Source organism: Schistocerca serialis, chromosome 4 (genome assembly GCF_023864345.2).
Source record: "Schistocerca serialis cubense isolate TAMUIC-IGC-003099 chromosome 4, iqSchSeri2.2, whole genome shotgun sequence".
NCBI lineage: Eukaryota > Metazoa > Arthropoda > Insecta > Orthoptera > Acrididae > Schistocerca > Schistocerca serialis.
In genome coordinates this window covers 971406683-971695040 of record NC_064641.1, presented here as the reverse complement: position 1 = coordinate 971695040, position 288358 = coordinate 971406683, and the positions used below count along the sequence as shown (strand labels likewise).

General features: G+C 42.7%; 1 protein-coding gene, 1 long non-coding RNA gene and 1 other non-coding gene across 9 annotated transcripts; 2 read left to right on the top strand and 1 right to left on the bottom strand.

The window, feature by feature from the left end:
• Positions 1 to 65599: 65599 nt before the first annotated feature.
• LOC126473632 (uncharacterized) lies at positions 65600 to 83682 on the bottom strand. Of its 2 annotated transcripts, none has more exons than XR_007586515.1 (3): positions 83546 to 83682; positions 77515 to 77807; positions 65600 to 66548 (listed from the first exon to the last, which is right to left on the bottom strand). It is a non-coding gene; the product is annotated as an uncharacterized LOC126473632 (long non-coding RNA). The 2 variants fall into 2 exon arrangements; XR_007586514.1 differs by lacking the exon at positions 83546 to 83682 and adding an exon at positions 77888 to 79518.
• LOC126473630 (F-box/LRR-repeat protein 7-like) lies at positions 83282 to 219070 on the top strand. 6 transcript variants are annotated; one of them, XM_050100809.1, is made up of 8 exons: positions 83282 to 83420; positions 99756 to 100146; positions 133911 to 134136; positions 163144 to 163451; positions 178955 to 179140; positions 200200 to 200379; positions 208074 to 208304; positions 218775 to 219070. In XM_050100809.1, the coding sequence occupies exons 2-8, from the start codon at positions 99962 to 99964 to the stop codon at positions 218863 to 218865; spliced, it is 1407 nt and encodes a 468-aa protein (XP_049956766.1). In that variant the 5' UTR covers positions 83282 to 83420; positions 99756 to 99961; the 3' UTR covers positions 218866 to 219070. The 6 variants fall into 6 exon arrangements, with proteins under 6 accessions (XP_049956766.1, XP_049956767.1, XP_049956765.1 ...); XM_050100810.1 differs by having other exon boundaries at positions 83329 to 83420; positions 99753 to 100146; XM_050100808.1 differs by lacking the exon at positions 83282 to 83420 and adding an exon at positions 83641 to 83749 and having other exon boundaries at positions 99753 to 100146.
• On the top strand, positions 169765 to 169839 carry Trnah-gug (transfer RNA histidin (anticodon GUG)). The gene has a single exon. It is a non-coding gene; the product is annotated as a tRNA-His (tRNA).
• Positions 219071 to 288358: the final 69288 nt, after the last annotated feature.

The window sequence follows — 288358 nt, the reverse complement described above, 5'->3', positions numbered from 1 at the left end:
ATTCGGAGTAGGTATTAAAATTCATGGAGAATAAATAAAAACCTCGAGGTTCGCCGATGACATTGTAATTCTGTCAGAGACAGCAAAGGACTTGGAAGAGCAGTTGAACGGAATGGATAGTGTCTTGAAAGGAGGGTATTAGATGAACATCGACAAAAGCAAAACGAGGATAATGGAATGTAGTCGAATTAAGTCGGGTGATGCTGAGGGACTTAGATTAGGAAATGAACACTTAAAGTAGTAAAGCAGTTTTGCTATTTAGGGAGTAAAGTAACTGATGATGGTCGCAGTAGAGAGGATAGAAAATGTAAACTGGCAATGGCAAGGAAAGCGTTTCTGAAGCAGAGAAATTTGTTAACATCGAGTATAGATTTAAGTGTCAGGAAGTCTTTTCTGAAAGTATTTGTATGGAGTGTAGCCATGTATGGAAGTGAAACATGGACGATAACCAGTTTGGACAAGAACAGAATAGAAGCTTTCGTAATGTGGTGCTACAGAAGAATGCTGAAGATAAGGTGGGTAGATCACGTAACTAATGAGGTATTGAATAGGATTGGGGAGAAGAGAAGTTTGTGGCACAACTTGACTAGAAGAAGGGATCAGCTGGTAGGACATGTTTTGAGGCATCTAGGGATCACAAATTTAGCATTGGAGGGCAGCGTGGAGGGTAAAAATCTTAGAGAGAGACCAAGAGATGAATACACTAAGCAGATTCAGAAGGATGTAGGCTGCAGTAGGTACTGGGAGATGAAGCTTGCACAGGATAGAGTAGCATGGAGAGCTGCATCAAACCAGTCTCAGGACTGAAGACCACAACAACAGCATGATGAGCTATGTTTATGCAACCTGTCCATAACAAACATTACCGAAGCTATCCCAGTGAAATGAGGGTAATTCCATTTATGCGAAAAATAGACACATGTTACCCCATTTTTTTTATACAGAGAACGATTGCAGAGTACATGAAGCGAAGAGGGAGACATATTCTTATCCAGTCTGCCCTCAAATATAAAAATTTTGGGGAGCACCAACGAGAGGGGAGCACCAACGAGAGGGGAGCACCAACGAGAGGGGAGCACCAACGAGAGGGGAGCACCAACGAGAGGGGAGCACCAACGAGAGGGGAGCACCAACGAGAGGGGAGCACCAACGAGAGGGGAGCACCAACGAGAGGGGAGCACCAACGAGAGGGGAGCACCAACGAGAGGGGAGCACCAACGAGAGGGGAGCACCAACGAGAGGGGAGCACCAACGAGAGGGGAGCACCAACGAGAGGGGAGCACCAACGAGAGGGGAGCACCAACGAGAGGGGAGCACCAACGAGAGGGGAGCACCAACGAGAGGGGAGCACCAACGAGAGGGGAGCACCAACGAGAGGGGAGCACCAACGAGAGGGGAGCACCAACGAGAGGGGAGCACCAACGAGAGGGGAGCACCAACGAGAGGGGAGCACCAACGAGAGGGGAGCACCAACGAGAGGGGAGCACCAACGAGAGGGGAGCACCAACGAGAGGGGAGCACCAACGAGAGGGGAGCACCAACGAGAGGGGAGCACCAACGAGAGGGGAGCACCAACGAGAGGGGAGCACCAACGAGAGGGGAGCACCAACGAGAGGGGAGCACCAACGAGAGGGGAGCACCAACGAGAGGGGAGCACCAACGAGAGGGGAGCACCAACGAGAGGGGAGCACCAACGAGAGGGGAGCACCAACGAGAGGGGAGCACCAACGAGAGGGGAGCACCAACGAAAAGCACCAACGAAAAGCACTAAAAAAAAGATTCAGCATTACCTGCGTACTCGTTAAGTAGTAGGATATGCTACGTGGTAGCAGAAAATGATCTTCATGCAGTAAACAATGAATGCAACGAGTGCTGCGAAATCTGTAGTTTTCCTAATGAGGAGAAAGTTTGAAAGAATATGTATCTTTATTTTTAGGTTCACTAGTGAAAGTAGAGTCAATTCATAAAGCAGTTGAGTCCCATAATATTTCACACACATTTTTGCACACTACTGCTAAGGTCATCAGTCCCTAAGCTTACACACTACCTAACCTAAATTATCCTAAGGACGAACACACACACCCATGCCCGAGGGAGGACTCTACTGCAGTTGTGGACTGTGCGGCTGGTCCCGGCGGAGGTTAAAGCAGTTCACTGGACTTGACCAAAGGAGTGACCATTAATTGTAAATATTAGCTCGTAAGTGATCAACTATTTACAAAAGAATACAAGTCTTTCTGCAGGAAACCTGCAAATTTGACTGTTTTGTAAATGAACGCTATCAACGAAGGAACTGAGCACGAATGCTGTGTGAACATGCACACTAAAGTGCGACGTGCATTATAAGAATGTCACTAATACACACTGAACAGTTAGTGTTATACTGCACGTGTAAAAACACGTCAAGGCTACGACAATAGGTGCAACGCAAAGCTCAGTGTTGTTCTAAATGCAGCGACAGCTAAAACATTCGTCGTCACTTACCTGTGAGCCTCACGGGAGGCAGTTGACAGGGAAGTATGGAGGCAGCTCCAGGGGCCGGCTCCTCCGTTGGAAAACGCGTGCGAGGCGTGTGTACCGGTGCACTCGCGTGATACGAAGTTCACAAGGGAAAAACAAAAAAAAAAAAAAAAGAAACCGAGCGAGGTGGCGCAGTGGTTAGACACTGGACTCTCATTCGGGAGGACGACGGTTCAATCCCGCGTCCGGCCATCCCGATTTAGGTTTTCCGTGATTTCCCTAAATCGCTCTGGGCAAATGCCGGGATGGTTCCCTTCAAAGGGCACGGCCGACTTCCTTCCCCGTCCTTCCCTAATCCGATGAGACCGATGACCTCGCTGTCTGGTCTCCTTTCCCAAACAAACCAACCAACCGGAAAAAAAGGGGGCAATGTACGACCGGCAGCTCTGTTACAGGCTGAGCGCGGACGGATACTGAGTACTGGAGCTCACGCAACACTGTGCAGCCGCTGTGAGTGGCTGACGCGTGGGTGACGAAACAGTCCTAACTTTAAACTGCTAACCGCCATGACTTCCATCGTACATACTGGAGGAAAGACATTTGCACACTTGTGTGACTACATTTTCATACGTAAATTAATCAAATTTCTTGAGTCGAAGTTAAGATGAGTGAGAAATAGATTGTCAGATTACTCAGACCTTAAATCCATTAATACCGGTACTCGTGAACACTGCTAAAATTAATTATAATCCTGTCTCTCTATGGACAAAGAAAATGGAGTTGTCTTCCATAGTGCACATTCAGACAAGTCCTGATCCTTAATCAATGTATCCAATAGGTTGTAAGTTATACTAATAATTTCCCACTTCTGTTTCAATTGTAAATAAAAACCCGGGAAGGCACTTTAATCCCTGGCACCACAGTGGAAAGGACGATGTACTGCTTGATGAACGCCGCAGACAGCTAACACAGAAAGTGAAAGCATCACGAAGTGTAGTGCTACGTTATTAAACTGTAATTGAACCACAATGAGTCAGCAGAGGCTCTAACATTGTCCGCTTCAGTTAAGTTAAAATAAACACTCACTGTACTCATGTATTAGTTGTTAGAATTTACATTCTCTTGAGTATGAGTTCTATCCCCCAAAGTGAGAAATGAACGTTCTCTTATTGTTATAAGCAAATATGTACCAAACTTAACTATGCACATAAATGTGAATCTTGCTATTAAGAAATGAAATAACTGATGAACAAAGAGTGAAAAACTTTATTTTGAAAAATCATATCACATATATGTTTATGTAATTTCAATTTATGTACTTCGTACGCCAGTAACATTGTGTCATGTCATGATCCTCATACCAAAAATCGCGAATAGCTCGAGTTAATCCTTCGACATTCCCTCTCTCCTCATGGAAGGCGGTGTGATATCTATTTGTTGTATTAATGAAGTCAAAAATAGCGAACACTTTCAGCCAGAAGGCAGATACTTGTTTATAAAAAATGATTAATGTATAGTAGGATGTCGCATAACGACGGTGGAATATCCTAAATAATGGTATTCGTTGTCTTTGGGCGGCAATATAAACAGAAGAATACGGATCGATATGCGATCCTTCACTATTTTTGAAATGGGTTTTCGCGGTTTGTTAATACCACCCAAGGGTGAATGACGGAAGGTGTGGACCAAAGGGATTTGAGGCATTTCATTCACTGTTTCCTTTTAAAAGTATTATCAATGTTATTAATAAAGGAGTGTTGTAAAAAAAATAACTACAGGCCTTGTAAATCGCCTAACTGCATAAGTGAACTACTAAAAATAATCGTTAATATGTTTATTGTGTTCCTGAACTTCAACTCACAAATAGCATTCAGTTATTTACTAATTAATTAAATGTCTGTTCAAAGCAATTTCCCCACATAATCAACAAAACTTGAAACCAGAACTCAGTACAGTTCCTTGCTATTAAATGTCTGCGTAAGTTAATGGCCATACATAGTAACGTCTGAACAACAATTCAATTGTCCCTAAAAAAACAACCATCTATGCATTTATTTCCCATAATTCTGTAAACATGTTTATACACCTATAGCAAATGGCAATTACGGAAGCGTCCGATCCCGCCCATCTGCTTTGATCCATGACGTCACGAATATGGTGGAAACGACCATAAACCACGATTCCAATATGGCGCATATAAAGTCGTTACGTACACATTATGAGGACGAAAATACATAGAAAAACAAACACACACACACTTTCCACAAAGCGCCTAATGACACTAACGGGACAAGCGCGGGAAATGGGGTGTTTTTGGGTGGGGGCAAACTAAATATAAAATTTAAACATCCACCCCCATACAAAACCACACAAAACGACGAAAACAGCGACATCACAAAACTCCCCAAAGACCACTAAACACAATATTATCCGGAATCGGACACTTCCCTTGACCTATATGGGATCGGGAGCTGCTGTTGAGCTATAAATTACGATCAAACACTTCCCTTGGCCTATATAGCTCAAAAACATCTCCCGATACCAATACCAACATACACAGCCACACTTTGGGATCGAACACTTCCCTTGACCTGCGCACTGTTTGTTCAGGAATGGATATGACGGATAAAATTAACAAACAACAACCGATTAATTTTACTAAAATTACCACACGATGTACAGCGAACACTAAATTAACCTTCACACAAAATCGTTAAAACTCACTGAAGCGAATTCCACTACAAACACGGCCGACACTAACAATTCTGGATAACGAGCAAAAGCAAACTGAGCCCATTACACCACACAAATGAAGACCCTGAACATACCACCAGAGAGCACAACAAGTCACAACACGACGACATCTACAAACACGCCACACTCGCATACCAAACTCCGCGCCGTCATGACGCCACACGACAACACCCTTACGTCACGGATCAAAGCCGACGCCTGGGATCGGACGCTTCTGTCGACCCAGCAAATGAACCACTTTCGGCCTGAGCCACCAACAACATAAGTCGTTCTCATTACCCACAGAGCCACTCCGAGGTACTGGAAGGAAAACGTAAGCCTTCCACGTGTAAACCAAAGGCACGGTTTCCCAGACTGCAAGCCGTAAGAAACCAGTCAACACGCTCCCGCCTCCAAACACAGGAAGGCGTCGGGCTAGTAAACAACGCCCGCTACGGTGGGCGAGCGCGACTACGTAACTGCTTGCCACAGTGGGTCGGTTCCTCCCGCAGCCTCTGCCAAGACCGGTGGCGAAATTAATGAAATTAGCACCACCTGTGGCACAAAGGGCAAGCAACTCAACAACGTAATAAGGACATAAATTATCTGCATATACAACGTGTCCAAAACAGCTGTCTACCCACTACTTTCAGCACCTCAGAGGACACCACTTAACACACTGCGCGGTATGTTTAGATGACTCTGAATTCAATCTGCGCAAAACCACAAACTTCCTGTGCATGAGCACACTACGCTTAAACTAAAGAGTATTAACTTAACACAACGTACAACTTGTAAATCTCCTGGTGACCGGCCTGGACTCAAATGGATCTACCAACACATCACGGCCAATAAACCACCTCCGCTCTCCACTTGCGAGGCACAAATAGGATATGTCATGCAACACACTTATTAAAATATCTAAAACAGTGTTCGTTACAAGATTAACACTCAATGTCACAGGGAAAGAATCAGGAACATATCGGTTCGTTACAATAAACGCACAAATTACGTGGCTGAAAAACACAACCAAGTCAGTGGCACACAAGAAGGGTAGTAATAGTTAGGCCCTTTATCATTTTCCCATTCAGAGGGGCGTAAAACAATAACACTGAATTGCTCAAATGCATTCATACTTCTCTGCTTAAGTGACTGACAACTACTAAGTTTTTAAATGCAGAACAAGTCCTCACAGGATAAACGCGGCCTTACGCAATGGACTCCTAATAGCAATGTCAAGCGTCCAAAGCACATTGCTTGCCGTTGTGGTGTATTTATTGAGCACACTCAGTAATCGCCAGAATGATGGACACTAATGTGATGCCATTGCGAGCACAGTTGGTTTGGATATAAGCAGCATTTTGTACTGTCACAGAACCATAGAGACGAGAATGTAGTCACAAGAAGCAAACGGTAAATAGAGGTAAAACAAGGAAGCAGCATGCTCCAGACAGCATCGGCGCCTCTACCCACCTAATCCGCCGCGGGCGCCCAAACACAATCAGGTAGCGTGGCGAACTTTGCTCTCGCCGCCACCCACCGCTTCACGCTCCGCGCACTAACGCCCATCCCACTGCTTCTGCTCGCCCTCCAAAATCCAACTACTCGACTCTCCCAGGTGCCTCGCCGACTTCCCCCGCGAGGGGGCGCCACTTCTCCCTTTCCTCCGCGATACGGCGATAATATTACACGCGGTACGTTCGATAGATCAAACCCGAGCCGTCACGGCTCAATTTGTTCGCTGGAGAAGAAAAACAGTACAAGTGTTTAGCGCTCAGGGCTTCATTTGTTAACTAAGACCAGATTTATGGCGGTCTGATCTAATTCTTTACTAAAAAATAAAAACGTGTTATGTCTAAGTTTGAGTGAAGTGTAAAAAGAAGAAGAACTGTTATAACTTATCGTGACGAGTCACGGGTGACTCGAGAGGACAATGGCTATCTATATAAAAGAGCGCTCAATGGACATGAAACGGACATAAAAATCTACCGTCATTGTAGTACTAAGCATAAGGTACGATATATGTTTTAGTTATAATAAATGTTCTGGAAATATAGGAATGAGCACTGCTAACTGATTCAATATCTCCTAAGGAAAAAGCATAATTAAAGTGAAAATAATACTAAGATAACAGACTCCAAGATCAGCAGTCCAATGTGCGTTTTACATTGACGATAAAACAGTTTTTTTTTTGTCTTCTTGCATCAGCTTTAACATCACACAAAAGGGAAATTCAATATTACAGTTGTTTTTGCGCCCTTAAAACAATTTCCTAAGGGACCAGAAAGTTCTTGTCATAACAAGAACTTCAAGATCGTAGATACGATCACACCCGGTCGTGAAGTAATTAGCTAGCGTGCTATTTATTAACAAATTGCATTATCGTCTTTCTGTGACTACTTCAAGTCACGCGAAACTGCAAGTAAAGACTATTCACATTTCGTAATGCAATATTTTAGGATAATGGTCAACCCATGATTCTTACGCCAATTGTGACTGATGTTCAATGGAAAAGTTGTAACAAAATAAGAGTGATGGAATTTGAGATTTCACTTAATGTTTTATCATAGTGCTGCTTTCGCAAGGTGTGATGGACATAATGGAAGTTGGGAGATGAAGTACTGGCGGACGTAAACCTCTGAAGGTGGCCCGTGAGTCGTGATGGGATGGCTCAATGGCTGGAGCATTTGCCCACGTAGGGCAAAAGTCCCAGTCTGGCATACAGTGCGCCAATTTAAAACTTGCTGTCAGATTAGAACACTTTGCTACAGAGCGAAAATGCATTCTGGAAACTTAACGAATCGTTTATGGGTGCAATTTCATTTTTGTTTTATTATACATTAGTGGTAGTTGTTGTGGTCTTGAGTCCTGAGACTGGTTTGATGCAGCTCTCCATGCTACTCTATCCTGTGCAAGCTTATTCATCTCCCAGTACCTACTGCGGCCTACATCCTTCTGAATCTGCTCAGTGTATTCATCTCTTGGTCTCCCTCTACAATTTTTACCCTCCACGGTGCCCTCCAGTACTAAATTTGTGATCCCTTGATGCCTCAGAACATGTCCTACCAACCGATCCCTACTTCTAGCCAAGTTGTGCCACAAACTCCTCTTCTCCCCAATTCAATACCTCCTCATTAGTTATGTGACCTACCCAGATATAAATAAAGACATTTGAATATTGTCAATGCAGCTAACACCTGATCGGTGGAAATTTCAGCATAGTTTGGAAATCTAATGATCCCAAAAATTTGCATTTATTCGTACACTCTTAGAAGCGTATTTTCTCGTGTTCTGCAGTAGGAAGTCCTACAATGAGTGAAGCTGAGTTAGTGAAGAGCTCAAACTAACTGACATGAAGTGTTCTGGCACCTGCTTTCAAATTTACAAAGGGTGTAGTAACAATGCTAAACAATCGATCTGTGGAAAACGTTGTCGTTCTGACGTCAGAGTATATACAGAGCAGACTGCTATGACCTAGGCCTTCTTCCAATCTATAAAAAGGGTAGAAAAATCGGACACACATAATTACCAGCATATTTCACTGACATCGATTGGCTGTAGAATCATGGAACATATTTTGGGTTCAGACATTGTGACCTTTCTAGACTCTACTGTTTCCTGAAACAAACCATGCTGGTTTCTGTAGATGAGCTTCTCAGTCATGCGAGACACAGCTGGCCCTGTTTGTGCATGATATACAACAGGCTCTAGATATTAGTTCCCAGGTTGGTGGCATATTCCTCCACTTTTTGGAGCAAGCGACAGTGCGGAATTGAGTCAAACGCCTTTCAAAAGTGCGCGCTTACAGTGTATCCGATGACATACGTTGTTGGATAGAAAGTTTTTTAACAGACAGAGAGCAGTATGTCGTTCTGAATGGGGTGACTGAAAACAAGCAATCAGGTGAGCCCCAGGGCAGCGTAATAGTTCCGGTGCTTGTTACGATTTACATAAACAATCTGGTTGGTGGTATTGACAGCGGCGTTAGACTGTTTGCCGTTGATGTTTTAGTCTACAGGAAAATAGTATCACACGAAAGTTGTGAACAAATCAATGAGGATTTGCAGAAAATAAATGTGTGGTGTAATCACTGGCAGTTGTCTCTCGATAAGCGTAACCTACTGCGTATAACAAGGCGAAAACCCACATTGATGTAAGAGTACAAAATAAATGCCCAGTCTTAGGAAGCGGTAACATCTGTCAAGTACCTGGCTGTGACTGTTCGAAATGATCTCAAATGGAATGATCAGATTACACAGGTAATGGGCACAAAGCAGCGCGGAGCAGACGGCACACCACAAGAGAAGCGGTACTTATAAAATTGTCTTAAGAGTATTGTACCTTTATAGTGTAAAGTGTTGACATAGTTAAGATGCCCCAAACTAATGAAGTTGCGTCATCCTCCGCTAATGGTAAGACGTCAGTGAAGGAAGCCTTACGTATTGTTTCAAAAGTGTTCGAAGGGAATAAAAAGGATTTAAGGGAATCTACTAGTTCAAATGCCGCATGTACATTTTCGATAAAGCCAGAGGAACACGAAACGTTACTGAAGTTGGTTAAAGCAAAGATAACCGGTGAGGCCAGGTCGAGGCTGCAAGTGCACGAGCGCACCGGGACGTGGCGAGAGGTGGAACGCGTTCTAGAAGAAAACTATGCGAGTAAGCGTACCATAGACTACTTCGCATGTAAGATTTTCCAAGCAAGACACGGACAGGGGGAACCAATTGCATTTCGTCTATTCGGCTTGTCCAGATTCCAGAGAGATTTTCGAGAAGCAGTAAACAGAGTTACGGCTAGAGAAAACTTGAAGGGTGCGATAGAACTGGTTGATTCCTTAGGAAGAGCCTGCTTTATACAGGGATTAAGCAATGATAGAATACAGACAATAGTGAGAAGCGGAGGCGACGAAATTACGTTGGCAGCAGCAGTGGAGCTGGCACTGCAGGAAGAGAGTGCGATATTGTCCATGAAAGAGCTGGGACTAGCCCCGAGGGTAACGAACACTCGAAATGAGGAAGCGGTAAAAAACGATAACGGAACAAGTATTACAATTAGCGGCAGTGTTTGGCCAAATCGAAGAGGAATACGAGCAGATGATAAACGTCATTGTAAATGCTCAAAAGGGAATACTGCAGCCTCACATAATTAATCCAGTCCAGATTGTGAAATATCTAAGTTTAATACGAGACGAACTAAAAGACGTGAAGTTTCCTGTTCCTCTCGCCGAGTCGCCTCTTGTTAAGAATAATTGATTTAGATGTTTTCATTTCCGGTAGCATACTAGGGTACCTAATTAAAATTATTATTATCTATTAAAGGAATGTTAATCTCCCATTACCAAAAGAGATCCCAGATTTGAAAGGAAGGTACGTATACATACAGCCAGAGAAAGAATTTCTACTGATAGTACGCGAAACTTTCTACGGATGACCTAAAATGTAACGAACTGCCTTTTGGATTCATCTGAGTAAGAATAGGCGACTGTGCAGACAGTCATTCGCATTGCTATCGACATTCGACCATGAGGAATGCGAAGCCAAATTGTTACAACCGGTAAGAGAAATTCCAGAAGATTGATTCAGTGCGACTATTTTTCGCACACAGAGCCTTTGGATCCATCTAAACAGTAACGAATGGCTATATGTAGGTCCGAAGGGAGAAGGACTAACACAAACAGTATTATGTGGAAAGGAACCCCCAAAGGACTTATTTTTCCTACCCCTTTCATTAATAAGTTTTTATAGTAAATGTAAAGGGTATGGAACGAGAGTGTTCATACAAACAGATAGAGAAATTCATAGCAACGTAACAAAGTAAGATATAATACCTCAAATTAATTTAGAATTTGACTGTTGTGTTGTAAACGAAGAAAATTCTAATGTTAGCATTGAGGCATTTTTCTTACCATTGGATCAGGTAGTAACACAATTAGACGATTTGAAAATCGCTGGGAAAAGACTGGATGATGTCCAGCGAATGGCAGAAAGGCAGGAGGAAGAACTAAAATATTCCAGATATTTTACACATTACTCAATAACTACATATGTTATTATAATAAAAATGACTATCGCTTAGCTACATGTTTCTGTAAAAACTGTAGATGCTGTAAAGAATGCTTGAAAAGCTTATAGAAGTACTTTGACGATAGTAACTGTTGTGGTAAAGTATGTATAAGAAACACCATAGTAAATCAGTACCCAGAGAATAGCTTAAGTAGAAGACAAGCTAATAAAGAAACTGAAGGTGCAGTAATATATGAAAGATGTGCGAAAAACCAAGAAGAGTCAGTTCTGTTCAGAAACAGGCGTTAAGTAAAATCAAAAGATAAAATATATTAAAAGTGTCTTATGGAAAAAACACTAAAATTGATTTCACCTTTTTATGTGTTATGAAACTGTACCTACTATGTAACTGTAATGACCAACGTTGAATGAAAATTGTATTTTGTATCAATGCTTTAACAATGTACGTTGATAAACGTATGTTTGTTAATTGTAATCGTATCAATGATTTGTAAAAAAATGTACCTTGATAAATGTATGTATAAAATAATTGTGTCTAACAAAGAACTTAATGGAATTAAGTGTACCGAATGTGTATGAAAGAAAAAAAAAACAGGTGAAGTGTTGATGTAAGCAAATAACCTAAATAAAATGAGAGAATCACAATTGACGCTACTCTGAGGAGTAACGCCAATTTCCCTGGCGGGGGAGGTGTTGTAATTAGACTTGGCTTGTTCCTGCGGTTACAATCGTTTCAGGCAGTACGCTGAGAATAGTACGTAGGAAGGAGTTAAAATTGTAGCGCTGGACGCCTGGCGTGGCCGAAGGGTCGGCCGAGGCGGAACTCAAACTGTTTGTTGGGCAGCGGCGCTTCATAAGTCAGCAAACAGCCAGCAGATACAAACGAAGGTCTGTGCTTATCACGAGTCCCTACAATCAGTTAAGGAGTATAAACAGAAAGCATTTCTGGCTAGAGAGAGGTCTGGGAGTGGAGAGAGGAAAAAAAAGAGGGCCCTTGGTGGCGACGGCGCTACGTCGTGAGGAGCCAATGAAGGGCTCAGGACGCAGTGCGTGACGTGACCATATAGGGAGAGGCGCCTCTATCCCTCCACCCAGCCTCTGAAGAACAATAGCAACAACAATACTTTAACGATACCAAATACGGACAAGTTGCCTTCGACGCCTCGTCATGCGAAGCGCTGGCGGGGTCGAAGGGGGAACGCTAACAAAACTCGAGAGCACGCAGCTCTGCGGCCGTCTTGTCGGGAGATTGTCGAGTAGTCGGCGTGATAGCAGCAGCCGACTTGGGCTGGGGAACGGGCTGTAGGCAGGCAGCCGGAGATAGTCGCTGGAGCGCGTCAGGGCGTAGCCGCGGGACTCTAACGTAGGGCGCTGGGAAATATTGCTGAGCTTCTAGTGGGCAGTCGGAACGGTGGAGTCAGTCACCGTCTCTGTGTTAGACTTGGCCTTCCTGTGAATACAGCTCACCCTGACTGCGTGGTGGTTGCAATCATTCAGAATAAACTGCAATGTATTAAAGTTATCAAGACTTTAATTCTACCCGCTTCCTGTCTCCCTCTCACTAAGGTCAACCGGCTAAATCCCTTTCACGAACCGTGCCGCTCAATCCCTCGCAATACCCACGCTTGGGAAGCGACAGTGGGCTCATGAACTAACAGCTCGAAATAATTTTCAGAGAATGCATTTAGCACAATTTTGGAAGATATTTTATGCGTACCTCCGGAATTGAACATTAATTTACCCTCGATATGTTGGCGAAAATACGTCACCAACTATTATTGTACGTGTTTGAAATTAAAGATTTCTTTGAACCTTTCAGCAACTGTATCATTTGAACTGGGAGGTCGGTAAAAGGATCCAATTATTAATTTATTCCGGTTGCCAACAATGGCCCATACTAACTCACAGGAAGTATCTAACTTGACGCTAAATTGAAGTAAACTACTTCTGACAGGCTAAACATGGTTGGCGGTGACGTGTTTGTTGCTATCTTTTCGGAACACCTTTAGGTTCTTCGCAAAAATTTCGGCTGGGCTTATATCCGGCTTTAGCCAGCTTAGAAAGCACTGATGCTCAAAACGTTATATTAGCGCTTGGAGCTCTGGTACTTTCCCAACACAGCTACGACAATTTACGACTGTTATACCGATGGTTCCTGTATCTACGTTCTTCCTGTGTTCAGCCTGCACTCCTTGTGACTGAAGCACTTCTTGTGTTTTCCCTAGTTCTCTAACCTAAACAACCGCCCAGTCCATGCCACACAGACTCTGCTACCCGTGTAACTGCCTCCTGCGTATAGTGGACACCTGAAATATTCAGCAGAACCCGAAACCCAACCACCCTTTGGCACAAGTCGGGGAATCTGCAGCCTACACGGTCGCAGAACCGTCTGAGCCTACGATTCAGACCCTCCACTTGGCTCTGTACCAGAGGTCCGCAATCGGTCCTGTCGACTATGCTGCAAATGGTCAGCTCTACTTTCATCTTACAAGCGAGACAGGCAGCCTTTACCACTTCTGTTAGCCGCACGAAACCAGAGAGAATGTCTTCTGATCCTAAGTGACAGATTAGAGATTAGATTAGATTAGATTAATACTAGTTCGATGGATCATGAATACGATATTTCGTAATGATGTGGAACGAGTCAAATTTTCCAATACATGTCATAATTAAGTTATATTAACTTAAGTTATATTAACTTAATTATGCTGTTAAATTAACAACTTTTTTGTTTTTTTAATTCTTTTATAATTTTTTGTTTTTTTCTTTTTTTCTTAATTTATATCTAAAAATTCCTCTATGGAGTAAAAGGAGTTGTCATTCAGAAATTCTTTTAATTTCTTCTTAAATACTTGCTGGTTATCTGTCAGACTTTTGATACTATTTGGTAAGTGACCAAAGGCTTTAGTGGCAGTATAATTCACCCCTTTCTGTGCCAAAGTTAGATTTAATCTTGAATAGTGAGGATCATCCTTTCTCCTAGTATTGTAGTTATGCACACTGCTATTACTTTTGAATTGGGTTTGGTTGTTAATAACAAATTTCATAAGAGAGTATATATACTGAGAAGCTACTGTGAATATCACTAGATCATTAAATAAATGTCTGCAGGATGATGTTGGGTGGACAACTATTATTCTGATTACACGCTTTTGTGCAATAAATACTTTATTCCTCAGTGATGAATTGCTTGCATATGGCATCATATTTTGGGGTAATGAGAGTAAATTAGCTTACTACGCCTATTTTCAAACATGCAATAGGGTCATTGCAAATTTTGGTGATAAACATAAGTAGCTGAACTCAAATGTTTCAGCAGATCATCAATGTGTTTCTTCCAATTTAGTCTCTCATCAATGGACACACCTAAAAATTGTGAATATTCTACCTTAGCTGTATGCTTCTGATTGAGGTCTATATTTATGAATGGTTTTGTGGCGACGTCATTTATCCACTGCGCCAAAAACAGCAGGTGAAAGCTGCAGTTGATAGATATTTATCTTTGCCGTAGTCGGCTTGGTTACGAGTTGTTTATTCTTGTTAGTTTTTGATCTGTGCTTGGAAAATAAAATGTTTTCTCATATTATGAAAAAAGCTGTTACTTCATAAAATATAAAGGCTCCCAAAGTTTCACTGAATTTTGATAAGTCACAGTACATACAGTTCTGTACAGTAAATGGTATGAGAGTCTGTTTACAAGGAACCACTTAGTAATTTTCTGAAAGACATTATTGACAATTTCATCAGTTAATTCTTGTTTGTCAGGTGTGATTACTATACTTGTATCATCAGCAAAGAGAACTAACTTTGTTGTTGTTAATATATATTAATGACTTGCCGTTCTATATTCATGAAGAGGCAAAGGACCCAAGACCAACCCTTGTGGAACCCCATTCCTGATAGTTCCCCAGTTTGAGGAATGTGCTGATCTTTGCATATTATGAGAACTGCTCATTTCAACTTTTTGCACTCTTCCAGTTTGCGACAGTGCACAAATGGTTTAATTCGTACCTCTCATGCCACAATACTTGAGCTTGTCTATCAGAATTTCGTGATTTACACAATCAAAAGCCTTTGGGATTTTTTGTGATCTCTCAATGGGTGGTGTTCGGTTATTCAGATCATTCAAAATTTGATTGGTGAAAGCGTATATGGCATTTTCTGATGAAAAACCTCTCTGGAAACCAAACTGTAAAAATTAAGTACTACAAAAATGTCAGATATGTGAAGCTACTCTTGAATACATTACTTTCTCAAAAATTTTGGATAAAGCTGTTAGAAGGGAGATTGGACGGTAATTGTTGGCATCAGATCTATCCCCTTTTTTATGCAAAGGTATAACAATAGCATATTTCAGTCTATCAGGGAAAATGCCCTGTTCCAGAGAGCTATTACACATCATTAGTACCGACGTGACCAACCACCTGCAGTTGGCTGCACCCTGTGCTCTTCATGGCATCTGGGAGGACCCTTTCCACATCTGGAATGACTCCAGTGCTAGCAGTAACTGGGTTTGCCACCGGTGAGGAATGATTGGAGGACTCTGACATGCTGAACTTGCGTCGGATCCCCACGGCTGGCCCACAACAGTGGTGCCAATCCACTGCAGCCTCAAGCTGTGAAACCGAAGCCATCACAACCTGAAGCTGAGAGTGAAGTGTCACCAACTCGCCTCGCATCAGCACACAACACTCGCAGTCCCTGACCGTGGAAAACTAAACTATTCAGATAAACGGACTATCGGTACGTCCTGCGCAACTCTACTGTAGACCCTGACTAAAATGCACGAACTGTGTCTAGTAATAGGCAGATATTCAAAAACCTTATTACCGAAGCACTCAAGTGAAACTAATAGATATTAAATTTACACGCAGAAACTCATGAAACAAAACTAATACCCACAGTTCTCGCGTCTTCGTTTGCGTCAGAAATTAAAACGATAATGTGACATATTACCAGTTCCTTATCAGGGGCAAATTATTTAAAGCACACAGATGGTACAATAAAATTCGCTCCTGGTTAGGAACTCTTAAATGACACAAAAGTGGTTTACTTACCTTTTGCTGCGTCTGTCTCGATCAGCTACCGCTGCCTGACACACTGGTTGTAGCGTTAACTCCGAAGAATGGTATGATGTATCATGCAGTGTAACTTGCTGTGACAGTGCGAGAGAGAGAGAGAGAGAGAGAGAGAGAGAGAGAGAGAGAGAGAGAGAGAGAGAGAGAGAGAGAGACAAAGATATTGTTTATTACTCTGTGGCGGTCAGTGCTCACATAATTATTCTTAGGAGATAGAACTTTTGTTCTTCTTAAGAGTAAAAATTTTAGGAGAGGAGAGCCATTCTTGTGATGTAAAAATCGACACCATTGCGAGTTTTTTATTCACATTGTAAAATATACGTGTATATGGAAGGAAATCAACTAATAGAACAAATAAAATATTGATCATTTCAAGAAGGTACGTGTTATTATACACCCAGCGATATACTGCTATTGTGATTTACTAATAAACACCAGCTTGAGAACAATTCCGACGGGAGCGTTCAGTTCTAGTGAAATAGTTCGATGTTTTCTTCGGAAAAGAAGTCACTTCATGGATCATTCAAATCCACAATAGATAGTTGCATAGCAATCAGTACCTGGACATTTCTCAGAACTGAAAGCAGAGCCCCGAAGAATATTTCTCCGTACTTTGGTTACCACTTTCAGCTCGACACGGTATCTACAGCATCTGGAGCAGATTTCTACAACAGCGGAAGCGTGTAATCGCTATCAGTTTCACACACCGCCCTGTATGTATTTACCCACAACAGTGAACATACAGTTACTCACACACATAGAAAGACAATACAAGGTGGTGTGGGGAAACATTTCAGTCTAAAGGTCCTGTAGAGCTAAACAGTAGTTAGCCTAGTAGTAGTAGTGGTAAACAAAAAAATTTTTCTTTTTTTCAGAGGCGTCTTTATAATGGCTAGTAGAGAGAAGCATTCTGTATGATCTCACGAATGTGTTAGATGATGTTCCTGGCAACCCCTACTCATGTCACTAGCTGCTTAACACAAACTAACAAGTGTTGCAATTAGACGAGAAGCTTTTTATAGCTTATTTCGTAATTATTTTACTTACTCAGAAGAGTTGTGTAAGATGAGTAACAACTGGCTGTAACCTTAACTGTTAGGATTAGGACTTGAAATTACGGCAACGACACGTGTTTAACGAACAACTTTGTTCTCTGTCTGTGTGTGTTCCTTGTTCAGTGTGCGGTCCTTTTATGAATAAACACTGGTAGGACAACTGTGTACATAACATCATCTGTGGACACCAACGATATTATTTGGTGGTAAAATGTGAGTCTCAACACGCCCCCTCAATTTATACGCACCGGTATAAATCGATGAACTCGAGTCCTTAAGTTTGTGGTTCTAGGTTCGCAGTCAGGGTCCAACAACACACATCTCATGCTTCGGCGCAGGAAGGACCTTCGTCAGCACGTCTGCTACCACGTTTTCTGTTGACCGATATTCCAGTTTCAGTGGATAATCTTGCAGGGCCTGGCGAATGAAGTCGTACTTTATGTGAATGTGTTTCGGCTTTGAGTGGAAAACTGTACTGTTCAATGACAACCAATCAGCTGGAAAATTGGCAAATAATCCAATGCGTGGCAGCTCCGCTAAAGCCAATTCCTTCACGAAGGTTGATAGGTGAACTGCCTCCTTTGCTGCTTTGGAGATACTCATATGCTCAGCCTCACTTGATGAGAGAGCGACTATCCTCTGATTGTGCGAACACCATGAGATTGCTGACTTGCTGACAGGAAGTCGTATACTGGTTACAACTTCATCTTGTGCATCAGAATTTCCCCAGTCAGCATCTGCAAAACCGAATATTCCCTCTTTATCCTTGATGTAGGTTAGATACCTCAAGGGAACAATTGGCAAGAAACTAAGGATTCGTTTTGCTGCCTGCCAGTGAACAAGATTATGGCTGTTGTTGTATTGGCTTAGCTTGTTGACCGCATGGCATATATCAGGGCGAGTGCCAATGGCGATGTACATGAGTATCCGTTCAGGGAACTGCTCGGAGCGTTGAGTCCTGTCTGATGTACTTGCAGCTGCAACATCCAGTTTGATCCTGGTCGCCAACGGGGTTCTTACGGGCTTGCAGTCATCCATTCGGAATCGGTGTAAAACTTCTCTGATGTAGCCACTTTGACACAGCGTGAGTTTGTCAACAGACTGATTTACGTCAATGCCCAGGTAGCATTTCACAGGACCAAGATCCTTGACGTCGAATCTGGCAGATAACTTGTCCTGGCTCTGCCTTGTCCTTTCCGGGTCTGATGACGAAATTATGATGTCGTCAATATAAGTGAGCAGGAAGACTTGAGAATTTCCCACACTGTCCACATATACACAAGGATCTGCACTACTGCAATCCGATTGACATCAATGTGGCGTTTAATTTGGCATGACACTGTCTGCCAGCTTGGCACAACCTGTAGATGGTTTTTGTAAGCTTGCACACTTTGTCACCAGATTATAACTTCTGGAGCATATCATGTCCCTTTTTGGCTATGTGATGGTCCTCCTCTACATCTCTCATCTTCTGTAAGAACTTGGCTAATGAGTCCGGCTGTTTCATGAAGATTTCAGTATCAATTTCACAGTTGAGGAATGCAGTGGTGATATCCAGCTGTGAGACATGCAAGTTAAACCTCACTGCCAGAGCCATGAGGAGTCTGTGGAAACATTCTCTCCAGTTGCAAGAATCGAATCATTCAAAGTCAACTCCAGGTCTATGGTTAAATCCTCGTGCAACTATTCTGGCCTTTCATCGTAGCAAGGATCCATCACTGCCGTATTTGTTTCTTAAGACAGAAAAATAATTGACTGCAGAACTGTTTGCTGGTCTGTCCACGATGTCCCAGGTTTCATTCTTGACTAGCGACTTGACTTCATCGTATATAGCGCAAAACCATTCTTGACTATCTGTACCGTTCAATGCATCCTCAACATTGCTGCTAATGCAACAGAAATCAGTGTTGATGTCATGACTTGAAACTTCTGGTGCAAGCTGTGGAGCAGATCTGACACTTGAGGAATTGCTGTCCTCGTCACATGATAAGTTATCATCTGAAATGATATCGTGTGGTAGCGAGGTGACTTCTTCTTCAAAACCGTAAAGTGGCTCTTCATCAGAGAATGATTCTGACTCGCAGCTTCTGTTGTCACTCAGGTCTCCTGGTGAAAACTCCGTGCAGATGCTTCTTCTTTGGCAATGATGTTGTTCATCTACGGAGAGGTCTATATAGGTTTGCTTGGGTTCAAAACTGTTATGATCAAGGAACCTGACATCTTGTGATGTGTGTATCTTGTGGTCTTTTGGCACCCACACAAGATAGGTACTTGAACAATCTGATCCGAGAGGCAAGCAAGGAATCTTCGTAGGCTACTCAAACTTCCCCTTGTTTGGCGATTTGTCCAGGATGACGACACTTTCACCGAATATACGAATGTGTGACAGGTCTGGTTTCTTCTTCATCCACTTTTCATACGGACTTCCCCCTGAAAGTCCTTTGGTTAGCCAGCGACTTCGGATGTGGGCCGAAGCTACTAACGCAGCCAACCAAAGTGATGTTGGCTGTCCAGACTCCAGCATCATGCAGAGAGCCACTTCAACCACGGATCGGTTCCTTCGTTCAGCAACACCATTCTGTTGTCGTGTATAAGGAACTGTTCGACGTCGCTGTATTCCTGCCGCTCGGAAGATGGAGTCCATTATTCCTTGCCGTTACCTGACTGCTGAAAATCAGACTGGAATTCAAAAACTTTGGATGTAGAATCAAATCTTGCAACAATTTTGTCCATAACTTCCCCCTTGCGTCGAAGAAAGTTGACGTGACACCATCTGCTGTGCTCATATATGAAGGTTACAAAATATCTTGAACCACCTAGAGATTTTTCTCTCATTGGCCCACAGACATCTGAATGTACAAACTACAGAAGGTCACTTTTTTCATCCCGCCTGGTGAAGGGGGTGGATGCGATCTTTCCTTCAAGACATATGGTGCACTTGGTGAAGTCTGAATTTTAAGCGTGTCACATACTCAGCCTTGAGCATTCTAATCATATCTCCAGTGATGCAGAGTTCAGGTGTCCTAATCGAGCATGCCAGATTTGCGTGTCACTTTTCGTAATTTTTGTCTCGCCAACTGTACAGGCCTTTGGGCTGTTTTCATGCAAGTGAAACAGGTTACCAACTCTGAGAAAAATCGTGCAGTTATAAGGGACATTAACCTTTGTTTGCAACCACCTTAACTTTATCGTTACAGTGTATGCTGTCCACAACCTTTGTGATTGCGACTGAGATTAGACTGGTTCCGAGTTTTGTCACAAAGTGTTTTTCAGCGTAATGAAGTTGGTATCACTGGCTGAGGTTTTGATGCGTACGTCACCTTCAGTTGTCACTTGCGTAGCACTGTTGTCTGCAAGCGTTAAACTTTCTTGTGCTTTGGTTACGCTTGTGAACACTTCAGGGTCGTTACACATGCGTGATGTGCAACCACTGTCTATACACGACAAAACGTTTGGTTCACGAGACTTCGGAGTACGTTCGTTAATGGAAAAACAGCAGTGAGCTTCATCAGCTTTGTTTCTTCAAAAGGAAGCTAATTTCGCAAGCTGAAAAAACTCTTCTGCTTTGTGGCCTTTCTTGTTGCGAAAACTGCACCTCAATGATGATTTTCCCGCCCTTGTTCCAAATCGGAACAAAAATCAAAACAAAAGCAGTCACTTAATGCACCTTTTGATTTGTTTGCGACATGTTTAGGCCTGACCGGTTTGACAAACGTCGCAGCACTCGCATTTTCACTATCTTTCTGAACTCTCGCGTTGTTTTCTTCCAAGATTTTCACTTTTAGTGTCTCGACATCGGGTAGGTTATCACGAGATTCGACTGCACACCTAAAATTACGTAACTGTCTGGCAAACTTTAGAGCAACATTATCGACAATAAATCACCGTTTATATCGACGTCCATTGCTTGTAATTTGTCCGCTGCATCGAAGAATTGATTAAGATGCCGTGTTACATCGACACTAGGCTGCGTCCTGTGGAGAGTAAGACGTTAGGGTAGCGCTGCTCTGCGAGCACGTCCTTTGGATGCGGAGAGTGAATCAAGTTTGAGCCCTGCCTGGCGCGTCGTGCTGCAGTTCTTCACTCGCTTCAGTTCCGTGGCGCTGATGGACACAGTGAGGACTGCCTTCGCCCTCCTGTCTGCAGCGCCTTCACCAGTCACTGCAGGTTTCGGCATGTCTCCAGATACATTTATTTATTTTGTTTATTTATTTATTTATTTCGTGTTCCACAGATCCATATGCGAACATATCCCTGAATATAGAACGAGTCAAGGTTTTTACAGATTATTGTTTTGTGCACAGATACATTGATCTTATCATTAGATTAAAGAAAGTGTGAAGTTTAGCATATACCCTTACATATTAGTTAAGAACAATACCCAAATTTATATATGACTGTATATTCTGTCAGATGTCCTGTATCTTAAGTTATACAGGTGTCATATACAGACATATATTAATTTGGGTATTGTATTAAGTTACACTGTACTTACTGTGTGACCTCTACAATTGATTAATCATACTCTGTAAGGTTTAAGCACACACAAGAGATTCTATGCATTTTTGGTTAGAAATTCATCAATACTGTAAAGAAAATCTGAAGCAGTTCCTTTCAGGTGAATCATGTTAAAGAACTGGTTGGAAACATGCCAAAGTTTAATGTGCAATGGGAGGGCATTAACACTCTTAGTGCCACTGTACAAAACCCCCTTCTGGACCATGCTTCTCGCTTTTAGCTCATAATGGATATCCAATTTCCTTTGGGTGGTATGAGCTATTGATTTTGAATAAGTTGCTATTTTTTGAAACAAAGCACATCAGGGAAAAAATACATTGGGCAGGTGTTGTAAGGATTTGTAGAGCTCTAAACAGATCCCTGCACGAGTGCCTAGGATGTACTCCACACATAATTCTTATTGCTCACTTCTGTGCATGGTACACATTTTTTTGCTATTGGTTGATTTCCCCAAAATATTATACCATAGGCCATAAGTTGGTGAAAATAGCCAACATATGCAGTTTTTAGTGTCCTCATTTCCCTAGTGTCAGCAATGTTTGCCTTAAGAATAATTTCAGAGCTTTGCCTCTCTTGAATATGGTGGTGTCACTTCATGAAATTTTGAAGGTTGAGTCCTCCATTTTGCTATATATATGCAGACCCAAGTATTTGCTCACTCATTTTTAGGTTCATTTCATTAGTAACATTTGTGTTAGGTTGACTGTAAGGAAAATTACATTCATTTCTCTTCTAAGAAAGACAATTCGTTTCAAACCAGTTTGTCAAGTCTGCAAAAGCTTTATTTGCAACCTCATTTGACACATTCCCTGAGAGATTATTAACTGATAACATGGTGTCATCAGCAAACATGAGTATTTTCCCATATTCTGTACATAGTGCTAAGTTATTTATAAATATTAGAAAGAGCAGTGGGCCAAATACTGAGCCTTGAGGTACTCCTGCAGTAACGGAGCCCCATTCTGAAGATACCTGGCCACCATGCAGTCCTTCCACGATTACTTTCTGCTTTCTACCACACAGATAGGATTCAAGCCTCGTGCCTAAAGTTCCACCCATTCCTAGGGTGAATATGGTGACTTACACTGTCAAAAGCTTTTGACAGGTCACAAAATATTCCAACCGTCATCATATTATTATTTATGGCTTCCAAACATTGTCAACAAAGGCATGTATTGCATCCACGGTTGATACCCCTTTCCGAAAGTAAATATAACATCCTCAGCGGTAGCCAGTTTGGCTAAGATGCTCAACCATTCTGCTATGCATCAATTTCTCTATTACCTTGGAGAAAACGGAGAGTAATGAAATTGGTCGATAGTCTGTAGCCTCAGTCTTTTCTCCCTTTTTATAAATTGGTCGTACAAGCCCATATTTTAGCCTATCGGGAAAAACACCTTCTTCCAGTGATGTAAAGAAATAAGTACAGTCCTCTGCCATATTAGTAATACAATAGTATTTCAGTAACTTACTGGAAATGTTGTCAACTCCAGCAGAATTTTTACATTTTAAAGACATAATTATTTTTTTCTAGTTCTATCACTGTAGTTTTTCGAAGATGCATCTCATCTATTTTGTTAGTGAAGGTGTTATGAAAGTATTCTGTAGCTTTCTTTACAGAACCCTGGCATCCCATTTGGTTGGTGACTTTTAGGAAATGATTGTTAAAGATATTAGCCACCAATTTGGGAGCATCCACCGAAAGGCTCCCAGTTCTTATGCTAATCACTTCTTTGGCAGACAGGCTTTTCCCTCTCTCGCTTTTAACATATTTCCATATGGTTTTCATTTTGTTATTTGATTTGTCAATTTCCTTTTTTAGATACATACTTTAGATTTCTGGACCACCTTCCTTAATATCTTAAGAGTACACTTTATATTGCCCCATCACTGCAGTATTGTTAGACTGTCTGGCTGAGGCATACAACTCTCTTTTTGTTTTACATGAAATTTTGATGTCCTGGGTAATCCATGGCTTAAATGCAGAGATACATTGATTTTCTCTGACTCTTTTATTTGGAAACACCTCCTCAAAAAGATTTGATGTTAAATTAATAAATACATTAAATTTTGTGTTGACATCTACTGAGCTGAATACTTTAGAACGGTCAACTAACTGTAGCTTCTGCCCGTATGTCGCCATTGTTTCTTTATTTATTGGTCTCACATTTTTCCAGGTAGCCTTTGGTTTTCTGTTAAGAATTAAATGGGGGATTGTCAGAAGTATGACAGTCAGTCAAGTCCTAAATGGGCTGTCAGACCATGATGCTAACCTACTGTGCCTAGACTTATCAACAAACACATTATCAATTAGAGTACTGCAGTGGTCAGTTACCCTAGTGGGAAATTCAACTACTTGCATTAGAATGGAGCTGGAGCAACTAATGAGCTCTTACAATCTGTCATAACTTTCATCCAGGAAATTTACATTAAAGTCGCCTAGTATTATGACTGAAATGTTTTTTCTGTACAATTTTGATAACATTGCTTCAATCTGTTTGAGAAAGATTCCAAGATTCCCTGCAGGTGCTCTATAAATTGATAATATAACTACTGATACACTATTTGTTGCCAGTTGTATATCACACACTTCAAAGTGCTGCTCAACGCAAAATTTGCTTACATCAAGAGTACTAAATACTACATTATTTCTAACACAAATCAATGTTCCGCCCTTCTCCATGTTGGATCGGCAATATTGAGATGTTAAACTGAATCTGTCTAAGCACATCTGATTACCACAAGTGACATGATGCTTGGTGAAGCATAGTATATCTGGTTGCTTTACTAATAAACATAAATGATATTGAAAGAGAAGCTGGTCTGGTGAATTTTTTAAGTTCTCTTAGAAAATTGTGAGTGGTATAGTCTATCAGAACATTGGCCTTTCTCAAATCTGCACCATTTTTACGATTAGGCTTACTTGGTATCAGGGTATTTTCACTGTGGACATGTAGGCCTACTGTTGGTTTTTGGTAGCCTTCAATGCAGAGGAAGAGGATATAGCAGTAGTTCCGATGCTCAAACCAAGTACCCCCACGTGTCGGTCTTGATGAGTACTGCCTCGACTTGAATTCTCCATGTGTCGCAGTTATCGCGTGATAAAGTTTCCACTCCAACTGCGTGTGCAGCAGCCACGTGCTCTATATTGGTCGCGTTAACAGACTCCGTTTATACAAAAACGGAAATTCGTAAGTTGAAGTGCGGGAATAAACTAAGAGTATCGCTTTTACCGATCGCGTGATCTGGGCCCATAACCTGTTAGGATTAGGACTTGAAATTACGGCAATGACACGTGTTTAACGAACAACTTTATTCATAAAAGGGTAATTTCCAAGAATGATTGCCTATCGAAGTCGCTGTGTCCAAACGGTACATACCGAACGTGCGATCGGAAATCGATCATGCGACTCCGGTGGCGAGCGCTATGAGTATGTTTATGTTAGTCACTACAGCAACGTCATGTACCGTTTGAACCGAGCGACTTCGGTAGGCATTCATTCTTGGAAATTACCCAAAAAAGAACACACACTGCTAGGACAACTGTGTACATAACATTTGTGGACACCAACGATATTATGTGGCGGTAAAATTTGAATCTCAACATTAACTACGAAGAATGAGTAGTAGACAGAAGCATTCTTTATGCTCTCACATAAATTTGTTAATTAGTGTTAAGATGCTTTTGTTGATGTTCATCCTATAGCCTCCTTTCAAGACACTGTCCATTTCGTTCAGCTGCTCTTCCAGGTCCTTTGCTGGTGTGTGTATGGTGCCATTGCACATTGGCAGCTATATTGGAACATCAAGCCTCACAGAGAAAAATAATTATTTGAATATTATATTTATCTTTCTTTACTGTTATGCGATAAGCAAATTAATTTTTTTTACCCATCGTGAGTGAGACTGACATCTTCATGTTCGAATACGTATGATGTGTTTGGCAATAGCGCCCTGAGAAATGAAATTTAGCCATGGCTCTTAATGAACGTAAAAGGGATTTTCTTTAACCAAGCACTCTTTTTGAAAGAGCGAAAAAATGTTCCATTTATTTGAAATGAAAGTAAGTTATGCGATAATATATGTGAGGGAAACAATTTGTGTAATGGTCTAAAAGCCCTGTTGCCATAGTTAATAAATATTCAAAAGTAAAGGTCACAGTCCAACCAATTTTAGAGTATCGTGCAAAAATCTAAATTTGTCAAGAATTTTTCAATATTTTTGCAAAATATTCGTCCCTATTACATGTTATGTGTATATTATATTCTGTACAGTTTTAATATATATTATGTGTCTTTTAGTTCCAATTTTTACATCATACTCAACGATTCAAGAGCTTTTTGAGACACTGGCTAAAAATATTTTCTCTGTATATAATTCTATATATGTACTTATACAGGGTGTTACAAAAAGGTACGCCCAAACTTTCAGGAAACATTCCTCACACACAAAGAAAGAAAAGATGTTATGTGGACATGTGTCTGGAAACGCTTACTTTCCATGTTAGAGCTCATTTTATTACTTCTCTCCAAATCACATTAATCATGGAATGGAAACACACACCAGCAGAACGTACCAGCGTGACTGCAACCACTTTGCTACAGGAAATGTTCAAAATGTTCTCTGTTAGCGAGGATACATGCATCCACCCTCCGTCGCATGGAATCGCTGATGCGCTGATGAAGCCCTGGAGAATGGCGTATTGTATCACATCCGTCCACAATACGAGCACGATGAGTCTCTACATTTGGTACCAGGGTTGCGTAGACAAGAGCTTTCATTTATGGGGGCATTTAAAAGTCAAGAGGGTCGAGGTCAGGAGAGCGTGAAGTCCACGGAATTCGTACGCTTCTCAACAACAGATTCGGTGACCGACGGATTGGTAGAGGCGGACCAACACTTCGACTGAAATGTTGTGCCTTTACAAGTACGACACATGTTCTAGCAGCACAGGTGGAGTATCCCGTATGAAATCATGTTAACGTGCTCCATTTAGCGTAGGTGGAAGAACATGGGGCCCAATCGAGACATCACCAACAATGCCTGCCCAAACGTTCACAGAAAATCTGTGTTGATGAAGTGATTGCACAATTGCGTGCGGATTCTCGTCAGCCCACACACGTTGATTGTGAAAATTTACAATTTAATCACGTTGGAATGAAGCCTCATCCGTAAAGAGAACATTTGCACTGAAATGAGGATTCACACATTGTCGGATGAACCATTCGCAGAAGTGTACCCGTGGAGGCCAATCAGCTGCTGATAGAGCCTGCACACGCTGTACATGGTACGGAAACAACTGGTTCTCCCGTAGCACTCTCCATACAGTGACGTGGTCAACGTTACCTTGTACAGCAGCAACTTCTCTGACGCTGACATTAGGGTTATCGTCAACTGCACGAAGAATTGCCTCGTCCACTGCAGGTGTTCTCGTCGTTCTAGGTCTTCCCCAGTCGCAAGTCATAGGCTGGAATGTTCCGTGCTCCCTAAGACGCCGATCAATAGATTTCCAGAACGAAGGTGTCCCGACAGGAAGACGTTCGAAGCAGTCTCGATACAAACGTACCGCGCCACGGCTATTGCACCGTGATAATCCATAAATCAAAGGGGCATCTGCCAACTCCGCGTTTGTAAACATTGCACTGACTGCAAAACCACGTTCGTGATGAACACTAACCTGTTCATGCTACGTACTGATTGCTCTACAGTACTAGCATCAAGCACATGAGTCGCATGTCAACACAAGCACCGAAGTCAACATTACCTTCCCTCAATTGGGCCAACTGGCGGTGAATCGAGGAAGTACAGTACATACTGACGAAACTAAAATGAGCTCTAACATGGAAATTAAGCGTTTTCGGACACATGTCCACATAACATCTTTTCTTTATTTGTGTGTGAGGAAGGTTTCCTGAAAGTTTGGCCGTACCTTTTTGTAACACCCTGTATACCATATATATTAAAAAATTGCCTATGTTCGTCTAGAAAGTTTCAAAATTTTTGCTGACAGATTCACTTCAAATTTGTAAATGATAGTTTAATAAATGTTCAGACAATGTTTCCCTTTTGTGTACGATCCATAGCTGACATTCATCTGCATGTTTATTAGAGTATCGTGTACGAATTTGAAGTAAATCTTTCAAGTACTTTTGCAGATTTTTGCTAACAACATTTTGCGATTATGTAGTATATGTGTATTTACATTGAAGTACGAAAGAAACTGGTACGGGCATGCGTATTCAAATACAGAGATATGTAAACAGGCAGAATACGGCGCTGCGGTTGGCAATGTCTATATAAGACAACAAGTGTCTGTGTCAGTTGTTAGATCGGTTACTGCTGCTACAATGGCAGGTTATTAAGATTTTAGTGAGTTTGAACGTGGTGCTATAGACGGCGCACGAGCGATGGGACACAGCATCTACAAGACAGCAATGAAGTGAGGATTTTCCTGTACAACCATTTCACATATGTACTGTGAATAGCAGGAATCTGGTGAAACATCAAATCTCTGACATCGCTGCGGCCGGAAAAAGATCCTGCTAGAAAGGCACCAACGATGACTGAAGAGAATCTTCCAACGTGACAGAAGCGCAAACCTGAATTGATGCAGATTTCAATGCTGGGTCATCGACAGGTGTCAGCTTGTGAACCATTCAATGGGACATCATCAATAAGAGCTTTCAGAGCCAAAGGCTGCACAACAAAAAGCTTTATGCCTCACCTGGACCCATCAACACCGACGCTGGACTGTTGGCGAGTGAAAAAATGTTGCCTGGTTGGACGAGTCTTGTTTCAGATTGTATCAAGTGGATGGACGTGTGCAGGTATGGAGACAACCTCATGAATCCATGGACCCTGCATGTCAGCAGGGGACTGACAAACTGGTGGAGGCTCAGTAATGGTGTGGGGCAGGTGCAGATGGAGTGATATGGGACCCCTGAGATGTCTAGATACGACTCTGACAGGTGGCACATAAATAAGCATCCTGTCTGATTATATGCATCCATTAGCGTCCGGTGTGCATTCTGATGGACTTGGCCAATTCCAGCAGGACATTGTGAGCCCCCCTCCTCCCACCCCCCGACCCCACCATGTCCATAATTGCTACAGAGTGGATCCAGGAACACTCTTCTGAGTTTAAACACTTCTGCTGGCTACCAAACTCCCTGAACATGTGCTGTTCAGAAGAGATCTCCATGTCCTCACACTCTTACAGATTTGTGGACAGCCCTGCAGGATTGATGGTCTCAGTCCCCTCCAGCACTACTTCAGACATTAGTCGACTCCATGCCACGTCGTATTGGAGCACTTCTGCAGGAGCCCTACACAATATTAGGTAGTGGTAACAGTTTCTTTGGCTCTTCATTGTATATAGCATGTATATTTTAAGAAATTATGTGGTGTATGGCCATAGAAACATTTATTAGAGTATCATGTAAGTATCTGAAGTACATTTGTCAATAACTTTGCAACTTTCACTATATAGTGGTATAGATTTGACATTCCACACATGATTAGAAGTTGTAAATCACGAAAATCTATAACATCACACTTGAAGAGTTCATCACATAAATAACTCTTGCCTTTTTCCTTTGTTTTTGTGATTTCAGCACACTTTGGTAGCCATCTCTAGAGTCAATATTTGCATTAATGAAATATGCCAGAAACAGCCCTAGTCCTGAGTTATTGTAGCGCAAGGATACAGTACTTCTATGAAAACAATCTGCCAGTAAGATTCAAGTGACAAATGGAGCTTTTGCCAGAAAATTTCTCACAAAGATTAACACTGTGTTCCAGACCAGGTCTCAAACCTAGGACTTTTGACTTCTACAGGCAAGGACTATCTAAGTCCGTGTCATTAGCTGCACTTACAGCCTTACTTCTGCAAGTAGCTCTTCTGAAACTTACTGGAAGATTAAAACAGCATGTCAAAGGTAGAAGATCAGCAAGAAACCCCACTGCAGAGTGAAAATTCATTCTGGAAATAGCCTTTGTCAGTTCACAAGGGCAATTTTCAGAAAAGCTGGTGAAGCGTTAATATGAATGTTTATTACACACTAAAATGTAACTGTCATGGACAGCTTAATATACTGATGAAAAAAGTAGGTTTATTGGGCTCTTCATTAACCAGTTAGATTGATGTTGTAACTTGTCATTTTGAGGCTTTGGCCAAAATACAGGGTGTTTGGACTTTCCCATTATAAGTCATAGAAGTTTGTAGAGGGGAGTCAGTACATAATATTTTGAATAGGAAGCTTTTTCTGGAAACGTACCATTTCTGTTCTGCAACAACTTCAGATATTTAACTCATACACGTCTCCTTGAGGGACTGAATTAGACATGTTGCAGAACAATTATTAGGGCAATCCAAAGGAAACATAAGTGATAAGTGAATATTTGTTAACCACTGTAATGGCGACCTCCGCCACCAAATGCACCAGGGTGACCAAATGTAGCAGAAAGACGCTAAATGTAGTGGATGGGTGCCAGGAGGTGCCGTATTAAACTCGGCGAGAACTTTCCAAATGATGTATTGTTTCGAACTACGGTGTCCTCGTTCACCTCGGTCTGCGTCACAGGGCCCCGCAATGCTGAGGAAGCACCCCAGCGGCCTGTGCAACACAACGCTGTGTCGTGCCGGCCTCGGTTGCCCCGCTGAGTCCCGACGATGTCAGGATGGCTGCGCCAGCAGCCCACTCAGCGGCCACCGTCCTCGATATCTCCACGCTGCTCCACCGGGAGCCGTAGGCCGGCCCCGCAATGCTTCTTCATCGCTGGCATAGCTCAGATCGCAGTGGCAACGAGCGCCCACTATCTGGCATCCAAATGTGCGGCCCTCGCCTCGGGAAGTCTCTGGGGTGTGTCGGATTCCTAGACGACAGCCCGCGATAGTGAGCGGAAGAGTGGCCTGCTGCTGGCTGGCTGTTGATCGGCCTCAGAGGGTCGAACCGATGACCCGCCATGGACTGGGACGCTGGCGTCCCATCTGTTGCTGTGTGTAGCCTGATGGTGTGACACGCCCTGCTGTCCAGGAGAGCTGCCACATTTGAATGACTCTCGTTAGAGGCACACAGCCAAGTATAAATAGGTGCCATTTTCTCTTTTGCCAAGTGCGCCACTTCGCGCCACGTATTCGAAACTCGCCCCATTCTGCCTGTGACATGAGCCGTGCAAACTGCTGGGTGTGCCTTCTCCGGTAGTTCTATGCCCCTGCGGCCTGTATTTGCTTTCGCAACTGCTGGTATGTGTAACCCACTGCAATCCGGCCTGCGCCTGGCCGTAACGTGTGCTCAGAATATCACACAAAACTAACTTCCCCTATCCTAAACGGTGGTGCCACTATGAGCACATTTGTTTTTAATAACACTCAGACATTACATGTTTACTTTACTCCAAAACAAAAGTGAACCCAGTACACTCTACATACAGAATGTAATGTTTAAGTGTTAATACAGACAAATGCGCTTAAGTGATAAATGGATTATGTTTACTTTCGAACTGTTATCTAATAATTGTACTGCATGACGCTTGATTCAGTTCCTCATGCAAAAGTGGATGAGTTAAACATCTGAACTGAAACTGTCATGTCCAGAAATGTACTGTTTCTGTTCTATATGTTCCTATTCAAAACATTATGTACTCACTCTCCTCTACAAATATCGCAGTTTGCAATAGGAATTTCCAAACGCCCTGTATGTAATTCTGAGTAGAAAGTTGACATTTCTGATAATAATGAATAACAAAATGAAATAAAATTCTCAAATTATCATAAATACTGAAACAAAGTCTTTTAAAAATACAGATGGTTGGGGCAGTCCTCCGTTTGCATGATGTACACTTTTAATTCACCATAAATTGTAACACAAAATAATACACATGGCAAAAATGAATTTTCTATTCCAGTTGATATTAAGTAATTGAAAACATTTGGATGGTTAACATTTAACAAATTACAAGAAGAGTCAGATATTTTATATGTACATCATATGAAAAGATTATATTCTTTTACAAATATGCAATGTTAAAAATTTTGGACTAAGATTTTAAATAATTTGTCGCAAGAAGTTTGTTATGAAATTTTGTTGGAAACTGTAACTACATATTAAACAAAGAAGAAATGTGATCAAATTTCTAATCTTTCAACAATCAACAGAGCTGTGATTGCACGTCTCAGTACTGGCTTGGCATCTCTCAGTCTATGGATTTTGGTTACATAGTCATTGCTATTACAGCTGCTGTGAATCATTTGACAAGTCATAATAAAATTGTGAATTGGTCTGAAGCAGAATTATGTTTACATCTTTAGTCAGGCATGAGGATCCAACTCATCTCCCAGCCTGAGTTAAGCTAATTAACTTATTTTCAGAGTGGCACATTTACGAAAGCAAAAGCTAGAGCTCTACTTTAGTACTTCCATTAACATAGCTAGAAAGTGCCCAGCTTTGAAATTGGCACCCCACACTTTGGATCACACCACAGCCCTAAACACTTGTTTTAGAATGCTAAAGTCAGGTTGGCACCTCACAACGAAACCACACAAAGTACAGTCACTGCATGCCACACCGATCAATAAGCAGTGCTGGTGTAGCCTGTGTATTAAAATTTGTCTATATCAAGTGATACTTGAATCTTCTGAGTACTTACAACTGTCTCTGAATAGTACTGTGCAAATGGATTGCACCAAGTTTATTACCATATAGATATGAAGATTTACTTAAGTGAACCAAGCTCCACTCGATCTGCTCCTGGAGAAAACCAAGGATCCACCATTGCACCAGTGGATGTATTTCCATCTGGCACAACACAAGGCGATGACGATGCCGGTCATAAACTAAACTAGACTCGCCTCACGCCTGCAGGGTTACTGTCTGCGCGTGTGTACACACTTTCACCACCTGTTGTTGCCAGCTGCTGTTCTTGAAATTTGTGTAACATATCCAGTGTTCCACCATAGCTGATGAACCACAGGGAACGTCTCTCACCATAATTGTTCAGTTTCAACCACAAGAGACCGAACACCTGCTGCACAACATTCGGCAACTGTTGTCGCTAATCTCTCGCCGGTCAGCACTGCCGCAAATTGCTGTGCCTGAATTGCACCCAGAACGTAGTGAGCAAGGGAATGGTCAGAATATCGGGCACAATCTGCAGAAGTGAAGGATTTGCAGCAGTGTAGAAATCTTCCGTGGCAATATGCAGGCAGATGAACAAACTATTCGTTTAGTTATGAGTGGAACAACACACAATTAGACTAAAACTGGATACTGGTGCTTCCATTTCCCTAATTAAAGACACATGTGGCAGCATTTGTAGCCCACTGCACAAAAGCCCACTTCTATTACGTCTGCCTATAATGGACAAGCAATTCCAGTCCTCGGCATCTGCAGTTTGCGAGCAGTTTTCGGTGGAGTTGAGGCGTAGCGCCGTTTACCGACCCTGCCTTGGAGGCGGTTAAGTGGGACATGTGCCTCAGAGCTGGATAGTGACAGATGGTGACGCGAAACTGGACGCGCACGTAGTTCATGTATCAGCCGATAGAGGACAATATTGGATAGGGGACTGATTTAGTTTCGATTGTACCCACTAGAGTGCACTAAAGTAATAGAATGTTTTTCATAAACTGTTCTGGTATTTTCATAAAGTGTTATAATGTCTTTTTGTGTATGTAAAATGTTATAAATGTGTTTTAGCAGTATGAATGATGCTTGAATGTGGTTTAAGGTTAATATGAAGATAATTGTTTAACGAGTTACGTAGTAGGATTTAGTGTGGGAACATTTCGAAGAAGTATGGATATGGACAAAGGGGTTTTTTGTAGAATAGATTTGTAAAGTAAGTTTATGGTAAAGGGAAAGTTAATTCAGGTATTTACTATTGTTATTTATAACTTTATATGCTGAAGTTTTGCTTATGCATAGATAATAACGACTGCACTTTTTACCGACGTAATGTTTACTATTTTGCGATTGGTTATTGATGAAAAGCGCAGATTGACGCGGGAGAATGTTGTTTTGTTATTGGCTGTTGAGTAAAATGATCAATGGCAAAGCGATATTCTTCGCGCGCCTTTCTCTGCTGGTAGAGAAGACTTAGAGTATTCTAGAGAAGAGTCGGAGCCTAACCCTGAAACGGTTCAGACGTGTGTAGTAGTTCCGATGGAAACGATAAGTTGCCGGATCTAGCAGTTTCATACATCGAAAGTGTGGTAAAGTGACGGCAATATTATTCCGATTTGCGTGTAGAAATTTCGGAATTTTTAAGTGAATTTTGTGACGAGAAAAGATATATATTCCGCGTGGCGTATTGAGCAGGTCGGTGGCTAAAAACTGTGACTGCATTAGGTACCGACAGACTTAATATTTGGCGAGCATTCTCAATCAAAAACAATCAGTATTTTTGTAGCTATTACGTTTTCGGGAAATGCAACAACATAATTTAGCTAACGTGAGTGAGAGGGATTGTGAGTGACAGGTGAACAAGTATCACTGCTAAGCCAGTGACTGTGTTAAGACTAAGTTCCAGAATATATTAATTGAGGACAAAATTTCCAACCTTTCATTTCGTGTGAAAACTTTCTCCCGAAACGTAGATTAGTGACTTTAATTGCAGCCTGGTTCACGTCGAAGTACAGTAGGTTTCGCTCGGCTTTCCTACTGATGATATGCTGAGACAATGTTTACAGGTAGGTGCAGGTCCGTCGCAAATAGACGGAAAGAACGGCGACGCCGCAGAGTGACAAAGTGTGTTTGTTTCGTGTACTCAATTCTAGAAACAGTGCTAACATATTTGGGTCAGATTTACAAGGGGCATTCAAAAAGCAATGCAACACATTTATTTTCTGAAAGCAGGTCAGTTTTATTCAGAATTCCATATTATTCCCCTTTCATTTGGCTACAAAACCCTATTTTTCAGCATAATCTCCATACACTGTGTTGATGTCACCTTACCGAAAAGGCCCGTACGCCCGTGTGGAATGACTGTTTTAGTGGCCCCTGGAGCCGACGCCTCGCCCCGTCAGTAACTTCCCCGACATCCACTCCTGTGGAGTGCATCCTTCATTGGGCCAAACTGATAGAAGTCGGAAGGTGCGAGGACTGGCCTTTAGGTCAGGTGAGGAAGAACAGTCCGGTGAAAATTTGCGAGCTGCTCTCGGCGGCGCAGAATTGACAGGCTTTGTGTCGTTATGGAGAAGAAGTTGTTTGCATCTGTATTGACAAACTACACCGAAATCATTACTTTAGTCTCCTGAGCATAGCAGAGCTGACTGCAGCCAGTCGGCTGCTAGTTGGCTCAGTTTGACGTCGTTGCAGTGATGACAGATGCTTCGTCCGGTGGCTCGGTACGGTTTTGCTCACTGCCAGGTCTTCGTATACATTCTGCAAATGCCTATGAATATCTGTGTTGCTCTCGTTTTCTGCCAAAAGCAAACCAATGACAGCTCTCTGTTTGGAACCCACCTCCTTATGTACACCATTTTGAATGCTACGTATAGTGCTACCACGTATTGGGACTTCATGAAACTATAGGGGCTGAAGCAGGTCCACAACGTCCCACAACAAATTTCACATTTTTGCAACCAAAATTTGTTGAGAAAAAAAATTTGTTCCATTACTTACCGAACAGCCCTCGCATTTGATTTGTCCGACCTCTATGTTTTCCATATCAGTGTTTCGATGCCTCACACTAGTATTACTGACTTTTGCAGTAAGTATGAAAAACTGAACCGGGCTTAGTGTAATGTGTGCTTCAATCATAGTCTTTAGCTCTTCCTGAGGGACACGCAGCCACGATTTTCTCGTGCACAGCTTGTCCCCCGTGCAGTACTTGAATAAGTTGCTCAGTAACTGCAAAGATGGAAACACAGAAACCGTTTCTGCAAGTTAATGGGCATCATCATTCATCACTCTAAAGAAGCCATCGGGTGGTTTATATCTGTGTAAAGCAACAGTAAATCCACAAACTGTCACGGATTCTTTTCCTCTTTCTCATATGGAGGAAGTGATAGACAGGGACAGAGCAGATACTCATTTCCCGCTGGACGAGCAGTCCAGGCAATACTATGGAACTGGAACAAAGCTAAGTGAGTGTTCATATATATACTTACTTACTTATCGCGAATGGAGCCAGAAGGATCACGCAAAGCTTTCTGACGTCGTTTCTTCCATACTTCTTTCATTCGTTCTCCATGTTTTCTTTTTCTTTCTTCTGTCCATTTTGTTCCTGGTCTCTTTAGTGCTTCCTTCTCCGACAATACAATCCACTTTTCCACCTTATTTCTAAAAGTTTTTCTATCTTTGACATCTTTAAGTTCAATATTTGCTTTTTGTAAATCTAATTTTACTTGGCTAATCCATGGTGTTGTTGATTTGACGTTTTCTATGTAAGTGAGAATTCTGTTGGTCAGTCGTGTGGGGGGAAGTCTAGTGACATGTCCATAAAATTTTAATCTTCGCCTTCTTATGTCTGCTGCCAGGTTTGATATAGTTTCTGTGGTTCTTCTTGATTGTATCCGGTATCCTTCTTCTGTTAATTTTGGACCTAAAATCTTTCTCATAATTTTGCGTTCTTCTTTTAGTATTTTTTCTAAATCACATTTTGTGTGGAGTGTGAGCGTTTCACTAGCATATAGTGCTGCTGGCTTAATTACTGCGCAGTAGTGTCTGATTTTTGTGTTCGAGGAGATGCATTTTTTATTGTATATTTCATGTGTCATACCATATGCTCCCTTCATTTTCTGTTGTCTGATCTTCTGTGCAACTTTCTCTCCTCCGGTTGGCTCCAAAATTTCACCTAGGTATTTAAAATGTTTTACTCTATTTATTTTTCCATATTTTGTGTTCAAACTGTGTATATGGAATTTCGTACAGAAAAATTCTGTCTTTTGAAACGAAATTTGTAATCCTACTTTATCCGCGCATTCCTTAAGGATCTCTATTTGTTTGGTGGCGATTTCTTCATCATCTGCAAGTATGGCCAAGTCGTCCGCGAATGCTAAACAAGATATCTCCACGTTGTCTTAGAGTTCTACCAAGATGGATTGGTTTCCAGTAGGATTGATTTTTTAATTCTTTTTCCCATTCCTTAATGACTTTATCCAGGACTATATTAAACAGAAGTGGAGATAGCCCGTCACCTTGACGTACTCCAGTTTTTATGAGAAAATGTTCAGAGATTTCTCCCCTGAATTTAACTTTAGATACAGTGTCTGTCAGTGATTCTTTGATAAGCCTTAGTGTTTTGGGGTCAAGTCCAAGTTCCTCTAAAATGTTAAACAAAGATTGCCGGTCAATTGAGTCATAGGCTTTCTTAAAATCTACAAATGTACAAATTATGGGGGCATTTCTAATTGCTTTATGTTTTAATATTGTCTTTAAATTAAATATTTGTTCTATGCATGAGCGACCGGGGCGGAAGCCTGCTTGATAATCACCAATTTGGCGTTCCAGCTGCTCTTGTATTCTTTTCAGCAGGCATGTTGAGAGAATTTTGTAGGTGACTTGTAAAAGTGAGATTCCCCTGTAGTTATTGACATTTGTTCTGTCTCCTTTTTTATGTAACGGGTGAATAAGGGCACATTTCCAATCCTCTGGAAATTTTTCTGTTTCCCATATTTTTGTTATTATTTTTGTGAGCTCTTGCAACGTCTTTGGTCCCAGGTTTTTTAATAGCTCTGCAACAATGCCATCTTCGCCAGATGTTCTATTATTTTTTAAGTTTTTAATGTGACATTTGATTTCTTCCTGTGTTGGTGGTAATTGTGGTGTCACCGCCAGACACCACACTTGCTAGGTGGTAGATTAAATCGGCCGCGGTCCATTTAGTACATGTCGGACCCGCGTGTCGCCACTGTGTGATCGCAGACCTAGTGCCACCACAAGGCAGGTCTCGTGATACGAACAAGCACTCGTCCCAGTTGTACGACGACATTGCTAGAGACAATACGGGCGAAGCCTTCCTCTCATTTGCCGAGAGACAGTTAGAATAGCCTTCTGCTAAGCCCATGGCTACGACCTAGCAAGGCGCCATTAGCCTTACCTACTTTGAGAGTTATAGTATAAATGTCTCAAGAAGAATGCTGTAGTCATCAACTAATAAAGTTAAGTATAAAGCAGCTACGTACTTTTCTTGCTACCATTCAATAGTTATCCTGTTCCAGAATTCACGCCCGACGGCGTGTGTGTACGCGTGCCTTTCAATCGGCTACTACCGTGTGGCGTAACAGTCTTGTTACGTCACTACAGTAATGAATCCGGTTGAGCGTTGGCACTGATTTCTTTGGGAAACCTTAAACTAGGTTCTGGGCAATTTAGTAGGTTAGAAAAATATTGAGCCAATACTTGACAGTTTTCCTGGTTTGTTAGGGCTAATTTACCATCTGGTTTTCTGAAACATAACTTTTGAGGGATATATCCTCGTATTTTATCTGCGAAAGTTCTATAGAAGTCTCTTGTATTATAGTTTTGGAAATTTTCTTCTATGGCATCCAGTTGTGCCTTTGTGTACTTCCTTTTTGCTTGCCTAATAGATTTTGAAACCTGTTTTCTAACCTCGTTAAATAAATGTAGACTTTCTCGTGATTTTTTACTGTTATATTCTTGAAATGCCTTTTTTCTCCTTTCCAATGCATTTTCACAGTCTGAATCCCACCAAGGGTGTTTGAATATCTTTTTCAAGGGAATAGTTTCCTTAGCTATTCGCGTGATTTTAGAATGAAATTCTTCCCATGTGTTTGCCTTTTCCTTCTCCCATTCTTCTTTTACTTTAGATTCTTTAATCTTCTTGGTGTCATATTTCTGTATTTCTGTTTTCTTCTGATGACTTCTTCGTGCTGTAAACTTGATTTTAATTCTAGTTAGGTAATGGTCTGAATCAATGTTTGCTCCTCTGCGTACTTGGACGTCGTAAATTTCTTTTTGTACTGGGTATGAAATCGCCACATGATCTATTTGAAACTCGCCAATTTGTTGTATAGGAGATCTCCATGTCTTTTGTTTTCTTGGACATTTTCTTAGAGATGTTGACATTATCTTCAGGTTATTCTGCTTACATAGTTCGACGAGCCTTGTACCATTTTTATTGGTAAATTTATGTGCAGGATATTTGCCTACGGTTTTTTGGTGGATTTTCTCTCTACCAATTTGGGCATTAAAATCGCCGAGTAGAACTTTTGTATCATCTTTTGGAATCTTGGCCATTATATTCTCCAAATTTTCCCAGAACTTTTCTGTTTCTATGGGGTTTTTCTTGTTGTCTCCGTTTGTGGGAGCATGAACGTTAACCATTGTGTATGTTTTGTTGGCACATTGTAAGCGCATCCTCATTATCCTATTATTTACGGGAGTAACTTCCTTGATGGAGCTGAGCACGCTCTTGTGTATGATAAACGCCATCCCGAGATGGGGGGCTCCTCTTCCGATTCGTTTATCCGTCTTGCTCTTAAAGATGCGGTAGTTGCCATAATCTGATGTTTCTTCATCTGTAAAACGTGTCTCCTGTAAAGCTAGTATTACTATCTTTTGCTTTTCAAGTTCTGTTGTAAGGTTTAGAAGTTTTCCTGGTTGGAAAATGTATTTATGTTAAAGGTTCCAATGTATGTAGGTGTTTTAAGTGGAAGTTTGCCAGAGAGCTCCGACTTTCTCTGATGTAATCGTGTAAGTCCAGGTCCCCCAGAATCCCAATTCCTGGTTGCCATCTGTTGATGGGTGGATTGGTTAACACCTGGGGTAATGTTGTTATTACTTGCACGAGTCATACTTGCTTGTAATCAAGTTGGTCCAGTGTTTCCACTGGGTGTTTAGAACCAGGGATTGTTAGTTCCTGGCGCATTATGACCAGCCGCACATTGTGTGAACAGACGCTGACCAGGATGCCGATGGTTCCCACTTCAGACGCGTCCTGGATTTGAGTGTTGACAGTGCTTATTGTAATGGCGGCACTTACTCGCCATGACACAGCAACGTCTTCGGGTTCTGTGGTTTTTGAATGAGTGTGACCCTTGCCAAAAGTCACCCTCCCACACCCTCGTGATGCTGCCGCCTCGGTCCGGGACTGCTTATTTGGGTTTCCCTTATTCGCAGCTGTCCACCATATCTGATGGATCGTTCGCTATCCGCCACCTGCGACCCGCCCTGTACCTGAGGCTCGGCTAGGGGTTCATATATATATATATATATATATATATATATATATATATATATATATATATATATATATATAACAAAGATGCTGTAACTTACCAAACGAGGAAGTGCTGGTATGTTGAATAAAATGTTCTCGGGTTTCCAACCGCGTCAATTGGTTAAAACTACCCGAGCTTTTGGCCAAGCACTCCTTGGCCATCGTCAAGTGTTATGACTGCCAGTGGCTGTTGGTGCGCCCTTATATACGCTAGCTGCCGGCTATGACGTCACTGGTGCCCGTGACATTGCCATATATGGGCATGTTTTGAGTCGGCGTTCGATGTGCCCTCTTCAACCGCGCGATCGCTGGATCCTACGCAGTGCTGAGATGCAAGTCACCGTCTCTATTCAGGGTGTTTGTGGTAATTTTTATTTCAATAGCTTCCTGTATTAAACTGTCCCAGAAGCCGTTAGTGCGAGCCACGACAGAGGTATCGTCAAATTTTATGTGGTGACCGTTTTCTAACGCATGCTCAGCTAACGCAGATTCCTCTGGATAGCGTAGGCGATAATACCTCTCATGTTGTTTCCTGCGTTGTTCCACAGTGCGCACTGTTTGTCCGATGTACTTCTGGCCACACTCACAAGGTATTTCGTAAACTCCAGGTGTTCTGAGACCTACAGCGTCTTTAACTGGTCTCAGTAATTGACGGATTTTCGTTGGAGGTCTGAAGATCGATTTGATCTTGTGTCTTTTCAACAAGCGGCTTATCTTGCCCGACACAGAGCCACAGAATGGCAGCAAAGCAAGTTTCTTTTCCTGCTCTTCGTCGCTGGTCTTATTCTGATATTTCCCAGAAATCACTTCTTTGACTTGACGGGCGCTGTAGCCGTTATTCCTGAAAACCTTGTGTAGGTGGCTCAGATCGTGGGGCAGGTTGTCGTCGTCTGATATTACTCTTGCACGGTGCACCAATGTTTGCAATACTGTGCGCTTCTGTGCTGGATGATGATGGCTGGTGGCGTGCAGGTAAAGGTCTGTGTGGGTGGGTTTTCTGTAGACGCTGTGGCCAAGGCACCCATTTCGTTTATGGTGGACAAGGACGTCGAGGAAGTTCAATGCATTATCTTTTTCCACCTCCATGGTGAACTGGATATTACTGTTGATGCCATTGAGGTGTTCCAAAAACTCGTCTAATTTCTCGCGTCCGTGTAGCCAAATGACGAACGTGTCGTCAACGTATCGAAAGAAACACTTAGGCATCAATGGCGCAGTATCTATGGCAATATCCTCAAAATTCTCCATGAAGAGGTTTGCAACAGCTGCAGCCAACGGGCTGCCCATTGCTACGCCGTCTGTCTGATCGTAGTACAGGCCGTTGTATGGCCAAGGAGTGCTTGGCCGAAAGCTGGTATAGTTTTAACCAATTGATGCGGTTGGAAACCCGAGAACATTTTATTCAATGTTATCGCCGCGAGACTCTGCTGGTATGTTGATAGACAAAATAAAACATACAATGTATGAATGCACACACGCACACACACACACACACACACACACACACACACACACACACACGCACAAATATTCAAGCTTTCGCAACCCAAGGTTGCTTCATCAGGAAAGAGGGAAGGAGAGGGAAAGAGGAAAGGATGTGGGTTTTAAGGGAGAGGCAGGCAGACATATGTAAATGCATATGTTCCCCTTAAGGTAAGTCTTTCTGCGCCCGGGATTGGAATGACTCCTTACGCTCTCCCTTAAAACGCACATCCTTTCGTCTTTCCCTCTCCTTCCCTCTTTCCTGATGAAGCAACCTTGGGTTGCGAAAGCTTGAATATTTGTGTGTGTTTGTGTGTTTTTTATTGTGTCTATCAACATACCAGCACTTTCTCATTTGGAAAGTTACAGCATCTTTGTTTTGTATAAATATTTTTCCCACGTTGAATGTTTCCCTCTATTATTTATACATATTGTTACTGCTAACATTGTCCGTGGCTCGTGGTCTTGCAGTAGCATTCTCGCTTCCCATGCACGGGGTCCCGGGTCCGATTCCCGGGCGGGTCAGGGGTTTTCTCTGCCTCGGGATGACTGAGGATGAAATGATGATGAGAGACACAACACCCATTCACTCGCAAGTCGCCGTAGTGGCGTTAAAGAATTTGTGCAGCGGCGGCCGAACCACCCCGTGAGGGGTCTTTCAGCCACCAATGCCATACGCTCATTATTATTATTGCTAACACTGAAAATTGCTGCACCACACAATGGTAGGCTGGAAAAATGTTCTTCTGTGTGCTGCAAAGAATGTCAGATGGATTTTCAGCAATTAAAGGATGCATCGTTAAGTTGTCAATGTTTGATTCATTTTGATCCAGCAAAGTCCATTGTGTTAGCTGTTGATGCATCTTCTTACGGACTGGAGTTCTGCTCTCCCGTAAAATTGGTTCTTCTGGTAGACCTATTGATTTTGCCTCGAAAACTGTTAACAGAGTGCAGTGTAACTACAGTCGGCTAGAAAAAGAGGCACTTGCCATTATCTACGGTGTTATAAAATACCACCGATATTTGTACAATCAGAAGTTCTATTTGCTGACAGATCGTCATTGTTCGATGGCCTCGTTCGACAATGCCACGCTCGTCCCACCCCGGACAGCGCAAAAACTGCTGAGTTGGGCTCTGAGATTGTGTAATCATCAGTATGAGTTGTTGTACAGGCCAACTGTTCGATAAATGAGACAAGAAGTCAGCATTTGAGTGTCGGTCAGCTCTTCAGGTTGTTTCGCAATATGTGCACCATTTGTGGTCATGTAGCTTGAAAGAAATTCCCCACCCAGTGGCGTATCCTACTTTTCAAGTCGTCACATAGTATCCGTGCTACTGGATGTTCTGCTGTCACCTACAGAGAATGACAAAGTGTGTGCGACGATTCCTCACTCCCTTCGGCAGGAAATTTTGTCTGTATAGCATCGAGGTCATTGGGGTGTAGTTCACAGAAAGAAACTATCCAGACTTCATTGTACTCAGCAGAGAACAGGTGAAAAGGTTGCGCAAATGACAGCTCGTTGCGAGTCTTATGCAGAGCATCAGTCAGCTCCACCACGACACCTTTCAGGCAGTGCATTTGTATTGATCTCGTGGGCCTGTTCTGGAGCAAGCAATGGTTATTAGTGGTAGATACTTAGAGTAAGTTTCCTTTTGTTATCATAGTACATCCACCACTACTGAAAGCATTGTATCGGTTTTGTCTTCCAGTTTTTGTCTTAAAGGTCTTCCAGAGGTCATTACCTCGGAAAAGGACCACAATTCACATCAGCTGATTTCTGAAAATTTTGTGCTGCCAATACGACTACTACTACTACTACTACGTGATCATGCCCAGTGGACCGCACGCATCTACAAGTTTCCTCCTCCACTGTACTCTGTCCATTGCTGCTATTCGCAATGCGTTCACATCTATTGACACTTGGTTTAAATCTTCATGGAGGCCATCCCTCCAGCGCTTCTCGGGTCTCCCTGGCGGTCTCTTTCCTGTAGGTGTGAAATCCAGGAGCTTCCGAGGCCATCTGTGATCCTCCATCTGGGACACATGGCCGGCCCACTGCATTCGTTTGGCTTTGACAGTTCCTGCTATGTTGGGCTGCCGGTATAGTTCCTCGAGCTCTCGGTTGCATGTGATCCTCCATTCCACTGTATCTGCATCCAGAACCAGACCGAAGATCTTCCGAAGCACTTTTCTCTCAAAAACGAGGAGCTTATGGAAGTCCTGTTTTCGGATAGTCCATATCTCACAGCCATATAGAACAACAGGCTGGATCAGGATTTTGTACAGTCGAATCTTGAACTATCTGGAGAGATATTTGGACCGAAGCAGTTGTACTAGGCTGTGGTATGATCGGTTTCCTGCTTGTATTCTGGCATTGATCTCTGCTTCCCATGACGAGTTCTCAGTGAAAAGTGCGACTAGGTATTTGAATTCTTGCACTCTCTTGTAGGAGTGGTCCCCAACCTGCAGTGATTGTAGATGATGAGCAGTCTGACAATGACCACGCGTCATAACGAGGTACTCTGTCTTGGCTTCCTTTATGTTTAGCCCAAATTTGCTGGCAGCCTCCTTTAGTGCTTTGGCCATTTGCTCCAATTCCTCTTCCGACCTAGAGAGTAAACAGATGTCATCTGCAGAGGCTAAGTATGCCAGTCTCTTTCCTTCGATTTCAATCCCTTCGTTCTCTCGGAAAGTCCTGCGTACAATCTCCTCGAGGGCAAAGTTGAACAGGATAGGTGACATATGCTATGTGACAACTGCACCTTTTAACCCTCAGTCTAACAGTGAGCAGAGCGGTTTGTTTAAACATTTAAAAGCTACACAAAGAAGCTGCATTCCTCTCGCACATGGGAGCAAGCTTCACGGGTTTTTTTGTCTTTCTAGCATTCCGTGCCACAAGATGGGACTTCACTGACAGAATTGTTATACGGTCATAGACCACTATTGCATCTAGCGAGGCGAATTTGTTTCACCAACAACAACAATTTCTTCCACCAAGCAAGACAAAGTTTCAGCCACAAGATGAACTCTTCTACAGAGTTTCTGTAAGGAAACAGCTCCGGGAGCATGGAGCCATTACAAAAGCTGTCAACATTTTTCTTAAATCGTCCGAGGTTCTGACGGCCTGTAGCAGCAAAGCCAACAAAATAAGCTGTGTTGTGCATACGAGTGAGTCAGTGATTCTGCTGCAGAATGCTTGAAGGTCTCTCGGGCATGCAGCCGGGTTGACTGGTCGTTGTAGAACGAATTTTCGACGGCGTAACGTGCCATCATCATCAGGTTACTCCTGTTGACAAACGTCCTAGGCCGGTGGGTGGTGTGGTATACAGGGTGTTACAAAAAGGTACATGGAAAGTAAGCGTTTCCGGACACATGTCCACATAACATATTTTTTTTCTTTGTGTGTGAGGAATGTTTTCTGAAAGTTTGGCCGTACCCTTTTGTTATACCCTGTATATACCTGTCGTCTCTCCCCTCCACTGACTCCTCGTACGGACCGAGTGATGTGCAGGCCGTGGTGGTGGGGGTAGCTCGCATTGACGAGATGACTGATGGGCGCCAGTACGCATGCCGCCTTCGGCGGGTGTGGTGCCCCGTTTCCGCTGCTCCTGCAGAACTTTTATTGCTGGATTCCACGCTTGGCTGAGTTGAAACCTGTTGTCCTTGTTAATAAGGTTCTCGTGCAGCCGGATTTCAATTGCTTTCTTCTATACACAGTCCCAAAAGCGGGATGTGTTGTACTTTTGTGTTCTCGTATTTCGTACAATGATTTGTCTCGGCGCAATGTTCTGCGATTCCAGATTTTGTAGGCTGTCGGAGATCGGTGTGCCGTTTGTGTTCAGTACACCTTTCCTCGATGGTTTGCTCCACATATGCTTTCCCACACTCGCATGGTATGAAGTAAACTCATGATTTCTGTAGTCCTAAATCGTCCTTCACTGTTCCTACAAGGGACTCGATCTTTGGCGGTGGGCGGTAGACGCTTTTGATGTTATGACTTCTTACAATCCTGCCTATTTTTCCAGATACGTTGCCCGCGTACACTATGTAGGCTATCGCTTTCAGTGGATCATCATCAGGTGTCGGCTGTGGTGTGGTCTTCTGCTTGAAGGCGCGTCGAATTTGGCAGTCACTGTAGCCGTTCTTGTGGAACACATCCTCGAGGTGGTCTAGTTCCGGTTTTAAGCTTTCTTCGTCGGAGATCACACGAGCTCTGTGAATCAATGTGTTTAGTACTCCTTCCCTTTGTGACGGGTGATGACAGATGGAGGTGTAAAGGTACAGATCCGTTTGGGTTGTCTTCCGGTAGATGCTGTATCCCAGTGTTCCATCGGGCTTTTTCAGTATCAGAACATCTGAGAACGGTAGCTGCCCGTTTTTCTCCACCTCCGCGGTGTACTGAATTTGGGGGTAGATAGAGTTCAGATGTTGTAAGAACAGCTGGAGCTTCTCTTCCCCGTGAGGCCAAATGACGAATGCTCAACCCATTCCCAAGTGACGGGAGAGAGCAGGGGCGCCAATCCTAGATGTAGGGTAAAAAATTGCGCCCTATGGAGTCGAGCTGGCGGCGTGTGTGTCTGATACGTTCACGCATTAGGGCCAGGCTACGAATGTTCATTCACTGATGCAGCGTACTGCTTCAGTCCACACAGCCGTCTCTCTCTGCAGCCAACGCCACACACTGTGGTACACACGGAGGTCGACGCCCCACCACTGCCGCAATCACCACCTCCGATGTCATCTCTGTCGGCGCCTTTCCGGTATCCCGAACCGATGTCCGTAGATGTCCTGCACCCGGAAGGTCGTCACACCACTCCAGAAGATCACTTTGCCGCTCAACTGACCACAGTGTTTTCAGCTCCGGACGCAGTTGTGCACGGTGTGACTGTGGGTGACTGCGAACACTGGCCGAAAAACCAAAGAGGATACGGGTGTGCAGGCAGGGATCTGTCATCGGCCGCCGTTCCACTCCCCGTCTCCACATTCGGTCCTCGCGAGCTCTCAGCACCCCCCCAGTTGTCACGTCCCACCGCCCTACATGGCGACGGTGTGGATGTTTGGGGGGGGGGGGGGGGGGGGGAAGGAATGTGATCTCACCTGAAGCACGGGGTGTCGGAACGCGTTTGGCAGCTCACTACGAAACCACAGAAAACGACAGTCACTGCGTGCCAGACTAACGAACAGGACGCGCCGGTGCAGCCACGTGTTGCACAGCTCCGCTACGCCACTGCCTTCACTGGTCTACTTCTGTCCGAGCAGAGAAACACTCGGCTGTGTCCGCAGTCACCACTCAGAGGGACAGCATTATCTGAGTTAGGATGCCAGTGTATGAAATGTCTTACAAGGGGAGGCCACGACGTTTGACACGCGGATTTACCGCAAACTTCGTACACTCGTAGGACAACAAAATGTGTAAGCAGTACTGCGTACTTCTAAAGCGTTACTCAGAAAATCACAACATAATTTCGGTCGTCGAATAATATATTATATCTGTGCATGGCCATTTTATCCATGAAGAGGCTGCAGCCAAGTGGTGGTGGCACGGTAGCTCAGCGTGTTCGGTCAGAGCGTGAGCTCCCTCTGTAATAAAAAAACTGAGTTAATCGATCAACGACGAACTTAAACGGATGTCTTACGACGTCCGCCCCGAGCAGATGCAACGAACCAAATCGAACAAAATGAGTACGAAAAAAAAGAAAAAAAATTGTGTTCGGTCAGAGCGTTAGCTACCCTTTATAATAATAAAAAAAAAACTGAGCGAACGGATCATCGACAAACTGAATAGGTGACATCGGACGTCCGCCCTGAACAAATTCAACGAACAAATTGTAAAAAAAAGAAAGTGTTTGGCTTTCAAGCCTCTGGATCGAGTTCCGTTCGTCAGTTTTTTTTTTTTTATTTTTAACACAGTCATTTTCTTTATTATTTATATTACAATTGATATAATGGGGAAAATACGTGTAATCGGATGAACTTTTATTAAATTTACAATGTTATTTGGCAGTCTACTAATTTTTATTATCACAAATAATGTAATATTCATGACTATCGACTAGTAGACGACCAAACGCATAAAGTGATACTAACAATGTACGCTTGTCCGTGATTTGAGAAATCCCTTATACCTAGAAGGAGCCGGAAACGACTTTGTTACCTCTGAGTTTTGACCGGCACAGACGGCTTTCGAAAGATGTACAGCTAATCGTCGCTTTCGATATTACGAGCACAAGTTGCAGGATGGTATTTTTCGTAAAAACATGGAAAACATAAAGTTAAACTGCACCAGCTCCATTGAATAAATGCTGTGTTTCCGCATACGCAAGGCCTTTTAACGTTTTCCGTGGAAAAACAAACCTCGTCAGCATTTTCAAAAACCTCTCTTTCAGACGATAGTTTGGAAGTAAACCACGCATAACGCAGTATTTCCTTAAAAATCGGCGCTGATAATCGGTTATGCAGTATCGAGTGTATTTTAATAGCGTCTTCCGAGAAGCAATTTCTCGCTCTCTTTCGATTAAATACGAACAGTTTTGAAGACACGGACAAGCATACATTTTCAGTATCACTTTATGCGTTTGGTCGTTTACTAGTCGATAGCTATGAATATTATATTATTTGTGACAATAAAAATTAGTAGACTGCCAAATAACATTGTAAATTTAATAAAAGTTCATCCGATTACACGTATTTTTCCGATGAACTGAACTCGATCCAGCGGCTTGAACGCCAACCACTCTTTTTTTTTTTTTTTTTAAAAAAAAAAAAAACAGTTTGTTCTATATTGTTCGCTGAATTAGTTCAGGGTGGACGTCCGATGATACCCGTTCAGTTTGATAATTCGCCCGTTCGCTCTGTTTTTTTTTTTTTTTTTTTTTTATTATAAAGGGAAGCTCAGGCTCTGACCGAACACGCTGAGCTACCGTGCCGTCACCACTCGGTTGGAGCCTCTTCATGGATAAAATGGCCACGCACAGATATAATATATTATTCGACGACCGAAATTATCTTGCGATTTTCTCAGTAACGCTTGAGAAAGTACGCGCTACTGCTTACACATTTTGTTGTCCTCATGGAGTACTACGAGTGTACGAAGTCTGCAGTAGATCCACGTTCCAAACGTCGCGGCCTCCCCTTGTTAGTTCGAGTGAAGTCTCGTTACATTGAATATTTAAGTATCACACGATACAGGCAGAGACAGTTGTAAATACTCACAACATTCCTCTCCAAATGGACTGTACACAGCTAAGTAAATCTTCATATCCGTATTGTAATACAGTCAACTAATGTTTTACGTGTTATAGCGTCACTCGATATCCTTCCGGAGAAAACCACAGAACCGACCGTTGCACGTGCATTTTCACCAAGCACACACAACAGCAACTATGATACTTAATTACACACTGATTCTACAGTTGTGTTATGGTCATAAAGAATACTGTAATCTAGTTTGTAATTACGTTTCATAGGATCTGTTTTAGTATCATAGTTAAATATTAATAGTGTATTCATTTTATTGTGGCAATATTATTATAATCTTGACACCGACTGCGTCTGGCTAGGGAATGACATAAAACTGGTAATAAATGAATTGGTAATAATAAATGGAAAGTTTCCGAGCATGCTCTAAATTCTGCAGCATGGCACGAGGGACACGAGTGCCTGCTACCTTTACACCTACAGGCTGCTTCAGTTCTCCCACCCAATACCGATTTCTGCACCCTCCAGAGATGAGAACTTGTCCTACACTTCCTCAAAGCCTGATCCGCTCTGGGATGTGTCTCCAGTAACACATCTCCAACGTATCTTCCCCTCTCTTTTTTCAACAAAGTTTTTATTTGGCAGAGCGCTTATAAATGTTCCACCGCTAATGGTTCTGATCCTTTCCTCCTTCACCTCTGTCTCCCCTCACAGTCACTACGGATAGGTCTCTCTCGTCTCGGGGGTCGGAGTAACCTACCCTTCCCTTTGGACCTACCCCCTAACTATTCCTCTTCCCTCCCAGACGAAGGACTTGAAAGCTAGGTGATGTGTCCCATTTAGTTCGATAACTGTCTATTGGCAGAACCACACATTCGGCCTCCTGAAGTTAAGCACTGCCCAGCAATGGTGTGTCTGCTATTTTCTGCTGGCTCGTGTCCACAGTCTTGCAATATTTTATGAAGGACCACAATTTCTGCTAAGATGTTCTTAAATTTTATTCACCACAATCACAATTTCATCTTACTGTACCACCTCAAATGGACAGCTCACTATAAAACGCTTGATAGCATTGCTCCTTTTAAGAGAATACTGTCCTTGGGTCAAATATGTTTACATATACTGCCTGTACAGTAAGACCAGAATTTTTATAATTTATGTGGAAGAATTTAGCTGCCAAGTGTCACATCTCAAGGATGTAGGGTAATATGTTACCCCAGCCAAAATGCAACCCCACTGTGAATGCTATTCTTGGACATGCGACAAGTCAGTTGGCATTAGTAAGGAGTTGGAAATACCACTCACTACTGTCAAATGATTGGCAGCTGCAGCAAGTTGGTGTGCCGGGAGACCTCCAGAGAGTCGTGTACCTGTGACACCGGTACCAGAGGTACATCTAGTACCATCCTGTCTCTCCTGCACAAAGTACAGGATCTGCCACTACTCGTCCACTTGTGAGTGGTGTGTCAGTGGTAGATCTCGGTGCCACGCACGGAGTGGACTCGAGGCGTCGTACAGATCCCCCTGACCGACGAGTTCGAGGTGTTGCCTTTCACTGAAACTGAGCCAGTGAGAGTCACTAGATTTGTCGTGGGGAAACATCATTTGTCCAGTGTCAGGAGTTTAATGTACGGCGGGTGGTGGTACCCCTTACGGAAATGGCAGCAAGGGACAGGACGGGACACCAGGTGCTCTCAGTGTGAATGACTGGGGACCTCATTCGGCACATCGAAGAGGCTGTTCTGGCAGGGCAGCCACTGAGGGAACACGGTGCAATCAACTGCAGAGGGGTGTGGCACACATTGGAACAAATGACGCCCGACGTCTCAGCTCCGAGGCCATACTTGTGTCACTCCAGCAACTGGCAGAGCAGGTTGAGAAGACTAGCCTTGCGCATGGAGTTTCAGTGAAACCCAGAATTAGCAGCATTGGTTCAGTCCTTCCACTTGAATTCTGGGGACAGAGACTTGTGAAAGTTCTGTGATAAGCTAGGCTGTAACTTCCTGGACTTGTGTAATAGGAATGAGAACTGTAGGATTCCACTAAATTGGTCATGTGTGCACTACACAACAGAGACTGCTACTCAGGTAGCTGACTGTGTGTGGGATGCACACAAGGTTATTTTTTTTTTTTTTTTTTTTTTTTAGTTTAGGTGACTCTTCATCCAGTCCAGATAACAATAGCTGTAGGAAACCCAGAAGTATCAGTGCAAGATCGAAACAAATTCCTCCCACACGCAAGGGTATTAAAATCCTAATGGTAAAATTTCATAGCATTCGCAGCCGATTCCCAGTTTCCCAACTGGAAGTGCTCGTGAAAAGCAGCGAAGCTCACACAATATTAGGTACATAAAGCTGGTTGAAACCTGAAATCTATAGCAGTGAGATTTTTGAGGAAAATTTAGTGTACCGGGTGATCAAAAAGTCAGTATAAATTTGAAAACTTAATAAACCACGGAATAATGTAGATAGAGAGTTAAAAATTGACACACATGCTTGCAATGACATGGGGTTTTATTAGAACCAAAAAAATACAAAAGTTCAAAAAATGTCCGACAGATGGCGCTGGATAGCAAAACGTCAGTGACTCCGCATGACAATCGTGCATAAAAGGAGCTGTAATGAGAGAGAGAATCAGATGCGCCAGCAGTCGCAGCATGTTGACGTTACCTGAAAAGGCGCTTTTAGTGAAGCTGTATTATCAGAATGGGGAATGTGCTAGTTCAGCGTTACGATCTTATCGCCATAGGAAGGGGATTCGAACGGGTAAAGGTCCGTTGACAAATGCAGCTGTGGCGAGAATGATTTCGAAGTTCGAAGCCACGGATTGTTTAGACGATAGACCCCGTATTGGCCGACCGAGCACAAGGCGTAATGCTGCTGAGACAGTTCAGTCTATGCACGGGGAAGTCAGCGCTCGTGCAGTCGCACGTCGCACCGGCATTCCATACACTACTGTTTGGTTGGCACTTAGGCGTACCCTCCGATGCTATCCGTACAAAATCCATCGGCATTATGATCTGTTACCTGGCGATTTAGTGAAACGGAGGGCATTTGCGGTGTGGGCGTTTCAAAAGATGGCGGAAGATGACGATTGGTTGAGTAACGTGTTGTGGACCGACGAAGCTCATTGCACGCTCCGAGGGTCTGTCAACGCCCACAACTGCAGAATTTGGGCTACCGAAAATTCTAGAACTGTCATGGAAACGCCATTGCACGACGAGAAAGTCACGGTATGGGTTGGATTTACCACATCTGCCGTTATCGGGCCGTTTTTCTTCGAGGAAATGCGTGACTCTGGTTTTGTAACTGCTACCGTGACGGGTGGGAGGTACGCCTATATGTTACAGAATCGCATCATCCCCAGCCCGGCTGATAAACACCTGCTGGAACGTACGATGTTTATGCAGGATGACGCTCAACCCCATACTGCTAGACGCATGAAAGATCTCTTGCGCGCGTCGTTTTGTGGTGATCGTGTGCTCAGCCGCCACTTTCGTCATACTTGGCCTCCCAGGTCCCCAAACCTCAGTCCGTGCGATTATTTGCTTTGGGGTTACCTGAAGTCGCAAGTGTATCGTGATCGACCGACATCTCTAGGGATGCTGAAAGACAACATCCAATGCCAAATCCTCACCACAACTCCGGACATGCTTTACAGTGCTGTTCACAACATCATTCCTCAACAATAACTGTAGTCGAGGAATAATGGTGGACATATTGAGCATTTCCTGTAAAGATCATCTTTGCTTTGTCTTACTGTGTTATGCTAATTATTGCTATTCTGATCAGATGAAGCGCCATATGTCGGGCATTTTTCGAACTTTTGTATTTTTTTGGTTCTAATAAAACCTCATGTCATTCCAAGCATGTGTGTCAATTTGTACCTCTCTATCTAAATTTGAAACTGAATAAATCACGGAATAATGTATACCGAGTTTTTCATCAGCCAGTATATCGAAAGGATAGGCAAATAGCAAATGGAGGTGGTGTATTTGTTGCAGTAGACAAGAAACTCAAATCCACCAAGACAGAAGTCGAAGCTGCATGTGAGACTATTCTGGCGAGACTCGGTATCAGGGGTGGGCGTAAAAAGATAACTGTATCCTTCTGTCGGCCACCACACTCATCTCTTGACGTAACCAAAAATTTTAGAGAAAACCTCAGTTCACTTGTATGTAAGCTCCCAAATCTTACTAAAATCGTCAGCGGAGACTTTAATTGTCTGACAGATAATTGGAAAAATTACAGTTTTCTTAGTGGTGGGCATGATAACACATCTGAAACATTACTACATGCCTTCTCTGAATATGGCCTAGAACAGATATTTAGGAACGCCATTGATTATGGAAATATATTTGATCTAATGGCAACAAATAGACCTGACCTCTTTGAGGATGTCCACATTGAAACTGGTAACCAGTGACTATGACATGCCTGTGGCAACAATGATTACCAAAGTACAACTACAGCCTCAGTGAGGAACTTGAAACTTTCAGCACAGGTCACGAGCGTGTAGAGGAACTATGGCTCAATTTAAAAGAATAATTGACCATGCACTGGATAGATATGTTCCCAGTAGAACAGTTCATAATGGGAGGAAACTTCAATAGTATACAGTCATTGTGAAGGAAATGGAGATCACTGCACTACAGGTGTAAAACAAATTATAGGGCTACAGATAAAGAGAGTCTGAATGAAAAGCATTTGGCTGCCGAGAGAGCAATGACTACCGCAGCAGAATATAGTCAAGCGATCTTTCACAGAATCCAAAGAAATTCTGGTCATATGTAAAGACTGGACACTAACTTTGGTGCCACTAACAGTCACTAGCGAAGGAGACAGGACCTGAAATCGAGGGTAGCAATTCAAAAGTTGAAAAGCTTAACTCCATTTTCAAATGTTCCTTTACAAAGGAAAACTTGAGAGCATTGCTCCAGTATAATCCTTGTACCACTGGAAATTCAGCATTAGTGTCAGTAGGGTTGACCAACAGCTGAAGTCATTAAAACTGAACAAAGCTGCGGGGCCCAATAGTGTCTCCGTCAGATTCTATATTGAATTTGAGGCTAAGTCAGTCCCTCTTCTAATTATAATCTATCGTAGATCCCTCAAACACAAAACTGTGTGCAGTTCTTGGGAAAAAGCACAGGTTACACCTGTGTACCAAAAGGGTAATCCAATAGTCTCGAAAACGGTTTGTTGTAGAATTGTAGAACATATTCTGATCTCGAACATAATGAGGTATCTCGAATAGAATGACCACCGCAATACCAACAGGCACAATTCCAGAAACATTGATCACGTGAAACCCAACTCGTACTTTTCTCTTGTGACATACTGAAAGCTTTGGATCAAGGCAAGCAGCTAGATGCAGTATGTCTTGATTTCTGAAAAAACATTTAACTCACTACCAATCTTGCACTTATTCACAAAAGTATGATCATATGGTGTATCAAGTGAAATTTTTGACTGGATTGAAGACATTTTGGTAGGGAAGACACAGCATCTTATCGTGGTGGAGAACCGTCGACTGATGTAGAAGTAACTTCCAGTGTACCGCAGGGATGTATGTTGGGACCTGTGCTGTTTGTGTTGTATATTAATGGCCTTGCAGATAATATTAATAGTGAAATCAGGCTTCTTGTATATGATGCAGTTGTCTATACCATCTGAGAGAAGCTGCATAAATATTCAGTCACATCTTGAAAAGATTTTAAAGTGGTGTAAATATTGGCAACTTGCTTTAAATGTTCAGAAATGTAAAACTACATTCACAAAACAAAAACATGTATCCTATGACTATAATATCAATGAGTCATTGTTGGAATCGGCCAACTCTTACAAATACCTGGGTGTAACGCTTTTTAGGGATATGAAATGGAATGATCATACGGGTTCAGTCTTGGGTAAAGCAGGTGGTAGCTTTTGGTTTATTGGTAGAACACTGGAGAAATGCAATCTATCTACAAAGGGGATCGCTTACAAATCACTCGTGTGACTGGTTCTAGAATATTTCACAAGTGTGTGGGAACTGAACCAAATAGGACTAATAGGGTATGTGAAGGTATACAGAGAAGGGCAGCACAAATGGTTAGAGCTTTGTTTGGTCGATGGGAGAGTGTCACAGAGATACTGAAGAAACTGAACTGGCTCTTGAAGACAGTAGTAAACAATCCTGAGGAAGTCTGCTGACACAGTTTCAAGAACCAGATTCAGATGGTGATTCTAGGAACATAATGAGACACCCTACGTATCATTCACATGGAGATCAGGAGTCTAAGATAGAATAGTTACTGCACACACAGAGGCATTCAAGCAGTCATTCTTCCTGTGCTCCAGACGTGAACAGAATGGGAAGAAACCACAGTAACTGGTGCAGTGGGACATACCCTCTGTCATGCACCTGACGGTGGTTTGCCGAGTACACGTGTAGATGTAGAATTAAGATAACAAATCCACTACAATTATGGACAATCTGTAGTAGTCGGCGGTTCTGCTTCTATAACAAAACCTTTTTTACAAACCACAGGAAATTATCTATGAGCATTGTGGTTTGCCAATGACAGCATACTCACGATTTGTCGTATTCATTTCCCATCGTTCAACGTGTGAGTTGTTACTGATATCGACATGTAACACGACAGCCACTGACGTCATACGTGTACTTTTTCCAAGTGCCACATTACGGACTCATTACTGTCAATATGCAAATGGTCGACGTACGCCTAATGTTGTTTGTCACAAATAAACTCGTGACTACAAGTTGTAAATAGTTAGGTAATTTGTTTGATAATGGAGTTACAATTTCTGTCATTAAAAAGAGTGCACTACTTTTGGGACACCCTATATAAACACGGTTTACACGAGGACAATATCCTCTCAAAAGAAACAATGCAGTTACTCAGGGTGGGGTGTTACCACTTACAGCAGCAGTACAGGTCTGACAATGGCGGGGCACGTTGTGAATGATGTCACGAATCTCTTGCTGAGGGAATAACTGCCATTTTCCCCATGCTTCCTGCAGAGCTGCTAACATGTCTTCGAGAGTGGTTGGTGGATGCTGACTCGATGCGAGTCGCCTTTCTAGTGCAGCCCAGACATGCTCTATGGGATTCAAATTAGAAGAGTGTGCAGGCCACACCATCTGTGCAGTATCTTCTGTCCCAAGAAAACTTCAAGCACCTGTACTCTATGAGATTGAGCATTATCATCCGTCAGCACAAAGTCTTGCCCCGCAATACCTAGCAGCAACTGCACGTGAAGTCCCGAGATCTTGTCACAATAACTGACAGCTGTTAAACCTTGCCAATTCACCAGTACAATTTCAAGAAGAAATGTTTGAGTGGTGAACATAATGCCTGCCAAAACAATTAGGAATCCTCTTCAACACTGATTTCTTTCCACAATGTTTGGATCCCGCTATCGTGTTCCACGTTCCCTCCAGATGATAATCTGTCGAAAGTAACTCTCCAGACGAAATCGGGTCTTGTCTGCGAAAATAACATTGGACCACTGTTCCACCATCCGAGTGGCACATTAAGGACTCCACTCTAACGCGTCTTCACGGAAGGAGACATTTAGAGTTACACATACAGTAGGTCTTCGACAATAAAGGCCCTTCTGCCGAAGCCTTCTGTACACCGTTTGCCACAATACCACACGTCCAGTGAATGTTACGAGGTCAGATGCCAGTAGTCGTGCAGTACTAAGGGGGTACTGTCGTGTCCTTACAGCCAAATAACGGAACCGTCTTTCTGACGTCACATGTGGTTGGCCCTGCACTGCTCTTTGGGATACAGTTTCGGTCTCTCTGAACTGTTGCCACACCTGAGAAACAACAGAATGATTCACATAAGCCAGCAAGCCACATTAGTTTGTGAATGTCCGGCTTTCATTCTTCCTAGGTCCTCGTCGAATGCAGAGAGTCGTGTGGGCGTCTTCTCCGTGCCACGCTGCACCATCTGTGGCTGTGTATACAGCGACTGTGGATTTGGGACTACCCGGTGAATGCTACTCCATTTGATAGGTCCTCTAATGTCATCACTGGAATGGTTGTCCATTCCCCCATAATGCCATGTTCCATGCAGAACATGATTGGACAGATGTCTTTGACAGTTTGTATGAGTCTATCACGAATGAGGACAGGGAAATAAAATCTTGTTGCTTTAATTTTGGATACCAGTGTATTAATGTATACATGTATCCTCCTCTGTTTTTCTTCTTACTTACATTTGATAATAATAGTAATAACTAAAGACTTCACCTAAATTTAAAGAAAAGAATTTTACGCCACTCGTAAGGTGATGTGAAATAAACTATTTACCTTGTACTCCAATTAAAGTAAGAGGGAGCACTTGAAAGAACATTAGGCAGGTGGACGACTGAACATTATGTACAGAAGGTAGCGAGTTGCATAGAGCAGGAAAACAGAAACTTTCTCGATTATTCTAGAAGGACATTCAAGTAGGTAGACATTTCTGCCAGCTTAAAAATGCACAGAACAGCTCTGCCAGAGGGGAATCCCTGTACTGCTCTGCTATGCGACAGATCGAGATATCGCACAAAGACATAAAATAGTCCCAGGAGCTATTAACCCTCGAGGTTAAGAACTATTTATTTTAACTGTTATCAGAAGAAGGTAATTTGGGAGATACGTAATGGATGACAATCCTCTCTTTCAGTTCAAATGTTTTCACTCGTTTTTAAAAGTGAATACATCTACTGTGTGTGGTATCGATAGCTACGATGCCGTGGTGTAGGTTGGCACTACGACACCAACACCGACGACAGCGCCCTCTAGCAGGTGCTGTGCAGATCTACGAGTTCCGCTCCAGATTCTCCCCATTTGATCAGGAGCAGACGGCCGGGACACTTCGCACTTAATTGCAAAGTTATGTATTCTTCTTGCTAGAGTAAAGGTGCTTTAACTGTATTTGCAGTACCGACGTGTTTACCTTTTCCTGCTCCTACTCACTTCCTACATTTGGCCAACCTTTCAGTTTCCAGGAGCAGACCCACGCGCCGTCTTCCAGGCAGGATACAAAACTGTGATTGACGAGTGCGTTCAGTGGAGCAGGGCACCAGCTAATCCACTGGCACAATCAGGAGATGAAGTCACTAGTGGGCTGCCAGAGAGGCATGTCACACAGATGAATGGTCGGGAAAAATTTTCATTTTCAGATGTAATATGTTACGTTTTGGTACTATTGCTTTTTGGAGACTGCTCCGAGTGTCTGAAACGGCATCTGAATAGTAACAGATTATTCTGCAGAAAGTATATGCAGTAATATGCAGGAGAAGGAAGTAGCTTTGAATGTGTCTACAAGTATCATTTCCAACTATGATGATTATTACAACAATGGTAGGATCACACTCTCAAGTCATTGTCCTGTTTCAACATTACAAGTAAAAGATTTTAGCGCACGGTTCAGTGTTTGCGAGATTTCTGATGGTCGTGACTTTAACCACACGTATGGCCAGTTGGTTGTGTAATGGAAGTATTAAACAATCACTCTTTTATTCTCTTTATTATGTGCAAATGTGCAAAAATATAGTTTAGAATCATTATTGAAAGGTCTGCATGACCGTGTAAAGCTGATTAATGCAAATGAAAGTTCCTTTACATATTATTTTTCCATGTTGTAACTGTGTAAGTACAGAGAGTGTGACATAAATTTATGAGGTCCTAGAAATGACTAATGTGAGATAAATTCTCTCTGTAGCGAGTTCTCGCCGACCACTGTGGCCGAGCGGTTCTAGGCGCATCAGTCCAGAACTGCGATGCTGCTACGGTCGCAGGTTCGAATCCTGCCTCGGGCACGGATGTGTGTGATGTCCTTAGGTTAGTTAGGTTTACGTAGTTATGTAGTTCTAAGTCTAGGGGACTGATGACCTCAGATGTTAAGTCCCATAGTGCTTAGAGCCATTTAAACCATTTTGTAGCTCAAAAATGGCTCTGAGCACTATGGGACACAACATCTTAGATCACAAGTCCCCTAGAACTTAGAACTACTTAAACCTAACCAACCTAAGGACATCACACACACCCATGCCCGAGGCAGGATTCGAACCTGCGACTGTAGCAGTCCCGCGGTTCCGGACTGCAGTGCCAGAACCGCACGGCCACTGCGGCCAGCCCATTTTGTAGTGAGTTCTCGATTAGCAAGAAGAATCGTGTTCAACACTACTGATGGAAGTATCGTATAAGGCACGTAAAGGAAGACGTTTGCCCGATACTGCTGTCTCTTGTGTGCTCTCGTCTTGAACGACAGTTACAATAGCGAGGGATCGATAATTACAGTCGAGTTTGGCGACTGTCGTTTATTAGAGGACAAAGTGCTTCTCAATTACATTTGAATGTTATTGCAGTTCTGTTACTTTTATTTGTGGCTAACCAACCTTACTTCCCAGGCTACCTCACATAAGTACAATTTGGGTAATGACAGTGCGTACCTACGAGAGTCGGATTAGCACGGATCTCTTACTGGCGAGACGGTGAAATATCGGGGTTCGTGGCGCTCGCACCATTTCAGAAAAAGTGAGATGGCTCTCGTCATGCTGCCCACCATGGTAAATGAAGTGGATGACATGTGAGCACTCGACTAAGTTTTGACTGACATCCAACCGATATGTTTATGTTCTACCAGTTACCGAGATAGGAGGCACAATGGAGGATTACAAAATATATTATTCATTCCCCCCTGACTAAGTTCCAACTGGGATGAGAAATATCCCTTCCCCCATCTGGGACTGAACCCAGGACTTTCAGGGCTGGAGCCATGTGCTCTGCCAGCCAGATCAGCATGGCAACTAGACTGTGACGTATCTCAGTAAATGATGCAACAGTGTACAGGTGAGGGAGAAGTGGTGTGTCTGCTGCCACTGAAGCAGAGAGAATTACACTGAAGAGGTCATGCGTGCTAATGTCAAAACAAATTACGGTTTAATTACAAAGATCTCAGTGCTAGAAATCAATCCCTTTCAGAGATGAAAGGGAAAGCTGGAAAGCTGAAGGCACTGTCATCTAACTTCAGGTGTGTCTCAGGGAAGGGTGATATTCATGTTGAATATTCAACGGTTTGGCCGACAGCATTCATAGTAACCTCAGACCTTTTGCAGATGACGCATTTATCTATTATGAAGCACTGCCTCAACAAAGCTGCACAGAGTCACATATTTGTACAATTTTGATTTCTAAGTGGCACAGAGACTGGCAACTAGCTTTAAATGTACAGAAATGTGAAATACTGCACTTCACAAAACAAAATAAAGTACTAGTCCTATGACCACAATACCAATAACTCACAATTAGAATCAAATCACTTTGCACAGATACCTGGGTGTAACAATATGCAGGGTCATAAAATAGAATGATCACAAAGGCTCGGTCATCTAAAGTGGCTGGCAGGCTTTGGTTCGTCGGAAGAATGGTATGGAAATGTAATCTCATACCAAATAGGACTAACAGGGGATACTGAATGTATGCAAAGAAAAAAAAAGAGTACAATGAAAAGTCACAAGTTTGTTTGACCCACAGGATAGCTTCACAGAAATACTAAAAAGACAGAAGTGGCAGACACCTGTAGATAACGAAAGCTATCCCGAGAGAGCCTACTAGCATTAAGTGAGGGGAGTAGAAATATACTACAAACCTCCTATACATCATTCTTATAGGAATTTGCACAAGATTAAACTTATTAAACTGTGTACAGGAACCGTACTTTCTGCACTCCACATTTGAATGGAATAGGAAAAGTGGTACAGTGGGTCTGTGGTAAGTACCCTGTGTCATGCAGTTCATTGTGGTTTGTGGAGTAAGGATGTAAGTGTAGGCTCATTGTTTTGGATAGTTAGACAGACGATAAAATGCTGAAGTATAAAATATATGATTGCCTGGACAAACACAATGTCCTCAACTCTTTAACTACAAAAATTTAGATGCTCTATGATACTTGTGTGTTGAGATTACAAAAGAAAAATGGAAATTAAAGTCGTTTACAATAAAGAAAGGTGCACAACAGGTAAGTTCCCTTTCCCACTTACTCTTCACCACAGTCAGGTTCTGTACTGAAGGAAGAAATCTAAATGCTTTCATATTTGCAGGTGTGTCGCCATTTGGGGTTAAGCCAACACAGAGGTACAAGGAAACTGAATGTGTCAAATACCAAATTCGAGAAGTTGGGCTAACTGGTAAATGGAAACAGAAACGAGACAGTGGCAATTCAGTAGTCTGCCGTGACAAGAGTGCCATTTCCATGTTCTGAACAGGCTACGCAAGGACTCCAATCCTTCAGTAATGTAAAAAGACTTACTTCCTCTAAGATCTAAACCTACTGTGTTCACGACTTTCCTTCTGCCCTTCGTATCCTACAGTTTTGAGAGCTGTGCCCTAATCGAAAGCTATAAAAATTAATCACAAGTTTATGAAATGAAATATCATAGGCCTGTTCCACAAAAGGCAAGGACACAGATCAGCAATGGGCGCAACATGCAGGACCTGCAGGTCAGAGCACCCACAGAAGATAGGCCGAGTGCAGCGAGACCGAAATGTCGGTGTCGTGTGAATGGGATGCGGGCTAACCCGACTGTCAGTTATTACACAGAAAGGGATGTGCCAGGATGAAGAGTACGAACTGTATTTGTTTAATCACAACTGCTGTGAAAGATTGTGCCTAGTGCTTCAAAAACATAAATGCCTGACTTCAATTACGAATCTTCCTGGCTTTGTGTGCTAGACTGGGACTCAAACCTGGAGCGAGTGCCTTTCACTGGCAAGTTCTCTACTGACTGAGCAATAGAATGACAAGATATATAGAACAACTACTGTGAAGTTCGGGAGGTAGTGGCAGAAGTAAAGCTACAAGGGAAGGTCACGAGTTGTGTTCAGACAACTCAGTTAGCAGAGCACTGCTGTGAAAGACAAGGTGTATGTGCTGGTCAGGCACACAGAGTTTTAGTCTGCCAGAAACTTTCAAACTAGCACACACACTGCTTCTGATTGATCCGTGTGCAAATGCAGAATGAACTTTCAAATAGTTTGAGAGACAGAGAGGGAGGGAGGGAGGGACTGGGGGAAAGAGGGAGGGAGGGAGAGAGAGAGGGGGGTTGGAGGGAGAGAGAGAGAGAGAGAGAGAGAGAGAGAGAGAGAGTGAGAGAGAGAGAGAGAGAGAGAGAGAGAGAGTGGGGTGGGTGGGGGAGGGTGGGAGGAGACAGGAATAATAACTAACCAACAAGCTCACAGTGAGCTTCAGTAACATTTCACCTTAGTGTGCCCTGACATAACATTACAAAAGGGTCACCACGTGGGTGTCAACTAGGTACTGCAGGACAACAGTGGCTAATATAATAATTTTACATGGCTCAACAGTTTGGTGCAACTCTTTCAATTGGATACCACTTTAGCGGCATGCGAGTCCCTAATCTACTCCAGTTGTCCAATCGGGGAAAGGGAACCTACAATTTAACGTGGAATCTGAACCGTGTCTCACGCCTTCTCGTCAGGGTGAGGTTAGGGCTGGGGTAAAGGCAGACTGAAATACCTCTGTGTTTCAACCAGGATTTGATACCGAGAGCTCTCAGTTTCTGAGCACGTGCTTTAGCATTATACGAGGACTATTCAAAATGTATCCAATCTTATTTTTTATGTCGAAACCAATAGTGGCTTTGGGACACACATCCCCTCTATGTTGGTAAGCGTACATAGTGCAAACGTGTGATTTTTTTTCACAATAGCAGAAACAACCAGTCACTGCCTAGTTGTTGCCAGGTGAACACTTATAAGAGATAGTTATCGGATTTGGTTGTGAGGGCAAAATGACAGAAAAAGTGGGACAACATTATTGCATCAAATTTGTTTTAAGCTAGGCAATTCTCAGGTCGATAGAATCGACAAGATTTGAGAAGTGTTTGGGGACGAAGTGACGGGTACCACATATATAAAGGAGTGGCACGACCACTTCAAAGATGGCCACGCATCAGTGAAGAGTGAAGCACATTCAGGTAGGTCTTCACCATCCAGAGAGCTGATAACGTAAGGACACTGGTGATGCAGGGTAGATTAAACACGAGCAGAGAACTTGCACACAAGGTTAAAATTAGTGTTGAACCCATTCATGCCATCTCAGGAGAATTTATGCCAAAGTTTCTAACAACTGAGCATAAGCAACTTCATTTGGAGATCAGACAGGACGTGCTGGATACTGTCCGTAGTAATCCGAACTTTTGTAATGCAGTAATCACTGGTGATGAGTCCTGAGTTTACATGTACAACGGAGAAACAAAGTTCCTCTCATTGCAACGGAAGTATCTGTCATCCCTGAGACCCAAAAGAGTGAGGCAGGTCCGCATCAATGTGTAAGTCATGCTGACCATCTTTCCTGACTCCAATGGTGCAGTTTGTCACGAGTACGCCCCAGAAGATACTAATGTCAACGAGGAGTATGACCGAAAGGTTACCTGCATGAATCGGTGAGATACAAACAGCTGGACTCGCAGGCAGTGGGCACCCTTCACCGTGACAATATGCGTCCTCTCATCGTTCTCCATTAATTCGGAGTTTTTTTTTGAAAACAAAAAAAGACTGTGGTTTGTCAGCTTCCTGTTCCCCTGACCTAGCACTGAGTGACTTCTGGCTTTTCCGTACACAGGAAAAGGCTCTGAAAGGGATCAGATTTCAGAACAGGGAAGACAACGTGCAGAATTCGACGGAGCAGTTGAACGCCCTACCGAAAGAGGCTTTCTGGTGATGCTTCCAGCAGTGGCAGCAGTGTTGGGAGAGGTGTGTAGAAGCTGATGGGCACTGCTTTGAAGCTGAAACTATTGTATCTGAATAAAGATTGATTTTGTAGCTAAAAGTCAGATACTTTTTGAATGGACCAAGCCTGAAAATGAGGACTACACATTTTAGAATATCTGTATAGTAGATATCTGTATAGTAGACAAAACACTAGGCTTGTTCCAAGTGTGCCAGGTGTTTACTTTGGAAGATAAAAGTACTAGATTAGTTACATCAGGAGTTATACCAAAAATGGAGCCTTTTGTGATTTGATTAATTACTGCAACTGTGAAATGCACAGTTAAATATGACTATTGAAAGACATTCTTTGTTTATTTACATGGTACTTGTATAATGTATGTAACCTTGATGAAAAATTATTTATAAGACACTGTGTACAATTACTGTATGCACTTGATACATATTTGTCCTCCTTTGGTACAGATGGTCTGAGCACCACCAGAGTGTGACCAAAGAGGGTGCACGATGACCACCCCTGCCCCCTCCACTCCCCTATGATGGATTAACTACGAGGGCAGTTCAATAAGTAATGCAACACATTTTTTTTCTCGGCCAATTTTGGTTGAAAAAACCGGAAATTTCTTGTGGAATATTTTCAAACATTCCTGCTTCGTCTCGTATAGTTTCATTGACTTCCAACAGGTGGCAGCGCTGTACGGAGCTGTTAAAATGGCGTCTGTAACGGATGTGCGTTGCAAACAACGGGCAGTGATCGAGTTTCTTTTGGCGGAAAACCAGGGCATCTCAGATATTCATAGGCGCTTGCAGAATGTCTACGGTGATCTGGCAGTGGACAAAAGCACGGTGAGTCGTTGGGCAAAGCGTGTGTCATCATCGCCGCAAGGTCAAGCGAGACTGTCTGATCTCCCGCGTGCGGGCCGGCCGTGCACAGCTGTGACTCCTGCAATGGCGGAGCGTGCGAACACACTCGTTCGAGATGATCGACGGATCACCGTCGAACAACTCAGTGCTCAACTTGACATCTCTGTTGGTAGTGCTGTCACAATTGTTCACCAGTTGGGATATTCAAAGGTTTGTTCCCGCTGGGTCCCTCGTTGTCTAACCGAACACCATAAAGAGCAAAGGAGAACCATCTGTGCGGAATTGCTTGCTCGTCATGTGGCTGAGGGTGACAACTTCTTGTCAAAGATTGTTACAGGCGATGAAACATGGGTTCATCACTTCGAACCTGAAACAAAACGGCAATCAATGGAGTGGCGCCACACCCACTCCCCTACCGAGAAAAAGTTTAAAGCCATACCCTCAGCCGGTAAAGTCATGCTTACAGTCTTCTGGGACGCTGAAGAGGTTATTCTGTTCGATGTCCTTCCCCATGGTCAAACGATCAACTCTGAAGTGTATTGTGCTACTCTTCAGAAATTGAAGAAACGACTTCAGTGTGTTTGTAGGCACAAAAATCTGAACGAACTTCTCCTTCTTCATGACAATGCGAGACCTCACACAAGTCTTCGCACCCGAGAGGAGCTCACAAAACTTCAGTGGACTATTCTTCCTCATGCACCCTACAGCCCCGATCTCGCACCGTCGGATTTCCATATGTTTGGCCCAATGAAGGACGCAATCCATGGGAGGCACTATGCGGATGATGAAGAAGTTATTGATGCAGTACGATGTTGGCTCCGACATCGACCAGTGGAATGGTACCGTGCAGGCATACAGGCCCTCATTTCAAGGTGGCGTAAGGCCGTAGCATTGAATGGAGATTACGTTGAAAAATAGTGTTGTGTAGCTAAAAGATTGGGGAATAACCTGGTGTATTTCAATGCTGAATAAAACAACCCCTGTTTCAGAAAAAAAAATGTGTTGCATTACTTATTGAACTGCCCTCGTACTGTGCTGGATCTCAGGTGCAGACGTAAATCCACTCTAATAGTAGGTGCAGGAGATCATAGCACATGGTGGATAGGTTACACAACATGTAAGGTGTCCTTACCCAGAAAACCCATACTTCTTTGAAATTTAGAAAAGTGTACAACAAACCCTAAGAAGATCCATGTATAATTAAGCAAAAAGGCTGATGGAAAGGTCGTCTCAATAACAGTTGATTCACCAACGTAAAACCTTCGCTAGGTATAAAACACCTTTTATTTGCCTTTTACAACAGAAAATGAGTTACTGCAGATTTATTCTAGCCCCCAACATCATAGGCATTCTGGCAGATGACTAAGTTAAATTTCAAAATAACTGAAAAAGTTATTTCTAGCCAGCTCTGAACCCAATGTGTATTGCTCCTAGGACTTGCCTGTGTCATGGGCATATTCCGTAAGATACACTACAAGCTTACAACAACATTTCGTTGCCAATAACCTTCAATTATTACTAGTCACAAGTTTACACAGTCATTTTACATTCTTATTTAAAGATTTCTTATACAATTGGTTAAATATACATATAATGCATAATATAAACAAACACAGGCACAAAAGTTTTATAGCTGAGTAAGTCTCTTAACCAGTTCATAGGTCTTGATATTACCAAATGCAGTTCACTGAGATCACCAGGAAAGTTTATAATAAATGTTCTTCGATCATATGTTGACAAGTCACTTTCACACAGTACGTGGACTACACCACAGGATTAACAAATTAGAATAATAATTCTAAAGTTTGTACTGCTCAAAATGGAGATACCTTTAAATTTTCATATCTTCACGGCTGCTGATATGTCGGACACTTCCATTTTATGTAACTCACATTTTATTAGTGCTAAATGCCTAGCTGCAGTAAATGACAGTTCTGGGGTCAGATGAGGAACTCGAGTAACCAACGAAGTGGTCCACACTCCCGAGAATGGCATGTACTGTTCATAGAACTGTTCCTCTAATGATGGAAGTCTGCAGACACCTACAGCGTACAGTCAGCCTCTACATTAACAAATCCCCACGACACTTGCCTGAGTAAGCACACACCGTGAGGGGCCTGCGATCGCAGTGCCGCCGACAGTGGCTCGTCGGACAAGTCGGTCAGACTCGGACTGTAGAGCTGAGAGCTTTTTCGTGTAGCTTCTGAAAATAAAAACATTTAGTTTAGAGAGTGTACAGTGCCTTCAAACATGCAATTTGGTATAGTAGGAAAGGGAAGAGAAGGAAAAATAGTAGAAAAACATGGACAGGGAAAGGTATGAAAAAGAAATGTGCCTGATAAACCAGATGTTAGCAGTGATTTTATGTCCTGTGCAAAATTTTAAGATTTACTAAGAGGGTATCAGTTCTTTCGGACATGTCCGAAAGAACAGATACCATCGGTGACCGTGCAGCTCATTAGAATGAAATTACAATGAAATGAACACCCTTAGCTGCTTACAGGCGTTGACATACATCAACGGGAACAGATGAAAATGTGTGCCCCGACGAATGTAGTGCGGGACAATACGTTGAGAATGTGGGTTTCGCGGGAGGCGTGCCAGAGATAAATCCCTGCAGTCGCGCTATCCTCTGTGTCCTCGGTGACTCAGATGGATAGAGCGTCTGCCATGTAAGCAGGAGATCCCGGGTTCAGGTCCCGGTCGGGGCACACATTTTCATCTGTCCCCGTTGACGTATGTCAATGCCTGTAAGCAGCTAAGGGTGTTCATTTCATTGTAATCTGGTTTAAGAATCGTCTAAGAAGGTTGTATATGTGCAAGAGACCTGGAGACAATGGCAAGTTTCAGATTGATTGTACAGGGTGATCCGTCTAAGACATCATAAGAGTATTGCATTATATTTATTAAGTTAGTGAATAAATCTCCAAGCGATTTTCTGCAAAGTACATGAAAATGGGGCGAGTTAACAATGAATGACCATGCTTTGTGAGGCAAGCTGTCAGCACCTAGTTCACAGTGCAAACAGCAGATGTCAGAAGCACATTGTATAACCTACAGAGGTGACAACAGTCAACACACGCTGAGTGTGCTACCTTGTAAGTGAAAATGGTTGTTACACCACAACAACGAAGTCAATGTGGCATGTGGCCTAAAAAATTTTCGAGTGTTGTAGAGACCCAGGGAGTTTTCAGGTGTCGGTGCAGTGTTATCAGCCCATTCTTTCTTGTGGAGGAGACTGTTTGTGCTCTCAATTACCTGGAAATAATTGACCAGTATGTCATTTATCAATTACAGAAAGATGGGATACTGGACATCGATGTCTATCAACAGGATGGTGCTCCAGCACACTTGGATGTCATTGTGTGAGGACAATTAAACCAGATATTCAGATATTCAACGATCGCCAGTGCGGATTTGGTAGACCCCTCCCACAGCCTTTAATATTCCGGCCTAACATCAACATTATTTCCATAAAAACCGCAGAATCTGACTGACCTACAGAGTCATGTTACAGTAGCCTTTTATCAAATCACTCCAGGAATGCTGCACACCCCCGAGGCACAATATGTGCCCCATTTGCAGTGACTGACATGTTGAGAGCCAATGTGCTGTGTGACAAATTTCAGACACAAAGTCCAGCCTTCCCTCCACATGTATGTGCTGCTAATAAGCAACAAGTTTGCACACTTTCTTGTATATAGTGCTTTATTTTTCCAACGTCTCAAATGTGTCACCTAACATAATGGTAAGACACAAGATTTTGGAACCACATTTATACTGTAAGACATTTCCAGGGACAGATGTGGACTCTGACCACAATTTATTTTTTATGAACTGTAGATTAAAACTCAATAAATCACAAAATGATAGGAAATTATGGAGATGGAACCTGGATAAGTTGAAAGAACCGAAGATTACTGAGAGTTTCAAAGGGAGAATTAGGCAACCTTTGACTGAAACAGCAGAAAATGAATGGGTAGCTTTGACAGATGAAATAGTCAAGGCAGCAGGGGATCAAATAGGCAAACAACGAAGGGCTAATAGGATCCTTGGATAACACAGCAGACACTGAATTTAAATGATGAAAGGAGAAAACATAAAATGCAGCAAATGAACTGGGTGCAATGGAATACAGATGTCTAAAGAATGAGATTGACAGAAAGTGCTAAATGACTAAGCAGGAATGGCTAGAGGACAATGCAAGCCGTTATAAGCCTGCATAACTGAGGGAAAGATAGATGCCACCTACAGGAAAATTAAAGAGACCTTTGGCAAAAAGAGAAGCAGCTCTCTGAATATTGAGAGCTCAGAAGGAAAAGCAGTACTAAACAAAGAAAGGAAAGCTGAAAGGTGGAGCCAATATATAGATGAGTTCTACAAAGGAAATGATCTTGAATACAGTATTGTAGAAAGGGAAGGGGATGCTGATGAAGATGGGGTGGGAGACATTATACTGCGGGAAGACTGACAGAGCACTGAAAGAACTAAGGTGAAACAAGGCCCCTGGAGTAGACAACATTCTGTCAGAACCGCTGATAGCTTTGGGAGACCCAGCCACAACAAAACTATTCCATCTGGCATGCATGATGTGTGAGACAGGCGAAATACCCTCAGACTTCATGAAGAATGTAATAATTCCAATTGCGAATAAAGCAGGTGCTGACAGGTGTGGATGTTACCAAACTATCAGGCTACTAAGTCATAGTTGCAAAATACTAACAAAAATTATTTACAGAAGAATGGAAAACTGGTAGATGCCTACCTTGGGGAAAATCAATTTGATTTCCAGAAAAATGTAGGGACAGGCAAGGCAATACTGACCCTGTGACTTATCTTAAAAGACTGCATAAGGAAAGGCGAACTTACACTTATATGATTTGTAAACCTACAGAAAGTTTTTGACATTGCTGACTGGAATACACTCTTTTAAATTCTGAAAGAAGCAAGGGTAAAATACAGGAAGTGAAATGCTATTCAGAATTTCTACAGGAACCAAATGGAAGTTATAAGAGTCATGGAGCACAAAAGGGAACCACTGGTTGGGAAGGGAGTGAGACAGGGTTGTGGCCTATACCCTATCATTTGGACTGTATGATGAACATGCAGTACAGGAAACCAAAGAAAAATTTTCTGAACATATTAAAGTTTCGGGAAAAGAAATAAAAATTTTGAGGTTTGGTGATAAGAACTTAAAAAAATAAAAATAAAATAAGGTGATTTACTGTTTAATTGTGTTCCAGAAAAAACTGTAAGGATCTGAAATTCGGAGCTAAACAAATCACAAAATTGAACCAATGAATCTGAGAAGGAAAACAAATGGAATTAAGGTAAACTGCTTGGCTTTTGTGGATGATTTTGCAATACTTTCAGAAAACCTGACAAAAGCTGTTCTTCAGATAAACCTTCTGGAATAAATAGCAAACAGCACTGGTTTCAAAATTTCAGCTGGAAAAAAACAAAATTCATGACAAGTATAAAAAATGTGCCAAAATTCACAGCAAAACAAATAGGTAAAATAGAGCGAGTAAATAAATATACATATCTTGGGAGACTATTCAACAGAATGGACTACAAAAATCTGCAATAGATGTAAGGATTAACAAAATGGAAAGAGCATAGGGTTTGACCAAAAATATTTACAACAAGAAATGTATATCTAGAAAAACAAAACTAAAACCCCACACCACACTGGTTCGACCAGAATGTTTATATGGATCTTAATGCCTAAAAATGAACTATAAGATGGACAGATTAGAGGTTCTCAAAAGAAGGATTATTAGAAAAATAACAACTGCAGTAAAAACTGCAGATGGTTGGAATATAAGAAGTAATGAGGAGATCTACAAAAATATAAAGAAAATATATGAAGTAATGGCCACACAAAGATTAACCTTTTTTGGATACCTCTACCGAATGGATGGAAATAAACTAACAAAGCAAATACTGCTATATTTCTGAAAGAAGAAATCGACAATAGCATGGATTACAGTAGTAAGGAAAGATCTAGAAAGAAACAACATTAAAGAACCAGAAATAGCAGAAAGAAACTGTTTTAAAAATAAAATACTAAATTTGGGAGGCATTCAAAGCAGAAGAAATAAAATACGGGGAACAACATGGACAGAAGAAATGAAGAGACTTTATGGAGAGAAAATGAGGGAATACTGGAAAAATAGAAAATAACAAAGGAAGATGAGGAACTGAAGTTGTTAACATGATCCTAGTTGGTCAATACGATTAAAAAAAGTTTCAGTGCACAAAATAGCTATGGTCATAAGCGCCCATTTGTGACTTAGTGAAGGATAAAACAGGAATTGAAATCAGCATCAATGGGAGCGAAACTTAATGAGGAGGAAAACTAAAAAAACAGAAGGAAATCTTAGAAAAGTGCTATTGAAGAGGGGGTTATTTTCCCCAAAAAGAGTTTCAAATGACCAATGTCATCTCACTCACACTTATAAACTCAAGGACACGATCAGCTGAGCACGAGTCATCTGCTAAAATGGAAGATATATCGGGAAACAGCTGTAAACGGGCACAAAGCGGTTTAAAATAGGGGCACTGAAGTAACAGGTGTCTCACCATCCACGACTGAGAGCAGTGGGGACAAAGCAGAGGAGGAGCGCCACTTAAAAGATCTCAATGGCTAAAAAGACAATGCCCAATCCAGAGTCAAGTTAAAGTTACCTCCTCCCAACAACAGGGCCAGACGGAAGAGGTCTAAGCACAGAGAAGAGGTTTTATGACCCACAATTTATTATCCTGAAGTGCAGACCAATGAGTGTGCCATAAAAGAGTAACACAACAACATAAAATGTTCTGTAGACCAGCAAACGGAACCGTGCAAACGGCGGGCTGAGGAATACAGAGAGCAACCTTCGCCACTATATGGGCTGCCTCTTTCCACATATACCAACATGCCCTGGGATCCAGAGGAATGCCACAGAGATGCCCCCCAAGTGGAGCATATGGAGGCAGGCCTGAATCTGGTGGACCAGAGGGTGGACAGGATAAAGAGCTTGGAGATTGAGAAGAGAGCTCAGCGAATACTAGCATATAATATACTGTATCCGCTGACGGCAACAGATGTATTGGACAGCACGGAGAACAGCAGTAAAAACTGAACACTGGTCAGGAAACTGAAATTTAATAGGGGTGTCGTCAATAATATAGGCTTTCCTGACACCAAAGGTGGTCTTGGAGCCGTCAGTGTAAATAAATGTGGCATCCTCCATTTGTGTGCATAGAGCAGCTAATGCCCAACGATAAACTAGGGGGAGGGGTACTATCCTTGGGAAGCTGACAAAGGTCACAGAGAAGGCATGTCCAGGAGTGGGGCCAAGGTGGCAGCGTACTCCTATTTGTCAGGAAGGTTTTAGGAAATTGGAAGGAAAGTGAATGTAGCAGTTGACGGAAGTGGACTCCTGGTGGCAGCAGAGAGGAAGGGTTGCCTGCATACCCTAAATTCAAGGAGGCATCGAGGGGGGGGGGGGGGGGGGGGGGGGGAAACACGGGTCAGATTAGCAGGCATGGAAGACAGATGACTATCAAAATGACTCAGACAGCTCACTGATCGGACAGCGGAGGTTCAGCTCTCCATGGGGCTGGTGTAAAAAGCTCCAGATGCTAAATGCAATCCACGGTGGTGGACAGAGTCGAGACACTGAAGAATAGACGGCTGTGCAGAGGAGTAAACTATGCTTCCATGGTCCAATTTTGAGCACAGTAAGGCGCAGCATAGGCGGAGGAGGATCACTCTGTCCGTTGCCCAGGAGCAGAGCACAGAGGGTGTTGAGGGATCGCAGACAGCGAGCCGAAAGATATGAAATGTGGGAAGACCAGCACAGTTTTCTGTCAAACATAAGTCCCAAAAAATTGGCGACATCTGTGAATGGAAGGTCAACAGGGCCTAGATGTAAAGATGGCAGATAAAACTCCATACCACGCCAAAAATTTACACAGACAGTCTTACTGGGAGAAAATTGGAAACTGGTTTTGATGCTCTACGAATGGAGGCAATTGAGGCATCCTTGATGACGTCATTCAAGAAGGCTGGTCTGTTGAGAGGTGTAGTAGACTGCAAAGTCATCGAGAAAGAGGAAGCCCGAGACATCGGAAAGTAGACAATCCATAATTGGATTTATGGTGATGGCAAACAGTACAACGCTTAGCACGGAGCCCTGGGGCACCCCTTTTTCTTGAGAGAAAGTACGGGATAGAGTAGTGTTCACCTGCACCTCAAATGTGTGCTCTGTCATAAATTCACGGATGAAACGTAGTAGCCGACCTTGAAAGCCCCAAGAGAACAGCATGCAGAGGATGCCTGTCCTCCAACAGGTGTCGTATGCCCTCTCCGTATCAAAAAATATAGCTATCGTTTGGTGTTTGCTGAGAAAATTGTTCATGATATAAGTGGACAGAGCAACAAGATGGTCACCTGTCGAACGATGCTTTCAGAAACCGCATTGGGCTGTTGTTAAAAGGTTTTGGGACCACAGCCACCAGCCTAAATGGCTATTTACCATATGCTCCAAAACCTTACAAACACTACTCGTGAAAGAGATTGGGCGATAGTTGGAGGGGAGATGTTTGTCCTTTCCAGGTTTTGGAACAGGTATGACAATAGCTTCCCGCTATTTTCTGGGAAAGGTACTGTCAACACAAAAGTTGATTATGAAGGCGAAGGAGGTTGCACAGACAATGGTATGATAGATGCAGCAACATGTGGACGTGGATACCATCTGCTCCCAGAGCAGAAGAGCGAGAGGAGGAGAATGCATGTCTGAGTTCCCGCATAGAAAGAACGGCATTATACCTTTCACGATATTGAGAGGAAAAAGCAAGAGGTCGCTGGTCGCTCTTCCGCAACCAATTTCTTCAGGAGAAAGGCTGGTGGGTAATTCAAAGAGCTCAAAATTTCAGCAAAGTGTTGACCCAATGACTTAGAGATTGCGACTGGGTACACTAAGGTATCCTGCATGACAGTTAGCCCAGAGGTTGGGGGAAAACTGGAAGTGATGGATATCTGTCGGATTGACTCCAAACAATTGATGAGGGAGTGAAGGTATTAAATGAGCTGCTAAAGAAATTCCAGCTTGCCTTCTTGCAGTCGTATATGATGTGAAGGCATCGCGCACGTAACTGCTTATAGCAGATACAGTTGGCCAACGTAGGATGATGGCGGCAAACACGAAGAGCACGTCTCCACTCGCGTATCGCGTCATGGCACACCTCGTTCCACCGAGGAACTGGGGGGCACTGGGGCAAAGGGGAACTACGAGGTATCGAACATTCTGTGGCTGTAAGAAAAACTTCTGTAACACGAGTGACCTGATAATCGATGCTAGGAAATTGACGGTCATCAAATGTTGCTAGATAGGAGAAAAGCGTCCAATCGGCTTAAGAAAACTTCCAGTGTCTTGGGCGCATAGATGGCAATTGTGGCTGTAATCGAAGGACACATGGAAAATGGTCACTCGAGTATTTATTGGCAAGAGGGAACCATTCAAAGTGCCAAGCTAGCTGAACAGTACTGACCGAAAGGTCCAAATGAGTAGGTAGACATGGAGGCACACAAAAATGTAGGTTCCCCAGCGTTGAGGCAAACAACATCCACTTGGTGGAAGAGGTCAATCAACAGGGAGACTCTCGGACAAGGACGCAGAGGTCCACAAAGTAGGTGGTGGGGATTGAAGTCCCCAACCAGCAAATAGGGGGGCGGAAGCTGACGAAGAAGATGAGGGAGATCAGCTCTTGCCATTGGTGTGGACGATGGAATGTATACAGCACAAAGAGAGAAGGTGTATCCAGAAAGGGAAAGATGGACAGCAACAGTTTGGAAGGAACATGGAGAAGAGTCACGATTCCTCCATATGCTGGAGTGCCATCAACAGAGGGGAGATCAAATCAGATTCACTTAAAATGAGGAAAAACAATGTGATCGCGGGGACGCAGCTTTGTTTCCTGATGACAGAAGATGACCGGCGAGTAGGATCGTAAGAGGATCGACAATTCATCCCAACTGGCTCGAATGCCACGGATATTCCAATGGATAATGGACATCGGGTGGACAGAAAAGGGAAGAATGTGACCAAGGTTGCCGTCAACTCAACGAATGCTCAGAGCTAGTGGCCGACAGCGTGGAACAGCATTCAGCCGAAGGCAGAAGATCCCAATCCATAGGTTGTTCGGCAGCAGCTGCTACCACCAGCAATCGGCCGGTTGATCGGCCGCCAGCAGTGCGCCTGGGCCACACAGAAGACGGCCAATCGCGGTGACCGCCAGGTGGTGCTGTAGATGAGACACGCCGTGGCGGAGAAGGAGAGGAACTGGGTTTCTAATTAGCCTTCTTGGAAACAGGACGTTGAGATGAGGGAGGGATCGACGGTTGTGAAGTCGGGGTACGTAAAAAATCTTCATGAGTAGGCTCTTTTTTGGAAGTCTGGGTGTCTGATTTTGGGGCTTGTGATTTAGCAGAGCCCGATGAAGGGTGAGCCATAGAGTGGGGAGGTTGAAGGGGTGATCTTTGCACTGGCCGATCTGACGACCGTGGCACTAAAGGTGAGATCACAAGTCTGCATGGCCGCCTCCTTTATTGGCCGAGGAGAGGCAAGGACAGTGCTGTATTTACCTGCGTGAGGCACAGTGGGCTTTCGACTGGCGAATAACTTTCGAGCAGCAAAGATCGACACCTTTTCCTTTACTCTGATTTCCTGAAATAACCGTTTGTCTTTGAAAATGGGGCAATATATAGAGGAAGCAGCATGGTCGCCCATACAGTTGATGCAACAAGGGGATGGAGGTGGACAAGCACCCTTATGGGCATCCCTGCCACAGGTTACACGTTTGGCCATATTGGAACATGACTGGCTGGTGTGATTAAACCTCTGACACCAATAGCAATGCATAGGGTCGGGGATGGTAAACATGAACTGAAAATATCCTGCTTTAATGTTCAATGGAAGTTGAACTCTGTCAAACATCAAAAAGAGAGTGCGGATCGGCACCAATTCCTTCTCAACCCTTTTCGTGACTCATTGTACGGCCATTACTCCCTGATCAGACAGGTAATTTTTAATGTTCTCATTTGATAATCCGTTGTGTGATCTTGTATAAACCACACCACGTGATGAGCTTAAAGTACGGTGCGCTCCCGCCTGGATAGGGGAGGTGTGTAGCAGCGTAGTTTGAAGCAATTTATGTGCCTGGAGGGCACTATCTGCTTCTAGCAACAAAGTGCCATTTCGTATCCAGGAACATGACTTTACAGGACCTGCAATTGCATTGACACCTTTCTGAATAATGAAAGGGTCGACTGTCGAGAAGTCTCGACCTTCGTCAGACTGAGAAATGACTAGGAACTTTGGCACTGACAGAAGAATTGTCCGTGGCTGAGACTCGTCTAGCTTTCTCTTGTGGGCAGAAGTTTTAGAATTAGAAGAAACCATTGCAAAAGTATCCACCACGATTACTGGCGTCTCTGATGGCGTGCTCCTTCCTAGTGGGAGCCCTCTCTGAGGGCACTCCCACCTTAGGTGATTGTGTACACCTCAGGCCACACCTCCCGAGAAACGGACGGAAGGACCGATCGGCACGTTCGGAAAGTACCAACTCGGGTAACCGCCCCTCCTCGGACCTGGCCTTTACCAGGGGGTACGTACGTGTCCTACTTGTCTATCTGGGGTGGGGAATTATCCGTTAGCCCGTCACCGGCTACGCGTGGGTTGGTCTTCAGACAGGCACAGGGAGGAAAGAAAGAAAAGGAAAGTAGAGAAGAATTCTCAAGCGCTGCAGCTGAGAAGAAGGGAAAGAGAAGAATTGAGAAAAGAGAAGGGCAAAGTAAGGGCAGATATGTTACATTGTAGAGATAAAAGAAGAGAAATCACTTCATTCGTTCACAAGTGTCCATCTCTGGATGTAGGCGCAAAACAGACTCCCAAAGAGAAGGAGAAGGGGAAGGGGAAGGGGAAGGGGAAGGGGAAGGGAAAAGGGGGGAGGGGTGGAGGAGGAGGATCGGGGACAAGAAGGGATGTGGAAAGGGAAGGCACGCAGCCCAGAAAGGAAAGAGAGTTGCACGAGTTCGGGGTCACGTGCCCACCATGCACAAAAGAGTTGTGGACGACAAGAAATTTGTGGCACAGTGTAACGAAAGGAATGGATCAGTTGATAGGACACATCCAGAGGCATTGTGGCAAATACAATTCGTTAATGGAGGGAAGTGGGGGGGGGGGAGGGGGGGGGGAGTAAAAATTGTACAGGTAGTGCATGTCACGAACACAGTAAGCAGGTTCAAATTGATGTAGCTGCAGTATTTATACATAGATTAAGAGGTCTGCACATGATTGGCTAGTATCAAACCAGCTACATCAAACCATCCTTTGGACTGAAGGCCACAAAGTATGCCTACATTTAAAATACAACATAATAAAGAGTCACAAAAAAAGAAATGAATGTAAGTCTCACAAAAGGGCACCAGGTAACAGATTTTTCATTACAGATTCAAGTGCATACAGTGGTTAAATAGCAAAAGAGGCAACCTACAACTTCAATGTTCTGCATCGTTTGGTAAAAGCAACCACCCAATTCTGAAGTTTTCCTCTGGCAAATGAAGAATGTAAATTTTAAGTGTGCATTGTATCTGACTTCTTTTACTCTTGGTCTTTAGAAGTGTGTTGCCTTGACAACACATTTATGTACAATTCTCCAATACTGTTATTTTCGCAGTTAAGAATGTCAACGGAGAGTGCGTGGAATAAAAATTAACATTCACTGGTAGCAAATATATCTCCCTTATAATGCAACAGGACTTTAATGTTGAAGGTTCAAGCAACTAACTGTGGCTCCTCGTTTGTGCATTTCAAACAAAACCGATAAGATAAAAACACAAATTACTTTTTGATACTGAGTAGCACATTAGCCATCTATTAAGAAACTACACCTCAATCTAAATAGCTACACAATGTGGACAATCTGTATACAGTAGGCCTACATGGTTCTTTAATGTGTTGTTAGCACAGTTAAATGCTCCTTAACAGCTCCATTGCTAAACAGAGATATACAATCTGCCAACAGCAGCATGCAACTCAAGAGCCTGAAGTATACTGTAAGTGCACTTTAGGCCAACAGTTCAAATGTAGGTAGCATTACACATTATATGAACTACTCACCATCATCCTCAATTTATGACTTCAACTTCAGTCACTGCACAAGCATCCATTTTCATTTTCACTCTTTTCCAACTTAACCTTTTTTGCGGTAACTTTCATCTGACATCTGTGATCCTGCCTCTTCAGCCTTTATTTCTTTCTGTTATTTGAAGATGTCTCCATTTTCCACAATTTTGTCTTGGAATCCACCAGTTTCTTACATTTCAGGGGAGGTAATGCTGACAGGCTCGGGTTTCTTTTCCGTCCTCTCAAAAGGTTCTTCTGCCATTCTGTTTACAGCTGTCGCTAAATGCCTTATCGTGCAAAAATACAAACAACGGTAACACCAAAAATTCTGAAAACCAGTTTACTTACATACACATCTCAACACTACCTTTGATGATGAAGCCCTTCACTATCTGTGTCAGTTCCAAACACTAACATTTAGTCCAGTCAATGAAGGAAAATTAGGGGAAAAGTCATGTAGTCACAAAGTTTTACACAGTTCTAGGATATATTGTCACAAACATTGTACTAAAAACCCTGACCTGTGGAGTGTGAGCATTGGTGTGGGGGTAGGTTTAAAGGTAATTTTTTATTTTTGTTCTTGAATGACTCAAAAACAACGGATCCTGGGGAAATTCTTCCCCAATACAAAATTAACCTGCATTCACTTCCCTGCCAAAAAAGGTTCTAGTCACTTTTTCTCTAGGACTAATAGTTTGCAGAGGATGAAAAAAATTGCAAATTACGGCACTAAATATATTGTTCCAATGGTAAAAAATTAATGTACTTCCCTCCTTCCTAGGTAAGCAAACTGAAGGTTAAGCAGGTGATCCCCCTCGCTACGTCACAAGAAGCAACTACAGGGTACATCACAAAGTTCTCCGTCCACAATACGCCACACGAATCGCTGGTGACACAGCGTGCAGATGTCCGCGGGGAGGGTTTATTTTGCACAAAATGAGTTAACACTACACAGAATGCAGATACAAGTTACTAACAACACTAATGCAGGGAATGTACATGAACTGGACGTATGTAAATCTCTGCACAATGTTCTACACTGCAAGAGGAGAAACTGATTCTTAGTGATCCGTTACGGGAAAGGCAGCTTCCCCCACCACAGGTGCTGCTCCCGAGCATTTCCTGTCCATTTGTATTATGCAAATGGACAGAATAGCTTCACTGAGCTCATGTTTACACAGTGGAGTTATTTTCAGTTTACTGGGTACTTATTTGCAGTTGTTGAGTGCGCTACTCATATCATGTAAAAAAGTTCAACAGCTGGAACTGTCAATTGTCTACCACGCTGAAGAGACTCTTCCAAATAGGACACACTGTCAATATGTACAGGACATCATAGATTTCATTGTCACAAGCTGGAATACTTTTCACAGCACGAGGGTTATCAAAAGCATCACCCTGCCTCAGTTCTCCAAAAATACGATGAGGCTCAGAGGCTTAATCCACTGCAACAAAAGTAGGTCACCAAGACTATAACAGTTGTTCAGATATTTCAACATAAGTCAAGCAATGCGTTACAGCAGATAACTGTTATAGACTTCAATATTAACAGTCACATTCCATCAGACATAGCCACACCTATCTCGGAAGATGTACTGTGGATGTGCGTTAAGTGGTTCCACTCGGTGCAGCCCACTCTGCAAATGCAGCAATTCATGAATTATGAATGGAAAATATTTATGCAGTCTACCTGTAACACAATTAATGGGAGAGAAGTGCAGTAACATTTTTAGTCATCCATTAATTCACCACCAAGTGCCTAAAACACAATTACACGGTTTTACAATACACAGCAGCAGGGTGCCACTTTTTACAGTCCAGTCCCTTTCCCACCAACACCACATAAGTAACTGACAACATAATAGCTCACTTAACACCTTCAAATAAATAGGCCTACTCCCTTTCCAAACAGGAAATAACTTCACTATATAAACACAAGTTCTGGTTATCACTGTTAGCATTCAACCGCGATTCTTATACATATATTTTAACAACGCGTTTCAAGAGACAATGCTCACATCATCATATCTTAAAACGCATTGTTAAAATATATGTATAAGAATCGCGGTTGAATGTTAACAGTGATAACCAGTATAACGAAAACTGCTACCTGGACTCCATAATGGATTATATTAAACACAAGTTCATCAAAGCTATTTTGTCTATCAGCAAAAGATAAGTGGACACGAAACACAAGGCAGTTACAGCCTGTCTGTAAACAGAGAAGTGAGCAGTACTCACAATGGTGGAAGTGATCTTTCTTAGAAGAACACTACGTCTTCTGAACAGAACCATAAAGAACCAATTTCTCCTGTAGCAGTGTAGCACAGTATGCAGAGATTAAAGTAGATTCTGTTCACATTCATTACCTGTATTAGTGTTATTAGTACCTTATATTCGCATTCCATGTAGTGTTAATGCACGTTGTGCAAACTAAACCCTCCTCAAGCGTGTCTGTGCACTGTGTCGGCAGTGATTCATATAGTGCACTACAGAGGGGCCATATAAGTTTGTGATATACTCTGTAGTTGCTTCTTGTGATGCAGTGGACGAGATAGAGTGGAGAATCACCAGCTCCACCTTCAGATTTGCAGACCTATGGAGGTGGGAAGTGCACAAACACAGTGCAGTGAGCTACCTTCACTCACACTCTACTCCACACACCTCCCACAGCCCAGCCTGTTTCACCCCTGGAACACAATTTATCCATTAGTATGCCTCTACTGCACTTAGATATGGTACACAATTTAATAGTTGTTTTTAACCCGTTCCAAATTATTGGTCCAAGAGGAAGAAAAGTACAGACCCTTTTTGTAGGAAATTGAATGTAGTGTAATTTTGCACTGGAGAACAATTTTGCCAGAAGCCGAGGTTTTCGATTCGTTGGAGAAAAAATAACACACAGGTAATGAATATGAAGGAAGGTAATCTGGAAATCTAAAAGTATGTATCTAAAAAAAGGAAATTGACAAATCAAATGACAAAATGAAAACCATATGGAAATATGTTAAAAGCGAGACAGGGAAAAGCCTGTCTGCCAAAGAAGTGATTAGCTTAAGAACTGGGAGCCTTTCGGTGGATGCTCCCGAAATGGTGGCTAATATCTTTAACAATCATTTCCTAACAGTCACCAACCAAATGGGATGCCAGGGTTCTGTAAAGAATGCTACAGAATACTTGCATAACACCTTAACTAACAAAATAGATGTGAAGCATCTTCGAAAAACTACAGTGATAGAATTAGAAAAAATGATTGTCTTTAAAATGTAAAAATTCTGCTGGAGTTGACAACACTTCCAGCAAGTTACTGAAATATTGTTGTAAAGAAATAAGTACAGTCCTCTGCCATATTAGTAATACATCATTGGAAGAAGGTGTTTTTCCCGACAGGCTAAAATATGGGCTTATAAGACCAATTTATAAAAAGGGAGAAAAGACTGAGGCTACAAACTATCAACCAATTTCATTACTCTCAGTTTTCTCCAAGGTACTAGAGAAATTGATGCATAGCAGAATGGTTGAGCATCTTAGTAAATATAATATCCTCAGCAGTAGCCAGTTTGGCTTTTGGAAAGGGGTATCAACCGTGGATGCAATACATGCCTTTGTTGACAATGTTATGGAAGCCATAAATAATAATATGACGACGGTTGGAATATTTTGTGACCTGTCAAAAGCTTTTGACAGTTTAAGTCACCATATTCTCTTGAGTAAAGCCAAGACCCTAGGAATGGGTGGAACCGTAGGCACGTGGCTTGAATCCTATCTGTGTGGTAGAAAGCAGAAAGTAATCGTGGAAGGACTGCATGGTGGCCAGGTATCTTCAGAATGGGGCTCCATTACTGCAGGAGTACCTCAAGGCTCAGTACTGGGCCCACTGCTCTTTCTAATATTTATAAATAACTTAGCACTATGTACAGAATATGGGAAAATACTCATGTTTGCTGACGACACCATGTTATCAGTTAATAATCTCTCAGGGAATATGTCAAATGAGGCTGCAAATAAAGCTTTTGCAGATTTGACAAACTGGTTTGAAACCAGTGGCCTTACAGTCAACCTAAAAATGACAAATTACATTCACTTCTCTTCTAACACAAATGTTACTAATGAAATGAACCTAAAAATGGGTGAGCACGAGATTTTGAAGGTTGAGTCCTCCAAATTCTTGGATCTGCATATAGATAGCAAAGTGGCACCACCATATTCAAGATCTGTGCAAAAGGCTAAGCTCAGCAACATTTGCCTTTAAAATAATTTCAGACACTAGGGAAATGAGCACAATAAAAACTGCATATTTTAGCTATTTTCACCAACTTATGGCCTATGGTATAATATTTTGGGAAAATCAACCAATAGCAAAAAAATGTTCCATGCACAGAAGCGAGCAATCAGAATTATGTGTGGAGTACACCCTAGGCACTCGTGCAGGGATCTGTTTAGAGCTCTACAAATCCTTACAACATCTGCCCAATATATTTTTTCCCTGATGTGCTTTGTTTCAAAAAATAGCATCTTATTCAAAATCATACCACAGTTATAACACCCAAAGAAAACTGGAAGGCGGGTACCAGGTTGAGATTCATTGGGAGAGTGCTTAGAAAATGTAGTCCATCAACAAAGGAGGTGGCTTACAAAACACTCGTTCGACCTATACTTGAGTATTGCTCATCAGTGTGGGATCCATACCAGGTCGGGTTGACGGAGGAGATAGAGAAGATCCAAAGAAGAGCGGCGCGTTTCGTCACTGGGTTATTTGGTAACCGTGATAGCGTTACGGAGATGTTTAATAAACTCAAGTGGCAGACTCTGCAAGAGAGGCGCTCTGCATCGCGGTGTAGCTTGCTCGCCAGGTTTCGAGAGGGTGCGTTTCTGGATGAGGTATCGAATATATTGCTTCCCCCTACTTATACTTCCCGAGGAGATCACGAATGTAAAATTAGAGAGATTAGAGCGCGCACGGAGGCTTTCAGACAGTCGTTCTTCCCGCGAACCTTACGCGACTGGAACAGGAAAGGGAGGTAATGACAGTGGCACGTAAAGTGCCCTCCGCCACACACCGTTGGGTGGCTTGCGGAGTATCAATGTAGATGTAGATGTAGATATCCATTATGAGCTAAAAACGAAAAGCATGGTCCAGAAGGGGGTTTTATACAGTGGCACCAAGATTTTTAATGCCCTCCCACCGCTCATTAAAGAACTGGTTGGAAACATGCCAATGTTTAAAGAAAATCTGAAGCAGTTCCTTTTAGATGAGTCTTGTTACAGTATTGATGAATTTCTTAGCAAAATCTCTTGTTTGTGCTTAAAACTTACTGTGTGACCTTTACAATTGATTAATCATACTCCGTAAGTACAGTGTAACTTAATACAATACCCAAATTTATGTATGTCTGTATATGACGCCTGTATAACTTAAGAACAATACCCAAATTTATGTATGACTGTATATTCTTTCAGATGTCTTGTATCTTAACTAATATTAAGGGTATATGGTAAACTTCACAGTTTCTTTAATCTAATGATAAGATCAATGTATATGTGCACAAAACAATAATCTGTAAAAACCTTGACTCGTTCTATATCCAGGGATATGTTCCCATATGGATCTATGGAACACGAAATAAATAAATAAATCCACATCCACCCCAACGCTCACACCGCACCGGCCACGATTTTTTGTGTTCAACACACTACCTCCTAGCACTGTGCAACAATATGCGAATGCAAGATTTTTTGCCTTCACTTTGCTTGTGGATGGCTTAACGACGGGCGACAGTTAAAGGAACGCGATGTCATCACTAGCCCTGTGCAGGAGGGGGAATAACTGCCAGTAAGCGGAAATAAAAATGAGTAGACTGGCTGATTCACTCTGCAGTACATGATTGATAGCTTTTCAGGTGAGAATACTTCCGAACATATTACTTCTTGTTACGCATGGTTAAGGTCAATATATGGTCTGTAACTAAATTTAAGAATTACTAATATATTTTATGTAAAGGGTATGTAACATGATAATGCTCACAATGGCAGTTATCCGCTGATATCGGATGTTACAAACTTCAGTGATAAGGCCTCATTTGTAATAATCGTCAAAGTCCGAAACTACCTTCTGCTAGAGTGAAAATTGATAAATTTCAAATGCTTTCAGCGTTATTGTCCTGACAACGGAGTGTGAGAAAACATTTGAATACTAGCATTGCCAACACGATAAATGAACACACATGATGTATGTACTATACGATAGTTCTATATAAATTGCTTAACAACTCATGTTTGAATACCGATTAATTGAATTATTGTGTGCGTAGTTGACATGCTTTACAGAACTTTTTTCAAAAAGAAAGGTTTGCAAAGCGGTGTTTCACTTTCTAACTCTCGCTCTGTTTCTCCGATAATATTGTATATACTATTCGTTACTGTCAAGCTGTGTTTACTAACTACTAAGGCAACTCACAGTTGCGGGATGTGGTGTGCATAACAAATTATCTTGTACGTTATTTGTTGAACCTCGCTATTTCTGCAACTATAACAAATATAGTACTCGCTCAAATTGCGGTGCTGCTGATGTACTGAAAATGGTCAACAACATGTTCCTGTAACATGCATAACTTTGTAACTGTAATAACGAAAACGATTCTCGTAGCAGGAGATTATTTCTTCCTTACAAACAAAAATATTTGGGAAGTTTTAAATTTTTGAGTTTTTAAAGCGTGTTGCCAATCCTTGCACCACTTCGAAATCTTATTAAGCTGTGACAGAACATGGGATTATTTTTCAGATAGTAGACCTATTTCATAATTATTTATTCACCCATGGATTATTTAGTACAATAGTATAGAACCTGTCGAAAACATAACAGAAATAATATACTCTACATAAGGCATTAACAAAATACGATACTGCATAAAGTCGGCCAGGACCTGATCAAAGGAAGCATCCCAGCATTCATGTTAGCAACAAGGGGAAAGATGAAAACACAAGTCAGTATGGCCCGATGAGAAACAAATCCCAATGTTTTGAATGTCAGTCCGGTACAATAAGGGTAATCATAAAATACATCGCGTATATTGTGACTGCAACAGCTACAAAAAGTGAATCAATGAACACGAAATGTTGAAAATAAAAACACCGTCAAAAAATTGAAAATAAATGACCAAATTATATGAAAGAATGACGTATTGTGTGTTTTGCATTTTTCTGCAATCAATGATGTAGGTAAATCATTAAACTTCTATTCAAAACAATGCTCAACAAATTGAGCACATTATGTAACACTGCTAAAAGATGTAATGCATGAACACTCGAAAACCTGCCATTATAATCATCACAATTAGGTTAGTACCATATCTCTCCTCAGCAGAGGTGTATTACACAGCATCTGAAACAGAAAACCAACAGCAGAAACATCCTTGCAAAGAAAAACACAATATAGATGGTATATCATTAACACGATCAAAAGAACCCAACAATGAATGAGGGCCTAGGAATCCTATACACTAACATATTCATTTACAATGTAGAAACACTTCTCAGCAAGAAATAATTTTAACTCTGATCTAAAAGCAGTTTCTGTCTCCAATCTCTTTATGTATGTTGGTAGGGCATTATGAAGAGTAGCACCCAAGTGGTTCACATATCTTTGAGTGTTCAGCCATGTGTATTGTGCAAGACTCTAACATTTTCAGGCTTGGGTGTGAAAAACAATATGGCATTTCATTGTCATGCCAGGTATGGCCCTTGCTCAGATATGAAGATGGTAAGAGCTATGTTTCAATGTTTCCAATTAGATGTTACTTGCACAAATAATTTCAATCCCTTCGATGTGAATATTTTCACAGGGTCTATCTTAGGGCAAATATTTCTGAAAGACAGAGATACCAAATAACGACAGACACAGTTGTAACAATCACTAGGAAAAGAACTGCAGCTTGGACAGCAGAAATGGTGGCTACCATAATAAATTTGGAATTTTACATTAAAATATAAGACACATGTTAGATATAAAAGATGTACTGCTCCTACCAGTACAGTAAAGATATTTCTACAGATGTGCTATGCATAACGAACACCATGTGGAACTCGCAGAGCATGAACAGAGGTCTCTAAATTGATAGTTTAGTTTGTTATCAACCTTTGCAGAACTTACATGATAAAGGAATTACCATAATACGATATATTGTATATGCACAGCCCAATTTTACAAACTAATATAATAAATATAAAATTAACATTTTACAATCCATTAAAAAATGTGATACAGTGAACTAATGCATTGGTCTTCTAGATGCTTTCTGAATAAGTAAATAATGCTTCCAGAATGACATTTTCACTCTGCAGCGGAGTGTGCGCTGATATGAAACTCCCTCGCAGATTAAAACTGTGTGCCAGACTGAGACTCGAACTCGGGACCTTTGCCTTTCCGAGGCAAGTGCTCTACCCAATGAGCTACCCAAGCTTGTGGGTAGAACACTTGCCTCGGAAAGGCAAAGGTCCCGGGTTTGAGTCTTGGTCTGGCACACAGTTTTAATCTGCGAGGGAGTTTCAAGTAAATAATGGTTTGAAATGCATGCAGTACACTTTGAGAAACACATTTATCACACCATTTGAAATTAAAAGAGTATAAAAACAAAGTATAAAATTTACAATGAGAACAGAATGATTCATATGACAATGAAGAAGATACAAGTATTTGCCAGTAATTTAGGGTTAAACACATTTATTTAAAAGGCAATTTTTGAATTCACTTTTAAATTTTCTGTCATCTTCCATTCCCTTGATGCAAACTGGAGGAGCATTGTCTTTCTACAAGCAGATTCTTACTGATATGTGTATTGTAATTATGAAAATCAGAATTTGTATGTAAACTACTCATATGTGTTCTTGTAAACAGTACACTTTTGAATATGTAAAAACATGGTACTGTAGGTATTTTTAACTACTGGTTTCTCAATTTGGACCAGCAGTGTTTGTGGAGAGCTGCGTGTAATAATTCAAATGGCTCTTTTCTGTAATTTAAAAATGTTTTACAGATGAGATTTTGTTACACCCCAGAACATTATTCCACAAGATACAATAGAATGGAAATGAGCAAAATATACCGATCTTACACACTCCGTGCTACAGACTGCACAAATTATTTTCAATGCAAAACTTCCAGAATGGAATTTTTGAGGTGTGTATATGACATGGTCTTTCCAGCTCAAGTAATTATCAATGCACATGCCCAAAAATTTTGTAGACATTACTTTCTCTGTCTCTTGGTCACTCAATAATAAACAGAGGTCATCCTTCTCTTTTATTTCACTGTACTGTATGCAGATTGTTTTATTTAAATGAAATGTTAACTTGTTAGCATGAAACCACTGCTGCACACACTTCAGAACATTTTCAGCTGTAGTGGATAAGGATTGCCTATCATTACTTATAATTATGCTTGTATCATTATCAAATAGTATAATTTTGGTCGAAGTGTTGGGGCTTTTAATGTTATTTATATAGATCGAGAATAATAGGGGGCCAAGTGAACTGTTGGGGCTTTCAATGTCATCTGTATGGATCAAGAATGATAGGAGGCCAAGAACGCTACCCTGGACTCCTGCTTCCACTTTCTTAGCATGTGAGATGCACTTTATTTTGTGCCTGTTTTGAGATGAGAGGAGTTCCACAACCTGACTTCTGCCTGGAGACGGGATTAAATCAATTTCCTCCCAGTTCATCTGATGTGTATTGTCTCCAGTTTGTCAAGGATAATTTGGTGGTTTACTTTATCAAAGGCCTTAGAAAGATGTAGGGTAATTCCTGCCACCCTTTTGTTATTGCCCAAATTTCTAACAAGTTAGTATCACTTTACTGTAGGTGTAATATGAGGAAAGGAGGAATGGCCATATACACGAAAAGTGGAATATACTCCCAGGCCAGTGAACTCACTAAGTACTGCACTGAACAGCTGTTTGAAAGCTGTGCTTAACCTTGGAAACATACAAGATACCAGTCCTGGCTGTATATGTAGTGGCTCCCCAACAGCAAATGTTTTAAACTTCATTAAACAATTAGAGGGGCTGCTAAAGATAGTATTAATAACAGGGAAATGATTGTATGTGGGGACTTCAATATCAGTTTCATCACATATATTTTGTACTGAGGACACACAGAATTAATGATGTCCAGCTTTGCTTTGACACCCTCAGTAATATTCCCAACAAGAACAGACGGACATAGTGTGATAGCATTGATAATTTATTTCTTAAGGCAACTGTATTTTGTGAAATATATATAAGCCTCATTATTTACTTATTCCCCCGTCAACCACTTAGTGCAATAGTATCAGACATGTCAGAAACATTACAGAAATAATATACAGAGTGATTCTTATTAACATTTGACAACTTCTGAAGCGACGTAGATGACACTGAGACAATTCATTTGATATAAGACGCACAGATTTGCAAATGTCGGGAGATATCCCAAAAGTGGATGGCAGTCATGTGATGTGTCCAGGTAACATAACTAACCACTTGTGCAGTCATTGGGCTTGTTGGTTCTACACTTGTTGGTCCAAGGGCTCTGTTACACACTACTCCGCTAGTGTACTCTGTATTCATTCTCACATTACCAATGTGACACAGTAGTACTTGCAGTAGTGGTAATCCAATATGATAATTAATCATTTTACATTTACAAAAACAGACTAGTCTGGCGGAGTGATGTATAGCAATGCCCCCTATGGGCGAGGGTGTGTCGTCTGGTGATGTCACATGTTCAACATTTGCCATTCCAATTTTGGAGTATTTCTCAACATTTGCGAGGACACACGTGTTGTATCAAATTACTTGTCTCTGTGTCATCTACGTCACTTTGAGGGTTTTAAAATGTTAATAATAATCACCCTGTATACAGATAAAATATTAACAAAATAGGATAATATAAAATGAGAATAGGGCAGGAAGTGGTTTATTTGGTAACCTTAATCAAATAGCAGCAATAAAGCATTAGTCCAGTTTGAAAAAAAAGGGGAAAGTAAAATTTCATAGATATGTATGTAAATGTCAACTCACAGTACTAATAGAGAATTCGTGTGATGAGAAATGGGGAGAAGTTTACTATGAACACACATTATATGAGAAATTTGTTTTCTAGAAATATGCCTACATCTTTATGAATCCAATAATCGTGTACACTGAGTCGGGGAAACATACGTTTGAAGCCCAGAGAAAGGCGGGCCTACATTTGGGATCAAAATATCCTCCAGTATGAAGATATAGCTTTATTTAATGGAAAGGACTAGCTCTAATAAAGACTTTAAAATGTATTACAAGAAGTATTGAAAAATTCTTCACTTTATCATGTTGTTGTTGTTGTGGTCTTGAGCCCTGAGACTGGTTTGATGCAGCTCTCCATGCTACTCTATCCTGTGCAAGCTTGTTCATCTCCCAGTACCTACTGCAGCCTACATCCTTCTGAATCTGCTTAGTGTATTCATCTCTTGGTCTCTCTCTACGATTTTTACCCTCCACTCTGCCCTCCAATGCTAAATTTGTGATCCCTTGATGCCTCAGAACATGTCCTACCAACTGGTCCCATCTTCTTGTCAAGTTGTGCCACAAACTCCTCTTCTCCCCAATTCTATTCAATTCCTCCTCATTAGTTATGTGATCTACCCATCTAATCTTCAGCATTCTTCTGTAGCACCACATTTTGAAAGCTTTTATTCTCTTCCTGTGCAAACTATTTATCGTCCATGTTTCACTTCCATACATGACTACACTCCATACAAATACTTTCAGAAACGACTTCCTGACACTTAAATCTATACTCGATGTTAACAAATTTCACTTCTTCAGAAACGCATTTCTTGCCATTGCCAGTCTACATCTTAAATCCTCTCTACTTCGACCATCATCAGTTATTTTGCTCCCCAAATAGCAAAACTGCTTTACTACTTTAAGTGTCTCATTTCCTAATCTAATTCCCTCAGCATCACCCGACTTCATTTGACTACATTCCATTATCCTCGTTTTGCTTTTGTTGATGTTCATCTTATACCCTCCTTTCAAGACACTGTCCATTCCGTTCAACTGCTCTTCCAAGTCCTTTGCTGTCTCTGACAGAATTACAATGTATTCAGCAAACCTCCAAGTTTTTATTTCTTCTCCATGGATTTTAATACCTACTCCGAACTTCTCTTTTGTTTCCTTTATTGCTTGCTCAACATACAGATTGAATAACATCGGAGATAGGCTACAACCCTGTCTCACTCCCTTCCCAACCACTGCTTCCCTTTCATACCCCTCGACTCTTATAACTACCATCTGCTTTCTGTACAAATTGTAAATAGCCATTCGCTCCCTGTATTTTACCCCTGCCACCCTCAGAATTTGAAAGAGAGTATTCCAATCAACATTGTCAAAAGCTTTCTCTAAGTCTACAAATGCTAGAAACATAGGTTTGCCTTTCCTTAATCTTTCTTCTGAGATAAGTCTTAGGGTCACTCACATGTTCCAACATTTCTACAGAATCCAAACTGATCTTCCCCAAGGTTGGCTTCTATCAGTTTTTCCATTCGTCTGTAAAGAATTCGCATTAGTATTTTGCTGCTGTGACTTATTGAACTGATAGTTCAGTAATTTTCACATCTGTCAACACCTGCTTTCTGTGGGATTGGAATTATTATATTCTTCTTGAAGTCTGAGGGTATATCGCCTGTCTCACACATCTTGCTCACCAGATGGTAGAATTTTGTCAGGACTGGCTCTCCCAAGGCTCTAATGGAATGTTGTCTACTCCGGGGGCCTTGCTTCGGTTTATGTCTTTCAGTGCTCTGTCAATCTCTTCACTCAGTATCATATCTCCCATTTCATCTTCATCTACATTCTCTTCCACTTCCATAATATTGTCCTCAAGTACATTGCCCCTGTACAGACCCTCTATATACTACTTCCACCTTTCTGCTTTCCCTTCTTTGCTTAAAACTGGGTTTCCATCAAAGCTCTTGATATTCCTGCAAGTGGTTCTCCTTTCTTCAAAGGTTTCTTTAATTTTCCTGTAGGCTGTATCTATCTTACCCCTAGTGAGATAAGTCTCTACACCCTTACATTTGTCCCCTAGCCATTCCTGCTTAGCCATTTTGCACTTCCTGTCGATATCATTTTTGAGATGTTTGTATTCCTTTTTGCCTGCTTCATTCACTGCATTTTTATATTTTCTCCTTTCATCAATTAAATTCAATATTTCTTCTGTTACCCAAGGGTTTCTACTGGTCGTCGTCTTTTTACCTATTTGATCCTCTGCTGCCTTCACTATTTCGTCCCTCAAAGCTATCATTCCTCTTCTACTGTATTTCTTTCCCCCATTCCTGTCAATTGTTCTCACTTTATCATAAAAAATGCAAAACCCACATACTGTGCAGAAAAAAGAAGTTCAAAACTGTAGAAACAGGGTAAGGCCAAGCAAATGATATAAAACTTGAATCATTGGCTACTGAATTCAGTGAATTCTTCCTAACAGCAGCTGAAAACACAAGAGTGAGAAAATGATCCCTCAATTGCACACCCTCAGATTTACTTAGCCAGGCATTTGTAAATCACCTGTTAGAAGGACCACAGAAATCATTAAGTCACTAAAAGTAGTAACTCTTCTGGCTATTTCAATTGCTCAGGAAAATTATTAAAAACTTGGCAGTGCCGTCCTTGATTTATCTTTGTAACCAGTCAATGATTGAAAATGAATCACCTGAAATCCCTGGAGTATTCAGTAGTAATACCCATTTACAATCATGGAGATAAGTATCTAACCTTTAATTGTTGATCCCTCTTCCTCATTTCTGTGTTCTTACATTTTTTTTGAGAAAATGGCTAACAAGAGAATGTTTAACCTTCTTTGTAAGATTAACCTCTTAATAACAGCTGAGTTTGGCTTTCATAATGGGTTGTCTACTGAGAAAGCATTATATGATACCCAAAACTCAATTCTGGTCTAAGTAAACAACAAAAATTACACTTTTGAAATTTTCTGTGATCTTGTGGCAATTTTTGCTTGTGTTTTATCAGAAAACTCTACTAGGAAAACTAAAATGGTATGGTGTTAAAGGCCTTCCTGTTGCATACAAGGAGTCTTACCCTAACAATAGAAAACAGAAGGTTACATTTCCAAATGATACAACAAGAATAAGGTATCATGGAATGAATAATTCAGGGAAACATTAAATATAGTGTGCCACAAGGATCAGTGCTCGAACCCTTTCTATTCTCGATCCACGCCAATGATTTATGCGGGATACTGTAGGACTCTTCAAAAACTTTAGTGTCTCGTGATGACACAAGCATATTGATAAAGTACCAGACACAGCAAAGAGAATAACTGTTTCACAGCCAACAGTACAAAAACTGATATTACACTGTTCCATTATAAAACTGACTTACAGGGACTGTGAGTATAGATCAGTGGCTGTACACTGGTTGAAGGTGGAAGTGTGAGGTGTGAAATTCCAAGGAATCGAGATGGATAACAACAGAGGTGGATTTGCTAACTGAAAAGCCCGCTGCTACCTGGATTATTCTGAGAATGACTTACATATCTACATCTATAATCCGCAAATCACCATGAGGTGCATAGCAGGGGTACGTTCCATTCTACCAGTTCTTAGGGTTTCTTCCTGTTCCATTCACGTACGGAGCACGGGAAGAGTGCCTCTGTGTGTGTGCAGTAATTGTTCTTATCATACCCTCAGGCCACCTCTGTGAGCAATACATAGGGTGTTGTAGTATATTCCTATAATAATTATCTAAAGCTAGCTCTTGAAACATTGTTAATAGACTTTCTCGGGATAGTTTACATCTATCTTAAAGAGTCTTCCGGTTCAGTTACTTCAGTATCTCTGTGACACTCTCCCCCGGATTAAACACACCTGTGATTGTTCATGCTGCCCTTCTCTGTATATGATCAATATCCCCTGTTAGTCCTATTTGATATGAGTCCCGCGCACTTGTGCAATATTCTAGAAGTGGTCGCACAAGCAATTTGTAAGGTATCTTCTTCAGAGACTAATGGCGCTTCCCCAGTATTCTAGCAATAAACCAAAGTTTACCCTCTGCTATACCCACATCTGAACCTATGTGATCATTCCCAGGTATTTGTATGAGTTGTCTGATTCCAACAGTGACTCATTGATGTTATAGTCATAGGATACTATACCTTTTTGTTTAGTGAAGTGCACAATTTTACATTTCTGAACATTTAGAACAAGTTCCCAATCTGTGCACTACATTGAAATCTTATCAAGATCTGACTCAGTATTTATGCAACTTTTCTCAGATAGTGCTTTGTTATAGATAACTGCATCAACTGTGAAAAGACTGATTTTACTGTTAATATTATCTGCAAGGTCACTAATATACACTGTGAACAGCAAGTGTCCCAACACACTTCCCTGGGTCACACCCAAAGTTGAAGTTACTTCTACATCTGACAATGACTCTCCATCCAAGATAACATGCTGCATTCTCCCTACCAAAATGCCCTCCGTCCAGATAAAAATTTCACTCGATATCCTATTTGACCGTTGTTGTTTGTTGTTGTGGTCTTCAGTCCTGAGACTGGTTTGATGCAGCTCGCCATGCCACTCTATCCTGTGCAAGCTTTTTCATCTCCCAGTACCTACTGCAACCTACATCCTTCTGAATCTGCTTAGTGTATTCATCTCTTGGTCTCCCTCTACGATTTTTACCCTCCACACTGCCCTCCAATACTAAATTGGTGATCCCTTGATGCCTCAGAACATGTCCTACCAACCGATCCCTTCTTCTGGTCAAGTTGTGCCACAAACTTCTCTTCTCCCCAATCCTATTCAATACTTCCTCATTAGTTATGTGATCTACCCATCTAATCTTCAGCATTCTTCTGTAGCACCACATTTCAAAAGCTTCTATTCTCTTTTTGTCCAAACTATTTATCGTCCATGTTTCACTTCCATACATGGCTACACTCCATACGAATACTTTCAGAAATGACTTCCTGACACTTAAATCAATACTGGATGTTAACAAATTTCTCTTCTTCAAAAACGCTTTCCTTGCCATTGCCAGCCTACATTTTATATCCTCTCTACTTCGACCATCATCAGTTATTTTGCTCCCCAAATAGCAAAACTCCTTTACTACTTTAAGTGCCTCATTTCCTAATCTAATTCCCTCAGCATCACCCGATTTAATTAGACTACATTCCATTATCCTTGTTTTGCTTTTGTTGATGTTCATCTTATATCCTCCTTTCAAGACACTGTCCATTCCATTCAACTGCTCTTCCAAGTCCTTTGCTGTCTCTGACAGAATTACAATGTCATCGGCGAACCTCAAAGTTTTTATTTCTTCTCCATGAATTTTAATACCTACCCCGAATTTTTCTTTTGTTTCCTTTACTGCTTGCTCAATATACAGATTGAACAACATCGGGGAGAGGCTACAACCCTGTCTTACTCCCTTCCCAACCACTGCTTCCCTTTCATGTCCCTCGACTCTTATAACTGCCATCTGGTTTCTGTACAAATTGTAAATAGCCTTTCGCTCCCTGTATTTTACCCCTGCCACCTTCATAATTTGAAAGAGAGTATTCCAGTCAACATTGTCAAAAGCTTTCTCTAAGTCTACAAATGCTAGAAACGTAGGTTTGCCTTTCCTTAATCTTTCTTCTAAGATAAGTCGTAAGGTCAGTATTGCCTCACGTGTTCCAGTGTTTCTACGGAATCCAAACTGATCTTCCCCGAGGTTGGCTTCTACTAGTTTTTCCATTTGTCTGTAAAGAATTCGTGTTAGTATTTTGCAGCTGTGACTTATTAAGCTGATAGTTCGGTAATTTTCACATCTGTCAACACCTGCTTTCTTTGGGATTGGAATTATTATATTCTTCTTGAAGTCTGAGGGTATTTCGCCTGTTTCATACATCTTGCTCACCAGATGGTAAAGTTTTGTCAGGACTGGCTCTCCCACGGCCGTCAGTAGTTCCAATGGAATATTGTCTACTCCGGGGGCCTTGTTTCGACTCAGGTCTTTCAGTGCTCTGTCAAACTCTTCACGCAGTATCGTATCTCCCATTTCATCTTCATCTACATCCTCTTCCATTTCCATAATATTGTCCTCAAGTACATCACCCTTGTTTTGTATTTGACCGTACTTTTGACAATAAGTCTGGGTGTGGTACTGATCAAATGTTTTTGAGAAATCAGGAATAATGCATCTACCTGATTGCTTGATACAAAGCTTTTACTACATCATTTGAGAAAAGTGTGAGTTTGGTTTCACATGATTGATGTTTTCATGCTTTTTAGCATTGAGGAGGTCATAATGTTTGAGCTCAGAATATGTTGTACGTTTCTACAAAAATCGATGTCACGGATATTGGACAGTAGTTTCGTGGATCACTTCTACTACCCTTCTTGTTACATGGGTGTGACCTATGCCTTTTTCCAAGAACTGGGCATGGTTTTTTGGTCAAGGGATCTACAATAGATTGCGGTTAGAAGAGGGGCTAACTCAGCTGCAAATTCAGTATAGAATCTACAATGACTCCATTGGGCCCTGGAGCTGTGTTCAGTTTTAACAATTTCAGCTGTGTGTCAACACCACTGTCACTAATACTTATTTCACTGACTCTTCTCAATGGCTTGAGGATTAAATTGGAGCAATTCTCCTTGGTTTTCCTTTGTAAAGGAACGTTTGGAAATGGAGTTAGTCTTTTCAACTTTTGCTTTGCTACCCTCTATTTCAGTCCCTGTCTCATTTGCATAACACCGGAATTTCTTTGGGTTGTGTAAAAGATCATTTGAAAGTATTCTGTGACAGGAGTCATTGAAGGCGTCACACATTGCTGTCTCGAGAGCCAAATGCGTCTCTCTAGCTATAGCACTATGCTTCACTTTACATCTGTTTTGCAGTGGTCTTGTACTTCCAATATGGTTTTATGATATGATCTTCTGGGACAAGGCACCTAATGTCTAATGTGAAAAAGTGCTTATTCTGCAAAAGCATGCATTGATAAACATTGTTTGCACAGGAAGTAAGTCAGCAGTCAGCCACAATTCAGTCTGTACATTCTTGCAGATCTAGACTTCAGCTGCAGTGTAGCTTTCATCAGTGTATATGATATGAGTCAAGTAGACAAACTTTGAAATTTTGTTATTGTAGTTTGAGTGCATTCTCTATGAAAATATATTTGCAATCTATGTTTTCTCTGTTTTCCATTAGTATTGCTTTCTTTATACACAGTCTACTGACGTTAATCTGACCACTACCCACATTCGACATTGACACGCAATAAGCACTCGAGGACGGCACGTTGTGGTGTGCGTACTGTAAGACCTTCAGTACACACACCATCAGATTATTTGGCTTGTCGCTCTAACGAAGTAGGCGAGTGTCAGCAATATGTCTCGTGGTCTTATCGTGGTGTGTTTATCTTCTGCTGTTAGGTCAGACGATAGAAATGCCACTTGCACGCTTAGAGTAGCAGATCGACGGTGACCAACTTTAAACAGAACTTGATTAATTTTCACACACATTTATTAAAATAAGAACAAACATAAACATTATGTAACTTGATTCTGGATGCTATTTACAATTGACAATCTGAAGTTCCTTTGGTCTGAGTACGTTAATCTTATTCTCACATATCTCTGATACTTGACAAAGTGTCTATACATTTATATTCATGGCTATGTACAGGCGCAGACTGAAACTTGACTATAGACTGGTACAGACTAATGTAGACTGGTACAGACAGGTGCAGATAAATGCAGAATGACTAATCAGAGGTCTGTACACTCGTTATAATACCTCACGCGTTCAGGTAATCACTGTGCGAGTGTGATCCGCGAGGAGAAAAGGTTCTACGTTAGCAGCAATATCACTGGCTGCGTTACATATTAATACGCGGATTGGCGGAAGCAGAATTTGGTCCGTCTCTAAGGCAGCGCCATCTCGTAGTGCGGAGACGGACGAGCGCTGCGCCTGCGCTGTTGTGCTTAGCGGGGAGCGCTCTAGTGGGAAAGCTGTGTACGCGCTGACTACGCGGAACTATGTACACACACATAAAATGTTGGGGTGATACGAAAAATTGTGTATTCATTGTCGTAATGCAGAAATGGAGTGATCTATCTGGCATCCAGAAGTGCACGATCATAGGCTTTTGAGCCGAGGGTGGAAGCATTTTTGAAACAGATAAGTGTGTAAACTGTTTGTATGCTACCGCGATTAAAGTATACCATGTGCGGCAAAATGGCACTAACCAGAAGTGGCGCCAAGGCAACTGTGTTGCACCACAGGTTGCCGTAGGTGACAGGGGTGAAAAATAGCTGCGGAGATGTGTACAGGTGAATAAACGTGTAAGTGTCGAGCAAATGACCACCCAGATGAACCCACGGGCTACCACCGGTGTCTCCTCGGCGATCATTCAGCAAAAGTTGGTGTGTATGGGGCTCCACAGCAGGTGCCTGGTTCGTGCATCTATGCTGACTGCTGTTCATTGGATGAAGGCTGGAATTTGCACACCAATACCGCAACTGGATGTTCACCGGGTGACGTCAGGTGGCCTTCGTGTACAGTTTTGTAAGTGTGAAAGCAAACGAGGAGAAAGCATTACGGTCTTGTGGAATGTTTTTGCGTCATTCCCAGGGCGGTATTGTCGTGGAAGCCATAGTGAATCGACAGAATTGTGCACCTATCCTCGGGCCCGTGTTTAACCGTATATACAGCTCATTTACTCTGGTAGATATGATACTGCGTGAAGAGTTTGACAGAGCACTGAAGGACCTGAGTCGAAACAAGGCCCCCAAAGTAGACAACATTCCATTAGAACTACTGACGGCCTTGGGAGAGCCAGTCCTGACAAAACTCAACCATCTGGTGAGCAAGATGTATGAGACAGGCAAAATACCCTCAGACTTCAAGAAGAATATAATAATTCCAATCACAAAGAAAGCAGGTGTTGACAGATGTGAAAATTACCGAACTATCAGTTTAATAAGCCACAGCTGCAAAATACTAACACGAACTCTTTACAGACGAATGGAAAAACTGGCAGAAGCCGACCTCAGGGAAGATCAGTTTGGATTCCGTAGAAATGTTGGAACATGTGAGGCAATGCTGACCCTATGACTTGTCTTAGAAGCTAGATTAAGGAAAGGCAAACCTACATTTCTAGCATTTGTAGACTTATAAAAAGCTTTTGACAATGTTGATTGGAATACTCTGTTTCAAATTCTAAAGGTGGCAGGGGTAAAATACAGGGAGCGAAAGGGTATTTACAATTTGTACAGAAACCAGATGGCAATTATAACAGTCGAGGGGCATGAGAGGGAAGCAGCGGTTGGAAGGGAGTAAGACAGGGTTGTAGCCTCTCCCCGATGTTATTCAATCTGTATATTGAGCAAGCAGTAAAGGAAACAAAAGAAAAATTTGGAGTAGGAATTAAAATCCATGGAGAAGAAATAAAAACTTTGAGGTTTTGCGATGACATTGTAATTCTGTCAGACAGCAAAGGACCTGGAAGAGCAGCTGAACGGATTGGACAGTGTCTTGAAAGGAGGGTATAAGATGAACATCAACAAAAGCAAAACGAGGATAATGGAATGTAGTGGAATTAAGACGGGTGATGCTGAGGGAATTAGATTAGGAAATGAGACACTTAAAGTAGTACAGCAGTTTTGCTATTTGGGGAGCAAGATAACTGATGATGGTCGAAGTAGAGAGGATATAAAATGTAGACTGGCAATGGCAAGGAAAGCGTTTCTGAAGAAGAGAAATTTATTAACATCGAGTATAGATTTAAGTGTCAGGAAGTTGTTTCTGAAGGTATTTGTAGGGAGTGTAGTCATGTATGGAAGTGAAACATGGACGATAAATAGTTTAGACAAGAAGAGAATAGAAGCTCTCGAAATGTGGTGCTACAGAAGAATGCTGAAGATTAGGTGCGTAGATCACATAACTAATGAGGAGGTATTGAATAGAATTGGGGAGAAGAGAAGTTTGTGGCACAACTTGACTAGAAAAAGGGATTGGTTGGTAGGACATGTTCTGAGGCATCAAGGGATCACCAATTTAGTATTGGAGGGCAGCGTGGAGGGTAAAAATCGTAGAGGGAGACCAAGAGATGAATACACTAAGCAGATTCAGAAGGATGTAGGTTGCAGTAGGTACTGGGAGATGAAGAAGCTTGCACAGGATAGAGAAGCATGGAGAGCTGCATCAAACCAGTCTCAGGACTGAAGACCACAACAACAATATTCTGGGCACAATGACATCTACCGGCAGGACAATGCGACATCTCATTGTGGTTCGAAGAGCCCCAGGATGAATTTGCCGTACTCGGTTGACCGCTGTACTACCCGAATTTAAACCCGATCGAGAATCTGTGGGACCACGTCAGTCGGGTTATTCCTGCTGAGAAACCCAGCGTAGCTGACCACAGCACGTGAATCGGCTTAGTTCCACACCCCCGTCGGTACCGTCAGAAACCTTACTGACTCTCTTTCTGCACATCTCACAGTGATTTGTGTCATAAAAGATGGTTACTCAGGTGTCAGACAGGTGGTCACATTAATGTATCTCTAACATAGTGTATAATAATGTCCTGTGTTTGACCATACAGTTAACAGAATAACTACTAGTTTCTGCACAACTGGATAGTGCTGCTGCTCTGAAAATGTGGACTGAATTGACAAGTAACTGCTCCAGTTGCTAAAAAGTACTTACGTTTACTTCATGACCAACTTTGGCTCTTAGCCACACGGGATTAGCCGAGCGGTCTAGGGTGCTGCAGTCATGGACAGTGCGGCTGGTATCGGCGGAGGTTCGAGTGCTCCCTCGGGCATTTGTGTGTGTGTGTGTGTGTGTGTGTGTGTGTGTGTGTGTGTGTTCCCATAAGATTTCACACACATTTGAACATTTTTTTTTGGCTCTTACATTGAAACAATTTTCTAGTAGAATCTGAAAACTGTATTGTGGTGAAGTAAAATCAAGTTTGAAAATTGCGCTACATTGAAGCAAACTCAAAATCATATGACTTCCCTTCAACGTAGCACAATTTTCTGGTTCCATTACAAAATGAGTTCAGTATAAACCCAAAACCAGTCCTCGAGTAAAATGTAGAACTTTTTATCAACTGGAGTGATTACTCATCAGTCAGAAATAATTGCTGCTAATGAGAAATTTGTGATCAGGCAGAGTAGAAAATTTTTGTTTCAGCAGCCGGAAGCAGTCGCCACTGACAGGTGGCGACACACCAGTGCGGCTACAGAGACGGAGCAGAGGTTCGCACCGGCCACGTGGCACGGCGAGGTTGCAGACCGACCGCATTACCGGAGGCTGCCGCGGCGAGTCAGAGAGAGACTGCCGGTCCGATACACGCCGCTGTGCCGGAGCTCACCTTCGACAGTAGTAGGACAGCTCTGAGAATGGTTGCAGGAGATGGTCAGGGGAAGAATATTCATGATCTCCCAGATGAAATAATACTAGATGTATTTTCATTCTTCAGTTTTAATGAGCTTATAGACATCTTGCAAAATGTGTGTGTGCGATGGAAGAGATTGGCACACGACCCGGTGCTCTGGTGTGACAAAGAGTATATCGTCAGAGGAAGGTAAGCAGTTATTTTTAATGTTCTGTTGTTGCTGATAGAGTCATCAGTCCAAAGAGTGGCTTCAGGTAGCTCGGTTGCTAAACTATCCTGTGCTTAACTCCGTTTTCAAATGTTCCTTTACAAAGGAAAACAGAGGAGGATTGCCACAGTTTAATCCTCATACCGCTGAAAATGTGAATGAAATATTATTGGTGTCAGTGATGTTGAGAAACAGCTGCAATTGCCAAAATTAAACAAAGCTCCAGGGTCCGATGAAATCGCTGTCAGATTCTATACTGATTTTGCAGCTGAGTTAGCCCCTCTTTTAACTGTAATCTATCGTAGATCCCTCGAAAGTGAGGTATCTTGAACGGAATGACATCCTCGATGCCAGCTAGCACAGATTTCAACACACTGATCATGAAAAACGCAACTCGCACTTTTCTCACGTGACATACTGAAAACTTTGGATCGAGGCAACCAGGTAGGTGCAGTATTTCTCAGTTTCCACAATGCATATGACTCATACCACACCTACACTTATTGCCAAAAGGATGATCGTATGGGGTATCGAGTGAAATTTGTGAATGGATTGAGGACTTTTTGGTAGGTAGCACACAACATGTTATTTTAGACGGAGAGGCTTCATCAGATGTAGAAGTAACTTCGGGTCTGCCCAGGGAAGTGTGTTGGGACCCTTGCTCTTGATGCTCTACATTAATGTCCTTGCAGATAATATTAATAGTAAAAATCAGGCTTTTTGAAGATGATGCAGTTATCTGTAATGAAGTACTATCCGATAAAAGCTACATAAATATTCAATCAGATCTCGATAAGATTTCAGTGTGGTGCAGAGACTGGGAACTTGCTCTAAATATTCAGATATGTAAAATTGTGCACTTCACAAAACGAAAAATGTAGTATGCTATGACTATAATATCAGTAAGTCACTGTCGGAATTGGCCAACTCGTAAAAATACCTGAGTGTAACACCTTGTAGGGATACGAAATGGAATGCTGACATAGCTTCAGTGATGGGTAAAGCAGTTGATAGAATTGTGGTTTATTAGTTTCATAACATACATAACCATTTGATCCAGGTACAGGAGACACATCAAAAGTTGGGTAAAATTTACTGTAAACATAGAAAGCTGATCTTTACATACAGAATCATAATAATAATACAATTTTGTTTTATATGCACAAAAGGCAGAGATAATAATGACAACAGTAATAAAAATAGTATCTAAAAATGTAACACTAAATTGCCCAAACTCAAATTATCATGTCATCCTCTAAAAATCCTTCTATCGAGTCACAGTAGCATTTCTCTCCCAGAATCTGATGTAGCATTATTTTTAGGATCTCTGGCTTAACATTAAATATATTTTTGCCCATTAATTTATTATATATTGTCATCCTCATATACTGTGGAGCATGTTCATATTATTTCAATTTGTGTTTAGGGAGCATAAAATTATTTTTATTTGTTGTGTTGTATGTGTGGTTAAAATGATTTTCCTCAAATAATTTTTGCCTGCTGTGTAGAAATATAATAATTTCATAAATGTATATGGAGGGTAGAGTTAGGATTTGCAGTTGTCGAAATAATGGGTGACAAGATTCTGTTTTCTGTGTGGTACACATGTATCTGATATTATTTTTCTGAAGTTTCAGTATATGAGAAATATTAAAAATAAATTATACCATACCTAATGACAGATTCAAAATAACTGCTGTATGCTATTTTTCGTGTAGACGTGTCAGTAGAATTTGCAAGTATCTGCACTGCAAATGCAAAACTGCTTAGTTTATTTGATAAGGAGTCAATATGTGTGTTCCAGTTCAAGTTCTTGTCCACATTTAGTCCTTGGAATTTGACAGTGTCAACTTCTTCGTAAGTTGATTATTGTGTGTTATTTTAAGCTCTGTGCATTTTAAGTGTTTGTTTTGGAAATGTACCATATGGGTTTTTGCAATGTTCAGTTTCAACCCATTTAACTGGAACCAGTTTTCTAGAGTATCCAGTGTGCTCACAATGAGGCTTGGAATTTTTTCTGCATCGCCATCTTCGATTAAAACAGAAGTATTGTCTGCAAACAGAAGTGATGGGGAATTGATATTTGTGGAGAAGTCATTTACATAGAATAGAAACAAGATTGGCCCCAAAATGGAGCCTTGAGGCACACCTTGTGATACAGTATTCCACTTCGGAAAATAACTCACCACATTTGAAGTGACAGTTACCCTTTGTTTTCTGTTCTGCAGGTAAAATGTAAGCCATTTGAGAATATTGCCCGTAATTCCATATTTATCTAATTTATAGATGTGCAAGGGATGTTTTACAGAGTCGAAAGTTTTAGTAAGATCACAGAAAATACCAGCAACTTTACTCCTCTGGTCCAGTGCTTTGCATATCTTTTCAGTAAAGTTATTTATTGCATCCAGGGTGTTTTTTCCTGGTTGGAATCCAAATTGATTATTTATAATAATATCATTTTTTACAATAAAATTTTGCATCTGATTTGAAACTACTTTCTCAAACACTTTCAATAACATTGGAAGAATAGAAATAGGACAATAGTTTCCCATTTCTTCCCTCGACCCTTTCTCGAACAGAGGTGTGACTTCAGCATACTTCAACACATCAGGAAAGCATCCCTGTTCAAAATATTGCTTAATTATTTTAGTTAGTGGAGATGCTATTATGTGATACACTGCTTTTATCACTTTAGTCGGTATCCCATCCCACCCAACTGAATATTTTTAATGACAGTATAATATTTTCCACATGCTTTATTGAGACTTTTTTTAAATCTGTGAGATACTCAGCTCTTTGCTGGAGTCCAAAGGGGTTTACTTTGCTCTGATACTCTACTGTATCAACATCTGACTTTGCCATACTTACGAAGAATTCATTTAAACACTCCGATATTTGAGCTGGGCTTACAGTAAGGCTATCATTTACTTTAATCCTAGATATTCCATTTCTATTAATTCTAACACGTAACTCTGATTTGACAACAGGCTACACTACCTTTGTTTCACTTTAATGTTGTGAAATGAACTTATTGTTTGCCATTTGTTTGGCTGCTTTCACAACTTTTTCGAACGTAGCTTTATAATGTCATACATATTCAGTAAAATACCTGTTTTTATTATATCTCATTTCATTGCCTCTTCCTAACACTAGAAATTTTTATACCCAGAGTTATCCATTTAACTTTACCAGTGATTTTGTTACATGTGGTTCTAAGTGCGAACCATGGATGAAGGGTATCAGACGGATGCCATATTCCTTGACTTCCGGAAAGCGTTTGACTCGCTGCCCCACTGCAGACTCCTAACTAAAGGACGAGCGTATTGGATTGGTTCCCAAATATGTGAGTGGCTCGAAGACTTCTTAAGTAATAAAACCCAGTACGTTGTCCTCGATGGTGAGTGTTCCTCAGAGGTGAGGGTATCATCTGGAGTGCCCCAGGGAAGTGTGGTAGGTCCGCTGGTTGTTTTCTATCTACATAAATGATCTTTTGGATACGGTGCATAGCAATGCTGTGGTGTACGGGAAGGTGTCGTCGTTGAGTGACTGTAGGAGGATACAAGATGACTTGGACAGGATTTGTGATTGGTGTAAAGAATGGCAGCTAACTCTAAATATAGATACATGTAAATTAATGAAGATGAATAGGAAAAAGAATTCTGTAATGTTTGAATACTCCATTCGTAGTGTAGTGCTTGACACAGTCACATCGATTAAATATTTGGGCGTAACGTTGCAGAGCGATATGAAGTGGGACAAGCATGTAATGGCAGTTGTGGGGAAGGCGTATAGTCATCTTCGGTTCATTGGTAGAATTTTTTGAAGATATGGTTCATCTGTAAAGGAGACCGCTTATAAAACACTAATACGACCTATTCTTGAGTACTGCTCGAGCGTTTTGGTTCCCTATCAGGTCAGATTGAGGGAGGACATAGAAGCAATTCAGAGGCGGGCTGCTAGATTTGTTACTGGTAGGTTTGATCATCACACGAGTGTTACGAAAATGCTTCAGGAACTCGGGTGGGAGTCTCTGGAGGAAAGGAGGCATTCTTTTCGTGAATCACTACTGAGGAAATTTAGAGAACCAGCATTTGAGGCTGACTGCAGTACAATTTTACTGCCACCAACTTACATTTCGCGGAAAGACCACAAAGTTAAGATAAGAGAGATTAGGGCTCATACAGAGGCATATCGACAGTCATTTTTCCCTCGTTTTGTTTGGGACTGGAACAGTGAGAGAAGATGATAGTTGTGGTGCGAGGTACCCTCCACCACGCACCATATGGTGCATTGCAGAGTATGTATGTAGATGTAGATGTGGAAAAGTTTCATTAAACACCCCAAGAAAACTGCTTAAATATTTGTCAAAGTTACTACTACTTGAAATACAGTTGTCATAAAGCCATTCAACCTCTCTTAACTTATTTCTAAATACAATTAATTTTTTTCATTGGAGTTACTTTTCATAGAGCTTCTGTTGCATGGAATTTCTTTGTTAATTTTTGGTAATTCTATGAATAATGCAGAGTGGTCAGAGTTCCTTAGATCTAAGCAAAATTTATGGACATCTTCAAATACACAGTTGGTTAGGATATTATCAATACAAATGGCTGACTGTGCATTTACCCTAGTGGCTTGCTTAAAGTTTACTTTGAAGCCAAAAGTTTTTACTGTCAGTCAATTTGGACACATCATTGCTTTCACCTAGGATATTATTGTTGAAGCCAGCAGCTGTTACAACCTTTTTTCTTTTTATTTTTTTAGATTTTCAAGGAGGCACTGAAACTTGGACAGAAAAGTTTCAATTGCAGCTTTCTCTGATACTCTGTAAATAGAAACTACTATGATATTTAGGTCCCTTAACTCGATACAGCAGCTCTCAAATATATTGTCTTCATTCAAATGATTAAAATTATTTCTTATTGCATATTTTATTTCAGAATGTGTAAATATGCAAGAGCTTCCACATGATTTCTCACATCTACAAAAGCTGTTTGCTACTTCAAAATTTTCGATTTTGTTAAGAATTTTGATATTGTCACATGTAAGCCAATGTTCATTGAGGCAAATAACTTTGATATTTTTATACTGCAAAAGAATAATTTGTAATTCGTCCATTTAATGACTTTTGTTTTGAAAGTCAGCACTTAGACCATTTATATTCAAGTGCATTATGTAGGAACATTCTCTCTTATTTATGGTTTCAAGCAGTATTTTCTTTCTTGGGTATCATTTCGGTTTTGTCATTTTTGTTACCAAACACTGTTTCTCATCCCCATCATTCCTTATAAGTTTCCCCCTTTATTCAGAATTTTACAACTATCAGTGAACAATTTACTGTGAATTTTTGATCCTAATCTGTTAAAATGAAGACCATCTTTACCCAAGCATTTATTGCTTAAGAACTTATTAGGATTTACATACACGGCTCCCATATCATTACAGCTTTCATTTATATCACTATTTATTCTCGCTATTTAACTATCACTCACAGATCTTCTGTAGACAATACCACTCACTACCATTCTAAACGTCTTGTAGACGTATCTGTCAGATCAAATTAAATTTTTTGTTTTGTTTACAATTTCCTCTTCAGTGTTGCTTGTAAGGGAATTTGTACCTACGTGGATGAATATCCCCTTGTAATTCTTCCGAGATGCCTCTGCTGAACCATCCTTCGAGTTATATATGTTGTTAAAACGTTTCTTCAGTTGATGGGTCTTGAAACCTGGGCGAATGTCTATTGTGGAATTTGGCACTGCCACATTTTTGAGCAGAGAATTGCCCATAACAAGGAAATCACTGTTTTCATTCTGTTTTACATTACTGAGGTGCTTTGAGTTCTTTTTTCTGCATGTTACACTTGCCCATTTACATTAAATTGGAGTTTTTGTGATTTCTGTGCTAGTTTCTTCTGTAGGTGTTGCAGGTGCATTGTTTTGAACAGATGTAATAGTCCGCGTGTTTTTGATATTATTTTCGTCAATTGCCACAGCTATTTCACAAAAACATTTTCTTCCCCTTTCAGGTCCCAATTTTTTTTGCTTCTGCACTGATAGTTCTGGTTTTAAAGTGTGAATGTTGCTCCGTAGGATTTTGATAATTTCTTCCTGTGAGCTCATGGGTTATTGGTAGAATAGTGGGGGAAGTGCAATCAGTCTAAAAAGGAGATCGCTTACAAGTCACTTGTGTGACTGATTCTAGAATATTCCTCAAGGGTGTGGGACCCATACCAAATAGGACTAACAGAGGATATTGAATGAATAGAGAGAAGAACAGCATGACTGGTCACAGGTTTGTTTGGTCAGTGGCAGAGTGTCACAGAGATACTGAAAAAACTTAATGGACTCTCTAAGACAGGCGTAAATTATCCCGAGAAAGTCTACTAACAAAGTTCAAGAACTGGCTTTAAATGATTACTCTAGCAAGAGACTACAACCCCTTATGTATCGCTCACATAGGGATGGTGAAGATAAAATTAGACTAATTACTGCATGCACAGAGGCCCTCAAACAATCATTCTTCCCGCATTCCATATGTGAATGGAACAGGAAGAAACCCTAATAACTGGTACACTGGAATGTACCCTCTGCCATGAACCTCACGGTGTTTTGTGGAGTGTAGATGTAGAGGTAGAAGTCTCTTCACATTTATATAAACACAAAAACCTACATACGAGGGTAATCCCAAAAGTAAGGTCTCCTATTTTTTTTATAAGTACATAGACCTGTTTATTTCTACAATGGTTTACATCAGTTTACAGCTTGAACATTTAGCTATTTTTCAACATAATCACCATTTCTGACGATGCATTTTTGTAGATGCTGTGGCAGTTTTTGTATGCCCACATCATACCAGCTCACTGCCATGCTTTTCAGAAAATTATGAACCTCTTCTTACACCTCACCATTGGAGCTGAATCACTTTTCGGCCAAATGTTCTTTTAACCTAGGGAACAGTTGATAGTCACTGGCCGCCAAGTCAGGACCACAGGGTGGGTGGGTGATTATGTTCCACTGAAACTGTTGCAGGAGAGCAAAGGTTTGCCGAGCAACGTGTGGGCGAGCATTGTCACGGAGAATGTGTATGCCCTTGCTTGACATTCCTCTTCTCTGGTTCTGAATTGCCCATTCAAGTTTTTTCAGAGTCTCACAGTACCTGTCAGTGCTAACTGTGGTCCCAGCTCTGACCACAAGGTGAAAGGAGAGGTTCATAACTTTCTGAACAGCACGGTGGCGAGCTGGTATGATGTGGGCATACAAAAACTGCCACAGCGTCTACAAAAATGCATTGACAGAAATGATGATTATGTCGAAAAATAGCTAAATGTTCAAGCTGTAAACTGATGTAAACGATTGTAGAAATAAACAGGTCTATGTACTTACAAAAAAAATAGGAGACCTTACTTTTGGGATTACCCTTGTACATTTGAATTTGCTCATTGTATTCAAGTTTGGTCTTCTGTATGACTTTTACCCATTCACCACACTTTCCTCCATTCCTTGATGCCTCAGAATGTCTTAACAACCTGTCCCTTCTTTTTGTCAGTTTGTCCCAATTAAATACAGTTAACTACTCTGACAAGGCTTTGACTTCCCTAAATTGTGCCCTGAAATGGGGTTCATTCTGTCTGACATTTTGCCTGCCACCCTCACAATCTCTGCAATATCCTTTCAGACCTCATTCTCCTTCTGCACCTCTCTCCCTGTGCTATTTCTCCTACCCCTGTGGTTGTCTTCACTGTAAGACTTGCACCCTCCTACCACCACCTGTACTAGCCCTGTAACTGGCAGAACATGTACAGTCAAAGAGAGAGCCACCTGTGAAATGACACACATCATGCACCAGCTGTTATTTAAACACTGTTCGGCCTTTTACATTGGCACAACTACCACCAAGTTATCAGTTAAGGTGAATACGCATAGGCAGAGGGTGCACACCGGCAACACGCACTATCCTGTTCCAGAGAGTGCTCTACAGCGTCGAAGTGGTGACCTCGGTGTGATTATCAGAGTGTATTTTTTTGTTATATTTTCAAAAACTGATTATTTTTGTTTATTAGTTTAAGTGTATTATCTGATGTACCCATTCCATTTTCATCATTCACCTGTAGAACCAGATTTCAAAAACTATTATCTTTGCCTCATCTATACTATTTATTATCCATGGAAGACTACTCTCCAAATGAATGCATAACAAAATGCTAGCTAACACATATACTTAGATTAGATGATAACATACTCACTTTTTCAGAGACACATTTCCTTCTTTTGGCAGTACTAATTTTATACCCTCTTTATTTCTGATGACTTAAATTACTTTCCAGTCCAGATAGTAAATGTATCTACAACATATAGAAACTAATTTTTTTAATCCAATTCCCTCCAGCATCACCTGACTTGATCAGATTGCACTTCATTACCTTTGTTTTATGTTGTAAGGATCAGTCCATATGAAAAGATCTAATGAGAGTTGCTTGACCATTTTTAAATATTTTGTTGTTTTTTTTTTCATGTGATTAACCTTAATTTAAAAGTTCAAAACAGTTTTTTAAAAAGATTTACCTTGCACCCTTACTGAATGGCACCCATTTTTATTTGTGAGTGCACAACGGTTTTTCAATTTGGAGACACTAGCATTAATTTTAATATCTCTGCACTAGACTAAGTTACAACATTGCAACTGACATGACTGTTTTTAGAAAAATGTCCTCTGCAACATCGTTTATTACCCAAAACACCCTAAATTAAAAAATAACCAGTCAAAATTACTTCCAAAGTTTGGTATTGAAAACTCAGAAAATCCAATTTTTTGACCCAAAAATAACAACCAAGGAGTGATTATCAGAGTGTATTTTTTTTCTCTAGTTAGATATCATAAACTCCTAGCCTTAAATAGAGCAAGGACACTGACAAAGGTTTCCTTAAATTTTTATAAATTTTTGAAATTTGAAAATCATTATTTTTTTGTAAGGTTTGGAGCTATTTATCTCTGGTGAGACTGAATATAAAAATTTGTTTTGTTCACTTATTGTACACTTATATGATAGCAAAGTACTGTAAAAATTTCAACATTGATATTTGACTGTGAACAAAGATATGAATTTTTGAATACGATGAAATAGTTGATATTGTGCCCGTTTAAATGGTTTATTGTTCCATTGTAATAAAATTTAGTTGCCACAGTGGTAACACCGGTTCCCATCAGATCACCGAAGTTAAGTGCTGTCGGACCGAGCTAGCACTCGGACGAGTGACCTTTCCGTCTGCCGAATGCTGTCGGACCGAGCTAGCACTCGGACGAGTGACCTTTCGGTCTGCCGACAGCATTCGGCAGACCGAAAGGTCACTCGTCCGAGTGCTGTCGGCAAGTGGGGTGCACTCGGCCCTCGCGAAGCAAACTGAGGAGCTACTCGATTGAGAAGTAGTGGCTCCGGTCTCGGAAACTGACATTCGGCCAGGAGAGCGGTGTGCCGACCGCGTGCCCCTCCGTATCCGCATCTGATGACGTTGCCTGTGAGCTGAGGATGACACGGCTCGCGGTCAGTACCCTTGGGCCTCCGTGGCCTGTTCGGGGTGGAGTTTAGTTTAATATATTAAGTTAACACCGTCATCCTATATTTAGTTATTATTATTTATTTTAATAACAAAATATTCAACAATAGGAGCTTTTGCTTTGGTTCTATGTTAAAAAAAATTGCCCATTTACACCTAGGTTTATTCTCAAAAAAAGTAGCACATTATTACAAGTTCAAAATGATAAAAGTAAAATAATAAACATGAAAAATTTCCCTATTGTTGGTAAGTCTACTATTTTGTGCATGACAAGTGTGTACAGGGGCTTGGTAGCCAGAGTTACAAGTCTGTACTGCAGCCCAGTAGTCGGTGACATAAACTGTGTTCCCCCACTACATTTGCTGGGTATGGTATTGTTTTAGCCGGTCTGTCCAGAAACCTCTGTTAGTATGGATCTACATACTTCATTGAGAGCATAGAATATTTTATGTACTTTTGTTTTTAGTGTAATTTGAAATCAACTAAAATAATTTTAAAATTTAATAATAAATAAATTTGAAAGCCTAATTGGAATGCAATAAAATGGATGAACAGTGCTCTAAGTTAAGTGTGTCACAAAACAGTGTATGGTTCAGTTTCAAAAAATGTAAAATATGTTAGTGACTTTGACGAAGATAGACAAACTTTGTCTAAAATAACAAGTAGGGTCTTCTGTATCACCAGTTTCTGAGTATCTTAAGGGAAAATATGTTCTGACATACAATCACTTTTCTGGAAAAAAAAAAAATGCTCTGATCCATTCAAAGTTTATAAAAAGCCAGTTACTAAAGGTTCGAGGGAAATAAAATTTGAACATTTGTCCTTGCTAAGTGAGAGTAAAACAGCTACCCAAATGAAACTTAATGTAAATCCTGGAAATTCCCCATGCCCAAATTGTTATTCAAAAATATTTGTGATGAATCCAGGACCAAAACTGTGTAATCTTGTAAATGACATTTTGGTTCCTAATGAAAAAGCTATTAGCAAATTGGATTTTGTTTTTCCTGATGTAGAAATATCTTGTGCCTCAAAAATAAGAAAACTGAGTTGCAGAAAAATAAAAGCAGCTATTGAAAGCAAGGTACAATGAATTTCAGACAATATTAGAAAAGACTTAGAGCCATGTTTATGTCATCAAAACGTCAGACTGGTGACTATGGGTGCAAAACCCAATGATGTTATCTACAAAAAGTTACTAGATTTAACAGGCTGTGACACTAACAATGATGACTGCATGATGATTTTGTATGATAAATGCTACAATAATGAAACTGCTCTCGAATTGTTTAGCGAATCTGAGGAGGAAATGCCCGACAGTGCTACCTTGAGACAGTGGGTCACAACTGCAGTGCTGAAATGCTTAAGTGATTAAATCTCAGGAAGAGTACTTTGAATCTTTAATTGATAACTTAGAGAATCACAAAGTCACCACTATGTTTCTAAATACCAAACTAAGTTTTTACTTTACGTTTGTGGTTCATGATGCAATACAAGGGTACCACTGGGTCAATGACCAGGTGACAGTGCATCCATTTGTTCTGTACTTTAAAAATGAGGACGAAATTTGCAGTTCATCAATTTGCATTCTAAGTAACTGCTTGGAGCACAGCACTTTGGTTTTCCATGTGTATGTAACAAATTACATAAAAGAAAAGTTGTCCAAGGCTGAGAAGCTCATACACTTTTGAGATAGAAGTGGTAGTCAATACAAGAACAAAAAGAATTTTCAAATCTTTGCAACCGCAAAGTAGATTTTGGGTTGGAGACCGAACATTGAAGTAGGAGGTACAACAAAATGTGAAGTGAGTAAATCCAGCATACAAAGAAAGACCACAGACAAATTTCTTACAGAAGAGGATATGTATGCCTTTTGCAAGCATAATATTAAAGATATCACCTATTTTCCCATCAAGAAAGAAGAGATAGTGCTTCATATAGAAACAACACTTCAAATCAGATCTGAAAACTGTATAGCAATTAAAGGAACAATGCAATTCCACTTTCACTAATGAAATATTAAATGGCTGGGTAACTGGAAGTCACCCGTTGGGATTTTTTGTGACCTATCAAAGGCTTTTGATTGTGTAAATCATCGAATACTTCTAGATAAGCTCAAGTACTGTGGTATGAATGGGACAGTGCTCAAATGGTTTAAATCATACCTAACTGGAAGAGTGCAGAAAGTTGAAATAAACAGTTCACATAATATGCAAAAAACTGGCGATTTCTCAAACTGGGGAACAATCAAGAATGGGGTGCCGCAAGGTTCGGTCTTGGGTCCTCTGCTGTTCCTAATATATATTAATGACTTGCCATTCTATATTCACGAAGATGCAAAGCTGGTACGTTTTGCCGGTGATACAAGTATAGCTATCACACCCAACAGACAAGAATTAACTGGTGAAATTGTAAATGATGTTTTTTAGAAAATCATTAAGTGGTTCTCTGCAAATGGGCTCTCATTAAACTTTGACAAAACACAGTATATACAGTTCCACACAGTAAATGGAATGACACCATTAATAAATATAGACTTCAATCAAAAATCGGTAGCTAAGGTGGAATATTCAAAATTTCTAGGTATATGCATTGATGAGGGGTTGAACTGGAAAAAACACACTGAGGATCTGCTGAAACGTTTGAGTTCAGCTACTTATGCTATTAGGGTCATTGCAAATTTTGGTGATATACATCTCAGTAAATTAGCTTAACGCGCCTGTTTTCATTCTCTGCTTTTGTATGACATCATATTCTGGGGTAACTCATCATTGAGTAAAAGAGCGTTCATTGCACAAAAGCGTGTAATCAGAATAATTGCTGGAGCTGATCCAAGATCATCCTGCAGACACTTATTTAAAGAGCTAGGGATCTTCACTATAGCCTCACAATACATATATTCACTTATGAAATTTGTTATTAATAATCCGAATGAATTCAAAAGTAATAGCAGTGTACATGGCTACAACACTAGGAGGAAGGATGATCTTCACTACTCAAGGTTAAATCTAACTTTGGCTCAGAAGGGGGCAAATTATGCTGCCACAAAAGTCTTTGGTCACTTACCTAATAGCATCAAAAGTCTGACAGATAGCCATATAGCATTTGAAAGGAAATTAAAAGAATTTCTTAATGGCAACTCCTTCTACTCATTAGATGAATTTTTGGATATAGTAAGTGGGTCATTCTCCCCCCGCCCCCTCCCCCCCCCCCCTAAAAAAAAATTAAAAATATTGAGTGTCATGTAATATTTTATGTAATGTCATATCTATGACACATTCCACATTATTACGAAGTGTCGTATTCACAATCTATGGAACAAGTACTAATCTAATCTAGATTCCTTGGAATTGCAGAATACTAAGTTCGATGTTACATAACATCAGATACCGAAATTTACCAGGATCATTGTGTCAGTAAAAGTACTTCTCTGTCTTTAACACTAAATGACACAGGAGCATGTGTGTGTGATAGACAATGGTGGCATGCAGAGGTTGAAAGTCATAAGTTTGGAAAATAATTATGTTTCTGTGCATTTTTACCACCCTGCTGGCCCAATAACACCATTCAAGAAATCGAATAGTGACAAAGTTTTTAAGGACTTCAGGAAGGCAGGAAGGCTGTGAGGGACACACGTGTATTCAGGGGATTCCTTGACGACACTGATCATTATTTAATCTGCAGTGAAATTGGGATTGCGAGGCCGAAAGTGCAGGACGTCAGGTCCATATGTAGGAGGATAAGAGTGGAGAAACTTCAGGATAAGGAAATCAGGCACAAGTACATAACAGCGATCTCAGAAAGGTACCAGTTAGTTGAATGTAGTCAATTACAGTCATTGGAAAAGGAATGGACAAGGTACAGGGACACAGTACTAGAAGCGGCTAAAGAATGTCTTGGAACAGTAGTGTGTAAAGGTAGGATGAAGCAAACAGCTTGGTGGAACGACACAGTCAAGGCAGCCTGTAAAAGGAAAAAGAAGGCGTATCAAAAATGGCTACATACTAGAACTCAGGTAGACAGAGAAAGTTATGTTGAAGAAAGAAACAAAGGCAAACAGATAATTGCAGCATCCAAGAAGAAATCTTGGGAAGACTTTGGAAACAGGTTGGAGACTTTGGGTCAAGCTGCTGGAAAACCATTCTGGAGTGTAATTAGCAGTCTTCGAAAGGGAGGTAAGAAGGAAATGACAAGTATTTTGGACAGGTCAGGAAAACTGCTTGTGAATCCTGTGGATTCCTTGGGCAGATGGAGGAAATATTTTGGAGAGTTGCTCAATGTAGGTGAAAATACAATCAGTAATGTTTCAGATTTCGATGTACAATGGGATAGGAATGATGATGGAAATAGGATCACATTTCAGGAAGTGGTGAAAATGGTCAATAGATTGCAGTGCAATAAAGCAGCTGGGGTGGATGAAATTAAGTCGGAACTCGTCAAATTCAGTGGAATGTCAGGTCTTAAATGGCTACACAGGATAATTGAAATGGCCTGGGAGTCGGGACAGGTTCCATCAGACTGGACAAAAGCAGTAATCACACCAATCTTTAAACATGGGAACAGAAAAGATTGTAACAACTACAGAGGTATCTCTTTAATCAGCATTGTGGGTAAAATCTTCTCAGGTATTGTTGAAAGGAAAGTGCGACTATTAGTTGAGGACCAATTGGATGGAAATCAGTGTGGGTTTAGGCCTCTTAGAGGTTGTCAGGACCAAATCTTTAGCTTACGGCAAATAATGGAGAAGTGTTATGAGTGGAACAGGGAATTGTATCTATGCTTTATAGATCTAGAAAAGGCATATGACCGGGTTCCTAGGAGGAAGTTATTGTCTGTTCTACGAGATTATGGAATAGGAGGCAAACTTTTGCAAGCAATTAAAGGTCTTTACATGGATAGTCAGGCAGCAGTTAGAGTTGACAGTAAATTGAGTTCACGGTTCAGAGTAGTTTCAGGGGTAAGACAAGGCTGCAACCTGTCTCCACTGTTGTTCGTATTATATATGGATCATATGTTGAAAACAATAGACTGGCTGGGTGAGATTAAGATGTGTGAACACAAAATAAGCAGTCTTGCATATGCGGATGACTTAGTTGTGATGGCAGATTCGATTGAAAGTTTGCAAAGTAATATTTCAGAGCTAGATCAGAAATGTAAGGACTATGGTATGAAGATTAGCATCTCCGAAACGAAAGTAATGTCAGTGGGAAAGAGATATAAACGGATTGAGTGCCAAATAGGAGGAACAAAGTTAGAACAGGTGGACAGTTTCAAGTACTTGGGATGCATATTCTCACAGGATGGCAACACAGTGAAATAACTGGAAGTGAGGTGTAGCAAAGCTAATGCAGTGAGCGCTCAGCTTCGATCTACTCTCTTCTGCAAGAAGGAAGTCAGTACCGAGACTAAGTTATCTGTGCACCGTTCAATCTTTCGACCGACTTTGTTGTATGGGAGCGAAAGCTGGGTGGATTCAGGTTACCTTATCACAAGGTTGAGGTTACGAACAGGCTTAGATGGTGGGGTCATGTTACACGCATGGGAGAAGCAAGGTTACCCAAGAGACTCGTGGATTCAGCCGTAGAGGGTAGGAGGAGTCGGGGCAGACCGAGGAGAAGGTACCTGGATTCGGTTACGAATGATTTTGAAGTAATAGGCTTAACATCAGAAGAGGCACCAATGTTAGCACGGAATAGGGGATCATGGAGGAATTTTATAAAGGGGGCTATGCTCCAGACTGAACGCTGAAAGGCATAATCAGTCTTAAATGATGATGATGATCATCATCATGATGATTTCAGTTCTTGAACTTGCCACAACAACTGGGAGGTCTTATTCTATATCCCTCAAGCTGTCTGAAGAAATAAGTGGTCTTAACAGAAACTACTAGGATTCAGAAGCACCACATCTTGAAAAATTACTGAACTCAACATTTGTATTATGTTGAAAAATTTTAAATAAATATTTTCAGTTAACATACTTTAGAGTTTATGCATATAATTCAGTACCTTAACTTCAATTTGATTACGTCTAGCCAATATCACACATGAATTAGGCAACAGCCATAAGATCAATTGTAATGTGATGGGAATTATTTCCTCATTTTCAAAAATTCGTATCTATGTTCACAGTCAAATGTCAATGTTGAGTTTTTTACAGTACTTTGCTATCATATAGGTGCACAAAATGTGCAAAAATCAATCAGTCCCACCAAGGATAACTAGTCCCACACTTTACAAAAAATTAAGATTTTCAAATTTCAAATATTTATAAAAATTAAGGAAACATTTGTCAGTGTTCTTGTTCTGTATAAGGCTCTATATAAGGCTAGTAGTTTATGATGTCTAACTAGAAAAAAAATTGTTTCTTGGTTGTCATTTATGGGCCTAAAAAGTGGCTTTTCTAAATTTTCAATACCAAACTTTGGAGGTTATTTTGACTGGTTATTTTTGAATTTAGGATATTTTTGAATTTAGGATATTTTGGGTAATAAACAATGTTGTAGAGGAGACTTTTCTAAAAACAATCATGTCAGTTGCAGTGTTGTAACTTAACACAGTGCAGTGATATTAAAATTAACCTAATGTCTCCAAATTGAAAAACCACCATGTGCTTACAAACAAAAATGGCTGCCATTCGGTAACGGTGCAAGGTAAAATTTGTTTTAAAAACTATTTTGAACTTTTCAATTACAGGGTAATCACCCATAAAAAATCAAAATATTTAAAAATGGTCAAGCAACTGACTTAATTTTTATTGGATCACTTCATTAGGACTGGCCCTAAAGTAAGCTGCCAATTTGTGCAACAATTTGAAATCGTATATAGGTATCTGACTGGATATGTTTTTGGATAGCACTCTATTCGATGACTGCGTAATCTGCAAAAAGTCTGAGATTCTTGATGTAGCTGTTACTTCCTGGTCTCCAAATTGAAAAACCATCATGTGATTACAAATAAAAATGGCCACCATTCAGTATCAGTGCAAGGTAAATTTTTTTTAAAAACTATTATGAACTTCTCAATTACACCTGCATAGCATTAGTTCGTCCTTGTACTTCCCATGTTAATCTCCCAGACTTCATCAGTGATATTGTAATAATTACTTTAATTGTAAAATGTGATGTAGAACAGAAAACATTTTTTAAATTTTAAACTTTTCACACAATTTGCAACTGAAGATGCAATATATATTCCTATACTTTATGTACATTGATAACTTGTACTATTCAAATGTTTTTATCGTTGCTCATAAAAGATTAATATCAAATTCAGAAATGCATCTCCCTTCCAGTTCACCATTTTTATTGTCGATATAACAGTTCTTGAGAACATTGCACATCTCCAGGGCAGGATGGCGACCCACGAAATGCTTACTGCCATGTCCGAACAGCTGTTTCCTCTCACTAAGTTGCTGCAACTGCAGTCCCATGCCGAAGATGCATGTCATCTCTCAGTATCCACTACACAATTTGCACCACACAAGGAAACAGCTACTAAGGTAGCAGAGTAATTCTGGAGTGCACATGGGATTTTTTTGGCTAGGCAGTAGTTTGAGGTGCTCTGACGGACACTCACCATTCAATAAGCATCGAGGGGAGTCAAACGGCGTTCAGAATAAAGACATTTTGCCTGTCAATTTTATGAGTAAACTGTCGAAGTCTTCGTAATAACGTACCTGAATGTACTGCCCTCCAGGAAAGTTCTCACTCTCAAATTATTCTTGGGCTGAGAGGTAGCTGAAACGTGAAGAGTAAAGTTAAGAGATATTTAGCTAGCTGTGGAGTGTATATTGGAAAGACAGATTAGAGGCCATAGGAGGGGAAGTATTCGTTGCAGTTGACAAAAATGTTGTCTCTGAGGTCGAAGTGGGTGTGACAAAGAAGTCACATATAACAGGTGTAGGTGAAACCAAGTTAATTGTTGGATGTTTTTACTGTCCACCCAATTCTGCTGTGACACTTCTAAGAGTCATTAGAAGAAAATGTACCTTCATGCATAAATACTCAGATCGTGTAGTACTAACTGAAGGTGATTTTAACCTACCGAGAATAGACTGGGATGCCTGTCGATTCATTGTGGGAATATACAGACATCCAGTCATGCGAAACACTTGTGAACATGTTTTCTGAAAATTGTCTCGAGCAGCTAGCTCGGCAGCCCGCATGCAGTGGAAATATCGTAGACCTTGTAGCAATAAACAGTCTTGACCTTATTGACAGAGACAGTACAGAAACAAGGATTAGCGATCGTGATGTCATTGTAGCAATTATGAGTATGAAAGTTATTAATTCAGTCAAGAAGGCTAGGAGAGAGTTTCTGCTCAATAGAGCATATGGGCAGTTATTAACATCTCACTTAGACTGTTTATTGGCATCATTTACTTCCAGTACCATGGATGTTGAGGAATTATGGCCAAAGTATAAGCCTATTGTAAATCGTGGTCTGGAGAGTTACATGCCTAGTAAGCAGAAAACAATGGAAAAGACCCACCACGGTTTAATAACAAAATTCGTCGGATGCTGTGGAAGTAGAGGCTGTTGCACTCTCGGTTCAAAAGCGAGTGCATAATTGACAAGTGAAGGTCAGTAGAGATTCGTGTGTCTGTGAGATCTACACGCGAAGCATACAACAACTACCGATGTGATACTTTAGCGAGAGATCTGGCAGAGAACAGAGTAGAAAGATCGAACCCGTAGTGTTCGGATACAGTATTACTAGTGTCCTGGTCGACACAGTCGAGTCATTTAAATATCTGGGCGTGACATCGCATACCGGTACGAGCTGGAACGAGCGTGTGAGAACTGTGGTAAGGAAGGTGAACGGCTAACTTTGATTCATTGGGAGAATTTTAGGAAAGAGTGGTTTGAATGTAAAGGAGACTGCATATAGGACACCGGTGCGACCTCATCTCGAGTGCTGCTCTAGTGGTCGAGATCCGTACCGGGTCGGACCGGAGGAAGACGTCGGAGCAATTCAGAGGTGGGCCGCTAGATTTGTTGCCAGTAGGTTCAGACAATGTGCGAGTGTTATGGAGATGCTTTGGGAACTCAAATGGGAATTCCTGGAGGAAAGCCAATGTCATTTTTGAGAGAAACTATTGAGGAAATTTAGAGAACCTGCATTTGAAACTGACTGCCAAACGATTGTACTGCCGCCAACATACATTGTGCATAACGACCACGAAGATAAGATACCAGAAATTAGAGCTCACGAGGAGGGGTATCGACAGTCGTTTTTCCCTCGCCCTATTTGTGAGTGGAGCAGGAAAGGAAATGACAAGTAGTGGTACACAGTGCCCTCCGCCACATACTGTACAGTGGCTTGTGGAATATCTGTGTAGACATAGATGTAGATATGGCCCACCAAATGTGCAATAAAAATAAAACCAGCACACAATATGTGCCTGTTTATATTAGACTTACACTGAGGTGACAAAACTCACGGAATAGCAATGTGCACGTATACAGGTGGGGTATAAAAGGGCAGTGCATCGGTGAGCTGTCATTAATACTCAGCCGATTCCTGCCGAAAGGTTTCCGACGTGATTATGGCCGTACGACAGAAGTTAACGGACTTTTAATGTGGAACAGTAGCCGGAGCTAGACGCGTCGGACATTCCGTTTCAGAAATCGTTAGGGAATTCAAAATTCTGAGATCGGTAGTGTCTGGAGTGTGGCGAGAATACCGGATTTAGGGCATTAACTCTCACCGTGGACAACACAGTGTCCGATAGCCTTCACTTAATGACTGAGAGCAGTGGCATTTGCTCAGAGTTGTCATTGCTTACTCACGAGCGACACTTTGTGAAATAACTGGAGAAACGAATCGGGGACATACGACAGACGTGTCCGTTAGGGAAATTTGGCGTTAAGGGGCCACGGCAGCAGACGACCGATGCGGGTGCCTTTGCTAACAGTACGAGACTGTCTGCAGTGCCTCTCCTGGGCTCGTGAGCGTATCAGTCGAATGTTAGATTATTTGAAAACTGTGGCCCGGCCAGACGAGTCCCGATTTAAGTCGGTAAGAGCTGACGGTAGGGTCTGAGTGTGGCACGTAGCCCATGTAGTTGCAGACCCGAGTTGTCAACAGTGTGTTGTGCGAGCTGGTGGTGGCTCCACAATGGTGTGGGCTGTCTTCACACGGAACCAAACTGGTCCATTGGAGCAGTTCTGTTTGGCTACTAGGAGACAATTTACAGCCATTCATTGACTTCTTTTTTGCAAACAGTGATGGAATTTTTATGGATGGCAATGTACCATATCACTGGACCGCATTCCGGACAACTCGAGTGAACAATTCGGCCACCCGGAATGCCTGAAATGCAAATCTCGTTGAACATTTGTGGGACGTAATCGAGAGGTCGGGCTGTGCACAGTACTGTGCTGTGGCAACGCTTTTGCAACTACTGTGTAAACAGCTACAGAGACAGCGCGGCTCAGTACTTCCGCAGAGGAAATGTATGTAAATGACCTTGTGGGTGACATCGGAAGTCCACTGAGGCTTTTTGCGGATGATGCTGTGGTGTATCGAGAGGTTGTAACAACGATAAATTGTACTGAAATGCAGGAGGATCTGCAGCGAATTGACGCACGGTGCAGGGAATTGCAATTGAATCTCAATGTAGACAAGTGTAATGTGCTGCGAATACATAGAAAGATAGATCCCTTACCATTTAGCTACAAAATAGCAGGTCAGCAACTGGAAGCAGTTGATTCCATAAATTATCTGGGAGTACGCATTAGGAGTGATTTAAAATGGAATGATCATATAAAGTTGATCGTCGGTAAAGCAGATGCCAGACTGAGATTCATTGGAAGAATCCTAAGGAAATGCGATCCGAAAGCAAAGGAAGTAGGTTACAGTATGCTTGTTCACCGATTGCTTGAATACTGCTCAGCAGTGTGGGATCCGTATCAGTTAGGGTTGATAGAAGAGATAGAGAAGATCCAATAGAGAGCAGCGCGCTTCGTTACAGGATCATTTAGTAATCGCGAAAGCATTACGGAGATGATAAATAAACTCGAGTGGAAGACTCTGCAGGTGAGACGCTCAGTAGCTCGGTAGGGGCTGTTGTTGAAGTTTCGAGTACATACCTTAACTGAGGAGTCAAGCAGTATATTGCTCCCTCCTATGTTTATCATGCAAAGAGCCCCTGAGAATAAAATTAGAGCCCACACAAAGGCATACTGACACTCCTTCTTTCCACGAACAATACGAGACTGGAATAGAAGGGAGAACCAATAGAGGTACTCAGGGTACCCTCCACCACACACCGTCAGGTGGCTTGCGGAGTATGGATGTAGATGTAGATGTAGATGTAGAGGACTCCAGTGACTTGTCGAGTGCATGTCAACTTGCTGCACTGTGCCGGGTAAAAGGAGGTCCGTCAGCAATTTAAAGGGTATCCTATGACTTTCGTGGCCTCAGTGTATTATTGTATGTTCTGTTATTATAAATTACTTTTATTTAGAGTATCATTTGTTGGTAAGAAGATGTAGGGATATGTCTCACTTCTGTGTAGTGTTAAGCCCATTACAGGCTACTGTTACTATTGTGTGCCAGTTCATTAACGCACTTCCCTCAGTCACACTTGAAGTTACTTCTACACCTGCCGACGGCACTCCATCTGAGACAAAATGCTGCATTCTCCTCACTGAGAAGTCCTCAGTGTGGTCACAAATTGTAGTTGCTCAGCAATCGAGCCTGCACTAAAGTTTGGGCCACAATTCTGATAGTATACAGTTATGAACTTCTGAATGTACAGCTTTTATACTTTGCATGCTTTGGTTGTTTCTCTCTCACACCACCTAATGCCCGAGTTCAAAATACTGTGTAGCGAAGTAAGTAAGAAGTTCCTCTTCGTCATGCTTCTGAACCGACAAGTGATAGTCGTGTCGAGATGTACAGTTTTTAATTGGCAGCTGGTGCCAGAGCTCTCTTTGTTTTGCTGTGCTTTGCTGTGACAAGTTTTATGTTGTGATTCACAATTGCTGTGTAAATTAATGAAATGAGTGTGTCATTAAGTAGACAGCATAGTACTACTTTATTATCAACATAACTTATTTGCATTATTTTCTTTTGATTGGAAAGCTTGCTGTTAAAGTGAAACAGTTGAATTATTCTTGAACATGGTTGGCACAATTAAATTGTAAACTGAAATTCGTTTACTCCATTTCATAAGAATTCACTTGCTTAGGTTTTTCATTTTGATTTTGAATTGAACATACACTGTGATCAAAAGTATACAGACACCCCTAGAAACGTATGTCTTTCATATTAGGTGCAGTAGGTGCCACAGTATGATTTCATTTGTCTGAGATGCCAGATGTGAGTGCAAGTTGCATTTGTGTGTGTGTGTGTGTGTGTGTGTGTGTGTGTGTGTGTGTGTATGCGTATGCGTACACATGTCTATTGCTGACAAAGGCCTTAATGGCCGAAAGCTATAATTGTGTGAATCTTTTTGTTGTGCCTATCACAACTCAGCATCTCTGCTATATAGTGAGTAGCAACTTTCCTTCCCTAATATTGTTAACTCTGAAAGCATACTCTGGTTGGGATTTGTGGGGAAGATGCAGATGACAAGATGCCCAAATGAATAATGAAAGACAGGTTGTGTTCCACCAGATAGAAGGGCTGACCGAGAGCTAGATGGCGGGATACTGTATCCACTGACCTTACTGAGATAGAGATCTGATGGAGGAGAAAAACAGAGAACAGATACGTATGGAGGAAGAGTATTGAGGAGCTCGAGGTCCACCGAGACCTGTAGTGCCAAAACGAAGAGGAAATATGTTTCATTTTATCAGCCTCAGTCCTTCTTCTCACTGCACACAATACACTCCCTTGCACAAGAGCCCAATTTGACTGTGTTTACATCCCAGTATCAGTATCTGTCCACCTTGCCTCTCAACTCCAGCATATTTGACAGATATTTTTATGAAAAATTTCAACACCAGTATTTATGAGTGGTATAACGCCATACTCGTCTTTTTGAGATATTTTGATTGCCATTTAAAAAAAAGAGGTTTTGATTGCCATTAAAATATATGCTGTTCCATTAAAACAAATTATGATTGGGAAAAGGGTTAACTGTGTTCACTCCATAACAAATTTAGATGCCCCTGTGCTTACTACCAATTGCTGAAAACCTCATGTCAGTATCTTGAAGCTGAAGGGGTTGTGCCTTGCATGAATCAAGCTGTTTATAATATTCTAGCAAAGTTTTGATAGAATTTAAACTCTTTTTAGATTAAAGGAGACTAGTCACTGAAAGTGTATGTCTGTGTGTGTGTGTGTGTGTGTGTGTGTGTGTGTGTGTGTGTGTGTGTCTGTGTCAGAATCACAATTTTATTGTCTCATGACATACATAATTGATTTAAAGTAGAGGATGCTTGTAATTGTAAATAATGTACCAGAGGTACATACAATGTAGAAAGAAACCTAATCTATAAAAATCATTACAAATTTGTTTCATTATTCTACAAAAGGAATCTTCCCCGTCATTCAGAAATTCCATGCATGAACAATAACATTTTTGCACTAGGATGGTGCATAATTTTATCTTCAGTGAACCTAGTTCCATACTGAGAAAGTTTTTCATTTTTAATTTATCATAAATTTTTATAGCTGTTTATTGAGGAGCCTGGGAGTAGAGATTTAGCCTATGATATAGCAACAGAAAATTATCTTCGTTTCTTGTGCCATATATAAATTGAAAATGGTTTCCCATAAATAATTCTGGATTGATATGGGCAAAGACAAACAGTTTATAAATGTAAATACATGAAGTAGTTAAAATTTTTAGACCTTTGAATAAAGGTCGGCATGACACTGTAGGATCAATAGTTCATATATTTATACTAATACTTTTTCAAACTAATAATATTCTATTTACACTACTTCTTCCCCCCCCCCCCCCCCCTCCCAAAAGATTATACTATATCTTATAATAGATTCAAAAGAGTTGTGGTAAACAACATTCCTAGTGAAACTTCCTAGCAGATTAAAACTGTGTGCCAGACCGAGACTCAAACTTCACAGAAGCTTTTCTGTGAAGTTTAGAAGAGAGGAAATGAGGTACTGGCAGAATTGAAGCTGTGGGGATGGGACGTGAGTCGTGCTTGGGTAGCTCAGTTGGTAGAGCACTTGCCCGGAAAAGGCAAATGTCCCGAGTTCGAGTCTCGGTTCAGCACACAGTTTTAATCTTCCAGGAAGTTTCATATCAGCGCACACTCCGCTGCATAGTGAAAATGTCATTCGGAGAACTTTCCTAGTGTCCGTGTCACTTGCATAGAACAGTATTGTCATTGAGATAGGCTTATATGAGAAGACCGGGATAATTTTTTTTTCTAAAAATACCCCAAGGAATTTGACAGATTCTGCTTCTCCAAGTTCCTCGTTTTTATGGATAATTTGGAAGTCCATTGATTTTGGTTTTTTAAACTGTAGTATTTAGTTCTTTTCCTGTTCAGTTGTAATCCACTTGCACCAAACCAGTGTTATAAACTATTTAGGGTGACATTCACACAGTATCTAATAATAGAATTAAGTAATTTCAGTACACATCTTATTTTTGAGGTAAGAAAAAACCTTCAATGTTGTACCGACCGAAAGCAAGTAAAAAGTGTGCAATATTCTAGCATTATCCTATATCCACATCTGCATCTACAGAGTGTCCCAGGATTTGGGAACGTGACAGAAACGATCATTGTAAACAAAAAATGTCACATAAGCATGGGCTCTAAAGTACATACCATAAGAGCTATGAATACACCCTGTATATTGTGTAACAAGTCCCTTGTACTGCAAGCTCTCTGCTTTCCGCATTTTGAGAGGTGGTGGTATGGATCAAAACAAAGAAAAAATTTCCAGTAAGCAGGGGCTCTTAAGTGCATAGCTTAAGAGCTACAAACATTTATTCAGTAGAAGAGATGTTTTTCAAAATAGCAAAGATGAACCAGTGGTCATAGCTTTTAAGGTATGACCATAGGCACATTTTACAGCCCATTCCTACAAAATTTTTTGCTTCAATCGATCATTCCTGTCGTACCTCCGAATATTGACTGTTCCTGTTGGGATATGCTGTACGAAGGAAGGATCGATATACTGGTGGACTTCCGGGAGGTTGACTTCTGGGAACGTACGCACTCGTAATTTTAAAAGTAAGCTATTCTGTGATACACGACACTCCCCTCGCAGTGTTTACCATTTGAGTTGACTGGACATCTCCTCGATGCTTTTGCACTTACTAAATGAACCTTTACGAAGAAGAACCTACAAGATGTGAAACGTAGAGAAAATGTACATTGTTGCAACACAAGAAGCATCAAACACATATACACGCCTTACCACAGACTATCAAAATCAATAAATAGCTATGAAGTCACAGGGCACAAACTATTTAATAAGCTCCCACATGCTATACAGGATCTTCCTGAACATACATTCAAAGAAAGACTGCATGAATGGTTTATTGCCCACCCTTTCTATGATATCAATGAATTCTTCAACTGTAAAATGCAGTAATCCAACAGATGACCCACTGTACATTTATTGTAATATAAGCTAAAATATTTCAGTAGTCAATACCTTATCACACTGTATTATAAATTGTAACTTCATTTGACGTTGTCAATTGCTGTAATGGCCTAAAGTCAATAAAATCTTTATTATTATATGACAAAATGTTCTGCTCTACTTTTGGGTATTGTCTGTTTCTTCTATCAGTCCTATTTGTTACAGATCCCAGACTCACGAGCAGTATTCAAATACAGTGAAACCTCGCACAGTGAGCACAATTCGTTCCGGAATCTTACTCGTAGTGCAAAACACTCTTTAAGGGAAATAATTTATCCCGTATAAAGTGATGTAAAATACGATAATGCGTTCCGTGCAGAAAAAGTACTAAAAGTTTTATCTTCCTTGTGCCATTTGTTCAAAGAAAATTATGCATACAGTATTACGTACGTGATAGGGACAGGGAATGTGAAGTAGGTGGTGACCTGGTAAAGATAGCTACCCAAACATAACACTATGTGCATTTCGTGCAGTGTTTCAGCATCACAATTGGCCTCATCTTAATGCGGCTGTTAGGCACGTTAACATGGTGCTGGAGAAGGCACTGGTGGCAGAGGGGATGGGTCACATTGCAATTGTGCCAGTACAGTCTTATCAGTAGATCAGGTTTCACTAGGCATGGCCTGCACCTCAAAAGATATAGGGAGGGGAGGCTGGCAAAGCTTATAGGTGACAGTGTAGTGGGAGGGGGTGGTGGGATCACTCGTGGAAAAATTCCTGTAGTAGTTGGTGTTAGAGCTGCACCTCTTTTAGATTGAAGTCAGCTGATAGGTATACCTGCTTAAAGGAAGCCCCTCTAACTAAGGAATCACCGTCAGAGGACGTCATGTTCCCGAGTAGAGAAGGAATTAGCGTATTTCATCAAAATGTAAGAGGTATTAGAGATAAAGTTAGTGAACTGCTTATAGATGTTGACTCTGAAATTATTGGTATATGAGAGCACCACATAAATAATTTGACAATTCAGAGGCTTCTTTTACCAGGATACAGATTAGCTGGCTGTTTTTCAAGCAGTTCCTTGCAGGATGGGGGAGTGGCTATGTACGTAAAAAATAGTATTCCATTCGAGTCCATAGACGTATCACGGCACTGCACTGAACAGATATTTGAATGTTGTGCAGGGGCAGTTGAATTTAATGAAACTAAACTTGTATTTTTTCTTGCTTATAGGTCCCCCAACTCCGACTTCAGAGCATTTCTGCTCAAGCTAGTGAGGTTTCTCGATTCACTTTATAATAAGTACCAGAAATTAGTTATACATGGTGACTTCAGTGTTAATTTTGTATATGATTGTGCAAGAAAAATGGTGTTGGTAGATCTCCTAAATTCGTGTGATCTGATACAGACTGTGTTTTTTCCTACTAGGGTGCAGGGGAACAGTAGCACAGCCATAGACAATATTTTTATTCATTCTTCATTACCAGATGGGCATTCTGTTAGTAAAAGGGTGAATGTCCTTTCAGACCATGATGCACAAATTTTAGCTCTAAAAGGCTTGTGTACTCAAACGAATGTCACATATAATTACAAACTGTGTAGAAAAGTTAATACAAGGGCAATTGAGAGTTTTTTAAAACTCGTCAAGGAACGAGAGTGTCAGGATGTTTATAGTGCCTTAACACATTGCTCCTGCTCTTTCAGAGCTGCTTTCCATTAGAACGTTCTACATGGAGTACTAGCAGTAAAAGGCAGCCTGGGTGGCTGACTACTGGGGTAAGGATATCATGTAGAACAAAGTGGGAATTATATCAAAATGTTAGAAGTAGTCACAAACAAGCTACAGTTGCCCATTGCAAGCTGTATTGTATGGCGCTTAAAAATATTACTAGGAAGGCAAGAGTATGTGGTGTGCAAATAGAATAGCTAATTCACAGGATAAAATTAAGACCATATGGTCAGTTGTGAAGGAAGTGTCTGAAGGTTGACAATATAAAGTCAGTTCGTAGTAAAAATATTTCTGTTACTATTAAATCAGATATATGTACAGTATTTAACAATCATTGTCTGAGCATTGCTGGTGAATTAAATAAAAATTTAATTTCTACAGGGAATCATATAATTCTCTTAGAAAATGCCTTTCCAAGGCGGATGTCTGAAATACTCCTCTGTGATACTGACAAGGGGGAGATTTAGTCAATAATTAAATCACTGAAGACTAAGGATTCTCATGGATATGATGGAGTTCCTTGCAGAGTATTAAAGTACAGTGATGCACATGTAAGCCCTGTACTTAGCCATATTTGTAATTTTTCCTTTAGGTATGGTCAGTTTCCTGAACAATTAAAAGACTCACAAGGGAACCTCCACATCGCACTCCCCTGAGATTTAGTTATAAGTTGGCGCAGTGGATAGGCCTTGAAAAACTGAACACAAAACAATTGAGAAAACAGGAAGAAGTTGTGTGGAACTATCAAAAAAATAAGCAAAATATACAAACTGGGTAGTCCATGTGGAAGATATGCAACATCAAGGCTAGTGTGAGCTCAGGAGCGCCGTGGTCCCGTGGTTAGCGTGAGCAGCTGTGGAACGAGAGGTCCTTGGTTCAGTTCTTCCCTCGAGTGAAAAGTTTTTTTTCTTTATTTTCGCAAAGTTATGATCTGTCCATTAGTTCATTGACGTCTCTGTTCACTGTAATAAGTTTAGTGTCTGTGTTTTGCGACCGCACTGCAAAACTGTGCGATTAGTAGACGAAAGGATGTGTCTCTCCAATGGGAACCGAAAACATTTGATCGCAAGGTCATAGGTCAACCAATTCCTCCACAGGAAAACACGTCCGATATATTCTATATGACACTGGTGACGCCATGTGCATCACATGACAAGAGTATGTTGTCGATCCACCTAACTTGTGCACTTGGCGAATGGGTAAAAAGATTCTACCTTGCCCGATTTAGGTTTTCTTGTGGATGTGATAATCACTCCCAAAAAAGTGATGAAAACATAAGAGTTTGTCTCATAAACTGCAACAAATGAATGCAACGGTTTTACAGTCACACTGTTTTCCTGTGCTCTGTCAAAACATATGTTTTTAACATTTTCAAATTTTTCCGTGTGCAGACTGTCAAATCCTGCATATGTCCAAGCAAATCTGAACATGTTCTGGAATTTTGGAGAGCGAAGTTGGTTATGTGTAAGTGCCTGAACTTTGATAATTGTCTGAAAATAAAAAATTAAACTTTACACTGGAGGGAAGACTTGCACCAAGGACCTCTCGTTCCGCAGCTGCTCACGCTAACCACGGGACCACGGCGCTCCTGAGGTCACACTATCCTTGATGTTGCCTATCTTGCACATGGACTACTCAGTTTGTATATTTTGCTTATTTTTTTCATAGTTTCACACAACTTCTTCCTCTTTTCTCGATTGATCTGTGTTCAGCTTTTCAAGGCCTATCCACTGTGCCAACTTTTAACTAAATCTGAGGGGGGTGCGATGGGGAGGTTCCCTTGTCAGAAGTAAAGCTGCTTTATAGAAAGGGATAATGTAGACAGTTTTAGACCTATTTCTATGCCATCAGTGTTTGCTAAAGTTATTGAAAAGGCTGCTTATGTAAGGATAATTGATCATTTTATGCCACACGATTTGCTATCAAATGTACAGTTCGGCTTTAGAAATCATTTAACAGCTGAAAATGCTATATTCTCTTTTCTCTGTGAGGTACTGGATGGGTTAAACAAAAGGGTTTGAATGCTAGGCATATTTTTTGATTTAACTAAGATGTTTGATTGTTTTGATCACCGACTATAGCTCCATAAGTTGGTCCATTACAGAATAGGGAGAGTAGCTCAATTGGTTCATCTCTTACTTTAGAAACAGATAGCAAAAGGTCATTACTCACAATGTTGAGAATGTCTGTGAGGTGGGATCTGAGTGGGGTACTGTCAAATGGGGGGTTGCCCCAGGGATCAGTGTTGGGGCCGCTCCTGTTCCTTATTTATGTAAATGATATGCCCTCTAGTATTATGGGTAATTCTAAAATATTTCTGTTTGCTGACGACACTAGCTTGGTAATAAGGGATGTTGTGTGCAACAATGGCTTGGTTTCAAATAGTGCAGTTCACGACCCAAGTTCATGGCTTCTGGGAAATAAACTAACACTAAATCACAGTAAGACTCATTTTTAGAGTTTCTACACGTAATTCAACAAAACCTGACATTTTAATTTCACAGAATGGGCTTATGATTAGTGAAACTGAACAGTTCAAATTTCTGGGTGTTCAGATAGATAGTAAACTGACGTGGAAAAGCCCACGTTCAGGATCTCGTTCAAAGACTTAATGCTGCCATTTGTACTATTCGAATGGTATCTGAAGTAACTGATGGTTCGACATGAAAATTAGTCTACTTTGCTTATTTCAATTCACTTATGTCATACGGTATTATATTTTGGGGTAACTCTTCTCATTCTAAAAGGATATTTTTGGCTCAGAAATGGGTGGTTTGGGCAATAAGTGGTGTAAGTTCGCGAACCTCTTGTCTGCCCCTGTTCACTAGTCTGGGTATTTTGACATTGGCTTCTCAATTTATATATTCTTTACTGCTGTTTCTTGTTAGCAATATCAGATTATTCGCAATATCAGCTTATTCGCAAGAATAAGCAGCTTTCACTCAGTTAATCCTCGGCATAAATCCAACCTGCCTTTGTATCGTACTTCCTTGACTCGTAGGCAAAAAGGTGTGCAGTATACTGCTGCATCCATTTTCAATAAGCTACCACAAGAATTCAAAAATCTTAGCAGTAATCCACGCACTTTCAAATCGAAACTGAAGAGTTTCCTCACGGGTCACTTCTTGTATTCTGTTGTGGAGTTCCTTGAAAAATTAAGCTGATTCTTATGTTGTATTGTTGACTGCGTTTACTTAAACTTATGGACTGACTTTTTTTGGGGTGACGATTTTCAGTGGACGATGCAACCAATTCCCACACTTTCAGCATTTCTCGTATTGGACCAGAAGATTGCTGCTTTGCTGTTACTGCCGCCTCCTCTTTCTCCTCTTCCTCCTCCTTTGAAGAACTCCTCTCCACAACTCCCTGCCGTGAAACACACTGCAACTCTATAAGCTCTTCGGTGCTCATTTCTTGGCTGTAATCTTCCACAAGCTGATTGATATCACTGTTGTCCACTTTTAGTCCCGTGCTCTTAACAAAGACACAATCTCATTGACTACAGGCTCCACAGGTACTGACTCTATTGCCTCCGAGTCACATTCGACAGTGCACTCTGGCCAAAGTTTCTTCTGAGTAGAAGTGAGAGTTCTCTCGGTAATCCCATCCCACACCTTTTTGGTGATCTTGACACAGGTAATCGTGTGTAAGTGATATTTCCAAAACTCTCCGAGAGTGAGATTGGTAACTTCAGTCGACTCAAAGAAATGCCTGAAGAGTGCCTTAGTGTAGGGCTTCTTAAAATTAGAAATAATTTACTGGTCCATAGGCTGGAGTAACGGATTTTGATGAATTGAAATTCTTCAAGGAAGTGGTCTTATAGGCCTGGAGGATTGGAGAATAGGCAGGAGCGTTGTCCATAATGAGCAAGATACAGAGTGGTAGATTAATCTCGAGAGAATATTTTTTCATCGAAGGACCGAACACTTCGTCGATCTGATCACAGAAAAGATCGTATGTCACCCGAGCCTTGTTGTCGGATCTCCACATCATATTTAACCTGCTCTTGTGCCCTTTACACTTTTTGAAGGCTTGAAGAGTTTCTGAATGGTAAACAGGGAGAGGTTTAATTTTCAAATAATCTCTCGCATTGGCACAGAATAGCAGTGTGAGATCGGCTTTGGTTGTCTCACACCTGGGTAATGCATTCTCCCCTGCTCTTACAAAGGTATGCTTCAGTATATTTTTCCAGAACAGACCTGTCTCATCACAATTAAAAACCTGCTGTGGCAGATAACACTCAGAATCTACGAGCATTTTGAAGTTTCTGATGAAAGCTCTCTGCTGCCTCTGTGTCCGCCATGCAGTGGACGCTAGTTCTTCTCTTAAACTTCTCGGACCACCCACCGCTTCCCTTAAACACTTCAGTGAATCATTCTCACCTTTTCACAAATTATGTTCTCATTAATAGTGTTTTGCAATTGCTTTTCATTTATCCATTTTATCCGTATAAGGAACAACCTGTCAGTATCGTCCAGAATACGAAACCATTGTTTGGATGTTCATGTCACTCACTTTGCAGCCTCTATCTCCTGAATCTTGTCCCGTTCTTGAGGATAGTGCAAATAGGTGATGCTAAATCAGCAATGCTCACACCACGTCTGCATTTTTCAATTATTTTACGTTTCATTTCTAAGGTCATTTTCTTACTCTTACGGTCATATTCTTGCAGCTTTAGCTTCTGGGACATTTTTAAGAAGCTTATTAAAATTTGTGCATAAAAAACACTGTGGGAACACTATTTTAGAAAAAAATGTGTGATTGCAAGCTGCAGTAAGGTGGGTAGCAGAAAGAGCGCTAAGCCCGGACTGTGGTATGTACTAAAGACATTATTGATATGCTGCTGCTGACAATGAAAGTTGCTCATATTGGCAACCGTTTCCCCCACCGCGTGCATACGGCTGGTGATGTTGCACTAAATCGTCGTGACTCGTGCTTGTTATGCGTGTCTGTTTTTAATAATTCGTTTAGCTCATTATGTGAATTGCACATTGTGGGAGCTGCTTATTAAGTGAGGTTCCACTGTATTGGCTGAACGAGGACTTTTGGACTAGCTCCTTTGTGGGTGGTCAGCTAATCTCAGTGTGGCATCAACGTTTTCCTACACTTAGTTTTACAAGGATATTCTATTTTAAAATGCTGTGTGCACATATTCCAACATAATAAATATGGCTGCTTCCAGGGATTGTTTGGCAATTGTGTAATTGTCCAGTAATGGGTCTTTCTGTTTATTTATGCGCAATATGTTAATTTGTTTACTTTGGGGGTCAACTAACAGTCACTGCACCAAGTGTCAGTCCTCTGCAGTCATCATCTGCAAACTGACTGACGGGCCTCTTGATGTTCTCCACAAGGTCATTTATACACTCTGTGGATAGTTATGGTCCTACAGCACTCCTTTGGGGTATCAACTTCCTTTGTTATAATGCTATTACAATTTTGGCTTACATGCCTTTGTCACACTTAAGATTCAGTGCCGTATTGTTGTTATTGTTCTGATTTTCATTCCAAAGATTCGTGTGATGCACTTCCCCCTGCCACTCTTTCCTGTGCAAGCCCCTACGTCTCCAAATAGCTGCTGCAACCAATGTGATCAATGTGATGTGCATTCCAGCCCAAGATGCTGGATTGGTGGTCATGTGTGCATGGTGTGTGTGTGTGTGTGTGTGTGTGTGTGTGTGTGTGTGTGTGTGTGTGTGTGTGTGTGTCTTTACTGACACAGGCTGTGGCCAAAAGCTATATGTGTGAGTGCCTTTTAATCTCATCTGACTGCAACCTGATGTGTCTTCTTTATGGTAACTAGCAGTCCGTCTCTTCCTACATTGTTGGTGTTCGTACCTCGAGTTTTGATTGTTTGATATATGAAAAATAACAAGTCTTCGCTTCAGCTTACGACCTTAGTGCACATCGACAGCAGGAATTAGTACCCTGTCACAACTAAATTTTTCTGTACCTTAACTATGTGTCTGAACAATTTCTTTTATTTCATCATCTGTGGAGCTAGTTGGTATATAAACCTGTACTACTGTGGTGAATGTTGGCTTCATATCCGTTTTTGGCCTGTATGGACTCCTATTTTGTATGCATTATTAAACCTACTCTTGCACTACCCTATTTGGTTTGTATTTATGGTCCTGTACTCACCTGACTGAAACTCCTTTTCCACTTGCCACAGAACTTCACTAATTCCCACAATATCCAACTTCAAATCATCCAGTTCCCTTTTTAAATTTTCTAACCTACCTGCCCAATTAAGGGATCTAGCAGTCTATGACCTCACCTGTAGATTGTATGTTTGGTTTTTCACGATGACGACATCCTCCTTATCGGACCCACGTGGAGACCCGAATGGGGAACTATTTTACCTCCAGAATATTTTACCCAAGAGAATGCCATCATCGTTTAACTACACAGTAGAGGCAGCACGCCCCCAGGAAAACTAACAGCTGTATTTTCCTGCCGCATTTAACTGTTTGCAGTACTGGCACAGTGAGGTCGTGTCGGTTCTTGTTACAAGACAGTGGCTTATAATCCAAAATTGCAATAGCACAATAAAAACAGTTACAGCTAAAAGTGAAAATGACATCTTTTAAGAACTCCCTTGGGATATTTCAGAGGCTACTAATATGTCTGAAGGTTTCTCTTTACTAAGAATGGCATACTATGTTCCATTTGTTAGGAGCTCTTCTGTTCAGTCACAAAACTGGTCCAATATTCCGTACGCTCATCTTTTGTTTATTAGGCTACAGTGTGGAACCCTGTCAGACATCTTCCAAAAGTCGAGGAACGTCAACCTGGGCACCAGTATTTGCTGCCTTCAAGATCTTGTGGATTAATTCACTATAAATGGACTACACAGTTAACGAGAGTAGTTTTACGCACGAAACTTATGTCAAAGTATAAGAATTCGATCATTATGTGTTTCTCATTGTGCGCCTCTCACACTGCAGGGCACAGAATGGGAGGAGCTGCTGCGGTGTCACCTGCTCCGAGTGCGCCCACTGCAGGTGTGAGAAGACGGACAGAGAGGTCTTACGGACAGCCGGTATGATGCCACAACTCTGGACACTTACGATGATGCGCGGTACCAGAGCTCGCATCTTACGTAAGATCTGCAGGAACTGTCCGAATCTCACAACTTTGCAACTTCACGGCTGTCAGAAGATGAACTACTCGGTAAGTTGAACCTTCAGCTATAGTGTGAGATATAAATGAGGGCCCACTTGTGCGAGTACTGTTTTTAACCAGATGGACAATTCCTGTTTTCTGTACTTTATAGTGAGGGATTGGACGGGTTAAAAGATACGTGTGCTTCTGAGAAACAGAAAGTGCACGTGATTCAAAATGTAGCAATGTGGGACCTCTCATCTTGCTTTGAGATCACTCTTAGAGTTCATACATGGCATGTTTCTTTTTTTTTTCATTTTTTAATTTATTTTTGGACTACAGTTACCTGTTAAAATTATATTGTAGGTTACATTTCTCGTATTATCGTTAACTAGCCTTTTCCCTGTGGCTTCGGTCACATACACTTTTGACACATATATTACACACACGTCCTCCTCTCGCTCGCTGTGTCCACTTCTTCCTCTCCCTGTCTCCCTCATCCTCCCACCTCTTCCCTACTCCCACCTCTTCCCTACTCTCTCTCTCTGCCCATCTCTTCCTCCCCTTTTCTCTCTCAGCTTCCTCCTCCTCCCTTTCTCACCATCAGTCTCTCCTGTGCCCCCACCCCACCTTGCTCAGCTGTGCCACTGCAAGTCGTGCAGATACTACTCACATGACATGCCAGTCATGCAGGGCAGCCTACATGTCAGTGGTAGGAAACCCTTTTGTGCCCATATAACCACTCCTGTGGAAGCTAGGAAGTTCTAACTGCCATAGTGCTGAATGTGATACAGCAAGCAGCATGTCTTCCAAATTTGGGTGAAATTGATTAAGATGCAATTGACAATTTGCTTATTTCTGTAGTGTGAGAATTTTTGATGCAATGACCAAACTCGGCAATCACGGTTAATAGAATAATAAAAAGTAGCAACCGGGATCACAAATTTGTTTTATATCTGGTGTCAGTAATTGGTTTCAGTCATTAAACCGACTTCAGACTGAGACCCCAGATGATGGAGGAGCCTGTGCCAAGCTCTGTTGTGTGATGCCTGTTGCTGTCTGGGACAGATACTACTTGATACTGGCTTCTCTCCTCATCTGGAGTCTCACTCTGAAGACAGATGTCATGTTCTCAGCTGTAATTTTTTATCATTACGGTAGAGTGTAATTAGTCTTGTCGAGGAAGCAGCTTCTCGTACAGCTTAGCTGCAGCGTGCTACCTCGGATGACAGTGAGGGAAACCAGACACGGATCAGCTCTGTGCAGCAGATTAATGACCAGGTCTTCTGTTTTTGTTTTAGGGTGCAGGGTCGTACGCACCCGTGTCAGAAATGGAGAATGTCGGTGCCAATGACGAAGGCACCCCTGACATCACGGTCAGTTCGAGAGCTGTCAGTATATGCAAAGGTACTATTGTGAATTTCCGTGTGAAGGTCGTGAAACTGAAGGCGATAGAGCGAGGCTGGAGGTAGTGACTTTAGGAAGCGAATGGAGGCTGAGGCGAACACGGGCCGCTGCGTGAAGTCGAGCTGGTAAAGGGTTCACAGGCGTCAGGAAAGTGGCAGGTATTGTGAAGTTAAGCTGTCGGAGGAAGAGCCGAAAGTGAACTCCGGGAGGTAACAGAGAAAAGGGACGTGCCCCATGCTGGCGATCAAAGGAGTCATTGAAGAAGGAGGCATAGGGTGGGTGGCCTGCACGGCAGACCAACGGTGTGCTTACCTGCTGAGGAGAAAGTAGGATAGCGGTAGTTTGGCAGCTTCAGCATACAGACTCTCAGCCGGTCCAGTGAATAGGTGCCAGTGACCAAACAGATGCCACAATGGTGAATAGTATTGAAACAGGATACGAGGGACAGATGTGCAGATGCAAAAACGAAACACCCCTAGTCTAGTTTTGAATGGAAAAGGGACCGGTACAAACAGTGGAGGGTGGTTCGATCTGCTCCCCAGGAAGTACCACTGAGGACACGTACAACATTGAGGGACTGCATACAGTGGGCTGTTAGGTAAGACACGTGAGAGGACCGAGAAAGTTTCCTATCGAGCGTGAGACCCAAGAATTTCATAGTTTCAACAAACTGAAGAGGTACAGGTCTGAGGTGCAAAGATGGCGGAAGAAACCCGTTGCACCACAAGAAATATGTACAAACAGTTTTGTCAACAGAAGAACATAAGCCACTGTCCGTGCTCTACAAGTAGAGACGATCGAGACATCGCTGAAGATGCTGCTCGATGAGCCGAGTCAGTGGAGAACTGGAATAGATGCAAAATCGTCGAAAAAAAGGGAGCCAAAGATGTCCAGTGGGAGTCAGGCCATTATGGGACTAATGGCGACAGCGAAGAGGACGACACTTGGGATGGAACCTCGAGGCACACTGTTTTCCCGGATAAAGGTGTCTGACAAGGCAGAACCCTCACGTACTTTGAAAACTCGGTCTTTTAAAAATTCCTGAAGGAAACGGGATATGCGGCTACCGAAGCCCCACCTGTAGAGAGGACAGAGGATACCGGTCCTCCAGCAGTTGTCGTAGGCTTTCTCCAAATCGAAAAACATGGCCACAATCTGGGAGTTCCGCAGCAAACCGTTCGTGACACGGGTGGACGAAATGAAGAGATGGTCGACTGCAACTAAATCCACAGTGTGCAATGTTTAGTAAATTGCGAGAATCATATGTTCCGTCACCTTGCAAACACAGCTGGTGAGAGAAATGGGGCAGTAGCTAGAAGGAAGGTCCTTACCGGCCTTAGATATGGGTATGACAGTGGCTTCATGCCAGAATCTAGGATGTGATGTCATCAGTCATACGACCACACCACCGCCTGAGACACCGATCCGCCGGATGTGATTCTCTCAATAAATGGAACAGAAGAATGGCTGTGTTAGCCAAAGAGTACACAGCCAGTCACAGTACTTACGCTTGCCACGAGACACTGCTGGGCCATTTCGTGTGCAGCAGGAGAGTAATGCAGTTGTGCCAGTCCACAGTTCGTAGCCGCGCTCAGTGGTCAGCCAGTGCCGACGTTAGTCATCATCTGCAGCTCAGTATTGCTGCCATCGAGTCTTTGTTGCTTCATTCCAAGTTAGTCTTCAAATTCACCGGATTCGACATTTGAGATTACGAGACATTAAGTCATCACTGCACGATTTTTGACATGTATATTATGTCATTCTACAGACGCTTAGTCTAGTCGTGCCTTCTATAATTGATGACCAACTGATCGTGGACTGCAGCAAAGTTAAGTAATAACTTCTTTCTTATTTTGTACTCCTGCTAATTAATTGTGTTTTCCTGTTGTAGCTACCGAGCAGTCTTGGCATAGTTGAACCCACGTTTCCACCTCCTCGGCTACCTCATCTTCGCCACCTCGTGTTGACGGACTCGATTATGGTGGAAGATCGAGAGCCGTTGTGGGAAATGTGCCCTCTGCCCAGATGCGGTCGTACATGTTAAGCAGAAAGTGCTTGCCCTGCCCGAGCCTCCTCCACTCATTTCCGACGGATGAGAAGGCAGGAAAATGGCAGCCCAAGGTGTCGGAGATAGCAGTAGGGTCTACTGTGACATTGTCTGCTACTGTCAGGCCCGAAAATCCCAGAGATCTGTCAGAGATTGGCCCACATGGTGGGCGAGGGATGGAATGTTAAAAGAGCTAATGAATGAAACCGAACTAGATTGTTTGCTGTCCTGAAGAAGATGATGACACTGTGCACACAACTGTTTACAATGAATGCAGTTTGCCATTGTAGGATTACGGTTAAAAATGCAGAGAGCACGTGTCCATACACAAATTGCGTCGCGGCACGCCTCGGTCCACCGAGGGACCGGGGGGTGCAGCGTGGTGAAGAGAAAGTGTGAGGAATGGAATGTTGTGTCACAGTAATGATAACATCTGTAAGATACTCTACCTGGTCAGCACAATGTTTGTCGAAGGTCACCAGAGAGGAGTAGAGCCTCCAGTCAGACTTAGTAAGCTGCCATTTGGGTGTGCAAGTAGATGGGATAGGAGTCAGCAAACGGATATTACAAGGGAAAAACGGTCACTCGATTACGTGTCAGAGAACGTACGCCTCAGACAGTGGGCGAGCTGGTCAGTGCAGAAGGATAGCTCCAAATGGGAATAGGTGTGCGTGAAGTCTGAAAGGAACATGGGTGCTCCTACATTAAGGCAGAGTAGGTTAATTTGATTGAGAAGGTCAGCCGAGAGGTCACCTCTCCGACACATTCTGGTAGAACCCCAAAGGGGCCGATGCACATTAAAGTCACTGAGCAGCAGAATGGGGTGAGGTAGCTGCCCAATAAACTCTAGAAAGTCTGCCCCGGCGATATCAAATGACGGAGGGACATAAATGGTACAGAAGGAAAAGGTCAAGTGAGGAAAGAAAAGGCAAACTGCAACAGCTCGGAGATGGGTAATCGGAGAGGTGGATCGACTGTAAACATCATCCCCTACAAGCTACAAGGCTCCTCCACGAGGGGGAGGAGGTCAAAACAGACTGGAAAGAAATGTGAGAGCTCAAAGTGGTCGTGAGGATGCAATATTGTTTTCCCAGAGGCAGAGGACGAGTGGACACTGTGATTCTAAGAGCACCCATAAATTGTCGTCGTCGGATCGAAGAACGCAAACGTTCCACCGGAGGAGAGTCACGACGAGGAAAACACGGAGGGGTGTCACCTCGGCGGCTGCCGAGTGCCGGCCTACGTATACCTGTCACTACGGGACACGGAAGCGGGAACATCCCACTCCGTGAAGTCTACAGGAGTGTCGGCATTCTCCGTCTGTCGGCCTGCGTATTCCAGGGCAGAAAAACAGCCGAGAGTGCACACCGGCGACACAGAGTTCGGCCAGGTGAGGGTATCACGTGGCGGCAGCGTCGCAGGGGAGACCGGCTGCCTCCGTTCCACTTCTCGGAGCCTTTCAGGTTGGCAGAGGAAGACTCTGATGTCGGCTGGCTGGAGGGATGTACAAAGTCTTTGTAGGAGTGTTCCTTCTGTCCTTTATGCCTGCCGGTTGTGTAGCAGGTGGCTTAACCCTGGGAGGCGAAAGTTTGTCGCACAGCTGGAGGAGGAGACGGGGACGCTACCGGGACACCGAGCAATTTCACAATCGCGGTGCTAAATATTAGGTCGGACGTCTGCACGGCCGGTTCCTCCGTAGAGCGAGAACGATACTGTAGGTGCCAGGCGGTAGGACGTGGGGTTTACGAGTAGCCGACAACTTACAAGCAGCCGGGTAATGCAGTTTTTCCTTCACTCATATCTCCCGGACAGCCGACTCGTCGAGATACGCGGGATAATCGCAGGAGGATTTGGCACGGTCGTCAGTGCTGTCGCTGCAGCAGGGAGAAGGAGGTGGGCACTCGCCCTTGTGAGCGTCACTACCGCAGGTTACACATCTGGCCGGGAGTCGACAGGACTCTCAGGTGTGGTCGTAACGGTGACACCGGTAGCAGTGCGTCGGGTTTGGAATATACAGTCTGACTGTGATAACTTCATCACCTGCTTTGATCTTTGACAGAAGAACCACTCTGTCAAAAGTGAGAAACAGAGTGCGTGCGGGCACTGAGGAGGCATCTACCTTTTTCATCACACGATAGACTGCAATGGCACTCCGATCGGAGAGATATGTTCGGATTTCTGCCTCAGTCAGACCATCGAGCGGTGTAGTGTAAATATCACCGCAGGAAGAATTCCGCATTCGGTGGGCCTCGACACCGACGCGATAGCCGCGGAGGAGCGGAGCTGCGAACAGTGTCGCGCCTGAGAGTCAGAAGTAGCCTTCGAAAGCAAAGTGACATTGTGTAAATGAGAGCAGGAGTTCACAGGGCCAGCAGTTGCATCGACACCTTTCTGGGTAATATACGGATTTAGCGTAGTGACTGACCGTCTTCAATATGTGAAACCACGTGGAACCGTGGTGCAGCTGGGAGGGTCTTTTGAATCATTGGCCTCATTCCGTTTATGTTTTGTAGACGTTGAAGGTGAAGACGATTGGCTCGTTGCGAGAAAATCCCCCACGATTTTCGGCATCTCCGACGGCGTGCTCCTTACTTACTGGGGGGCACATGTCAGAAGGGGGCACACTTGCCTCAGACGATTGTTCACACTTCAGATTGCACCTCACGAACACCTAACAGACGTTCCAATTGGCAATTTGAGAAGCTAGCAGCTCGGGCAATCATCTCTCCTCAGGCCCGGCCTCTACGAGGGGAGGAAGAAGAAAAAAGGAGGACCTCGAACGCCGAAACGGAGGAAGGATAGGAGAAGGGGAACAAGGAAAGAAAAAAGAAATGAAAAACAGTGCAGAGACTGTTCTGATATTGGCCACTGAAAATGCAAAACACCTTTCCAGAAACATTCCAGACACGTTCCCCGAGGGAGAAGAAATAGAACAGTGTGAGGATATATGTGCAGCACCGAAGGGAAACTGTGCTGCAAAGGCAGCGGCCTCACGGTAGCCGAGCACGGACCCGACGAAGAGTGGCGAGTCCCGTGAGGGGTTGGGAACTGGTGGTCTGGTACTTCGGTCAGCCCGAGTGTGGCTTTTAGGTGGTTTCCTGCACTCGTGTAGGGAAATGCTGGGCTGGTCCCCAATCTCCACTCGGTACAAATATCTGTAATATACGGTTACACAAAGGACAAAGTTTACACGATCCATAGTCGTGTGGCAGCCACAGCTCTCCTCCCTGACGTTAACTGGTGACTGTGGCACCAGGAAGGGTATCTGGCCTCAAATTTAAAATAAAAACAAAATCTGCCAAATCGTGTTAAATAGTAGTGCCTTATGATGGGGTAAATGCTAGGATAGACAGTCAGTGTTTGTGACGAAATTTTATTTTGCAGAACAACCTGATTTTTGATATTTCATAGTACCGTGCAGTCAATAAATTTCAGCATCAATAATAATACTTCCTAGGACAATGACCTGTACTGCTCTACAGTACTAAGTTCCTTAATTTAAAAAATTCTTAAATTTTTATCTAATTTTCAATAATTTAGAATGTACTTGTATTTAATTATTTAATTTTGCATGTGAACATGTAATCAGGAGTATACTGCATAAATTACACATAAAAAATAGGACATGTTTAATCAATTTACAAATGTATGTGAATTACTGAGAGACATAAGGAAATTTGTGTTAATTATATTACACTGCTTGATAAAATTATACAACCATAAATTATATGAGCCACTGAGAACCATAAGAGGCCAAAGCGTATCATCATTGATTGAGACTGTAGCATTTATTTATGCTTCTGACATCCATCAATCTTAGGCTGTGTCACGTTTGTCTGTGCTCTAGATCCACATTGTATGTATGAACAGTCACGAAAAGCTATCTCACTGGCTTCTCTGATATTCGGTTTGATGATGGTTTGCTTGAGGCCCTTGTGGTTCTTAGTGTGTGTGTGTGTGTGTGTGTGTGTGTGTGTCAGTTGTACAGAAAGTGCAAAATTGCTAAGCAGGAATGGCTAATGGATGAATGCAAGGCTACAGGAGCACGCATTACTGTGGGGAAAGATAGATGCCATGTAGAGGAGCATTAAAATGACTTTCGGAGAAAAGAGAAACAGCTGTACAAATATAAAGAGCTCAAGTGGCTCGCCAGTACTACGCAAAGAATAGAAAGCTGAACGGTGGAAGGAGTGTGTAGAAGGACTTTACAATGGAAATCAACTTGAAAGCAAAGGGATGATGACGTAAATGAAAATGAGACGGGGGATCTTATTTTCGAGAAGCATTTGTTGGAGCACTGAAGGTTGAAATAAGGCCCCTGGAGAAAATGACATTCCCTCAGAATTATTGAGATCCTTGGGAGAGTCAGCCATGACAGAACTATTCCATTGTGTGTGTACAAGGTCTGTTCAAAATATTCCAGAACATTTGTAATTTAGAGTGAAATGTGGTTGGCATCCGCGTATGCTTGTGTTTAATGTGTTTCATTGTTGTATTTCTGTTAGTTATTGTTGAGTGCTGCATTTAGTAGAATGTTGTGTTGCACAGTTTGTGAATTTCGAGATGGAAGAGCTAGAGGAGCAATGCATCTGCATTAAATTGTGCACGAAACTCAAGAAAATCTGCAGAGACACTCCAAACGATGCAGGAAGCCTACGGTGATGAGTGATTAAGTCGTACTCTGTGTTACAAATGGCTGACACAGTTTAAAAATGGCTGGACAGAAGTTAGAGATGACCCTCATTCGGGACACCCTCCGACGTCTACCACCGACACTCGTGTCGGTAACATCGACAAAATTGTGCGATCCAGTCACAGACTGACTGTCCGAGAGATTTCGGAAGAATGTAACATTTCAATTGGACCGTGTCATGAAATCTTGACACAGCATATTGGAGTGCTATGTGTTGCCAGCAAATTCGTCCCACAGCTCGTGAGTTGAGACCAGAAAGATCTTCGCCGTGCAACCTGTGAAGGGCTCTCGCATCGCACAAATGAGAATGAGATGGTCCTTAAGAGTATCATAACGGGTGATGAGATGTGGGTCTACAGTTATGATGTTGAGACTCAGGTTCAATCTTCACAATGGATCAGGAAGGATTCTCCGACACCAAAACTAGCTCATCAGGTCAGATCAAATGTCAAAGCGACGCGGACAGTTTTCTTTGACTTTGAATGATTAGTTCATCTTCATCACGAATTTGTTCCACAGGGACAAACTGTCAACCGATGGTAGGATTGGGACGTGTTACGAAGCCCAATAAAATGTGAGAAGGAAACAGCCTGAAAAGTGGCGAGACAGTTCACGGCTCTCGCTTCGCGATAACGCGTCCACACATCTCTCCCTGTTGCTGCATGACTGTAGCACAAAAAATGAAATCACTGTGCTGCCTGATGCTCCGTACTCTCCACACCTGGCCTCTGTGGACTTTTTTTATTTTCGAAGTTGAAATCCCTTTTGAAAGGACGAAAATCTGCAATGATAGACGACGTAAAAGAAGATTTTAAAACAGCGTTTTGCGTAATCCGTCTAGAGGCGTATCAGGACTGCCTCCACATGTAGAAACGACATTGCGAGTGGTGTTATCAATTGTGGTGGAGAGTATTTCGAAAGAGAGCGTGTAGAAATAGAAGGTAAGCATAGACAAATTTTTTGGACAAAGTTCTAGAATTATTTGAACAGACCTCGTAAGGTGTATGAAACAGGCAAAATACTCTCCGAGTTCAAGGAGGGTGTCACGATTCCAATTCCAGAGAAGGCAGTTGCTGTACTTACAGTTGTGTATTCTACTGGACCAACGGTTTACTAAACCATTGTTGCAAAATACTGACACCGTGAGGACAAGTCAACGAATAAGTCACAAATATCAGTTTACCTTATACTGTGTTTAAATCGTGCATACATACTTTGCCAGCAGATAGTGGCACGTGTACACATTTAGAGGCTGCAGGGAAGTGTACACGAGTAGAATAGTATGTGGTCGTGCATTTCTTGTGGGTGGAAGGGCTGTTCACAGGGGAAGTCTATCGTGAAATGGGTCCCGTGTATGTTGACAACTGTTTATCACAGAAATCTGCGTTCACTCGGATCAGGAGTTTATAAAGGGAAGGCAAAGCGTCAGAGATTGGGAGTGTGCTTGCTGTCCTGCAGTGGTTGCAACTGAAACTGAGAAGCAGTGTGTGGAGCAGATAATTCGTAACGAGTGGTATGTGGCGATCAGTGACGTAGCACGTGCTGTAGGCTGTTCGTGTCAAACAGCTTACACTATAATGGGTGAGCAGCTGAAGTTTCATAAAGTTTGTGCACAGTGGTTGCCTAGCATGGTGACTGAGGAGCACAAAATGAATATAATGGGCTTTTCTCAACAGCACCTCATTCGATACTCTGGGGAAGGAAGGAGGGAAGGAGAGGATTTAGTGGCACAAATTGTTGCAGGGGTCAAGTTTTGGGTTCACCACTTTCAACCAGAGACCAAACGACCATCCACGGAACAGAAGCATTCTACCTCCTCGACAATAAAAACACTGAAGGCCATTCCGTCAGCCTGCAAGATTCTGCTCACCACGTTTTGGGACACGTGAGGGCTGTACTGGTGAAATTCCGGCCTCACGGTGAGGCACCGAATGCCGTGTCATACTGCACCAGTGTGTGGGAACTCTTGACACACCATTCACCACAAATGTAGTGATTCCTCTAGATGACAGTGCCTGCCCTCGTACAGAAAGACAAATACGGGACCTGTTACCGATATTTAATTGGGAATGCTTTGAGCAGTTGCCCTATGGTCCCAACTTACCCTCGGAAGACTTCTTTGCTGCCAGTTATTGAAGGCTTGTAAAAAGGTGGGATAAGTGTCTGAATGTACAGTGTGAATATGTAGCAAAGTGAAACAAATTTCAGGAAGTTACTTCGATTTTTATTGCCTCTAGCCTGTTTTGCAACTTATTTATTGACACACCATCACGCTTACAGAGGTACGGGAAAACTAGTAGAAGCTGGCCTCGAGGAAGGTCAGTTTGGGTTCCAGAGAAATGTAGAAACACACAGGGCAATACTGCCCCTGAAGTTAGCTGGCATAAAATACGGGGAGTGAAAGAATATTTATGGCACATACAGAAAGTAGACTGCAGATGTAAGAGTTTAAGGGCACGAAAGTTGCAGTGCCGTACAGTATCGATACCGTGCCAGGCAGAACGCATCCGCTGCCATCTTGAAGCCACATCTCTGGTCGTACACGTATGTAGCACCACTGCTGAACTGGATAAGAAGACACTGCAATGAGCCAACTAGTAGTCTATGAGTGAAGGTTATAGTGGCATTTCTGTATTTTGATCATTTATAATGATTAGGCTCTGTCTAATGGAATCTCTTGGACATGCTGTACGAATTTACGTAAACAGCAGTGCCACTGTGATTGTGCGTACTTCTAATCGTATCTGCTCTCTGTCTAAGCACCCGCTATTCCATGACACCCGCCACATGCGGATCCGACGAAAGGGAAGCAGTGCTGCAAAGCGAGGAAGATGGGGTTGTAGCCTAAACCAGGTGTCGTTCAGTCTGTTCACTGAGCGAGCAGTAAAGGAAACTGGGAATAAATTTGAAAATGGAATTAAAGTTCAGGAAGAAGAAATTAAAAGCTTGAGGTTTCCTGATGACTCTGTAATTTCTGTTAGTGTCGGGAGAGGGCTCGGAAGAGTAGGTGAACAGAACGGATAATGTCTCGAAAGGAGGATATTAGACGAACGTCGACAAAAGCAAGACAGGGTAGCAGAATATAGTCGAATTAAAACGGGCTGTGGCGAGAGAATTAGATTGGGAAATTGGACACTAAAAGTAGTGGAGGAGTTATGTTATCTGAGTAGCAAAATAACATAATTGCTGAATTAGAGAGGATGTAAAATGCAGGTTATCAATAACAAGAAAAGCATTTCTGAAAAAGAGGACTCTGTTAACAACAAATTCAAACTTAAGTGTCAGAAAGTCCACCTCTGAAACCAAACGATTAATGTTGCTGCCTTCAGTGTGGAGGTCGCAGGTTCAATTCCTGGTACCTCTTCAGATATCTTTTGAGATAGGGAGATATGGTACGGTATTCACTCAGCCCTTGTGAGGTCAAATTAAGAAGCAACAGCATCATCAGGATTCATCTGGTGGCTACAACGGCTGGAGCAATTGTCAGCATGCCGATCACACGTTCCACCGTCGTAGACCGCTCCTCGTAGTGCCTTTTAGGCAGCAGTTGGCCAACCAGAACAGGCTTGAGGCCTAATCCGTGAGCGGTGTTTACGTTTATGTTAGGAGACCTTTCCTGAAGGTACTTGTGTGGAGTCTACACTTGTATGTAATTGGGACGTGATTGATAAGCAATTCAGACAACAGTAAAACAGATCCTTTTGAAATATGGTGCTACAGAAGAAAGCTGAAGGTTAGATGAGTAACTGACAAAGAGGTACTCTGTGAAATAGAGGTAACATAGATTTAGGATTGTCTGACGACAATGCTCTCACCATTGAAATCCCTTTAAGGTCAAACGACGATAAAGGTATAAATAATATTTACAAAAGAAACTTCTCTGTGGACAGCTGTCATCTGTTCATAAGTATCTTAGAAAAGAAAAACTGGTTAGATGTTATGAAACAAACAAGTACAGATGAGGCATATAGTGTATTTTCATCGAATTATCTGATGAACTTTGATATGTGTTTCCCAAAGAAACTGACCAGAATCAAGTCTAATGGACACATAAAGTCAGGTTCTCGGATGACTCTTGGCATTAATAAATCGTGTGAAAAAATGAAAAAACTCAATTCAGAGTTGAGGGAGTGTGCAGATACTGATTTTATAGAATATGTCAAAACGTATAGGAAAATATACTGCAGAGTAATTGCAAATGCAAAGTTAATAAGTAATGACATGGAAATAAAACAGTCCAGAAATAAAACTAAAATAGCATGGGAAATTGTGAGAAAAGAAACTGGGGTACCTATCAAAGATAAGGAAATTATTCTAAAAGATGAGGAGAATAAAATGTTAGATAAATATGCCATGCCCAGTTATATAAATAATTACTTTTTAAATATACCCCAGACATGAAGCAGGAATTTTTGGGAGCAGATGAGGAGAGCAGCACCCAAGGCACCCAGCAGTATGATGGCAGTCCCAACATACGAAAAGGAAGTTTTAAAAATGATTAAAAGTCTCAATTCCAAGATGTCAGCTGGAGTAGTTGAGGTGTCAATAATAATAGCAAAGAAAACAGCTAATCAAATAGCGAAACCATTGGTGCACGTAGCAAACGTGTCAATGGCTGAGGGAGTGTTTCCACAGAAACTGAAAATTTCTAAAGTCGTCCCCCTGTTGAAAAAGAGAATTAAGCTTAAAATAGAAAACTACAGACCTGTCTCACTTCTCCCAACTTTCTCAATGTGTGACTCTATATTTCATTTGTATCCGTAAAACCTTAATCTTAATATCCACAATCTGGTAAACAGTAATCAGCACAGTTTTCAAGCTGGGAGAAGTACCGAAACAGCTGTACTGGAATACACAAAAGAAATAATCGGTAAATTGAGAGAGGGAAAAAGTGTAGTTGGATTAAATCTAGATCTGTCAAAAACCTTTGACACTGTTGACCATAGCATACTTTTGGAAAAACGTGAAGCTATAGGTATTAGAGGACCGGTAAAAAAGTGGTTTGAGTCGTATCTGGAAAAGAGGATGCAGGTAGTTGAAATTACAGCACCAAATATTAACCAAAAAATTAAACTAAGGTCAGGTCCAAGGGAGGTCACTGTAGGAGTACCCCAAGGAAGTGTATTAGGCCCTTTGCTATTCCTCATTTACATTAGTGATATCCGGGTGTCAGAGAGAAAAGCTAGAATCGTGTTATTTGCTGATGATACTAGTTTAATAGTTAGTGATATGAAGCAGTCATTGCACAGTGCTGTGGACCATGTCCTACAAGATATACAAAAATGGTTTAGTGCAAACAAGCTAACAGTGAATGAAAAAAAAACTAATTATGTGCAATATGGAAAAATAAGTGAACATGATGACCTAAATGCCACCATGGAGGACAAACAACTTGAGTACAGTGTGCAAAATTCCTCGGTATGCACAGTGATGAGAAGATAAACTGGAAGGACCATTTGGTGAGCTTAGCACTAAAACTAAATTCAGCATGTTTTGTACTTAGAATAATTTCAAGAGTTTGTAGTAATGACTGTACCAGATTAGTATATTTTGGCTATTTTCAGTCCATTGTGTCCTATGGGATAGTATTCTGGGAAAAAATAAATTGTCGTCTAAATGAGACTTTCAAATTGCAAAAATGCGCTATTCAGATAATGAGCCAGAGCCCACCTCAAACACATTGTAGGCCCCTTTTTAAAGCATTGAAAATTTTAACAATTCCATAATTATACATTCTGAAATTTCTGTTGATGATCAAAAGAAATCAGGACAAAATTAAAACCAATACAGACTATCATAATTACGATACACGGCAATGTAAAGATCTCCCCTTACAAGCTGTAACAAGGACCCGAAGTCAGAAACATGTTTGTAATCAAGGCATCAAACTTTTTTAATGCACTACCAAAACATATCAAAGAGCTGGAAAATGAAGATAAATTTAAAACTGTTATAAAGAGTCACATGCTTGACAAATGTTGATACAGTGTAAGTGAATTTCTAGGCTCAACTGTATTAGAATATAAAGAAGCACATGCTTGACAAATGTCACTACAGGATAAGTGAATAGCTCTGCTCAACTGTATAAGAATATATGATATCATAAATGTGACAAATGAAATCACAACATCAAGGAATAGGTCTGTTAAGCACATAAGAAATTATGTTATAAAAACACTTATTAGTTGTATATTGTATTAAACATAAGATAGATTCATATGAATTCAGCATAGAAAAACATTTTGTTAAGATATTATATAGTTGTTGAAATGTATCCTGACAAATCCTATATCACAAGTGTGATCATTCGGATGATGATAAATAAATAACTCCCTGGCACAATATGGCTAAAGGAAGGAGTAGCTCGATACAGCACAATCTGCGGCATTGAGGAGTAATTAATTTGGTGGTGAAGGGAAGTATATTTGATTATAATGCTTTACTTGGACTGAAGTTCAAAATACTTTTCAGTTACTGGTGCCTGCTATATGAAGCGGACTTTGAAGGAATATGAGGAAACTCTGTACACCATAATAAATCTCCATTTCATCGCAATAATATAATAGTTTTGTTGTAATACTTCCTTCTTTTGTTTACCCACCTCAGTGTAGAAAACTATTAGTAGATCAGTTTTCTTGGATTTAGTAAAATAATTTGTTCTTATTTTTAAGTCAAAGACAACTACCACTCATTGCTGTAATAAAAGGCTTATTACATTCTCTGAGTTTCTAATTGCAATCTTCCATTTGGGCTAAATGGGTCTTTAATGCTTCTTTTCCATATAACTTCCCAAACTCTGTGCAAAATAAATAAAAGTACCCAGTTGCAAATTTTTTTAAATTGTGAATAATTCCTCTCACTACAGATAATGTGATATTGTGAATTGTGATAATTCTGATAATTCCTCTCACTACTCACTATGAATCTACATTATACATTCACAAATCATTTCCTATGATGAACAGGTGGAAAATAATTCTACTGGCAATAGGCAATAACTGAACATTTTCTTAATATAAATTACACGGTACAGTTACAGAGCCATCACCTTTTTTTTTTTACTATACAGCTGCCGTGTTCTCACCTTTGCTGACTGTCAGCTAAAAAATCGTGGTGCCTGGTGTTGCATCAGATGAGAAAGATGATACCACACTGTCAGTATTGTAAACTCCACATGAAATGGAGAATGAGAAAACATTTGAGTAAATGTATCGAAAAGAAACTAAACTAAACTACGCCCGAACAGGCCGTGAAGGCACAACGGTACCAACCGGCTGCCGTGCCGTCCTCAGCCCACAGGTGTCACCGGATACAGAGGGGGACGTGGTCAGCACACTGCTCTCCCGGCCGTACGTACGTTTAAGAGACCGGAGCTGCCACTTCTCGATTGAGTAGCCTCGCGAGGGCCGAGTGCACCCCGTTTGCCGACAGCGGTCGGCAGATCGGATGGTGACCTGTCCGAGTGCTAGCCTGGCCCGACAGTGCTTAACTTCGGTAATCTGGTGGGAACAGATGTTACCACTATGGCAAGGCCACTGCCAAATGTATTGAGATGAAGCTAACGTAAATGCTGTGAAGTATAAAATTATGAATGTTTGCCTGATGTCATTTGGGCAGGGAATGTTAGTAAGACTACATATTTTAGAGGCAGACCAGAACTTAATTACAGGAAAGAAGGAAAGACATTCAAACAAGTGTAGGCTGAGTGGTTATTCAGAGATGAAGAGGCAGACAGCTGCATCAAACTAGGCAACTCATACAAATCTATGGATGTAAGAATTTGTAGGGAAATTGAACTGAACTGTTTTGTAGCCTCTGCCATAGGTAAACAGGTGGCAGACTTTGGTTCATTGGTAGAACACTAAGAAAATAGAATGAGTGCACAAAAGAGATTGCTTGCAAAACACTTCTGCAATCCATTCTAGAATAATGCTCAGGTGTGTGAGACCCATACCAGACAAGACTGATAGGGAATATTCAGAGGATAGAAAGAAAGGCAGCCCAAATGATCACAGGCTTGTCTGACCCGTGAGAGAGTGTCACAGATATACTGCGGATACTGAATTGACAGACTCATCTACATCTACATCTGCATCTATACTCTGCAAACCACGGTGAGCTACACGGCGGAGAGTATGTCCCGTTTTACCAGTTACTGGGGTTTCTTCCTGTGACATTCGTGTATGGAGCATGGGAAGAATGATTGTTTAAATGCCTCTCTGTGTGCAGTAATTATTCTAATTGTACCATCGCGCCACCTCTGTGAGCAATACGTAGGGAGTTGTAGTACATTCCTAGAGTAATTATCTAAAGCCAGCTCTTGAGGGATCATTAACAGAGTTTGTTGGGATAGTTTACATTTATCTCCAAGAGTCTTCTGGTTCAGTTCCTTCAGTATCTTTGTGACAGTCTCCCACAGATTAAAAAACCTGTGACCATTAGTGTTCCCCTTCTCTGTATACATTAATATCCCCTGTCAGTCCTATCTGGTACGGCTCCTACCCACTGGAGCAATATTTTAGGATAGGTCACACGAGTGATTTGTAAACAATCTCTGTTGTAAACTGATAGCACTTCCCTAGTATTCTACCAATAAACTGAAGTCTACTACGTGCTTTATCCATGACTGAACCTATGTGATTATTCCATTTCATGTACCTACAAAGCATATACAAGCACCTGGTTGTAGAGATGGCTGATTCCAGCAGTGACTCATTGGTATTTTGGTCATAGGTTACTACATTTTTTTCATTTTGTGAAGTGCAAAATTTTACATTTCTGAACATTTAGAGCCAGTTGCCATACTCTGCATCATGTTGAAATCTTATCAAGATCTGACTGAATATTTATGCGGTTTCTCTCAATTAGTACTTCATTATAGATAGCTGAATCATCTGCAAAAAGACTGGTTTTACTATTCATATTGCCTACAAGTCATTAATATACAACATGAACAGCAATGGTCCCTGGTGCACAGCCAAAGTTACTTCTACATCTGATGATGGCTCTCCATCCGAGATAACAGGCTGCACTCTCCCTACCAAAAAGTCCTCAACCCAGTCACAAATTTCATTTGATACCTATATGATCATACTTTTGACATTGCAGTACTAAGACAAATGCTTTTTGGAAATCGAGAAACACTGTGTCTACCTGGTTGCCTTGATCCAAAGCTTTCAGTATGACATGTGAGAAAAGTGCAAATTGGGATTTTCACATGATCAATTTTTTAAAAAACCGTGCATCACTTCTACAACGCTTCTTGTAGATGAGTGTGACCTGTGCCATTTTTTCAAAAATTCGGCACGGCTTTTTGTTCGAGGATCTACGATAGATTGTAGTGAGGAGAGGGGTTAACTTGGCTGCAAATTCAGCAGAGAATCTGACAGGAACTCCATTGGGCCCTGGAGCTTTGTTTAGTTTTAACAATTTCAGCTGTTTCTCAGCACCATTGACACTAACACTTATTTAATTCATCTTTCCAGTGGTTTGAGGATTAAATTGGAGCAATTCTCCTGGGTTTTCCTTTGTAAAGGAACATTTGAAAATTGAGTTAAGCATTTCACCCTTTCATCTACATCTACATCATACTCTGCAAGCCACCTAATGATGTGTGGTGGAGGGTACTTTCACTACCACTTTTTGACCCTGCAACCCTGTTCCACTCCTGAATAGTGTGTGGGAAGATTGATTGTCGGTAAGTCTCTGTATTGGCTCTAATTTCTTGAATTTTCTCCTCGTGGTTAATACACGGGATGTATGTCGGGGCGAAGTAATATGTTGTCGGACTCCTCTTGAAAAGTGCTGTCCTGAAATTTCAATAGGAAATCTCTCTGTGATGCACAATGCCTCTCTTGTAACATCTACCAGTGGAGTTTGTATAACATCTCTGTAATGCTCTCTCGCCAGCTAAAAGATCCCGTGATGAAATGTGCTGCTCTTTGTTGGATCTTCTTTATCTTCTCTACCAGTTCTACCTGATAGGGATCCCAGATAGATGAACAATACTCAAGAATCAGATGAACAAGTGCCTTATAAGCCACTTCTTTTGTGAATGAGTTATATTTCCTTAAGATTCTTCCGATGAATCTGAGTCTTGTATCTGCTTTTCCCAGTATCTGTTTTATATGGTCATTCCACTTAAGGTCACTCTGGATAGTTACACTTGGATATTTTATGGCAGACACTGTCTCAATGTGTTTGTCATCAATAGTGTAGCTGTACAGTAGTGGATTTCTTTTTCTATGTATGCGCAATATGTTACATTTATTTATGTTCAGGGTCAACTGCCAGAGTCTGTTCCATTCATCAATTCTCTACAGGTTGTTCTGCAAATTCATATTATCTTCTGATGTTGCAACTTTGGTATAGACAACTGTGTCATCTGCGAATAGCCTTAAAGAGCATCCGATGCTTTCTTCTAAATCATTTATGTATATTGTTAACAGCAACGGTCCTATCACACTTCTCTGTGGTACTCCGAATATTACCTTTACACCTGTCGATTTAGTTCCATTAAGAGCAACATGTAGAGTTCTGTCTGCAAGAATGTCTTGAATCCAATTGCAGGTTTGCTGTGATACTCCGTAACCACATATTTTTTTCATTAAATGGCAATGAGGGACGGTGTCAAATGCCTTACTGAAATCAAGGAACACGGCGTCAACCTGATCACCATTGTCCACTGTGCTGTGGATCTCATGGAGGAATAGAGTGGGCTGAGTTTCACAGGATTCCTATTTGTGGAATCCATGTTGATTTTTATAAAGGAGATGTTCATTTTCCAAAAATGTCATAATTCTTGAGCATAAAACATGTTCCATAATTCTACAACAGATTGACATCAATGATATACGTCTGTAACTGTCTGGATCTGTCTTACGGCCTTTCTTAAAAACGGGAATGACCTGCCTTTTTTCCAGTTGTTAGGTATTTTTCATTGCTCAAGCGATCTGCAATAAATTACTGCTAGAAGGGGAGCAAGTTCTTTTGCATAATCTTTATAGAATCTTATAGGTATCTCATCTGGGTCTCAAACCTTTCCACTATTAAGCTATTGTAGCTGCTTTTCAGTTCCGTGATCAGTTATCTCAATATCTGCCACTTCGATGTTCGTACGATGATTGAAAGTCCACGGTGAAGCAACTTCAGAAGACCGAATTCAGTATTTTAGCCTTCTCTTTGTTATCTTCCATTTTGGTGCCAGTGTGGTCACCAAGAGAATGAATAAATGATTTTGACCCACTTACTGATTTTACATACAACCAAAATCTCGTAGTCTTCGTTGATCCATTATGGACGCTGGCATGAACTTCCTGATGCGATAATTTACCAACAGCTGTATGTATTGTAGAAATTTATTTTATTTTATGAAATTCTATGTGCTATCAGTTTCGGCATTACATTGATGCCATCTTCAGGCCCCACACGTCATAGTCGTAAAATTGCTATACACGGAGGGAGCCATATAACTGGATCCGTGATTCAAATCATTGTGCAACAGCTCTTGGTGGCCAGGCGACACAGCCTCTCTTAGGGTTTTTTCTCAGATTTGTTGACAATGTCTTACTTTCAAAATCATTGAACGCTTCTCTCATTGCTCTCCTTACACTCATTTTCGCTTTGTTCAGCTTTTGTTTGTCACCTAGGTTTTTACTTCTCTTGAACCTGAGTTGAAGTGCTCTTTGTTTATGTAGTGCTTTTCTAACATGACTATTACACCATGGTGGATCTTTTCCATCTCTTAAAACATTACTCATAACATACTTGTGTAGGGCATATTGAACGATGCCTTTGAATTTTTTCCATTTGTTCTCCACATCTTTGTCCTCATCACCGAATATTTGATACTAACTGCTGAGATATTCTGAAATTTATATCCTGTCACCCTTGCTGAGCAAATATGTCTTCCTACCTTTCTTAACATTCCTTGTAGGACCCGTCATCATAGATTCTGTCACAGCCTTGTGATTACTGATACCTTTCTCTGCGTTAACTGATTTTATAAGTTCAGGTATGTTTGTTGCCAGGAGGTCTAAAACATTATCCTCTCGAGTTGGTTCTCTAACTATCTACTCAAAGTAATTTTAGGGCAAGACATCCAGGACAATGGCTCATGATTCTCTGTCTCTGGCACCACTTTTGATGGCATAACACTTCCAATCTATACCGGGCAAGTTGAAGTCACCCCCTATTACAGCGGCACAATCAGAAAAATTACTAATGATATTGTGCAAGTTCTGTCCGAAGCATTCTACAACTACAGATCCTGACCCAGGTGGTCTATGAAAGCATTGGATAACCATTGTTGACCGTTATTTGATACTCAATTTCACCCAGATTAATTCACATTCGGAGTCCGTGGTAACCTCACTAGATATTATCGAATTTTTTACTGCAATATGCACGCTGCCACCATTGGCGACTAACCTATCCCTAGGATAAACATTCCAGTCTGAACTTAGGATTTCATTGTCCCTGATGTCTGGTTTCAACCAGCTTTCTGTTCCCAATACTAACTGTGCAATGCCACCTTCAGTAAGCGATACTAATTCTTGGACCTTTCCTGGGATGCTCCTGCAGTTTACTAAAATCATATTAATCTTTCTATCTCTGATCTGCGAGGACCAAGAATCTCCGTGGTTGCTGTGGTTGATTTGACATGCAAATCATCTTTGCTCCCAAGGGAGGAGTTCTCTAACCTGAAACAGCTCCGTGTGCACACCACACGTACTCCACTACTCTAGTAGCCGCATCCTGCATTTATAGTTCAATTCTTTTATCTTGGCGGCTTGCGCATGCCCGCCCAGATGCGGGAGATTGCTGCGTTGCCAGTTGCAAACGATGTACACGCCAAGAGAAGCAGCGCCAACTTACGTTTAGGCGGGAGCGCGCAGTTTATGAAGTAAAGCCATCACGGCCGCACTAACCCTTTCGCTGCTAAGAGACGTGCTCCCCGCATTCCGTTTAACAAAAGTCCTGGAGTACTCTAAAATATCAAGCAAAATACCGACAAATACTGTTGGTATGACTACGAATTGCTCACGTTTCATCGAAGTACAATAGGAAATAAACAATTACCGCTTTTCTTTATTGCAAAAAAGCGGTTCGTGAGAATGATACAAACACCTTTCCTTGCTATCACCTGAATTAGGAGGCTTATTGCTTGTTTGGCTTAATTAATTAATAGAATATGAAGCTGTTGGTATAAAGAATGCTTTTTCCAAACTTTCTATAAAAAAAGTCTGCTATCAAGACTTTGCTTTTGTTCGATTACTTTATTTATGACTGAACATTTCTAAAACTTAAGACACTCGTCCGTGCTCTGCACTGCAGTCGAGTTCTGGCAACGTCGTTCTCTGTTCATCGGCTGACTGTGTTTTGTGACGTCAGATGCGCAGAAAGAACCTAAACTTGCCCGCCGTCATAAATGACGCGCACTTTAGTGCACGCCTGACCTATTAATGGGAACCTTACAATTCTGCACCCGATAGCGGAGGTCGTGAAATTTGCATCCGATACTGCCACAGAGTTGTCTGAGCCTCTGATTTAGATCTTCCACTCTGCTCCAAACCGGAGGACCACGATCGACCCTGGGTACGATGCTACAAATAGACAGCTCAGCCTGCAACCTGCGTGCAAATTCTGAGGCAGTGGCTACCTTCGCCTTACACGCTTAATTACGGTTATATCTGTTATTGGTTGCTGATTTTTAAGTACTTTGTCACACACAATGATGATGGTTAACATTCACAACAATCCTCACTGCAATCGACGGTCGTTACTGGCAGATGCGGTTCATGCGAAACACAAAATTCGACACTTGTCACTTTCGGTTTTATATCACTCACAAATCGGTATTGATGAGGGTCAACCCCACAATGATAATGGGGACGCGCTCATTTGTTACACTTCTGTGAATTTACAATTTACTCCTCATTCGGCACATCCGCCATTGACACCATACTCGGCTCGACCACCCTTCTTGCCCATCTTCTCAGTACTGCCGCTCACTCGACACTCCTCTCACTGCCTCCTGCAGCGCTCGACAATCGACTCCTGTCTACTATTGACCTGGGTGTTGGATACTAGTATCTGTGTTCGTGGGATCACAGATCCCTTACAACATTAATCTCATTTCCTTCTTTCAAGACATTGTCCATTCTGTTCAGCTGCTCTTCCAGGTCCTTTGCTGTCTTTGAGAGAATTACAATGTCATCGGCAAACCTCAAAGGTTTTATTTCTTCTCCATAAATTTTAATTCTTTCTCCAAATTTTCTTTTGTTTCCTTTACTGCTTGCTCAATGTACAGATTGAATAATATCAGGGATAGGCTACAACCCTGTCTCACTCCCTTCTCAACTGCTGCTTCCCTTTCATGCCCTTTGACTCATAATTGCAATCCGGTTTCTGTACAAGTTGTAAATAGTTTTTCGCTCCCTGTAAATAACACCCGCTACCTTCAGTATTTGAACAAGATTATTCCAGTCAACATTGTCAAAAGCTTTTTCTGAGTTTACAAATGCTAGAAACATAGGTTTGCCTTTCCTTAACCCATCTTCCAAGTTGTAGGGCCAGTATTGCCTCACATTTTTCAACATTTCTACAGAATCCAAATTGATCTTCGGTGACTCGGCTTCTACCAGTTCTTCCATTCGTCTGCAAAAAATTCGTGTTAGTATTTTGCAACCGTGACGTATTAAACCGATAGTTTGGTAATTTTCACATCTATCAACACCTGCTTTCTTTGGGATTGAAATTATTGTATTCTTCTTGAAGTCTAAGGGTATTTCACCTGTCTCGTACATCTTTCTCACCAGATGGAAGAGTTTTGCCATGACAGGCTCTCACATGGCTGAGTGTTGTGGAGTGTTGTCTACTTCCCAGGCCTTGTTTTGACTTAGGTCTTTCAATGCTCTGTCAAATTCTTCAGCCATATCATATCTCCCATTTCATTTTCATCTACGTCATCTTGCATTTCCATAATATTACCCTCAAGTACATTACCCTTGTATAGACCCTCAATATACTCCTTCCACCTTTCTGCATTTCCTTCTTTGCTTAGGGCTGGTTTTCCATCTGCGCTCATCTTTACAGTTGACCTCTAGCCATCCCTGCATAAGCATTTTGCCCTCCCTGTCGATCTCATTTTTGAGATGTTCGTATTTCTTTTTGCCTGCTTCATTTATGGCATTTTTATATTTTCTTCTTTCATCAGTTAAATTCAATAACTGCTGAGTTACCCAAGGATTTCTGCTAGCCCTCATAATTTTACCTACTTGATCCTCTGCTGCCTCCACTATTTCATCTCTCAAAGCTGCCCATTCTTCTTGTATTGTACAGTTAACCATTAGGATTTCAATACTCTCACCTGTGGGAGACATTTCTTTCGATCTTACACTGATACTTCTGGGTTTCCTACATCTATTGTTATCTGGATTGGATGGAGAGTCGCCTAACCTGAGAAACCCTTGTGTGAATCCCACACACAGTGAGTTACCTCTGATGTGTAGTGCATGCCTGACCTACTTAGGGAGTCCCTACAGTTCTCAACCCTATGGTGCAAGTCCAGGAAGTTGTAGCCTAGTTTGTCACACAACTTTTGAATTCTCTGGTTCAGTCCTTCCACTCTACTCATAACCAAAGGGCCACCATCACTTCCGGGGACAATGCTGCAAATTGTGAGCTTCATTGAAACTCCACGCACAATGTTGGTCCTCTCAACCTTCTCTGCCAGTTGTTGGAATGACACAAGAATGATTTCAGAGCCCAGACGACAGACATCATTTGTTCCAATGTGTGCCACAGTCTGTAGTTGGCTGCAACTTATTCTTTCAATGACTCCTGGAACAGCCCGTTCAACATGTTGAATGAGGCCCCCCCCCCAGGCACTGAGTGCACCTGATGTTCTTTCCCGTCCCTTGCTGCCATTTCCCTGAGGGGTACCACCATTCACCGTACATTCAAAGTGCTGACGATTAATTGACCCCTACCCTTTTGCATTTGCTTCCTCCCGACACTGGACAAAACAGGTTTCCCCACAACAGGTGTAGTGGGTCCCACTGGGTTTCAGTGAAAGACGGCACTTCGAACTTGTCGGTTAGGGGGATCGGTACGACAGCCTGAGTCCTCCTTGGTCACCGTCCGCCCTGTACAAGCCACGCAAAGTCAGTTGGACAGGTAATGACAGATCCTGTACTTTCTGCAGAGGAGGCAGGATCCACAGGAGAAGAGGTACCTCTGGTAGAGGTATCACAGGTACACGACTCTCGGGAGTTCTTCCGACACACCAATTCGCAGCAGCTGTCAATCGTTTGTCAGTAGTCGTGGTAATTTCCGACTGCTTCTGAACGTCGACCAACTCGTATAGTTTACATATATCTTGAGAAAGCCTGTTAAAAGCTTCAAGAACATGCTTGTAATGATAATTCTATAAATATACTACATCCCCTTATATATATTGCTCACATAAGGATTGTGAGAACAAGAGTAGGTTATTTACAGCATGCAGAGGGGCGTTCAAACAATCATTCTTCCTGTGCTCCGTACATGAATGGAATGGAAAGAAACCCTAATAGATGACACAGTGGGTCATCCCCTCTTCCACTCACTTTGTAATGAAGCAGGGTTGCCCACTGATATCCTGTTTTGGTTTTACACTGCTTTAGTAACTTAGTTCAGCAATGAACTTGTATTTTTTTTTCATTTTCACTACTCAGAATCCGACTACAGATTCTGTGACATTCAGCCTCATTGTACAGAATTCTACATCTACATCTACATCTACATTGATACTCCGCAGGCCACCCAACGGTGTGTGGCGGAGGGCACTTTACGTGCCACTGTCATTACCTCCCTTTTCTGTTCCAGTCGCGTATGGTTCGCGGGAAGAACGACTGTCTGAAAGCCTCCGTGCGCGCTCTAATCTCTCTAATTTTACATTCGTGATCTCCTCGGGAGGTATAAGTAGGGGGAAGCAATATATTCGATACCTCATCCAGAAACACACCCTCTCGAAACCTGGCGAGCAAGCTACACCGCGATGCAGAGCGCCTCTCTTGCAGAGTCTGCCACTTGAGTTTATTAAACATCTCCGTAACGCTATCACGGTTACCAAATAACCCGGTGACGAAACGTGCCGCTCTTCTTTGGATCTTCTCTATCTCCTCCGTCAACCCGACCTGGTACGGATCCCACACTGATGAGCAATACTCAAGTATAGGTCGAACGAGTGTTTTATAAGCCACCTCCTTTGTTGATGGACTACATTTTCTAAGCACTCTCCCAATGAATCTCAACCTGGTACCCGCCTTACCAACAATTAATTTTATATGATCATTCCACTTCATATCATTCCGTACGCATACTCCCAGATATTTTACAGAAGTAACTGCTACCAGTGTTTGTTCCGCTATCATATAATCATACAATAAAGGATCCTTCTTTCTATGTATTCGCAATACATTACATTTGTCTATGTTAAGGGTCAGTTGCCACTCCCTGCACCAAGTGCCTATCCGCTGCAGATCTTCCTGTATTTCACTACAATTTTCTAATGCAGCAACTTCTCTGTATACTACAGCATCATCCGCGAAAAGCCGCATGGAACTTCCGACACTATCTACTAAGTCATTTATATATATTGTGAAAAGCAATGGTCCCATAACACTCCCCTGTGGCACGCCAGAGGTTACCTTAACGTCTGTAGACGTCTCTCCATTGATAACAACATGCTGTGTTCTGTTTGCTAAAAACTCTTCAATCCAGCCACACAGCTGGTCTGATATTCCGTAGGCTCTTACTTTGTTTATCAGGCGACAATGCGGAACTGTATCGAACGCCTTCCGGAAGTCAAGAAAAATAGCATCTACCTGGGAGCCTGTATCTCATATTTTCTGGGTCTCATGAACAAATAAGGCGAGTTGGGTCTCACACGATCGCTGTTTCCGGAATCCATGTTGATTCCTACATAGTAGATTCTGGGTTTCCAGAAATGACATGATACGCGAGCAAAAAACATGTTCTAAAATTCTACAAGAGATCGACGTAAGAGATATAGGTCTATAGTTTTGCGCATCTGCTCGACGACCCTTCTTGAAGACTGGGACTATCTGTGCTCTTTTCCAATCATTTGGAACCCTCCGTTCCTCTAGAGACTTGCGGTACACGGCTGTTAGAAGGGGGGCAAGTTCTTTCGCGTACTCTGTGTAGAATCGAATTGGTATCCCGTCAGGTCCAGTGGACTTTCCTCTATTGAGTGATTCCAGTTGCTTTTCTATTCCTTGGACACTTATTTCGATGTCAGCCATTTTTTCGTTTGTGCGAGGATTTAGAGAAGGAACTGCAGTGCGGTCTTCCTCTGTGAAACAGCTTTGGAAAAAGGTGTTTAGTATTTCAGCTTTACGCGTGTCATCCTCTGTTTCAATGCTATCATCATCCCGTAGTGTCTGGATATGCTGTTTCGAGCCACTTACTGATTTAACGTAAGACCAGAACTTCCTAGGATTTTCTGTCAAGTCGGTACATAGAATTTTACTTTCGAATTCAATGAACGCTTCACGCATAGCCCTCCTTACGCTAACTTTGACATCGTTTAGCTTCTGTTTGTCTGAGAGGTTTTGGCTGCGTTTAAACTTGGAGTGGAGCTCTCTTTGCTTTCGCAGTAGTTTCCTAACTTTGTTGTTGTACCACGGTGGGTTTTTCCCGTCCCTCACAGTTTTACTCGGCACGTACCTGTCTAAAACGCATTTTACAATTGCCTTGAACTTTTTCCATAAACACTCAACATTGTCAGTGCCGGAACAGAAATTTTCGTTTAGATCTGTTAGGTAGTCTGAAATCTGCCTTCTGTTACTCTTGCTAAACAGATAAACCTTCCTCCCTTTTTTTATATTCCTATTAACTTCCATATTCAGGGATGCTGCAATGGCCTTATGATCACTGATTCCCTGTTCTGTACATACAGAGTCGAAAAGTTCGGGTCTGTTTGTTATCAGTAGGTCCAAGATGTTATCTCCACGAGTTGGTTCTCTGTTTAATTGCTCGAGGTAATTTTCGGATAGTGCACTCAGTATAATGTCACTCGATGCTCTGTCCCTACCACCCGTCTTAAACATCTGAGTGTCCCAGTCTATATCTGGTAAATTGAAATCTCCACCTAAGACTATAACATGATGAGAAAATTTATGTGAAATGTATTCCAAATTTTCTCTCAGTTGTTCTGCCACTAATGCTGCTGAGTCGGGAGGTCGGTAAAAGGAGCCAATTATTAACCTAGTTCGATTGTTTAGTGTAACCTCCACCCATAGTAATTCACAGGAACTATCCACTTCTACTTCACTACAGGATAAACTACTACTAACAGCGACGAACACTCCACCACCGGTTGCATGCAATCTATCCTTTCTAAACACCGTCTGTACCTTTGTAAAAATTTTGGCAGAATTTATCTCTGGCCTAAGCCAGCTTTCTGTACCTATAACGATTTCAGCTTCGGTGCTTTCTATCAGCGCTTGAAGTTCCAGTACTTTACCAACGCAGCTTCGACAGTTGACAATTATAATACCGATTGCTGCTTGGTCCCCGCATGTCCTGACTTTGCCCCGCACCCGTTGAGGCTGTTGCCCTTTCTGTACTTGCCCAAGGCCATCTAACCTAAAAAACCGCCCAGCCCACGCCACACAACCCCTGCTACCCGTGTAGCCGCAATTCAGAAATAGTTTAAATAAAATTCCCCTTGTAAAATCTATTATTTCAGTATATTCTAATGTCCATTCTGAAAGTAATGAGCTAATTAGTTTTATTGGAAATGCATCATATTAACAGTTATGAACAATGACATATATTGTGCAATACATATTAAATAAAATTCGAGTGAGCTAATAGATCGAATTCAGCTAGAAGACTGCATCCAAAAGAAAGCCTAAATTTTACTGATTCCAGCAAAGTGTTTAAATTAAGCTAAAGTCTATTAATTAAATAGATATTAAGACTTGAAATCTGCAGCCTGTATGACTTTAAGTGCCAATTGGGACCAAACTACTGTATAATTCCGAGATCTGTTTTGATACTTTTGCTACCTATATTTTCTTCGTAAAATGACTCCAGTCTCAACTTTGTAAGTGCATTAATTAAGAATTAAGTAAATTTGAATATGTAAAAATTATTGTTCAAGAGGTGCTATGGTTATAAGTCGGGAATTCCCACGGCGGATGCATAAGTTAGTTCCCTGTATTTAAATTGATACAGCTCACTCATGTTATTTAAGTAATAAAACCCTATAGTTAACTTCAAAACCAATTAGAAAGGATCATTTTAACCCTGGGAAATTATAAAGTATGATATATTAACTTGACGATTAAGTGTAAGAGGCCTGGTCACATGAATATTGTGTGTGCGAGTGATAACAAATAAATCGCACTGTGGTTGACATAAATGTTCAACAGTGAATACGATCTTGACTTTTGATTTTGGAAAACTTAACCTAGGATCCTGGCTTCTTAATTTCAGTGTGATTTAGGTGAGACAGACGCAGCTACCGGGAAGACAATATTGAATAAGCAAAGCAAGGTAGGTCGAGAACACTGCGCACTATCTACTGGGTGAGGAAATGTTTCAAAACCGGTTCATCCAGTTGTGACATGAACTTTAAGTGGCACTAATACATGATACATGTCCCGGCACGCTCCAACTTCACTGCGGTTTGCTGAGTGTGGATGTAGATTGTGTTCTTACACTCATTTTCACATTAACGAGAATGCAGCTGTATAAATTCGTAGAGAATATTAATAGCAATACTGGTATTGACAAGGTTGGTTTCAGTGTATGAAATATGACAATAGTAAATGAATAGTTACATCCCATAATGAGATGTAATCTATGGAAAATACTGATGTACTAACAAATACACTGCAATTTGTTCTCCCTGCAGCTCCTGAAGTACATATTTGAGAAGTGTCCGAAGATAGAGAAGCTGATAATCGCCAACAACTTACTGGCCGACCGACAGTACACGGAGTTGGTGTCATGCCTGGAACACTTGCAGAGCCTGGAAGTGTTCGAGAATCGGAGAGGTGCGGGGCCCGTGCTGCTGCGCTTCCTGGCAGACACCTGCTCGAAGTTGCGGGAGATAAACCTCAGCTGTGACTACCACCCACTGGAGGACGTCGAGTACTTCGTGAAGGCCAAGAGGGACACACTCACTTCTGCCACCGTGCGCTGGACCATGGCGGGGAAGAGGTGAGTCTGTCGGCATCTTTCTCCGCGTTCTGGTACGTCACCTAAATTCACACAGACGTAAAATACTCCACGAGCCAGTGTACGGTGCGTGGCGGAGGATACCTTTTACCACCTCTAGTCACTATCTTTCCTGCTACACTTGTAAATGGAGCAAGCTGAAAAGTGGCTATCTGTTCTCCTCTGTACCAGTGCCGATTTCTCTTACCTTACGTTTGTGGTCATTATGTGATACGTATGTCGCTTGCTGTAGAATCGTTCTGCAGTCTGTCACAAATGCCAGTTATCTAAATATTCTCAATAGTGCTTCACAAAAATGATATTTTCTTCCCTACAGGCATTCGGATTTCAGTTCTCAGAGTATTTCTGCAATACGCGTTGATCAAACCTGTAACAGATTTCAAATCTGAAATAATTGCATGTATTCCTTTAATACAATCTGGTATGGATTCCAAACACTTGAGCAGCATTCAAAACACAAGTATTCTATTTGCAGACTTCTTTATAGCTAAGCTACATTTCCATAAAATTCTCCCAAAAAACTAAAGTCAACCACTTGCCTTCTCTTTACACACTCATTCCATTTCCTATCACTTTGCTACATTATGCCTAGATTTTCTGTCAGGTCACACACCACTAATACTGTATTCAGACATTACAGAATTGTTTTTCGTAGTCATTTTTATTAACTTACATTTCCCCACATTTAGAGCAAGCTGCCATCCATTTCATAAAATAGAAACTCTGTCTAAGACGTCCTGAATCTTCCTACAATCACTCAAAGATGACACTTTCCATAAACTACAGCATCAGAAAATTTTCAGTGTCAATGAACTTATTGTATGAAACTTCCTGGCAGATTAAAACTGTGTGCCAGACAGAGACACGAACTCGGGCAAGTGCTCTACCGTCTGAGCTACCCGAGCACGACTCATGAGCCATCCTCACAACCTCAGTTCTGCCATTACCTCGTCTCCTACCTTCCAGACTTCACAGAAACTCTTCTGTGAACCGTGCAGAACTTATTGTATAGCGTACGGGGCCTGAAGATGGCAACACGAATTGCCGAAACTGGTTGCTTTCAAAATAAAATAAAATATCTTAAAGTGTACAGCTGTCGGTAAGGTTTATTGACATTGAAAAGTACATACTAGCCGATGTCCCCTAATTGCAACGGACCGACTGAGATTGTCAGAAAATTGTTGCTGTTCACCCTATCTGTCTGGTCATTTGTGTATATAGATGTACAGAGGACAAGAGTGGTCCTAGCACACTTCCCTGGGGAAATCCTGATGGTTACTTTCTCTGTGAGGAACATTCACTGTCCTCATTGATGAGGATTTAAATTGGAAAAAACAAATTTTGGAATTCCTGAAACAACTTAGTTCACCCACATTTGCGCTTAGAAACATTGAAAATCCCACGGAAAGACAAAACAGTAAGCTGACATTTTGTATATTTTAATTCTATAACGTCATATGAAATAATTTTCTGGGATAACTCATCTTTAAAAAAGAAAGTCTTCATAACTCAAAAAGGGCTGTAAGAATAATATGTGTTGCTCACCTGTGATCAACTTGTAGACATCTGTTTAAGGAGTTCTGACTACTGCTTCCCAGTGTATTTATCCCCTCATGAAGTTTGTTGTAAATAATCCACTACAGTTCGAAAGGAGCAATGATGTACAAAATTACAATAGGAGAAGGAGAAATGACATTCATCACTCCACATTAAGGTTGTCTTTTGCACAAAAAGGGGTGCACAGTGCTGCAACTAACATTTTTGATCACTTACACAAGGACATAAAATGTCTGACAGGCAGCCAAGTAAAATTTGAAAACAAATTAAAAAACTTTCTACTTGACAACTCCTGTTCTGTACAAGAATTTCCATTATTGTAACATGTAAAATGTTGTGGGTAAGAATTACTAACTCACATCTGTATATTTAATACATAATAAAAAAAACTTATAAATGTTCAGCATATAGCCATATTTACAAATTAATTTGCAGTGCGAACATCAAATAAGACTCGTTTGACGATTACGATTTATCGTGCAAAAATGATCCGTGGAACACGAAATGAACTAACTAACTTTTCTATTACGTAAACACTCTTAGAGACGCTTACTTATCTGAGAACCTATTCTACGAGCTCGAACCTTCATTAACGGTCTGCTGTTTGGCACTGTGTCGAATGCTTCCTGCAGATCTAGGAATTTGCAGTCTGCCTGTTGCCCTCGATTTACAGTTTGCAGGACATCGTGTGAGAAGAGGACGAGCCGAGTTTCACCGGAATGGTGATATCTAGATCCCTATCGATTTTTGGATACGAGCTTTTCTCTCTCGAGAAGATTTGTTGTAATGGAAACTCCGGGTAGGAATATCGACAATGTAGGAAAAGACAGATTGCTACTTACCGTAAAGAAGACATATTAAGTTACAGACGAGCACAATTTAAAGACATTTATATAAAGCTTTCAGCCACAGCCATCATCAGTAAAAGAGAGACACGTGCCATTCGTACGTACAAGAAAGCATACCTCACGCAGACACGACCACCGACTTCAGTTTCTCGGGCCGGAATGCGACTGCGATGTGGGATACGAGCGACAATCTGGAGGGGCAAGGAAGGGGAAGGGGCGGTAGTGTACGAGTGCAGAGAGAGATGAACGCTGCCTAGCGGAGTGAGTGGGGACTCGAATGCTGACGAGTGCGGCGTTAGGAGGTCGTGGGACAGGTAGGTAGGGAAAACAAGGAGCAAACGAGGAGAGGAGCGAGGAAACGTGGGCAGGTGTAATGGCAGAGAATAGCAAACAAGGAGGGTGGGAGATGGGAATGGAGAGGAGATAACAGAATGTAGGGGAGTGGAAACTGTCGGATACAGAGTGCAGGAACAGTATGTTACTGTAGGTTGAGTTTGGGATAGTTACAGGAGCACAGTTCGGAAAGGCTGGTAGTGAATGGGAGGACCCAGATGCCCCAGGTAACGATGCAGGCGTCGAAATCGAGCAAATTATGTTCAGCTGCACGCCGTGCCCCAGGGCGGTCCACTTCGCTCTCGGCCACAGTTTGGCAGTGGCCGTTCCTCCCGGTGGACAGCTGGCTGGTAGTCGTACTGATATGAAAAGCTGTGGAGCGGTTGCAACAGAGCTGGTAAATGGCGTGGCTGCTTTCACAGAAGGCCTGGCCCCTGATAGGGTGACAGCACTGGAATAGGGAGTGTTGGGTGACTGACTGAGCCAATTTTTCACCTCCGTCTTCCTCAGAGATATCTCGTCAATGTGCTAACACGAGGATCAGTAGTGTGTCACACAATTATGAGGCTAAGTAAGCAACATCGTTAAGCTTCAGAATCACCACTCTACCATTCCAGCATACCCCCATACTAAGGTATTTGGAATAAAACTGGTTGGACTGCATTGATTTGTACTATTTTTAGGTCGGGTCCTGCCTTCTATTGCACGATTCCTCCCACGTCGACTTACGAGGGTTGCCCAGAAAGTAATGCACCACATTTTTTTTTCTTCAACAACTCTTTATTGAACGTAATGAGAATTACACACACAAAATAATGGTGTTTCATCTGTTGCTGTTGTTGTGGTCTTCAGTCCTGAGACTGGTTTGATGCAGCTCTCCATGCTACTCTATCCTGTGCGAGCTTCTTCATCTCCCAGTACCTACTGCAGCCTACATCCTTCTGAATCTGCTTAGTGTATTCATCTCTTGGTCTCCCTCTACGATTTTTACCCTCCACGCTTCCCTCCAATACTAAATTGGTGATCCCTTGATGCCTCAGAACATGTCCTACCAACCGATCCCTTCTTCTGGTCAAGTTGTGCCACAAATTTCTCTTCTCCCTAATCCTATTCAATACCTCCTCATCAGTTATGTGATCTACCTATCTAATCTTCAGCATTCTTCTGTAGCACCACATTTCGAAAGCTTCTATTCTCTTCTTGTCCAAACTAGTTATCGTCCATGTTTCACTTCTATACATGGCTACACTCCATACGAATACTTTCAGAAACGACTTCCTGACACTTAAATCTATACTCGATGTTAACAAATTTCTCTTCTTGAGAAATGCTTTCCTTACCATTGCCAGTCTACATTTTATATCCCCTGTACTTCGACCATCATCAGTTATTTTGCTCCCCAAATACCAAAACTCCTTTACTACTTTAAGTGTCTCAGTTCCTAATCTAATTCCCTCAGCATCACACAACTTAATTCAACTACATTCCATTATCCTCGTTTTACTTTTGTTGATGTTCATCTTATATCCTCCTTTCAAGACACTGTCCATTCTGTTCAACTGCTCTTCCAAGTCCTTTGCTGTCTCTCACAGAATTACAATGTCATCGACGAACCTCAAACGTTTTATTTCTTCTCCATGGATTTTAATACCTACTCCGAATTTTTCTTTTGTTTCCTTCACTGCTTGCTCAATATACAGATTGAATAACATCGGGGAGAGGCTACAACCCTGTCTCACTCCCTTCCCAACCACTGCTTCCCTTTCATGCTCCTCAACTCTTATAACTGCCATTTGGTTTCTATACAAATTGTAAATAGCCTTTCACTCCCTATATTTTACCCCTGCCACCTTCAGAATTTGAAAGAGGGTATTCCAGTCAACATTGTCAAAAGCTTTCTGTAAGTCTACAAATGCTAGAAACGTAGGTTTGCCTTTCCTTAATCTACACACCCTATTTTTCTATGTAATCTCCATCCTGTTCTACAGCCTTCCTCCGGCACGAGACGAGGGCGTGTGTGCCCTGTCGGTACCAATCCTTGTTCTGGGGCCAGAGCCAGTGCTTCACTGTCTGAATCGTCTCCTCATTGCCCTCAAAATGTCTTCCACGAATTGCATCCTTTAATGGCCCAAACAAGTGGAAGTGCGAGGGGGCTAGGTCAGGTGCGAGAGCTGTCAACGGTCTCCCCGACCGCTGAAAATCGTGGAGCTCTGCCGAACTGCCTTCGTGTCACTTCACCCTCAGTGCCCAACAACTGACTGTACTTCTGTCAACAGCAGGTGCTCCTTAAACTCTGGACAAGCGGTTTTGAGTATTCCCCACAATTTCTTTTCCTGCAGCGAGTCATTCGATGACGGCACATCACTCGTAACGTCTGTCACCTACAGACGCCATTCTGAAACTGTCCCTAAGCTACGCTATCCGTCAGAAGTGACTGAAACTTGGCACACTCTCTCGGGAGACTTCAAATAATACGTATGTAATGTTTTGCATTTGTAGCATTGTTTCTGGCTGAAAAAATAAAATGCTTTGCATTATTTTCTGGGCAACCCTTGTATTAATGAGAGCATGTAGTTGTCTCAGAGATGAGGCAACAGAGCTTACCTCATCAGCTGTGTCATATCTACTAAGAAAGGTAAAGCTGTGCCAATAGACATTTTTGCTGGATCTGAGCTTTGCAGGTTTGTGTAGTCTGTACTTGAAGCAGCCCATTAGTTAGCTGGCTGGCACATACATTCCAGTGTCGACTACAAGCTCGACGAGAGGTGCTTGATAAGTTATGGATGGTGTTGCATAAAGTGTGAAACCTTTTATCTCTTCTATATCTGTCCCTCTCCTCTCTGTGGCAGTGTGGAAGCTAATTTCATCTCTGCAATCTAGCCATTGTCCAGACTAGAAATCAATGTAAGGCGGTCTTGCAGTAGTTTGCGCACGCACACACAACTGTTTTGAATTTAAATTCTCAGTTCAGAGGCAGTCAGAATCCAGATAGTGCCCAGCACTTTTAGCATCACTAACGTACATCTACATCTACATCTACATCTAATCAAGATTTGACAAATCACTGTGAGGTGCTTGGCAGAGGGTACCTCCCACTGTACCTGTTATTAGGGTTTCTTCCTGTTCCACTCTTGTACAGAGTGCAGGAAGAATGATTGTTAATGCTTCTGTGCATGCTGTAATTATTCTGATCTTGCAACTTCCTGGCAGGTTAAAATGGTGTGCCAGACCGAGACTCAAACTCGGGACCTTTGCCTTCTGCAGGCAAGTGCTCTACCAACTGACCTACCCAAGCACGACTCACGCCCCATCCTCACAGCTTTACTTCTGCCAGTACCTCATCTCCTACCTTCCAAACTTTACAGAAGCTCTCCTGCGAACCATGCAGAACTAGCACTCCTGAAAGAAAGGATATTACGGAGACATGGCTTAGCCACAGCCTGGGGGATGTTTCCAGAATGAGATTTTCACTCTGCAGCGGAGAGCTTCTGTAAAGTTTGGAAGGTAGGAGACGAGGTATTGGCAGAAGTAAAGCTGTGAGGACAGGGCGTGAGTCGTGCTTGGGTAGCTCAGTTGGTAGAGCATTTGCCTGTGAAAGGCAAAGGTCCCGAGTTCGAGTCTCGGTCCAGCACACCATTGTAATCTGCCAGGAAGTCTCATATCAGCACACACTCCATGCTAGTTCTGCATGGTTTGCAGGAGAGCTTCTGTACAGTTTGGAAGGTAGGAGACAAGGTACTGGCAGAAGTAAAGCTGTGAGGACGGGGAGTGAGTCGTGCTTGGGTAGCTCAGTTGGTAGAGTATTTGCCCGCAAAAGGCAAAGGTCCCGAGTTTGAGTCTCGGTCCGGCACACCGTTTTAATCTGCCAGGAAGCTTCATATCAGCGCACACTCCGCTGTACAGTGAAAATCTTCCTGTGTGAGTGATATGTAAGGCATTGTAGTATATTCTTAGAGTCAGCATTTAAAGCCAGTTCTTAGAACTTCAGTAGACTTTCCTGGTATGGTTTACGTCTCACTTCAAGAGCCTGCCAGTTCACTTCTTTCAACATCTCTGTGACAGTCTCTTGCTACGGCTCAAACAAACCTGTGACCATTCATTCTGCCCTTCTCCGTATACGTTCAGCGTCTCGTGTTAATCCTACGTAGTACAGGTCCCACACACTTGAGCGATATTCTAGAATAGGTCGCACGAATGATTTGTAAGCAATCTCCTTTATAGACTGATTGCACTTCCCCAGTAATCTACCAATAAACTGAACTCTACTGCCTGCTTTCTTTACTCATTACTGAGCCTATGTGATCATTCAATTTCGTATCCCTATAAAGTGTTACACCCAGGTATTTGTATGATTTGGCCGATTCCAACAGTGACTCATTGATATTTTCGTCATAGGATACTACATTTTTTCTATTTTTCGAAGTCCACTATTTTACATTTCTGAACATTTAGAGCAAGTTGCCAATCTTTGTACCACTTTGAAATTTTGTCAAGAGCTTACTGATTATTTATGCAGCTTCTTTCAGATAGTATTTCATTATAGATAACTGCATCACTTGCAAAAAGTCTGAGATTACAGTTAATATTGTCTTCAAGGTCATTAATATACAACACGAACAGAAGTGTCTGGACACACTTCTGTGGGGCACAACCTGAGTTACTGCAACACCTGACAGTGACTCTCCATCAAGATAGCACACTGTGTCCTCCCTCCCGAGAATTCCTCAGCCTGCTCACAACTTACACTTCACAACCCATACAATGATCCTTTCAGTAATAAGGATAGCTACGGTACTGAGTCAGACGCTTTTCGGAAATTGAGACATGTTGCATCTCCGTGACTGCCTCGATCTGTGGCTTTTAAGATTTCCTGTGAGAAAAGTATGAGTTGGGATCCACATGATCAATGATTTCAAAATCCGTGCTGGTTGGGATGGAGGAGGTCATTCTGTTCAACATACAGCATTACATTTGTACTCAGAATATATTCTAAGATTCTACAGCAGATGGATGCTAAATATATTGGATGGTAGTTTTGTAGATCACTTCTGCCATCCTTCTTGTGGAAGTGTGTGTCCTGTGCTTTCTCCCAACTACAGGGCACATGTTTTCGTTTGAGTGATCTGCGATAGATTATTGTAAATTAGCCACAGGTCTGATATGGAATTTGATGGAGATTCCGTCAGGCCCTGTAGATTTGTTCAGTTCTAGTGATTTCAGTTATTTTTCAACACCACTGACACTAAAATCTATATTGCTTATCTTTGCAGTGGTGCAAGAATTAAATTGAGTCAGCACCCGTAGATTTTCCTTTGTAAAAGAATATTTGAAAATCAAGTTAAGCATTTCTGCTTTTGCTTTGCTACTCTCAGTATCAGTCCCTGTCGTGCCCACGAGTGTCTGGAGACATACCAGCAACAGCCTTTACTCGCGATCTGAATTTCTTTTGGTTTCTCGACAGGCCTTCGATAAATTTCTGTGACGGTAGTCATTACTCTCTTGACAGCCAAATTTGTAGCGCCTCTCTGTCCGTAGCCCAATGTTTTAAGAAAATGAACTGCTCTACTAGGTACATATCTGTCAAATTTATGGGCAATTATTTTTTTAAACCTAAGCCACAGTTTGTCTGCAGTATTCTCACTAGAGCTCAATGTTTTGAGTTCCTTACTGAGATATGGCACTACGTCATCTCTATCTAGTTTACTGAATTTGTGAATGTTTCTACTCATTTTGGTGCTTTTTGTATTTTGCTAATCATTGTTACTACAGCTGCCTCAGTCACTGATACCGGCCTATGTGTAAATCCTCAAAGAGCTCAGGTTTATTTATTATTGTTATATCCAATATATTTCTATCGTGACTGGTCTTCCAGACAGTATGAAGTAGGTGGTTTAATAATGTTTTGCAGGGTACCCTGCCATGCCCACCACTTACAAAACTGTATTCTTCTCATCTACTATGAGAAATACACCACATCCATTTACCATTAGCCTACTCTTTCAATACGCATTTAAAGTTTTCACAAAAATCTCACTGCCATCAGCTTCCGGTTTTAACCGGATTTCTGCACCTAGCATTATGTGAGTCACTCTCATCTGAATCCTGCTGCAATTAATCAGTAGGATTTTAAGACTGTCACCTGTACGAGGCATTTCTTTGAATCTTATACGGACACTTCTGCGTCCCCTACATCTGTCATTGTCTGGAGTGAATATTGGGTTACCTAATCTAAAAAGCCCTTGGGTGCACTCAATACACATTCAGCTACCTGGGTAGCAGCCTCTGATATGTAGTGCATTTCTTACCCATTTAGGGGGACCGTACAGTTCTCGACGTTATCTTGCTATTCCAGAAAGTTTCAGAACCTTTGAAGCCTGTCATTCGACCCTTCCACTCCATTCAGAACTGTGGTGCCACAGTAAGTTCTGGGGTCAGTGCTGTAAACCGTGACCTTTGAACAAGGATGGTCTCCTCAGCCTTTCCTGCCATCTGCTTGGGATAATTTGAGTATGACCTCGGAGCCAAGATGACAGGCATCGTTTGTTCCAACACCCACCACAACCGGTTCTCGGTTGTACCTCATTTTGTCAACGGCTGCCAGACTAGCCTCTTCGGTATGCTGAATGAGACCCCCCAGGCAGGTGAATCTTATCTTCCTTTACATCCCTAGCTGACATTTCCCTAACAGGTACCATTATTTGCCATACATTTGAACTACAAATTAGTGATAGACTGTACACTTTCACATTTCCCTTCTCTTGACCTGAGACAGAACAGGTTTCCGACAGTGAAAGTGAGTCTCACTGGCTGAGTGTAGTTTCAGGGGAAGTCAGCATTTTGAACTTGTCTGTTATTGAGATGGGTCTAACACACGGAGTTCTTCCTGGTTCCTGTCTCCCCTGGAAATGTTGCCTAGCCCTCCCACTGACACGTCACCCACAGCCGAGTGGATGAATAGTCTTCTGTAGAGGAGACAGGAGAGGATAGTGCTGGAGGTAACTTTGTTACCTCTGGTACAAAGCTCTGGGGAGCTCTCCCAACACACATATTCAAAGCAGTTTCCAATTGTTTGACAATAGTTAGGCAATTTCCATCTATCTCATCCCATGTTTGAGAACAGCCTTCACAGTGAGGCTCCGTTGTGGCGGGTGCAATGTTTTACTAAACAGCAACAAATAACTTTAAAATAAGTCTGCTGATTCTCTTTTAATTTCTGGATTTGTTAAGCTAAAAGTATTACTAATTCCCTTTAAGTGCTGAAGCAATAAGCATACAAAACAGTATTTCCGTAAAGCAACCTGGGACAAAAATTACTAATTTCATGAAACTTACTTTCAGAGTTATAGTCGTTAAAATTTACGATAAATGTGGACAGTGGAAATGTCGAGACATTACTGGCTGTCACCTTTGATCCAAGAAGTCACGAATATAGCATACTTAGCCATATTACCTCTGTCCACCACATTGACAAACTCAGTAAATTAACAAAACAAAAACAAATACAAAATTTGATTATAGTAATTTAAAGAATAGCATGAAAGTAACAGGAAACACTTAGGAATTAGGGGATTTTGGGTAGTGATAAACAAAACAAATGACTTTCTGTGTTAACTCACATACCCAAGCAAAATAATACACAGGAATCAATAACATCTACATTGCATGAAGGCCACAAAAACCCACACAATTTGGTATTGTCATTTTTTATTAACCTGTTTAGGTAAACCGAGCTTTATAATACCAATTAATGAGTAAATCTGTAAGAAAATGTATCAAAAAAGTCTAACCAAAAATCCAAACCTCACTACAAATTCTCGTATTGGAAACTTCAATTGACCACATAGCTGGAAAGAAGTCCACGATACTAAGAAAGCAAAACTTGCTACAAAAATTGGCACTGAAACCTCCACTTGACCTATATAACTAGAATTCTGTCCTCAGTACCAAGAAAGCAAAACATGCTGCAAAAACTGTTACTGAAAACATGACTTGATGTACATGCATAACTGACACATTGCCAACCTATGAGCATCAGACACACAGCATTCACTGGCCCTGACACTCATGTTGTTGTTGTGGTCTTCAGTCCTGAGACTGGTTTGATGCAGCTCTCCATGCTACTCTATCCTGTGCAAGCTTCTTCATCTCCCAGTACCTACTGCAACCTACATCCTTCTGAATCTGCTTAGTGTATTCATCTCTTGGTCTCCCCCTATGATTTTTACCCTCCACGCTGCCTGACACTCATATATTTAGGTGTACAACTGAATCACATTCTGCTATATCAAATAAATCCACGACATTCTTCTTAAAATGCAAAAAATTAAAAATGTACTTATCAAGCAAAATCCCCCTTCACATGCGCACGCTTGCGCACGTGCACACACACACACACACACACACACACACACACACACACACACACACACACACACACACACACACACAAACTTCATTAGCAGGGAAAGGTGTGTGTGTGTGTGTGTGTGTGTGTGTGTGTGTGTGTGTGTGTGTGTGTGTGTGTGTGTGAGAGAGAGAGAGAGAGAGAGAGAGAGAGAGAGAGAGAGAGAGAGTGTGGGGCAGTGTGATAAAACTTAAGAATATATCTGAATCCAATTAAAAGAGATTGTCATATATCAAAATCAGATTTTAGGCACTGACATGTAGGTAAGAAGTACATCGAACAATGAAAAATCCAGGAAGCTGAAGAGACTGTGGACACATGCGTGCGTGCGTGTGTGTGTGTGTGTGTGTGTGTGTGTGTGTGTGTGTGTGTGTGTCTATTTTTACAAAGGCCTTATTTTGTGACAGTCTTTTTGTTGTGCCTATCTGCGACTCAGCATCTCTGCTATATTGTAAGAAGTACGTCATTTTATATAAATCACCAAAATTGCTAAGCAGTGCACTGAAAAGTATCTTTTAAGAGAAATAGATCAAATATGGGAACCAGTGAGACAAAAGCGTATGATAAATGTAATCATGGTGAGTAACTGAAAATACAGGGCGGTATAATGAAATATAGGTGTGCAGAATGCTGACATATGAAATTTAATGCTGTGTAATATTTAAGCTGTTCTTTTAGGCTCCTGCGAAATCACGACCTTGGAAAATGGAGCATTCCAAAACAAAACAAAAACCACACTACGTTTTTGAGATGATTATTTAAACTCCCACATTCAGATGTGACTTAGACTTTGGGCTACACTACAGATCAGTCTGCCGCGGCAGCCAGTTTTCTTCCATTCACATTTGATGGCTTCCCCAACTGACAGTTAATTAAACATTCCACATTAACATAAACTTCAGGCTATGCTACATATGTGTTTGTCATCACAGTGAGTTTTCTTTGATTCACATTTGTTGGCTTCACCATCTTGCAACCAAACTGTGACATTCCAAAGTAGCCTAGGCTTATAGCTACACTACAGATCCTTGTGTACTGTGATCATTTTCTACCATTCACATTCATTGACTTCACCAGTGCCCAACGACACTAACATTTCAACTGTACATTGATCATTCCATAATGCTTTGCTCAAGAATGTGTTTATTTTAGGAATGTCTTTTAATTTTGTTTCTCCCTGCCCAAAACTCTATAATTCTCAAGCGTCATGTTAGTTTCATGTTCTGTAGTGAAATAAAATGGTCTCCGGTTGTCAGTAGTAACCGAGTCCTTGTTTATAGTTCTGTCTGTCATTCTGATGCTTCACGCGATCACCTTTGTCTCATTTGAGCCCGACGCTTGCCTTCTCGTAGCTCTCTCGACGCTGTGGAAATGCTGCACAGTGCCACTACTTCTGGCCGTGTGACTTCGACTCCTCCTGCAGAAGGTCGAGGTTGTAATACCTCTTTATATTCGATGAATTATTCTGATACAATTCTACCCTTGAATGATGTTTACTAACTTTCTATCTTCATACTTGCAGAATCCATGCGCAAAGTAGTTTCATACAATAGCTATGCCATGAGCACATAATTATTCTTTGTAGTACTCTCTCTGGTGGTTGTCAGAAAAAGCTTCCGAGATTGTCTTCGTGCCGATTAGCCTGAGCTTTGTTTGAAGAATTGTAATCTGAATATTGAAATTTATGACAAAAGATAAATGATACGAAATTGTACGATTAAAAGGGAAATATATATATATATATATATATATATATATATACACACACACACACACACACACACACACACACACACACACCACACACACACACACACACACACACACACACACACACCTGGAAATTGAAATAAGAACACCGTGAATTCATTGTCCCAGGAAGGGGAAACTTTATTGACACATTCCTGGGGTCAGATACATCACATGATCACACTGACAGAACCACAGGCACATAGACACAGGCAACAGAGCATGCACAATGTCGGCACTAGTACAGTGTATATCCACCTTTCGCAGCAATGCAGGCTGCTATTCTCCCATGGAGACGATCGTAGAGATGCTGGATGTAGTCCTGTGGAACGGCTTGCCATGCCATTTCCACCTGGCGCCTCAGTTGGACCAGCGTTCGTGCTGGACGTGCAGACCGCGTGAGACGACGCTTCATCCAGTCCCAAACATGCTCAATGGGGGACAGATCCGGAGATCTTGCTGGCCAGGGTAGTTGACTTACACCTTCTAGAGCACGTTGGGTGGCACGGGATACATGCGGACGTGCATTGTCCTGTTGGAACAGCAAGTTCCCTTGCCGGTCTAGGAATGGTAGAACGATGGGTTCGATGACGGTTTGGATGTACCGTGCACTATTCAGTGTCCCCTCGACGATCATCAGTGGTGTACGGCCAGTGTAGGAGATCGCTCCCCACACCATGATGCCGGGTGTTGGCCCTGTGTGCCTCGGTCGTATGCAGTCCTGATTGTGGCGCTCACCTGCACGGCGCCAAACATGCATACGACCATCATTGGCACCAAGGCAGAAGCGACTCTCATCGCTGAAGACGGCACGTCTCCATTCGTCCCTCCATTCACGCCTGTCGCGACACCACTGGAGGCGGGCTGCACGATGTTGGGGCGTGAGCGGAAGACGGCCTAACGGTGTGCGGGACCGTAGCCCAGCTTCATGGAGACGGTTGCGAATGGTCCTCGCCGATACCCCAGGAGCAACAGTGTCCCTAATTTGCTGGGAAGTGGCGGTGCGGTCCCCTACGGCACTGCGTAGGATCCTACGGTCTTGGCGTGCATCCGTGCGTCGCTGCGGTCCAGTCCCAGGTCGACGGGCACGTGCACCTTCCGCCGACCGCTGGCGACAACATCGATGTACTGTGGAGACCTCACGCCCCACGTGTTGAGCAATTCGGCGGTACGTCCACCCGGCCTCCCGCATGCCCACTATACGCCCTCGCTCAAAGTCCGTCAACTGCACATACGGTTCACGTCCACGCTGTCGCGGCATGCTACCAGTGTTAAAGACTGCGATGGAGCTCCGTATGCCACGGCAAACTAGCTGACACTGACGGCGGCGGTGCACAAATGCTGCGCAACTAGTGCCATTCGACGGCCAACACCGCGGTTCCTGGTGTGTCCGCTGTGCCGTGCGTGTGATCATTGCTTGTACAGCCCTCTCGCAGTGTCCGGAGCAAGTATGGTGGGTCTGACACACCGGTGTCAATGTGTTCTTTTTTCCATTTCCTTTCCAGGAGAGAGAGAGAGAGAGAGAGAGAGAGAGAGAGAGAGAGAGAGAGAGAGAGAGAGAGTGTGTGTGTGTGTGTGTGTGTGTGTGTGTGTGTGTGTGTGTGTGTATTGCTCCTTTATACAAAAGGTGTGTATTTGAAATTTGAGAATTAATGATATCCATCAATATATTGCGTAGGTGTTAATCAGAAGGGACCTTCCGAAAGACTGGATACGAACCTGCATTTAATAATCCAAGAGCTCCATTACTTATTCAGAAGGTTAAACTTCATCAAAGCCAAATATCCGCATAATCTGAGGTTTCCCGACTGATTATACAATGCTCCCAAAATTACGAGGCATTTTATTTGTACAGATTAGCAGACTGCCACAAAGCACGAGCCTGCAGAGAAGAAGAATCATCGCCTGATTTCATTCTAACAAGTAAAATTTCTGAATCATTTGAGTGACTGAGATATGATTGTGTTTCCTATTATGAATGACTGATTGCTTGAACGAATTTAGAACTACATAACTACATAATTACATAGGTAGGAGGAAAAATTACTCAGTCTGTAAGAGAGTGCAGATGTACGTCAACTATTTACACAAAGATGTAAACAGTGTATCGTTAAATCTTCTGTATTATATGTTCACTACTTCTCTGTGTACAACTTCAGTGACACCCTAGGTGAACAGATCTCAGGAAGTCTCAACATACATAAGTCTTGCTTTGATATTAGCCAATGACTGAGTGACAGTTCTAACAACTTTCATCATTTGATTTCTCTATTGACTTTCTTGCACACTTCTTTTCACTCCTTGTCCTTCAAGCCACCACTGAGCTGCGACGTCCCAAAGAAAAAGCGCTCTGCCACGGCAGGTGGAGTGTTTTATTCACCGTCGTGCCTTGCTGATGTCTGGAGCTGACATTATTTACAGTTCATCTGCACAGACGTAAAATTAGGGCACACACAGTGTAAGGTTGTCCACTTAATAAATACTTAAAATATGTTTTCCACTCTAATACAGCCGGTATTGGAAATTTTGGTATTTCTGTACATCCCGTATAATAAAAATTTTTAAAAAGCTTAAAGTGTGTCACTTGCTGACAGATGTGTGGTTCCCGTGCTGAAAGAGGCTGCCAGCTCTCTCAAGAAACTGCAGCTGCGCCTCTTTGACGTGGCACTCGAGGAGGAGGCCGCGACGTTTGCAGATCTCGGAGAGCTGCACAATCTGCGTGAACTGCACTGCAACCAGCTCTGCCCGCACCGGCCTCGCCTCATCTCTCTCGCCTTCCAGTAAGTCATTCCTCACTATTTATAGGTACGAGGCTGAGTCGATATAAATCAGATTTTATTTTTTAAAAATTCATTTATTGAAAAAAAGGCAGTTAGAATTTATTTTTCCACATAATTCCCTGCTTTAGAAGTACATTTTTCCCAGGGAGAAGGAAGGTTTCTTTATTGCAGCATTATAGAATGCAGCTGGTCACGTCAGAAGCCAACTGCGCACGGATTCCTCCACACCCCCGTCATCTTCAAATTGGTGCTCTCCTAGAGCTTTTTTCAAGCTGTCCAAATAAATTGAAATCACATTGTGATAGGTGCGGGCTGTAAGGAGGACGACTAAGTTAAGTCCAGTGCATTTTCTGTAATTTGGAGATCACCAGAGCTGCAGTATCGGGTCCAGCACTGTCACAGAGGATGACGACCTGTCAAAGCAGTCGACCTCGTCTTTTGAGGCAATATGCAGCCCTCACCTTCTTCGGCAGCTCACAGTAGCGTGCAGCACCGATTGTGCATTGCTCGTGTAAAAATGCAGTGAGCAAAATGGCTTACCGGTAAAAATGAAAAATGGTGGAAAGAACCACGCCAGCTGACAGCTGAGCCCTGTCTTTCCCTGGGGCTTCCTCCCCCTTCCTCCAACACTCCTTACTGGCCCGTCTGGATGTGCGAGTGCAGTGGTGGACCGACACACAGGTCACAGCTGATGATCCGACTCAAAAGTGCATCACTTTATTTCTCAAACCTTGCTGTAAGACTTTGACAGACCTCCGAATGTGTCAGCTTCTGATTTTTGATCAAAAGGCGAGGTACCCATGTAGAACAAACTTTCCGGAGCTGTAGGTAATTTGTGACAATCGCTCGAAAGCTCCCGTAACTTATTTCTGATACTCTCACCTATCGGTCGCCTTCGAGAATGTATCGAACTGCACAAATGTCTCAGTTTGTAATACTGGTCCGAGGATGATGATCGTATTGCTGATTTTCCACACGTTCCCGTTCTTCCTCAAAATCTTTATGCCAGCAAACACACGCATCCTTGACAGTATTTGATCACCGAACTGTGCAATCAGTCTCTGGAAGATTTCTATCACTCTAACTCTTTCACGAGCAAGAATTTTTGTAATAATTATGCATCGCGCAGTGGAGAGGTAGACCTGTCACTCAGATATCTTGCGCATTACGGACGGAGCTGTCGGAGGTATGCGATAGCCGGCTCTCCCTGCTCCTCACGGAACCACCCGACAATACTAGCAGCACAGGTCCGGTCCTACCAACTGTTGGTGCTCAGGAACAAAAATCCCATTTGTATTTGATTCACCCTCGTACCAACTCTGTTAAGTGTCAGGATGGTTTGAAGAAGACTGTAAAAAGAAAATGACAGAGGGAAATGAGGCAAGAAAGAAATGATAAACAGGGCAACAAAATCTAATATGGAAGATTTCACAAAGGAAAGGGAGGAAGTAAACAGAATCAACAGAAGAAAGAAATGAAAATCAGAGAAGACACGAATTATGGAGCTAGAATAAAAATGTAACGGCCAAGAAGTAAGAAAATTCTATGAAAGGGTTCATGAACTAAATAAAGGCTTTTATTCGTGTACTGTATTCTGCAGTGCTAAAGAAGGAAATTTTATAGGAGGAGAAGAACAGATTCTGGAATGGTGGGCTGAATATTTTAGTAAACTGCTGATCAGAGATATACGGAAACCTCTTTATAACTTTCCCTCAGATAATGTTTCCCCCGTGTTCTGTCTTTCTTTTCCAGTCCCGACGAAAAGCCCGTTTGCCCACTGCTAAAGTTTCCTCTTTAGTATGTTTACTCTGTACAACACTTTCCTCCATGTAACATTCATATTTTTGGAATCCTAACCAATTATTTCTCTCCTCATAGCATTTAAGCCTTTGGTGGAGGTGCTTCATTTCCCGTCCTGTGTATTTGCACAAGCTCTGAAAGGTCACACTGGGCGTGAGTCACACGTCAGCGTCAGTGCCCGCGTGATGTGAGACGTGACACACATTGTGCTTGTCGTTTGTCTCACCGGCACAGTTTTTTTGTTTTTCGTGTGAGCAAACGGTGAACAGCTGTACGGTGTGTTTAACACTCCACCTCAATTACACTATACACCTGAGGTGCACTGCAGGCATACGTGTTTGGAACTGCAGATTGGTTCACGTCAACCAATTACACAGTACACACAGGGTATCCCTGGCACGAATCTGCGTGTTTACACTAGATGGAATAAAGTGTGAAAATGGAAGGAGAATTAGTGATTTTTCGTAACATAATTCATTTGAATTAAAAATTTATGACAGGTGTGACCTTGAGGTTCCTATTTTTTAAAGTAATTATTGTTCTGTTACGTAGCTAGCACAAAATTATTTTATTACTGTTCTGAATTATGACCCAACTGTTTTGTATTATAATGGTTGTTTGCTCAAGGACACTTTATCTAAATTTATAACAATAATGGAAATTCCAGGATGGAGCAATACGTAAAATAAGGGAAAGGCAATTACCTATGGTCTAACAGATTGGTGTGTGGAACATAGAAACACTTAAAAGCAACAACATTCATCCTAGCTTTTGAGCATTTACTCTTCTTCCAGCAGTAGTACACACAACCACACAGGCCATAAATTTACACACGGTAGACGTAGCCGTTTTTCGAATATTTCCCTGGCAGTGCCTGTAACCATTAGGATGAGGGCAGGATGATGATGTCAATGACTGTGATGAAAAAAACAAACGTTTTTGGGTTCACCCTGGATGGGAAGAAGGAATCTGGGGCCTGAAGATCCATTTATACAAAGGTGGCTGAAGGATTTGAAACATTCAAAACATTCAGAAGATTTATGATGACCCCTCGGGTACAACAATAGCACAACTTTCTCATTTGGAGCAAGAAATGGTTCTAATACAGCCCAGAGGAAATAGGAAGCAAACATGTTTGCTTGATTACTTCAAAGAACCCTGGGTACAGGATGTTCAATTTGTGTCAGTTCATAGATTTTTGCGAAAGTCTGACTGAAGTTGTATTTTACAAGTTCATTATTAAAGTAATTATTTGTAGCTAATTCTTTTTTAATTTTTACTATTTACTGTCTTCTTATGTAGTATAACCTCAGTAAAATTTGACTCAACTTTTATAATCATCAATTAGAAGTCTTCACCTTTACAGTGTTTACCTCGATGCAGTGTTGAGAATTCGTGGTCCCTTGAAAAAAAATATCATAGAGAGATTTCACTGTAGTAATACTGGAAGAAAATGAAACAGGGCACAGTCGGCCATGCACAGTGGTAGCTAGGATGAAATATTTGCACCCACAACAATAGTAGAGAAAATTAGGTTGCCAGTTAAAAGCCTGAAGAATAATGGGGTCTCGGAGAACAATAACATTTCAGCAGAGATGACTGAAGGTGGTGGTGAACATCTGACACACCCTGTCCACCAGCTGATCTTTGAAATATGAGAAAAAGAAGTGATGTCAGACCAGTGGAACTTGGCCATTATTTGCCCGATTTATAAGAAGAAGGAGAAAGCAGATTGTGAAAATTACTGTGTTATCGCCTTATTTGATGTTGTGTACAAAGTCTTAGCCAAAGTCATTCCTGTGAGACTCATTCCATTTGCAGAAGAGATACTTGGAGACCATCAGTGTGATTTCTGACAGGGCAGATCAGTGACTGACTGTATATTTACTATAAGGCAAATAATGGAGAAGCACTATGAACATAATGTGGATGTACATCAGCTCATTGTAGGTTTCAAAAAGGCTTACAATAGCTTTAAAAGGAAGAAGCTATATCAGATTGTAATGGGTATGAAATTTCATTATAAACTAATGAGATTGGTACAATTGGTCCTCACCAGCATGAAATGCCAAGTGCAAATAGAAAGAAATTCTTCTAAAAATTTGAAGTTAACCAAGAGTTACGACAGGGGGATCTACTATCTGCACTACCTTTCAACATAGTGTTGGAGAAAGTGATGAGAAGGGGAAAGATCAATAACCCATGTGGTACTCTGTTTAACCATGTGAACCAAAACTGAGCATATCCCTATGATGATTGCATGTTGTCCAGAAAATTGAAAGAACTGGAACAAGTATTTGGCAGACTAGAAAAGAAAGCAGAAGAGTTGAGCATTTGAGTAGACGACATCAAAACTCAGTACTTCTTTGCTTCCAGGAGAAATGCTGCTGTTAAAGAGAAATACATCGAGTTGAACGGGACCAACTGTGAGAGATGAGAGAAAGTCTAGTGCTCAGAAGTGCCGATAATTGATAATAACAGCATAAGCGAAGAAATAAAAGGTGTGGATTGCTGTGTGAGATAGAGCTTACTGGCCCCCGATTAAGATTATTTAGTCACATAGACCGAGCAGAAAATTGAGGTGACTTTCTGTCAAGCAGTTATGAGGCAGGTTGTAAGATAGACTATGTGATCAAATGTATCTGGACACCTGAATAAAAATGACTTACAAGTTTGTGGAACCCTCCATCGGTAATTCTGGCATTCACTTTGTTGTTGGCCCACCCTTAGTCTTGATGACACCATCCACTCTTGCAGGCAAACGTCCAATCAGGTGCTGGAAGGTTTCTTGGGGAATGACAGCCCATTCTTCACCACAGAGCACTGCACTGAGAAGAGGTATCGATGGCAGTAGTAAGGCCTGGCATGAAGTCAGTGCTCCAAAACATCCCATAGGTGTTCTATAGGATTCAGGTCAGGACTCTGTGCAGGCCAGTCCATTACAGGGATGTTATTGTCATGTAACCACTCCGCCATAGGCGGTGCATTATGAACAGTTGCTCGATCATGTCGAAAGATACAATCGCCATCCTTGAATTGCTCTTCAACAGTGGGAAGCAAGAAGGTGCTTAAAACGTCAATGTAGGCCTGTACTGTGATAGTGCCACTCAAAACAACAAGGGGTGCAAGTCCATTCCATGAAAAACACGTCCACACTATAACACCACGAGCTATAAATTTTACTGTTGCCACTACACACGCTGGTAGATGACGTTCACTGGGCATTCGCCATACCCACACCCTGCCATCGGATCGCCACATTGCATACCGTGATTTGTCACTCCACACAATGTTTTTCCACTGTTCAATCGTCCATTGTATGTTTATGCTCCTTACACCGAGCAAGGCGTTGTTTGCCATTTACCGGTGTGATGTGCGGCTTATCACTATGAATTCCAAGTTTTCTCACCTCCTGCCTAACTGTCATAGTACATGCAGTGGATCATAATGCAGTTGGGAATTCCTGTGTGATGGTTTGGATAGATATCTGCCTATTACACATTACGACCCTCTTCAACTGTCAGCAGTCTTTGTCAGTCAACAGACGAGGTCAGCCTGTATGCTTTTGTGCTGTATGTGTCCCTTCACTTTTCCACTTTACTGTTGTTGTTGTGCTCTTCAGTCCAGAGACTGGTTTTATGCAGCTCTCCATGCTACTCTATCCTGTGCAACCTTCTTCATCTCCCAGTACTTACTGCAACCTACATCCTTCTGAATCTGCTTAGTATATTCATCTCTTGGTCTCCCTCTACAATTTTTACCCTCCACGCTGCCCTCCAGTACTAAATTGGTGATCCCTTGATGTCTCAGAATATGCCCTACCAACCGATCCCTTCTTCTAGTCAAGTTGTGCCACAGACTCCTCTTATCTCCAATTCTATTCAACACCTCCTCATTAGTTATGCGATCTACCCATCTAATCTTGAGCATACTTCTGTAGCACCACATTTCGAAAGCTTCTATTCTCTTCTTGTCGAAACTATTTATCGTCCACATTTCACTTCCATACAAGGCTACACTCCGTACAAATACTTGCAGAAACTACTTCCTGACGCTTAAATCTATACTCGATGTTAACAAATTCCTCTTCTTCAGAAACGCTTTCCTTGCCATTGCCAGTCTACATTTTATATCCTCTCTACTTCAACCATCATCAGTAACTCATTTGCTACTTTAAGTGTCTCATTTCCTAATCTCATTCCCACAGCATCACCCGATTTAATTCGACTACATTCCATTATCCTCGTTTTGCTTTTGTTGGTGTTCATCTTATATCCTACTTTCAAGACACTGTCCATTCCGTTCAACTGCTCTTCCAGGTCCCTTGCTGTCTCTGGCAGAATTACAGTGTTATTGGCGAACCTCAAAGTTTTTATTTCTTCTCCATGGATTTTAATACCTACTCCGAATTTTTCTTTTGTTTCCTTCACTGCTTGCTCAATATACAGATTGAATAACATTGGGGAGAGGCTACAATCCTGTCTCACTCCCTTCCCAACCACTGCTCCCCTTTCATGCCCCTCAACTCTTATAACTGCCATTTGGTTTCTATACAAATTGTAAATAGCCTTTCGCTCCCTATATTTTACCCCTGCCACCTTCAGAACTTGAAAGAGAGTATTCCAGTCAACGTTGTCAAAAGCTCTCTCTTAGTCTACAAATGCTAGAAACGTAGGTTTGCCTTTTGTTAATCTGTTTTCTAAGATAAGTCACAGGGTCAGTATTGCCTCACGTGTTCCAACATTTCTATGGAATCCAAACTGATCTTCCCCAAGGTTGGCTTCTACCAGTTTTTCCATTCGTCTGTAAAGAATTCGTGTTAGTATTTTGCAGCCGGGGCTCATTAAGCATATAGTTCAGTAATTTTCACATCTGTCAACACCTGCTTTCTATGGGATTGGAATTATTATATTCTTCTTGAAGTCTGAGGGTATTTCGCCTGTCTCATAGATCATGCTCACTAGATGGTAGAGTTTTATGTGGCCTGGCTCTCCCAAGGCTGTCAGTATTTCTAATGGAATGTTGTCTATTCTCGGGACCTTATTTCGACTGAGGTCTTTCAGTGCTCTGTCAAACTCTTCACGCATTATCGTATCTCCTATTTCATCTTCATCTACATTCTCTTCCATTTCTATAATATAGTCCTCAAGAACATTGCCCTTGTATATATCCTCTATATACTCTTTCCACCTTTATGCTTTCCCTTCTTTGCTTAGAACTGCGTTTCCATCTGAGCTCTTGATATTCATGCAAGTGCTTCCCTTTTCTCGAAAGGTGTCTTTAATTTTCGTGTAGACAGTATCTATCTTATCGCTAGTGATATGCACCTCTACATCCTTACATTTGTCCACTAGCCATCCCTGCTTAGCCATTTTGCACTTCCTGTCGATCTCATTTTTGAGACGTTTCTATTCCTTTTTGCCTGCATCATTTACTGCATATTTATATTTTCTCCTTTCATCAATTAAATTTAATATCTCTTCTGTTACCCAAGGATTTCTACTAGCCCTCGTCTTTTTACCTACTTGATCCTCTGCTACCTTCACTATTTCATCTCTCAAACCTACCCATTCTTATTCTACTGTATTTCTTTCCCCCATTCTTGTCAATTGTTCCCTTATATTTTCCCTGAAGCTCTCTACATCCTCTGGTTCTTTCAGTTTATCCAGGGAAATAGAGGGTCTTTCAAAAAAAAAAGTAAAGAATGTTTTGATCTGAGAGCTGCACAATTTTACCCCCAATCCCGCCACTGTGTCTTACACCTTCATTGTCTTCAGTGCCAGTATGACACAAACAGCATGTGTCATTTACTGTTTATTTGTATGATTTTTAAACGTGTGACAAAATTAATGATCCCACCAAGTGAGAGTGTAGAGTGTTTTTCTGTATGGCTGTGAAAGCTGGGAATTGAAGGCGAGAGAGACAGAATATAATAAATTTAAGAAGAATATAATTAACTTTCTTGAGAATGAGGAGCTTATGTACACGGATCAGCACAGTTTCGCTTGTGTGAGTCAGCTTGCCCTTTTCCCACGTGACATAGTGAGAATTATGGATGGTGGGCAACATGCAGATTTCCAGAAAGAATTTGACACGCTACCCCCTTGCAGGCTGTTAACAAAAGTACGAGCATATGGAATGAGTTCACAGATATGTGAGTGGCTCGAAGACTTCTTAAATAATAGAACCTAAGTATGTTGTCCTCGACGGTGAGTGTTTGTCAGAGACAAGTGTTTCTCCAGGAGTGCCCCAGTGAAGTGTGACAGTAGCGCTGTTGTTCTCTGTATACGTAAATGATTTCGTGGACAGGGTGGGTGGCAATCTGCAGTTGTTTGCAGGTGTCAAAGTTCAGTGACTGTATGAAGATGCAAGATGACTTAGACAAAATTTAGTTGGTGTGATGAATAGCAGCTAGCCCAAAATGTGGAAAAATGTAAGTTAATGTGGATGAGTAGGAAGATCAAACCTGTAATGTTCAGATACAGTATTACTAGTGTCGTGTTTGACACAGTCAAGTCATTTAAATATCTGGGATTAACGTTGCAAAGTGATACGAGGTGGAACGAGTGTGTGATCACTGTGGCAGGGAAGCTGAATGGTCGACTTCAGTTTATTGGGAGAATTTTAGGAAAGAGTGGTTCACCTGTAAAGGAGACTGCATATAGGAAGCTAGTACTACTCGAGTGTTTGGGATCTGTATCAGGCCGGATTGAAGGAAGACGTCGAAGCAGTTTAGAGGTGGGCTGCTAGGTTCGTTACCAGTAGGTTCGAACTGTACGTGAATGTTATGGAGATGTTTCAGGAACTCAAAGGGGAATCTCTGGAGGAAAGGTGAAGTTATTTTCGAGAAACACTATTGAGAAGATGTAAAGAACCCACATTTGAAGCAGGGTGCCAAACGATTCTACTGTCAGTAATATACTCTGTGTGAAGGGCCGTGAAGATAAGATAGAGAAATTAGGGCTCATATGGAGGCACGTAGATAATCATTTTTTCCTTGCTCTATTTGCGAATAGAGCAGAAACAGAAATGACAAGTATTGGTACAGAACACCCCCTGCCACACACCATATGACGACTTGCAGAATATCTATGTGGATGTAGATCTAGATGTAGAGTGTGTGTGTGTGAGTGTGTGTGTGTGTGTGTGTGTGTGTGTGTGTGTGTGTGTGTGTGTGTGTGTGTGTGAGGGAGATTTAAAGAATTTGAGATGTGAGGTTGAAAGAAGAATGGAGAAAACAACATGAGTGGGTAAAGTGAGGAGTAATGGGGTAGTGAAAAGCATAAAGAAGCAAAGAAATCTCCTAAACTTCATTAAGAAAAGGGGAACAGATTTAGCGGAACACATAAAATGAGTAAAAGGATTTCTGACAACAGCTCTTGAAGGTTCAGTGAGAGCACAGAAGAAAGTGGGAAGGAGTAGAATAAAAAGGTAGGATGAAGTCAAAAGAGGAAGATTCCAGCGCAGGAAGCAGTTGACCTATGGAAAATGGTGTCAGCAAGTAGGCAATAGTCACAGCACCTTGTAATGATCATGAAGTGTGAGGTTCTTAGCATAATGTGGTTTCTGAATGCCAAAAAGTCTGCTGTATTGAAATTTATAAACACATAACAAAACATTATGGAAGTGTGTTGAATGAAGTTTTAGTTCAAAAATTGTGCATCACATTTAGTGGCAGACAGAGGAAAATTTATGATGAAGAACGATCAGCCAGACTGGCAGTTGCTACTGACAAACCCAGGAAAAAAATTCTATGCCATAAACGTTCCACTTTTGATGGACTGAACTTGTACTTTCCTGAAATTTCATGATCAGTTTTTTCAAATTGATTCTGGTGATTTGGGCTATAGAAAGTGTGTACCACATGGATTTTATCAAACTGATTCTGGTGATTTCGGCTATAGAAAGTGAGTACCAGGTGGTATTCTTGACATTTGGCAGCAACATTTCTCACACAGCATAACAAGTATGGTGGGGATTTTTGTAACCGCATTGTCACTGGTTGCAAGACGTGGGTTCCATGTAAAAGTACAGAAACAAAGTGCGTGTCATTCAAATGGCACCACTCGTGATTTACATCAAAACAAAAAAAAATCAACAAATTCTGATCACCAGAAAGGCTACAGCCACAGTGTTTAGGGATTGAATGGGCATCCTGCTCGTTGGCTGTAGGGTTAAAGGAGAGACCAAAAATGCTGCAGCCTGCCGTCAGACCCTTCGGAGACTGCGCCAGGCAAATCAAAACTGATGCATGGGTTGTTTTCCGGCAGCACTGTGGTTCTTCACGATAATGTTCAGCCGCATTCTGCTGCGTCGCCATGGAAGTTTACATGGAAAGCTTTTGAACAGCGACGTCATAGCCCAGATCTGGTCATGAAATGATTATGATATTTTTCACAAAATGAAGAACTTTTTGAGCTGAGAGCACAATGGTAATGACAACAAACTGAAAGAGGTCAGTAGTGACTGGCTCAACAACTTGATGGCAAATGAGTCTGTGACAGGTATTTAAATTTGAGTGGCAGCTACATAGAAAAGTAGCTCAGCTACCAAAATATGTTGTAAAATAAGTTTTCTTCAATTATCTTCAATGAAAAGTGCTGGAGAAGCAAAAACCAAATACTTTTTTCCTCGACTCTCGTATTTGGTACTATTCGAGAGTGTACTTGTTCAAATGTCTTATTAGAACACAGCTGGTGACGTGTTTGACAACCGCCAATATTTTGATAGGCACACACCCCACCGTTTGAGAGCCACATATGCAATGAGAGATGAGAGTGTGCTGTGCAAGGAAGTTTAAAACCTCGGTATGCTGGTCAAAAAGGACACACACACACACACACACACACACACACACACACACACACACACACACACAGAGAGAGAGAGAGAGAGAGAGAGAGAGAGAGAGAGAGAGAGAAAGAGTAAATACTAGCTCCACTGCACAACCAAAGATGATGAACACTGGAAGTTATTGATTGTGAATATTAATTATCAGCAGGAGAGGAAGCAACATTAACTCTGTCTCTCTGTTGTTTCAGGAGAGAGAGAGAGAGAGAGAGAGAGAGAGAGAGAGAGAGAGAGAGAGCTGGATTGTAAATGGAATTTAAGCAAAAACTTCCATTTCTAGAGACGTCACCATTTAGTATTTGCTATTGATAACTTTTGACATCTATCATCACAGTGTTTGTCTGAATGTGACCTGCATATTGAGGTTTTAAACTTCCTCACACAATGCTGCCCTATTGCATTTGTGCTGCGAAAATGAAGGGCTGTTCACCTGGCTACGTGTCATTGGTTGCCTAAAACATCTCCTGACTGTGCTCCCTCAAGTTGTTTGAATATCTTATACATCAGCAGAAATTCAAGTTTCACAAGTTTGTGATTGGCTTTGATACGACCTAAGTGAACATTTGCGTGTGCCAGCAGAGAGTGCCATTCTAAGTGCACCGTACACAAAGTTACTCACCCCATAAAGACATCACATTAACACCTTCACAGTGGCTGAGAGTCCAGACGCTGTTTCAGGTATGCGAAACCCAGCCGGAGCCACTCGTCAATGCTCAGATCATCTAGAGCTACGCCGGCACGGTAGCTCAGCGTTTTCGGCCAGAGGGTTAGCTGCCCTCTGTAATAAAAAACTGAGTTAATCGATCAACAACGAACTTCAATGGACGTCTTACGACGTCCGCCCCGAGCAAATGCAACGAACAAAATGAGATTAAAAAAAAAAAAAAAGAAAGAAAAGAAAAAAAAAAACAAAGAGCTACAAAAAATGTGGGGATATCGATTGCTACTTCCCACCACTATTTGAGATAGTCCTACATATTTTTCAGTTGAAACTTCTGGGCTGAGAGGCCGTGGTCGATGTATAAAATTTCCACCTGACGTTTCGTCTCCATCTGCGGGAGACGTCTTCTGAGGTCGACCGGCTACTGCCACTGAGGCACCATGTACTCTCGCATTTATAGAGCGCATAGAGGGCACCACCATTCGTCACGTGATGCCGACGGTATGCCTATCTTTGGGAGGCGTCATCATTCTCGATTAAGAGTAATTGATTGTCATTCTGCTGGCGCAACGTCGACATCCATATTTTGTCCAACTTTAAAACTTCCTCTTTTCTATTAAAGTTGTTATGGTGTTTGTGAATTTCTATTGCTTCTCTACACATGCGAGCATGATAATGGGATGTTCGTGCTAGAACGCTTGTCTCATTAAATTTAATTTCGTGATTCCCATCTCGAAAAACATGCTCAGCTACGGCCGATTTTTCGATGTGTCCTAAGCGACAGTTACTTCTATGTTCGGCTAAGCGGGTGTTTACACTTCTTTTCGTTGTTGAAATATATACTTGTCCACAACTGCATGGAATTTTGTATACCCCAGGTGTTGCTAGGGGATGTCGGGCGTCTTTTGCATTTCTTAAATATTCCTTAAACTTCATGGTGGGTCACGGACCGTATCGAGAAAGTTCTGGCCAAGTATGAGTTCGAAACAATCTTCAGACCCACCAAGAAGATTAAGGAATATTTAAGAACTGCAAAAGACGCCCGACATCCCCTATCAACACCTGGGGTATACAAAATTCCATGCAGTTGTGGACAAGTATATATTTCAACAACGAAAAGAAGTGTAAACACCCGCTTAGCCGAACATAGAAGTAACTGTCGCTTAGGACACATCGAAAAATCGGCCGTAGCAGAGCATGTTTTTCGAGATGGGAATCATGAAATTAAATTTAATGAGACAAGCGTTCTAGCACGAACATCCCATTATCATGCTCGCATGTGTAGAGAAGCAATAGAAATTCACAAACACCATAACAACTTTAATAGAAAAGAGGAAGTTTTAAAGTTGGACAAAATATGGATGTCGACGTTGCGCCAGCAGAGTGACAATCAATTACTCTTAATCGAGAATGATGATGCCTTCCAAAGATAGGCATACCGTCGGCATCACGTGACGAACGGTGGTGCCCTCTATAAATGCGAGAGTACATGGTGCCTCAGTGGCAGTAGCCGGTCGACCTCAGAAGATGTCTCCCGCAGATGGAGACGAAACGTCAGGTGGAAATTTTATACATCGACCACGGCCTCTCAGCCAGGAAGTTTCAACTGAAGACAACACCGGCTGTGAAAGCCTACATTGTATGAGTCCCACATATTCTCCAATGGGATTTATACTGGCTGATATAGAGGAGAAGTCAAGGTGTGGCAGGGCTATTGAATGTTCATGAAATTGGGTATGTATGCTTACAGCCCTGTGAACATGGCTGTTGTCATCTCAAATGACAGGAGTGTCCACAGCATACTGATCAGGAACATACACAGAAGGAAAACGTTTGGTTACTGAGAATGTGGAAATAAACACTGTTAATATTCACAGTAACCTCAACAAAAGTGCTCAAGTCACGGTACATACTGCAGATTAAACACCTCATTGGGTCACCAGTACACTCGATACCTCGTGTCGTACAAAAATGAGCAGTATCACGACCCACTGGACCAAACCGTACAACTCCAACTGGGTACTGTCCAGTCCGTGTCATTTGGCTCGTCGAATGTGTGCAGCTCGTGGTTGCTCCACCTCTTCCTCACGGTCAGATGAAAGGTGTCAGTGTAAAACTATTGCTTAGGTGGTTGGGCTGCAGAGAATTTTCCACTGTGTTCGTGCCGGTTTCACGAGTGTGCAGAGTCGGAGCGAGCCAAGCTAGCACAGAATGTCACCAGGGTGCGATAGCGGTCAGGTGTCGCCGCCTGTAGTGTAGGCGTCACTCGTGCTTTGCGTCGTGGCTCGGCTGTGTCTCAGAAGGCAGAGAATGAGACGGGCCACCCAGAATGACGACGTCCAGACGGACGGTTGAAAGGAGCTGAAGAAAGGTGTCATTCTCTTCTGATCTGTTCTGAGATTCCTTTTGGATATGTTTTTCTGATTAACAAGAGATGCAATTATAAGCTCCCGTCTCCTTGGAGATTATATGGCTTAACTAATGATTATTATGTTACATTCCTCTTGTTTTAGTTGACCGTGTATATCGAGATTTCGTTCATTGTTACATGCAGTGGTGTGGTACTAACTGATGGAGACGCATTAAGAACTGGTAAAATTTAATTTTTTTCCCTTATCACACTGCACAAACATAAACACACTATTAATCAAACTGTGCCACTACTATTAAACACAGAGATAAATCCTTCGCTACGCAACCGCCTTCGGCTCACGCAGCCTACACCGTCCACAGCCTCTCAACAACTGCCTCTACTTAGCGACTCTCTGCGCCACTGGGCATTGTCGCCCACCAAAGAACAACCACTTACAGATACTACACACCACTACCCTCACACTGTGTTGTAATTGTTAGAAAGAACAACCGAAAACATAATGGTTCTTCAAAGAGTTGTTACATCATTTAGTAGTGTAAATACTACAAAGCTCTCTTCCCGCCCTCGGTATTTTGTAGACGGAGAAGAAGTCAGACTGCAATATTTGGCATTGTGTAGCAGGTCCTGTGCACCGAGAAAATTTGAGAAAGGCAACTGTGTGAGAAGACAATCGAGGTAAAAGTCATCGAGAATAATACTCGGATGACGGACCGCTCGTGAAGTTGTCGACTCAATTACAGTGCGTAACTCGAGCTGCAACTTTGAGCTTTACGTGCAGCTCTGAATGACAGCCTTCTGTGAGGCACCAAACACCGTACGTTCGTTACGTGCAGTTCTCTTTACAATGTTCATCTCGAAAATGCAGCAGTTCTTGTCAGGTACGAAATTATCGTCGAAAAGGCGCGACACTCGTCTCCCTGTCAGTTAGAATCTCGTTAGGACCTCTGTTCTATTATGCTGTGAGTTTTGCAGTAGCCTCTGTAGGCACAGCAGACGCTCTGTGTCGATACCCCAATAAATGCGGCAACTTCGCTGACGGTGTGGCCACGTCACCTGCAGACGAGACACCTCCTCTGCGCCACTCTGCCACGTCTCTTGCTCAGCACGCCTTACTGCACCGCCTCGTGACCGCTCACTACCAGTTCCACACGTGTGCAGCGCTCCAGAGCGATCTGTGTACCGTTGATGTTGTTGTTCTTGTTGTGGTCTTCAGTCCTGAGACTGGTTTGATGCAGCTCTCCATGCTACTCTACAAGCTGCTCCATCTCCCAGTAACTACTGCAACCTACATCCTTCTGAATCTGCTTAGTGTATTCATCTCTTGGTCTCCCTCTACGATTTTTACCCTCCACGCTGCCCTCCAATACTAAATTGGTGATCCCTTGATGCCTCAGAACATGCCCTACCAACCGATCCCTTCTTCTAGTCGAGTTGTGGCACAAATTTCTCTTCTCCCCAATCCTATTCAATACCTCCTCATTAGTTATGTGATCTACCCACCTAATCTTCACCATTCTTCTGTAGCACCACATTTCGAAAGCTTCTATTCTCTTCTTGGCCAAACTATTTATCGTCCATGTTTCACTTCCATACATGGCTACACTCCATACAAATACTTTCAGAAACGACTTCCTGACACTCAAATCTATACTCGATGTTAACAAATTTCTCTGCTTCAGACACGCTTTCCTTGCCATTGCCAGTTTACATTTTATATCTTCTCTACTGCGACCATCATCAGTTATTTTGCTTCCCAAATAGCAAAACAGCTTTACTACTTTAAGTGTCTCATTTCCTAATCTAAGTCCCTCAGCATCACCCGACTTAATTCGACTACATTCCACTATCCTCGTTTTGCTTTTGTTGATGTTCATCTTATATCCTCCTTTCAAGACACTATCCATTCCGTTCAACTGCTCTTCCAAGTCCTTTGCTGTCTCTGACAGAATTACAATGTCATCGGCGAACCTCAAAGTTTTTATTTCTTCTCCATGGATTTTAATACCTACTCCGAATTTTTCTTTTGTTTCCTTCACTGTTTGCTCAATATACAGATTGAATAACATTGGGGAGAGGCTACAATCCTGTCTCACTCCCTTCCCAACCACTGCTTCCCTTTCGTGTCCCTCAACTCCTATAACTGCCATCTGGTTTCTGTACAAATTGTAAATAGCCATTCGCCCCCTGTATTTTACCCCTGCCACCTTCAGAATTTGAAAGAGAGTATTCCAGTCAAAATTGTCCAAAGCTTTCTCTAAGTCTACAAATGCTAGAAACGTAGGTTTGACGTTCCTTAATCTAGCTTCTAAGATAAGTCGTAGGGTCAGTATTGCCTCACGTGTTCTAATATTTCTACGGAATCCAAACTGATCCTCCCCGAGGTCGGCTTCTACTAGTTTTTCCATTCGTCTGTAAAGAATTCGCGTTAGTAGTTTGCAGCCGTGACTTATTAAACTGATTGTTCGGTAATTTTCACATATGTCAACACCTGCTTTCTTTGGGATTGGAATTATTATATTCTTCTTGAAGTCTGAGGGTATTTCGCCTGTCTCATATCTTGCTCACCAGATAGTAGAGTTTTGTCAGGACTGGCTCTCCCAAGGCTGTCAGTAATTTTAATGGAATGTTGTCCACTCCCGGGGCCTTGTTTCGACACAGGTCTTTCAGTGCTCTGTCAAACTCTTCACGCAGTATCGTATCTCCTATTTCATCTTCTTCTACACTCTCTTCCATTTCTATAATATTGTCCTCAAGAACATCGCCCTTGTATAGACCCTCTATATACTCCTTCCACCTTTCTGCTTTCCCTTCTTTGCTTAGAACTGGGTTTCCATCTGAGCTCTTGATATTCATACAAGTGGTTCTCTTTTCTCCAAAGGTCTCTTTAATTTTCCTGTAGGCAGTATCTATCTTACCCCTGGTGAGATAAGCCTCTACCTCCTTACATTTGTCCTCTAGCCATCCCTGTGTACCGTGTTTACTCGAATCGAAGCCACACTTTTTTTCCGGTTTTTGTAATCCAAAAATCCGCCTGCGGCTTAGAATCGAGTGCAAAGTAAGCGGAAGTTCTGAAAAATGTTCATAGGTGCCGCCACAACTAACTTCTGCCGTCGAATATATGTAGTGCTACACAGGCTTGCTTTGCAGTCACAAAGATAAATACTGGTGCGAAAACCTCTGCGTCAGTAAATAAATTTAAAAAAAAAATGGAAGATGAGCTTTTTCCTCCGCCCCGAGTTTCGACCACTGCATTTTCATACATTATCCAACGAAGTAAATACAAATACCGTGTTGTTCATCTTCGAATGTAGCAGCATTTCAATGTACTATGAAAATCCGACTGGCAAGACTGTTTGGGGTTTTTGTCAATATGGCCAACTCTACATTCTGAATTTTTACCTACCTGTGAGAAGAGATGATTGCTAATAGGAAATTTTATGAATTGTGAATCACATGCGGTATTCTCTTCACCACAATATAATAATACGAATATAAACATTTTGCCATGTATTCTTTCGTGTTTGCTGCTATCTCATTTAAATCCTGTCTGCGTAATAAACTACGAAACTAGAGTGAGACAACAGCAAACGCGGAAGAATGTACATATCATGTCATGTTTATATTCGTATTAAATGGTTCAAATGGCTGTGAGCACTATGGGACTTAACATCCGTGGTCATCAGTCCCCTAGAACTTAGAACTACTTAAACCTAACTAACCTAAGGACATCACACACATCCATGCCCGAGGCATGGCGACTGTAGCAGTTGTGCGGTTCCGGACTGAGCGCCTAGAACCGCTAGACCTATTCGTATTATTCTTATGCCTATTAGTGATACAGTCAGAAATGAAGCACGGCAATTGACTAGATTTTTAAATCTAAGATGACTAATTTCTGTGCAGAATGTAATGTACTAAAGAGGCGTCTGCAAAGATTTTCAAACGGAGAAAAATTTTCGCTAAACTCTCGTTCAGAACATCTTCCCCCGCCCCCCACCCCCCGCTGCCATTGTAAGCGGCGGTAGCGCGCACATAAGCAAGACATGCCGCGAGCGGCGACAGGCCGTAAACACTCACTATCATAATGCTACAAACAATGCGTGACACAGTACAGTAATGCATTTTCCGCTCAGAGTGACGTAAACACCTATAACAAAGAGAACGGCACTTACGAGATCAAAGAAATATAAGCAATCAATTCAAACCAGACGAAGCACGTGAAAAAGGAAGGGTACCCGTATAAATACCGACGGAGCGCCTGACGCATAGCAATGGCTACCTGGTAAAGCTTAATTGCTAAGCTTACGACTCGAACCAAACTACTGTAGCTGTATCGTCATTCATTCGACCTAAATTGTGTCTCGTATTAAAATGAACCAACTTTGTTTCGATTTGGAGGTGCGGCCTAAAACTTTTCTCTCCCCTTGAATTTCGAGTCTCAAATTTCAGGTGCGGCTTAGATTCGGGAAAAATTTTTTTCCTTGCTTTCGAGTCTCATTTTTCAGGTGCGGCTTCGATTCAAGTGCGGCTTACAAGGGGAAGGCCTCAGACACGGCCAACCGATTCGGCTCAAATTTGGCAGGTCGCTTGTGTACAACCTAAAACGAAGGAATCTAAGTTATTTTGGGTCAACACCCCCGCGTTTTTGAGAAAATCGCCCCTAAAAGTTGTGAAGAGCAATCGACTCGAAATTGGAGGGATCGATAGATAATTGTAAATAGAACATTTTTCATCATCGGGTATGGGGTCCGTAAACGCAAACTTTTCCAGAAATCGAGGAAAGAAACTTTTATAACTGCCGCTTCTGTGCCCACGTGGTAAACGCTATTCGGCGACAGCGCTGATAGCGCACCGGCCAAGGTAACTGGCTGGGTCTCGAAGAACCCGGGTTCGAATCTCGAAAAAATATTTCACAACAAACAATAACTAGTTACTACAGCATAAACAGACGAGCTAATCACCACAAACTACAGACAATACTCGTCATATGTTAGTTACGGAAGGACTGTATTCATTCATAAATCGTATTTCATTCGGCGCATTAACGATGGAAAAATCACTACATGTATCGGCGAGGTTCGCGGCAGCCTATGACGAAAAACAACTCTTTCCGATTGACTTCTATAAGGCTCGTGCTGCACACCTTCACTCTTCCAGGTTCTCAACTATGATATGACGAAGAGGCAACCGGGACAACAAAACTCTCCGCGCGTACATTCTGTCCCGTGCCTCGCTGTAAACAAGCGTCGCACGGTTGGCTGTCTGTGATCCCTCGTGAGGAATTCGCAGCACTCTTGCTCGGAGTTGTTTTCATGTGACGAGGCTTAAAAGTTTAATACTTTACTAACTCACGGCGTTTGGGAAATTAGTTTGCTTACCTTATTATTATCATTCGTTATTGATTTACTTACCTTATTAACCGTCCTATCCTTATTAATTGAGATATGGAAAAATACAAATGAAAATAATAACATCCGCTAGGTTTCTTCGAGATTCGAACCCGGGTTCTCCCATTCCGAGCCAGTTACCTTTGTGCTATCGGCGCTGCCGGCGGAAAGCGTTTTGCACTTCGGTACAGAAGCGGCAGTTGTAAAAGTTTCTTACCCCCATTTCTGGAAAAGTATGCGTTTTCGGACCTCATACCTGATGATGAAAAATGTAATTACAATTATCTATCGATCCCGCCAATTTTGAGTTGATTGCTCGCCATATCCTTTAGGGGTGATTTTCTCAAAAACGAGGGGGTGTTGACCCAAAATACACTCCTGGAAATTGAAATAAGAACACCGTGAATTCATTGTCCCAGGAAGGGGAAACTTTATTGACACATTCCTGGGGTCAGATACATCACATGATCACACTGACAGAACCACAGGCACATAGACACAGGCAACAGAGCATGCACAATGTCGGCACTAGTACAGTGTATATCCACCTTTCGCAGCAATGCAGGCTGCTATTCTCCCATGGAGACGATCGTAGAGATGCTGGATGTAGTCCTGTGGAACGGCTTGTCATGCCATTTCCACCTGGCGCCTCAGTTGGACCAGCGTTCGTGCTGGACGTGCAGACCGCGTGAGACGACGCTTCATCCAGTCCCAAACATGCTCAATGGGGGACAGATCCAGAGATCTTGCTGGCCAGGGTAGTTGACTTACACCTTCTAGAGCACGTTGGGTGGCACGGGATAAAAGCGGACGTGCATTGTCCTGTTGGAACAGCAAGTTCCCTTGCCGGTCTAGGAATGGCAGAACGATGGGTTCGATGACGGTTTGGATGTACCGTGCACTATTCAGTGCCCCCTCGACGATCACCAGTGGTGTATGGCCAGTGTAGGAGATCGCTCCCCACACCATGATGCCGGGTGTTGGCCCTGTGTGCCTCGGTCGTATGCAGTCCTGATTGTGGCGCTCACCTGCACGGCGCCAAACACGCATACGACCATCATTGGCACCAAGGCAGAAGCGACTCTCATCGCTGAAGACGGCACGTCTCCATTCGTCCCTCCATTCACGCCTGTCGCGACACCACTGGAGGCGGGCTGCACGATGTTGGGGCGTGAGCGGAAGACGGCCTAACGGTGTGCGGGACCGTAGCCCAGCTTCATGGAGACGGTTGCGAATGGTCCTCGCCGATACCCCAGGAGCAACAGTGTCCCTAATTTGCTGGGAAGTGGCGGTGCGGTCCCCTACGGCACTGCGTAGGATCCTACGGTCTTGGCGTGCATCCGTGCGTCGCTGCGGTCCGGTCCCAGGTCGACGGGCACGTGCACCTTCCGCCGACCACTGGCGACAACATCGATGTACTGTGGAGACCTCACGCCCCACGTGTTGAGCAATTCGGCGGTACGTCCACCCGGCCTCTCGCATGCCCACTATACGCCCTCGCTCAAAGTCCGTCAACTGCACATACGGTTCACGTCCACGCTGTCGCGGCATGCTACCAGTGTTAAAGACTGCGATGGAGCTCCGTATGCCACGGCAAACTGGCTGACACTGACGGCGGCGGTGCACAAATGCTGCGCAGCTAGCGCCATTCGACGGCCAACACCGCGGTTCCTGGTGTGTCCGCTGTGCCGTGCGTGTGATCATTGCTTGTACAGCCCTCTCGCAGTGTCCGGAGCAAGTATGGTGGGTCTGACACACCGGTGTCAATGTGTTCTTTTTTCCATTTCCAGGAGTGTATCTTAGATTCCTTCGTTTTGGGTTGTACACAAGCGACCTGCCAAATTTGAGCCGAATCGGTTGGCCGTGTCTGAGGCCTTCCCCTTGTTAGATTCGAGTAAATACGGTACTCTTTTGAGGGTCTGACTAATATTTCACCTGTGCGGCTTAGATTTACATTCACAACAGGTGTTGTTTTGAACAACTGCAGGCCCGGCTGCCTACCTCTGCTGCAGAAGTTGGACCTGCCGCACGCCACCGACCTCCCGGATGACGCGGTGGTCACCATTTCTCGGGGGTGCCCGTCACTGCGCCACCTGAGCCTGACTTTTGCGACGAGTCTCACAGACGGAGCACTTGCCGAGATCCACCGTCTTAAACACTTACAGATGTAAGTACCTAACGTCGCTGTTGCGCAGTTTTTGAACATGTTTTATGCTCACGTACAAAGGAAATTCAAATATTAATTTGAATTTTTTGTTTATAAGTTCACTTCAGAAAAACTCATACACACAAGTTATTTAATCTGTGTATAGTCTTCTGAATGGGAAATACATTTTTCCCAGGGGATAGGTAGTTTTCTCAACCCCGTTTTCACAAAATGAATGTGGCTGTAACAGCAGGGTTCACACAAACACTTTGACAGCGCAATTGTTGTTAGATCTGTGTCGTCCGACTGCTTCTTTTAGTGGTCCAAACAAATGAAAATCACAGGACAATAAGTGCGGAGTGTAGGGAGGATGTCCTAGTGTGGCACACGACAGCTCCCGAACTTTTTGTCGAGTCCGGGCTTCCGTGTGGGGCCGAGCACAGTCACGCGGCCTAGTCACGCCCCAGATTTGGTATTTTCTGACGATATTCGCTTTCCGATCTATGCAAAAAATGGCAGTAGTATACGGCGCTCACAGTACAGCATTCTTGGACAAAACTGATGAGAACTTCCTTAATATAAAAAAAGACTGTCGCAATAACCTTCCCCACACAGAGACAATTTTAGGCACTCCGTGGGTGTAGAGTCGTCAGTGGGTGTAGATTGGTCTTTTTTGTGCCATTTTGGGCTGCTTTTTTCGATTCCCGTGCGTAATAGTGTACCTACGTTTCATCACAGATCAAAATCCGGTGCACAAAATGTTCCCCTTCAATTTGGTAGCGTACCAGTAGCTGTTTGTACGCCTCAAGATGATGAAATTTGTCGTCTGTGGTGAGAAGATGGGGTACCCACTTTGTGGACTCTGTTTGAAATCCGACGTTGTCACTAATGATCACCTGAGCACTACCGTATGTAATGTCTCTTGCTGCGGTCTCTACGCGATATTTTCAGAAATATTATAAAAATATATAACTCAGTACATATCTCGAAATATCTCTTCTTATCTTTTATCAATGCAAAGTAGTTTCAAGCCCTATTATTCCTTGGAGCGTGCATTTACTCCATGGAATACCTTCTCTGCTATCTATGTTTTCTCTTATGAAAAGAATGAAGGAGATCTTGCCGATTAGCCGTGAAAGAACGAAGATGTATATGTATGTATTGTTGAGCTAGTCGCCATCTTGATGAGATTCTGTATGAGAAGGAATTTAATACATGAACTAAACTAAAGGAAGTGTGTTCGCGTATTATTTAACTGATTACTATTGACAGTGTCTGCTTACTATGCTGTGTTGCACGGGATCAGTGGGGAACGTCTGATTTACATTGGACGAACCTGCCGTTTTGTACGCTCGAGATATCCAGTTTATTACTTTCAATAAATGGGCTAACACGGTCTTACCAGCACATCTCCGGTCTTCCCTGTGTGGTCACCGAAAGTTAATAATTATTACAAATGTTTTCAGAAGATCGACTGACAATTTTCGTCGCACCGAGACTTCGAAATTGCTTCACTGCCTTATGGAATTTAAGTTAAGCTCAATTTAATCAGGATAGGACAGCATTGAACTGTGTGAATGTGATAAGCCTGCTTTGTGAATGAAAATTCCCTAAATATTCGCGTGTTTTTTACTATCCTGATCTGTGAAGCTCAATCGGGCCGGTGTGAGAGAGGTTTTTAAATTTCAGATCCCACAAAAAATATTAAACGTAGCTTATGCCAAACTTGTGGCAGGCATCCCACAGAATCACGTGGGTAGCAGCACGTCAGTGTTTACCTGTGGGAGGAGATTTAATGGCCGGGCCAACCTGTGACGACGGTGGGGCACCCAGCGAAGCAAAAGCCAGTGTGAGCTAGATCTCCACGCCTCGTGGACAGTTACGCCTATTTCCGATTCTGTCAGCCACGGACCACGCGGATCGAGTACAATGCGTGGCCCCCCACTGACACCTTGACGGATTTGAACGAGTGCCGACTGTTTGCTTCGTCCTGTCGTGTCCACGAATCAAGCGGTGCCAATGAGATGAGCCGGCCGCGGTGGTCTAGCGGTTCTAGGCGCGCAGTCCGGAACCGCGGGACTGCTACGGTCGCAGGTTCGAATCCTGCCTCGGGCATGTATGTGTGATGTCCTTAGGTTAGTTAGGTTTAAGTAGTTCTAAGTTCTAGGGGACTGATGACCTCAGAAGTTAAGTCCCATAGTGCTCAGAGCCATTTGAGCCAGTGAGATGAGACGTAGTTTGCACATTCGGCGGCACGCGACGGCAGTCCGACACAGTTCCGGGCTCGTCGTCGTGCACTTGACGTCTGCGTAGCCACCCGGAACGGCTCCACTGTATACCGGAAGCATCCCTGACGTGTCACGGCATCACCCGGACGGACGCACTTCGGCTCGTACTTCTCGGCCTGCGAATAATCCCAAGGACGACATCGGTATTCCACCTGTACACCTCGCCTGTGCTCACTCGCTCGCCATTCCCGGTGAATTAGTGGAGGAGGTACTACCGTCACACGCTGCCTCGGTGCCCGACACCGGCACAACATCTGCGCAGTCGTACAGCCGACCTCCGACTGCACGCGCCGACACGGCACAGTACCAGTGGGTATTTGCTCGAGCCGATTTACACTGTTCCACATTATACAGGGTGAAAAGTATTTATACCGACAAACTCTGGGAGGTTGTAGGGGACATCAAAACAAATATTTTTCCCTAATGTCATTTTTTCCTATGAGGAGTATTTAAACCGGTAGAGGAAGATTTCTCTGGCGGCAAATTAATTAAACCAAGAAACACTTTTCCATTTTTTTATGACCAAGAGACAACACATTAACACAACCCAATTTCAATTACAATAGATTTTCAGAAATGCCTCCATTGACACACGTAAACAAAGGTTACACCGTCGGATCATGTTATGTCTGACACGGGCAAAACCCCAGCAGTATCCTTAACTGTTCCTGCTGCTGCTACTATCCGGGCAACCAGATCCTCTTCTGATGCAACAGGAGGTGCGTAAACAAGGTTGTGCACCTCTCCCCACACAAAAAAAGTCCAGAGGGGACATATCTGGGGATCGAGCAGGCCACGGTACAGGACCACCTCTGCCAATCCACGTTTCTGGGAATCGTCGGTCCAGGAATCGACGCACACGACGACTGAAATGTGCCGGCGGCCCGTCATGTTGGCACCACGTGCGTTGTCTTGTAGGGAGCGGGACGTCTTCCAGCAATTCTGGCAATGCTCTGGCGAGAAAACTGTAATAGTGCCTGCCATTTAATGGCCTAGGTAGCACATACGGCCCAATTAAACAGTCCCCAACAACACCGACCCACACATTAACGAAGAACCGCACTTGATGAGCGCTAGTAACTGTGGCATGTAGGTTATCCTCACTCCAAACATGCGAATTGTGCATGTTGAAGACTCCATCGCGCCCGAACGTTGCTTCATCGCTAAACAACACAGAGGATGGAAATGTAGGATGCATTTCACACTGTTCCAGGTACCACTGCGAAAACTGTGCTCTGGGTGGATAATCAACTGGTTCCAGGTTGTGGACACGCTATAAGTGAAATGGACGTAACAATTGCTCTCGAAGGACTGTTCTTACATTCGTCTGATTAGTCCCAATGTCACGTGCAATTGCACGAGTGCTGACTGAAGCACCCGGCTCCACATGCTACAAGACAGCTTCCTCAAACTGCAGCGTTCTTACCGTGCGACGGCGTCCCTGTCCAGGTAATGTGCTAAATGACCCGGTCTCACGCAGACGTTGGTACACAGCAGCAAAGGTCGTATGATGCGGGATACGGCGATTAGGATATTGCTGTTGCTAAACCCGCTGTGCAGCTCGTCCGTTGTGGTGCGCTACGTAGTACGCACAAACCGTGTCAGTGTACTCACTCCAGATGTATCGCTCTACTAGTAAACAGAGACAATGCACTACTACACTGGTGGACAGCAGTTGCCCACAACTGAAGAGCGTAATAAACCCTCTAACATCTCAAGATCGCAATACGGCGTCTAACAACTGACGAGCATAATACAGCCTCCACCAGTTTAAATAATCCTCATAGGTAAAAATGATGTTAGGGAAAATATTTGTTTTGACGTCCCCTACAACCTCCAGGAGTTTGTCGCATTAAATACTTTTGACCCGGTATTGTGCGTAGACGTGGCACGGCCACCACTTACGCTGCCATAGAGTGCACCGCACGATCACCGTGACGACAACATTTTGCAGATCAAATGTAAGGGCGAGCCGACTAAAGTCTCCGTGGACAGAATTGAGACAGCTTTCACCTCAACTACTCCGATTCTCGTTCAGTTCTTCAAACCAGTGGAGGACTTGAATGCGATTTTCACTCTGCAGCGGAGTGTGCGCTGATATGAAACTTCCTAGCAGATTAAAACTGTGTGCCGCACCGAGATTCGAACTCGGGACCTTTGCCTTTCGTGGGCAAGTGCTCTACCCCTGAGCTACCCAAGCACGACTCACGCCCCGTCCTCACAGCTTTACTTCTGCCAGTATCTCGTCTCCTACCTTCCAAACTTTACAGAAGCTCTCCTGCGAAACTTGCAGAACTAGCACTCCTGAAAGAAAGGATATTGCGGAGACATGGCTCAGCCACAGCCTGGAGGATGTTCCCAGAATGAGATTTTCACTCTGCAGCGGAGTGTGCGCTGATATGAAACTTCCTAGCAGTTCGAGTCTCGGTCCGGCACACAGTTTTAATCTGCTAGGAAGTTTCAGTGGAGGACTTGTCCACGGACGACACTCCCCGTGTGACCTGTTAGGCAGATCCCACTCCCCTAGCCATCAGCGGTGCACGGGTACCGCCAGCTGCCAGTGCGCAGCCACACCCACCTCGTCCCGTCCCCGACCTGGCCGGGCAGCCCCCGAGACCGTGCTCCAAACGGGCACTCCGGCAGCCGGCAGACTGCGTCACGCGAGCTGGCCGCCGCGTCCATTTCGAATGCCCGTGCCGCACCGTAATGACGTCACACCACACGACACGGCCAGCTTGCACCCTGCCTGCCATCTGCTATTAACACACTGTCCCCGGCAGGCCACTTCACTGGCTGTGATCTCGTCTTCAGTTCTCCAGACGTCTCCTCCCGTCTCGTCGGCCGACTGCCCGTCACAGCTCCCGGGCCCACTGTCGTCGCATCGGGCATTGGGGCCACTGTCGGTGTGCGTGTCACGTTCCCGCTGAGCTCCAGATACTACCCCGACCGCGTCCGGGCTCGTCCGTCGCAGTTCCCGGACCCGTGTTCCGGTCCCAACGACACAGCGAGCCTGTGCTCTCCGTAGTCATGTAGTGATGTAAAATTATGATGTAAAATGTGCCCATATAAATCAATAAATATATGAAAATGCACCACTCATTAATGAAGACCCTGTACTTTTTCCCCTTAGCTGCAAAGGCCCAGAAGATTGTGCCACGGGACAGAGCTGAGTGAAAGTCTGTTCCCGTGCATGTACTTGCAACAGCTGCTGCACTTAGTGTGCACAGGAAATTACTCACGTGTAAATGCCGCTCTAAGTCAAGAAAACGTCACACCACGAAGGAATTGTCCAGAGGGATGGAAACTGGCAGATGTGATGTACGTGCACAGACAAACAAATCATTAAAATTTCAGAAAAGTTGGATGATTTATTCGAGAGAAAGAGCTTCAGAAATTGAGCAATTCGACTACGCGTCGGTCTACCTCTGGCCTGTACGCAAGCAGTTATTCGGCTCGGCTTCGATCGACAGAGTTGTCGGATGTCGTCCTGACGGATATTGGGTGCCCAATTCTGTCATCGAAATCCTGACATCATTAAAGCCCTGCCCGTAATGCTCCAAATGCTCTCAGTTGGGGACAGATCCGGCAACCTCGCTGGCCGAGGTAGAGTTTGGCGAGCGTGAAGACGAGCAATAGCAACTCTCGCAGTGTGCGGGCGGGCATTATCTTGCTGAAATGTAAGAGCAGGAAGGGCAATCAAAAGGGGCGTAGAATATCGTTGACGTATCACTGTGCTGTAAGGGTGCTGTGGATGGCAACCAAATAGTGTCGACTTACTGCTATGCCACAAGTTTTCCGAGGATAACAACCGAAAGTGACCTGCTACGAAAACAAGTGGCACTCCAGACTATCAGTTCCGGTTGTTTTGCTGTCGGTTGGTATCCCACTACACTCCGGGGTGTCCCCAGGCAGGTCTTTGCTGGTCACTGTGGCTCAATTTCAAGCAGAGCTCATCACTGAAGACAATTTTATTCCAGACTGAAGACGCGTCTGGAGGTACCCCGGATAGCAGAGGGATATCAACGTGTCTGTCACCCGCCATACGGTGCGACAACCGGAAGTGACGGTTTGAGATGCCATTTGTTTTCAGCACTCCTTCGGTTGTCATCCTCGGAACACTTGCGGCACGACAGTAAGTCGATGCTACTCTACGCCCCGTTTTGTCGCCGTTCGTGGCGAGCTGTCCTTGGCTTACGTTTCGGCAAGATAATGCCTGCCTCCACAGGGCGAGAGTTTCTATTGCTTTTCTTGGTGCTTCGCAAACCCTACCTCGGTCAACAAGTTTGCCGGATGTCTTCCCAATTGAGAGCATTTGGAGCGTTATGGATAGGGTCCTCCAACAGTCTCAGAATTATGACGATCTGATGGATCAATAGGACAGAATTTGGCCCGATATTCCTCAGGAGGACACTCGACAACTCTGTCATCAGTGCCAAGCTTGCACAGGTGCCAGAGATGGACCAATGCGCTATTGATTTGCTCAATTTGTGGAGCTCTCTCTCCTGAATGAATCATCCAGTTTTTTCTGAAATTGTAATGTGTGCGTACTGTAAGACATTCGGTACACACACCATCAGATTATTTGACTTGTCGATCTAACGAAGTAGGCGAGTGTCAGCAATATGTCTCGTGGTCTTATTGTGGCGTGTTTATCTTCTGCCGTTAGGTCGGACGGTAGATATGCCACTTGCACGCTTAGAGTGGCAGGTTGATGGTGACCGACTTCAAACAGAACTTGATTAATTTTCTCACACATTTATTAAAATGATAACAAGCATAAACATTACGTAACTTGATTCTGGATGCTATTTACAATTGACAATCTGAAGTTCCTTTGGTCTTGGTACGTTAATCTTATTCTCACATATCTCTGATACTTGACAAAGTGTCTATACATTTATCTTCGTGGCTATGTACAGGAATATGATAATCTTATTAGGCGCACACTGAAACTTGACTATAGACTGGTACAGACTAATGCAGACTGACTAATCAGAGGTCTGTACACTCGTTATAATACCTCGCGCGTTCAGGTATCACTGCACAAGTATGATCCGCAAGGAGAAAAGGTTCTACGTTAGCAGCAATCTCATTGGCTGCGTTACATATTAATACGCAGATCGGCGGAAGCAGAATTTGGTCCGTCTCTAAGGCAGCGCCATCTCGTAGTGGGGAGACGGACGAGCGCTGCGCCTGCGCTGTTGTGCTTAGCGGGGCGCGCTCTAGTGGGAAAGTTGTGTACGCGCTGACTACACGGAACTATGTATACAACATGTAACCATTTGTTTGTCTGTACATGTACTGATTTCTGTCCCATTTGGATAATTCATTGCCTTTCTTTTTTGTAGTACTGTGTATTACACAGCAAATTTCATGTTGTCACCAACATCTTAAAGTGTTACATTATTTTTCTGTTTGTTCTTCTAGACTGGATCTTTCCGGATGCAGTGGGCTGGGCGGATCTGCCGTGGCGCACGTGGCGCAGCTGCCGGCCCTCCGCACGCTGCTCCTCCAGTACATTGACGACCTGACAGATCTGCAGCCGAGCCTACGGCACGTCCTGGACTTGAAGCAACTGCGCTGCCTCGATATCCTGTACAGCGGCCACATCAGAGCTGTGCCATTTGAAGAATTTTCTGTCAGGCTGGTGAACTTCAGGTAGGTTGCTCCTGCTGCTTCTGTTCACCGTCCGAGCCCGGTTCTGATGACTTTGCGTTTCTACCGTATGACCTCGATGACTTCCACGAGACTGGGAACGGAGTGCTAGTATTAGAGAGAGTGTAAGGCAGGGATATAAACTTTCAATCCCAACTTTCCAGTTTATATATCAAAGAAGCAGTCAAAGAAATAAAAGAAAGATGGAAGAGTGGATTAAAATTCAGGGAGAATGGATATTAAGAATATCATTCACTGATGATACTCCTATTGGCTTGTGAAAGGGAGGAAGAATTTCAGAACCTGTTGAATGGAAAGAACAGTCTAATGAGAACACACTACAGATTGAGAAAGAAACCAGGAAAGATGAAATTAATGAGCATTAGCTATATCAGATTAGTTATGGATTTAACATCAAAACTGGTGTCCATGAAGAAGTGATGCAGTTCTGATACATTGGAAATAAAGTAACACACGATGCATGAAGCAATGATGACATACCAAATGGCTGTAATTAAAGTGCAGATACTCGCAGAGGTCCAGTGTGGGCTGTAATTATCATATGGAAGCGAAACTCGATTTGTATTCTAATGCGTTAACACAGAACAGTTTTACGCTGGAGAAAAATTAGTTTCAATTTTGGCGACCAGGTGCGAATCTGGTGCTGCGAATGCAAATAGTTCCCACTTATTTGTTTTCTCTGTAAGTTCAGTGGTAATCCGTGTTCCCACTTCTAACTTATGCTACCATCTCTGTTAGAGTGTGCTAACTATGTATAGATTGTCAACAGTTAGGCTAAAGCTGTTGTTTTTCTACCTTGTGAGTCAATCATTGCAGAAGCGCAGTTCCCGTGTGAAAACGAGCCACTGTTTCGACCGCTACAGCGTTTTTTGGATAGTGTGCTTTCCTTTTGCGTGTGAAGTGACTTGTGTTGTATTTATCTATTTTTGTATTTATGAGGGAGATAGTATTCGTGGATATTTGCTGCATTTGACTGAAAATTACATAAATATTACAAGGTAAGTTAGTGGAAGCAGAACTGAAGTATTCTGCCCATTGGCTGTGGCAGAGTATAATAAAATAATGGGAGGAGTCGATAGATTTGATCAGCTGCGTCAACGGTATGCTGTAGGCCGTCGTTCGTGGAAGTGGTGGCACAAACTGTTTTCCTTTCTTGTGCATTTGGCAGTTGTCAGTTCCTACGTTATGTGGAAGCTACAGAAGACAAAAGCAGACCAGCTAACATTTAGACTGCACTTGGCAAGGCAGCGTATCTCTGGCTTCTCAAGTCGTAAGAGAAGAGGAAGGTCAAACACCAATAAGAGGTGTGTCTGGAGTACCAGATGAAGTTCGTCTGGAGAAAGTTGGAACTCATTTCCCTACAAAAGGTACAACAAACAGAAGATGCCGCCAATGTAGCACCAAGAACAAAGAAAAGCGAACAAAAGTAATGAGTAGCAACTGTCGTGTACCTTTGCATGTAGCACCATGCTTCTCTAAGTTCCATAGTACATCACCTTATTGAACTCAAAGGACAGTATGAACTAATACAAATATAAATGTAATGTTTAACATGTTTTTGTACTAAAAAATAAAGGAAATACATTTGTTTTAAATTAGCAAGTGAAGTTACTCCACAATTCCAATAGTTCCCACTAATTTTTTTACACTCATAGGCTAAACTCTCATTTCAAGATTTAAACTATGATTTTATGAACGGTTTCTTAGCCCAATAAAGTGTTCATAAAAAATCTACAACTTCCGGAAATAATTTGGTCACTAAAGGGTTAATTCATTCTGTACGAGCACTGGAGATGTCGAATGAGATGCTACTTCTGTAAAACGATGTGATCAACACTTGCTCACAGTAGTTCCGGTGGAATTTAAGCGATGTGTTCCTGCGTACTGGCCTTCAGATCAGGTAGAGACCTAATGTGCCTCTGGTAAAGGTATTCTTTTAGGTATTCCCAGAGTCGAGAGTCATGTGGATTCAGATCAGGTCATCTTGCAGGCAATGCATCTGAAAACCTCTCGATATAATATGTTTTAAGGAAGGTTGCACTAAGCAGATCTTTCACTGGGTGAGTGACATGCAATGTTGGCCCATCTTACATGAAAAGAATGGTTTCCACACAGTTGTGCTCTTCCAAAGCAGGAATCACGTGTTGTACAAGGAGGTCTCCATAACGTAAAGGCATCACAGAGGGTCCCCCACCACCCCCGACAGGCTCTACGGATGTAGCCTCTTCAGAGAACGGACCAAGAATAAAGATGCTTGTGACTCCACACCAAGCAGTCATATACAGCAACTGCAGTGGTTCTTGGTGCACAACATGCAGTTTAACAGTACCCTTAAATTTGGCAGTTCTGTGTATTTACTGTACCCTGTAGTGTAGAATGTGCCTCTTCACTCCATAGAAAATTGCCTGGTCGCATGTCATCGACTTCTATCTGTCCGAAAACTGAAGAGCTAATTCAGTACGTTGCTGCAGATATGATGATTTGGTTGCTGCACTGTCCGGATCTTGTAGGGGCACCAGTCTAAATGCACGCATTTTAGCTCACGCAGGCTGGCGTGAGGAGGGAAGGACTATGCTGACGTGAGGTCTGGAACATGACAGGGAATGAGAATTCAGAAAGCGGACGTAATTACTTTCATACTTAACTTTAATCCATTGATGATGAACGTCGCTCTTGACGGTACATGATTCACAATATTATTTGTTCAGAATACAGTCTTGAAGTAATTAGTTACAGTAACTGAATATGGCGCCTTGCTAGGTCGTAGCAAATGACGTAGCTGAAGGCTATGCTAAACTGTTGTCTCTGCAGATGAGAGTGTCTGTAGTAAGTGAACCATCGCTAGCAGAGTCGGCTCTACAACTGCGGCGAGTGCTAGGGAGTCTCTCTAGACTAGACCTGCCGTGTGGCGGCGCTCGGTCTGCAATCACTGACAGTGGCGACACGCGGGTCCGACGTATACTAACGGACCGTGGCCGATTTAAAGGCTACCACCTAGCAAGTGTGGTGTCTGGCGGTGACACCACACAAAAACTGTCCACACCATTGACCACAGGATGGACAATTCTCGTGGAAGGGCACAAACACTAGCATTAGCCGGGACACGTGCTGCATACTGAGTTGCAGCAACAATAACTGTGTCAATAACTTCCACTGCGGTAGGATGCATTCCTCTTCCAGGTGCCACACCAAGCCCACCCACGTTTTTGAATTTCATCGTCATTTTCTTTAAAGCATTTAATGACATCTGGCCCCTCTGTCAGTGCAGCACTGGAATTGCTGCCGTTCACATGAAACTGTTTCACTAACAGCACACAGTCTTTCTCCTCAATTATCACTACTGTTCACTCACGTTACAGCTTGTCAAACGATAGTGTGGATGTCGTACAAACGGTGTACTGTGCCAGATTTGCTCGTAGTGGCCGTAGTTGGAAGTAATTGTTTTTCCAGCATAAATTGGTCCTGCATTAACACATTAGCATACCTACCAAGATTCACTGCCATATGATAATTCAGCCCACACTGGACCTGTGTAAGTGGCTGAACTTTAATTATAACCAAACAATACGTATAAAGCAAATTAGCACAGGCATAGAGGGCATTTCTGGCCAGGAGAAGTCTGCTGGTATCAAACATCAACCTTAATTAGAAGAAGAAATTTCTGATAATGTACGTTTGGAGTACAGCATTGTATGAAAGCGAGGCACAGACTATGAGAAAACTGGAAGAGAAGAGAAGAAAATTGATAGAAGAGTGTTGAAAGTTAGGTGGGCTGTTATAAGAAATGAGAGATGGGTTATGTTGTGTCGGTATCTGGGCCGACACCGTGAAGTTCGATGGCTGAAAAGGCAAGCTAGACTAACGCTGTAGCCGATAGGGCACGCAAGGCTAACGCAGACGGGCGTGAAGTCTGGAACATGAGAACTTATAAATGAATAAGAAGAAAAGTATGTAGATGCTTATTACTTATCTTTTTATTAGTCCTTGGAATACATCTCTCTTGAATACTCGTAAGCTATAGGCACTGATACAAATGGCGCCTTGCTAGTTCGTAGCCATTAACTTAGCTGATGGCTATTCTGTCTCTCGGCTAATGAGAGAGAAAGGCTTCGTACATCTGGTCGGTCGCTAGGTTCTCGTACAACTGGTCGGTAGCTAGGTTCTCGTACAACTGGGCGGTAGCTAGGTTCTCGTACAACTGGGGCGAGTGCTCTCTCGTATCCCGAGACCTGCCTTGGTGGTGGCGCTAGGTCTGCGATTACACAGTGGCGACACGCGGGTCCGACATGTACTAAATGGACCGCGGCCGATTTAAGCTACCACCTAGCAAGTGTGGTGTCTGGCGGTGACACCACATTCCTCCCCCGCAAATCGGCGAACGGTCGTGTGATAAGGCTTCCGCCCGCCGTGGGGAGGACCACATGTTGACGTATGCGATGAGGTGGGGAGCCTAACAACAGGCGAGGCTGTGCCACCCGCACCCGGCCATTCGGTCCGAGGAGAGCTAGGAAACGCCTGAAAAACTAGTCCAGGGTGCACGTCAACATGCGGTGTATGCGCCCGTAAAGAGACAGGAGGGACTGAAGGATCAACCTCCATTGCGTCGGGGTAGCCGACGCGCGATGACGTCATGTGGTCCGGAGCGGGCGGGAGTTCCATGGCGGAGGACAGCTGGTCACGGGAAGCGATCGGCGGCGCGTGACCCTGGGAGGCGCTTGGCGGCTGCAACGAAACGTCGAATGCGGGCGGCGCCGGCGGGAGAACAAGCGGCGGCGGCGGCGGCGGCGGCTGCTGCTGCTGCGGCGGCGGCGGCGCGTCGCCATGGGGCAAAATGGAAGGCATCGTCGGTAACACCTGGGGATGAGGCGAGCCAGTAGATGGGTCCCCAGGGCGGTGACCGGACGGCACCGTCGCTGAAAGCAGACGGGGAGCGGCAGAACCCGAGCGACGACAGAGGCGCAGCTGATTGAGATGCCGACGCACCTCACCACAGGCCCCCAAAACCAAATACATCGCGCGGCCGAGGCAGCGAAGAATGCGCCCTGCGAGCCAACGCCGTGAACCTCGATAGTTGCGATAAAATACAACGTCGCCTGGAGCAAAAGCAGGAGTCTGCCGCTGCACAGGAACCTGATGCGGCGGATGCAGCAAAGACATCAAGGTGCGATGAGGACGACCGTGGAGCAACTCAGCCGGCGAGCAACCATCTCGGGGCTGAGAGCGATACGAAGACAAAAAGAGCAACAATGCGTCCTCCCGAGAATGCGACTCTTTCAATTTCAACATCTGTGACTTGAAAGTCCGGACCAATCGTTCAGCGGCACCGTTGGACTGAGGCGAAAACGGCGCGGATGTCAGATGTTGAATACCATTGGCCTGGCAGAATGACTGAAATTCTGCGGACATGAATTGTGGGCCATTGTCGGAAACAATAGTCTGCGAAAGACCTTCAATGCAAAAGATAGCAGACAACGCTTGGATGGTGGCGGAGGACGTCGTGGAAGACATCCGGACAACAAAAGGAAAATTACTGAAGGCATCGACCAGAACCAACCATCGAGCATTCCAGAATGGACCAGCAAAATCAATGTGCAAGCGTTGCCAAGGGGAAGTGGCTTTTGGCCACGCAAAGACTTTCCGCGGCGGTGCGGACTGGTGTTCGGCACACGCCGGGCACGAAGAACACATATTCGTAATCGCAGCATCGATTCCGAACCAAGTACAGTGCTGACGAGCAAGTTGTTTCGTTCGCACTATACCCCAATGTCCTTGGTGAAGAAGCCGTAAAACAGAGGACTGTAACGAACGTGGGACCACGACTCTGGACTGATCATTATCAGAACGCAACAACAAAACACCACGTCGAACAAAAAGTCTCTCCTTGTGAGCAAAAAATCGGCGAACCAACGGATCCTCGATCCGAGACTTTGACAAAGGCCATTGCGTAGCAACAAAACGTAAAACAGTAGCAAGGACAGGGTCAGCAGCTGTGGCTGTAGCGACACGACGAAAATCAATCGGAAACGATTCGACCACTTCATCGGTTTCCGAATCAATGAACAGGCAAGCAAGTTCGGAAGAATCGAATGCTTTATCCTCAGCAACAGGCAAACGGGACAACTCATCGGCGTTTCCGTGCTTAGCAGTGGACCGATACAAGATATCGTAGCGGTACTGCGAGAGGAAAATAGACCAGCGAATGAATTTCTGCGCTGTACGTGGAGGTACAGGCTTGGTCGGATGAAAAAGCGATGTCAAAGGTTTGTGGTCTGTGATGATGGTAAAGTGACGACCATACAAGAAATCATGGAACTTAGTAACACCAAACACGAGAGCCAAAGCTTCTTTCTCTATCTGTGAATAATTTCTTTGCGCAGACGAGAGCAATTTGGACGCAAAGGCAATAGGGCGATCATGGGAGCCAACTTTGTGCGCAAGCACAGCACCGATCCCGAAATCCGATGCATCTACCATCAACAAAAGGGGTTTCTGGGGATCGAATGGCGTAAGGCAAGTATTAGAAAGCAACGCCGATTTCAACTGGCGAAAGGCGCGTTCACATTCCGTCGTCCAGACGAACGGAACACCTTTACGGCGTAAGCGATGAAGCGGAGCTGAAATAGAAGAGGCATTGCGCAGAAAGCGATGATAATAATTAATTTTACCCAACACACTCTGTAGCTGTTTCACATTTTGAGGGGAAGGCAATTCTTGTATGGCACGGAGGTGCTCTGGACTCGGATGTATGCCTTGGGCATTAAGGACATGTCCCAGGTATGGTAAGTCACGAGCAAAAAACACACATTTGTCCTTCCTCAAGCGAAGACCATTTTGCCGCAAGACCTGAAATAATGTTCGTAAGTTCGCAAGATGATCTTCTTCTGTCTGTCCGGAGATCACTATATCGTCCAGATAGTTTGCTGCAGTAGGGACCGACGCACAAATAGTTTGTAAATATTGCTGAAACAAGGCAGGGGCGGATGCACACCCGAATGGCAGTCTTTTGAAGCGGTACAATCCAAGATGCGTGTTAACCACCAATACGCGCTGGGATTCGTCGTCCACCGGTATTTGCAAGTACGCATCGGCTAGGTCCAACTTTGAAAAATATTTTCCCGGGCACAGTTTAGCAAAAAGATCTTCCGGGCGGGGCAAAGGAAAAGTAGCAGTCACTAGCTGTGGATTCACTGTGGCCTTGAAGTCCACGCAAAGTCTCAATTTTCCGGAAGGTTTTGGCAAAATTACTAAGGGTGAGGCCCAGAGAGAAGCTTGCACACGTTCAATTACACCCTGTGATTCGAGATCGTGTAACGTCCTTGCGACCTCATCACGCAATGCGTGGGGAACATTGCGCGCCCTGAAAAATTTCGGTTGCGCGTTTACCTTCAGTTCTAAATGTGCTTCATAGTTTTTAGCGCAACCTAAGCCCGGTGCAAAAATGTCTGCAAATTCGTCACACAGCCGAGAAACACTGTCTGTAGGCACAGTCTGATTCACTGATAGGACCTGATTTACAATAGACATGTTAAACAACTGAAATAAATCTAGACCAAACAAATTCACTGCAGAAGAAGAACGAAGAACGTAAAATGACACAAGTTTTGTTTGTCCCTTGTATGTTGCAAGAAGGCTGCACTGTCCTAACACAGGAATTGTCTGTCCGGAATATGTAGTTAGCTTAACATTTGCGGAACGCAACGGAGGTTTGCCCAGTTGTTTGTACGTGTCGTGATTGAGCAATGAAACTGCAGCTCCGGTATCGAGCTGGAAGGGTATCACTTTGCCTTCAAAGTCTAAGTCCACAAAAAGTTTATTGTTCTGCTGACGACAAGAGCGACTGTTTTGTGCAATTTGAACAGACACTGGTACAGAATCACTTGCTAATTGACGTGATTTCCGGCGACGCCGACGCACAGTGTTTGTGGGACGAACACAGTTACCGTTAGAGAAAGTGTCACTGGACGAAGTGGAATTAACGACATGAATGTCCATAGGCGAAGGTCCACGAGCCTGAGTGTCCTTGGTTCGATTCCGGCGCGAAGCAAAGGGCCTGGAATGATTGTGATTGTCTGATCTGAGCTTTTTCTGGCAAACACTTTGAACATGTCCTTTCTTATTGCAGAAAAAGCAAATAGCTTGGCGTGACGGGCAATGTTCACGCGAATGTCTAGTAGCACACCGCGGGCATGATTTCACTACATTTGTGGGCTGGCGCGGCACACGTGGCTTAGCGCACGGCGGCAGCTGCGTTTGTTTGTGCGATGGCAGCTGTGCGGACGTGCGCGAGGCCCGGGGATCGGGCCGCGCAGCGCGTCCAGCGGGCCGGTTAATGTTACACACGGCTGGCGAAGTTTCAAAAGATTCCTGAGCACAGTCAAGTGTGTCCTGTCTATCCAATATGTCTATCACTTGTTGAAGGGAGGGATTAACTAGTTTCAAAATTTGCTCCCGTATGCGAACATCAGAAACGTTCTGTGCAATTGCATCACGCACCATTGTATCTGAATAAGAAAGACCACAGTCACATTCAAAGGCACAGTCCCTAGTAAGTCCTTGCAATGTTGCTACCCACTCCCTATTAGTTTGACCGGCCGTACGTTTTGTACAAAAGAACGTATACCGTTTGGCAACCACATTAACTGTTTCTTTGAAATAGGCATCTAATGCAGACAAAATTACCTCGTAGGACAGAGTTGCTACGTCGCGTCGGGGAAACAATTTCACTATCACACGGTATGTGGACACACCGACACAAGAAAGCAAAAACGGCTGCCGCTCATTACCTTGAATTCTGTAGGCAGCTAGATGAAAGTTGAACTGGCGAGACCACTCGTGCCAGGTCTCATCGGCTGCCACGTATGGTCGAAAGGGAGGTGCAACAGCGTTTAGTGGCAGCGGTAGCGAAGAAGCGGCGGCGGCCGCATCGGTGTGCAACGCACGTTGACCCTGGACGAGCTGTCCAAGGGCATCCAGTAACGCCTGCGTCTGCTGATTCTGCAAGCGATAAAATTCGGACAGTACATCTGGAGAATGTGGCGAAGCCATGACACAATTAAATGTAAGCAATCAGAAAACACTTTAAATCGTCGCCAATGTCACAAACGAATTAATACAAACTCTTTTGCTCGTCGCCAATGTTGTGTCGGTATCTGGGCCGACACCGTGAAGTTCGATGGCTGAAAAGGCAAGCTAGACTAACGCTGTAGCCGATAGGGCACGCAAGGCTAACGCAGACGGGCGTGAAGTCTGGAACATGAGAACTTATAAATGAATAAGAAGAAAAGTATGTAGATGCTTATTACTTATCTTTTTATTAGTCCTTGGAATACATCTCTCTTGAATACTCGTAAGCTATAGGCACTGATACAAATGGCGCCTTGCTAGTTCGTAGCCATTAACTTAGCTGATGGCTATTCTGTCTCTCGGCTAATGAGAGAGAAAGGCTTCGTACATCTGGTCGGTCGCTAGGTTCTCGTACAACTGGTCGGTAGCTAGGTTCTCGTACAACTGGGCGGTAGCTAGGTTCTCGTACAACTGGGGCGAGTGCTCTCTCGTATCTCGAGACCTGCCTTGGTGGTGGCGCTAGGTCTGCGATTACACAGTGGCGACACGCGGGTCCGACATGTACTAAATGGACCGCGGCCGATTTAAGCTACCACCTAGCAAGTGTGGTGTCTGGCGGTGACACCACAGGTTATGTGCAGAATCAGTGTGGAGAACACTGACAAGAAGAGGGATAGGATGATAGGAGAGAAACAGGATGATAGGATATGTGTTAGGACATTGAGCAATGACTTCCGTGGTACTAGGAGGAGTTGTGAGGAGTAAAAAGTGTAGAAGGAGAGTGTAATACATCCAACAAATAATTGAGGACACAAGATGCAACTGAAATCAAGAGATTGGCTCACGGGAGGACTTTGTGGTGGGTTGTATTGAACCAGTCAGAAGACTGACTGGAAAAAAGGAAAAATTTTGAAAATATCTTGTAGGATGGTCCTCAGGTATTTAAGGCACAGAGGAAAAAAACACTTTCTTTAAAATCATCAGTCGCGAAATAGTGCATTATTCCAAATTTCATTGGATTTGATGTATTCGAGAAATAATTAGAATGAAAAACACAATAGAAATCATTTAGTACTTACCTCAGCTGCATGTTGAGACCAGTTTTCACTGTTTTTGTAGGTTCTTCATTTCTCCAAGTCCTTTATTGAGATATCAGTCAAAACACCATATGCTACCCACATATTTCCACAGTTAAAACCTGTTTAATATGAAGATAGGTATTAACTAGAATTTGTATCTCCTAAGTTTAAAAATTCTGATAAATTTCCTTTGCACTTCATTTATGACACAGTTCACCAATGTTTATGGTTTGTAGTATTACAAGAAATAGGGTGTAATAAAATACAGAAATACAAATGTTGCAGTTACTTTTTCTCTTTCTTTTTCCAGAGAACTACATGTGACGTATGAGGAAGAGGATGAGGTTTTCTACAAAAATGTTTTGCTGAGATGCAGAGTCAAATGCCTCGGCTCAGGATAATTAATACTTTCCGATGGACAGAGAATGACTTCCTAACAGATTACGAAACGGATGATGATGACACTGACATAGGGTACTGAGAAATAATTTTGGTTTTCAGACTGCAGAATGTAACATTGGAGCCCCTGGATGAGTGAACGGTTTGAAAAGCAAGTAAAAGACAAAATATGGATTTATGAAATTATTGTATAAGAGCCAAGAAAGTGTTGGCCGAAATAAAAATGCAATTTTTCGTGTTTAAAAAAATTTTATTTCACAAAAGAATTCATTATGTCAGCCACTGAAACTGATTTTATTTCCCTCCATATTGAAGCTCATTGTCACAATTATCATTACACAAATGGGAATTTTTGGCACCATAGTGAATGTCATATTCATACCTTTTATTGCCATATCCTTGTGTTGATGAAATTGTCCTTTAAATCTGAATGGGCAGGCAATCCTACCTCCATGTGTCCTGAATATCTGTCAGATGCCTGTTTCACACTTTTCAGTTATTTCATATGTGCACTATTTTGATGTCACCTGCAGATAGTAATACACTAACGAAAGGACACAATGATTTTTATTTGGGACGAAATGGAAATAAATTAATAAAGTGTCAAACAATGGAAAATCCAGGACGGACTCGGCATTTCCGCTATATGTTGAGTAGCAACTTTCCTTCTCATAATGTTGTTAATAAAGTGTCAGTCATACATACATTACATGCTTTCCATGTTGCACTGATCCAGAGCTCAACTGTCAGATCTGACCAGTTTTCATATTCTAGAGGTTCTGAAACACATTGCTGCACAGTCAGTGTCACCAGAAGTCACACTTCACTGCCATTCCATTGTTCAGTATTTCTAATCTATATTTCACGATTTACATATAATTAGAAGTTATAAAACATAAACATTAACAACATCACAATTGGAGGGCTCATTAGGAAAACAATTTTTGTCATTTTATTTCATTTGTTGTGGTTTCAGCACACATTGTGGATTGGCACAAGTGTGGGTTTGGTGATCCACTCCATGAATGATCTGTCACCCTGCTGATGTGTGTGCCAACTTACACATTATAAATATCTTGTGGTCACCATTCTCGATTTTGCTTGCTGACAGACCTGCAAAGCTGTGAGTCTAAAGCGTAAGCGACCCTACACAGCAGGTGGAAACACGCACTCACCGTCGCGCCTTGTCGTCATTCTTATTTGTCTCGTAATACACAATTTGTGGGAGACGTGTCAGGATTTAAAATAAGAAACATTTTTAAAGAGAAATGCAATAGTTTACATTATTTTATGTATACTACTGAGATACTGCTACACAAATGCATACTGCAGTTTCCAGTACACAAAAATAAAATGCATAATTACCATCTTAAAACTCTGAAACTGTCCCCATTGAATTCGTCAATAGACTAATGACACTTTTCCACTAGAATGGTAAAAACTAATCTTTTAAATGAATCAAACTCCATGTTAAATATATTACTGCCTTTTATTTTATTGTAAATTTTAAGTCCCTTCTTCCCTGGTGTTTGGGTAAAAAGTTTTCAGTAGTGTTTCAAGAGTTTAAAATTCTCTCTGTGGTGAGTATTTTAGTTGTGGACGAAACAGAGTTTACTGTATGCTGACTTTTATATAAGAATAACATCACCTCATATATGTAAAGGGAGGGTATAGATAGTGTATTGAAATCTTTTAACAATAGTTGACAGGACACCTGTTGTTTGGTAACACTTATGTTCCTAAGTATTTTCTTCTGTAATACTAGGAGTCTCATTTGTTGAATTTCCCCATACGATTATGCCATAATGAATAACTGACTCAAAGTAGAAGTTATAGACTACCTTTCCAGTCCGTGTTTCTCGCACCTGCCAAAATACAAATTAAAAATACTAAGCTGTTAAGTAGTCAATGTGTGCCTTCCAGTTTAGATATTTTTGGAGATTTAAGGTGTAAAAACGTCATACGTTTTGCTTCTATGACATCCTAATCATCGTATGTTACCTTTTAACGATTTAGCTTCAAATAGCATCATTTCGGTTTCTCCATTCCCGTCAACCTACAGTCCCCACACCCTCCGTCCGACAGTTTTCGCACCCTCTGTCCCGTCACCTCCTTCCCGTTCTCGCCCGCTCACCCTCTTTGTGTGCCACACTCTGCCAATGCGTCCCCCCGTCTTCCCCCTTCCCCACTCCTGTCCTTTTCCCCTCACCTCCCAGCCCCACAACCTGCTGACACTGCGCCTTTCGGCAGTCTGGTCCTACACAGTCCGCCAGTCAGCGTTCCTCTCTCTCCCCCCCCCCCCCCCCCCCAACCCATTTGCTGCTGTCCCCCGCCCCCCACTCCTCTAGAGATTGCTGTTTCCATCCCACATTACAGCCACATCCCAGTCCCACCTGTCAGAGATGGTGGTCGTGTGTGTGTGTGTGTGGTGTGGTGTGGTTGCTCGTGTGAGTGAATGTGTGTGTGTTTCACTTTCTGAAGGCTTTGACTGGAAGCTAAATGTGTAAGCATCTTTTCATTGCGCCTGTCAGCAAGCCAATGTGTCATCTTTACAGTTAGTAGATCTATCTTTTCCTTATACTGTTGAAATTCAAACCTGGAGTTTCCATTGTTTGATTTTTGCCTAACGGGTTTTCTACAATCGCACAACTCTGCAATGTTTTCCTTTGTTACTATTCTCTATAGTATTATTCTTCTCTCTGTGCATTTCCTAGCTTCTTTCCAGTGTTTATTCACCGCCTTTCAAACTGGACACACTTCCGAGCAACTCTGTACGAACGATTTCTTCCACTAAAAATGTGGCTTCGTGACTGCACGGGGTGTCGGTGCAGCATCTGATGCTCCAAGTTCTTCCCACTGCAAATGATAATTATTCCTATTGATCCCATTTTATCCCTCATCCTCACTTATTTTTACATTTTATTCTCCACACCTACATGTGCCACACGAACTTTGATCCTCAGTCTAACTGATCCCCCGTCCCCCACTTTTCCCTTACGCACGCATATCCCGTTCCTCGTCGGTTCCTTTTTTCGCGTGTTTCTGTACATTTTTAACGTATCTGTGCATGTTTTTGCGTGTCGTATTTTTTTACTCCTCTTTTCTGTTATTGAGCTCCCCTCACGACAATCTAACTCCTTCATTTGCCCATTTCCGTGTCCTTCCCGTTTTACCTACAGTGTTCCTACCACAATGTACCCGCTCCATCTTTCTGCACCAGTTGAGAAGAGTATCCCTTTCCCTGGCTAAAACCCAGTCCCACATCCTGTTTCTTAAACGCTGCCTAAACCACAGTACACCCCCCACCCGTACAATGGTCTAACTGCAAAAATTCCTTTCTCTGGATCCCACCCCTGCTTTCATAATGAGCATCTTCTCGGGTTCCGCTGGTCCCTGGTCCTCACTAAACTGGTACTGCAAATACACATCTGTACGGCATAGGCATGCCAGAATTACCTCAGCAACCCTCCAAGACAAGCTGTATACGTCGTGTCTCTGAAACTGAATCCCACACTGTCCAGCACCTGGAACGGCATTATGAGCACCGCTTTCATAAGTCATCCAACCTGCTGACATGCTACTGCCACCTCAGTGAACCAGTATCCAGTCCCTATCCTCCCCACAGCGCTCCAAACCCTGCCTAGCTGATCTTTTCAACTTGCCACATCCCAAAAACTCCCTGGTAACACTGCACCAAATCCAGAGCCAGAACATTCCCCTAACACTGTTGTTAACCTTTCCTCCAAAACCCTCAGCCCCACAGAAGTTTCGGTCGTAGGTAGAGGCCTCACCTTCCGCCCGACACCTGAGCTTGACCTTGATGATGTGTCAAAGACCTACTCTCCTTCTCCTGATTCATGAAATGGAAACACGTCTTTTGCCACCAGTCTCTCCAACCAGAGCCAACGTAATCCCAACACTGATCCCTGTCTCTCCTAGTTCATAGCACTGTCCAACCATGATCCTCACCCCCCCCCCCCTCCACCCTCCACCTAACCAGCCACTGGTCACGATCCAGGAATTCCTTACCTCCAGCTTGACCTGTCCCTTCCTCAGAACACCAGCCTTTCAGCAGAAGCAATGTAATACACTACGGGCCATTAAAATTGCTACACCAAGAAGAAATGCAGATGATAAACGGGTACTGATTGGACAAATATATTATACTACAACTGACATGTGATTACATTTTCACGCAAGTTGGGTGCATAGATCCTGAGAAATCAGTACCCAGAACAACCACATCTAGCCTTAGTAACGGCCTCGATACGCCTTGGCATTGAGTCAAACAGAGCTTGGATGGCGTGTTCAGGTACAGCTACCTATGCAGCTTCAACACAATACCACAGCTCATCGAGAGTAGTGACTAGCGTATTGTGACGAGCCAGTTGCTCGGCCACCATTGACCAGACGTTTTCAATTGGTGAGAGATCTGGAGAATGTGCTGGCCAGGGCAGAAGTCGAACATTTTCTGTATCCAGAAAGTCTCGTACAGGTCCTGCAACATGCGGTAGTGCATTATCCTGCTGAAATGTAGGGTTTCGCAGGGATCGAATGAAGGGTAGAGCCACGGGTCGTAACACATCTGAAACGTAACGTTCACTGTTCAAAGTACCGTCAATGTGAACAAGAGGTGACCGAGACGTGTAACCAATGGCACCCCGTACCATCACGCCGGGTGATACGCCAGTATGGCGATGACGAATACACGTTTCCAATGTGCTTTCTCCGCCGGCCGAAGTGGCCGTGCGGTTAAAGGCGCTGCAGTCTGGAACCGCAAGACCGCTACGGTCGCAGGTTCGAATCCTGCCTCGGGCATGGCTGTTTGTGATGTCCTTAGGTTAGTTAGGTTTAACTAGTTCTAAGTTCTAGGGGACTAATGACCTCAGCAGTTGAGTCCCATAGTGCTCAGAGCCAATGTGCTTTCTCCGCTATGTCGCCAAACACGGATGCGACCATCATGATGCTGTAAACAGAACCCGGATTCATCCGAAAAAATGACGTTTCGCCATTCGTGCACCCACGTTCGTCGTTGAGTACAGCATCGCAGGCGCTTCTATTTTGAGCTAACAGTCATTAGATCTGGACCAACGCGAGCAGCAATGTCGCGATACGATAAACCGCAATCGCGATAGGCTACAATCCGACGTTTATCAAAGTCGGAAACGTGATGGTACGCATTCCTCCTCCTTACACGAGGCATCACAACAACGTTTCACCAGGCAACGCCGGCCAACTGCTGTTTGTGTATGAGAAATCGGTCGGAAACTTTCCTCATGTCAGCACGTTGTAGGTGTCGCCACCGGCGCCAACCTTGTGTGAATGCTCTGAAAAGCTAATCATTTGCATATAACAGCATCTTCTTCCTGTCGGTTAAATTTCGCGTCTGTAGCACGTCATCTTCGTGGTGCAGCAATTTTAATGGCCAGTAGTGTATATAGATTTTTCCTTGCTACTGCAGTGTTATCTTGAAGCTGTGAGAAAGGAGGACAGGCCCACCAAGGTGCGGAAGCAGAGACGATGCTGGGGCAGACAAAACTGGGAGAGATGCTGTTACTACAGGAAGTAAACCGTAAGGGGAAAGCCTTGCGAAAATGCAGACGCGGCCCCAGGGCGCTAGTTACTCTTCGGGGAATTCACACGTAACTTCATATGTCGTCTAAACGCTGTGCTAGGTTGCCACCGTAGAACTTTGTAACCTACGGGCATGTAGTAGTGTATAAAGCCAGATTGATACCAGCCCTGAGGCCAGCAGCGTCAGTAGGCTCACAAGGCTTAGGAAGAGAGCGACAACGCCAAAAAGCTGTTGACCCAGCAGTCCCCACTCCGGGGAGCCCGAAGGGTGGGGCTAAATGACGTGTGACGATAATGTTGCAAGTCTTATTTGGCAGAGCAGTTACGTTTAGCTTTCAGCTGAACAATGTTGAAACCAAATACGGACTTAGTGCAACTGCATTATCATCCCTGCCTGAGGAGCAGTAGAGGGGACCTAACTAAACCGCGATTGGCAGGCGCCTGCAAGAGACCTGCGGGTTTGGCTGGGTGGCTTTAAGTGGGAAAAACAGTGCCCCCACGCGACTCTGTAAAACTCCTAGATTCCGCATCTTGGCGGAGTTCTCAGTCAGACGATCTGGGCGCCGAATCCGCGTCCGTCGACTCCAGCCTCGGTCCAGCTCCGCGTAAGTCTGCTCTCTCTCACTTGGAGTGCCTCAGTGAACAGTGTCACATTCAGTATGTTTTGTTTCGCAAGTAAGTTGTTGCCTTAAGATGGTGCTAGTGTTTGCTACTGTGGTTAGCATCCACTCCTGGGACTTGTGCACTGGCTTCTGTTGTAACAGTGTTATTCGTGCTTTTTCTAACCCTAGCCTCCAGTGTATTAGTTAGTCCTCTCTGGAATAAACAACTATTTCAAACACCTGTTTGTCCGAGAGTCTCCACAACGAGTTCCCTACCGAGTCTCACCACCTGCATTCTAGTAAACGCGTGCACCAGTGTTGGCTCAGATAGATGGAAGCTTTCAAATGCCTTCACTGTGAATTGTTCTTCTGTGTACTGCTGTGTACTGCTCGGGAGCGCAGACTGACCAGCAACCCCTTTCCTTCCTCTGCCAACTGTGTCAGGACACGACAGCAAGTACAGCCGTACACAGCCTCAAAACCAATCATGACCTAATCGTCGTGCCGAGTAAAACTGTGAGGAACGGGAAAAACCCACCGTGGTTCAACAACAAAGTTAGGAAACTACTGCGAAAGCAAAGAGAGCTTCACTGTAAGTTTAAATGCAGCCAAAACCTCTCACACAAACAGAAGCTAAACGATGTCAAAGTTAGCGAAAGGAGGGCTATGCGTGAAGCGTTCAGTGAATTCGAAAGTAAAATTCTATGTACCAACTTGACAGAAAATCCTAGGAAGTTCTGGTCTTACGTTAAATCAGTAAGTGGATCGAAACAGCATATTCAGACCCTCTGGGACGATAATGGCATTGAAACAGAGGATGACACGCGTAAAGCTGAAATACTAAACACCTTTTTCCAAAGCTGTTTCACAGAGGAAGACCGCACTGCAGTTCCTTCTCTAAATCCTCGCACAAACGAAAAAATGGCTGACATCGAAATAAGTGTCCAAGGAATAGAAAAGCAACTGAAATCACTCAAGAGAGGAAAGTCCACTGGACCTGACGGGATACCAATTCGATTCTACACGGAGTACGCGAAAGAACTTGCCCCCCCCCCCCCTCCCCCTTCTAACAGCCGTGTAACGCAAGTCTGTAGAGGACCGGAAGGTTCCAAATGATTGGAAAAGAGCACAGGTAGTCCCAGTCTTCAAGAAAGGTCGTCGGCAGATGCGCAAAACTATAGACCTATATCTCTGACAACGATCTGTTGTAGAATTTTAGAACATGTTTTTTGCTCGCGTATCATGTCATTTCTGGAACCCCAGAATCTACTCTGTAGGAATCAACATGGATTCCGGAAACAGCGATAGTGTGAGACCCAACTCGCTTTATTTGTTCATGAGACCCAGAAATATTAGATACAGGCTCCCAGGTAGATGCCATTTTCCTTGACTTCCGGAAGGCGTTCGATACAGTTCCGCACTGTCGCCTGATAAACAAAGTAAGAGCCTACGGAATATCAGACCAGCTGTGTGGCTGGATTGAAGAGTTTTTAGCAAACAGAACACAGGATGTTGTTCTCAATGGACAGACGTCTACAGACGTTAAAGTAACCTCTGGCGTGCCAGAGGGGAGTGTTTTGGGACCATTGCTTTCACAACATATATGACCTAGTACATAGTGTCGGAAGTTCCATGCGGCTTTTCGCGGATGATGCTGTAGTATACAGAGAAGTTGCAGCATTAGAAAATTCCTGCGAAATGCAGGAAGATCTGCAGCGGATAGGGACTTGGTGCAGGGAGTGGCAACTGACCCTTAACATAGACAAATGTAATGTATTGCGAATACATAGAAAGAAGGATCCTTTATTGTATGATTATGTGATAGCGGAACACACACTGGTAGCAGTTACTTCTGTAAAATATCTGGGAGTATGCGTGCGGAACGATTTGAAGTGGAATGATCATATGAAATTAATTGTTGGAAGCCGGGTGCCAGGTTGAGATTCATTGGGAGAGTCCTTAGAAAATGTAGTCTATCAACAAAGGAGGTGGCTTACAAAACACTCGTTCGACCTATGCTTGAGTATTGCTCATCAGTGTGGGATCCGTACCAGGTCGGGTTGACAGAGGAGATAGAGAAGATCCGAAGAAGAGCGGCGCGTTTCGTCACGGGGTTATTTGGTAAGCGTGATAGCGTTACGGAGACGTTTAGCAAACTCGAGTGGCAGACACTGCAAGAGAGGCGCTCTGCATCGCGGTGTAGCTTGCTGTCCAGGTTTCGAGAGGGTGCGTTTCTGGATGAGGTATCGAATATATTGCTTCCCCCTACTTATACCTCCCGAGGAGATCACGAATGTAAAATTAGAGAGATTCGAGCGTGCACGGAGGCTTTCCGGCAGTCGTTCTTCCCGCGAACCATACGCGACGGGAACAGGAAAGGGAGGTAATGACAGTGGCACGTAAAGTGCCCTCCGCCACACACCGTTGGGTGGCTTGCGGTGTATAAATGTAGATGTAGATGTAGACCTGCAGACAAAGGTTCTTCCACCACTGTTGTTATGAATCACAGTTAATAGAAGGCGGAAGGTCTCTGCCAGTTACCTGACTCCTCCACCTGTAAACTCTGCCAGAATGATCCCATCCCTGAAGTCCAACGTAACCTTCAATCTGCTTAAAGTGGTAGGCCCTTCCGGCAACCACTGCCCTAAATCCGTATCACGGTCCTGGGAGGACCGCCTGGGCGTCAGCAGGCGCCTCCAGCGGCTCCAGCGGCTGCGGGCTACACGACACCACGCCCGGCCCGAGATAGCGCAGCTCTGGACAGGTGGTAGCAACTCGGCTCCAAGGGCAGCATCTGCACGTACCACAATGGAGCAGCGCCAGCTTGCCTCTACTCAGCACTTCGCATCACAAACACAGCGAGTCATGACGACCCCTAACTCTGCCGATACTGAGAGCAGTATTTCAATAAGCGATGCGTTACAGTTGATCCCTCAGGCCTTTGATGGCACTAAGTCAACATTAAATGAATTTATAAATAATGTACCTACCACCTTTGGACTATGATGTGAAGGAGATCATCCTATCCTTTTAAAATTTGTCAAAACAAGAATCCAGGGTCCTGCACAAAGCAAATTTCTCGTGCGCGAACTACACTACTGGCCATTAAAATTGGTACACCACGAAGATGACGTGCTACAGGCGCGAAATTTAAGCGACAGGAAGAAGATGCTGTGATATGCAAATGATTAGCTTTTCAGAGCATTCACATAAGTTGGCACCGGTGGCGACACCTACAATGTGCTGACATGAAGAAAGTTTCCAACCGATTTCTCATACACAAACAGCAGCTGGCCGGCGTTGCCTGGTGAAACGTTGTTGTGATGCCTCGTGTAAGGAGAAGAATCGCGTTTCATTACTACAGGAACAATGTTGACTTCTCTCCAAGCAACGTTCACCGCTTGAAACCTCTCTTCGGAGTCCAGTAGCTTGTTTCCGACAGACCACAGATCATGCACATTAACCCTTCACACCGGCACACTGACGATGCGTCACAGAAATTGCGTCTCGTTTGAATACTACGGGCTCCATGTCGACTGCTCTCCAAGCTACTAACGTGGATACCTTCAGCACATGGAATCTCTCATGGGAGGCCAGCAGCCTTTTTCCGATGCTCAACTTCCCATTTGTTGTTACCCTCGCACCTTCACATCGATGATGCAACACAGAATTTCTGTCACAAATGAATGCTACAGGCTCCATGCCAACTTCTGTCCAAGTGACTAATACGGCTACGGTCACCGCATGGAATCTCTCTTCCGAGTCAGTAGCTTGTCTCCGGTGCACCACTGCCCATTTATTGTTACCCTCGCACCCTCATATTGATGATGCGACGCAGAAACTGCAATGCGATTGAGTACTGCAGGTTCCATCCTGACTTCTCTTCAAGTGAAGCGAGTAGTCTGTTTCTGATGCACCACTGCCCGTTTATTGTAACCCTCGCACCCTCATATTGACAATGTGACGCAGATATGCCATCACGATTGAATACTACAGACTCCACGCTGACTTCTCTCCGAGCGTCTGACACGGCCACAGTCACTGCATGCGACCTTTCCTGGGAGACCAGTAGGTTGTTTCAAATGCCCTACTGTCTGTTTACTGTGACCCTCACATTGACGATGCGACACAGAAATTGCGTCGCGTTGAATACTACAGGCTTGATGTCGACTTATCTTCATGTGACTTACGTTACTACGGTCACCACAAGGAACTTATCCTGGGAGGCCAGCGGTTTGTTTCTGGTGCACCACTGTCCATTTACTGTAACCCTCGGAGTATCACATTGACGATGCAACACAGAAATAGCGTCGCGATTGAATACTACAGGCTCCATGCCGGCTTCTCTCTGAGCGACTAATGCCACCACGGTCACCACAAGGAACTTATCCTGGGAGGCCAGTAGCTTGTTTCCGATGCACCACTGCCCATTTACTGTAAAACCTCTCACCATCACATTGACAATGCGACACCGAATTTCTGTCAAGATTGAAAACTACAGGCACCATGCCGATTTCTCTCCGAGCGACTAACGCGGCTACAGTCACCGCATGGAACCTCTCCTGGGGTGCCAGTTGCTTGTTTCTGTTTTGCCACTCCCGTTTACTGTATCCTTCACACCCTCACATTGACGGACGACACAGAAATTGTATCGATTTTCAAAACTGCAGGCTTCATCCCGAATTCTTATCAAATGACTTACGTGGCTACATTCATCAAATGTAACCTCTCCTGGGAGGTTAGTAGCTTGTTTCCGGTGCACCAATGCCCATTAACTGTAACCCTCACACCATCACATTGACAATGCGACACAGAATTTCTGTCTTGATTGATACTACAGGCTCCATGCTGATTTCACTCCAAGCGACTAACGTGGCTACAGTCATTACATGGAACTTCTACTGGGAGTCCAGTTTCTTGTTTCCGATGAACCACTGCCCATTTTCTTTAACCTTCGCACACGTACGTTAATGATACTACACAGAAATTACGTCGAGCTTGAATGCTACAGTTTCTATGGTGATTTCTCTCCAAGCGAGTGACGGTGCTACGGTGACCGCACGAATGCTCTCCTGGGAAAGCGGTAGGCTGTTTCTAATGAACCAATGCCCGCTTACTGTAACCCTCGCTCCACCACAGTGACAATGTAACACAGAGATTCCGTCGCAATTGACTACTACATGCTCCATGCCGACTTCTATACGGATTAGCCGCGACAGCAGCTAAAACACCTACTCGGGCATCATTATTTGTTGCAGGTCGTGGTTGACGTTTCACATGTGGCTGAACACTTCCTGTTTCCTTAAATAACGCAACTATCCGGCGAACGGTCCGAACTCTTGGATGATGTCGTCCAGGATACCGAGCAGCATACATAGCAGACGCACGTTGGGCATTTTGATCACAATAGCCATACATCAACACGATATCGACCTTTTCCGCAATTGGTAAACGGTCCATTTTAACAGGGGTAATGTATCACGAAGCAAATACCGTACGCACTGGCGGAATGTTACGTGATACCACGTACTTATACGTTTGTGACTATTACAGCGCCATCTATCACAAAGCGAAAAAAAGTGGTCTAACTACAACATTCATATTTCTTTACGTACTACACGAATATGTAATAAAAAATGAGGGTTCCTATTTTAAAAAAAACGCAGTTGATATCCATTTGACCTATCTAGCGGGCCAACCATAGCGCCATCTGGTTTCCCCCTTCAAGCTAGACGAGTTTCGTTCTTTAGTTTTTTCGTTTGATGCTTATTTCGTGAGATATTTGGCCCGGTCACTGTCAGTGGACCACCCTGTATCCTAAGTGCTGTTCGGAAAGTATGTGGCAACTCAGTGACGGACTGGAGCTGCATTAACCTACTCTTTTCACTGGATATAATTGTAATTTTCTGAATAATTCATGTTTAATAAGTGACAGCGGTTTTGGAAAACTTTCGTTTGCGGGTCGGTTACTTTATGCGATAATTAGGGTGTCTCTCATCGTTTACTTTGTGGGAAAGCTGCTTCTTTCCACCTCGGCCTATACTACAGCAATGAGTGAATGCTCACATTCATGATACCTCACTGGATGTACTACTGCAACTGCAGCTAAAGATTCAAATCCCGCTGGAAAAGTATATTTCAAGTCAGATGGTTTTGTTCCTCCTCTACTGTCATTGAAAACGATCACAACGAAATAAAGTGTAGTAATCCTACGAAACTCTTAAGTTCATACTGCGGTGCTGAGCAGATGAAAAAAGTAGTTTTTCACAGTTACCAGTTCGCCACATTCCACTAATTATGACTGCTTTATTAATTGTTGGTCCACAGGCGCTTTTCTGCCGCTTATTGTAACTGTCTTTTGAAAGTTAGAAGAATAGAAACATCAGATTTTCGCCGTATGGGATGTTCGAATTCAACTTAAAGTCTTCACGTTTCGAGCAACGGCAGAATATCCGTCAGAAAAGCTAACAACAAGAAGCTAGGTCATGTCTGTGTTCTGGAGGGTGTGCCAATGTCAGTTATCTCAATAACAATAATGTATAGCAAAGATACGTTGTCAAGTCAACCACTGGAGAAGATCCGAAATTGTGAATCGCTTCTGGTGAATACGCTTCCAAGGTTTTGTTCCGATTAAGACAGTAAAACATAAATAATTTCGGAGCTATTAATTTATGACGTATCGTTTGCACTTAGTGCATCGTTGTGTTACAAGTAATTACACTCTAGCCCCTAAACCTAGACAGAGAAGTGCGAATAAGACTCACTGACTTATAATGAGGGTACTCCGGCCCTTGCCACCCACAGCTTTGACACGATCCTGTGGTCACTTTCGAGGTCACCCACAGAACACATCAGGTGGTATCCTTACTGGAAGTATAACTGAATATGTACGGCAACTCTGTGACCGACGAGTTACCTCCTTGATGGTACAGAACTATCCTGCTACATTCACTTGATATTATCATGACATTTCAATTGAATAATGTGAATGATTTTCTCTTGAGATGTGATAAAAGGACATCAGTTGATGCTTTGTAGTCCACGTCGTTCCACACGAGAAATACAGCTACTCTCGTCTCTTGTGTTGCGGTTTATCTATTTTAGAGACTGTTGTTGTTGTTGTTGTTGTTGTTGTGGTCTTCAGTCCTGAGACTGGTTTGATGCAGCGCTCCATGCTACTCTATCCTGTGCCAGCTTTTTCATCTCCCAGTACCTACTGCAACCTACATCTTTCTGAATCTGCTTAGTGTATTCATCTCTTGGTCTCCCTCTACGATTTTTACCCTCCACGCTGCCCTCCAATGCTAAATTTGTGATCCCTTGATGCCTCATAACATGTCCTACCAACCGATCCCTTCTTCTTCTCCATGGATTTTAATACCTACTTCGAATTTTTCATTTGTTTCCTTTACTGCTTGCTCAATATACAGATTGAATAGCTTCGGGGAGAGACTACAACCCTGTCTCACTCCCTTCCCAACCACTGCTTCCCTTTCATGCCCCTCAACTCTTATAACTGCCATCTGGTTTCTGTACAAATTGTAAATAGCCTTTCGCTCCCTGTATTTTACCCCTGCCACCTTCAGAATTTGAAAGAGAGTATTCCAGTCAACTACAGTTCACAACTAATAGTTGTGGTCAGAGTCAACATCTGCCCCTGGAAATGTCTTACAATTTAAAACCTGGTTCCTAAATCTCTGTCTTACCATTATGTAATATATCTGATGCTTTCTATTATCTCCAGCATTCTTCGATGTATACAACTTTCTTTCATGGTTCTTGAACCAAGTGTTAGCTATGATTAAATTATGCTGTGTGCAAAATTCTACGAGACGGCTTCCTCTTTCATTTCTTACCCCCAATCCATATTCACCTACTATGTTTGCTTCTCTCCCTTTTCCTACTCTCGAATTCCAGTCACCCATCACTATTAAATTTTCGTCTCCCTTTACTACCTGTATAATTTCTTTTATCTCATCATACATTTCATCAATTTCTTCATCATCTGCAGAGCTAGTTGGCATATAAACTTGTACTACTGTAGTAGGCATGGGCTTCATGTCTATCTTGGCCACAATACTACGTTCACTATGCTGTTTGTAGTAGCTTACCCGCACTCCTACTTTTTGTTCATTATTAAACCTACTCCTGCATTACCCATATTTGTTTTTGTATTTTTAGCCCTGTTCTCATCTGACTAAAATTCTTGTTCCTCCTGCCACCGAACGTCACTAATTCCCGCTATATCTAACTTTAACCTATCCATTTCCCTTTTTAAATTTTCTAACCTACCTGCCCGATTAAGGGATCTCACATTGCACGCTCCAATCCGTAGAACGCCAGTTTTCTTTCTCCTGATAACGACGTCCTCTTGAGTAGCCCCCGCCTGGAGGTCCGAATGGGGGACTGTTTTACCTCCGGAATATTTTACCCAAGAGGACGCCATCATCATTTAATCATACAGTAAAGCTGCATGCCCTCGGGAAAAATTACGGCTGTAGTTTCCCCTTGCTTTCAGCCGTTTGCAGTACCAGAACAGCAATGACGTTTTGGTTATTGTTACAAGGCCAGATCAGTCAATCATCCAGACTGTTGCCCCTGCAACTACTGAAAAGGCTGCTGCCTCTCTTCAGGAACCACACGTTTGTCTGGCCTCTCAACAGATACCACTCCGTTGTGGTTGCACCTACGGTACGGCCATCTGTATTGCTGAGGCACGCAAGCCTCCCCACCAACGGCAAGGTCCACGGATCATGAGTGGGGGGGGGGGGGGGGGGGGGGGCTACTGGGCCTATAAGTAAGGCACATCTGCCGCACATTTTCGCTAGCTGCGAGGTAATGTTCTTGCCTACCAGGTGCAAGTTGCTTTCGTTCGCCTTTCGAGATTCGCTGAAAGCCATGTTTTCAATTCCGTTCGTAGCAGAGCTAGAAGCAGGTAGGTAGAAACTCAATAAGGCAATCGTAAGACAACTCTCCAGCAAAAGTCGTCTTCCTACATTCAGTACCCCCTTAGCGTCAGAGCGAAAACCTTATGGTACTACGAATACTCATAATTCCACTTTTGACTTCTGCCGACATATATTCTGTTGTTGTGGATACGTAATTTGAATTATGAACTGCCACATTTTCATAAGACTTGAGTATGATACAGGACATGAAGTAAATACATACCTTTTCGGAGTCAAAAGTCGGTAATATCCTACTAATTCGTATTAAAATAGGCACAATCGTGTTACAAGTGCTTAATGCTTTATTAAGGTAGACTGGCGTCGAGATGTTTCTGTAGTAAGTTGAATTCAATTTGCTTTTAGTAAAGTGAATATTTAATTGCGTTTTACGTTAGTTTATTGAACATAACAGTAATCATCAAAGAGAAATTAATCAGCAACAGTATATTCGTCCACAATATGTAAAACAATCTGACAATGCTAAAGTAGTTTACCAATTCTACTCCTGTAGAAACCTACTGGATCTAACGATGTCATTAAGCCAGTGTAGTTTGAAGAGCATTTTCGTCTAGAAATGAATTGCCTTCACGGTTGATCGATCAAAAGCGGGAAAGGTAAAAGGTTATGAGTAAACGATCAGAGGGACAAGTGCCTAAAATATGACTTCCCTATCAAGCTTATGGCTAGTTTTGTTTCTCAAATCAACAGAGTGCATTATCATGTAGTATCAGACGTGATGTAGTTTTGTCGGCCGATTTTCTTACACTGCGAACGAAAGTTGTCTCAATTCTTAACACCAAATTCCAGCTGTGATGGACAAACCCTTGATGAAGAATACGTTGTGCAAAACACACATTTGGAGCTAGCAGATGCAAAACATTCTGTGCACACTACTCTTTGCTCGAGTTTACGTCTTTTGGTGGGGCTCAGCCTTTCATTTCTTCTTAGGCAGTTAACGATAAAGGCACCATAACTCGTCACCAGTAACAGTACTGCGTAGGAATGCTCAATGAGCGACCTGACGACGGTCAAGCAGAACTGCAATAAAAGGCACTTCGTTGATTTTTGTTGTTTCGAATTAGTGCATGCAGTACACCTACATCAGACTTCTGGACTTTGTCTGCTGAACGTAAATGTCGCATGATGGTTAAATGGTAATCCATCACTTATATCAGTAGTCGAGACTTCCTTAATGTGGAAAATCGTTCAAGCTACAACGATCTTTGTTGAAGCAAGAACTTCTTTATCTGGCATATTTTTTTCCAAAAGCAGTCACTCCACACACAGTTCAAATCTTACGAGCTGCCTCCTCTGCATTCACCCCTTTATTATACCAAAAGTAAATATTGTGTGGCAGATGTTACACCTTTTTCCACTTGCGACCCAATTTTACAACGCTTAACAGTAGTTCATGATTTTCAAGTATGCAAAATCCAATGCTTAACTGCAAGATGATAACTAGAACTTCAGATTCGAAAATGGCAGTTGATACATACACTGGCACCCAACTTCAGGCGGCGGGTGGCGTCTGGCCGGAGGCCGGTAGCCGCTGCAGCGCGGGGAAACACTCGAGCGTAAGCTGTTGTGATCGCGACGCAGCCACGAGCTGTTCTGCGGAATTGTTTCTGGAAGTATTAGTTATTGCTTGTGGGTAGAATGTGAAGCCAATTATCTCCGATGCTCAATCAGCCTCAAAACTTAAGACGACGGCCGAAAAGAGACAAAAAGAAAATTATAGAACTGGACGCGAACACGCGACTGTAAGATTAGAATTCGTGACGGTTACCACTAGACCACGGGCTCACCCAACACAACCATCTCTCGCAAGTAGACAACAGTTTCTGCTGACACTTCCGCATGTAATAGTGTTGCCACATTGTGTGGATGGCCTGACTTAGCGTTGTCAGGGGCGGTCGGTTTTATTCTCCACCTTAAGTGAACGACTCGGACTCAGTCTCTGTGACGGCCGGCCTGCGGTCACTTTTTATGTCTAAGACTGTACATTCAAAAAATATTGTGACTTGAATGACTAGTGGCAGTTGAAAAATCTAAAAGCTATTCTATTCACGACACGCACATGCTGAGTAAATATACCGGGTGATCACCCGGTATATTTTGAGGCTAGACATAACATTGCGTATGAACAACTATATAAATATATTTTTCTACTTTTTTTGCTTTTTTAATATTTTTTCTGTTTATGGTTATTCTTTCTTTCGCACACATGGTGTGCATATATATAAATTTTTCACTTTTTCTTATTTTACCCTTTATTTTCCCACACACACACACACACACACACACACACACACACACACACACACACACACACACACAAAAATAACTTACAATATGATAAAAGTGTCATACTACTACTCTGCGGACTCTCTGTCTCTCTCTCTCTCTCTCTCTCTCTCTCTCTCTCTCTCTCTCTCTCCCTCTCCCTCTCTCTGTCGCTCGCTCCCTCTCACTCCCCCCAGCCCTTTTCTCGTAACAAGTGAGTAGTGTAAGTATGGGAGACTTTAAATCCCGTCATCACAAACATCCCTATTATCGTCATGAGGCAAGAGGCCGATTTTAGGCTGCGGTACAAAGTACCTCGTGTCCTCTCGATCGAATACTGGTCTGCCATACCATATGCGGTGCTTGGAAACAAGTCAGGATGGAGCCTATAGTATTCAATCTCGACGCAATTTCTTTGTCGCATCGTCAATCACAGGGTGCGAAGGTTACATTAATTGGCAGTGGTGCATCGGAAACGGGCTAATAGCTTCCCAAGAGAGGTTCCATTAAAGAGACCGTAGCCCCGTTAATCGATTGGAGAGAAGTCGGCATGGAGCCTGTAGTATTCAATCGCAAATGAATTTCTGTGTCGCATCATCAACGTGAGCGTCCGAAGGTTGCAGTAAATGGGCAGTGGTGCATCGGAAACAAGCTACTGGCAATCCAGGAGAGATTGCATGCGGTAACGGTAGCCGCATTAGTTGCTTGGGGGAAACATCGGCATGGAAACCGTAGCATTCAACCTCGACGCAATTTCTGTGTAGCACCGTTAACGTGAGAGTGCGAGGGTTAAAGCAAAGGGCAGTGGTTCACCGGAAACAAGCAACTGGACACCCAGAAGAGTTTCCATGCAGTGACTGTAGCCGCATTAGTCACTTGCAGGGAAGTCGGCATGGAGCCTGAGTACTCAACCGCGTCGCAATTTGTGTGTCACATCGTCAATGTGAGGGACCAAAGCTTGCAGTAAACGGGCAGTGGTGCATCGGAAACAAGCTACTGAACTCTGAGGAGAGGTTCCATGTGGTGACTGTAGCCGTATTAGTCGCTGGGAGAGAAGCCTGCATGTCGCGTCGTCAATGTGAGTGTGCGGGAGTTAGAGTAAATGGGCAGTAGTGCATTGGAAACAAGCTACTCGCTTCCCAGGAAAGGTTCCATTTGGTGAATGTAGCCACGTAAGTCACTTGATAATAAATCGGCTTGAAGCATGTAGTATTCAAAAGCAACACAATTTCTGTATTGTCCGTCAATGTGAGAGTAACCGCGCGACTGCTACGGTCGCAGGTTCGAATCCTGCCTCGGGCATGGATATGTGTGATGTCCTTAGGTTAGTTAGGTTTAAATAGTTCTAAGTTGTAGGGGACTGATGACCACAGCTGTTAAGTCCCATAGTGCTCAGAGCCATTTCAACCAATGTGAGAGTGCGAAGGATACAGTAAACAGGCCTGGCAAATCACAAACAAGCCATCACAGGAGAGGTTCCATGCAGTGATTATAGAAGTCTGGAGTTCTGGATGACACTCGGTCGGAAGTAAGGAAGACTTTGAACCAGGCAAAGAAAAGGGCACGAAAGGGAGAGACTTCTATTTCCAAAATATATTGAGAGGAGCTGGGTTGCCTGCATAATCGAGGATATGAGCAGCAACCAACTAAGAGAACTTTATATTAGCAGGGGCAAAATCGCAGGAAAATCAGAGAGATGCACTATAGATGGGCAAACTCGTTCATTCTTGGGAACTAGTTCACTGCTGATCGTTCTTTTTTGGGAACCGTTCATTTTTACTCGTTCACCATTCATTTGTGCTTGGTATACGGTCCTTATGAAAAGCTGAAAACTAGGAGTGTAGGTGACTGAAGGATGGAGGGCACCAAGAGGCTGCACTTGCCTCCCCCTGGGGGTATAGAGTTTTTATTCATTACAGAATTCTTACACACTTTTAGAAGTAATTTCTATGATTGTGCAGAACCTCTCGTTCAGCCAACTGTAGCGTTGTGTGGCTGATCGCAGGGAAATAATATAGGGTGGCGTACGGAAAACCGGCCCCGAGTACAGACTGCTCGCCAACTACGGACGATGTGTTACCCGTTACGAGCAGATACAACAGATACAACAAACAGACAAACATATAATAATTAGGCAGTGAAGAAATAACAAGCTAATGCAAGCAACAACTGCAAAACAATCGATGTCGATGTGTAGAGAGCTGGAGAAGAGAACATGAAAATCTCACGCGACGCGCATGGGCTATATAGCACATGTAGTCTTGTAAACCTGTTTGTGGCTGTTTCCCAACTTAATAGACCACAAGTGTCTTGTATAAAATTCGGCTTCCGGTACATAGCAATGCTACGTTCTAAACAATAATCGTTTACACGCTGTGTATACTTCACGTTGTCTCTGAGTTCGTAGGCAAAGGACAGACTCTTTGGAAGCATAAAATAAAATGTGGTTTTCTCATCATACTTGCGTCACACGCTTAGTAAAAATTAGGTTTCTATGTCGCATTATTAAAGTTAATGCAGCAATAATAATAATAATAATAATAATAATAATAATAATAATAATAATAATAATAAAATTAAGTTCGCAGTAATAAAGTTTTTGGTTTGAAAGCTCCTTCTGAACAATTGTTTTTGAGATAATAAGTAAATACGATTTTATGGAAATCTGAGTCTTTTCAAATGGAGAGGCACCGCTTTTCCTACTGAGCCAGAATGACCCACAACCCACTTTTTTTTTTTTTTTTTCACAGAAACCAAACTAGCAGGTAATGCAAATTGGAAACAACTAAACTTAAAAATAATTAGAGCCTTCCTAAATGTAATGTTTTGTATATGAAAGATACACGAAAATCGTTTTATATGAATTTCTTACACTACAAATTAAGCAAATTATTGAAAGTTAGTTGCCAAATCAAGTCGATGAAACCAAAAAATATATGAATAACAAAAAAAACTTGCCTTGTTATAAGTATGTCTTCTGCTGTTCATCGATATAATGAAGTGAGCTGAAATGCCCTTTTGTTACCTGAAAAGACGTACCTATTACATACAACGTAACTTTTATGTAATTTACGTAACTATAAAATACTCTCTGATTACCGATCGTGGACGCTGAATAGCCAGAGCCAAGTGCAAGAAAAGTTTGGAACACATGTAAAATAGGCGAGCGCAGTGAACGAAACGAACAACTGGATACTGAACTAACTAGGAGCAGTCGGCGTTGGAACTGAGACAGGTGGTCATGCGAAGAACGACGAGTGCGGCCGAGGGAGACCGAGACTGAGGCGAGCACGCGACCGAGGCTGGAACGAGAACTGCCAAAGTGACCGCCACGACCGAAGTGAACTAGTGAACTATGAACCGATCGTTCCTCGTTCCCGGGAACTGTAAGTAGACCGCCGCGACCGAAGTGAACTATGAACCGATCGTTCCTTGGAATTCGTTCCTCGGTCCTTTCGTTCATCTTGGTGAACCGTTCCTTTGCACCCGTTCGTTCGCGAACTACCCATCTCTAAGATGCAGAGACAAGAGAAAATTTTTGGAAATTTGTGGTAAGCTTCTATGGGACCAAACTGCAGAGATCATCGGTCCCTAGACTTATACACTACTTAAACTGACTTCGCTAAGGACAACAGACACACTCATGGCCGAGGGAGGACTCGAACCTCCGACGGGGGCAGCCGCGCGGATCGTGACAAGGTGCCTCAGACCGCGCGGCTACCCCGGAAGAGCAGGGAGAGAGGCTGTAAGAAGTAAAGAAGACTTGTCAACAGATGATACGTCCAAGTGTTGTAGCAAACAGTTTTCGCAAGTATACACCATTCTCGCCGACTTTGGGCTTTCAAATAACGAGACAAACATCTATAAAGCTGCCTTGGCATTATTGCCCAACGAAAGAAGAGAGACATTTGGTGAAAAATATTCCAGAATGAAATGAGCGCAGATTTCTGCGATTCAAGTTGTACTACCGAAAGTGGAAGTGCATGGAGTCTTTGTATGTCCATCTTTCCAGAGATGGTTGCGGGACTCGGCTGTTCGGTTCAGAATGTCAAATCAAACACCTTTCAGCCGCCTAATTTCCAAACATTTTATTTGGCTACCAGTTTCAGCGATTTACTACGCTATCTTCGGGCTCCTGACGTGTAGGGCGATTCCACCTCGGTTCTGGTCAAACCAGGTGCCAGCACTGAATTTCTGGTATCTGTAGATTTCTGCTTGCTACAGCGATCACTTCAAGCACCATCTTCTACATCTACATGGATACTCTGCAAATCACAATTAAGTGCCTGGCAGAGGGTTCATGGAACCACCTTCACAATTCTCTATTATTCCAATCCTGTACAGCGCGCAGAAAGAATGAACACCTATATCTTTCCGTACGAGCTCTGATTTCCCTTATTTTATCGTGGTGATCGTTCCTCCGTATGTAAGTCGGTGTCAATAACATATTTTCACATTCGGCGGAGAAAGTTGGTGATTGGAATTTCGTGAGAAGATTCCGCCGCAACGAAAAATGCCTTTCTTTTAATGATGTCCATCCCAAATCCTGTATCATTTCTGTGACACTCTCTCCCATATTTCGCGATCATACAAAACGTGCTGACTTTCTCTGAACTTTTTCGATGTTTTCCATCAGTCCCATCTGGTAAGGATCCCACACCGCACAGCAGTATTCTAAAAGAGGACGGACAAGCGTAGTGTAGGCAGTCTCCATAGTAGGTCTGTTACATTTTCTAAGTTTACTGCCAATAAAACACAGTCTTTGGTTAGCCTTCCCCACAACATTTTCTATGTGTTCCTTCCAATTTAAGTTGTTAATAATTGTAATACCTAGGTATTTAGTTGAATTTACGGCTTTTAGATTAGACTGATGTATCGTGTAACCGAACTATAACGACTTTCTTTTAGAACTCATGTGGATGACCTCACACTTTTCCTTATTTAGGGTCCACTGCCACTTTTCGCACCATTCCGTTATTTCTTCTAAATCATTTTTCAGTTTGTTCTGATCTTCTGATGACTATTAGTCGATAAACGACAGCGTCTGCAAACAATCGAAGACGGCTGCTCAGATTGTCTCCAAAATCGTTTATAAAGATAAGGAACAGCAAAGAGCCTATTACACTACTCGATGACTTTCCGTCAATTACTATGAACTGTGACCTCTCTGACAGGAAATCACAAATCCAGTCACATAACTGAGACGATATTCCATAAGCACGCAATTTCACAACCAGCCGCTTGTGTGGTACAGTGTTAAAAGATTTCCGGAAATCCAGGAATACGGAATCGATATGAAATCCCTCCCCCCCCCCTCCCCCATGAACCATGGACCTTGCCGTTGGTGGGGAGGCTTGCGTGCCTCAGCGATACAGATAGCCATACCGTAGGTGCAACCACAATGGAGGGGTATCTGTTGAGAGGCCAGACAAACGTGTGGTTCCTGAAGAGGGGCAGCAGCCTTTTCATTAGTTGCAGGGGCAACAGCCCGGATGATTGACTGATCTGGCCTTGCAACCAAAATGGCCTTGCTGTGCTGGTACTGCAAACGGCTGAAAGCAAGGGGAAACTACAGCCGTAATTTTTCCCGAGGGCATGCAGCTTTACTGTATGATTAAATGATGATGGCGTCCTCTTGGGTAAAATATTCCGGAGGTAAAATAGTCCCCCATTCTGATCTCCGGGCAGGGACTACTCAAGAGGATGTCATTATCAGGAGAAAGAAAACTGGCGTTCTACGGATCGGAGCGTGGAATGTCAGATCCCTTAATCGGGCAGGTAGGTTAGAAAATTTAAAAATTGAAATGGATAGGATAAAGTTAGATATAGTGAGAATTAGTGAAGTTCGGTGGCAGGAGGAACAAGACTTCTGGTAAGGTGACTACAGGGTTATAAACACAAAATCAAATAGGGGTAATGAAGGAGTAGGTTTAATAATGAATAGGAAAATAGGAATGCGGGTAAGCTACTACAAACAGCATAGTGAACGCATTATTGTGGCCAAGATAGATACAAAGCCCACACCTACTACAGTAGTACAAGTTCATATGCCAACTAGCTCTGCAGATGACGAACAAACAGGACAATGCATGACACCGAAGAAAATCGCAGGAAAATAGGTCACTTGGACCACCTCCACTAAACTAAGTCAAAAAATGGTTCAAATGGGTCTGAGCATTGTGGGACTTAACTTCTGAGGTCTTCAGGCCCCTAGAACTTAGAACTACTTAAACCTAACTAACCTAATGACATCACACACATCCATGCCTGAGGCAGGATTCGAATCTGCGACCGTAGCGGTCGCGCGGTTCCAAACTGTAGCGCCTAGAATCGCTCGGCCACTCCCGACTGTCAATTCTTCCTATGAAATGCCGCCAAGTTTGAATTTTGGCGGTAAACAAAGGTCAATTCGTGTCTCTACTAAGCTAAGGAAATGACGCAACAGAAAGGACACTTGTACTAACCTCAGTCACCCGATTGCCACCTCCTCTTAAAGATACTTGGGAAAATGACATGGTCATAAGTCTTTATTTAATCATTTTCATACAGTACGGCCATCCAGTGCGTTTACCAAGAGCTCCGGACTTAGTACACAGCGCCACCACCAGAGGGCGCCCTCATCTGTGACATAATCCAAGATGGCGGCAAATAGTGTGTTCGCCAAGAGATCTGGACTCAAACTGACATAGTACACAGCACCAGCACCACAGGGCGCTACTGTGACTTCAGGTGATGATGCAAGTACTATTATCCAAGATGGCGGCATACAATGTGTTCACCAAGAGATCCAGACTCCAACTGACTTAGTACACAGCGCCCCCACCAGAGGGCTTTGTCAGCTGTGACATAATCCAAGATGGCGCCATACATTGTATTCACCAAGAGCTGCAGACCCTAACTGACTTAGTACACAGTACTTGCACCAGAGGTTGCTGTCGTCCATGACGTCATCTTATGATGTGACTACCGTTATTAAAGATGGCGGCATAGATTGTGAGGCCTAGTACATATTGACACCACCAGAAAGAACTACCGTGCACTTGGAATGAACATTCGTGAGTGGCTTGCCCACCTTGACTTGGAAGGAAATAGTTAAACTCTCCACCAGGATCCTCAACCGACTGACATCTCAGTGCAACATGCACTAACGTGTGATAATGTGCACAGCACATGGCGCCATCCAAGATGGTGGGGGAATTGGCAGGAAAACGCCTCTGCCTATGATGGACATAAGTTTTTATTTTGCAAGCAATGTCTCCACCACTAGATCTAGACTCCAACTGACCTAGTACACATTACTGCCACCAGAGGGCACTGTCATCCCTCCTGCGACCTTATCTCAGTTTGTGATCTGTAGGGAGAAAATGGCACAAAAATGACTCAGGCTGTGCTGGGCTGCTGGGGAGAGTAAGCAAGGAGTGCGCTCTGTTTATTTTGGAACATTTTATTTATGGATGGAGTATATTTATCACACTGACACAAAACACTCCCCCTGATGTGCTTGGGGTCACAATACACAGTCTGCAGACACAAAAACAACTCCTAATTTACCGAAATAATTTCAGTACAGACCTGAAAACTGCAGCACAGTGATGTGTAGACACGCTCAGTACTCATAAACTGTCCAAATAACGCATAGCAAAGCCTACAGCCCTACTCGCAAAATAATGCAATCAACACCTAGAAGCACCACCGCCACCCCCTATGCACTAGAGCCCACGGGAGGTTAGCGACAACCCCTGCCAAGTGACGCAGCTATCAGCTGTCAAACCACACACAGACGCCCAATAAGGGCCCGCACACATGAGGTGGTGGTGGTGCCCCTTTCATACTTGACAGCAGGGAAATTGCTATCCAAATACGTATTCACCTAGACACTGGTGCTGGTGCAACCAGCCAGGGACCCACGATCTGTAACACACGCGAGCCACCGCCGAATGCAGTTGGAAGTTGCATCTATTTTCAGGTATACAGCCGCTGTTATACTGAAGTCACAGAACTCCAAGGCGCAGCCCCTGTTTGCGGGGCACTTCACGGCAGCGCCTGTCTTCACTGTTGATGACAGAGTAGCCACAAACCTTCGCAAACGCATCTAATAATGTTCTCAGTCTTATAGTCATATCACGTGACTGTGTAAAAAACAATAACTGGGTTGACCTCACAGAAATTGTATACTGCCCCAGAAATAGTTAACGCTCGCTTTCTTGATGTCTCAGCCTGTATGCACAAAAATTCCTGCCCTAACGGAACCTGTTTACGAAAATAACGCAGAATAATGTCGAATGCAGTCTTCCTCGTGGATGTAACGTGCTACCCACTCCATCACATGTTACGCTCCCTGCTCTCAACGTACGCAAATGTTCTCACTGCTATGTAGAGACTCCTATATCCCAGCACAAAGGACGTGAATGAATCGAGCACTATGATTGCCTCTAACCGAATTTACCCACCAAATTACTGTTGTCGGTATCAAAGCACCATCCACCTTTTCTTTCTGCAGGCGAGACTTTCAGTGGTAAAATTATTTTGCACAGATCGCTAAAGTGCATTCACAGTTAAACCCCTAAAGTTGTCTATAGATCATCAAATACGTACTAGACTCACAAGGATAATGGAAGCCAGGAACTAAATTATTACCAGTGTAACTACAATTAAATATTACCATTGCTGCTACAGTCTGACACAGATCCATGCATAGGTAATGTCTGCAATTCACAGCTGTGCTTCTGGAACCAATCTCAGCATCTATAGCGCACATAATTTTCCATGTAAAAAAATCTCTCACGGTTATCGATGTGCTGAATCTATACGTACCTCACAATAGGACACACAGTCATCCTCTCTAGTCATGCCACAACATTGACCACAGGAACTTTACAATGCAATATATAAGTAGTAGGGCAACCTATGCGTCAATACACGCTGCTTTGTTGCCAAATTTATTCAAGGTGGCGGCGATGACGTAATCCAAGATGGCGGCAGCCTCTGGTTACCCATCCTTTTTAAGTGTCCATAAAATGTAATCTTCCTTTTTCTCGTTGTATCTGTAATACAAGGTGACTCAGGAGGAAAGGTACACGCTTTGACTGGTGTCAGTACTGGTGATGTGAACAAAAAAACTTCAAATGAACATTTGCCCTTTACCTTAACCATATCTGATACAGCTGTTTGAAAATCACGGGTGTAAGTACCACGCGCATCATCGCAAGCACTCACACGCGAAACAACCAAAGTGACATTAGGCTACGTAGTGTCGTGGTGCGTGACAATTTCAAAGCGTAGCTCACTTGCGTGTGCTCAGGCGAGGAACACAGCCGCTGCCTACAACAGACGCTATGTGCGTTGCAGTCGACGGCGAGCGTTTTGAACATCATTTGTGAGGAAATGTACGCAATTAAACAAAACGTTTGTCCTGTTCCCCATCGTCTTCATTAGTTTCGCAGAAACAGTCAAGAACAGTATAATTATCTGTTCATACGAAGTTTTGGAGCTTTCAGAGCTATGGTCTGTGTGGATAGAAGTAAGAAAATATCCTGCTGCTCAGGCCGTGTGCACAGCTCGGACACCCCTGTGTTGCAGGGCCGTTGCCAGACAAGTCGTGCAGAAGCGGCAAGACGCCAAACACAGGATGTACCAAAAAGAATCATCCGATTTCGCACGTCTATATTTCTGAAACTAATAAACATATACAATGAATTTGGTTTCTGATGAACGGGAAACTCGAAAAGTTTTTCGCATACCTTTTCATAGGTGTCCAATATGACCCCCTCGAGATGCGGTGTTCAAATTGTTCCCACGCTGCAGCGAGCATGTCTTGAGTTACAGCTTCCAAAGCTGCTGTTACGTGATGTCTCAGTTCATTCCTTGTTGTCGGTAACGGAGGCACATAAACAGTTTTTTATAAGCCCCCACAAGAAATAATCAGATAGGGTCGGGTCCCGTGACATTTGAGGCCACTAATGTAAGGCTGAATATTTGATCCAGTGAGGCCGATCCATCGTTCAGTAATCCTTTGATCTAAAGACTCCCGCACTTCCGCGCGACACCGTCGCGGTGCCCCATCCTGTTGCTAGATGAAGTTGTTCGAATCGGACTCCAACTGTGGAAAAAGAAAGTTCTTAAGCATATCGAGATATGTGCTTCGAGTAACAGTGTTGTCAGCGAAGAAAGATGGACCGTACGCCTTTTCCCGTGAAACTGCTCAACATACATTACATTTTGCAGAGTCCCTCTTGTGTTGTACAACTTCATAGGGTTGTTCTGTACCTCATATTCTCACATTATGACGGTTCACCTTTCCATTTAAATGTAATGCTGCGTCGTCACTAAACACTAAGCGTGGAAGAAAACTGTCATCCTGCATCTCGCCAAGAACGAAATTACAGAACTCCACACGTTGTTGTTTGTCACCTTCACGAAGAGCTTGCAGTAGCTGGATTTTGTGCGGTTCCACGTGTAAACGTAGACGCAACACGCGCCAGACGGACATCGGGGACATGCTGAGCTGCCGAGCTGACGCGAAAGGGTTTCTGAGGACTCCTCCTGAAACTGTGGCGGACGCGTTCGACGTCGTGTCAGACACTCGGGGACGGCCCGGCGATTTGCTTTATCATCCTGTTTCTCGGAACTGTTTGTGCCATCGCCTAATGCTCTGTGCTGTACGAGGATCCACACCATACCTAGTACCAAAGACACGCTGAACAGTTATTACTGACCCATACTGCGCAAAACGTGGAACACAAAACGCTTTCTGTTGCCCCGACGCCATTTTTAGTATCTGTTTCGATAGCTTAAATAAACTAACATTCGATAATCTAACCATGCAGGTTCGTAAAACCCATCTGTGTAAAGGTTTCTTAGATCGTCGCTGAGCAGCGACCACCTGATACTTCAAAGAATACCTTACGCGCCACGGCGCGGAACACGAATTGTTCATAATTTGTATCGCTAGAGATATTTTGTGTTTCTTATTTTTCGACAGCTGAAGAATTGTAATCCTCTTCTTTTAACACAGTCGTGATATTATTTAAAGACGGCGGACGGTGGTCCGCAATCACTAACTAGTTATAATAAAATATTACTATTGTGCTGTGCTATGTAAGAATTTGTGTGTGCAGCTAAGATGAAATGTCGTAAATATTAAAGGACTTTATTTAAAGAAACAGCCAGCAAGATATAAAATTGAAATGTACGGAGCCTATTGTTAGAAATACTGACTAAGGTAATTAAATTGGTTTATTGTGGTCTCAAATGCTGTAGTGCCTGCTTATTACTTAAAGTACTTCTATACTATCCATCTCCTATTAATGGCAACAGAAATAACGGTGCGTTTATAGTTTTCATACAGCTACCAGGGACCCACTGCATCTCGGCAAACGTCATAGTTACGGCAGAATGCGCACTGCTATTTACCTTGTTTCTGATTTAAATCCAACTACTTTTAACGTGTGGTGTAGTATAGCAAAGAAAATTAGCAGCTCTGTCTGGTCCCTTAGGTTTCTCTGTTCGTAGTTGCTATGTCTCATATCCGAACATGATCACGAACACAAATAAATTAAGTGGCAATGCGAATTGTGTTCTTAATCTTGAGAACGCTACGCCTTCTGCAAACGATGTCAGGTGATATATAGATAAACTATAACTAACAGTACTTAAGTTTTTTTAAAAGTCTTTGCTCTTCCCGCCAATAAGTGGTGCAAAACTCACAACACATTTCTGAATCTTCACAAGAGAATAATAATTTGATCAAAATATAATATTTTTAAAAGAAAAAAATACCACCACACTTGGCGCCCGAACAGGGACTTGACTGAAATCACGAAAATCAGTCCTCTTTGCTGTTAATAAAGATGTATCTAACAATACATTTATTTTTCATGCGGACGCTACGCGCTTAAAAAATTGTGGACGAAAATTTCAAGGAGGAAAGGCGAGGCGACGGCGGAAAAAGGAGAAATTTTATACCCAGTTGCCAACTTCCAAGACATCAAACGTAAATTAAGAAAAAATTTCATATGCAGTTGTGACGCTTCAGTAGTACAGTTGTCTTTCGAGCTACATTACCATTCTTCCTTTTATTTCCATCAGCACATTTATAAAATCGGCTTAAACTTATTTTTTTAGTCAGAATTTAGTAGGTTTTGCAACGTAGTGTCGGAATTCCATTGTTGAGCTTGATGTCAATGTTTAAATATGGCGTCGTGTTACATGTAAAATGCTAGCGCTGTGTGCTAATTCAGTTGTTTAGTGTACCCGTCTTCCATCTTGTCTTGTCCGCTTCAGTTCACAGTCGCTTGTTAGGTGAGTGCAACTCCCATACTTGACAGACAGCACGTGACCTGACGTCACAAGCAAAGGACAGACGACCCGCGTAGCAGACCGCGTGTAGCTGACGTAATACTGTTGACGAACAGACACCGCGAGATGGAGGAGGGTAAACAGAAATCAATCCCGACAGCAGGTGACAATGACAATATGAACAGCACTCAATATTCGTTGCGCTCACGTGCAATTAGCATGCGAGTGGAGGCGGGGGCTAACGCCGGTGATACGATTAACAAAGACCAAACAATTCAAACGATTCCTGCGGGTAGCAACCCAACTGTAGATATGAATGCTACGCGTCTTCAAATCCAAAATTGGATGGAAAATAATGATAGGTAAAAGGGACAATTGCGGTTAGAAAAAGAACGAAAAGCAAGAGAGAGAGCTGAACGAGAGGAGGAAAACAAAAAGAACTAATGCGAGCTTTTACCGATTTAAATAAACAATTTGAAGTGGTTCAAAATGGTTCAAATGGCTCTGAGCACTATGGGACTCAACTGCTGTGGTCATAAGTCCCCAAGAACTTAGAACTACTTAAACCTAACTAACCTAAGGACAGCACACAACACCCAGCCATCACGAGGCAGAGAAAATCCCTGACCCCGCCGGGAATCGAACCCGGGAACCCGGGCGTGGGAAGCGAGAACGCTACCGCACGACCACGAGATGCGGGCAATTTGAAGTGGTAAAAACTGAAATAACTACCGACTTGAAAACTGATCTGAATACCCGATTGGGCAAGGTCATGTCGGAAATAAGTGGGCAAATCGAAGCAGTAAAAACTGAGATTTGTAAACAGGTTGAGGCTGAGATCTCTAATAAATAATCTGTCTCTAGTAAATTTGATGCAGCACTAGGAGCTGCCAAGGGTGAAATTAACCCTTTCGTGATCCGTGGGAAACATGCTTCCCACTACAATGAACTAGCTCCTAGTCCCGTGGGATTCACAGTTCCCACTGTTTTTTTGCTGTACCTTCGCGCAGAGGCTTAGTATAGCTGAGTGTTGCTCTGTAGAGGATCCTTTCAGTGCTGTTTGCGTGACATTTTGTGATACTTTTGATTTTTGCTATGGTGTCTTATTATCTGCTGTTCCCTGTTTGTTGTAAAATGTGTTTTACTTACATTACTTGTGGACTTTACTTGTAATATTTGATTTTGTTGGTGGGAAGTGTCCGTCCCACCGCCTCTTTGGTAGCCCATTGTTTTACGTCTCTAGAACGAATATTTCTATATTTAGCCACATTTATTTGACACTTTTGACTTAGTGGGTTTCAGAAATAATGCACTGATCATTATGTTACTAAAGAATGTCAAGTTTACCATACCAAACCAAGTGCTTGCTTCCGTTGAATCTGTCATAGTATTTTTTACACTCTCCAGTTCTCTATTTATTTGCATTGCCTTCCTTTCAGATGTCTCATTCCCTAGACCTCAGCAATCCTAAACATGCTAACGAAATTTACAATATATTATTTTCATTACCTGATGACAGAACCTGAAGGAGATGAAGGTGCAGCAGATGAACTGAATGTTCTAGGTAACACAGTCACCAGTGATTCAAGACATGTTTCTGTGGAACAAGACATTTATGGTGATAAACATGACAGTGAATCATTCGTGCTTCCGACTGTTGCCAGTAGTGATACGTTGGACAGTGAAAGTGAAGAAGAATGCAACGGCGACTGTTATTACTTCAACAATGGAAAGAACAACTTTGAAACACGAATGGAAGGAAAACCAAAATTTCTCTGTAGTGCCAATGATCGGGAGCTCACTTATTTCTCTAAGTTCTTTGATGACGATGCTTTCACTCTTATTGTAAATGAAACAAACTTGTATGCAAAAACAAAATCGTGGTAGTATATGTCAATCAAACACCTGGGTGGACACAACTACTCAAGCAATGAGCGCTTGGATGTCTTATTCTAATGGGAATTCGCCAACTTCTTGCTCTCTAACTTCTGGAGTTCAGACCCTATACTAAAAGTAGAGCCAATTGCTAATGAAATGACAAGTAAAAGATTTAAAAAGATTGTAGAGAATGTCCACTGTAATAACAACGAAACTGCAAAGCCAAGAAATCGTCCAGAATATGATAAATGCATAAATTGCCATTGATTAAAAAGCTTTTGCAGAGCTGTAAGAATAATTATGAGCCCTCATCATTTATGTGAGTGGATGAATCGATGATTCCTTTCAAAGGACGATCATCTGTGAAACAGTATATGCCAATGAAGCCGGTGAAACGAGGCTACAAAGTGTGGTGCTTGTCAGATTCACTCACTGGATATATAATGAACTTTGATGTTTACACAGGGAAGTATAGGCAGATAGTGACTTTTCATTGGGCGAAAGGGCTGTAGTAGATCTAACAAAGGAAATAAATAATAAAAATAATGTAGTTGCATTTGACAGATTCTTCACCACCGTGAAATTGATGTCAACACTTTTGAAGAAGGGTGTGTATGGATGAGCGACAGTGAAGACCAAAAGGAAAGATTTACCCAAATTTATGAAGGAAAACGTAAAATTGGAACGAGGAGAATTCCAGTTTGAAACAAAAGGAGCCATTTCTGCAGTAAAATGGATGGATAGCCGCCCAGTTACTTTTTTGTCCTCAATTCATGACCCAAGATCAACAGCCACAGTGAAAAGGGAAAACAAGGATGGTACTAGTACAGAGATTTCTTGTCCTGAAGTTGTGGCTGTAAACAACAAAATAATGGGTGGTGTCGATAAGTTTTATCGATTACGAGAAAGGTATGCTACTGGCAAACGTTCTGTAAAATGGTGGCACAGAATATTTTGTTTCCTGGTGGACGTTGCCGTAGTGAACAGTTTTATCCTGTAGAAAATAAGTAACAGAGAAAGTCGACAGCATGATCAGCTCACATACAGGATCCATGTAGCCAGACAATTGATCGCTGGCTTCTCATCCCGAAAAAGGCGTGGACAAAAATCTTTCTGGCAGAAAGGGGTAAAGTACCTGAAAATGTTCGTCATGTGGCTGTAGGGGAGCATCAAGCCATTTTAGGAGAAACCTACAGGAGGTGGCATGATTGTAGTACCAAAGCTGCGGAAAAGCGCACTTGCTGTGTTTGTACATATTGTCAAATACTACTTTGTATAGACCCAAGTTTCAGAAAATTTCATGGCATGTAATTGTGAATAAGCATTGTAACAAGAGAAGTAAATTTATCAAATAAATATGACATATATCGAAAAAGTTGTTTTTGTCATTTAACTCCAAGGAAGGGCAGTGCGAAGAATACTTCCCACCTTGTTGTGTGACCTCACTTTCACAGTTGGAGCAAATTTGATATTCTGTATGATAAATATACCTATCTGTTAACTACTATCTGCTCTCCATTCATTAAAAACAATTGCTCAATAATTTTGACCACGAAAGGGTTAATGCCACGGTAGAAGCATACCATAACGAAACTGTAGCATTAAAGGGTAATTGTGATACCAAGTCAAAGAAGGTCAGCGCCGTGAAACTGGTTGTCATTAATATGGGAAAGGAGACAGATGATTTGACGAAACAAGTAGAATCCCTTGGCATAGAGGAGCAGGTAAAAATTACGGTACAAGCTCACGCCGAAGCGTTATCCGACCACTACGCAGAGTGGATAAAAACCAAACACCATCTGATAGAAAAAAAGATAAAGACAGAACTGTAGGAAGTAGTGAGGGAAGTTACTTACGATCTTTTGGCGGAACCAGGAAAATTGTGAAACACCGTGTTATCTGAGCTAGGACAGATAAGGCGAACTTTGGCACAAGACCTTCCTCAATGGAAGCAGCAGGTCACTGAAGAGGTGCAGACACTAAAGAACAAAGTGGAAAGTCCCTCACATCCGATGGGTAGCGCATGGAATCACTCCCCACCCCATACCGAAATGACAATAGGCAAATCATTACCGCACTCCACTTGACGACACGTCATACCACAGTCCGACAGACGCAGTGCAGAACCACACTGAAGTGAACAGCCCACCAACACTCATAACCCAAATGCAGGAAGAAAGTGTATTGAAACAAAACATTTCCAACCTTTCACCCGCAAAAACGTGTCATACACCCGATCTGGAGTATTTCCGAACAGTTGGACAGACAAGCAAAGAATACAGTTCGTAACGAGGTATATAACAGGAGATGCCGCCTTATGGGGAACAGAAATGACAGACAAGTGCAGAGCCTATAATGAATTCGAGAGGATGTTTCTGAACAATTGGAGTGATGGTGTTCAGCAGCGCTTAAGAAAAGAAGTGTTCAATGCCGAAATGTTCGGTTCGAAACACGGCAGCCTCAGAAGATATTTAGAAAAATATTTAGCAAAAATTAAATTCTGGGACTCGCCAATTACAAATAAAGACGCGATCATGATTTTGAAAACTAAACTGTCCGTCTCTATAAGGGAGAGGACGATACTGAAGCATTTCTTTCCATATTGGACTCATTGCATTTGATTCGCAAAGACACGGTAGCAAATGTTGGTAGCACTCCGAATGAAGTGAGCAGCCGAAACAGTGGAGTTTAATAGACCGGTATTACACTATCAAATTTCTTTGTCAAAGATTTGATCAAAGATGTGATCAAATATTCCGTCAAATATATTTGACAAAGATCTTTGACGTAGCGCTAGAAGGGGTATTACACTGTCATCAAATTTTTCGTCAAAGTTCAAGATGGCCGACAACAACTTGTTATTAACTGCAGCAGTTGCACGTACCGCAATTGCATTGTGTGCACATGCGGAAAAGAAGTGGGGGGGAAAAAAGGGACCGTACATACGAGGTTGACAGTTTTAAATTCCTGGGATTACAACTTGATAATAAATTCAGTTGGGAGGAGCACACCACAGAACTGCAGAAACGCCTTAACAAATCTGTATTTGCAATTCGAGTGTTAGCACACAAAGGCAACATAAAAATGAAAAAGCTTGCATACTTTGCCTACTTTCATACCATTATGCCATATGGTATAATATTTTGGGGTAACTCTCCAAGTCAAACAAAAGTTTTCAGAGTCCAAAAGCGTGTAATACGTATTATTTGTGGAGTAAATTCACGGACGTCCTGCTGAAACCTCTTCAAAGAACTGGGTATTCTAAGTACTGCCTCTCAGTATATTTACTCCTTAATGAAATTTGTCCTAAATAATATATCTCTTTTTCCAACAAACAACTCAGTTCATACATACAATACCAGGAACAAAAATGATCTGCACAAGGACTTAAAAGCACTTACTTCAGTTCAAAAAGGGTTCCACTGCTCAGGAACACTAATCTTCAATAATTTGCCAGCAAACACAAAAAATTTAGTTACAAATAAAGATCAGTTTAAAAGGAGCCTGAAAGACTTACTAGTGGCCCACTCCTACTCCATTGACGAAATTTTTAATAGAAACAAATGATGTATTGTATTTATTCATACTATTAGTATTGTTATTTCAGCTTAAAAAATTGACATGTTCCACATCCACGAGGATCTCCTCAGCACGGATCTATGGAATGAAAAACTAATCTAATCTGGGTGAAGCCGTGGGTTTTACGACGACACGATAAAAGCATTCAACAAAACTTGTTACGTGAGCTTACAGTGGAAGACGTCAAGTCATACATCAATTACTTAAGAATGGATGAGCATACATTTCTGTATGTGCACAGGAAGTGTATCCTCATATCACAAAACACAATACTCACTTAAGAACTGCCACATCTGCAGAAGACAGGCTCACTGTAACACTCCGATTCCTTGCTACAGGAGAGGGTTATGTTATGTGATGTTATGTTAGGTCAGGTCAGGTCAGGTCTCCAATCTTCTTAATCTATTTTTGTATTCAGGGTGCCTCACGTTGTAAAGCGCCTCATCAGCTTCATACATCACTATTAATTTTGCAGTTGTCGGCACACACCAACTGTATTTACCGGCAATGTTTATGAAAACACTACAGACGGCAGAACGCTGCAGCGATGCTAGCGCTCCATTTGGTAACATGTCACACTGCAGTGAACAGAAGACAAGCGACTTCTTTGATCAAATCTACAGCGAGATCCTAGATTTGATCAAATATTGGACGACATTTGACAAAGTTCCTATTACACCATCAAATATCTTTGACAAAGTTTTTTGACAAAGAAATTTGATAGTGTAATACTGGCCTTACGCGGCCAACAATGGCAATGAGGGAAGAGCGCGCGGAAGCGACGCTTACTGCCAACCGTCCGGCGGCTGCAGAAATCAACAGGTGTCGCACGGAAGTGGACAGTTTCGACCGAAGGGTAATAATAAACAACGGTACAATCCAGTGGATAGTACACAACGGCCACAGTACGGAAACTCAACACACAATTATCCACAGAATCAGTACGGAAACAAACCACCAAAGGAAATTATCAGTGCGGACCAGTCCTTAACAGGACGCGTGAGTGGAAATCACATAAATGGCATGGGACAAGTGGAAGACAACAACATTTTGCTAATAATAACAACACAAGACACTACATGGCCCAGAATACATTTCGACCTCCAACAAACATGAATTTTTCCGGTCCCTCAAATGATTATGAAGGAAATCCGAAGCCTAAACGGCAAAGGACTACAGAAATCTATTATGCGCAAAGTGGATCGAACACGGGACAAGATCCTTGTCCAGCACCCTTCGTGCCACAGTCACAACACCAACACAAAAGAGAGGAGACGTTAAGGGCGATATCCGCTAGGGATAACCACTACAATTAAGAAAACTAGAAACAGCATTTTTTAGCCTCCACAAGAAGCTGACACCAAAATCAGGCAGGCGTTGATTTCACCGACAACGTATACAAACCTCCGTAAGAAAGCATTTGACAAAAAGGTAAATAAGGTTATTGAATATGGAGAAGGTGAGAGAATCTTACTAAGGACTCATTTTAAACCATCGAAGCTACGAAATAAAAATCGTAAGTGGCAGCGCGTTTATGAAGGCCCATCTGTTATTGTCGGGAAGCCGCACACAGGAAGCTACTTGCTAGCCGACCCCGTGACTGGAACCGTTAAAGGTCTGTTCCACCATAGTGACTTCAGAAAATTCCACAATGCTAACACAAGAAATTTACAAGTATTAGTAGTACGAGGCGATTACAAAGCATCATCAGAGAACAAGGTAAGTCGTCGACGTCGAATGATAACTCAAGAAAAATGACAAGCCAGCAGTTAATAAAGAGAGAACTTAGTACATAAGTATATGATGCATGCTCGTGTTTTTTTTTTCTTTTTTTTTTTTTTTGAGAAACTAAAGTCTCTCGGAGGACAAGTCGTAGTCCTGTGTAAAATAAAGGGTCATAACTTTTCGTGACTAGAATCAAAGAATAACAGAGGATATCGTAATGAGAGCGACACATTACGTAAAAGAGAAAGGGAGTAAATTATAATATGCTAAAGAACATGTGTCAGATCGGATGCTTAGAAGAAGTAATGTATGTGGGAAAACTTAATTAGGAACAGAGTTTTAAATTCTATGGCAGATAAGTTATGCTGACGCAAATTCGAAGGTGTAGCAAGTAAAAGAAGGGGTAGAGATAACACTATAAGTTCCACGGAAATGTTATACTTGAGAAATGCCAGCCGCAAGACTAAATGTAGCGATTAATAACAGCAGTCCGCAATGCTTTAAAAAGTGATGCCTCAAAAAAAAAAAAAAAAAAAAAAAAAAGTAAATGAAAATAAAATGAATGGATGACAGCTTCTTGTAGAAGACTACAGAGTCAAGTAACCAAGTAAACAATTGGTCAAACAAGCACATCCATAGAGGCATGTAAATGAATCAGTTATATTTTCTAAATGAATGACACGCAAAAAGCAACTGCAGCAGCATAAGCGATCGCATACAAATGTTTCTTGTTTAGTATGATAATTTTTATAATGTCCAGATTATTTAAAGGCTGAATTTTGTGTTCCTTTATAAAATCTTATCCAAAATACCGACCCCTGATAATCCTTCAAACATCCTATTTCAAGGATCAGCTCGTAGAGGTTTACTTGTACTAGGCGAAGCAAACTCGTATGAAAAGCGTGTAGGTTCGCGACGACATCAGTTAAATTTTGCTTGTTGAAGCAAATTAGAGTGAAGCCACTTGTTTGGCATGCAGTTGAGTTTGTTGTCTTTGTAACAAGCGATTAGTCCGTCATCGCCGGTATATTTTGAAGCGAATAGTATTCAGCAAGGAAAAGGAGGCAGTCTCTCTGTATGGAGGCTGCCCTCAATTTAAACAACACAGTAAACACAAATTAATGGACACATAAATGAAAAGAGTAATAAAAAGAGGCGTGTTCTCAAAGAGAAAGTCTATTACTTTGTCTTTGAGACAATTAAAAATGTTTACAAGAATTGGACGGTAAAGAATAAATGAAACTGGTAGCTGAGTTAATTTTAACTGGTAGACGAGAGAGAGAGCCATAAAGAGAATTATCGACAGCAGTTCTGTACCGGACGTGACAATTAGATTAAGAATATATATGTATATATAAACAAACTATGTAAATATTGTTAGGCAAGGTATCTTGTTATCCTTCTGTGAAAGTGTTATTTTTGCAAAGAGAAAGTGAGATGAAGGACGACGTTTAGTTCACGAACGCCTGTCAAAGTGAAAGTGAAAATTTGTGCGCCCAAAAGCGAGTCTGTGTCACGACTCTTTAAACCACACCTTGTGTGCATCAGTTTATTTTTAACGTGTGCAACGGTCAGTGAATAAGTATCGTTCGCCATGCAGCGCACGCAAGCCAGCAAAATCTACTCACTTACCTGTGAGTCCTTAACAGACAGTTGGCGAGTGGTACGACGAGATGACTTCGTGCAGGCTCCCTCGGTGACGCAACAGCAGCAGCCCTCAAACAACGTGCTTTAAACGCAGCACGTTGTCGGCGGACAACACAACACACACACAGTCTACGATAGCGCGCGCCATACTGGCCGGTGTTGGTCTGTCAACATCGCCGCGCAGCGGCGTCTGACGAAATAATGGATATTGGAAACTTTAATGGCCAGGTCCGCGTGGCTCGCTCCGGCAATAATCATACTACTTTGAAGGACACTGTTCTATATGTACATAGAAAACATCATATTTTAGAGACTGATAGAGAACGATTTGTACTAAGCAAATAATAATACGGTCACTACTAGAATAAATTTCGGTCACGGTCAGAACGAGATTTATATTTGCCTTAACCGCTGTCGTAAACAAGAGCAGAAATCAGTGCGAAATGAAAGAAAGAAAGAAATGATCCTTAGCCATCCTGAACCTATTGTAATTAAATCGATAATTTTAAGTAATACTAATGCAGAGTATTCTCTATTTATGTTCCATATTCCATGAGTTGACGGAGAATGGAAAACTCCATTCAGTGAAGTGGTGGAAAAGGGACTCTCATCGTGAGAGATTCTTGACAAATAACTCGACGGCACAGTGTGATCCACGAACCAATGTACAATGTGTGTAAAATAAGAAAGAATATTACGATGGAATAAACACGAGCCTATCGAGCTTGTAGAGACATTGAAAATTTGGAAACCGTGTGAAAGAATAATGAAAATGTCATGCCAAATTCATAGTTTGTTGCATTTTAGGATTATATAGGTACTTCTATGTGTACGTATTTTTTTTCTGAGACAATGCCTGTCATGTCCACTTAATGTATATAGCTCTGTATTGTGAATAGTAATACTTCCCATGTTGTTGTAGATGTTAAGAAACCATGTGACCAAAACACAGATGCAGAATAAGTGCACAAAGACAATTTTTACTGATGATCTTAATAATGACTGTTTTCTCTAGTATCGTAACTTTATGAAACGTCAAGTGTATAGTACTATATGACCACACAATTTCAGCAATAGACATGTATTAAAAGCCACTAATATTACGAGTGACATGAGGACGATATTCCTCCCCTCCTCATGGGAGGCACTGTAATATTAGTATCTGTTTCGATAACTTAAATAAATTTACATTCAATAATCTAACCATGCAGGTTCGTAAAACCCATCTGTGTAAAGGTTTCTTAGATCGTCGCTGAGCAGCGACCACCTGATATTTCAAAGAATACCTTACGCGCCACGGCGCAGAATACGAATTGTTCATAATTTGTATCGCTAGAGATATTTTGTGTTTCTTATCTTTTGACAGCTGAAGAATTGTAATCCTCTTCTTTTAACACAGTCGTGATATTATTTAAAGACGGCGGACGGTGGTCCGCAATCACTAACTAGTTATAATAAAATATTACTATTGTGCTGTGCTATGTAAGAATTTATGTGTGCAGCTAAGATGAAATGTCGTAAATATTAAAGGACTTTATTTAAAGAAACAGCCAGCAAGATATAAAATTGAAATGTACGGAGCCTATTGTTAGAAATACTGACTAAGGTAATTAAATTGGTTTATTGTGGTCTCAAATGCTGTAGTGCCTGCTTATTACTTAAAGTACTTCTATACTATCCATCTCCTATTAATGTCAACAGAAATAACGGTGGGTTTATAGTTTTCATACAGCTACCAGGGACCCACTGCATCTCGGCAAACGTCATAGTTACGGCAGAATGCGCACTGCTATTTACCGTCTTTGTGATTTAAATCCAACTACTTTTAATGTGTGGTGTAGTATAGCAAAGAAAATTAGCAGCTCTGTCTGGTCCCTTAGGTTTCTCTGTTCGTAGTTGCTGTGTCTCATATCCGGTCGTGATCGAACATGATAAATTAAGTGGCAATGCGAACTCTGTTCTTAATATTGAGAACGCTACGCCTTCTGCAAACGATTTCAGGTGAAATATAAACTATCACTTACAGTACTTACGTTTTTTAAAAAGTCTTTGCTCTTCCCGCCAATAAGTGGTGCAGAACTCACAACATATTTCTGAATCTTCACAAGAGAATAATAATTTGAGCAGAATATAATTAAAAAAAAAAAACACCACATCTTCCGGATGACAGCGTAGTGGTGCCACATCCTGTTGCTAGATGAAGTTGTTCGAATCGGACTCCAACTGTGGGAAAAGAAAGTTCTTAAGCATATCGAGATATGTGCTTCGAGTAACAGTGTTGTCAGCGGTGAAAGATGGACCGTACGCCTTTTCCCGTGAAACTGCTCAACATACATTACATTTTGCAGAGTCCCTCTTGTGTTGTACAACTTCATAGGGTTGTTCTGTACCTCATATTCTCACATTATGACGGTTCACCTTTCCATTTAAATGTAATGCTGCGTCGTCACTAAACACTAAGCGTGGAAGAAAACTGTCATCCTCCATCTTGCCAAGAACGAAATTACAGAACTCCACACGTTGTTGTTGTTTGTCACCTTCACCAAGAGCTTGCAGAACCTGGATTTTGTGCGGTTCCACGTGTAAACGTAAACGCAACACGCGCCAGACAGACATCGGGGACATGCTGAGCTGCCGAGCTGCACGCGAAAGGGTTTCTGCGGACTCCTCCTGAAACTGTGGCGGACGCGTTCGACGTCGTGTCAGACACTCGGGGACGGCCCGGCGATTTGCCCTAACATCCTGTTTCTCGGAATTGTTCGTGCCATCGCCTAATGCTCTGTGCTGTACGAGGATCCACCTCATACCTAGTACCAAAGACACGCTGAACAGTTATTACTAACCCATACTGCGCAAAACGTGGAACACAAAACGCTTTCTGTTGCCCCGACGCCATATGTACTACCGGCCGAAGTGGCCGAGCGATTCTACGCGCTGCAGTCTGGAGCCGCGCGACCGCTAGGTCGCAGGTTCGAATCCTGCCTCGGGCACGGATGTGTGTGATGTCCTTAGGTTAGTTAGGTTTAAATAGTTCTGAGTTCTAGGGGACTAGCCGGCCGAAGTGGCCGTGCGGTTAAAGGCGCTGCAGTCTGGAACCGCATGACCGCTACGGTCGCAGGTTCGAATCCTGCCTCGGGCATGGATGTTTGTGATGTCCTTAGGTTAGTTAGGTTTAACTAGTTCTAAGTTCTAGGGGACTAATGACCTCAGCAGTTGAGTCCCATAGTGCTCAGAGCCATTTTTTCTAGGGGACTCGTGACCTCAGAAGTTAAGTCCCATAGTGCTCAGAGCCATTTGAACCATTTTTACTAGAACTGGAGTGGGCGCACACTGCTGCTACCTAGCGGGAAGTTAGCTCTTTCCAACAGTACGTTGTTGACGAACATATCTCAAATAACGTAATTATTATTGTCGTTAATTCCCCATTTAGGAGAGCATTAAAACAGAATCAATTTTCATGGCACTTTTTTTTTGTATCTTTATTTTCTCTTTCCAAAAACCTCTCATACATTCACTGCGTATGTTATTTCTCTCTTCTGTCCACTTCTTTCCTGGTTTCTTTTTTTTTTTTTTGGTGTTTCCTCGAATTTCTGTTTCCTGATTTTTTTCTCTGCATTTTTCTCTGATCGTTATTTCTCCTGTGGACATATTTATTTTCTTTAGGTCTTCCATGGTTTCCTATGCCCAGTTAGTTTTCATCGTATTACTCATCACTATTTTAAAAATCTTCTTTGTCAGCCTGTTTTCGTTCATCCTATAAATGTGCCCATAGAATATAGCCCTTCTTTTTCTGATATCTGTTAACTGTCTGTGTCTGCTTGTATAGTTATTTCATCTGTCATTTTATCCAGATCCCCTGTCTCTGAAATGACCCATTGATCTTTCTCAGAATTTTCCTCTCTAGCTTTTCCATTCCCTTGATTTTCGTTCTTCCCCTGATTACTGTCGTTTCTGAGGCATACAAGGCTTCTGGTAACACTACTGTTTTGTAATGTCTTAATTTGGCATTAACGGAAATAGTTCTTTTGTTGTAATGGTTCCGTGTATGTCTGTATGCTTTTTTTAGCTTTGCAACTCTTTCTTCTTTGGCTGTCCAGTTTAGTCCTGTTTTCTGTATGATCTCTCCTAGGTATTTGAAACTCTCTACTTGTGCTTTCTTTCCGTACTATGCTACCAATGGGTTTCTGTCTGTGGATTTTGTGTCCATGTGCTGCGTTTTTTCATACGAAATTTTTAATCCTGGTCTGACCGCGAATTCATGTAGTGTCTCTAGGGCTTCTTTGGCTCTTTTCTGTTATTTATTATGATGACTATATCATCGGCAAAGGCCAGACATTTTATGTTGATGGTTCTATTTTTGTGTCTACCCATCTTTACCCCATTGACTCCTTTGTCCCATGTCCTGATTATTTTCTCTACAACTCCGTTAAATAAAATGGGTGACAAGCCATCTCCCTATCTCAGTGCTGTCTTGATTTCGAAACGGTTCTGAGATCTCTCCCATGAACTTCACTTCGGATTTTCTATTTGTTAATGTTTCCTGGTCTTGTTGTCTACCTTCATTTCTTCCCGTGTACTGAAAAGTGTTTCTCTGTCTATGGAATCGTAGGCCTTTTTGAAATCAAAAGATGTAAATGTGGTGTTTCTGGACTTTCTCGTTGTTAATATCGTTCTCAGGCACCAGATCTGTTCACTGCACGATCTTCCCATCCTGAACCCTGCTTGGGACTCTCCGATATGTGGATCTGTCTGCAATTTAACAGAGCTCTGGATAGAATTTTGTATGTCACAGACAGTAACGAAATTCCTCTACAGTTAATATGGTCTGTTTTCAAATGGCTTTGAGCACTATGGGATTCAACATCTTAGGTCATAAGTCCCCTAGAACTTAGAACTACTTAAACCTAACTAACCTAAGGACATCACACACACCCATGCCCGAGGCAGGATTCGAACCTGCGACTGTAGCAGTCCCGCGGTTCCGGACTGCAGCGCCAGAATCGCACGGCCACCGCGGCCGGCTAGGGTCTGTTTTGTCTCCTTTCTTGTGGAGGGGGTGTATTTGGGCTGACTTCCATTCTTCTGGCACCTTTTCTGTTTTCCAGATGTTTTTGATTATTCTGTGTTTTGGGTGTAATGTTTTCATGGTCCAATTTCCATATTTCTGCAATCAGTCCTTCCCCTCCTGGTGCTCTGTTATTTTTCAATGATTTTACTATTTTCACTATTTCTTCGTATGTTGGGGGTTTGGAGTCCTGGTTAGGTTCTGGTTTTGTAAACTGTAATCTCTGTTTTGGTTCATCGCAGTTGAGTGATGTGTCAAAGTATCTGGCTAATATTTCACAGTTTTTCTTCGGATTTGTCTCCAGTGTTCCATCTTGTCTTTTGAAGCATAAGCTTGGAGGTTGATATCCTGTCATATTTTCTCGGAATATTCTGTAAAAAATCCGTGTGTTGTTTATGGTTAAGTCCTCTTCTATCTCCTTCAACCTGCTGTTTTCGTAACCTCTTTTATCTCTGCGGATTGTTTTTGAAGTGTTTTCCTGTATCCTGTTGAACTGTTCCCATTTCTCTTGTGTTCTATGGCTGTTAATTTTTTTCTGTCTTCTATGACTCTGTTGCATGTTATGTTCTATCATCGATGTTTCCTTTTTCTCAGTAGTTGCCCCAGTTTTATCAGTTCTCTCATTTTTTCCGACAGTTCTGTCCGGTTGTTGCTGTTCGTAATTTCTTCTATTATTTCTTTCTTGTTTAGTTGCAGGTACTCTGGATCCGTTGTGAAAGGTCTGTTGGTTCTCTTCATTTGTCTGTTGGGTGTACGTTTTGCTTTGATTTGGAGATGATGATGATCAGATTCAAAAACTCCTTTCCTAGTTCATAAGTTCATTATTTCTCTAGTGTTTTTCACGGATATTGCTACGTGGTCTGTCTGAAATTCTCCTAGAGGGATTTCTCCTAGGGGGATTTCCAAGTTACAAGTTTTCTGTGTGGTTTCTGGAATTGCATTGACGTGATTTTCAGCTCAAATTTCCTGCAGAAATTTATCAAGTTCTCTCCATTTTTGTTTGTTCTCTTGTGGGACGAGTTTCCCTGTCGTGTCTCGGTATTTTCTTTCCGTGCCTAACTGGTCATTGAAATACCCTAGTAACACTTTTATGTGATTCCTGTGGATTTTGCTGGTAGCTTCCTCCAGATCTTCCCAGAATTCCTCTATCATCTCTGGGTTCTTCTTGTTATAATTATTTGTGGGGGCATGTGCACTACTTAGTGTATAGGCTTTGTTTCCAGATCGTATCGTGAGTGTTGAAATTTTTTCTGATTTTGAGGTGAAATCTATTACAGAGTCCAGTATCAATTTATGTACTACAAATCCTGTTCCGAAGAGCTTAAGATTAATTCCTGGAATGGTTATGGCTGGTTTCCCCTTATATATTCTGTAATTTTCCGAATCAAAGTGGTTCTCATCTGCGCATGGTGTTTGTTAATTGTTTTAATTTACCTACCTGCAGTAGTGTGTCTGTGTTGAGTGTTCCCACGTAAAATATTCTCTTCGTCTTGAGGATTTTTTGGAAGCTCCGATTCTTCTCTTCATGACGTGTCTGATCCTATGGAATCCGATGACACGGTCTGTTACCTAGTCTTACCGACTGGGGCCCAGGGTAGTGGATTCTTTGTCATTGTTCTGTCACGATTATTGCTTTGTGTTGAGGTTTTTTTTTTGTGAAATCACAAAGGATCTCACATAATTTTGAGTTTTGAGTTCCAGAAGATTCAAACACAGCCGAGCTCACAGAGCCAACAGACGCTGGCCAGAGAACCGGTGGCTGGGTTTTAGGGCCCTACCATCCGGAGACAGATGGACGCAGGTTTTTTTACGAGGTGTTACTCCTCCCCCTCCTCCCCCTCCTCCTTCCTCATCACTTGAGAGATGAGGCCCCGGGCTTGGGACCGTCAGTGGCGCAGTTCGGATAACGTAACATTTTTTAAAATCGGATGATTCTTTTTTATACATCATGTATATTTAATCCAGACAGGAATCATCCAGAAGCAAATAAAAGAGGTAAGATAGTATACGTACTGACAAATCACGATGCAATAGTGAGTCTGTTTAATGTAAGGTCCATTGTTGAAATGCAGGAAGGCAGATTATAAATCTCTCAGTTACCAGTGGTACAGACTGCACCAGGGTCGATCGACAGAACAACTATCGGTTGTTGTTGTTGTGGTGGTGGTCTTCAGTCCTGAGACTGGTTTGATGCAGCTCTCCATGCCACCCTATCCTGCGCAAGCTTCTTCATCTCCCAGTACCTACTGCAGCCTACATCCTTCTGAATCTGCTTAGTGTATTCATCTCTTGGTCTCCCTCCACGATTTTTACCCTCCAAGCTGACCCCCAGTACTAAATTGGGGATCCCTTGATGCCTCAGTACATGTCCTACCAACCGATCCCTTCTTCTGGTCAAGTTGTGCCACAAACTCCTCCCCAATCCTATTCAATACCTCCTCATTAGTTATGTGATCTACCCATCTAATCTTTAGCATCCTTCTGTAGCACCACATTTCGAAAGCTTCTATTCTCTTCTTGTCCAAACTATTAATCGTCCATGTTTCACTTCCATACATGGCTACTCTCCGTGCAAATACTTTCAGAAACGACTTCCTGTCACTTAAATCTATACTCGATGTTAACAAATTTCACTTCTTCAGAAACGCTTTCCTTGCCATTGCCACTCTACATTTTGTATCTTCTCTACTTCGACCATCATCATTTATTTTGCTCCCCAAATAGCAAAACTCCTTTAGTACATTAAGCGTCTCATTTCCTAATATAATTCCTTCAGCATCACCTGATTTAATTCGACTACATTCCATTATCCTTGTTTTCCTTTTGTTGATGTTGATCTTATATCCTCCTTTCAAGACACTGTCCATTCTGTTCAACTGCTCTTCCAAGTCCTTTGCTGTCTCTGACAGAATTACAATGTCATCAGCGAACCTTAAAGTTTTTATGTCTTCCCCATGGATTTTAATACCTACTCCGAATTTTTCTTTTGTTTCCTTTACTGCTTGGTCAATATACAGATTAAACAACATCAGGGAGAGGCTACAACCCTGTCTCACTCCGTTCCCAACCATTGCTTCCCTTTCATGTCCCGCAACTCTTACAACTACCATCTGGTTTCTGTACAAATTGTGAATAGTCTTTCGCTCCCTGTATTTTACCCCTGCCACCTTTAGAATTTGAAAGAGAGTATTCCAGTCAACATAGTCAAAAGCTTTCTCTAAGTCTACAAATGCCAGAAACGTAGATTTGCCTTTTCTTAATCTAGCTTCTAAAATAAGTCGTAGGGTCAGTATTGCCTCATGTGTTCCGATATTTCTACGGAATCCAAACTGATCTTCCCCGAGATCGGCTTCTACCAGTGTTTCCATTCGTCTGTAAAGAATTCGCGTTAGTATTTTGCAGCCGTGACTTATTAAACTGATAGTTCGGTAATTTTCACATCTGCCAACACCTGCTTTCTTTGGGATTGGAATTATTATATTCTTATTGAAGTCGGAGGGTATTTCGCCTGTCTCATGCATCTTGCTCACCAGATGGTAGAGTTTTGTCAGGACTGTCTCTCCCAAGGCTGTCAGTAGTTCTAATGGAATGTTGTCTACTCCGGGGGCCTTGTTTTGGCTTAGGTCTTTCAGTGCTCTGTCAAACTCTTCACGCAGTATCGTATCTCCCATTTCATCTTCATCTACATCCTCTTCCATTTCCATAATATTGTCCTCAAGTACATCGCCCTTGTATAGACCCTCTATATACTCCTTCCACCTTTCTGCTTTCTCTTCTTTGCTTAGAACTGAGTTTCCATCTGAGCTCTTGATATTCATACTAGTGGTTCTCTTTTCTCCAAAGGTCTCTTTAATTTTCCTGTAGGCAGTATCTATCTCTTCCATAGTGAGATAAGCCTCTACATCCTTACATTTGTCATCTAGCCATGCCTGCTCAGCCTATGTATTATAAATTTGAGGCATGCTGGATCAGAATATGATATGTGTTATTTCTTCTTTAGTAAAGTGTTTACGTATCCTGACTATACACAACAATCACTCAGCTTTCACCAGAAAATTTCTCTTTGGTTAAATTTTCGACGCCGCCTGAAGACATGAAGCAAATATACGAAATGCTGTGGAGGGATTTGAGAGCACTGCAGTTTTCCCCTTCAGCCCCAAGAAAATACCGTCACGCTAACTGCTTCCTTCGCCTACATTCCTGAATGACGAGACCCGTTCTGTACCCCGAAGTAAATCGACGCCCTGGAACTCCTCCTTAACCTCCAAGAAATTCGGAAAGTCAGAGCTCAGCAACACCGTCATCGCGTTATGATCACTTTCTTTTGGTTTGCCAACCCCAACGGTAACAACCGGTACCACACATAGAGAGAAAAATTCAACTTGCCATCTGATTTCAGGATTTCATCCCAGTCTTAAAAGAGGGAAGACGAAGTTGCATTTTTAAAACCGTCAAAGAAAGAAAGTCAGTAGCTGCAGAAATGCGCAGAATGTTCGAGAGAAACCTTCAAATCGAGAAGAAGATTCATCTTCATCATCAGCTGAAGCTGAGTCGGAGACATAAAACATATCTTGTGTTTTCCGCAGCATCAAATATTACGACACTAGGTCTGTATAGGAAGCGGAATGGATCAGGTGTGATAGGTGCAATATGTGGTTTCACGAAATTTGTGTGGAGCCTGCTGGTCGTAACCAATTCTGCTGTGACAAATGCGTGTAGCTACAACTGAAACAGTTAAAAAGCGTAATTTTACGTACTGTGTATAAATGTATGACACTTCGCAATGATTGACGATTCAAACAGCCCTACAAATTTTTGAATATTCTGTTGTTTCAACTTTTCAAAATTATCTGTTTACAATGAAGAACAAAAGATCTTGAAATAATGCATCTATATCACACAAAACTTATAATTATGAACTTCCCACCATTAAAATTTGACATACTTAATACAACACACTGACGGAAAAAAATCACAGCACCGAGAGGGAGTTGTGCGACATAAGTTGGTTGACGTCATTCTAGAACTGAGAGATGACGTCCCTTCAGTGTTCACGCCACTTGCATAACAGTGGCGCTACCAGCCCCACGATGTGGATGCAAACACAAGCTACTGTATAACTGTAGTGAGCGTCAGTTACCTTTGAGACGATTTGATGTTTGTCAAGAATGCCCACTAGGCGACAAAGGCGCCATTTTCGGCGTCTTACTAAGTTTGAAAGAGGTCGTGTTACAGGGCTAGGAGATGCTGGATGTCCATCTGGGATACTGCACAAAGATTTGGCAGCAACATACGTTTAGTGTCTGGAGCTTTTTACACCAGCCCTGTGGAAAGCCTTTATGCTGAGACTGCTGAACCTCCGCTGTCCAATCGGCGAGCAGTCCTTCTGAGTCGTTATGCTAGCCATCTGTCTTCCATGCCCGCTAATCCGGCCCATGACATTTTTTTCGACGCCTCCTTGGATTTAGGGTTTGCAGGCCGCCCTTCCTCCCTGCTACCACCGGGAGTCCGCTTCCGTCAACTGCTCCATTCTCTTTCCTTCCGCTTTCCTAAAACCTTCTTGACAACTTGGGGTACAGCACCGCCTTGGCTCCTTCCCCGGATCTGCCTGCTCCGTGACCTTCGTCAGTTTCCCAAGGATGGTACGCCTTCACTTGTTTATCGTCGGGCATTTGCTGCTCTATGTGCACAAATGAAGCATGCCACATTTATTTACACTGATGGCTAAGAAACATCTTTTGGTGTAGGGAGTGCCTATATTGTTGGCGACACCCCAAATCGATTTCTGCTTGCCGACCAGTGTTTGGTTTATACTGCGGAGCTTTACGCTGGTCTCCCGGCTGTCCAACACATCCGTCGCCATCAGCGGATACAGCATGTTATCTGCTCAGATTCGCTCAGCTTGTAAGTAGGCTGTTTAGGTTTTTATGTTGGTAACGCCATGTAGCGCTCTATATGAAAATCACTGACTGTGCTGTGTGCAGTCTGTGGCTGGTTGCCATTGTTGGAATATTCGCTATTGTAGTGTTGGATGTGAACAGCGTGTAGAGTTGCGCAGTTGGAGGTGAGCCGCCAGCAGTGGTGGATGTGGGGAGAGAGGCGGCGGAGGTTTGAGAGCGGACGATCTGGACGTGTGTCCATCAGAGACAGTAAATTTGTAAGACTCGATGTCATGAACTGATATATGTATTATGACTTTTGAACACTGTTAAGGTAAATACATTGTTTGTTCTCTACCAAAATCTTTCATTTGGTAACTATGCCTATCAGTAGTTAGTGCCTTCAGTCGTTTGAATCTTTTATTTAGCTGGCAGTATTGGCGCTCGCTGTATTGCAGTAGTTCGAGTAACGAAGATTTTTGTGAGGTAAGTGATTCACGAAAGGTATAGGTTATTGTTAGTCAGGGCCATTCTTTTGTAGGGATTTTTGAAACATTGCGTTGCGCTAAAAATATTGTGTGTCAGCTTAAGCACAGTCATTTATAATTTTTCTAAGGGGTCATTTCAAGCTCTCTCCTCAGACTCCAAGCCCTGTACCCTGTCGACCCTCTGGTCCACCGGATTCAGGACTGTCTGCGCTTGCTCCACCTGGGGGGCGTCTCGGTGGCGTTCCTCTGGATCCCAGGACACGTTGGTATCTGTGGAAATGAGGCGGCCGATATTGCGGCCAAGGCTGCAGTCTGTCTTCTTCAGCCAGCTATTCGCACGATTCCCTTCGCCCATCTGCGGAGTGTTTTATGTCGTCGTGTTGTTCTTTTATGGCACGCACATTGGTCGACACTTCCCAATAATAAACTGCGGGACGTGAAAGCTCTTCCCTGTGCTTGGACCTCTTCCTCCCGAACTCGTTGTCGGGAGGAGGTAATTTTAACTAGACTCCGGATAGGGCACTGTCTTTTTAGCCATCGAAATCTTTTAAGTGGCGATCCGCCCCCCATCTGTCCCCACTGCTCTCAGCTGTGGACGGTAAGACACCTTTTACTCGAGTGCCCCTATTTTACTCGGTTACGCGCCCGTCTACAGCTGTCGCCTGATATATCTTCCATTTTAGCAGATGACACGCGCTCAGTCGATCGCGTTCTCGAGTTTATTAGTGCCAGTGAGATGACGTCAGTCATTTGAAGCTCTTTTTGGGGACAAACAATCCCCCTTCTATAGTGGTTTTTTAAGTTTTCCTTCTGTTTTAGTTTCCCACTTTATTGAGTTTCGCTCCCATTGCTGATGGTTTCCAGTTTCGTTTTTTTTTACCTTTTCCTAAGTCACAGACCGGGCGCTAATGACCGTAGCAGTTTTGCGCCCTAAAAAAAAAGTCATTGTACGTAATTGCTGGCAACGGTGATCACGTGAATGTAAGGTCCGAAGAAGACCGGACTGCGGACGGCCACGTGGCACTACAGAGAAGGAAGTCCATCGTGTTCGGCGTACGGCTCTGGCGCATCGTATGCATCTGCAGCAGCATTTTGGGAGTATTTGGCTCCTCAGTGATGCAACGAACGGTTACAAATCGATAACGTGTAGGGTGCATTCCAGTGACCACAAACCACAGCCATACAGTGGTGTCAAGCGAGAGCTCAGTGGAGGGCTGGGTGGGGGTCTGGTGGAGGCTGGACCTGCTCGCTGCCAGTGATGGCCGACTGTTGGTTGGGAGGGGCTACAGCGAACCTGTCTGCGTGCTACACACACTCGAGCGCGATTCCGTAGGAGCACTTCTGTGGTTATCCCACGCAAACTGACTGCAAAACTGTCCTCAGTCTGGTGATTCGACCCGGTGCAATGCCATGCGTGGACAGCATTCCAGGAGATGTTTTCTAACACGATAACGCTCGCCCACGTACCGCTATTGTAACCCAACATCCTCTACCGAGTGTCGACACGGTGCCTCAGCATGCTCGGTCACCAGATCTCTCTCCAGTCGAGCGCAGAGGGGCTTCGATCCTTCACAATATACCGGGAGACCAAAAAGTCAGTATAAATATGACAACTGAATAAATCACGGAATGATGTAGATAGAGAGGTACAAATTGACACACATCCTTCGAATTACATGGGGTTTTATTAGAACCAAAAAATACAAACGTTCAAAAAATGTCCGACAGATGGCGCTTCATCTGATCAGAATAGCAATAGTTAGCATAACAAAGTAAGACGAAACAAAGATGATGTTCTTTACAGGAAATGCTCAATATGTCCACCATCATTCCTCAACAATAGCTATAGTCGAGGAATAATGTTGTGAACAGCACTGTAAAGCATGACCGGAGTTATGGTGAGGCATTGGCGTCGGATGTTGTCTTTCGGCATCCCTAGAGATATCGGTCGATCACGATACACTTGCGACTTCAGGTAACCCCAAAGCCAATAATCGCACGGACTGAGGTCTGGGTACCTGGGAGACCAAGCATGACGAAAGTGGCGGCTGAGCACCCGATCGTCACCAAACGACGCACACAAGAGATCTTTCACGCGTCTAGCAATACTTTTTTTTCTAATAAAACCCCATGTCATTCCAAGCATGTGTGTCAATTTTTACCTCTTTATCTACATTATTCCGTGGTTTATTAAGTTTTCAAATTTATACTGACTTTTTGATCACCTGGTATATAAATGACCTAGTAGATAGTGTCGGAAGTTCCATGCGGTTTTCCGTGGATGATGCTGCAATATACAGAGAAGTTGCAGCATTAGAAAATTGCAGCGAAATGCAGCAAGATCTGCAGCGGATAGGCACTTGGTGCAGGGATTGGCAACTGACCCTTAACATAGACAAAAGTAATGTATTGCGAATACATAGAAAGAAGGTACCTTTACTGTATGATTATATGATAGTGGAACAAACACTCGTAACAGTTACTTCTGTAAAATATCTGGGAGTATGCGTGCAGAACGATTTGAAGTGGAATGACCATATAAAATTAATTGTTGGTAAGGCGGGTGCCAGGTTGAGATTCATTGGGAGTGTCCTTAGAAAATGTAGTCCATCAACAAGGGAGATGGCTTACAAGACACTCGTTCGACCTATACTTGAGTATTGCTCATCAGTGTGGGATCCATACCAGGTCGGGTTGACAGAGGAGATAGAGAAGATCCAAAGAAGAGGGGCGCGTTTCGTCACAGGGTTATTTGGTAAGCGTGATAGCGTTACAGAGACGTTTAGCAAACTCGAGTGGCAGACTCTGCAAGACAGGCGCTCTGCATCGCGGTGTAGCTTGCTGTCCAGGTTTCGAGACGGGAGTTTCTGGATGAAGTATCGAATATATTGCTTCCCCCTACATATACTCCCCGAGGACATCACGAATGTAAAATTAGAGAGATTCGAGCGCACACGAAGGCTTTCTGGCAATCGTTCTTCCCGCGAACGATACACAACTGCCCTCCGCCACACACCGTTGGGTGGCTTGCGGAGTATAAATGTAGGTGTAGATGTCGATAATTCCAGCGTCATCCACAGCCAGCTTTAACCGACACTGTATTGACCGACCAAGTACAGCAGGCGTGGAACTCCATCCCACAAACTGACATCTGGCATCTATTTAACAGAATGCACATGCGTTTGCATGATTGCATTCAACATTCTGAGAGCTACATCACTTATTATTGTTCCAGCATTTTTCACTTGCAATGGCTTATCTTGCGCTTACATTAACCTGTGATCTTGCAAAGTTAATGACTGAAATATGTTACCTAAACATTAGTATTCACAAAATTTCATTACTCTACATTAACATTTTTGGTGTTGCGATTTCGGGCCCAAGAAATTGAAATCATTTGTTTAGCCCCATCTTATCCTATCACCCCTCAAAGCATGTAAACAGTTCAGCTGGAACATTATGACAACCGACAAAGTGTCAATAAAAACCCGTCCAGGTGATAACAGCTTTACAAGGCGAGGAATGACTGCGTGTAGTATCAGTGAGCACTCTGTCCGTGTGTAGAGAAGGGAAGGCAGACGACCAGTTTGAGTCTGACAGAGAGCACAGTGTGATGGCCCAGAGGCTCGGCACGAGCATTTCGGAAACTGCACGACCTGCCGGGTGTTCGAGGAATGCCGTGGTGAGTGTTTTCAATAGGTGGCAAAACCGAGGTGAAACCACGTCCAGACGTTGTGGTGTTGGGCCGCCACCCTTCGTTACACATATCGGATGTCGTAGGGTGGTCAGACTGGTGCGACAGGACAGGCGGCGAAATGTGGCGGAAATAATATCAGACTTTAATGCTGGGCAGAGTACACTGTGCACCGAACGCTCCTAACGATGGGCCTCCGCAGTCGACGGCGTGCGCATGTGCCAGGGTCAACAGCGCGACATCGGCAGCTACGACTGAAATGGGCGCGTGACTACAGGCATTGGACTGCTGTGGCCTTCTCCACCAGACATCACGGCGCCTAGAGTATCAGCAACCAATCTGACAGCCTGCAGCCGCGGGTTGCCCGCTTCGCAGGCGCACCGAAGCACTACACAACCGACAGGTACTATTGATGAACGGCCACATCAACAACAACAACAACACAGCAAAGACACCAGCGGCCACCAGGGGCCACTACCACATAAACATAAGGAAGAGGTCGCTGCAGATCCCGGAACTCTTTTCACACGTCAAACTACGTGATGGAAAATAGTTCCGAGGTACTCATCTGCCGAAGGGCTATAAAGGCCGGCGCTCGGCCGCACATCGGCAGTTCATCGACCGCCAGCAAACGTGGATAGCTGCCGCCCCAGCAGCCCGGCTTGAATCTTCTCGCTGATCTCTGGATTAGGCTCGGTATATCGGAGAAGTCTCTGGTGGAGACTAGTAGGAAATTATTTCAGTTGTTTTCTATATTATTCTTGTATGTAGTTGTATTTCGAAGACGGATCACTGTTTTGTGTTGGTGTTATACTTGGAGAATTTGTTTTGGTTAATTGAACAGTCCAATAAATTGTTTTCGGACTTTGATCGTTAGTTTCTTCTGCTTACGCAGACTTCACCATGTTCTAATGTGTCGTCTGCAGGACGGAGACAGGCTGGCTGCGGCTCCATTTGCTCTGGGGAACATTCACATGTGGGCACTCAGGGTCCAGTGGAGCTCTTGCAAGGCACTGTGACGGCCAAGGAGTATCGAACAGTGATTGCAGACCGCGCGCATCCCTTCATGATGCCCATGTTTCCAGACGGAAGTGGCATTTTTCAACAAGAGGCCAGGAGTGTGATGGAGTGCTTCGAGGAACACAGTGGCGAATTCCAATTCGTGTGCTGGCCCTAACTTGCCAGGTCTGAACCCAATCGCACACATCTGGGATGTGACTGAAAGTACAAAGGAGCAGACGCGTTTTGTGCAAACATGTCCTAGTGTACTGGAGCCATAGTAGCATCGTCAAATGTTAAACACAAAATATATGTAAATAACAGCACATGCAAGAATCACCTTGTCAGCAGCACTACTGTTTCACACAAACTGCCGCACAGTAGCCACAAAATGTTTGTCAGGCAAGTTCACCAACTGTTTATATACACTACTGGCCATTAAAATTGCTACACCACGAAGATGACGTGCTACAGACGCGAAATTTAACCGACAGGAAGAAGATGCTGTGATATGCAAGTGATTAGCTTTTCAGAGCATTCACACAAGGTTGGTGCCGGTGGCGACACCTACAACGTGCTGACATGAGGAAAGTTTCCAACCGATTTCTCATACACAAACAGCAGTTGACCGGCATTGCCTGGTTTAAATGGCTCTGAGCACTATGGGACAAATTCTGAGGTCATCAGTCCCCTAGAACTTAGTTAGGTTTAAGTAGTTGTAACCTACGGAAATCACACACATCCATGCCCGAGGTAGGATTCGAACCTGCGACCATAGCAGTCTCGCGGATCCAGATTGTTGCCCCTAGAACCGCACGGCCACACCGGCCGGCGTTGCCTGGTGAAACTTTGTTGAGATGCCTCGTGCAAGCAGAAGAAATGCGTACCATCACGTTTCCGACTTTGATAAAGGTCGGATTGTAGCCTCTCGCGATTGCGGTTTATCGTATAGCGATATTGCTGCTCGCGTTGGTCGAGATCCAATGAGTGTTAGCAGAATATGGAATCGGTGGGTTCAGGAGGGTAATACGGAACGCCGTGCTGGATCCCAACGGCCTCGTATCATTAGCAGTCGAGATGACAGGCATCTTACCCGCATGACTGTAACGGATCGTGCAGCCACGTCTCGATCCCGGAGTCAACAGATGGGAACGTTTTCGAGACAACAAACATCTGCACGAACAGTTCGACGACGTTTGCAGCAGCATGGGCTATCAGCTCGGAGACCCTGGCTGCCGTAACCCTTGACGCTGCATCACAGACAGCAGCGCCTGCGATGGTGTACTCAACGATGAACCTGGGTGCACGAATGGCAAAACGTCATTTCTTCGGATGAATCCAGTTTCTGTTTTCAGCATCATGATGGTCGCATCCGTGTTTGGCGACATTGCGGTGAACCCACATTGCAAGTGTGTATTCGTTATCGCCATACTGGCGTATCACCCGGCGTGAAGGTATGGGGCGCCATTGGTTACACGTCTCGGTCACCTCTTGTTCGCATTGACGGCACTTTCAACAGTGGACGTTACATTTCAGATGTGTTACAACCCGTGACCCTACCCTTCATTCGATCCCTACGAAACCCTACATTTCAGCAGGATAATGCACGACCGTATGTTGCAGGTTCTGTACGGGCCTTTCTGGATACAGAAAATGTTCGACTGCTGGCCTGGTCAGCACATTCTCTAGACCTTTCACGAGTGAAGACGTCTGGTCAATGGTGGCCGGGCAAATGGCTCGTCACAATACGCCAGTCACTACTCTTGATGACCTGTGGTATCATGTTGAAGCTGCATGGGCAGCTGTACCTGTAAACGTCATCCAAGCTCTGTTTGACTCATTGCCCAGGCGTATCAAGGCCGCTATAACGGCCAGAGGTGGTTGTTCTGGGTACTGATCTCTCAGGATCTATGCAACCAAATTGCGTGAAAATGTAATCACATGCCAGTTCTAGTATAATATATTTGTCCAATAAATACCTGTTTATCATCTGTATTTCTTCTTGCAATGGCGTGCCGCAGGGTAGGAGGGCCCCCCTCTGGTGGTCACGTTCCTCTAACCAATTCTCGCCTATGCGGCGTTCTGGCGTCAGTGTTCACAGAGGGCGCTAATTATGTGCGGCAGCCTGTTTTCTTTGATTGAGGCTTCTTTAGCTATTTGTTTTATAATTTTTATATTATTCTGTGCACTCGGAAAGTTATTTATTGTTTATGTCATATCTATAATATTGGCAGTTCTGTCTCTTAACTCATCCCCTTTTTAACAATCTAACGTTTTTCCTGTTTTACTTCATCGCTTTTTATTACTGTAATGCCTCTTACACCTTATAAGCCCATTACAGACTTAACTGATTGTATCCCCTTTATTTTAAGTTGTACAATTAATCACTGAAGAATATGTGTATGCCTACAGCAGCGACGTATGGTGAACTTGCCACGCAAACATCTCGTGCCATTTCGATTTGAACACCAGTGCAGCCGACAATATGACTCTTGCATACGCCGTTATTTATACACAGGGTTTCTCACCTAACTCCGCCACTTCAAATATCTCTGGGACAACAGTAGGTATTTAAAACCGGTTTCCACCAGCATGAGCGCACGGCAGGGGCTTAGGAAACCAAATACTATGAGAAATTTTAAAATGTAAACAAATACTATTTTCAACACGAATTTGTGTATTTTTAAATAGAAACCCCCTATTATTTCGTATGCAATCAATAGCATGAAAAAGCAAAAAAATAATGGCGTTGGTTGCATAGCAATACGCCAATTATATCACGAGAAATTTCGAAGCGAAGTTGACGCTTGAAATAAATGAAGCACACAGCTAGCGCACGTCCTGAAACTTAAGTGTGCACCTCACGCTGCCTGTGTCAGGGGCTCACGCAATCGGAAGGTATGCACATTTCACAAAAATAAACAAGTAACACATCCAACGCAAAGTTATGTTTTTCAAATTGTAAATATGGTGATTCTAGCAATATGACAACTAGAGCTACAATTAGAGATAACACACTTGAATTCACTTTGCTAAACGCATTTACTAGTGCTATGTTGCCCACAGAAACTGAATTGTTGTGGATTAGATTCAGCATAGACAATACACCCACATCTTGACCGATGAAACTGTGTCACGTCAACGTATGTTCGAAGTTCCCTCCGTTTGCATCGATACACGCTTGCAGACGGGTAAACGAGAGAGTCTTGCACAGATTGTATAGTTTCTACAAATGTTGCCGCACACGCCGCAGTTAGACGATGTTGCATATCCTACACAGTCGTTGGGGGTTCTTGATACACTCTGTCTTTCACTGCTACCCAGTGAAAGACGTCTAATAGCGTCAAGTCGGGGGACCGTGCTGGCTATCGCACAGAAATGTCGCATCTAGAACGTCTCTGGCAACTTCTGCATTGCGTGCGGGGCATCCATCATGTTGGGACCACATTGATAGACGAGTTTCCAGTCCTAGATCCTCCATGAGGAGCGCTAGTGTGTTTTGAAGAAATGATGGATATCACTGTCCATTCAATGTTCCGCGGTAAAAATAGGGGCCTACAATACAGTTAGCAATGATACCGCACCAAACATTGACACTCTACTGCCGTTGACGAGCAACTTGGCGAATCCAGTGGGGATTTTGCACGGATCGGAAGTGCATGTTCCGCAGATTCGCATTACCATGATTTGTGTGTGACTGGATTACCTTGCAACTGCTGAAGTGCAAAACGACAGAATGCAATGCGGGATTCAAAGTCATTCCCGGTGTACCGTAGGTCTCTAGAAGAGCGTAGCGGCCGGCCGCGGTGGTCTAGCGGTTCTAGGCGCGCAGACCGGAACCGCGCGACTGCTACGGTCGCAGGTTCGAATCCTGCCTCGGGCATGGATGTGTGTGATGTCCTTAGGTTAGTTAGGTTTAAGTAGTTGTAAGTTCTAGGGGACTGATGACCACAGATGTTAAGTCCAATAGTGCTCAGAACCATTTGAACCATTTAGAGCGTAGCGTTCCAAAGGATTGGAAAAGAGCACAGGTCATCCCCGTTTTCAAGAAGGGACGTCGAACAGATGTGCAGAACTATAGACCTATATCTCTAACGTCGATCAGTTGTAGAACTTTGGAACAAGTATTATGTTCGAGTATAATGACTTTTCTGGAAACTAGAAATCTACCCTGTAGGAATCAGCATGGGTTTCGAAATAGACGGTCGTGTGAAACCCAGCTCGCTCTATTCGTCCACGAGACTCAGAGAGGGCCATAGACACGGGTTCACAGGTAGATGCCGTGTTTCTTGACTTCTGCAAGGCGTTCGATACAGTTCCCCACAGTCATTTAATGAACAAAGTAAGAGCATATGGACTATCAGACCAATTGTGTGATTGGATTGAAGAGTTCCTAGATAACAGAACGTAGCATGTCATTCTCAATGGAGAGAAGTCTACCGAAGTAAGAGTGATTTCAGGTGTGCCGCAGGGGACTGTCTTAGGACCGTTGCTATTCACAATATACATAAATGACCTCGTGGATGACATCGGAAGTTCACTGAGGCTTTTTGCAGATGATGCTATGGTGTATCGAGAGGTTGTAACAATGGAAAATTGTACTGAAATGCAGGAGGATCTGCAGCGAATTGACGCACGGTGCAGGGAATGGCAATTGAATCTCAATGTAGACAAGTGTAATGTGCGGCGAATAGATAGAAATATATATTCCTTATCATTTAGCTACAAAATAGCAGGTCAGCAAACTGGAAGCAGTTAATTCCATAAATTATCTGGGAGTACGCATTAGGAGTCATTTAAAATGGAATGATCATATAAAGTTGATCGTCGGTAAAGCAGATGCCAGACTGAGATTCATTGGAAGAATCCTAAGGAAATGCAATCCGAAAACAAAGGAAGTAGGTTACAGTACGCTTGTTCGCCCACTGCTTGAATACTGCTCAGCAGTGTGGGATCCGTACCAGATAGGGTCGATAGATGAGATAGAGAAGATCCAACGGAGAGCAGCGCGCTTCGTTACAGGATCATTTAGTAATCGCGAAAGCGTTACGGAGATGATAGATAAAGTCCAGTGGAAGACGCTGCAGGAGAGACGCTCAGTAGCTCGGTACGGGCTTTTGTTGAAGTTTCGAGAACATACCTTTACCGAGGAGTCAAGCAGTATATTTGCTTCCCCCTACGTATGTCTCGCGAAGAGACCGTGAGGATAAAATCAGAGAGATTAGAGCCCACACAGAGGCATACCGACAATCCTTCTTTCCACGAACAATACGAGACTGGAACAGAAGGGAGAATCGATAGAAGTACTCAAGGTACCCTCCGCCACACACCGTCAGGTGGGTTGTGGAGTATGGATGTAGATGTAGATGGTTCTTGGTGCAGTAAGATATGGAACGGATGAAACCGATGCCGATGCAAGATTCTGCACACACTACTGCGGCTTATTCCTGCACCTCGTGCAATTTCTCGTACACCCACCTGGGGACTGTGCGCCACAGCAGCCAGGACAGGAGTTTCGTTTCCATTGCCAGTCGCTGGCGTTGTACGTCGACGTTTTGTGGGAGCCCAGCTTCCTGTTTCCCAGTGTCTTCCGGATGCTGTCACGTGACGGACACTGCCGGTCTGGTTAACCTTCAGCTACAGTGTCACAGCTGCGGTTGTATTTCTGTGACATTCGCCATAAATTAAAATAATATCTAGCTTTTCTTCATTACTGAAGGCCAGCGTATCGACTAGATGACGGCAAATGTAACAAGCCACAAGAAATCAGGTTTTAATGTGGCAACGTATGTGAATTACGTTACAGTGTGAGAGCAGTCCCTCCCCCTCCCCCCAATGAACCATGGACCTTGCCGTTGGTGGGGAGGCTTGCGTGCCTCAGCGATACAGATGGCCGTACCGTAGGTGTAACCACAACGGAGGGGTATCTGTTGAGAGGCCAGACAAACGTGTGGTTCCTGACGAGGGGCAGCAGCCTTTACAGTAGTTGCAGGGGCAACAGTCTGGATGATTGACTGATCTGGCCTTGTAACACTAACCAAAATGGCCTTGCTGTGCTGGTACTGCGAACGGCTGAAAGCAAGGGGAAACAACGGCTGTAATTTTTCCCGAGGGCATCCAGCTTTACTGTATGATTAAATGATGACGGCGTCCTCTTGGGTAAAATATTCCGGAGGTAAAATTGTCCCCCATTCGGATCTCCGGGCGGGGACTACTCAAGAGGATGTCGTTATCAGGAGAAAGAAAACTGGCGTTCTACGGATTGGAGCGTGGAATGTCAGATCACTTAATCGGGCAGGTAGGTTAGAAAATTTAAAAAGGGAAATGGATAGGTTAAAGTTAGATATAGTGGGAATTAGTGAAGTTAGGTGGCAAGAGGGACAAGAGTTTTGGTAAAGTGAATACAGGGTTATAAATACAAAGTCAAATAGGGGTAATGCAGGAGTAGGTTTAATAATGAATAAAAAATAGGAGTGCGGGTAAGCTACTACAAACAGCATAGTGAACGCAATATTGTGGCCAAGATAGACACGAAGCCCACGCCTACTACAGTAGTACAAGTTTATATGCCAACTAGCTCTGCAGATGACGAAGAAATTGATGAAATGTATGATGAGATAAAAGAAATTATTCAGATGAGATAAAAGAAATTATTCAGGCAGTGAAGGGAGACGAAAATTTAATAGTCATGGGTGACTGGAATTCGAGAGTAGGAAAAGGGAGAGAAGGAAACATAGTGGGTGAATATGGAACGGGGGAGAGAAATGAAAGAGGAAGCCGTCTTGTAGAATTTTGCACAGAGCATAACTTAATCATAGATATCACTTGGTTCAAGAATCATAAAAGCAGGTTGTATACATGGAAGAAGCCTGGCGATACTGGAAGGTCTCAAATAGATTATATAATGGTAAGACAGAGATTTAGGAACCAGGTTTTAAATTGTAAGACATTTCCATGGGCAGATGTGGACTCTGACCACAATCTATTGGTTATGAACTGTAGATTTGAAGAAACTGCAAAAAGGTCGGAATTTTAAGGAGATGGGACCTGGATAAACTGACAGAATCAGAGGTTGTGGAGAGCTACAGGGAGAGCATTAGGGAACGATTGACAAGAATGGGGGAAAGAAATACAGTGGAAGAAGAATGCGTAGCTTTGAGAGATGAAATAGTGAAGGCAGCAGAGGATCAAGTAGGCAAATGACGAGGGTTGGTAGAAATCCTTGGGTAACAGAAGGGATATTGAATTTAATTGATGAAAGGAGAAAATATAAAAATGCAGTAAATGAAGCGGCCAAAAAGGAATACAAACGTCTCAAAAATGAGATCGACAGGAAGTGCAAAATGGCTAAGCAGGGATGGCTAGAGGACAAATGTAAGGATGTAGAGGCTTATCTCACTAGGGGTAAGATAGATACTGCCTACAGGAAAATTAAAGAGACCTTTGGAGAAAAGAGAGCCACTTGCATGAACATCAAGAGCTCAGATGGAAACCCAGTTCTAAGCAAAGAAGGGAAAGCAGAAAGGTGGAAGGAGTATATAGAGGGCGATGTTCTTGAGGACAATATTATGGAAATGGAAGAGGAGGCAGATGAAGATGAAATGGGAGATATGATACTGCGTGAAGAGTTTGACAGAGCACTGAAAGACCTAAGTCGAAACAAGGCCCCGGGAGTAGACAACATTCCATTAGAACTACTGACAGCCTTGGGAGAGCCAGGCCTAACAAAACTCTACTATCTGCGGAGCAAGATGTATGAGACAAGCGAAATACCCCTAGACTTCAAGAAGAATATAATAATTCCAATCCCAAAGAAAGCAGGAGTTGAAAGATGCTAAAATTACCGAACTATCAGTTTAACAAGCCACAGCTGCAAAATACTAATACGAATTCTTTACAGACGAATGGAAAACTGGTAGAAGCCGACCTCACAGAAGATCAGTTTGGATTCCGTTGAAATGTTGGAAGACGTGAGGCAATACTGACTTATCTTAGAAAATAGATTAAGGAATGGGAAACCTACGTTTCTCGCATTTGTCGACTTAGAGAAAGCTTTTGACAATATTGACTGGAATACTCTCTTTCACATTGTGAAGGTGGCAGGGGTAATATACAGGGAGCGAAAGGCTATTTACAATTTGTACAGAAACCAGACGGCAGTTGTAAGACTCGAGGGGTATGAAAGGGAAGCAGTGGTTGGGAAAGAAGTGAGACAGGGTTGTAGCCTATCCCCAAAGTTATTCAGTCTGTATATTGAGCAAGCAGTAAAGGAAACAAAAGAAAAATTCGGAGTAGGAATTAAAAAATCCATGGAGAAGAAATAAAAACTTTAAGGTCTGCCGATGACATTGTAATTCTGTCAGAGACAGCAAAGGACTTGGACTTGGAAGAGCAGTTGAACGGAATGGACAGTGGATATGAGATGAACATCGACAAAAGCAAAACGAGAATAATGGACTGTAGTCGAATTAAATAGGGTGATGCTGAGGTAATTAGATTAGGAAATAACTTAAAGTAGTAAAGAAGATTTGCTGTTACAGGAGCAAAATAACTGATGATGGTCGAAGTAGAGAGGATATAAAATGTAGACTGGCAATGGCAAGGAAAGCGTTTCTGAAGAAGAGAAATTTGTTAACATCCAGTATAGATTTGAGTGTCAGGAAGTCGTTTCTGAAAGTATTTGTATGGAGTGTAGCCATGTATGGAAGTGAAACGTGGACGATAAATAGTTTAGACAAGAAGAGAATAGAAGCTTTCGAAATATGGTGCTACAAAAGAATGCTGAAAATTAAATGGGTAGATCACATAACTAATGAGGAGATGTTGAATAGGATTGGGGAGAAGAGGAGTTTTTGGCACAACTTGACTAGAAGACGGGATTGGTTGGTAGGACACGTTCTGACGTATCAAGGGATCACCAATTTAATATTGGTGGGCAGCGTGGAGGGTAAAAATCGTAGAGGGAGACGAAGAGATGAATACACCAAACAGATTTAGAAGGATGTAGGTTGCAGTAAGTACTGGGAGATGAAGAAGGTTGCACAGGATAGAGTAGCATGGAGAGCTGCATCAAACCAGTCTCAGGACCGAAGACCACAACAACACGAGAGCAGTTCAGCAGGCCAGATTAGGAGACACTTGTACAGTGAAGGTTGAGCGTGCCGTGGCGATACCGCTATGTTTACGACAGGATACTGGCGGCAGTGCAGGCAACCCCTGCTCTGAGCACGGTACCACATGCGATACATTACGTTAGAAACTGTGGCGCCGTTGGTATCCTTTACAAGCCACGTATCTCAGAACTTATGAGGTTTCGAAACGTGAAATCAAGTGTGTTACCACTAATTGTACATCTAGTTGTCATTTCGCAACAATAATCATTATGCACAGGACATCCATGTTTATGATACCACATTATTTGACACGTTATGAGGTGCACCGGTTCAAGTAAGGTACAGCTCAAGAAGGGGCTAAACTATTCCCCTTTACAAGTGCCATCAATAAAATATGGACCTATGGTGTGTTGTCACACAATACCACACCATACAGTAACACTCCACTGGCGTCGTACGTCCATCACATCACGATTACCGGCAGCGTGAGGCGCACGCTCGAGTCTCAGGACGTGCGCTAGCTGTGCGTTTCATTTATTTCAAGCGTCAACTTCGCTTCGCACTTTCTCGGAATGTAATTGTATCGCAATGCAACCAACGCCATTATTTTTGTGATTTTTCATGCTACTGATTACATACGAAATAATAGGTGTCCATTTAAAAATACACAAGTTTTCGTTGAAAATAGTATTTGTCTACGTTTTAAAATTTCGCATTGTATTTGGTTTCCTAAAGCCCTGCCGTACGTTCATAGTGGTGAAAACCGTTTTTTAATACCTGTTGTTGTTCCAGAGATATTTGAGGTGGCAGACACCCTGTACATTCGACGATGCGGGCGCTGATTTTGTGTTTAACATTTGACGACGCCACTATGGCTCCAGTATACACGGTAATTGACGAATATATGCAAATATTTTAATATGTTATTCTACAAGTAAAACTAAAGAAAAAAGTTCATATAAACATAGGTCCGCAAATGTTTAGTTACGGCTGATAAAAGGTTTTGCCTGAAATTTAGCAACTACGCTAATATGAAGCCATCGCAAAACTGTACGAGAGTAAAGTAAAGCACCATTTCCATTTATTTTGTCGTTATTGACCTGGTGAATCTAATAAAACATGTCCCAGACGTGTATCTGCAGTAGTTTTCCAGAACATCCAGAGAAGCGAAGAAGTAATTTCGTTATGTAAATTGTTTATACTATCTCAAGTATACTGTGCCTCATCAGTAAATAAAATGTATTTGTGTAACTGCCGATTAGTATTTAACCAGTTGCACAACTTCAAGCGAAGGGCAGTGTCTCCCGGACGTAAATGATGCACTTTTTGTTTATGGTAAGGATACAGATTACTGTACTTCAGTGTGCGCCATACCTTGGATTGCGAAATGCCTAATCGTTGAGAGATACGTCGTGTTGTGGTACCCGGGCTACGTGGAAAAGCATCCATAACATCCTCATCATCGTCTTCACGTATCGAGCGCTCGTACTGATTACGAACGCTAGGTAGAGAACCTGTCTCCCCTAACATTCCAAATACTCCGCTAACGGTTCGTGCGTTCGGAATCCTCCGAGTTGGATAACGTACGCGATATTTGTTAATTGCAGCCGTAGCTTTATCATCACATTTGTCCTAAATAAACACCATATCGGCGTACTCGTCAGTCGTAAATTTGAAAGACATCCCTACTTCATAAATAATCTACAAACTGCAACAATTACTATGTGGTTTCTCTTAAACACACAGCTGTCATTATGTTATTTCACTTAACAATACAGGAAAGTAACTCGTTTCCACGTTAGGAAACGACTGAAACAACTCAGTAACGGCTGCCAACAATGAGAAACGCTTCTACGTTCTTAATGGAAAGTAAACAAATCCCATGCCCGAGGCAGGATTCGAACCTGCGACCGTAGCGGTGGCTCGGATCCAGACTGTAGCGCCTAGAACCGCACGACCACGCCGGCCGGCCTGTGAAATGCATCCTACATTTCCATCCTCTGTGTTGTTTACCGATGAAGCAACGTTCGGGCGCGATGGAGGCTTCAACACGCACAATTCGCATGTTTGCAGTGAGGATAACCTACATGCCACAGTTACTAGCGCTCATCAAGTGCGGTTCTTCGTTAATGTGTGGGTCGGTGTTGTTGGGGACTGTTTAACTGGGCCGTGTCTGCTACCTAGGCCATTAAATGGCAGGCACTATTACAATTTTCTCGCCAGAGCATTGCCAGAATTGCTGGAAGACGTCCCGCTCCCTACAAGATAACGCATGTGGCGCCGGCACATTTCAGTGGTCGCGTGCGTCGATTCCTGGACCGACGGTTCCCAGAGACGTGGATTGGCAAAGATGGTCTTGTACCGTGGCCTGCTCGATCCCCATATATGTCCCCTCTGGACTTCTTTGTGTGGGGAGAGGTGCGCAACCTTGTTTACGCAACTCCTGTTGCATCAGAAGAGGATCTGGTTGCCCGGATAGTAGCAGCAGCAGGAACAATTCAAGATAATCCTGGGGTTTTTGCCCGTGTCGAACAGAACATGATCCGACTGTGTAACCTTTGTTTACGTGTCAATGGAGGAATTTTTGAAAATCTAGTGTAACTGAAATTGGGTTTTGTTAATGTGTTGTCTCTTGGTCATAAAAAAATGGAAAAGCGTTTGTTGGTTTAATTAACTTGCCGCCAGAGAAATATTCCTCTACCGGTTTAAATACTCCTCAGAGGAAAAAATGACATTAGGGAAAAATATTTGTTTTGATGTCCCCTACAACCTCCCAGAGTTTGTCGGTTTAAATACTTTTCACCCTGTATACAATAGTACTGTTTATTTTTGCTACAGCTTTTCTGTAACCTATTTTAAGACCGGGTGTAATAGTATAGTTTGTAACTTCGCTGTTCCTACCCTTGCAAGGCAAAGAAATTCTGAAGATGGCTAGTTGTTGTCGTTGTTGTTGTTGTCTTCAGTCCTGAGACTGGTTTGATGCAGCTCTCCATGCTACCCTATCCTGTGCAAGCTGCTTCATCTCCCAGTACCTACTGCAACCTACATCCTTCTGAATCTGCTTAGTGTATTCATCTCTTGGTCTTCCTCTACGATTTTCACCCTCCACGCTGCCCTACAATATTACATTGGTGATCCGTTGATGCCTCAGAACACGTCCTACCAACCGAACCCTTCTTATAGTCAAGTTGTGCCACAACTCCTCTTCTCCCCAATTCTATTCAATACCTCCTCATTAGTTGTGTGATCTACCCATCTAATCTTCAGCATTTTCTGTAGCACCACATTTCGAAAGCTTCTATTCCCTTCTCGTGTAAACTATTTATCGTCCATGTTTTACTTCCATACATGGCTACACTCCATACAAATACTTTCAGAAACGACTTCCTGACATTTAAATCTATACTTGATGTTAACAAATTTGTCTTCTTCAGAAACGCTTTCCTTGCCATTGCCAGTCTACATTTTATATTCTCTCTACTTCGACCATCATCAGTTATTTTGCTCCCGAAACAGCAAAGCTTCTTTACTACTTTAAGTTTCTCATTTCCTAATCTAATTCCCTCAGCATCATCCGACTTAATTCGACTACATTGCACAGTCCTTGTTTTCCTTTTGTTGATGTTGATCTTATATCCTCCTTTCAAGACACTGTCCATTCCGTTCAACTGCTCTTCCAAATGCTTTGCTGTCTCTGACAGAATTACAATGTCATCAGCGAACCTCAAAATTTTTATTTCATCTCCATGGATTTTAATACCTACTGCGAATTTTTCTTTTGTTTGCTTTACTGCTTGCTCAATATACAGATTGAATAACATTGGGGACCGGCTACAACCCTGTCTCACTCCCTTCCCAACCACTGCTTCCCTTTCACGCCCCTCGAGTCTTATAACTGCCATCTGGTTTCTGTACAAATTGTAAATAGCCTTCGCTCCCTGTATTTTACCCCTGACACCTTTAGAACTTGAAAGAGAGTATTCCAATCAACATTGTCAAAAGCTTTCTCTAAGTCTACAAATGCTAGAAAAGTAGGTTTGCCTTTCCTTAATCTTTGTTCTAAGATAAGTCGTCTGGAACCGCGCGATCGCTACGGTCGCAGGTTCGAATCCTGCCTCGGGCATGGATGTGTGTGATGTCCTTAGGTTGGTTAGGTTTAAGTACTTCTAAGTTCTAGGGGACTGATGACGTAAGAAGTTAAGTCACATAGTGCTCAGAGCCATTTGAACCATTTTTAAGATAAGTCGTAGGGTCAGTAATGCCTCACGTGTTCCAACATTTCTACGGAATCCAAACTGATCTTCCCCGAGGTCGGCTTCTACCAGTTTTTCCATTCGTCTGTAGAGAATACGCGTTAGTATTTTGCAGCTGTGAGTTATTAAACTGATTGTTCGGTAATTTTCACATCTGTCAACACCTGCTTTCTTTGGGATTGGAATTATTATATTCTTCTTGAAGTCTGAGGGTATTTTGCCTGTCTCATACATCTTGCTCACCAGGTGGTTGAGTTTTGTTAGGCCTGGCTCTCCCAAGGCTGTGAGTAGTTCCAATGGAATGTTGTCTACTCCTGGGGCCTCAAAGAGATGGGTAGTATATAAGGGGAAACCAGTCAATAATGAAATGTTAATGCGATCTCGAGTATTCATTTTAACGTAAATGTGACATCGGGTCGGTGCCCTCTGCAGACTATGTCGTCAGAATTGAAGAGTACAGTGCGCCCTGGAGGGGAGACGGACGTCCGCTCCAGCGAACCGACCGCTCGTAACGCGCTCGACACCCGTCACCTGCGACGACGAATCGGCGGGGCGACATCTGGTCTGCGGCCATTGCAGTGCGGCCAGTGTTCCGCGTAGTCCAGTGCGGGAGGGTGCATGTACCGCCATTGTGTGGCTCAGGCCGGGCTGATCGGCAAACCTGTCGTCGCGTCCTCGAAGCATTCTGTCAGCGCCTTCCCTCTTATATCTCCAGCCGGGCGTGCTGGCCGTACCGCCGCGTGGCCGCCATAACTCTGGAGTGGTACAGGAAGAGCGGGTGTGCAGGCTCGCAGTATCACAGCTCAAAGGCAGCGGAATTCCAGCGGAGCCCACTTTATGAGATGTTTGACAACGGGACGCGACCTTCGCTGCACATCGCGGCGCCTTCCTCCGTACCGATACGCAGCTCGTCTCCTGTAAGGGCTCCCAGCTGCTGTACCGAAATCTGCGCCTATTGAAATTTCCTCCCATAAACGGTCGGGGAAGGGTCCACCAGTCCCCTGCCCTGTCGGGTAGAAGAGCTGAGGGATGCTACCTACAGGCTTCCGGGGTCGCATTTTCAAGCCGTACTAGACTGAAGCGCCAAAGCTAGAGGATTGGAGGAAGGCACTAGAAGAAAGAGACATGAAAATTAGCAGGACAAAGTCAGAATATTTAGCACTGAAGGATGGGCAGGTGAGGTCTTGCAAGATCCAGGACGATGAGCTGAAATCGGTCTGCAAATTTTAATACCTGGCGTCGTACATACAGAGGGATGGAGGACTGGAAAGCGAGGTACAACCATAGAGTAAATATCTCTGGAGTGAGCATTGTAGTCCTACTGAATAGAATGGATAAAGTTATGGGGAAAGAATATAATATGAGAATTAATAAAGCAAAAACAAAAGTAATGGCATACGACAAAAAAGATAAAGTGAAAGTCCATGTTCATGTAGGCAATGAACTGCTTGAACAATAAGTTGATAAATTT

What these genes read in the sequence shown, in the direction of transcription:
- LOC126473630 (XM_050100809.1), top strand. Translation starts at nt 99,962, where the DNA reads ATGGTTGCAGGAGATGGTCAGGGGAAGAATATTCATGATCTCCCAGAT. An exon ending in CGTCTTAAACACTTACAGAT is followed by an intron (nt 200,380 to 208,073) that starts GTAAGTACCTAA and finishes TTGTTCTTCTAG; the next exon opens with ACTGGATCTTTCCGGATGCA. An exon ending in GTCAGGCTGGTGAACTTCAG is followed by an intron (nt 208,305 to 218,774) that starts GTAGGTTGCTCC and finishes TTCTTTTTCCAG; the next exon opens with AGAACTACATGTGACGTATG.